Source organism: Plutella xylostella, chromosome 3 (genome assembly GCF_932276165.1).
Source record: "Plutella xylostella chromosome 3, ilPluXylo3.1, whole genome shotgun sequence".
NCBI classification, from domain to species: Eukaryota; Metazoa; Arthropoda; class Insecta; order Lepidoptera; family Plutellidae; genus Plutella; species Plutella xylostella.
The window spans coordinates 1,572,414-1,786,464 of record NC_063983.1 but is presented as its reverse complement, the minus strand read 5'-3'; the positions used below and the strand labels follow the sequence as shown (position 1 = coordinate 1,786,464).

Sequence of the window (214,051 nt, the reverse complement as noted above, 5' to 3'; positions counted from 1 at the left end):
CATTGACATATCTTATATAAGATGAGTTTATTAAAACCGCAAGGGTAAATTACCGTTACGGGAAAACTAAGAGCCAATTTCTCCATTCTCGGTTATAGCATAACCAGGGAGTAGTGCTTAACTTTTGACACATCTGTCAGGAATTTTATATGGAGATGACGTTCAATTTATAAATCAATCCCTGTCGGTTAGATAACCGACAATGGAGAAATTGGCAATTGGAACTGATAAGTTACAATGTGGCTCGTAGTTTGTTCAACTATTTATAATAAAAATGTGCGGGGACATCTTAAATAATGAAGAAATATTAGACATTTACGTGAGCTCTCACCGGAACAGATAAGTTTGTGGCACTGTACGTATGTTAATACACTCACAAGCACTGAAAAAGTTCCAGTGTCATATGGAATGGCAATGGCAGGTGGAACTTTTTTCATTGCTCACACAATTTTATTCTAAGTAACTACATTATGTAATTAAGTATAAGTAATATACAGTTTCAGTACTCGTCAACCCTTTTATAATCGGCCCGTGATCATCCACTGCTATAGATATAAAATAAAATCCGCTTTATACATATTATAAAACAACGACTAAAGACAGGTTATGGGTGAAAAAAGCCGCTAATTGAAAAAAAAACCTATCTCCCTATACCGTTATACAATATACAGAACCATATCCGTTTTTGGCGGAATTTTCAAAAATATTTTCATGATTGCTTAAAAAATTGGTTTTGTTTGAAATAGAATCCGCAGTGTCTTTTTAGGCCATGGTAGAGGGGTTTCAAACCAATCCTCGCTACAGGGTGATCTACATCTTGTCCAATTTGGTATGTACTTCATACATTACAATATCATGGCTTCATTCATACATATTACACATCTTTATTAGAGTGCGCTCAAGCGTATATAGAGATCAGTGAGGTGGCTCTTGTCTAGACATTGCTGGCATTGTTCTATGGAATTATACATGAGTACCTATGTCTATATTCGTATTATTTATTTTCTACAGTGCCGTAGGTCTAAACTCAATTCCCGGCAAAAATGCGATACGATTTATACGATTTACAAGTTCTGCTTACAAAACGTAGACACAAAACGACCCCAATTTTAAAACACTTAATTTGGAATTTCATCAAAATACAAATTGTAAGTTGGTAATATTCTGATGCGCTCTTAAATGTAAGTACTTCAATATTGCAAACATCCGTTTTGTGCCATTGTCACTGGAACTTTTTCATTGCTCGTGATCGTGAGTTTATATAACTATCATCATATCCGTGTGTATTATGAAATTTAAAGATTCTTCGGTAATGCCTGTAGCTGGTAAGTTTATGTTTCTACTTTGGAGCACTCTGTACGTGAGCATCATAATGGTCTTGATTGAAATGACTCTCACTCTTCAATTGAGCGCAATAGTTCAGTCACTCAGTTGTTCGTCGTACCTACCTCATCATAACATCAATTTATAAATAAACTAGTCTTTTATCGCGAGCTTCCCTTCGCTTTTCATGGGAAATCCCGGGTAAGGGCCACTAAGAGCTAGCCAATGAAACCTGATGATTTACACTCGCAATCATAAATTTTAATGATAACCTAACCAACGCTACAAATCATAAATGAAAATTGATGATGATAATTTTTTTTTAACAGTAACAAACAAAAACGTGTCTTTCTCATTTGTCCATTCCATGTGCGTTACTTCTGCGATTTAATAGACCCTATAAAAATAGACCCATTCTCTTACAGTATTACTAATGGTTGAGTAAAACAATTGATTGCGTAAATAACAAAAAACACTTTAAAACAAAGCTAACTTTCTTTGACTGCACAATTTGTGCATAACAATACGAGCCGCACAGATGTGGATCGTAAAATCTGTTTTGGGTCCACCGCCCAACACTACTCTATCGGAGTATTGCCACGCGAACCACTGCTCTATGTCGTTGTGTTAAGAGTAGTGATATACATGGATATCTGGGGTCCTATGAACTACGCGTTGGCCGCTATGTGTGTGTGTGTGTGTGCCCCATTCATTGTTCTATTTTTAACAATGGACCATTTTTAGGAAGTTACTTTTCTATATTACATGAGGATTTGATGTAGAGTAGGGATTTTGGATGGTTGTTACTGTCATGATAGCTCTAAATACTTACTTACTTACATCATTTTTATTTTCCATATATATGGCACTATCATTCTATTATATTATTATTTGCCTTTCAATGAATATTTGTAAGATTCCTTACGAATTAGGTTAAGTAATTATTGCATTGGTATTGGTATAGGTATGACCATTCTCACAAAGTGGGCAAGTGACGAACAGTTTTTTTATTACTACTTACCAACCTCCTTTAAATCTGAGAAAAAAACATAAAAACGCAAACCATAAATGGCAGATATCAGTGTTTCAGAATTTATCATTGTGTTTGTTTTGATTATTGTTATAAAATAAAAATTTCGTTGAAAAAAATCGCTGTGCAGTTAATTTTTGTGAAGTAGAAACGTCTTTTAATATTCTGGATTCTACCATAAATAGGTAAGTAATAACAAACTTATATACCTATAAGTATATTCAAAAACTGATTTATTGAAGAGCAAAAAGTGGTAGTTTCATGTTTCATTGCAGTTTCAGCCCTAATTTAGGTTTAGGTAAATACTTATCAATTAATAGTAGGGCCTTTTATATTTATAATCCTAACTAATATTATAAATGCGAAAGTAACTGCTGTGTCTGTCTGTCTGTCTGTCTGTCTGTTACTCTTTCACGCCAAAACTACTGAACGGACTTGAATGAAATTATAGATATGGTCTAGACCCTGAGAAACTGCTTTTTATCCAGAATTCTTACTTCTAGTTACCTCCATCAACTGAAAAATATATCATGTATTCTATGCCCATCCATGTACAAATTGTTTTTGCAAATATACATATAAAATAAACTATACATGACTTATTTTACTACTCCAAGTGCCAAGTAATATATTCGCCTGTAAGTTTCACACACGGCCTGAAAAACGGATAGTTTACAGCAGTCACCTACTTCATGCACCGTAGAGTAAGAGTAGCGCACCGGAAACGGTCGCCGCTAGACCGGAAGCGGCCGGACATGACCGGAAGTGCGATGGCGGCCGTGTGTCGTCAACATGGCGGAACCAGTACTTCCGCTTCAGGGTCAGTGTGTCGGCTGGTTCAGTGTTGTTTCTTTGTTTTACTTACATAGGGAGAAAATGCATAAGTGTCCTGAAAACCTGACTTACCTGTATAACGGATGCATCACATTCAGTATTCTTTGTATAGAAATTCACACAAGCGCGTCCACATTATCAGCATTGCCGACACCGTTTCTCCATACATTTATGAAAATCTAGTTTATACGATACCTTAAAGGTAATCCAAAGTCCACCTATCAGTTAGTAGTTAGTTTAAATCTCCAAAAGGTAGGCATCAACTATAGGCTAGAATGAGTTTTTTATGACACCAAGTGTACAGTCCAGCCGTAATTTTCAACCTAAATTACGTATTATTTCCTGAAAACTTACTAAGTGAGTCATAAATTGGTGCCAGGAACACAATCTAGATCAAGACTGTAAGTAAGGCATGGGTGTACGCGTACACTCTATGAGAATAATTGGTCGAAATTGCCTTATAATTTACTGGTCTCGGCCCGCTAAAATGCCATACACGATTTATAAAAGTAAAACTAGTATGATTATTAGTTTTTGTATGTAGGTACTTATCTCAGTTTTAAGGAAGTACCTACATTTTTATTAGACATTTCCTATGTTGGCAAATTCCTAAAATTTGTTTTCAATTATCGCATTTTTTATCAAGATTTTCCAAACAATTGGAGCAGAGAAAGCGTAGTTTTATCGGCCTAACCCAAAAAGCGTGAGAACAAAACGTTAGCTACGCCATCCAACTATACATTAATCAGTTACCTTAAATCACACAAGTTTATAGACGGGCTGATATTATCATCATACTTATCATAATTGAAAGACGGGACAGTGCTGTGGTTAGTGACTGCCTGCAGTGCCCGGGATCCCGGGTTCGACCCCCAGCCGGTGCACATAATAGTTTAAAGACGGCTTAGCTATACTTTAATAATAATCCTCCAGGGTGGATTTCAACAAGTCCTAAAAAATCTTCATTTCCGTGGACTTTTTTATCTTAAGGTTTTTTATATTAGAAAAACGCTTTTATTAAAGTTTTTGTTAATGTTAGTGTTCCTACTAAATGGGTAGCAGATAGGTTAAAAACTGAATGAGATACGGATGATTAAAAATTTCGTGCCACGGCGATGAAACATGCGTTCACGGCAATGAAACAAGCGTCCACGGCAATGAAACAAAGGCCCACGGCAATGAAACAAACTTCCACGGCAATGAAAGAACTGTATACAATGGAAATGAAAGAATCAATCCACTGCAATTTTTTAAAAAGACTGTGTGGGAAACGCAAACTTAGACAGGTATGTATGGCAGAAATATTTGGATAGATATTGGAACGAACGAAAGACAGAACGACAGTATGTATAAAAAAATAAGAATATAGTATGGAATTCTCTAAGTAGCATTATGGGGTCCGAATTGCGACGTATAAAACAAAATGTTTCATTTCACACTAATAACACACTCATGTTTCATTTCACTTTTATGTGAACACTAGCTGTTCCCGCGCGCTTCGCTTCGCCTTAAAAAGTTTTCCCGTGGGAATTCCGGGATAAAAAGTAGCCTATGTTCTTTCCCAGGGTCTATACCGTATGTATACCAAATTTCATTCAAATCCGTTCAGTAGTTTTGGCGTGAAAGAGTAACAGACAGACAGACAGACAGACAGACAGACAGACAGACACAGTTACTTTCGCATTTATAATATTAGTAAGGATTCTACATGACTTTTGTCTTGCCAAAGTTCATACGGAGGCCTACACGGTGCAAGCAGCATTAAGGCCACTTAGCATCCAGCTGAGTTTCTGCAGAGATGTTTGTTCTATTATATTCTATTCTAATATCTGTGGGAGGTGTAAGTACCTGCACCTGGCTCTCTCGAATGGGACCTTTGTGCAATGTGCATATCCCCAAGGTCTAAGTTGCCTTTCTAAGCTTGGACTATTTCCCACCACGCTGGTCCACAGCGGGTTGGTGGGTTCACATATTATCTAGATGTGCTAAATCTATAGGTAGATATGCAGGATTCTTCACGATTTTTTCCTTCACCGTAAGAGTGATGGTATACATTGTATTTAAATTCAAAGGAACACATTGGTACATGTCAGTGCCGGAATTCGCACCCGCATCATTGACGTGGGAAGCGGGCGCTTACTCGGCTGAGCTACCACCGATCTTATTTATACATAACGTTCATTATAATCATGTTATATGTTATTATTAATGTAATATTATATATTTCGTTTTTATATATCGCGATACGCACCCGTTTTAACGCACTGCAAAAAGAGGTAATTTTACTAGTCCTGTAGGTAATGTCAGTGATCGGTATTACCTGTATTACAGGTAAAAGATGGTAAAGATATGTTACTTTGCCTAATCATACATACCACGGCGATGAAAACATAAGTCACGGAAATGAATAACCTGGCCACGGAAATGAATAACCTAACCACGGCAATGAATACAAATTATTTAACAAGACATGGCAATGAATTTTTTTTCATTGCCGTGGCTTTTTTTTCATTGCCATAGCAAATATTGGCCACGGAAGCCACGGAAATGAAAGCATGGCGATGAAATCCAAGGCATTAAATATAAATAACTAAAAAAGTATTAACTATTCGAAGAAATAAACACTTTATAAGGTAAATATTTTCAATAAGCTTTCTTTTGAATGCTTATTCTAGAGACAAACTTAATTTTATAGAAGTTATATCTATCCACGGCAATGAAAGAAAAATTGTCCAGTCCCCAAAAAATTTACTGATTTTCACTATTGCGCAAAAACGCGGCCACCAATGAACCTCCTGCCACGTCTAGCAGTTAGGCGACACTTGTAAGAAACTATTAGCGCACTCAGAGGGGCACCCAAGTTCATAGGTAAAACAATATCCTTGATCATGTTTAGGACACGGCGATGAACAGAAGTTCTGGGACACATGAATTTTCACTTACCGTTCGTTATATTCTTTATATATTTCAATAAATGTATTCCTTGATAATACTTTAACTATTAATGTATCAAATGAAACTAAGTTTAAGTATCAATACTCAATATTTTTTCATCAATTAAGAATAATACAAAACGTGGTTACGTGGGGACAGACACGGCAATGAAAGATTTGGAGGTTTAATATTTTATTTAAAAATATCCATTAACCCTATTAATACAATAATTAGTGCTACACATAGATAACTATTTCACTTAACCGGAAAAAAATATTAGAAAATTATAACTTGGTTTTTTACTACCGATTTCATTGATGCCACGCAATTTTTGGCCGCGGGAAATTCACCCTCCAGTATTTTAAGAGGCCAATGTCTTGTAGTGGACTTTTTACGGGCTCTGAGTGTCTTTGTAATACGTAATAGCTATAATACTTACTTACTCATAAAAATAATTAAGTTATTAAGTAGTATTACTTCGAGATGTTATTCTCTACGAATCACGGTGTCAAGTAGCCACTTTATCTCGAGTAAGAATTCAGTGAATGCTGACATCAATGTTTTGGTTTGAGAAACAAAAGTGCTTTGTCCGCGGCTTGCTACTGGGAACTGATAAGTTACAATGTGGCTCGTAGTTTGTTCAACTATTTATAATAAAAATGTGCGGGGACATCTCACACACGGCCATCCGACCCCAAACCAGGCAGAGCCTGTGTTATGGGTACTTATCGGACAGCTGATATATCTACACAAATACATAGATAGATACATATTAAATATAAATATCAATACCCAAGACCCGAGTACAAATTTAATATCTTTAAACAAATATCTGCCCCAGCCGGGAATCGAACCCACTAACCACTACGCCATTCGATCGTCAAATTTATAATTTAATTATTACGGTTAACGTTTTATGATTATGACGAGGAATGCAAAATACTTTTTACTATTCATGATTATCATCACGTCCCCTCTGCTGGCGCATGGATCTCCTTCCAATGTAGGAAGGGGTTTAGGCCTAGTCTACCAGGCTGGCCTTGTGCGGGTTGGTGGACTTTTTACTATTAATATACCTATTTATTGGTCACGAACGCTCGCTTCACCTTTAAATTTTAAATACCATATTTTAATGAAGGGCTTGTATCCCCATCTTCAACATTATTTTCATATTTAGGTACGAGGTAAAAGCTTCCATGGTATTTCATAAAGTATAGTGAAATCGGTCTCTCCCCTCCTCTCCTCCCTACCTATCTCTGTATTTCGATCCCTTGATATGAACCTGAAAGAAACGTAGGTATTTATAATTATCTTTGAATCTACGTTGACTGACTTCCATATTATATACTATGAGAAACGATTGTCAATTCGACAACAATGTTTTTGCACCCTCAAGTCTTCAAAGCTCAAATTTTCCACCACAACCCACAACACTTAAAAGTGATTATGTTTGCCTTAAACTTTTTGCAGTTTAGATTTATAATTTATTAAGGTCGTGACTCCGCGCATGGTCGATGTTATCAGGCACTCCATCACGACTGCAGGTTCAGGGTAATTTCAGGACTTCGCTGAAAAAATAACTTTCAAACTTCCTGTTGGCGTTACGAGCTTCAACTGAAAAATATAGTCCATTTTATAATGAATAATGTGTTTTAGGAGTCCGTTGCCTTGAATGATCTAAGATTTGTTAAACCGTTGAGTTTTGCATTATTTCATGAACTACTTACGTACTTATTCGTATTTCATCATACATTTTAATTACCAATCTAATTATTTATTAAGGAAATTCTTTCCGTATTTTTTACCTTTTTAAAAGACAAAGGCTCTTGTTAAGCGGGGAGTACCTAAGTATAATTAAGTATAATTTGAAGTAAAACTTATCCTTCCAGAAATCATAAAAATATGCTAACTGTAATATGTCTAGACCTGAAATCTTCAGCTCACGTTCTCGTGTAGGCTCCTTCTTGACCGCACGCGAGGGGTCATCGACCTGTCGCACAGGAACCGGAAGTAGAAACCGTATTCTGAACACTCCAACGACCCTAGAAGGGTTCTAATGATTTTCAGTTATTAGATACAATAGCGCTACACCTCTAAGGCTGCCGGTCATACCGACCGGAGCGGCTAGCGGGGCGGTGTGCGAGGTTAAAATTTACCACTGAAATTGCATAAACATTAGGTACCCTCCTTCGGCAGTCGGGTAAAAACTAGACGATGACGAAGATTTTTTGCCTTGCACACAAACCACTCCTCCACTAATCCCGAGTTGCAGAAAGAAACATTAAGCTTATGATCATCATCATCACGACCCATCACGTCCCCACTGCTGGGGCACGCGGCACGGGTCTCCTTCCAATGAAGGAAGGGTTTTAGGCCTAGTCCACCACGCTGGCCTAGTGCGGGTTGGTGGACTAAGCTTATATCGACCTTAAATCTATGTCTAAATTTATATCACTTTCTGTCCGTAAGAATAAACTTCGCGGTCATCACACTTTGTCGTTGATATTGTGGTAAACATCGCGTGTTAGTACAGAATAGGGCTCCCGGTAGAATTATAATAATAATTATTGTATGATCGGATCAGGTTACGACCGCCGTGCCATGTCGCTACGGGATTTTCTGCTCCTTATTTAATTAATTGCTTTGTTGCTTAGGGATTAAACTATTCATCTAATTGTTTACTAAACACATGCTTTTTTTTCGAAATTCACATCGACATTAAATGTTGGAATTCCGGGATAGACTCCCAACAAACATTTTACCCTCAGTTACAGCTATTTTTATAACTTTAACCTATATAACTGTGTTATAATTATCTCAGTTCTAACATAAAGCGATAAAGATGAGTTAACAAATGAAATTAGTGTTAACAGCAGGTTTAAGTGTTAAAATGGTATTAGTCAAAGCAATTATAATTAAGATGTTATAGGTTTAAACTGTTTCTAGAACCTAAAGCTATACAAGAGTGCTCACTCACACCTGGTAACACTTATGGTTGTTAAGTGGTTTCCTTTAATACTCATATAAATCTTTAGGTGTCATATTGAATTTAGGCTGCAGGAATTGGTTATAAAAGAGATTTTGTCAAGAGTGCAGTAAGACAAGATTCATACAGTGTTGGAAAACTCAACAATGCAGTTTTAATCTTTAAGGTTAACTTAACTTACGCTTATTGCGTTAGGCAAGTAGACTGTAAAAGTAACGGTGTTAAGCAAGACTGTGCGGATCGACTAAGACTGCATAATACCCTTGGGTAAGGGTTTTCTATTTCAAAAAGTGTAATACATGACTTAGGTGAGTCTATTTGTCTTAAATGTAAGTTCGCCATTTGCATTGGCGACCTAACCTATAAATTGCTGGGATAAACAATATTTTTCTTTAAAATACTTACTTATTTATGTGAATTTTGTCATTCCAGTCATGCCAATCGATTTATGAAACTAATGAACATACAGCAAGGATAAAAAAAAATACAAAATTGAGTCGTCTATTTTATATTTACTTATGTTTCATTTGAAATCCTTAATAAATTCGGAGCGCATTAAAATTGAGGTGGGAAATATGGTATAGATTACAGTAAAATTACAATGGCATATTATTTTCAATTCACAAAACATGTTAAGTCAAAGTAATATATTATATTTACTGTTATTTTTTAATGATCAATACTGTCACTCTATTACTGTCGCGTATGATTGGTAAAAGTGTATTCGAAAAACGGTAACATACTCACTTAACCCTTTTTTACCAAACAAATAAGAGTCAGGGAGTCAAATAACCATTCTACAACTACAACTATACGGGTAAAAGTTCTAGCTGAGAGTGATTAAACGCTCTTCTATAGTAACTTTAGCACTTCAATGACACCGTACTACAGGCTTTCTATTCGCCGACCAGCAGAAGGTTCTACTGAACAAAGACTTCTGGCCTGCGGGAATCGTTTTCCGTCGCTACAGGGAGGCGAAACAGACTATTAAATCCCCTGTCAATAGTGCTAGAGTTTAAGTTAGTTTATATACTTATACCTATTTGTTATTTATTATTTTTGTATTATTAAAATGTATGTGTTTAGTTTATAATATGGGCCACTGATGCCTGAAATAAAGGTTTATTATTATTATTATAACTTAAACACTTCAATGACACCGTTTTACAGGCTTTCTAAAGCCTTTACTCTCAAAATCGTGGGCCTCTTTCGTGGTTATAAGTGAGTTAGAGCACTCTCCTACACTCTTATACAGCTATGTCTTAACACTTTAATTTTCGAATGGAACCATTATACAAGTTATATGAGAGTTTTTTTAACGCTACGGTGTTAGTTGGGCTATATGTCAGTTCCAATTTTCGCCTAAATTATTTCAGCCGTCTTCCCGTGAAAATTTTGTAAAAATCCATTCCATCTACATACTGTGTGATGTGAGTGATACGTCATAATGTCACTCAGGAAGATTCACCCATAGATATCACTGATAGCGTTATAATACACTCACGGGCAAAGAAAAGGTTCCACTGAGAAATGCATCAAATTACTCCTATCCGGAAAAGGCTAGCTTAATTACGCCTGCAACATTGAAGTACATTGAACAGAGAATTAGGATATTACCAACTAAAACGGTAGTATTTTGTTAAAATTATAAATAAAATGTTTGAAAAAATTGGGGTCGTTTGGTGTCGTTATTTTTTGAGTGGAACTATTTAATTGCCCGTGAGTGTAATATTCAAACACCAGCTAAAAATTATGGCACTAAAGTAATGAATTCTCTTATTCAACTTTATTACGATGAAACTTCTATGGTGTCTCGATGTCGTTCCTGAAAAAAGACTGAAAGTTAAATACGACGTTTGTTAAACGATAAATTATTGTATGACAAGAGTCCCTTAGTTTCCCCTTCCGATTGTCATGTATTTCTATTTATGTATAAGTACCTACTCATTGCGATTTTTCCTTAGGCGTGTAGTCCCACAAAATTACTTACATCTTATTTGGCTGTAAAATCGACCTTAAATACAAGACCCTAGTGTCTATACTCACTGTTCGGTTAACATAGTAGAATTTTGTCACCCCACAAACTAATCCATACAGGTATTTTAAAGGAATTTGAGTTTAATTTGTATGGGCATAGAGGTGAAGGTGTATGATTTGTTAAATTGGCAGGATTCTGATACAGTCGATCATGGGAATACGTGGGTATTTGTTGAATGTTTCATAATTTCGTTGTACTTTTCGTATTATTTCAGTAAGATTCAGGGGTAACAATAATATTTTCCATAATGATTCAATCTATATCTACATAAATAATACAATCTATATAAATAAGTAATATACTACCTGAAACCGAAGTTAAAAACCCCTAAACAAACGTAATTTTTAGAAATAATTTGATCTTTAGTTGCCTGAAAAACGAGAAAAAAAACAAGCGAGCTTTACCGTTTTTGAGGAATATACATAGGAATACATAATAAATACGGACACAAATATTTAACTATCATCTCTGTGGTCAGTGTTAAATGCAATCAGTAAAAAGCTCTGTTAAAAAAACTCAAAATCTAGAATTTTTCATCCTATATTTCCACTTCAGCTTCAGATTATACTTGGTGTATCGTAGCGGACTATACAGGGTGTATTCCTCGTGACGGGTGCAGCTGACTATACAGGGTGGAGGCACCGACTCGTCTCGTGCTCGGGCTGATTTATAACCAGCTGTCGGCGGCTCATGCCGTAACCCTAGCTGTGTGCGTGCGGCTGGCTGGGCCATGAGGCATAACGAAGGCTGTTGAATAATAATAAGATTTTAATAAAGTGGAAACCATATTTGTTTAAAATGACGTATGAATTTATGTGATTGTCTGAGGTAGCATGACTACTAAATGTATTAACCAATTTGATTTTATATTTTTTATCTTAATTATGTTTAAATTAATTAGTATATCTAATGTTATGTTTGGTCAAAATCGTGAAAGAGGTTTAAGAGAGTCCAAAGTAGCATATCTTGTCATTGCTGAGGTTTCGGTGAAGGTAATAATAATGCTTTTTTTTGTTAACCTGAATAACACCGCGCTTTTTCACGATAGCCATTTAGGTCTATCAATAAAACTAGATTATATTTAATGATAACTAAAAACACTAAAGTTAACAAGCCAATTTTGGACAAAAAGATTATACAATAATAACAGTCCCCGCACCTGAGGTGCACACAATTTTCATCGTTCAGGCAGTATCGGTCGTAGCGCGTCGTAGCCGGCCGCGTAGCACGACCTGCTACGAAAATTGCTACGAAATCAACACATTAAAAGTTTCACACCTTTTCTTACACTTGTCTTAAAAGTTCCACCCTACAGTTTCGTTTCTTCATGTGGAGTGTGAGTTTGTGTCGAGGAAAACTTTGTGAAGATTGTAGGGAAATGCGGTGAGTAGCCCTCGTTATGACAGTTTTATTAGTTTGTTTGCCAGCGGTTTTATTGCATGTATTTGTAATTTAATTTCGTGGGTTGCGTTTTGTCTTCGATTCTGTTGATGTTTTGTTCGGATGTTTACTTATGATGAACTTAATTTTAACACAAATTTACTCAGTGTAGCTTTTCTAGTCTTGGAACAAACGGTGAAAGCTTTAAAACTCACTGAACAAATAATGGTAATGCAGTTTTGATGAATGGCAGTGTCGTGACATTTCTAATTCGTTTTTACGAGGTTTTTTTATGTCGTTGTAGTCGATATTGTTGTTTGTTATTTAAAAAATTAGGTTTATTCAAGTTCCACTGTTGTTATTCAGTTATTTATAATTATAGGTACATTTAAAATATCATTTTCACAAACCCCGATGGTAGGTCCTAGATAAAATATTTTATATAGCTGTTCCCGCGCGCTTCGCTTCGCCTTAAAAAGTTTTTCCATGGAAATTCCGGGATCAAAAGTAGCCTATGTTCTTTCCCAGGGTCTAGACAGTGTGTATACCAAATTTCATTCAAATCCATTCAGTAGTTTTGGCGTGAAAGAGTAACAGACAGATAGACAGACAGACAGACAGACATACATACACAGTTACTTTCGCATTTATAATTTTAGTTAGGATTTCGGCCTCTGTAAGTTCAGAGCCGACAATTAGCACCACAAGCGCCTATGTGAAACAATCCTAAGTATTGGAGTTTAGTTAAAGGAAGTATTCCTTTGTTCGTTTTATAATGATTTACCCAAAAAGACCGAAGACACATTTAATCTATGTATTTTATATACTATTTATTGCATACGTTAACCCTTATTATGAACGCCTTAAAGTTTTAAATACAATGCTCCTGTGTGGGAGGTATAATGTCAATCGCCCCATATAATTTTTCTTCAATAATTGACTAAGCGCTGCCACGCACGGCATTTCACTTCTTTATAGGAATTTACTTGCGCATAAATTACTAACAAAAACATTTATAATCTACCTCATAGGATGGAAATGAGATGCTCCTGAAAAAAATAACTAAATAAGTACATAATTTACAGCTACGGTACAGACTTTACATATCACTTTCATAATTATTATTATGACGACCGAATGGCGTAGTGGTTAGTGACCCTGACTACTGAGCCGATGGTCCCGGGTTCGATTCCCGTCTGGGGCAGATATTTATTTAAACACAGATATTTGTTCTCGGGTCTTGGATGTGCCCGTAAAATGGCAATAGGCCTGCCCCCTATTACATTGGGACTAACATAACACTCTGGCGAAAAGTGGGTGCAGCAATGCACCTCTGCCTACCCCGCAAGGGAGTACATTAGTACAAGGCGTGAGTGCGTGTGTGTGTGTGTGTGATAAAGGAGAATGGCAATTTATCTATGCCCCATATGCGCCATGACCCGCCAGAGCAGCCATTGATTTGATAAAACATATACAGCTACAATTCAGTACAGCCAGGATATACTGTAAGTAGGTAGATAACCTATCTATATACTTATTTTTCCCTCAATTAGAACACATTTATCATTGAATAAAAATAGGTTTGGTTAGTGGCTGCAAAGCGGGTCAGATTTGGCCATTATCATTTGATCAAGACCATGATTCTATCAGTTATAACAATTTGTAAAAAAAGTCGATGGACATTTGTGAGTCCCTTTACCTATGTGACATTCAATTAGTAGATATTTGTGTACAGATAGCGCTGACATTGAGCGAGGTCTATTATCAACACGAACGTCTGTGTGTTAGTCTGAGGACTCCAAGGGTGAGAGTTTGCACTGTTTGTGACCACTGTGTTATTATAAAGTCAAGTCGAAACATATAAATGTATTTATTTAAAACGTTTAACATATTTTATATTTTTCTATAGAGTGTCTTTCCTGCATGGCACTCTACAGGATGTATAATTATAACCGTCACTAAGTTATCATCATGTTTGCTTCCCAAACATTCAAATTTGGTTGGAATTAGCAAAGCAAGCAATCAGAGACAGCTGTTCTTGTTTAAAGTATTCATCATTATCATAGCCTGTAGCAGTCCATTACAGGACATAGGCCTCTTCCAAAGCACGCCACTGGATGCGATCTATACTTTAAAGTATTAGCTAGTCTGTACAGTTTACAACTGTTTTTTGTCATACGCTGAAAGCCTGTTTATCCAACGAAATTAAGATAGACAGAATATTCTTTATTTGTACACAAGAATAGATTATACAAAGCTTAAATACAAACACATAGGTACAAAAGGCGGTCTTATCACTAAAAGCGATTTTTCAAGACAACCTTTATGAATTGTTTGTTGTGTGCGAATGCGTGGTGTATTTAAAGCGAAAGTTATATTTAGCCCCACGCGCATCTGACCCCCTGATATTTACATTCCTCGGCCGGTAATTTGTGAAGTTATTTTTAACCTCGCGGCGGCGTCGTTAAACTATTGCGCGGAAACGGAACCTGGTACAGACTGAAGCTTTCATATACTTACTGCTGTACCTATATTTTTGTAAATAAGGAAAAATATGCTGAGTTTTTATCCAGTTCAAAACCGGTTTGAACAAGAGAAAGTGGCAATTGTAATTAAATTGTGAAATTTCTGAAACTATTTCAATACGCATAACTATTAGAAAATACATAAAGAATCTTACTCTTAATTTATAAACTAGGTAAAAGGGTTTATTCATATTCATTATCGTCATTATTGTACAAGTGACATAATCCATAGGTTATTTTGTATAATACCTATGTCGAATACTGAAGACTCTTTACGAACCTGTAATTTCATATTCCCAAAAGCTTTTAGTCCGGAATCGAACCCCATATATCCCTGTCAAACGTACAATTATTGTTATCGACCATATCCGCTCCATTTTCACTGTCGGTAGTGGTGGTGGCTCAAAACATAGGTACCTAGATTAGTCATGTAGTACCTACTTAGTTTTAAGCCGCGTACACACCGGGCCAACGAACGCCCAACGAACGCCAACGGTTATCCCAACGTTGGATATTTATCATACATAATACAGGGCAGATTGCAGCAACGAAGGTCAACGAAAAACGTTCGTTGGCGTTCGTTGGCCCGGTGTGTACGCGGCTTTAGACCAAGATATAATATAAGTTGCAAAAGTGGTATAATAATCTGAAAGGAGGTGATGTCGGGGGTCGTCCTGAATAACTTTTCTTCTACGACAATCATTTTCAAAACTCGTTGAACAAATAGATGTTCAGAACGACCCCCCAAAAATTGCAAAAATTGTATACTAAGCCAAAGGGATGACTAAGGGCCAGGCCACAACACTGCGTTGCGATGTCGCATCGCAGAAATCTGCGACTGTTTTGGAAGTTTTCCCATACTAAATGCTTGATTGTTGTCGCAGATTTTTTCGATGCGACGTCGCAACGCAGTGTTGTGGCCTGGCCCTTAGTCATCCCTTTGGCTTAGTATACAATTTTTGTAACATCCAGTATAAGATGGAATTTTATAAATTAATCGGCCAATGATGATGATTCTGAAGGCAGAAATTCTAATTTTAACGCTGTCAAACTATAAAAATTGCTAGCATAAAATGACATTTACGGAAACAATCATAGAGTCGAATTTTAAACAAAGAAATTAAGGTTTTGACGTCTCTAAATTTAAAATTTCCGCCTTCAGAATCGATATCATTGTCGATAGGTCGATACAACGCAAAGCTCCAAAACAGTACGAGTCTTGATGGTCTTTGGAGATTCCTTGGGGTTCAGGATACATGTTATTATGATGGTTGTTGGGTCAAAAAATATTGCTATTGTATAATAATCATTTAAATCACTTTATTTAATTTATTTAACGTTCCTACTCAACTTTTATAGCATTAAATTGAGGGTGTATGTTTAAACTTATTTACCTAACATTTTTACAGTACTCTATGAGTCACGTAACTACTGTACCTACCTCGTCATGAAAGCCTGAACGTTTTAAGTATTTATTGAATCATTATATTTGACCATGACCATTGCCACAAAGGGGAGGTTATTCGACATTTTGTTTGCATAGTGTTCCAATTGAATAATTGGAGTTTACTCGCAGTGGAATAAAGTATAATTTAATTTAATTTAATTTTAGGATCAAACGAACTTAACTGTAGCTTTATTCGACATGATTTATTAATTTCAGGCACCTACCTAATTTGGTATTATACAATAGTTTTTAACTTAGTATATTTGCTTCAATTACTTCTCAGGTGTCTGAATTCATTATCAACAGGCAAAAAGTCTAGTTCCTGGACGTAAGAGGCCTCCTCCAAAGCTTAATGAACTTGCATCAAAGACTTAGACACGTGTCTAACACAAAACAAATTACGAATTATGACCTCATATGCCGTGATTGCCAAGGACGATCATGCCATTAAATTCGCATTATCCTGAAAATAAATTTCGAATGATTAGTCGCGAACAAAAGGTCAGATGGTCTAGGTTTACCAACATTACTGTCTTTTGCTTGCGTGTATAATTATTAGGTCATATATTACAAATATAGTAGGCTAGATCTTGATTCTAGACCCCATCGGGGATTACAGTCGCGAACAAAGTAACATAATGTGTTTAGGCCATATTTTTACCCAAGAATCCAATAACCACCAGGTTGGAGCCGATGAAACCTAGGGCGTCCCATAACGCTACGCTCCTGTAATATTTTATTAAATAAAATTTTATTCTATTCTATTCTATTACCCAATAAGGACAAAGAGTTACAATAATTTCCGTCAAACATAATCTGGTATGCGGTTGAATTGTGAATGAAAATTACGTAATGGAGTTTTCAAATCAATGCACCACAATCAAATGATTGAATTTTTAACCAGTTTGTCTGTCTTTGTTCCAATTTCAAGAAAGTTTCATATCAACCGATAGTTACCTCGTAATAACGTTGCGTCAGTCATTACATTGCTATTACACGTTATGTTTCCTTTGCATGAGGGAGTTAGGTACTTTTTTATATTTAAATATAGCGTCATGAAGTTATTGCTTCCATTGAATAGAATATACTGTAGAACCTATCGTTGTCTTTTGAAGCTATCTTAGTCCTTAGTCTTAAGTCTAACCTTAGCCTTAACCTGACCCCCCTCTCATAGTATCAATGTTTCTGAGAGGGGTTAGATTTCTCTCCTTAAATACCTCATCTCCGCTGGACATAGGGCTTTTTAAATATGCACAGGGTTTTTTTTCTTTCGTTTTTGGACAGATGAAATGCAAATCTGAACCTGAGCAGCAAGAACCACCAGTAAAATACTTACTAACTAAATGCCAGGCTATGTGAACCGGACATTCTCGATAGCCGGCGTTGTTAACCAACGTACTATTGAGGAAGTAGGTATACATAAAACAGAAAACTTCAAGTGACAGGTACAAAAGTGTAGGTGTAGGTATTTCTGCTCTTGAAGCTGATCGTACTTCGAATAAAGCATCGTATATTATTAAAGTTTTAAAAAAAGTATAAATAGTGACTAAACGGAACATCGTGGGAACGGCAGCATGTTTCTGGCGTGACAATTTAATCAGAAATAGTAGAATCGGATCGATTTTCAACTAGTACCGTTATTATTGTAAACTACCCCCTCATTACTCAGATATGGTATTGCAATGAAAATATTCAGGCTTTGTTCTTTTAATTATACCTACCTGTTTATAAGGAGGCCTTTGCCCAGCAGTGGGACACGACACAGGCTGCATTAAAAAAAAAAAACCTGTTTTCCTATGTTTTAAGGTTTATGGAGCAAATCAATAATTTGTAAATTGACTAATTAACCGTAGCTATATACACACCCGCACTCGTAGGTTTCAGCTTAGTATACCATTTTTGCAATACCCTGTATTTTCTTCGGTTAGGCAGGGTATTATTACAAGAGAATTTAAACCAATCTTTACTGCGCAAAGTTTCCCAAAACAGCGTCCTTGATTCTCCACTTGACACTTTATTCAGATATTTAATGAAAACACAGATAACGTATCTGATTCAAGTGTGTCCGTCCACGCTTTTGACATTATTTAATTATGAAGAGCTTTTTTACGTCTCCCTTGCCTTTGTATCGTAAATTACGATTTGTATTTCGTAGAAAACCATAATAATATAATAATAATAATAATTATAATAATTTATTTATTTCAGATATAACAATCCATATAATGTGTTAGTAACAATGTATCCTTAGTCTATGTTAGTAAATTATATTCATAAACATGCATGATATTATAAAAGATAAATAAATAAATAATTTCAGATGTCAAATAGTTAATATTACAATCATAATCAGCAAGCAATTAGGTGAATTAATAAAAACAATAACAAAAGAATTTTAAATTTAAATGTCAACAAAATTTAAGTGCATACATAATAAAAATAAAAAGGAAATTCAAAATATACAAAAAATCATTTTAGGGTTAATAGGACCGTTGCGATGGCATGGATGGAACGTGCAGACCCGACCAATGTCGCAAAAAGGGACCATCAAACCTATCAGATACAATCTTCAGGAGGCTGTTGCCACCACCGCGAGTCCTGCGCAGTAGTGATGCTGCCCTTTTTCGCATGATCGCCTGGAACCCGTCTGTCCGCGCTTCAGCAAACATCCCAGATGCGCTACAGAATCGCGGTAGCCGCAACAGAATCCTGAAGGCATTGTTATACTGGATGCGCAGGGCATTATAGGATTTCTGTGTGTAGTTAATCCACAGGCTACACGTATACAGCGAGGTACAGTAGGCTTTAAACAAGGTTATTTTAACCTCCTTCGTGCAACGCGAGAACCTGCGGGCCAACATATTGCACCTCACTGACAATGCCCTGCGCTCCCGCTCCATGTCGGTGTCGTCTGTGAGGTCCTCATTTACCCAGTGACCCAGGTACTTAAATTTTTGGACTTGAGCCAGAGGAGATCCATCTAGTGTTAAGGGTCGCGGAATAGTAGAAGTCTTTCTACCCGCCTTAAATATTAGGATCTCACTCTTTTTGCTGTTGTACCTGAGTCCATGGGCAGTGGCGTAGTTTTCACATATACTTAGGAGTATTTCAAGTCCACGGGCTGAAGGCGTCAACAGCACCATATCATCGGCGTAGCTAATATTGTTGATCATCTGACCGTCAATAGAACAGCCGACTGTGGCACTGCTGAGCCTCTCAATCAGTCGGTTCATGTATAGGCTAAAGAGTTTTGGTGAACTCAACCCCCCCTGCCTCACCCCACACTCCAGCCTATACATGTCCGACACAGAACCTGCCCAACGCACACAATTGTTTTGGTTTTGGTACCAAAATCGGAATGTTTCCGTTATCTCTACAGGCAGTACCCGTATTACGAAAAACCGCAGCATATTCTATTCGATAGTCTATTCGAAAGTGCTGTCAACCTGTCAACAACAAAATGGCGGTGTATAGATTTGCGAAAGTTTGACAGCTATCATTCCATAGGTCATTGTCAGAATAATATTATGTACTCTGTGGTCATTCTTTTCGAAACTCATTCGAAAGGTAAAAAGTGTTCGAAAGTGCTGTCAAGTTGACAGTAGTCGCACTCGCATTCGATTCTATTCGTTAGCTCGAATTTTCATGATACGGGTACAGGTCAGTCTCGCTGTAAAGCTTCTCCCACAGTATGTCATAAGACACGAGATCAAATGCCTTCGAAAGGTCCAGAAAGCATGCATATACAGGCGTACTCCTATCAGTGTAGTATCGTACAGTGTGCTTGAGACATAATATGGCTGACTCCGTGGACAATCCAGCACGAAAGCCAAACTGCCCATCATGCAGTTGAACGTGTTTCTCCAGATATGAGTCAAGCACACTGTCTAACACTTTTGCTAATATGGTCGCCAGTGATATTGGTCTGTAATTCGCCTTATCCGAGGCATCCCCAGTTTTGTCCTTAATCACTGGGACCACAACAGTTTTCATAAGCATCTCAGGAAGATACGCATGCCTTATACACAGAGTGTAAAACAGCGCTAATACTCTAGGTAAGTGTACGCCCGCATATTGCAAATGCTCGATACTGAGACCGTCGTGTCCCGGTGATTTGCCCCTGCTCATCTGCTGAATGATTTTAGCGACTTGTTTAGCTTCGACTCGCACAGGCGCGTCCCCGGAACACCGGGCCCCAGGCCCGAGCACCCGCGGCGTCGCCTCTGGACCCAACGGAGACTTCACCTTGAAGTATTCGCGAAACGCATTCGCAATACCCCTCGGCTCGCTTACCCCGTCGACACTCACAGGCAGGCTCGCTCTAGGGTTCAATTTATTTGTCTCCTTCCAGAATTTACCAAAATTTTTAGTTTGATGGTGTTCGGCTATAATATCCATTTTAATTTGGTCCTGATTATTTTGACACCATTTCAGTTTTGCTTTAAAAAAATTCCTGGAAAGAGACATCTCATCGTGTATTCGACCCGTGGTGGGTTTGCCATTCATGGTCCAGATTTTAAAATAGAGTCGGGCCTGACTGTGAGCCTCCCGTACGTGCCTATTCCAACCAACAATTGGACGACCCCTTCGTGTCTCCCTAGCAAGGGAGCTAGTTACAGCAGCATCACTAAGCACCGATACAATACGTGAGTATAGTTTGTCTATAACCCCGTGATGCTCCACATTACAACACATGCAATCGCAACAACCTATCAATTCTAGCGGGATATCTATTTCCCTAAGTTCACAGTGACAGTATTCCGTATATTGGTTAATTTCTGCAATATCTCTTTCACCCCAAACTGCTTTATTGCGAGTCGGTTGCAACACATTTATTTTTGCTTTGATAATTGTAATGTCACACAAAAGTTCCAAGGGAAAATGATCCGACCAAAATACGTCATACTGTACCTTCGCGCTTACTACCGACTGCCACGCCGCCCCGGTTACTACGCAATGGTCAAGCCACCGCATGCAATTGTGAACATCGCTTATGTAGGTATACGTGTCAGGCGGTAGTATCGCCATGTCAGCACATAACCACTTCTGTTCAGAGCAAAAAGCTAACATCTCTTCACAAAATAATTGCCCAGGATGGGAGTTCCAGTCACCCAATATATAAACCGACTCAACACCCTGATTATCGATAATAGCGTTAATTTCACTCAAACATTCGACAAAATCCACTAAATTTTCATTAGAGTCCGTAGGCATGTATACAGAGAAGACCAGTAAAGAGCGCTCACATATATCAATTTTTATAGCCACTAGACGCACACTGTCACACTTAATTACAGACACACACTGAAATATAGTTTTCCGCCACAGTAGCGCCACGCCTCCGTAGGGCCGGCCGCGGAGCACGCCCGCGGCCGGGTCCACGGCGGAGTTGCCGACATAGCCGAAGTCTTCATGCACGGTACCTAACAGCTGTATTTCGTGTGGCAGCAGCCATGTTTCCTGGAGAGCTATTACATCCGCGGTTTTACATAGTTCTCTGATATTTTCCACAGATCTTTTCAGCGATTTACAATTAAATGTAGTGAATTTACATAGGTGACTGACTTTATCCATTACTTAGTTAAGTTCCCATTCTTGTTATCTGAATTATCTGAACTTCTTTGTTTATTTATGTAAACAAACCGCCTAAAGCTGATCCCATCAGGCCACAGTAGGTCGTTATCTACAAATGTTGAGACTTTGTGTTTAGGCACCAAAATCTTATAGGCATTGTAGGCCCTCTCCTTTCTCATATTAATTTTTGTAGGTTTAACAATGAGCTGAGTTTTATTATAGATGTAGTCACTAACATCTTGCGCAGTTGTTTCCTTTGCGACGTTACTTATAAAAAGAGGTATCATCGTGTCAGCAGCTCGGAATTTACTGTTTATGTCAACTTTAGCTTTTCCTATTTTTCCCTCAAAACGATTTTTAGATGACCGCCTCTGCACTACTTGCCATTCTTCTTCCTCTGATCGTTCAGAAGTGATAGATTCCGCTACGGTGTTAGTAATTGCGGCATAGCTACAGGGAGCGGTTACTGCAGGCCTCAGTACCGCATCACTTCTAATTACGCCCGTCGTAACCGCGGTAGTATGAATTGCCTATGGAAGATATGACGGTAACGCGTATTTAACTCAGACTTAATGTATACTACAAACACGAGTTACTAGTAAGCTAGCTTAACACGAAAAGTTAATTAAAAATAATAGTTATATGGACTTCTACCTACTCTCCGTTTTTTGACAAATACAGGGTGTTGTAAAAAGGGTAAACTAAGCCGAAACCTACATGTGCAGCATGTTATGCGTCCGACAGTGAAATCAGAATTTCAAAATTCGCGAACTAGCTGTATAGGTACTTAAGTGGCGTAGTGGTTAGTGACCTGACTACTGAGCCGATGGTCCCGGGTTCGATTCCCGGCTGGGGCAGATATTTGTTTAAACAAATATATTTGTTCTCGGGTCTTGGATGTGCCCGTAAAATGGCAATAGGCCCGCCCCCTATTACATTGGGACAAACATAACACTCTGGCGAAAAGTGGGTGCAGCAATGCACCTCTGCCTACCCCGCAAGGGAGTACATTAGTACAAGGCGTGAGTGCGTGTTTTTTTGTGTTTTTTTTAGGTACTTAAGTCTTTTTGCAACACTCTTTATGGCTAAATTTCGCCACACAACCCCTTCTCAAATCCATATTTAGGTTTCGCAGAGCGGTTCGTTCGACCGATTCCAATTTCCGCTTATTTTTTGCGAGTCTATCAGAAGTTTGGGACTACGCAGTCACGTCATGAGTGTCACGCGAACTAACTTCTCACTCTGCAGACTGCTCACTATAACGTGGCATACTGGGGGGAATAAACCACCCCTGTGGTTGTAAGTACCTGCACCTAGCTCAGTCGAGTGGAACCGTTGTGGTTATCCCCAAGGTCTAATCTGCCTTCCTAAGCTTGGACCATTTCACATATCTAGATGTGCTAAATCTAGTTATGCAGGTTTCCTCACGATGTTGTAGGTACTTCACCGAAAGAGCGATAGTATACATTGGACTTAAATTCAAAGAATTCATTGGTACATGGCAGTGTCGGGATTCGAACCCGCATTTCTGGCTTGAGAATTGGGCGCTTACCCGACTGAGCTACCACTGCTCTTACTCATCTAGTTAAGTCATTGCTTCATTGACATTTTTTTAAGGTGAATAACAGGTCTTATTTTAAGTACGGGGATTTTAGAAGGGGATTGAGTGTGCTGAAAGATTTCACGTATTCAGCGCCCCGTTTGCTTATAAAAATCGCTTTTCTGAATCGGTATTCTCTGACAAGTTCCAGTGAATAGGCTATAATAATGCTTTTCATGACGGTGTACGCAAATGCTTTTTATTTCTTTAGCTAGGTATGGTGCTATGATTTCTAGACTTTAAATATAGTAGACACCTTAGAAACACAGTCATACAAGCCCTATAGGGGTAAAATAAATGGCTCTATTTTAGCTGGATCGGAGATACGAAAAAATCTAAATATTTTTCTGATAAAAATACCAGCATTTTATTGGTGACTTTAAAATCCTGGGAAGTTTATAAATGCCTCACATAAATTTCATTGTTTCTACATCCTCTTGAGAGAAAACTTAATAACGTTGAAACTAATAAGTTCTCTCTAATAAAGTCTGTTTTTAATCTCAGATATTAAATTGATAGATTCTGAACTGTCATAAACAGTCGACCGTCCCGCCAATAGAACGACAATCGACTGTTGATCAACCGTTCAGAATCTGTCAATTTAGTGCCAATTTCACCATAGTGGGTTAGAGCATAACCAGGGATTATTGCTTGACTTTTGACACATCTGTCAAGAATTTAATATGGAGATGGCGTATAATTGATCAACGTTTCCCTCCTTACGATCTAACCGACTATGGAGAAATTGGAGCTTAGTATCTGAGATTAAAAATCTGACTTTAGTAGGTCCCTCACAGGTCCCACATTATTTAACAGCGCCGCATGCTAGGTGTGCTAGTTGATTGGTTGGTTGTCCGCAGGTGCTGTCAGTGAGATGCGCGCGCGCACGTGGCATGGCGCGAGCGCTGTCCCCCTCCACGCCTAGCAGCCGCGCCATGGACAAGTACGAGCAGCTGTCTGTGGTGAGATGAGATGTGCAGATTATTGTTCTGGGGTTCCGTGAATGGGGAGCAGCTTTAGGTTCTTTAATTGAAGGTAGCATGTACAAAGCACATCCTGCGCAAAGAGTGACGTCACGTCCACCCTTAAGTCGAAGAACATTATGCTTCTTCTTCATTTACTGTAATGACCAAATTTAGATTATAGGAGGGGGATAGAACTGGACGTGCGTAACGATAAAGTATGTCCTCAAAACTTTTTCGTCACGTTAGATTTACATCACGAGGCCTAAATCATTACCCATATTTTGTAATACTGCATGTATTTTTCTCAGTTAAAATGACCATGGATGGTCACACTACGACGTAAAACTAAGTTTTGGAGCGCTAGAGCGCAAGTCACGACTCTATAAATCTTGCCCTGTATTAAACGTGCCGTATGCACGACAGCTCCCGTTCTTTCGTTTTTCGTCTGTATACATTAACCCTCCTGTTCTTGTCTGTAGGTGGGCGAGGGCTCGTACGGCGTGGTGCTGAAGTGCCGGCGCCGCGACGACGGACAGCTCGTGGCCATCAAGAAGTTCCTCGAGACGGAAGACGACGCCGGGGTGCGGAAGATGGCGCTCAGGGAGATACGGATGCTTAAGGTTGGTAGGGTGGTTGAAAAAGCTTTGTTTTTATCCTGTGGGCTAGGGCTACCACCACTGATCATTAGCAATTAACAATCCTTAGTTTTATGAATGTGACAGATGTTTGACAGGCGAGTGACGCTGCTTATGGAATGTTAATTGCTAATGTGTCGGTGGTGGTACGGTAGCTGGTATACTAGATGGTTGGATGTTTTGGTATGGTGGTTTTTGGGGTTTGTCCGATGGAAGAAAGACATTCCAGGTCTGATCACTTAAGTGAAGAATGAGTATTCATGACCTTCAACTTGCGCAAGCGGACTACATGCGCTAAATGTGGTAGTAGAATGTATAGTGGGTGGACAAGAAAGGCCCAAGACGGAGTTTTTAGAAAGCCGTCTACGTTCAGCAGTGTACAATGATTCATAATAATCATCATCATCAGCCCGTGTCCACCCACTGTTAGGCGTAAGCCTCCTCCTTTGTGCGCCACCCCACTCTGTCCTCGGCTGATCTCATCCGGGTCTTCATTGATTAGCTGCTGATTACTCCGACTTTTCACACAACCCACTCACTCACCTCTTTACCCGTCCACAGAAGCTCCGCCACGACCACCTGGTGAACATGCTGGAGGTGTTCCGCCGCAAGCGCCGCTTCTACCTGGTGTTCGAGTACCTGGACCACACGCTACTGGACGAGCTGGAGGCCTCGCCCGGGGGGCTGGGCGAGGAGGTGGCTAGGAAGCATCTGTATCAGCTGTTGAAGGGGATTGATTACTGTCATCAGAACTCGGTAGGTTTGGGGATGGATTTGTGTTTGTTAAGGTAGAGGGAGTTTAAAGACCAGATACCATGCCGTTCGATATTAGCAATCTAGAATACAAGCTTCGCTATAATCTTTCATACTTACCTAACTCGTATATGGACCTATTTATTTATTTATTTATTTACAGAAATAGACACACCAACAGCACATTGGATAAAAAGTTGTTCAGACACAGTATATGTTGCTTATCCTATCCATGCACCAATTATAGGTGTGCAACAGCATTCAAAATGTTATCTTATAAAATACATTAGACCTGACAAATGTTGGATAAATTGTCATCAATACTCAAGAGGATTGTTAATTGCTAATGCGCTGATGATGGTTGCTCTACCACCATGAAAAGACCGCTTGCATTATTATGATTTCATTCGGACAAGTCAGTAAATGGTTCAGTATCAGATTTTGGATCAATCAATACCCTTTTACTTAGTTCTGGAATGTGTCACAGCAGGCAAGACCAAACCTTGAAAACTGCCAACATTAAAACTTTTAAAACCAACATCCCCACGGTCAAACCTTTAGTAAAAACCAAACCCTCTTACTCACAAACCCCTCACCCGCAGATCAAGATAATCGACTGACCCAAAAACCCCTAACCCGCAGATAATCCACCGCGACGTGAAGCCCGAGAACGTGCTGGTCTCCGCCAGCGGCATCGTGAAGCTGTGCGACCTGGGGTTCGCGCGAGCACTGGCGGCGCCCGGCGAGCCCTACACGGAGTACGTGGCCACCCGGTGGTACCGCGCACCCGAGCTGCTGGTGGCTGAGCACAGGTGGGGACCGGCTTCTGAGAGGTTGTTTAGGTCAAGTGGGAGTTTTTATACAGGTGGAAACTAAACACCAACTATGTCCATACATAGTTGCTTGGGCTTGGTCTATGTTGTGTATAGAGAGCTACATAAAATCAGTTATCTTCTTTATAGCTGATGAAATGGCGTCAAATAGGCTTTGGTACTGAAGCAGAAAAATAAACGTAAAAGGTGGCCTATACGATGGGTGATAGATAGCTGTTTATGACTGTGATCTCTGTAAGGGTAACTAGAGTCACTGTTGTCACCGTCTTTATGTTTGTTGACATACCTAGGTATATAGCACTTCAAATGTCGGTCATCATTAGAACAACAAATTCTTGGTCCATCCGCAGGTACGGCCCCGAGGTGGACATCTGGGCGCTGGGCTGCCTGTTCTCCGAGATGCTGACCGGGGACCCGCTGTTCCCGGGCGACTCCGACATCGACCAGCTCGCGCTCATCATCAACACTGTCGGTTAGGGGTTTATTCAGTGCTTTGTGATATTTTTGTGGATAAGTACTGGATGGATTTTGTTAGTAGGTCTTTGAAGCGTGTCTATAAAAGATTCCTGTAACAATATGATGATAGCTCTTGCCAATCTTTGTAATGTTTTATGTGAGGACAAACCATTTTCCAGCGCATATATTACTTACCATACCTTCGGATTAATTGCTGATTAAATTTCCTTTCGCAAACCAACCGAAAGAGAAAACTCATACGCTCAAACCTCTTCCTTATTCCAGGCAAGCTAGCCCCGCGTCACCAGCAAGTCGTCTCTCGTCTCTCAGGCGGCGCGGGGGCGGCGTGTGGGGGCCGGGGGGCGAGCGGGGGCCGCGGGGCGCTGCCGGGGGGCGGCCACGGCCGGGACCTGCTGGCGGCTTGTCTGAGGACGGAGCCTCGGGCTAGGCCGCAGGCCTCCGCTTTGTTGAGGCATAAGTGAGTGTTTTTGGTTTCTTGGTAAATTTTTTATAATTATAACTTATGTAACAGACCCCTGGGGTAAACGTTTATGTATAAACGTCCGGCGCACCTTGGGACATGACTGAACTGGATAGTTAAGATGAAGATTAATTTAAACATGAAACCTTGCTTCCGCCCAAAGCGATTCCCTTTGATTTCTTAAATTTTTCAGGGATTACGCAATTATACAAACTTATTCTAAATCAGAACTATGACTTGTGCTTTTACAGATATTTCACGACGGATGGTTGGGCCGACAGCTTCAATGCGGAACTCCGACAAAAGCTTGGAAAGGAAGAGGTAAAGATCTCAGCTCTAAACTATTTTATTATTCTGATATTTGTATCTTTCCTGTCTAATAAGCTATAATTTACGTTTCAGAGCACATCGCCGCAACAGTGCACAGCTCGCTTAGCAAACAAACCGAGACAACAATGGACCCTAAATATAATGACTGTAAGTTCATAACATCATTGCTTGAATGAATTTTCAGGCATCTACCTACATAAGTAATTACATACTACATACGTCGTACACCACACCTAGTGCGTTAAATGTTACTTTAAAAGCTACTTAAATGTATTTTCAGGATCACTCGAGGTCTCGTACCAACAGCACCGCCGATTCGCTGATAGATTACAATTATACACCAGGTGAGTCACACGTACCTACCTATCTAGATCCTCCGCATTTCAGCTCTTAGGGTCCTAATTACTGGCTATAGTATTTAGTTTTTTTTGAAAATAAAAAAAAAAACAACATGACAAAGTGGTGTAATTTTCAGGAACACACGAAGAAATGGAAACAACAACCCAAGCAGAGAAAGCAAAGTCCCATTCGATGACGCCACAAGATTCTGGAGAGGTATCCAACTCATTACATTCTTTCCCGTGAGAGGGCGCTTTCTTGGAACTACATGCAATGTTGCTGTAGAAGAACGTACTTATACTTCAGCACGCCAGTTGTATTTACATGGTTCTATTGTTTGTCGGTTGTCTGTAACTTTGCAATAAAGTATTCTAATACACACACGAGCAATTAAAAAGTTCCAGTGCCAATGGCAGGTGGATATTATTAATTCCACATGAGTGTATAATTTTTGTCTTGCCCATATCCAATATTACCTCAAGCACTTCCGGCTGCACTAAGTATAATGAACGGTTACGTATAATTTCAGGGTGGAAATGGAGTGACTACAGCGACGTTGCCCGCCCCGCGCCCTCTCCCGCCTAAGTCTTTGTCTAAAGCCATCAATGAAACGTTTCAGGTAACACTAGCTTTATTCTTTAATGTCATTAACTTCTAACTCTTCTGGCTTCATGTAAAACAATTAAACAGACAACAAGTCTTTGTACCTATCTAAATATAAATGGCATCTCAATATTGAAATAGAACTTGTGTTGCTTGCAGACCTTTCCGGTACCTGTGACTACTTACCCTCGGACACCGTACATAAAAAAGTAAGTTGATAAATCTAGACCTACCTAGTCCTTTGTCCTTACGACATCCAGTTGGCTACAAGATCTATGGTCAACTATCACTGCTCCTTTCCCTAACTCATAAAAGACTAACCAAATTCCTGACCGATTTACTGGTTTTTGTCCAGAGTAAACAACAAGGTGATGATGGAAGAGGATGTGATTCGAGGGAAGGCGACGAGCAAGAAGCTTGCCAAGAAGACAGCGCCTCAACTTTCACTGCCATACGTCCCAGGAGGTAGGTAACTTTGTATCCTTCAACTTCAACTCTACTTTTAGCTATATAATGCATATTTATGAAGACGGATGTTACAATCAAAGCCTTAAAACTTACATTAGGAATTGTTCACTTCATATTGCTTCACATAAATAAATGTAAGTTAGTAGACATACTATAAAGTCATCCAGATAATAATCGAAAATGATCTAAATTTCTGTGCTCTCCCGTCCAGCCAGCAACAGTCCGATGAAGAAAGCCAAGAAACTGACCCCTCAGCAGCAACAGTACCTCGTCAACAAAGCACACGACAACTGGAACTATGGAGCGGTGAGTTTAAATGTCAATACATACTTGAAAAAACGCTTTCACTGAGTCAAAGGCCAAGAAACAGTTAGAAAATTATTGCCTACAAAAATGCTCATTTGATATGATTTGCTATGCGATTTTAACGGGACAAAATAATCATTATACATTTCTCTCCCAACTCTTTACTCAACTTGCTGACTAGTGACAAATCAGTTTATTTCATCAAACCTTCAAATTATCCTTAATTATAGTATCGTACCGGAGACAGTTCTCGCAGCCCCACCAACCTGCCCTACATGTGACTGCAGGGCCGCGGCTGCCTCAATGTCATCCACCAACAACATGCTTACAACACCGCCGAACGCAGAAAATTTAATTACTTTCATTTTTAAACTTTTAATAATGTAATGGAAAAACTTCATATACTAGTGAATCAAACTCCCTAACTTGGCTTATTGTCCCTTTCAGTATTTGACTGAAGTTTACGTGTCATACTAGCTATGTTACGATTATTATTATTTCTCTTATGGCGTATTTATTTTAAATAAATTGTTAGGTAAGTACCAATCATGTTTGATTTAATTGTTTAATTCGTAATGTCGGTTTTCATGACAAAGCTATCATCATCATCTCATCACACTGCCAAAGTAACTGTTGTTTTGTAAGGTTTGACTTTTGAAATGTTTGGATGAATTTTGTAAAAGGTAGTCTTGGTGAAAACTGCTCTTTGTAAATATGTATAGTGTTAAACTTTATTACTTACAAAATTATTAAAATAAAATAATTGCAAACTCACTTGTATTTTACTTTTATTTCTAACCTTTATAGCCCTTTGTTCCATTAAGGTTCTATCTAACACACTTACTTTTACTTTAAGGTAAAGAACGTTGAGGTTAATGACATAGTAGATAATAAAATAAGGGAAACTATGATTTTACTTAGTTTTATTGCTTAAATAAAATTATAATAATAGGTTGTTCAATATTTTAATGGCATACAAAATGATTTTGCATGAAGCACACATTTTTTGGCTACACCAAATTTAATTATAATTATATCCTTTGCTTTGGTCGGTACATTTGAGAATCTAATGGGTATTTCGCATTTTTAATACTGAAGCAGATTAGAAATATTTTTATAGATAAGTATAATAAATTATAGAATAGTTATCAATTATAGAATTCATGATTAAGAACCAAAATATAAGTATCGACCTAGCAATGTAAGTACAGATATTATATTTCTAGAAAGTTATTAGCACCATGATTTCAGAGTAAATATACTTACAAAATATTTTGAGTAAATATAATTCATTCAAGATACTAGATACTTTATGTAAGACAAAACACATATCACGAATTTTAACCTACTTACTAATAAGATCATAATCGTAACATAGGAATATAACTTAGTGACTACAAGATACATTGACTGACGTGTAAAAGTGGTCCCTATATTAAATCAATAGGTTACTAATGAATAAATCTCATTATTAATTTTCCACTGTTCACTTACTTATACATATTAACTGCGGATGCCATGACACAATCGCCGTCCTTGTCTATCGAATTACTTTGTGTCTACGAAAGAAAAGGACAAGGCATTGTTACGAGGCGCGTGTGAGTAAGTGTCAGATTATTCAAGATGGCGGCGTCAAGATGGCGGGTGTTTGCGCGGGAACGCACGGGGTGATCAGCAGCTCGCCACCGGCCTCCGTGATCGGGACTGTCTTGTGGTATTTGATGAGATCAGCTGAAATGACAAAGCAGAGGCAGGTGAGTCTATTTACTGGTTACAGTAACTACCTACGTTTTTCACTTAAGTAAGTAGGTAGGTACATCAAAAATGTAGTGCATACAAATCTGACTGATTTAGCACGCACTAAGTATCAAATTATTAATTGATTGTTTGCTAACTTAACTTATATTGACGGTGTAATCATCTTATCAATCTCATCATCCAAATTACAAAAAAATGCATATTCTTTACAGAACACACTTTACCTAAACTAGCATGCAGCCGCTGCTGCGCCCCGAGAAGTCTATAGTTGGCCCCGACAGCCTCCACCAGGAAGTGCTTGCAGCGGCCCCCGGCGGCCCCCGCGCCCCCCGCGCCCCCGGCCCCCCGCAGCGACACCGCGTACCCCCACACCCGCTCCGACACTCGCACCAGGAAGCGCCCGGCTGGCTGCGTCGCCAACAACGCTTCCGACTCCGAACGTGTTATTAGACCTGGCGAGGGGATATCATCAAATAGTGAGTAAGGATATTGTATTGAAAAATACAAGTTTAGGTTGCTAGAAGTTTGAGTTTTAATTTTGGTAGACATGAATTATTGGAATGAAGGTGAATGTAAGCTTTAAATAATAGGAAAATATCAAATCACAAGAAAAAAAATCTATGAAGACCGTAGAGCTTCATCATATTATAAAGCTGAAAGTATTTAGATACTGACCATGAAACCAGTTCATTGGTTTTTTATTCTCGTCCAGACCGACGCCGCGTTTTAACTCGTAGTTCCTGAACCACTCTATGACTGCTTCCCTGTTTGGCGGCTTGCCAGCTGCAAACAAAAACATCATCAATAAAAGGGGGTAACATGGCGTGAGGTGCTGAGTGAGGTATGGAAAGGTATTACTTCAAGCACTGACTGGATAAAACTTCATTCTGCATTTCTGCTCTAGTACCACTCAAGCCAGCCAAGGAAGGCAAGCAAGAGGTGGGAGAGATCCTTTTCCTAGTCAGTATTCACTCTGGATAACCAATATAGATAAGCCAGAGATGAGGAACAGGGGATCTCCCTGGTATGGGGTGGGTAGGGTCGCTAATTCCCAATATCTCACCACAAGCTGCCCTGCCCTTCTATTATTATTAAGTATGTTGTTAGTTCATGAAATTATTTATACCTTCTGTGAGGCAAGGATCGACTGGTGGCTCCATGACAGAAGATCTTCTGTGCTCTTCTCTCGCTGCTCGTGCTATCTCCCTCATCGCAGCCTCAGCCTCTTTAGCTTTGCGTTCTGAAAAATGTAAGGATAACAAATAAATTTTCGGATAAATTAATGTTTTGCCCAGATACGAATAGCTCTTTAACATAACGATATTTATCAATTGATAAAGATTTATGCTAAGCAGTTTTTCTATAGCAAACATGGAAATAGTAACAACAAAAACTCTGTATAGTGCCACAAACTTATCTGTTCCGGTGAGAGCGAACTAAATTGGTCCATATAATCTATGTCAATATGAAATTCATTAGTACAGTAAGTAATGAGGTATGGACCAATTTAGTTCGCTCTCACCGGAACAGATAAGTTTGTGGCACTATACAGTGCTCCAAAATTGATAATGCGCATGGAAATCTTTGACAGATCGGTTATTTTTGATTATGTGACACATGGTATTGACTCTTATTTCTTTCGAACAAGGTGCAGGTGTGAAGATCTGCATTGTGCATTATTAATTTTGGACAAGTGTACTTATATCCTTGCCAGATTCTAAATCGAACCACACAGTAAAAAAACGAAAACATAACATCTTCTATAAACTTACAAGCAAAGACTACGAACAGGCAAACGTGACTTTCAACTTGTTGGCCAAGAACAGGGTCCTCTTGCAATTTCAAGACCTATGGCACAGTAGTGACAAATGTCCCAAATGGCTGATAGCCTGATAACGTATCTAAGACCCATCAATCCCTCACCCTGCTCCCTCCAAGCCACATCAGCGTCGTGCTCGTGCAGCTGCGCGTCCCGCAGAGTCCTGGCCCTCCTGGCCCGCAGCCCGCGCAGGATGTCCCCCGCCCGCGCCGCCGCCACGCGCCGCTCCCACGCGGCTACTCGGAGGGAGACCCCGTCGCCGCCTGACGGGATGCCTAGCTCCTGGAATATGGGGTTGAAGGAGGTGTTTTAGGGGTAGGTGTAATAGAATGGTTTGTGTTTTGGGGAGTAAGTAGTTTTGATGTCGACCTTTGTAGAGTCGTAGAGGGAAATATGATACAGCCTAACTAAAACTATTCTTTAATAGGAGACAGTCCTCTCATCACATAATGTAACTGCATTTAAAACACCGATGCTTGGGTACTCTCTATTTTATTTATTTATTTAGGGATACAAATCGGTATATAGTTCATACATTAGTTGTAAACAAAATCATAGAATCTGATCTAACTATGTTTATTTATTTATTTATTTATTTATTTATTTATTTATTTATTTATTTATTTATTTATCTTTATCTTTACATACACCACCATTACAGTTGAGGCACCAATGCGACAGTGTAGTAGCTATTTAAATACAAGTAACAATCCAATATAAAGATACTTACTAAAATTATATCTACAGATACAACTTAAACAACTTATTTACTATTTACAAAGGACTATAACTAATTTGATACAAGGCCACCCTTGAAAATTCATTCAGTGAACATGCGAACACATCAATCGTGTCATTAATTTTGTTTAATGTATATAATGCGCGTGTAATAGGTGAATCCTTTATTAGGTTACTGTTACCGCTTGGAATTGCGAATGTACGGTTGCTGCGACTTCTCAAGTAATTATTGGGAACTCTCAGTCCCACCTGCTCCAATATTACCGGATTCGATTCCTTTCCTCTTAATACCTTAAATAAGTAGCAGACAATGGTGAAATCTCTCCTTACCTCCAATTTATTATAACCTGTCATACCTAGTATGAACAAAGTTGGATATAGGAGAGGATAGCCAGGATAAACCCCGTAAAGTTTCATATAAAGAAATCGAATGAATTTGTTTTGGAGTTTCTCTATCATATCCTTATATTTAGCTTCACTGGGGCTCCATACCACTGCATTAAATTCAAGTTTACTTCGCACGAGTGAGTTGTACAATGTTTTTATCGCAGTGATATTAGTAAATCTCCTCGTTGTTCTCATTATAAAACCCAGAGTTTTAAAGGCCTGTGTGCAAACATCTAATATGTGATCCTTGAAAGTAAGGTCGTCTGACATTTTCACACCTAGATCCCTGATCGATGTCACCCGAGACAGCGGACTACCTCCCAGTGTATACTGGTTTAGAACCATATTTTTACTTCTGGAAAAGGATATTATATTACATTTTTGTACATTAAAAGATAGTTTATTGTCCAGACTCCATTTTTCAACAGCACTGATGTCTTGCTGCAGATGATTACCATCCTGCTCATCCGAGATTGGAGCAAATAATTTTAAATCATCTGCAAAAAGGAGACACTTAGAAAACTTTACCACTTTTGGTAGGTCATTAATCATGATAAGGAAGTGCAATGGTCCTAAATTACTACCCTGACTTACCCCCGAGAGGGTAGAATAAGGGTCAGATACGTAGTTTCCGTACTGGACAAACTGTTTCCTATCCTTCAGATAATCAGCAAAGAAATGCAAAGTCTTTGGAGTACATCCAACTGCCGCTAATTTACTTAGTAGGACATCGTTATCTACAAGATCAAATGCCTTCCGGAAATCAAAATAGGCCGTATCAACTTGTATCCTGTTATCAACGAAAGGTTTAATACCAGATGTAAAGTTTAAGAGGTTGGAAGTGGTGCTACGTCCAGCCCTAAATCCATGCTGTTCGTCACAGAGCTGAGCTTGTGCTTCATTATAAAACTCTTTAAATAGTGCAGACTCAAAGACCTTAGAAAAAGTTGATAGTGTTGCGACCGGCCTAAAATCACTCACGGACTTAGCTCCACTACTTTTCGGTACAGGAGTAACACGCGTAACTTTCCATCTATTGGGAAAAATCGAGTTTTCTAGGCACAAGTTATAGACGTGTAGTAAAGGTCCCTCGAACACTCGGCTACAGTCCTTCAACAGAAAAGGCGGTATTCCATCCGGGCCAACGGAGCGCTTGGGAGGCAGGGCCCGCAGCGCCGCGCGCACTTGCCCCCGCCCGAGCGCCGAGAGGTGTACGCGGGCCGCGCTCTCCGCGCCCCCCGGCTCCGGCGCCAGCCCAGCCATGGCCGCCTGTACGTTAAGGCTACCTACTGTTCCAAATCATGTACACACAGATGCACACTCTCTGAGAAATAAACGTTAAGCGATAAAAATAGCTCAACTGATTTCGAATGAATGAATATAAGACCCTCTTCCAAATTGGTAAGTACCTACATCATTTTCAGAGCTACACTTACGAACCTTGGACAGAATTTTTAGGTCACCAACAAAATCTACAAACCTGATAAGCGTCCCGCTTCCCCTCAATAAAATTAAAGTGGAGCGTGTTTTTATTGACTTCCATCTTCAGATTCTTTTCATTCCGGTATTCGTTCTTGTCATCGAGGCTGTCTGTGTGTAATGTATATAATGCGCGTGTAATAGGTGAATCCTTTATTAGGTTACTGTTACCGCTTGGAATTGCGAATGTACGGTTGCTGCGACTTCTCAAGTAATTATTGGGAACTCTCAGTCCCACCTGCTCCAATATTACCGGATTCGATTCCTTTCCTCTTAATACCTTAAATAAGTAGCAGACAATGGTGAAATCTCTCCTTACCTCCAATTTATTATAACCTGTCATACCTAGTATGAACAAAGTTGGATATAGGAGAGGATAGCCAGGATAAACCCCGTAAAGTTTCATATAAAGAAATCGAATGAATTTGTTTTGGAGTTTCTCTATCATATCCTTATATTTAGCTTCACTGGGGCTCCATACCACTGCATTAAATTCAAGTTTACTTCGCACGAGTGAGTTGTACAATGTTTTTATCGCAGTGATATTAGTAAATCTCCTCGTTGTTCTCATTATAAAACCCAGAGTTTTAAAGGCCTGTGTGCAAACATCTAATATGTGATCCTTGAAAGTAAGGTCGTCTGACATTTTCACACCTAGATCCCTGATCGATGTCACCCGAGACAGCGGACTACCTCCCAGTGTATACTGGTTTAGAACCATATTTTTACTTCTGGAAAAGGATATTATATTACATTTTTGTACATTAAAAGATAGTTTATTGTCCAGACTCCATTTTTCAACAGCACTGATGTCTTGCTGCAGATGATTACCATCCTGCTCATCCGAGATTGGAGCAAATAATTTTAAATCATCTGCAAAAAGGAGACACTTAGAAAACTTTACCACTTTTGGTAGGTCATTAATCATGATAAGGAAGTGCAATGGTCCTAAATTACTACCCTGACTTACCCCCGAGAGGGTAGAATAAGGGTCAGATACGTAGTTTCCGTACTGGACAAACTGTTTCCTATCCTTCAGATAATCAGCAAAGAAATGCAAAGTCTTTGGAGTACATCCAACTGCCGCTAATTTACTTAGTAGGACATCGTTATCTACAAGATCAAATGCCTTCCGGAAATCAAAATAGGCCGTATCAACTTGTATCCTGTTATCAACGAAAGGTTTAATACCAGATGTAAAGTTTAAGAGGTTGGAAGTGGTGCTACGTCCAGCCCTAAATCCATGCTGTTCGTCACAGAGCTGAGCTTGTGCTTCATTATAAAACTCTTTAAATAGTGCAGACTCAAAGACCTTAGAAAAAGTTGATAGTGTTGCGACCGGCCTAAAATCACTCACGGACTTAGCTCCACTACTTTTCGGTACAGGAGTAACACGCGTAACTTTCCATCTATTGGGAAAAATCGAGTTTTCTAGGCACAAGTTATAGACGTGTAGTAAAGGTCCCTCGAACACTCGGCTACAGTCCTTCAACAGAAAAGGCGGTATTCCATCCGGGCCAACGGAGCGCTTGGGAGGCAGGGCCCGCAGCGCCGCGCGCACTTGCCCCCGCCCGAGCGCCGAGAGGTGTACGCGGGCCGCGCTCTCCGCGCCCCCCGGCTCCGGCGCCAGCCCAGCCATGGCCGCCTGTACGTTAAGGCTACCTACTGTTCCAAATCATGTACACACAGATGCACACTCTCTGAGAAATAAACGTTAAGCGATAAAAATAGCTCAACTGATTTCGAATGAATGAATATAAGACCCTCTTCCAAATTGGTAAGTACCTACATCATTTTCAGAGCTACACTTACGAACCTTGGACAGAATTTTTAGGTCACCAACAAAATCTACAAACCTGATAAGCGTCCCGCTTCCCCTCAATAAAATTAAAGTGGAGCGTGTTTTTATTGACTTCCATCTTCAGATTCTTTTCATTCCGGTATTCGTTCTTGTCATCGAGGCTGTCTGTGTGTAATGTATATAATGCGCGTGTAATAGGTGAATCCTTTATTAGGTTACTGTTACCGCTTGGAATTGCGAATGTACGGTTGCTGCGACTTCTCAAGTAATTATTGGGAACTCTCAGTCCCACCTGCTCCAATATTACCGGATTCGATTCCTTTCCTCTTAATACCTTAAATAAGTAGCAGACAATGGTGAAATCTCTCCTTACCTCCAATTTATTATAACCTGTCATACCTAGTATGAACAAAGTTGGATATAGGAGAGGATAGCCAGGATAAACCCCGTAAAGTTTCATATAAAGAAATCGAATGAATTTGTTTTGGAGTTTCTCTATCATATCCTTATATTTAGCTTCACTGGGGCTCCATACCACTGCATTAAATTCAAGTTTACTTCGCACGAGTGAGTTGTACAATGTTTTTATCGCAGTGATATTAGTAAATCTCCTCGTTGTTCTCATTATAAAACCCAGAGTTTTAAAGGCCTGTGTGCAAACATCTAATATGTGATCCTTGAAAGTAAGGTCGTCTGACATTTTCACACCTAGATCCCTGATCGATGTCACCCGAGACAGCGGACTACCTCCCAGTGTATACTGGTTTAGAACCATATTTTTACTTCTGGAAAAGGATATTATATTACATTTTTGTACATTAAAAGATAGTTTATTGTCCAGACTCCATTTTTCAACAGCACTGATGTCTTGCTGCAGATGATTACCATCCTGCTCATCCGAGATTGGAGCAAATAATTTTAAATCATCTGCAAAAAGGAGACACTTAGAAAACTTTACCACTTTTGGTAGGTCATTAATCATGATAAGGAAGTGCAATGGTCCTAAATTACTACCCTGACTTACCCCCGAGAGGGTAGAATAAGGGTCAGATACGTAGTTTCCGTACTGGACAAACTGTTTCCTATCCTTCAGATAATCAGCAAAGAAATGCAAAGTCTTTGGAGTACATCCAACTGCCGCTAATTTACTTAGTAGGACATCGTTATCTACAAGATCAAATGCCTTCCGGAAATCAAAATAGGCCGTATCAACTTGTATCCTGTTATCAACGAAAGGTTTAATACCAGATGTAAAGTTTAAGAGGTTGGAAGTGGTGCTACGTCCAGCCCTAAATCCATGCTGTTCGTCACAGAGCTGAGCTTGTGCTTCATTATAAAACTCTTTAAATAGTGCAGACTCAAAGACCTTAGAAAAAGTTGATAGTGTTGCGACCGGCCTAAAATCACTCACGGACTTAGCTCCACTACTTTTCGGTACAGGAGTAACACGCGTAACTTTCCATCTATTGGGAAAAATCGAGTTTTCTAGGCACAAGTTATAGACGTGTAGTAAAGGTCCCTCGAACACTCGGCTACAGTCCTTCAACAGAAAAGGCGGTATTCCATCCGGGCCAACGGAGCGCTTGGGAGGCAGGGCCCGCAGCGCCGCGCGCACTTGCCCCCGCCCGAGCGCCGAGAGGTGTACGCGGGCCGCGCTCTCCGCGCCCCCCGGCTCCGGCGCCAGCCCAGCCATGGCCGCCTGTACGTTATGGCCAGCTACTGTTCCAAATCATGTACACACAGATGCACACTCTCTGAGAAATAAACGTTAAGCGATAAAAATAGCTCAACTGATTTCGAATGAATGAATATAAGACCCTCTTCCAAATTGGTAAGTACCTACATCATTTTCAGAGCTACACTTACGAACCTTGGACAGAATTTTTAGGTCACCAACAAAATCTACAAACCTGATAAGCGTCCCGCTTCCCCTCAATAAAATTAAAGTGGAGCGTGTTTTTATTGACTTCCATCTTCAGATTCTTTTCATTCCGGTATTCGTTCTTGTCATCGAGGCTGTCGGGACTGCTGTCAGGGAGCTTCACCTCAGGCTCCAGGGCCTGGATCCTCTGCCGGAGCTCGTCCACGGAGCAGTAGATCTCCAGGGTATCTTCTATCGAGTCCACACTCTTCGGGGACAAATCGAACTTCTGAAATGCCAAAATGAAAATATTCATTTGCGTATTGTTATGTTTTGTTGGTGTCAATATTTTTGGGAAACGAGATTTGCATGCGCTATCTTGTGAAGGATTGTCAAGATTAGATAAAGGATTTTTGCAAGATAACGTAAGAGTTTAACCTGAGTACCTAAGTATACGAACAAGTATATGTTGTTGTTGTTGGTTTTAAAGATATATTTTAAAATTTTGGTTTATGGGAAAACCTCAACTTATATTACTTTGTAAAATAAGCTGTGCAGTTTAATTGCTTATGATTCATCGTAACATAACTTGAACAAAATAATTTTACAAGTAGGTCAAGACATGGTAAGTATGGTAACGTCCGCAACAAGGTTCCAGACCCATCTTTTAGACCCACGAAGGCATTACGATCAACATCAAATCCTTCCCCTTCTCACCTGCCCCAAGCTATCCAAGTAATTAGGACTCATGTACCGAAACGGTATTAATTTTACAGTTAACCATCTTAATATCTAATGCACCCTTAACTGACCTGCTCCAAGCTATCCAGCGGCTTATAATCATCTATCAGATGCGTGAGTTCCTTCTCCACAGACTTGCGCAGCTGGTGGGCTTCATGCCTCGCCTGCTCCACGGCCTTCCTCTTCGCCTCCTCGGCCAGCAGCGTCTCGATCGACTTGTCGTCCGGGTGCTCGCCCATCACCCACACCTGGAATGGTGGGGGAAGAGGTTGAGTGTTGGAAGTGGGAAATGAGATTGGTGACTGTGACGGATGATGCGTCGGGAGTGAGATAAGATGCAGCTTTAAAGGTAATGTTTTTCATCGATTTGATACCGTAGTTGATTACGATAGTGGAAATGGTGATCAGTTAAAGGTTATTTTATAAATACATATTGGTTTCATCAGGGATTCGAAGCCACTATCGTACGTAGCGTACTATCAGACGTAGAAAGTAATCTTAAATAAAATTTATGTAATTGGGTAATAAGTAATTTTAAACGATTTTATTACTGTAAACTATTACGTTGCTTAACTATGTGATGCAGGTAAGGTATAAATAGACTACAAAAAACATCAATGCAATATTGTAACCGTCAGTCCATAAACAGTGTTTCTTGTAAACTGTTTACATAAATAAACAAAAGTAATAACTGAAAGCACAATCACACGGTTCTAATATAAAATCAAATAAGGAAACAGGCAATGCTATATTTAGAACTGTTAAACGGTTAACTAAGTACATAATTCAAACGGATACATAGAAAATAAGTAATAATTAATTGAATTAAGTATTTACAGTCACTTCCTTGAAAATGTAGGTAGCGAGTTCAATATTGACTCAGCTATGCTCATCAAGCTACGGATAATTATTTAGAGGCCACATATGAGCAGACCAATTTGATCTTTATGGCACTGACATAGGACACATACTATCAATCTTAACTACTATAGTGTATAAACACTACATAGGTAGGTACATATCTTTATCTACTGAATTTGATCATGACATTCATGACATTGATACAAATGGTAAGTAGGTCGATCTGCGTTTTAGTTTTAATAACAACGTTATATAAAACGTATGCTAAAGCAAGAGTTAACAATGGAAATTCTTTGGAAGTGATAAACTACAAAGAAAGAATGAAAACAACGGACATGTCATAGTTATGACTACAGTTACTGCAGCTGCTTATAAAACTTGGCCATAAATAAGAAATCACAGAAACAAAGCTATGGAAATAGAACTATACCTACGTTCACAGTGTGGATAAAGATAAGTACAAAGAAAAGAAGGATTGAATGGAGTTTGACTATTATACATTTAGGACGGGCAATGAAAAAGTTCCAGCGAGAAAATCACCATGTTATGTAAAAAGGTAGCCTAATGACGCCGTCTGCAATATTTAAGTAGTTACATCTATCAGCGCATCAGAATATTACAAACCAAAAACATAAATATTTTAATAACATTCTAAATTAAATGTTAAAAAAAATTGTCATTTGGTGTTGGTTCCGACATTTTGTAAGTGGATCTGTTACATTACCCGTGAGTGTAGATGTTCAGTTCTTTAAGTTTATCAGCAGTGCTGTGGACTCACCCAGGGTTCCCCGTCCTCTCCCTTCAGGAACTGCACCTGCTTCTTGGAGGTCTTCAGGCGGCGCTGCTCCTCGCCCTGGCTCACCTTCTGGTCCCACTGCTGCCAGCGACGCACCTGGAACCATGACAGCCGTCATTATTGACACATCTTTGGTGGTATCTTAAAGGTCTCTTTTCACCAGAGGTAATACTATTCAGGGGGTCTAGTACAGGTATGATAGTTTGGCGAAAACTATAAAAGTTTACGTTTTCTCGCATACTAAGTGGTGCCTCTACCGGAAACTATAATGAAACTTTTGACAGATAATGTATGCAGATGACAGGAAAAAACGTAAATTTTTCAGTTTTCAAAAATTGCAAATCCCGTACTAGAGGCCCAGCTACATAATTGCTGTGATGATGTGAAGGAAATCCGTTAATGGTGGGTTCAAATGCATCCATATCCATAGCAATTAGCAACGTAGTATGGCTCGTATCTGGTGGAAAAGTGCCATGTGGAAGTAAATATCTTTCTTTCTTTCATATATCACTGTTGGACTAGTGTGAAATGATGAAAGACCGCTCTAATTAGTTAAAGCGTTGGTACCTAAAGATTCCATGTATGATTTTTGTAGGGTATTTTATTGGAAGGTAACTGGAATTGAAATCAGAGAGTAGGTAAATAAAGTATCAAGTAGTCAATTTACTACAATAACAGACCATGGAAGTAGCATACATGATTCATCTCGAAACAATCAGACATGAAGCAGAGGAAATGTGGGACACTAGCTATGCCTATACATTTAATGGAAGTGACTAATATAAAATGAGACATGCGTAATGAGATGTATTGGGTGCGGTAGTCACTAGTCACACACAACACATCACACACATTCAATAGTTTCAATACTTTATCGTTGTTCGTTTACGCTCACGAGCGCGAAGTAAGTATTCAATCGTAATCGAATGCAACCGTACCGTGAAGCGTAAGTTAGTTTACGATCCGCAGGATCTTTCAAACACTTTGGTATTTATTTCCACAAGTACTTAGGTAATTTATTTTTTTTATTTTAAAGGAGGTTAACGCTTGAAAATGTTTATACTTTGCCTATATCAACTTTCCATATAGGTTACAATAATTTAATGTATTGTTCAGAATCGAAATAACTGTTTGGCGATTAGTGAAATTTTAGCAAGACGGTGTACAAACGATTGAGTCGTATGTATTTGGTACCTATATTGTTTTATATCGTTTTACCAAAATTATGATCGGTCATGGTACGTACCGATCACAGGTCACGGTACCTATAGCAATTATAGACATAACACTTTTGTGATTAGAGCTGCCGAAACATACAACCGTCTATGTAGCAATACCGGTGTTGATCTATTTTATAGTAGTTATAACTCAATTAAGGACCACATTATTAATAAATTTGTTAGCTCACTGTGATGCTAATCGTAAATTTTTAGTGAAGTATAAGGTTTCTATATGTGAAAACCTTTAACTGGCATGTTTGTTACTATTAATTTAACTATTCCTAGATCTATAATTCCATGCTGTTGGTTTTCCATGCTTCATTAATAAATAAATAAATAAATAAACAAAAAGTACCTACCTATAAAGGTTAGCGTTTAAACAGGAGGTGGTCAATTTAGGGGCAAACAATAGTAGCACACCAACAATGAAACATTGTGACCTCATTGCAGAACAAAGCACCAATGCCACAAAATTTGCACTCCAAAACAAAAAAAAACTTTGGTCAAGGATGTGGATTATCACCATGACAAATAGCTATTGGTAATTTAGGGAAACATATATTATAAGTACATATTCTGTTAATAATTAAAAGAAGGAGTTAAGACTAGCAATAAAAATACAGAAAGCGTCTCTTGCAGTCAAGATGTGAATAAAAAAATACATGTAATTTTGAAAATTCATTATGAATTTTATTTAATTAATTAAAGAAAAACTATTTTTCTTAAAAACGCTCTGTAGAACTTAGGTCTCATGGTACTAGTATTAGATTCACCTATACCTTGTTCAAGCTAAGATGATCCCTGTGACAGCGTACAATTTTCCGATTTACGCACAAATACTTATGTGAAAACGGGTTGCCCACTTACCCGACAACTCTCTCAGCACAAGCTTGCTTGTGTTGGGGTCCACCAACCCGCACTAGGCCATCGTGGTGGACTAGGCCTAAAACCCTTTCTTCATTGAAAGGGGACCCGTGCCCCATCAGTGGGGACGTAATGGGTCGTGATCTCGTCGTGATGATGTGATGCTATTGCGAAATCAGTGTGGATTAATTACATTTCATTGGATACCACTCATACAATAAGTCTATAGACAAAATGTATAGAATTTCACTATGGGAATTTATCTCCAAAACCGCAAAACCCAAAACGTCTCCAAAACGTCACAGGAATCATTCTAGCTGAAACGAGATATAATGTATGTATTTTGCATTTTTCATTGAAAAAGCTAATGATAATTATGATGTGTAACCTACTCATCAGACCCACTTTGCAACCACTAAATACTTATGGCCAACTTAACAAAAACAAAATGACCTTCCTTTATTGAAAGTTCAATGCATTAGAGAATGGATTTCGTTAGATCAATCGCTTGGTGCGTCTAATTCAATCACGACTTGCGATTAAAATGTCAATACAATGGTATTATTCTAATAATACATTTAAGTTTATAATTATGTATGTATTAAATAAATAATGGTGATGGGTAATTTACCCTAATATAAGAGAGTACTTAACATATTGCAAAATCTTCATCCAATCATGGCTCATTTTATATTATTTGAAGGTCTCGGGTCTTATTAAGTTTGTAAAAAATCAGAAGATATAATTTATTTTATTGATGTATACTATAAATTTTCAACTTGGATATGAATAAAATAACAAAGAACCACAAACAAGGACATTTTATGTGTTTCTACAAGGTTTCCACCGTTTCAATGATGAATTATGCAGATTCCGCCAAATAACGACCACAAAGGACTTCCAAAATACACTCAGAAATAAAAAGAAGGAGGTATTAAAGCATGGTGATACCATTCATTGTAAAACAGCGAATCAAAGTAGGTAAATTGTTCATAAATATATTTAGTAAAATATTGTACTTAGCAAGCATTGAATAAGATAGGTACGTAAACAATGTTATTTGATGCGGAAAAACGACACTGTGGGTGACCGCACGGTTGCGTATAATAAGTACACCTACTAATTACCTACTAAAGTTACCGAATGAAGCTATAGTTACCGAATCTATAATATTGTGCTGCTTGATTAAACTGGAGACAAGCGAAGTTACGTGTAGCTATGTGACTTCTTCTTAGAATTTCAGTAACAATCACGAGATATTTTATTAGAGTTTACTCCGTCCTGAAAGCATTGACCAGTCAGATTAGCGTCAGTTGCTGAGTGCCCAGGGTGCGCCACAAGGGGAGTCACTCGAGAAGACTCCATACATGCATCCTTGGGGCGCGATTCACATCTCAACCGAAATATTTGTAAAGCGATACGAACGAGTTACGAGATGAAATCCGCAATGTTTAAAAACGCGATTCATAGCACACATAGTTTGATCTCGTTTTCATATCGCTAGTTCGTATTTGGATGGCTTGAGTGAAATGAATGAAACTATATTTTTTTTAATTGCCATGCAAAAATTATAAATACTACCACTAATTGTTTTAAATAATTTTGTTCCTACAATATATTTTGTTGGAATTAGTGTCGATAGCAAGTATCAAGAAACAGCTTTTTAATTCAACGTTGAAGAAATTCATAACCTGTGGCACTTTTGACAGCCGCCATGTTTTCTCCATAAAAACATTGATTTTCTTTGCTCATTTTCATGTCAACGTAGTTTTTTTGGAAAATAAGAAGAAAGGAAGTTTAACTTACTTAGAGAAATACGACTGAGACATGTAAGTATCAATGTAATAACCTATTTTTTTAAAAATATAAATGTTACCGGTTGTAGTCAAGAAGGTATTGTAATTTACGATGTATCCAATTTCTGTTTTGAATTGTTTTAGAAACACAAGCAGCAGCCGATGTGCTTGAGTAGCAGAAGGAGCAACTGCGTTGTGAGAGGGCCACGGCTTCAGCCCTCACAATGATAGCTGATTAGCTGAAGTAATGAACAGACAGGCTGCAGTCAATGAGAGGCTTCTTGAGGAGGGGTTCCTCATATGGAAAAGGTAGGTTATTCCTAAATGTTTGGCTAAATAATAGAATAGAATTTAACTTCATTGTTACCCCAATAATGTCTTAGGAAAACTGGTGTTGAATATTTATGTTACAGCGTAGTTTTGTTTAGTATCTGTCTGTAATTTTTTAGAACAATATCATACTGAACTTTTCATTTTGTCTTTTCTAGGCTAATGAAAGGAACAATCAAGACCAAACTTAAAGTAAAATAATACGTATACATAATTTATATCGGAATAAGTACAAAATATTTTTGTAGGTATATGTTTTAACTATAAATTGAAAATCCACAGATTTTAGCGGCGACGCAGTTGCGCGACCAGTGAAGCTCTGGCTCCGCGACCGGCGTGGAGCGCGCGGTCCGCGCGGCGCTGCTGCGGCTGCTGCGCGGGAGGATCCCGTCCCTGCGCATGCGCCTGGCCTTCAATGACCTCACGCCTCTCTTCTTCCTCTTCTTCATGCGTCAATTCAAACAGAGGAGCTGTGATTACTGATTACCTAAGTTCCTATATACAATAATAGTTTAATAATTGTTAACAAAATATTGTATATATAAGTATTAATAATTACTTATACAAAAGGCTAAAAGCATTTTGTACCAGCCAACCTATAGGAGAGAATATGAGAAAAATAATAATTCTTTAATCTTTGATTGCCATTATCTGTAGCTTTATTAAGTGGTAAAGGGACCTAATTACTACCTATATTTTTTTAGTATTTGTGATAATTCATAGAATTTATTAGTTCTATCAATAAATAAAATATACATGCATTACAATGTGTTTAATTCATTAACTTACAATTTGCACACTGAGGGAATGTGTATGCTTTCGGTTAAAATATTCTTCCTCATTCTGCGAGGGCCTCAGGCCAAAACCCACACCAATCAAATAAATATCACTAATACAAGCTTACTATAAAGGAAAATTACGAATTCGGTAAAGATGGAAACGTATCTCGTAGGGACGGCTGTCCGGCTGAAAAATGGCTTGAAGATCTTGGAGAGATGCGTACAAGGTCAATTTCACAGTTTTTTGCAGTATTTTTCTGAAAACGATCTAACAATTTCACCCTTTTCTTCGAAAGTTTAAAATCGCATAAACGTCAAAATATGACGGATAAGCGATATCAAAAAATTCAACAAAAATGACATGAATCGCGTCATTCTCCATTCGTTCATTCATTTTGCGATCTCGAAACGATCTTACTATGTAGCTTGGGTTTTAGTGCCATGTGAATCGCAATTTGACAACTCGTTCGTAAAAATCTGAAAACGAGATGAAAGCGACGGGGTTTTTTGTGACACGAATCACCATCCTGGGGCGCGATTCACATCTCAACCGAAATATTTGTAAAGCGATACGAACGAGTTACGAGATGAAATCCGCAATGTTTAAAAACGCGATTCATAGCACACATACTTTGATCTCGTTTTCATATCGCTAGTTCGTATTTGGATGGCTTGAGTGAAATGAATGAAACTATATTTTTTTTAATTGCCATGCAAAAATTATAAATACTACCACTAATTGTTTTAAATAATTTTGTTCCTACAATATATTTTGTTGGAATTAGTGTCGATAGCAAGTATCAAGAAACGGCTTTTTAATTCAACGTTGAAGAAATTCATAACCTGTGGCACTTTTGACAGCCGCCATGTTTTCTACATAAAAACAAACATAACAAACATTGATTTTCTTTGCTCATTTTCGTGTCAACGTAGTTTTTTGGAAAATAAGAAGAAAGGATGTTTAACTAACTTAGAGAAATACGACTGAGACATGTAAGTATCAATGTATTAACCTATTTTTTTTTAAATATAAATGTTACCGGTTGTAGTTAAGAAGGTATTGTAATTTACGATGTATCCAATTTCTGTTTGAATTGTTTTAGAATCATGAACGAGATGAACACAAGCAGCAGCCGATGTGCTTGAGTTGCAGAAGGAGCAACTGCGTTGTGAGAGGGCCACGGCTTCAGCCCTCACAATGATAGCTGAAGCAATGAACAGACAGGCTGCAGTCAATGAGAGGCTTCTTGAGCAGGGGCTCCTCATATGGAAAAAGGTAGGTTATTCCTAAATGTTTGGCTAAATAATAGAATAGAATTTAACTTCATTGTTGCCCCAATAATGTGTTAGGAAAACTGGTGTTGAATATTTATGTTACAGTGTAGTTTTGTTAGTGTCTGTCTGTAATTTTTTAGAACAATATCATACTGAACTTTTCATTTTGTCTTTTCTAGGCTAATGAAAGGAACAATCAAGACCAGACTTAAAGTAAAGGTAAGGTATAATACATAAACATAATTTATATCGGAATAACAACATATTTTTGTAGGTATTTGTTTTAACTATAAATTGAATATCCACAGATTTTAGCGGCGACGCAGTTGCGCGACCAGTGAAGCTCTGGCTTCGCGACCGGCGTGGAGCGCGCGGTCCGCGCGGCGCTGCTGCGGCTGCTGCGCGGGAGGATCCCGTCCCTGCGCATTCGCCTGGCCTTCAATGGCCTCACGCCTCTCTTCTTCCTCTTCTTCATGCGTCAATTCAAACAGAGGAGCACCTGTGATTACTGATTACCTAAGTTCCTATATACAATAATAGTTTAATAATTGTTAACAAAATATTGTATACATACATAAGTATTAATAATTATACAAAAGGCTAAAAGCATTTTGTACCAGCCAACCTATAGGAGAGAATATGAGAAAAATAATAAGACTTTAATCTTTGATTGCCATTATCTGTAGCTTTATTAAGTGGTAAAGGGACCTAATTACTACCTATATTTTTTAGTATTTGTGATAATTCATAGAATTTATTAGTTCTATCAATAAATAAAATATACATGCATTACAATGTGTTTAATTCATTAACAATTTGCACACTGAGGGAATGTGTATGCTTTCGGTTAAATTATTCTTCCTCATTCTGCGAGGGCCTCAGGCCAAAACCCACACCAATCAAATAAATATCACTAATACAAGCTTACTATAAAGGAAAATTACGAATTTGGTAAAGATGGAAACGTATCTCGTAGGGACGGCTGTCCGGCTGAAAAATGGCTTGAAGATCTTGGAGAGATGCGTACAAGGTCAATTTCACAGTTTTTTGCAGTATTTTTTCTGAAAACGATCTAACAATTTCACCCTTTTCTTCGAAAGTTTAAAATCGCATAAACGTCAAAATATGACAGATAAGCGATATCAAAAAGTTCAACAAAAATGACATGAATCGCGTCATTCTCCATTCCGTTCATTCATTTTGCGAACTCAAAACGATCTTACTATGTAGCTTGGGTTTTAGTGCCATGTGAATCGCAATTTGACACCTCGTTCGTAAAAATCTGAAAACGAGATGAAAGCGACGGGGTTTTTTGTGACACGAATCACCCTCCTGGTATACTGACTTGACTGTCAATTAGGTAATTAAGTAGCTCTTTTATCGAATTTTTTTCGCCTTTTTCTAGTTTAAAAATATAGTAGGCATTCCCATGGACATTCTAAATCCATTCAAGACCTTCAAGGTCAATTCACTTTTCACTTCCGCGCGAGTCATGCCCAGAATAGCCTGCAATTTAAGTCTATTTAAAACCCTTTCAAACTAACTTTAAACTCATGCGGAAAATTGCTAAAATTCCAAATCGTGTCGGCCATTGCTCGCGGCAGGAACAGATTAACATTTGAGATTAGTGCTACTGAATTACTTACCCGACAACTCTCTCAGCATAAGCTTGCTTGTGTTGGGGTCCACCAACCCGCACTTGGCCAGCGTGGTGGACTAGGCCTAAACCCTTCCTTCATTGGAAGGAGACCCGTGCCCCAGCAGTGGGGACGTAATGGGTCGTGATGATGATGATGAGCTACTGAATTTATGTTAACTATGCAACTACCTATTGTTTTGAGTGATACAATTACTTAACTAAAGCGTAATTTAGGTCTGAGCCATAAATACATTGGAGCTATAAATCGGAGCGTGCCCTTAGATCACATTCCGTGTACTGAATAAATTGCAAACTTTTCGTAATCATTAATTGATTTCTAATAAATCCATGAACTACCATCAAGGACACCAGCAGGAGTTATTTGTGTTGAGAAAGAATGGATTTCATGATGTGCTATTAAGCCAACCGTCTACCATGAGATCTAACTTTAATATACTGTATATCCATCCTTTGTTTTAAGAGAGAGTTGCACAAAGGAACTTTAAGCTTATATCGACATAAATTTTATTGCAGTCTTGCTTTGCCAGTATACGGACAGAAAAAGGAAGACATAGATTTAATGCCGCCATTAGCTTAAAATTTCTTGGTACAACTCAGAAAAAGGGAATTTAAGGCGTTGACTTGGATACTAATATCCTTTCACTACAGTGACAAACACTTCTCAAGCTCTTCTGTTAATCCTACTAATTTTATAAATGCGAAAGTTTGTAAATATGTGTGTTTGTTACTTCTTAACGTCAAAACGGCTAAACCGATTTTAACGAAAATTTGGTATGGAGGTAGCTAACACCCTGGATTAACACATAGGCTACTTTTTATCCCAGTATTCCCACGGGAAAACATTTTAAGGCGAAGTGAAGCTCGCGGCACCAGTTAGTCACCAATAAGAAGTAAAACATCATCAACATACCTGCTCCTCCCGCATCTTGCAGAAGAGCGTCTGCTTCTGCGCGTCGTCCAGCTCGGCCAGGATCTCCGGGTCCACCCACAGGTCCCGTAGTATCTGCTGCAGCATGGCGGCTGCAAGGAGAGGTAGCTGGTTAAACAGGGTTTGGTAAGAGTGTGTGTGATGAAAAATTTCAATATTTTTTTTGTTTGTGAATAAATTGATGTTTCCTATGAGAAATCTCAATATTCTGCTCCATACACCTCCTGCAGGTTGTCTGGTAGATAATACTTTTAGGATTGTACATAATTACTTTTTAAGTATAGGGTACTGTGTGGTCTTGGTATCTCTTTAAGAAGTGCCAAAAATGTGGAAATCCGTCTCACCATCGTTAGCACAGCGGAATTTTAAAACCCGGCAACGTTGAAATAACCAACCAGCTAACCGGTTAACTTTGGTGTGTTATTCAAAAACACCAGCCCCATTAGACACAGTAAATTGTACATCGATTAGCGTGTGCCCTCACTAATTCACAATGCGGATTACGGAACTCGCAATGAAATCGTCAACGTGGCTCTTACGGAAGACTTGTTGACATACCGACTCATCATCAGCTCCAATGAACCGAGGGTGAGGGTATTTGCACACGCATCCGGCGGTTTTCAATTGATTTCCTTGTGTGAATTGAGGGTGTTCCTCAAGGAGGTATTTTAGGGGCGTTACTTTTCATATTGATTGTGAAAATTGTTGGGAAAATAAACGAGTTATCAGGATAGTGGTTGATAACAAGAATAGGTATTTATGCGTTGTTGTTGTTGTTGTGGTTGGTACCTAAATAATGTATTTATTTATGCGGTGGCTAGTTACTGGACTAGGTATGTGGTGCAATGTTATCTCGTGGTTACGGTGAAGTATTTGTGACGTTAGCATATAGTAATTCAATTATTTCCAGCAATTTATTTGCTACTGTAATTTCGATGTCAAGAATATAAAGTTTCTTTATTTGATATTTCATTTCCAAAACTTACAAAGTCAATCTTGAACGAATCAATATATATTAAATATATATAATTATAAAAGAACCTTAACGGATACGGACGGTAATGGACGTTATCGGCAAAAAAATTGTAACTATTCAGTGTCGTAGCTTGAAAACAACACACAAAAGCCACGAACAGGAGGCTTCTTTACAACAAAAAAACGAACGAAATATATCATGCAATCGGTACATTTTCTCGCAACGAGATAGATTCTTAGTTATCACAGCAGCGGCAGCGGCAGCGCTCCTTAACTTCCTTTCCTAAGCTAGATTGACCCCTGAGTCGTGAGTCGTGAGGCGACAGGCTTCGGAATGTCAATGCGCCTGCCCCGGTACGTACAACAACACTGGTTGGTAATAACACGCCGTCGCCGTCGGTACGAGTTATAGATGTTAGCGGAAAAGCACATTCCATGTATAAGCATGTATTATCGTCATCACAACCCATCACGTCCCTTTTGGGGCACGCGGGTCTCCTTCCAATGAAGGAAGGGTTATATAGTTCACCATTTTGGCCTAGTGCAGGTTGGAGGAACATACCTTACCTGCATGCGACACCACCATGTAGGATATGATGATACTGAAATACTGAAATACTGAAATACTCATTTATTCATAAATCAATAATTTATAAGTCAAAGGAAAAATATATGGTACTTATATGAGTACGTATTACAAAAGATGTCACAGTAAAAAAAGCATCATTCACATTATATTTCAATGTCAAATTAATAAATTCATACTATCAATGTCAAATAAATTAAATTAATACAGTATTATTGATAGATGTCAAGTTAATTACAATTAATACAATTTATCACCATAATAATAATAAATATAATAAATCAATATAGGTACAATATTTGTACGAAAATATATCCAATCAAGGAATGGCTTTCACAGTCTGAAAGTATTCGTTAGTTGTATAGCATGCCATACCAACCAGTAGCTTTTTTAACTTAGAAATGAATATGGACTCACTAGGCGCACTTTTTATTTCGTCAGGGAGAGAGTTGTACACCTTGGGAACAAGAGTAAGGAGACACTTGTCAGCTTTGGTGAACCTCCTAGCAGGTATACAAAGTTGATCGCGACGCCGGGTGTTAATATTGTGCGTGTCTTTTTTTTTGCTAAATTGTGGCAGATTACGCCACGCGTACTTAGCGATTTCTAATATGTACAGCGAGGGAAGCGTTAAGATGTTGTATTTCTTGAAAAGCTCCTTCGCTGAAAAGTCCCAGGGTACACCGGCAATTATTCTTATGGCACGTTTCTGCATCCTTAGTGCGCTTTCGCAGTCTGCTGCGTCTCCCCACAAGTCTAGTCCGTAAATAAGTATGGAGTGAAAGTAACCGTAGTAGGCTTTTTTTAAATTATCAGTTGTTAGAGATGGGGCCAACCTAGACAGAGCAAAGCACGCAGATGAGAGCCTAGTGCAGGTGATGTCGATGTGCGGCGCCCACGTGAGGCCGGCGTCGATGGTGAAGCCCAGGTAGCGGACCTGGTCCACCTGCGGCACCGCCACCCCGTCACAAACTACGTTCAGCTCGTGTCCCCTAGTTTTTCGTAGTTGGAAGTGCATAACCTTTGTTTTTTCAACATTCAGTAGCATTCCGTTGGCGGAAAACCAATGAGCTAGACAGCCAGTGACACGCCTGAGTTTAGATTTTAGCTGGTCGAAGTCATCGGCAGCTACTATTACACATGTGTCATCTGCGAACAGAACGTATTCAGCTTCATCAGACGCAGTCCTTCCTTTCACGCAATCATCGTTTCGGAATAATATGACAAAAGTTAATATTTTGTTTATGTCGTTTTCGTAGAGCGTGACAAGTGAACTAAAGCTAGTGGGAGTTTTTTTTACTGTTCGAACAGTGAAAAGTTCGCATTCCGCAGGCAGAATCAAAATTTGAGGTCGCGTTCACTCACACGAAAATTTGGCGACAAAAAACTTTTATCTTGTCATATCGTGTGCGTCTTGCAATCCGTGCTACGTGAGCGGTTTGATATTGTGATTAGCTTCCCGCCATTCCTTGCACCTCACCTCCACAGCGCATATTTGTCAAGTCAAACGGCACAACTTGCGTAACATAAATAATTCATAACAACGAGCTTTAACAACACAATTGAATACCCCTTATTCCTATAGCTTTTAAGTCCAAAGTTGAGGAATAGTTAGTAGTCAGATTTAACAAAGGGTGACTATATTAGGACGATGTTTCCTTCTTTTAGGAATAAGTAGTTAGACATAAGTTCCTCATGCTTACTCCTGCTTCTCAGTTGAATGTTAAGTAAAATGATGTGTAGTATGTTTACAACGTAGTATGTGGACGACCGGGAGTTGTGATTAGTGACCAGGACTGCTGTGCCAAAGGTCGGGGGTTAGATCACTCTCCAGTTTCATTTGCATGCTGCTTACTAACTAGATAATTTATAATAGACAAGGTAGGTACATAAATATGTGTTTAAATATATGCAAGGAAAACGAAATGGTTTTGTAAAAATCACAACTATTCTTTTATGAACCAGCTGTATTCATATTGTCTGGTAAGTATGGTAGCTGTTATAGCTATTATACAAACTACGCCCTACTACATAGTAACTGATTGATAATCGTACAGAATATACATAAATAACAATGCTAGCAATAGTGTACACCTCTAATATCGTTCAAGTCCTTGTCTTGTAGTGAACCGTCTAAAGCGAGTCGTGACGAACCCACTGTATTGCACCATCACTCTCGTTGTTGCACAGAGTACGAGCATAATTGCATTACAGAGGGTTTCTTCTCATAGTATGACTTTACTAATGTAAGACTATTTGATATAATATGTAAGTACCTAAATAATTATTTCGTGCACAAATAATATTTTTTCGATTTCGGAGCTACACCTACGGGACAGAAAACAATTTAAAAACAATTTCAAACTTACAAATCGTGATGTTTTTCTCATTGAGTTATTTAAACATGGAATATAGGTAAATCGCAGTACCGGCTTTAGCCAGATATAAGCAGATGCCACTATATTTCTAACTAACTGTATCAGGATTTGCAAAGTGGGTCTCTGTAGTAGTCGTGAACAATATAGGTAACAAGGGAAGTAGGGAGGTATAGTTTAAAAGCGAAGGTAACTATTACAGAACTAAATGTCGAAGTTGTAATGGTACAGTCAGAAAAGAAGTAAGTATAAGTATGATACCTCCCAACACAAACAGTATAATGCTGAAAGCCACAGATGAAAAATGTATGAGTTGAAGAATATACTAGTTTACGTATAATTCATCAATGGAGCGTGTGAATATCGATTAATCCATATTGTTTCTTTTATCAAACTGTCTTGTCTACGCTGGGGGCCTATATACTTATCTCTTTTGTTGACCGTACCTCCAATCCAATACCTGGTACATAAGGAGGTTCTAGGTTACTCAGTGCACGATTGAACAACGAACAATACAAATCAGTAAATTAAATTAAAAGTCAGTTTAGGTCAAGCTAAAGTTACAGTTTTTTCGTATTTATAGCATCTACCTATCTTAACTAAGTAAAACTTACTATAGTGCGGCTTTGTAGTTTAAGAAACAATGTTAATTGAGTATTAAAAAAGCGATTTATGAAACCAATTTCAAATGCCCACTTTTACCATGGTATTCTGAATTTACTGTGTAACGTTACTTTTAGAAAATTTAGGTTAAAGTTTACAGTTTAAACGTAGTTACAGTGGTTATATTGAGTGATCTTCACGGTCTATAACAGTTTTGGAACATATTTATCGCAACATGCAGATTAGCTACTATTCGCACTTAAAATGTGATTAAACTATATTGTATGTATGCCTTGCTTACATGTTGAAACAATATATAAAATGGAATCTTTATGCATATTAAGAAATGTTGATTACTTGTGTATGTACTTATGCACATTACTGTTTCTGTTATAATTATGAGGGTAAGTGGGTACTTAATGCGTTTTCGGAACAGGCACGTTACCCATTCTTATAATGATAGACATAAGTATAAGTAGGTACATAATAATAAATAATAGGCTCAGGTAAATATCACAACTTTGTAGGTAGTCTTGGAAAGTGCCTGCCTACCAACTAATAACTATGATAATTTTCATGGTTGTTCAGGTTATAGTTATAGCCTAGGTATCTCGGTCATATCCGATTTCTAGTAATAACGCATAGCGTAGACCAAGGTAGGTCGGTAGGTGACTGTGCTACCGCGTACCTAGGTACGTAATCTAAAATTCAATATTATGAAGCTTGAGTAAAGATATTTTAGTTGTATGTTTTGTTTACTGTATACTAGCACTCCCTTAATTGTCATGCCTAGGTAAGATCGGAGAAAGGATATAGAGATGATCGAGTTCGAGAGTATAAAAATAAAAACTAAGTAACATATCTTCTTTAAGTCATGTATTGACTAACTTTACGAGTATCCTTGATGATGCCTACACAGGAGAAAGTGTTACAATGGAGGATAATTTTGTCTGGGCTGGTTCTTGATAATACATAAGTAATCTTTATTATGTAGGTGGCTTACAAAAATCTGTGTGATAATGTGATTCTGGTATTTAGGTGATATTCTAAACACTCATAAACAATCTGCCTTAAATCATTTTCAATATCGGTTCGGTCGTTGTCGATTTTACGCACATCATATTAAGGCCCTGTTTCACAATGTCTGGTTAGTGGCTACCTGTAAGATAAAATACATGCTGTCACTCTCTGTTATTATTTTTTTGACAGTGACAGCATATACAGGGTGTTAACTAGAATGCGTTTGAGCGGGAAATGGGGGTTAGTATTAGTCTAACCAAGCACGTTCCTAAGAAAAAAAACATCAGAATCTCGAATATTTATGTTTAAAGTCTAAAGTAAAGTGGAAAGTTTTACCTTAATCAAAAACATGGTCACCCTACACAAACACATAACCAATGAGACATTCGATTGCAAAAGAACACACACTGTAAATTTGTTATCAACTTCACTTTTCATAATTTATTTGATGTAACTATGATTGTAATTAATTACACAGTAGGTAATAACAATTATTAAATAAAATTGAAATTATTCATGGTGATTAATGACATACTAATCAACAATTAAACAGCTGATGTGCATAAAGTTTCATAGATCGTACAGAATATAATTTATGACTTTCTAGGAGCTCAGAACAATAATTAAACCTTTTTACTCAGAATAAGGTAAGCGTTTAGTATTCACCCTTGATACTCACCACGTTTTATTTTTCTTTTATTACTTAAAGATGCGTACAGACCGGCCCAACGAATGCCCACCGATGGACATTTATCATACATAATACAGGGGCAGATTGAGCAACAAAGGTCAACAAAACCCGTTCGTTGGCGTTCGTTTGGCCGGTCTGTACGCAGCTAAAGATAAAAGACCACAATGCATAACAGGATGATAACAGGGTCTACTTCAATGACGAATTGGTTTACTTACACTCGCTCATCTCGATTTGTGTTGTGTACTTGCGATTGAGACGTCTTTGATGACGAATAGTACGGAAATCCTCATAATAAGTATGGCCTCACTTTGAATACCAGTAGAATAATAACAATCTCGCGTATCATAGCCATCGAGTATTTATGATAGTCATTACCTTCTCTGTGGATCTAGTCTGTCCAAGTCTGTCAGTCAGTCATTGTTGTTTACTTGTTTACAATCATTTTTTACAATTATTACCTAAAAGGTACCTACAATTCTATCTTTTGATTACCAAGCCTTGTTCCTCATCTCGTTTTATGTTGTGCTGTGCTGTGAATACGTGTGACCTATGTTATGAAGCATAAAATGAAACTGTTCTGTATTCATAAAAGATAATTATTGTGTATCAATAAAGTGATACTTATGGAGTAAAATGAAATGTCTACAATGGATCGGGTACTTTGAGTACCCAAAATCTCGGTAGGTACCTTGACGATGTGGCTCCAAGTGTGGTGCTGATGCACGCATACTTTTTTATTGACCTTGGCTTTGATTTTTTTGGCCTTGACATTGGCTTTCAAGTTCATGGTCATTCTGTCAAACGTACCTAAACAGGAATAGGGTGACTATGAAATTTTAAAATGAACTAAATAAAAGTGTTTTATGTTGGTCAGCTTGAAGCAAATAAAATACGTTTTTTAATGTCTTATCGTGTTCAGTATCATCAGCTGTATCTACCATTTCCCGCTCCAACGCAATTAAGTTAACACCCTGTATTTCATCTCACACGTAGCCACTAACCAGACATTGTGAAACAGGGACTTAGAGTTTTTTTGTTTACATTGAACGTCAGATCATTCTGTTAAAGTTTTATTTATTAAAACCATAACTAGTCTCTCTTACAGCTAAACAAATACGTTAGTATAGAAATTTGGGTATAAAGATCTTATTATATAGAGTTAGGTTATTCAGTAATTGGCACTTGGAAGGGGCAAACTCTCTGGTCCGGACAGACCGCCGTCGCCGCCACCGCCGCCGCTGCAGCTCAAGGGCAAAGCTCAACTTGTTTTGCTCATTAAGCTCACTTCACCGAGCTTTAGGCTATTCCAGTCTGGTGACTTTCTCTGAACTTGGTTTTACATTATTAAATCACTTAAATGATGACTTATGATGAGTCATATGACTTATGATGGCTTGACGGGCAGGCGTATGTTGCGTATGGATTGAGACATTTTACTATCACATAAATAGACCATACATATATGCAAAGTACAGACGGGGGGTTTTATTGTAAGTACACTAAGTACATAATATATAAAATAACTAAAAAAAAAATGTGACGATTTTAATTCTAAATGTTTTTTTTTGTTAGACTAGGTATACGTGTGTTACTCTATTAAAGGTATTTCTTACAAAACGATAACGACAGAGGCGCGACTCTACAAGAATAGCCCCCACCGTACATTAGCACCGTCAGCGCCACAGAATGCGCAAGCGCCAGTCTCAACACAAAGGACTATAAAATACCTACTACAAGCATCGAAGCTAGGTTATAGTGCTATAAATTTATAATGAGAGTTGTAGGTTCATTGAGGTAGGTACTCTACAGGGTGTTGCAAAAAGGGTAGGTTTCGGCTTTTTGCATCACCTGTATAATCATAATTTAGGTATTGCGACTGCTAATGATCATGTAATGCTCTATTGTTTTTATATTAAGGTCTTATGTTATTAATAAATAGGTAGTCTATAAAGTCCTCATGTGCATCCTTCCCAATCAAAGTCAAAAGAAGAAGTAGGCAGTAATTTAAATTCCTTCGCCAATCAACTTACTTTCCGCGCCACAGACCCAGTTTACGTCAATTTGAGTCAATATCACAGAGTATCTCGTGCCTCCTGCAGTCTCTGATGGGCACCTTACTCCGCACTTGACATTTAAAAAAATAAGTTTACTTTTTTATTTGCGTGCATCTCGACGTGAACATGTTACAAAATGATGCGGCCTGACTTTGACCTCTTTAAATTTGTTTTTTTGTAGTTGGAAAGCGTCACGATGCAAGTAGGTACTTGTAGGTAAGAAGGAGTTTATGGTTATCTACCTAATAGAAAATGCTAAAACGAAAAGTGATAGCCAATACACGCAGCTATTTCTTCACCTTCAGTACAAACAAGAGGACAACAATGGACATTTACATAACAACAAACAAAAGAATACTTAGCCGTAATTTATTCAGCGTGAAAATGTGCTCAATTTCATAATTTCACTGAAAACAGACCTTCAGGTTAAAATATGCATTGCATCTATGGCCTCAATATTTGTAGTGACCTAATCTGTAGGTATACTCGAGATAATTACAGGAAAGCTATGAGACCTATGTAAGTACAACAATAATCTTAGCTTGTTTGTATCTGTATAATGCCAAAAACCAAACAACTAAGTATAAGTTCATTGCAACCATAGAAGTAATAAACTAAGGAACTAAATTGGGTTGTAACTACGGAACCACACAACTTATAGGGAACCATAGAACAAGTATGGTTCCGTAATAGATCAACTTTACAAACAGTGTGGAACATAAAACATAACCATTGCAGCTGTCACATTGATACCTGTCAAACGGCCTCCTTGGAGTGTACGGAGACAAACGAGGTGTCAAGAAAGCAGGTTGCACAAACAAAACAAATTAGAGGTTACACGGCGACCGCCAAGCGAGGTTCGCACAGATTTCTATGTTTTCTCACATTTATTTCACTTTCTCAATAATAAGTTGGGTCGTAGTGCAATCTGATTACCCGCAATCACCATAATTTGCTGAATGCGTATTACAATTTGCAACGTAATTTCGAACACTTTCTGTTTAGAAATACATTTACATACTGCTGAGTGGGTACTTAAATACCTAAGTACAGTGCTCCAAAATTGATAATGCGCATAGAAATCTTTGACAGATTGTTTTCGATTATGTGACACATGATATTGACTCCTATTTCTTTCGAACAAGGTGCAAAATGATAGTGTTTTTTTAAGGCTCTTACGATTTAATGATTCGGGTGCGAAGATCTGCATGTGCATTATTAATTTTGGACAAGTGTACTAGATTTTATCCGCGAGCTTTGGTTCACCTTATAAAAAAACAAGCTCCAATCTCAATTTTGTGATTCTATCACATTTTATATCACTGATATTATTTTTAGAATTGTTACTTAATCGTTACGATGACTGTGAAATTAAGTCGGTCAGTTACTTTACTTTTGTAACTATGAGACTGGTTTGATCTACGGATGAATATCAACAGGTTAAATGAAGTAATGTAATATAGTAAAGTTAAATGCGAATTATAACACAGTTCTTTTTAGAGTAACGGAAAATTTGCGTATTCACGTTAGGTAAGCTCCTAGACTAGACGAGTTCACGACTGGAGACCACGAACAGGCAAACTCAGCGTGGGACGCCCTCCAACAACCTTAGGCGGGTAGCCGGTAGTGGTTGGATGAGGAAGGCCGAGGACCGAGTGTTGTTGCGCTCCTTGGCCTTTGGATAGGCCAAGGAGCGCAGCAGCCAATAATCATCCACAGCTGGATAGCTGTGGATGATTATTGGCTGATGATGAATCTATTATTTAAATGATTTCGTTAAATTTAGGTACTTACACATAAAATTGCGGTATGATAGGGTAGTACAACTTGAACATCATGTTATGGGTAAGTAAGGACTTGTACACAAGATTGCGTTGCGACGTCGCATCGCAAAAATCTGCGACTGTTTTGACAGTTTTTCAGGTCAAATGCTTGATTAGGTACTGGCGCAGGTTTTTGCGATGCGACGTCGCAACGCAGGTTTGTGTACAAGCCCTAAGACCTTTAAAGCCTAGATGATGAAACTCAATCCAAAACGTTTTGGCTAAAAGGTAAACAACTCGGTTATTATTATTTCACCACCGCGAGGGTCCATTGCGAAATTTAATACCGTCATCAGAAGAAGCTTTAAGTACTTACTAAAAGTTTAGTAAAGCTGGTATTGTTTTTTATTAACACACGTGTTCGCACAAAAACTTTGGATGCGTGTGTGTGTGTGTGACTGACATCTTTTTTTGGTTGGCTCAGTCAGTAGTTGGTGAAGCCCAGCGATTTTAGCTTAAGCCAGTGGGCATTGTTTTTTTATTCATAGGCACTAGAGGTGACAGTTTTTTACCTTTTTCGTGATCTCATATAAGTTAGTTACTAAGTATATTTTTTGTAAGTGTATAAGTAATGTTTCGGTGAGAAGTCAATGTATTTTAATCAGCAACACCGGTCGTATTTTTATAACATTATGATGATGTCCACATTCCATACGTCTCAGGAAACTATGATAAATTTCCGACATAAAATATCTCAAAATCAAGCATTAACAATGCATTTAGTCTTGCAACATCAGTCATTTCTGACGCAGACTTATTTTTACACGTTTTTGAGCTCAAACAAACATCCAAGTGGGACATCGCCCGTCGTTCACTGCTCTCTACTCTCGAGGGTTACTCTACACTGACGAAAAAAGAACGAGAGCTTTTCGTGCATCGGCACGTTTAATACAACGAGATAGAGTCGTGGCTCGAGCAGCAGCGCTGCGAAACTAAGTTTTAGTCATATAGAGTGACCCCTCGACTCGACACTAATTTTGTAGTACGTTTTTACTCACACCGGGGGTAGGTCATTGAACCCAGTAGAAGTACCGAGAGTACCAACGTGTTTATCTATATGGGACGTGGTAGAGTTAATAAGCAGATTGTGTACCAAAAATCTCCTTCTATGTAGGTCGGAGTTAGTGTTTGGAAGTGCCACGTTTGCAATCAAGACTCACGTTTATGGCACGAATTGAGTTTTCTTTACTATTAGGTCTGTATGTATGTGACATAGTTTTTGAATATTGGGTTGATCGATACACCTTTAAGGGCCGAAGGGAAAGACACGTACTTAGTAAAGTTACTGGTACCTATATACATTATCATCATCTGAACCTGTCAGGTACCTATCTACTGCTGGGGCACGGGTGTAATTCCAATGAAGGAAGGGAACTAAAGGCTCAGTCCAACACGGGGGCCACTGCTGGTTAGTGGTTTTTTTAATTATTATTTTTAAACTTAAGCAGATATCTGATCCATTCGTCAATACAGTTTATAGATAGGTAACGTAATACCTACTTTTCTAAATAGAAAGTTACATAACGCATCTAGATCATATTATAAATAGATTCAACTGGTTTTGAATAATTTATTCTCTGCAGGAGAGAAGTGAAAATATTATTGAAATATTAGCGCGAGGAGATCCTAACATAATATAAATATGTAAGTGGATTAAACTACGCAAATAAGGTTATGCAACAGATCAGTGATCTAGATAGTAAATTATAATCTAATATCATTATAATTATTAGGTAGTTATAGTACCTATAAGCAATAAGGCCGACTTTTTGTACTGTTTTCATTTTTAAGTTTAATTTTTGTTTTATTTTTTGTTTTGGTGCAAATAAAGAGGATTGTATTGTATTACCTAGTTTTAGCCAGCTCGATATTCCAGTCCAGGGGTATAGACTATAATTATACATAGAGACCCACGGGAAGATTTATATTACTTGAAACATAAGGTTCCATTTACATTTTTTGTGTTAATTTAGTGTTTACAATTTAACTCCAATATTATGATAATATTATGATTAAAGTGACAGTAGCATGAATAAGCGAAGAAATGCGTTCTACACTACTATTTTATGCACTAAATTTCTTACATAATCCAATTAACACCCCGTTATAATTAAAAACCTATTATTATGTTATATGCGAAACCGTTTTAAAATGTATTTTGCTAACGAGCTGAAAACGAAAGTGTTAGGTCATCGTTATAATAATTAATTAATCAACAATTATCTGTATTTCTGTCCGTAGTGCAACCGCATAATAAGACAAACAGCGGAGGGTAATCCGTTTTTTTATATCAAATAAAAGTTATTAACATTTCATAATTACTTATGCATTGTGTTGATCATCAACAGTTAATAACGCACCGAGCAATTAAACAACGTAGGTAACCTGTTATTCAAGACGTTAACATAAAACTTTATTAAGTAAATGTAACAAACGGTAGCTTTCTCCGTAAACGCTCCCCGCAGAGCCGGTTTTAGCAGATAGCTCTCGCGAAATAAATAGGCTATCGGACCGGGGGGGTTATTCTATACTGACGAAAAACGAATGAACGAGAGGTGTCGTGCTACCGGCACGTTTAATAACTGTGAGATAGAGTCGTGGCTCGCGAGCCAGGATCCAGCAACGCTCTGAAACTTAGTTATTCGTTATATAGAGTGACCCCCCTGCGCAGGCGCACTGGTCTAGATATCTACACGTTGCGTAAATCACCGTTTCTCCACGATAATGGTTCGGGCTTGTGTTTCTCTCCTAATGAGGCATTAAAGATCTCCCGCCATGGACGCCATTCTCCATTTTCGTGTTTGACAACTGACGCGCGTTTACAGAGAACGCTACACTTATTTTGAAAGCTGACATTACAAGCTCTATATTGGGTTCCCCTCATCTCGCCTAATCTAAACTAAACTAGTTTCGCATAACTCGTAAGGTCTAAACTTTTTTGGTAGAATCATCACTTCGCCAAGACTTATGTGGCATAAGACTCGTTTCGTCTAAAACTCTTTTGGCACAAACTTGAAACACCTAAGTCTCGTTTGCTCAAATTGTTCGTATTGGTATAATCTTGTTTCTCCTAATATTATCTTAGTAAATACTATATTAAGTATATTGTAAATGCACAAATTGTGGTAAGTATTTTTCTTTTACATCCATTAAAAATCACGATATTGAATGATCAAAATATCGAAAGTGAATGACCATTATGATGATTACAAACGCCATTAAACCCCACGGGATCGAAGCCTAAAGATAGGTGCGACGACGAGTAAAGCGAGGAGGAGCGTGTTAGTTACACATTATCGTCAAAAGCAAAGCGAAGCGTTTCCCACATAGCAGCCACAATACAAGGCACCAGTTTGCGCTATGTAGGGAGACGCTCCATCAAATTTAAATTCGTTAGAATATTATTACTTTGTATAACCTATGCCATAGCATTATTAGGCTATTCAAGATTTGGCCATACCATTATTAGGCTAAACAAGATTATGCGGAATAACTTTTTACTAAAAGAGATTTATGCCATACGATTTTCGGCGAAACGAGACTTTGACAAAACGTTATTATGCAATATGAGATTAGGCAAATAGATCTTAGGCCAAAAAAGGTAGAACCATTTTTATTGCTAGTTGCAACTGGCACGAAAGGAATAATAAAGGTATCAAATAATTAATATTAATTAACTCCTTTTATAGAGTTACAAACGGAAAACTGCAATTCTAATGACCTTACAGGATTACAATTACAACCATTACGCATTATAAACATCATAAAAAAAACAATTTCAATCTTAAAAGGCATTAGCCATACGTTCCGATACAATTAGCTGAATCATACATATCACGTAGGTAAATAGACAACATTATGTACCTAGTGCCATTTACTTCCTTCCGATAGGCCTTGTAGCTTAGATATTGCATTTTCCATATATTAGAGTTCAACGGGGGACCGAACTTATAGAATCAGAAGAGCTAGCACGGGGCGCAATTAATACGTGTCAATTTTTTTACATTACGTTCACTCACATAGCGCAGCCTCAAAAGCGAGCGCGACGGAGAACTTTTGACACATCTTAATTGTTCCCCGTGCTAGGCCTTCTGAAAGTGTCTTATCGATAAATTCTGTAAGCTAACAGTTCATGGTTCAATCGAAAGAACCGTTTCAGACAAAACGATATCTATTATAGTGACATCAAATACACTATGAGATCCTAAAGCCAGTTAAGTGCACTATAACGAGATTAAAAAGCAAGTACTGTAAAAAAAACATTTGTAGAGGCTTAAACTAAACCTTAAAAGTGAACGTAAGGGTCGTAATCCTTATCAACTGCACGTTTTATAGGCTTTATAGTAGTTTAATTCGGTATCGTTCAGCTCTGTTACTTGTTTTATGATTACGAGATTATGCTAGTAGTTAAACCCAGTTGCTATGTGAATTTGACTTTCCTAGATGTGTAACTCTATACTTACGAGTATATTGCCTGCTTTGAAACTACTGGACTAATTTTAATAATTATTTCACCATTATTAAGTAAGTACATTATTATATCTACTGAAGTCGTGACCAATACAGTCGCAGATCCAAAGTTGTTCAGAAGTCATAAAATTTTGGTCCAAAAAAGTCAAACGTATAAGCTAATAATATTAGTCTCTCTACCGAAATCTAGGGGAGCTAGATTCGTATGAGTAGGTATGTTGATGAAAGCTATCAAATCCAATCTCCAACAAGTTAAACTGTTCAATGGTACCGATTCTGAAGGGCGCACTTCCTAATTTTAAAATGAGCTAAAATCTCTAAATTTAACTGACAGCGCTAATTTTTGCTATTCTGAAGGCAACGATTTTAACGGCCAACTAAATTTAGAAGGCTCATTTGACGTCTTTAAAATGAGTGTGGCCATATACTTAAGGATATTACAATCGAAAATATCGATTAACTTTTTTAACCTTAAAGTACTCCAAATAAATTTAATTATCCTAAATAGTAGTTGAAAATAATTAAAAGCATTAAATAAACTGCATTTATATTGGTTTTCGTGATAATTTCAAATATTTATGTAACATACTCATAATTCATTATTGCAACTGGTAACTCTGGCTATAAAATGCTTCTATGGTGCTCTATGGACATTTCCGAGTGATTTAAAAAAATATAAAATAGTAGAGATGGGGTAAGTTGATAAAATTTTGAGAATAATCGAATATAATCGATTATTGCACTACAATATTTTAAACAATAGTTTTCCAATAAAGTTTGTAGGTACTAAGTTCTACATCTATCCACGATATTAAATGTAAGTACTTACTTACTTCAATGTTTAATAGTTGATGATGATGTTACGTTAATACTTAAGTAGGTGACTGTGTAAGGGATGATATTCATATAAGAATATGAAAAGTATCGAATACTTACAAAAGCACAAATACCTTATCAGTACTTACTTATTTCCGATGAGTACGTATTTATATTTACCAAAAACGCATATGATTATAATAAAAGTACCTACCCAGGAATCGATCCAGCATCGATTATTTTTTCATTCAAGCATAGTTCGGAAGCAAGTAACATTGCACTAGGTACATCTCTATGGCGCATGCGCGCTGGGCTGCAAGAGAGGCGCGCCGCCGCCGGCGCGGCTCGTCGCCACCACCGCCATATTGAATTTACCGCCGAAACGTTTGCCGCTATTTTTTTAAAGATAAGATAAGATAAGATAAGATAAGATAAGATAAGATAAGATAAGATAAGATAAGATAAGATAAGATAAGATAAGATAAGATAAGATAAGATAAGATAAGATAAGATAAGATAAGATAAGATAAGATAAGATAAGATAAGATAAGATATTCTTTATTTGCACACAAAAATATGGACAACAATACAAAACTTAATCTAACACATATGTACAAATGGCGGTCTTATCGCTTAAAGCGATTTCTTCCAGACAACCTTTGGGTGGAAGGATATTTAGATGTAAAGAAGGGTAAAGTGTACTAGGAATAAAGAATATACCATAAATATTTAATATACCAATACATACTACCTACAATATATTTACATATATAATTTATATACCTAGCATCATAATATATAATATATTAATATATAATAAAATACATACCACGTTACTTATATATAATAATAAGCATATTAAAGAGGATATAGTGATCTTCATTCAAGAACCGAGGAAATGGTCTTTTAACATCCTTTTGAATGAGGCCAATGACGGTGCTTTCCGTATACTAAGTGGGAGATCGTTCCATAAAGTGATTGCTTGTATGGTGAAGGAGTCACTGAAGAATTTTGTAGTATGGGGTGGAATATTCAGCCGTAGGTTTTGTGAGGAACGCAAACCCCGGCTGTGGGATTCATGTCGAAAGTGAAATCGCTCTTTGAGATAGTCGGGGTACGCTGGGTTAAACAGTATTGAGTAAAGAAGTGAAAGAATGTGAGTATTCCGGCGAAGGCGAATGGGGAGCCACTTGAGCTTAGCGCGATACTCTGAAACATGGTCATACTTGCGTAAACCAAATATAAACCGTATACAGACATTCTGGAGGCGCTCAAGTTTGTTAAGTTGCTCTTCGGTAAGATCGGGATAACATGAGTCGGCATAATCTAGAATAGGAAGAAGTAGGGATTGAGAAAGCACAATTTTGGTGGCTGTGGGCAAGAAATTTCGCAGTCTGCATACATAATTGCTGTAAGTATATATATTCAACTTAGACTTTTATCTCGTCGCATTAAACGTACCGATTGCATGCCAGCTCGCGTTCGTCCATTTTTGTGAAGCTAGCGTGACCCCTCATTGTCGATGTAAATGGTATGTAGAGCGTATCATGTCAGCGCATTGCACTTGATTCGACATTAACTGTGCTACTACAAAAAACTTTAAACATTGATGTCGATTCTGAAGGCAGAAATTCTAATATTAACGCTGTCAAACAAAAAAATTTGCTAGCATAAAATGACATTTACGGAAACAATCATAGAGTCGAATTTTAAACAAAGAAATTAAGGTTATGACAGCTCTAAATTTAGATTTTCTGCCTTCAGAATCGACATCATTGTTTAACAAATTTAGTTTGACAGATTTGGTAGGCGTTTGACAGCGCTAAACAACTGTTAATTTTTTGTGGTAAGGCCCTTACATTCTATGGCCAAAAGCCCCCACTGAGACAAAAGTATATGTAGGTAGCATCAGCGAATCCATGCGGTCCGGATTATAAAACAACATAAGGTGGGCCATCGGACGATTTCGAGAAAGTATCTAAAAAAACATATAAATACCCACTAAGTAGTCTATCTGTAACTTTTATAATAGAAAAATGCGAAAATGAGTTACTTATTGGTAATTTTTAGTAATTGCTTCTTTTTCAAACAAGAGCAATTTATAAATTCCATGATGAATATGCTTTTTAGGTTATAAAATAACATACCTTCTGATCGACACTCGGCTAAAGAAAAATGCTGCTGTCTTCAGTCATGAACACCTGAAAGAAGAAAAAAAAAACATTTTAGTTATTTAAAGAAGGATTTTAAGAATTTCCGAATTTAACAGATTTTTCCCTTAATGATGTGTATGTGTCTACGTGTCTACTCTACCTCCCTATCGCAAACTTGTTTTGACAACGATTTTTGGATTTAAATTGTATTGAATTTCTCACTAGTTATTCCGTTCTGACTTCGCCATAAAGCCCCTGCGACGAGCTTATTAATAGGTACATCGTAAGATGTAGGCAAACACACGGGTAGCCGGCAGTGGTTGGATGAGGAAGGCCGAGGACCGAGTGTTGTGGTGCTCCTTGGGAGAGGCCTATGTCCAGCAGTGGATGATTATTGGCTGATGATGATGATGATGATGAAGATGTAGGTTGATTGATTGATCTATATCCTAAAGGTTACCATAAGTACCAATGAAGAAATTTTATAAAGGCACAATAAAATCATTATTTCGTTTGTTTAATTCCGAATACTTAAACTGTGTAAGTATAATGCGGCGACAATACACCGAAACCATGTCACAGAATAAATAAAACATGTACGTACACAGATAACAGAGTATTAATATTCTGTGTGGTCGCTTCCTGCGTGAGTCGTTGTTATTTAACTAACGTAAGTACGAGCATTTTTTCTGGGAACTTAATGCAATAAGCACCACAACTGCTGAAGTACCGTCCACACGAAAAAAAGAGTACCTAAGTAGGTAGGGAATATATAGGGAATGCTACTGCAATATTAGTGTACTTATGAGGCGATCTTGAAAAGAACATAAAATATTAATAGTAGAGAAAAAAAACATTTTTCATTAAATCATATGTATGTATGTAGACTGTTATCTATAGCTAACACATCTAGTAACAGCTAACAGATCTAGCACATCTAGATATGTGAACCCACCAACCCGCAGTGGACCAGCGTGGAGGGAAATGGTCCAAGCTTAGGAAGGCAGTTTAGACCTTGGGAATATGCACAAAGGTTCCACTCGAGAGAGCCACGTGCAGGGTACTTACACCCCCACAGAGAATAGAATAGAATAGAATAGAATACAATAGAATACCTGCTCCCACTACCGCTCTATCACTACTCCTACTACCTTTGCACGTCGACAAACCCCATCCGTAAATTGTGTATTCAGCATTCCAAGAATAAATCAGGGGGTCAGGTCAGATCTGAATGGCAATCTAAATATAGGAAAGGTCAAGTGACCCGGACCCACAATAGACTGTAAGTACACATAACTGTGAGAGGTGCCGCTTTCTAACAGGGCAATAGGTGAATAATACCGCCAGAGGCCCTAAGCTCAGCCACCTATCCGATCGTACATACTACGGACCAAATGTTCATATCGAAATTTTAGGAAAACGGCTTCGGCTATGCTGTTGAAGTGTACGCACTTGTGTGAATTTTTATACAAAGAATTCTGAATGCGATGCGTCTGTTACGTTGCATCTGAGTAATAATGCTATCTTGGAGGGGTCAGATTTCTACGCCTCTCCGTACACGAAGGCCCGGGTCTCCTATTTACTCCGTAGGTCGCGTCAAGTGTCGCCGCCGTAGGCCGCGTCACGATACTCACTACGTCTACGCGCCAACGTTGGCGTGTGAGGGAGACCGCATCAGTATACATTTCTATAGTGAGCATCGTGACGCGGCCTACGGAGCGACGCCGGACGCGACCCACGGCGCAAATAGGAGACCCGGGCCGAAGTGAAATATTAGAGAGACCCGTGAAACACATAGTCGTAAAGTGCTTAAAACTTTCTGCTTGCATAAGTCTGTCACGATTAGTTGCATTTCTGCGGACAACGAGACGAGAGCCAGTGTGTCTAGAATAATGTTAGCATAACTCAATCATTACCTGTAAGTACAGTCGGGCGCGCGGACATCTGACCCCTAATGATTTGAATTTCTTCTACCGAATTTACGGCTGTTAGCATCATGGTTATACAACGATATTTTGATTCGAACTAGATGGAGTGTCGGTGCAAAAGAAACGTCTTGACAAATAACACCCCACTTCTACCACTGAACTCTTATTTTGAACTAGCTGTTCCCGCGAGCTTCGCTTCGCCTTAAGAAGGTTTTTCCCGTGGGAATTCCGGGATAAAAAGTAGCCTATGTTCTTTCCCAGGGACTAGTCCGCATGTATACCAAATTTCATTCAAATCCGTTCGGTAGTTTTGGCGTGAAAGAGTAACAGACAGACAGACAGACAGACACAGTTACTTTCGCATTTATAATATTAGTTAGGATTAGTTTCATTGGACTTAAAACGGTTTGACAGTAAACAAAATGCGGCCAGATTTTTACTTAGTTTTTGTAGGTGACACACCATCTTGATGGTAAGTACATTGTTAAGTGTTTATACCAGCATCTGCTTGCCAAAAATAGGTAGTTAGATAAAGATATACTTAGTGGTAAGTGTCCCTTCTAAATTAAATTACGAGTGGGGTCAGATATCGACATGGCCTCCTGTATCCATGTAGTTATGACATTTATGATGAGTCAAGCCAATCGACAATGACAGTGATTTGTAACGTGTTTACACAAAGGAAATGATTAGAAAAGAACAAGAAAATGTTCAAAAAAATATATAATTATAAACAAACAAAAAACCCGACTGCACGCTAAAAATATGAAAACAAGCCCCAATGTTAATGGAAAGTATCGCAGGCGGGGACCAGCAAAGGGTTCATCATTTAGCTGAATGTTACTTAGATAGGGACATACATTGTGTGGCACATACACAAGTTGGTCCCCGCCTGCGATACTTTCCATTAATACATACATACAAACATACAATCGAAAAACATTACCCTCCTCCTTCGGCAGTCGGGTAAAAATAGTGGACAAGGTTAACTATAAAAACAACCGCTAAGATACACAATTACACAGATAAGTTCTATTGAAAATTAAGCAAGTGACTTTAATTTCGGTAATAATAGTCGATATTTTTAGTCAAAAATTAAACGATTTTTACGCTAAAACTATTGCTAAGTTTTTTTAATAAAATTTTAAATACATTTTGTACTAACTGTAACGTAATGTCAATTCCTTCTTTATGGTAGTGTTGAAAAGGATCAAGATGAAACAGTGTAATACGTCTACATAAAACAACTCACGATTTTATAAGTAAATTTCAAATAGACGTTAAATTACAGATATCAATCTTTTCTACGATAAGCGGAGTGATTTCATTGCAATGGTCGGTTTACTCCATCTAACTACATTAAACGTCATTCATTATTTGCGAGTGAAATAATATTATACGTATGACTTTCACTCCATAACGGAATATTGTAGTAACAAACTAAACATTAGTATTTTAACAAAAAAACTGTATTTGTCCGCGACAAAAAATCATAAAACCAATTCAAATTCCAGAGAAAACTATTTACACTTACGAACTGTTTTTAATTTCGTAATGGCTTTTGTTATGATTGTACCTAAGTAAAATTATTGTAAACAAAACACACACTGGCAGGCAATGAAATAGTTCCACTTGCAAAATTCCGACACTAAAAGAGGCCTACATTTTGTTTATGCATGTCATTGAACATTTTAACACAATATTAATAATTATGTTATTGCTTTTTGTAACTTATACCAAATAATATTTCTTATCGTTTAAATTATACATAACTAGGTACAGACCTAACATTGCTTATCAAACTGCAAACATAAGTAAAACGCCATTAACTCCAAAAAATTCATACAATGTTTACCAAGATTGGTCTTAACTGTTTGAGATGCAAATAAACTTAAGGCAGTTGTTTCATAAACATTAAGATAGGTAGATAGCTAAACGATAAATTCCAGAAAAGTGATAACGTCACTCAAATGTGTATCCGTCCATGATATTAACTGTACAGCTGTATTGATAAAAACGAGAAAATACCGAGTCATTAATCTTGAATAATACTGTGTAGGTATCTTAATGCAGAGATTCAATTGGGGCATTGCGTAGGTACCTACCTACTTTTGCAACTAAACAGAATGCGTAAAAAATAAATAAGTTAAACCTTACTAAGCTATGGCTGAGAGTATGTGACAATACACTTATTACTCTTCAAGAGTATTCTATGCCTACCTCGAGTATCCGGCAAAATCCTTCATCTGAGTATGAGTAAACAACAGCGGTCCCAATTAAGGCCCCTGAGGCACTCCCGATGTAATGAATGAATCACGCCACTGGCATTTATAAACTACAGTACACATAGCACACGGGGTAAAATACAACATCGAACAAAGCATGTTCGGTGTTGATACAAAATGTTAAAAGCAAACAAAAGATGGGAATTTTTAAACATTACACTATCGAATGCGTGTGGTCAACTATGCCTCAGAATGCGTAAAACTTTGCGAAACATGTTTCGGAAAATGCACAAAATGTGCAATATTAATAAACGCATCAGATAAAACTTAACCAACAACATCATAAACGACTTATTAACTGCAATTGCTCGTTTAAAAAAACACTTAAAGAAATATAAAGTCACGTCAGTTTCGTAAAAAAACTTTTACGGTTGCGTTAATTAGTTTTGCATTTCCAAACTGATGTCGGTACGTACCGGGTGGTGCAGTCACTTCCCTTGGCACGTAATCACAGAACAAGAGGGCACATCACTATCATAGAGCACAGTTTTGAAATTTGTTTTTATTTCGCGGCAAGTTTTCAAACTTGGAACAGAGCGTTGCGCGCGCAGCGTGCGTGCCCGCGTCTGCGCTCTCCAACGAACTGAATAAGTTACTCTGTGGAACCGCCGCCGCCGCCGCCGCGCTTTCGACGCATCGCGCCCGTGCGATACCGTCCAACTATGTCCAACATTCGACAAATTCTGCACAGATCGCTCTACATCCTGGAAATCGTCGGAATATTTCGATACGCGAGATGAAAACAACGCGCCAACTTTCTTAATTCTACATGTCTTTGAGCACTAATCGGATACCCATTTGCGCTTTTAAAATTCCATCACCATCCGAGAATTTTGTAACTATCTAGGTAAGTAGGTAGGTGTACACAGCGTATTACGGATAAGTACATACCCACATTGAATTAGAAAACTTACCTACTTTTGGGCAAGAGCAAATTAGATTAGATTGACCAATGAAACAAGGGTTAGTGCTAAAATTAGAGATTGTGTTTAATCGAGGGTCCACGATTCCATCTACCGCACACAATTTCCAAGTGTTCGCCCGCATTGCTGCTGCTTATCACAACATGGAGCATGTAACGTTAGTTCCACTAATTAAGTTGTGTGTTGCGTAAACAGAAAACGAAACGCACACTCAACGGAACTGTGGAAACATACGGGCTGATAATGAGTGACGCCGTTCAATATTGACAGCAGCAGGAACAGATATTATAACCACAAAGATACACTCCCGAGAAATGAAAAAGGTGGAACTTTTGACCTATTCCAAAATGTTGGTTGGGTTGGGTGGACGTAAAATTTAAAGAAAAAATAGATAGATAGAAATTACTGAAGTAAGTAATGCAGAAATATGCGTATATATTAGGGCATGCAATACCGGAACTATTTTCAATACCGGTATTGAGTTCCGGTATTGCAACTCAATACCGGGATCCCGGTATTAATACCGGTATTAGATTTCCTTGTAATAAATGGCATATATTGTGATTAAAGGTCGTATAGGTCAAAATAAAACGAGAAAAAGCAATGAAATTCAGTTTTTTGTAATAGATTTTTACGAGAATTGAGTATTAGTTTAAATTCCGGTATTAACTTTACCGGTATTAACTTTCAATACCGGTATTGAAAAAAGCGTGAATTTTGTCCCTGATACCGGTATTACGAATACCGGTATTGCGGTATTGCATGCCCTAGTATATATGCGTTGGCGTACCCACATAATTTTTAAAAGACAGACTTTTTCTCATACTCTTGTTGATAAAGAAAATACTTACTCGAAAGGGTCACACTCACATACTTACTAAGTTTTAAGTACTTACTTACTTACTAAATGAGAAAAGATAATGGCAAAGACAGCTTACTCGAAACACAACGTAATATAAATCACATCTATAGCGTATTCTCTGTAACTGTAACATTCAGACGTAAACTGTAAAAGAGAGTACGGTTACAATACATAAATAAAACATTCTTCACTCTCGTTTTCAGTGTCCCAAACTACGTAAGTCTTGAAATGAAAATGAAAACATCATGAAAAGAAAGCTGAAAGAGTGTATTTAATTATTTTTGCAAGATTTATGAGAAAGTACCCAAAAAGAAAGATATTAAAAATGACAGGTGCATAATTGATTTAATTAACATCGTGTTTTTTTTTATATTAATGAACAATTACGTATACTTGCTGGAATTTTGTAATAATCCTGGATGAAGTTTATAAATTAACTTAAAAATGTGTTTGCCCTAAATTTGCATTGCAATATCCAGTCTAGTTCTCACTAATTCGCAGCCACAAAAACTGAAAGGTAATTAACTAATTATAATGATGAAGATGACTCATAATTCCGAGGTCAATGCACGTTTTTACTACCAACTTTCTGTAATAATTCGTCTTTGGGGTTCCGTTCCTTTAAATAAATGTGCTTAGAAACAAGATAGTTAATTGAGTGCTATTAAATTCTGTAGACCATTGTTTTTGTGATTAGGTCGAAAATAGTCGAAATATTTTTTAGCTATTTTCATCGATGCCTTTACCGATACACTTTGTTACTAACGTTACTTCAAGTTTAATTAACGACTACGTTTTAGACGAAGTGGTTAGTTCTAACATGTTAACATAGATTTATACTTATCTAGAACGACGGAGCATCAACGCACAGTCGACGCAGCGCTAACGCAACCCCGTGTGCCTCTAAATCGATTGATTTGATCAAACTGATTTAGTGCCAATTTCTCCATAGTGGGTTAGAGCATAACCAGGTAGTGGTTGACTTTTGAACATCTGTCAAGAGTTTTATACGGAGATGACGTATAATTGATGAACCAATCCTTGGTCGGTTAGATAACCGACTATGGAGAAATTGGGGCTTAATTTGAAAGAGCAAAGAACGTCTCGTATTCGCGCTTAACCGTTCTTTTTTCAAAAAGAACAGCCGTTACTGGCAGTTACGAAACCATAGACAACGCGTTATGGAGCCGTATTAGAATTGCAACGTTGGTGATTTATCATTACCTACTGCTTTGCAATTCTGATGATGTTTCGCTACAGATTTTATTATAACATACCTTTTAGTAATTTGTGCCTCGTAGCGTCTCGGTTTCATTGAGGTTTTCTCGAAAATACTATTTATTTGATTGCGAACTCGTTTATCCAAAAAGCAGAAATGATAACTTCTAAGTATTTCTAGACTGAGAGGGTAACACAGGAGAAGCATAATAGGAATATAATATTTACTTGAGCTTGATAGCTTCCCTGAAGAGTAAAATCATTAATTCATTCTGCCTGTTCAGACATACCTACGCTGTTTTTTTGTACCTGTTGTCTTACTAATATTTCATCACATCACGACCCATCACGTCCCCACTGCTGGGGCACGGGTCTCCTTCCAATGAAGGAAGGGTTTTAGGCCTAGTCCACCACGCTGGCCTAGTGCGGGTTGGTGGACCCCAACACAAGCAAGCTTGTGCTGAGAGAGTTGTCGGATAAGTGGGCAACCCGACTGTCAGATGTTTTCAAGCTGCCCGAAGGCCTCTGACTAGGCTTAACGACTAATATTTACATTTCAATAAATTCATGCCACTAACTTTTTATGGACTCACAGTGTGCAATAAATGATTATTATTAGTATAAGACAATGTAAATCGGGCTTAATACGATTAATAATCTGTTTCTCTGTGTGTGTACTTATAGGTAGGTTATTAGTACTTACATTACAATGCAGGTTCCGTCTTCCGATGCAGTTTTTGTGACCTTAGTGTGAGATTAATTGCGCAGTGACATAATGTTATTGTGTGACTGATCTAGCTACTTATGCTGAGGTAGGTACTTCGATTAATATGATTGAAGAGGTTTGATAGTTTCATTATGGTGTTTTTTCGACATGGATTGCTTCATCAGTCTATAGCAGTCCACTGCTGGACGTAGGCCGTTCCCAAAGAACGCTACTGGATGCGATCTTTAGCTTTCCGCATCCAATCATAACCTTTTGCCACCTTTTGCAAGTCGTCACCCCATGGATTGCTTAATGATACCTATTTCAAATAATGTGGTCAAACTTTCTCCAACCATGATCCAGAGCATCAAATTAAGATAAAAACCGACAACAATTAATTGACAGACACTTATAATTAGGCAATTTATAAACTGTTTAAAGCGCTCACTTCCACTGCATTGTATGCAAAATAATCTACATCTCATAATATTGAAGGAACTTTATGTGTATGTGCATAAAGGTTACAACACTTCAGACATTAATTAAGTATTCTAGGGAGATAAGTAAGAGTGATGTTCGAAGTGTCAACGACTTGTATGTAGGTGGAGTAAAGTCGGGCCAAATGTTGTATGTAGTTAATCTTAATTTACCTATGTTTGTACCTTAGGTAATTTTTGTGTGGTGCAACTGGACGCCTACTCTTTCATACCTATTTAATTATTTATTTATAAGTACTTTTATTGCTCAATTTACAAAAGTATATGTACAATCGGGTTCCGCTCATCTCGCATAATCTTTATTGACCAAAACTCATTTCGCATAACTCGTATGGTCTAAACTTTTTTGGCCGAACCATCACTTTGCCAAGACTTATGTGGCATAAGGCTCGTTTCGTCTAAAACTCTTTAGGCACAATCTTTAAACACCTAAGTTTCGTTTGCTCAAATTTATGTTCGTCTATACTCTATACCTATGTATAATCTTGTTTCTCCTAATGTTATCTTAATAAATAATATATTAAGTATGTAGTAAATGTACAAATTGTGGTATTTTTCTCCTACATCCCGAAAATCACGATATTGTATGATCAAAAAATCGAAAGTTAACGACCAATATAATTATTACAAACCCCATGAGATCGAAGCCTAAAAATAGGTGCGACGACGAGCAAAGCGAGGAGGAGCGTGTTAGGTGCACATGTTCATCAAAACCAAAGCGGAGCGCAGCGAAGCGGAGCGGAGCGTTTTCCAAACAGCAGAAACAATACAAGGCATCAGTTGCGCTATGTAGGGAGACGCTCCGTCAAAGTTAAAGCCAAACGAATATTATTACTTTGTATAAACCTAATAAACCTATGCCATAGCATTATTAGGCTATTCAAGATTTGGCCATACCATTATTAGGCTAAACAATGTTATGCGAAATAACTTTTTACTAAACGAGATTTATGCCATACGATTTTCGGCGTAACGAGACTTTGACCAAACATTACTATGCCATACGAGATTAGGCAAATAAATCTTATGCCAAAAAAGGTAGAACTTGTACAATCAGGTGTACTTAATGCTAAGAGCATTCCTACCTATCTTAGTTTCGATTTCGTCAACATAGCAACAAGGAATACCTAGCCGAGGCCTGGAGGGTTACTCTATACTAGTCTATACTGACCCCTTAGCATGAATTTTCATCGTGAACGTGAAGTAGAGTTCATCGAGTAATTTTGTATGAAAATATGAACAGCGCCCCTGGTGGTCAGTAGAAGAACTAAAATTTCCCTACAAAATTCATCGAGTAATTTCACGTCACGTTCACGATGAAAATGGACAACATTTCAAAAAACTAAAGCTGCTATAAATTGAAAACCATTTCGAGATATAGCTCTAAAGACCACAAAAAAATGATTTTGTATTTTTCGGATGTATCATTTTCGAGAAAATCATAAAATAGTAAAAAAGTGCTGATGACGTCATGCATCAGGTGCGATGCATTTTGATGATCAAAGCCTATAGATTTAAAAACAAAGTAACTGTCACTTTCATTTTTGATTGACGTTGACGTTTTATCGTGACGTTGTTGTTTATTTGGGTCATTTTCATAAATTCTGTTCTGACACTTTCTGACTATTTTTTTAATTTATTATAAGAGATGACCTCTATATAATATGTCCCAGAGCATGCCACCGCCTACACAGCTGAAAAAATGCTTCTGAAAAATGCTTCTGCTATTTTTATAAAACATGATAAGTACTTCGTATCATCAGAAATATCAATGTCATTTGAAAATGACCCATTTGTTGGTTGGCATGCAAACAAAGTTTAAATTATGTCATTTGTCAGTGTCATTTATGGTTTTTTTCGAGACTAAGGCAATAGACAAAAATAAAAATTGGGTCTAATATGTGACTTCACTTCCGGTTTTAAAATAATTAACTTTAAAGTTAAAAATAACATGCAAAAATTAATGTATTTACAAAATAAAAAAATATGGGTCCTCTAATTTTTTATAAACTTTCCGAATAGCTAATAAAGATATAGGGTAAAAAAAATGAAATGTTGTCCATTCATGCTAAGGGGTCTGACGAATTACAAACGAACGAGAACTGTCGTGCAATAGGCACATTTAGTACAAGGAGATAGAGTCTAAATAGATAGAGATACTTAATTTTTCAGGATATACGTAGGCTGTTTGTCAGCGTGCGGATTTCATCACGCACGCGGGATTACACGCCATTTTCCCAAATGTCGCATGCATAGGTATTATTCCACGCGCATCAATGAATTCTTGTATGAAATCCCGCGTGCGTGATCCAATTCGCATGCTGTTAAAAACAGCCATAGAGTGACCCCCTAGAGTGACGTGGACAGTTACAGTGGGACTGGTTCACAAACTGAAGGTCACTCAGCGAGCTATGGAAAGAGCTATGCTTGGAGTCTCTCTGAAAGATCGCATCGGGAACGAAGTAATCCGACAGAGAACTAAAGTCACAGACATAGCTCACCGAGTTAGTAAGCTAAGTGGCAGTGGGCTGGTCACATCTGTCGAAGAACCGATGACCGATGGGGTAAACGTGTTCTGGAGTGAAGGCCGCGACTAGGCAAACGAAGTGTGACGGGGCTAGATGGGGTGACGACTTGCGAAAGGTGGCTGGATATGATTGGATGCGGAAAGCTAAAGATCGTATCCAGTGGCGTGCTTTGGGAGAGACTACGTCCTGCAGTGGACTGCTATGGGCTGATAATGATGATAGAGTGACCCCCTGCAGCTCGCAGCCGACTAAGCACATCTCACGCGACGGATGTCAGCCGCCAAAAATTATTGCCTACCCACGAATTTCATTCCCAAGTTATGATCATGATGAGCAATTTCTAAGAGAAATCACACATTTCGATAAATTCACTTTAATTGAAGTTATGTGAAGATTTATTGTTACAGTAACATTAATCGCGATTAAATGTTTAATCTAGTTACCTATCTAGCTATCAACAAGTTGGTAAGTATAACTTAAGAGCTTCTTTTTAGGAATAGACAATAACATAATCAAACTTTAGTTATAAGTAAGTATTATCTTTTTTTTAGTACGTGAATTTATTAATATGGGATCTTCTAGGGGTTACACCTGTCTGCAGGCATTCACCATGCAAACATTATATATAAGATGTAATGGACATAGAATTCAGTCCAAAAATTTATACTATACCTACGTACCTACCTGTACATTATAAAAAAAAACGGAAATAAGCTTTCTATTATGATTTTATGATCAATGGAAGTTTTAAAATACGTAACGTGTTTTGTGCTGTCACATTTGGTTTTGATTGGTTCACAATGGAATTGGGTGAAAGTAGATACTTACTTATGTTATGTACTACCGAACCACACAATTTTATTAGGGCCTATTTCACAATGTCTGGACAATGGCTAATAGAGTTTGACAATAAAAATACATAAAAGTAGCGTAAAACATATTTTTTTTATGATTGACTATACCTAACGCCTTCTGTCAGAAGCAGAAGTTAATCAGAATCAGAAGTTAATCAGAATCATAATATCATCTTCCTCGGATCGTAGAACTAGGTAGTTTCAAATTTTCAAAAGTTGTAGAGAATGTAGAGTTGTGTTAAGGTGTGTATAGACTACAACATTTACTTTTAACAGATCAACGCCGCTCGCTGATATGTTCTCTAGTGTATGATCCTTTTACGAACTAAACATCGAGCACGGTCGCCTCTTTGATACAGCCTATTGTAAAAGCCCACGAGCATATTTCTGTAACATTCCGCAGCACATCATCATCATCATCATCATCAGCCTATAGCAGTCCACTGATGGACGTAGGCCTCTCCCAAAGCACGCCACTGGATGCGATCTTTAGCATTCCGCATCCAATTATAACCAGCCACCTTTCGCAAGTCGTCACCCCATCTAGCCGGAAGGCGTCCCACACTACGTTGTACGCACACCCGCAGCAGCTCCGACATTTGAAAGAAGAATGAAAGCAAGGTGCAATGCGTATACTCGGCATTATGTTACGGGTAAAAGCTCATAGTGAGTGTACATTTACCCGTAACATACCTATCGCCGAGCATTCGGACGAACGTTACATTACACGGAAATGGTTTGGAAACTGAGCTTTTCCCTGTATTGCACCATTTTTAATTACACAGAAATGCTCGCCAAAATGTTGTTATCTATACTATTTCTACTTCCATGACTCATCTTTACACTTTTTTACAGCAACACACTCATTCTTCTGGTTTCTGTAATGTTATTCGCGATGCGATGAGATGCGATGGTCGCGTGTTACCCAGGCCTTGGTCAAGACCTTACACATAGAGTAGCCAGCAATACAGTAACTTTTGCAAGTTTTTAATAATTTATATATGAAGAATAACTAATAAAATTACTACTTACTGCTGCATTTTAAATTAACTGTTCGGATATATTCTGTGATTTTTAAATACACACATACATTATTTGAACTCACTGCGCTAAAGTTTAGTCTATGCCATAGACTCTATGTGATCGAGGCTACAGGAAATACGCACGACTGCCCTACAGAACGCCACATATAGTTAAAAACAATATGTAATTGCTAATTTGGTACATAAAAAACTGGCGAATCACGAATTATCATGGTAGGTACAAGGTACAAGTAACTTTACCTGAATAGAACTATGGGACTAAGGGACTATCTAGTAGTTACGTATACCTACATATTGGAATTATTAGATAGTCCCTAAGTTACTTTATCAGGTGAAGTTAGTAATGTATACGTCGTGAACTTTGTTAGGTATCGGTTCAATTTTACCTTCTTCATCATCATCAACCAACAATAAATTGACTAAGTACACCACTTATTAAATTTATAAATCTCAATCCATTGGGATTCAGCATCCACTAGGATATCCCCCATCTGGAGCGTTCTTCAGTGCCGGCTTACTACTCTAAACCAGCACTTACTACTCTAAACAACGCTGAACTAACACTTTATAGTAGGTACCTATATCTCGAGAGACCACATGCACAGCGCAATAGACTCATCACATCATAAACCTTATTACAGAGTCGCGTGCCACCCATGGCAACAACAACAACAGTTTACAGCCAGCGACCGTTCCATGGCACCGTTAGAGCAACGTTGGAAAATGGAGCGAGGAATATGTGCCGTGGGAACCAGCGGAGCGGCCAGCTGACTTCCGACTCATTGTCTCGGGTTCAGCAATTCGGCACTGACTGTGACTTCGTGTGAAAATTTCAATGTTATGGTCTGAGATTTAAATGAATCTTTGTCGGCAATTTTTACAGCATGTCTTATCGGGTATAGTTAATAAGAGATAGATTTACGACGACCGATTGGTGTAATGGTGAGTAACTGCTATGCCGAAGGTCCCGGGTTTGATTCCCGGCTGCGCAGATATTTGTGATATCTTAGCGAGAGAAAATGTTAATACCTACTCTCTAGCTATCCTCTAGCTAGCTAAGGTACCGTTTTTCGGGAAAAAATAAAGGAATATAAAAACAAGAAACACTCATGTCGAGTCGCAGACGTCACGATTATCATCTTTGAAAAAGAGAGAAACGGGGCTTATGCAATCTTTTTCAGCACGTACAGCATCGGAATTGTTAAGTGAAAACCGTCAAAACTAAATTATGTAACGACCACCGGAATATATTCAACTGGTTACTAGACATTATTATTGAATAACCGGTTTTAAACATTCCATAAGCATACGCGGGCATCCACTTACAAGCTGTGATGCAATAACTTTCATTGCTAATCTTACACCGTGACACCAAAACAGGTGTAGTTGGTCTCTATTTGCGAATTTTAAATGATCGCAATGTTCTACATACCCCGTTTAGATTAGTAAAAAAAAACTATATATTCGAAATACCTACCACTAACTCCCACCGTCGACCACTCCCACGTTATATGAACATAGTACTCTGAGTTTTCTTTATCCCAGAAACGAAGCCCTTGACGTTATAGAGCAATAAGAATAACAGAGGGCCAAATAGCGAACCCTGGAGGTATTCTACGCAGTTCCCTATCTAAAAGGATCATGCCAATGCTAAGGCCTTTTGATCAACAAAGCAGTTGGTTATAGGTACTTGTAAATCTAAACCTGTTTACTAAGGTTAGCGAGATCACGAAACTATACGCCTATCATAGTAAACGTTACGGGTTACCTTGTCGAATGCCTGTAGCTGGCACACCCACATTCTTTATGAGGCAGACAATAAAATCACTATTGGATTCGTTCTGAATTCCTGTTGAATTGAATATGCCTAGTTGACTGACCGTGCATTTCAGATTCAGAGTAGTTCGGCTGTCCCATTTCAAAACACAGTAACCGCCAACTTTAAAAAAAAACGGGTCTTTGATTTATACATTATTTTAGGCGATTCCGCACAAAACTGCATTGTCAGAATATCAAAAAACCGCTTAGAAACGAAAATAAAATTTCTAAAAACCTAGTAACTCCACCCTGCGAAATCAAAAATGCCACGAAAACCATTTCAAAACATAGTAAGAGCCACCAACCATTTTAAAACACAGTAAGTGAAAATGACTTACTAGGTTTTAAAATGGTCAATGGCGCTTACTAGGTTTTGAAATGGTCAGCAAAGGACAATTTTCGTCCGTTAATTTTAGTAAGTCACAAATGGCATACATTATTACTAACACTTTTTTCGAACAAAATATCAGACATTTCAGAACCTGTATCTTTGCACCAATGAAACCTAGAGAGTTGAATTAAAAGTAGAACATAAGTAAATTTTGTCTTCTTTATAAAAGCTATAGAGACCTTTCTCGTTAGAACCTTTCTACTAGCCCTATTTTGCATAAACAAAAAAAAACAAGTTATAAAACTGATTTTTAGATAGAAATTTAGGAAATATTGTCTAATTGAAGGCAGCCATAAATAATTTTCATGTTAGAGCCTTCTGAATATGGCTATTTAATTCATTTACATAAAACAAAAAAAAACAAACATAAAAATATGCCCGTATTTCAGCTATTACTTATAGTGCCGTCGTGTAAAAGTGCTGCAAAATTGGATTTATAATATGTGAAGGATCCCAAACATATAAAAAATGAAATTATTACGCAATTATTGCAATTTCAATATACTTAACTTGTCTTAAATGACACAATAATGGCCCTAGGTTATGAAATGGTCAGTGAGGGCGGTTTTAGGGTGAGAAAACCATATAAAACCTAGTAAGTGTTTTCTTTTGTGCATTACAGCAACAATTTTAGTCATATTTAAATGAAATAGTATTGTATATAAAGCCTAGGTTCTGCCGCTTCTTTTAAGCTTACATTTGTTCAGATATCTATCATAGTTTTACCAGGGCATTGAAATGAAGGTACAAAAACGTTTTTTGGCTCTCCTGAACATTTTGTCTCATGGCTGTTACTGTGTTTTAAAATGGGACAGCCGAGTTACCTACAAGTACTTACGTGATATGGTGGATAATTAGCTTTTGGCCGCGAGCTTTGCTTCATCTTAAAAAGGTTTTTCCAGGCTCCGCATGCATTCTATAACTGTAACAAAAAGAACACAAATATTAAAAATATAAACAGTTTAGTCGTGCATGAAGTATTGATAATAAATTAATGTAGTAAAGTATATACCTAATTAATGAGATAATGAGCGTCTCGTTTTAGCAGTCGATAGGTTGATAGAACGAGCAAATGTGTGGTACGTAAGAATATTTGGTATGTAGGAATAGGAACACATAGACAGACAACAGTGTGAATGCAACGCTAGCTGTTCAAACGAGACAATTTACAATATGTAAGTATACTTGTAGAGGTATGTGTACCTACATCGATACCAAATGGACAGATATCTCCGAAAAAACTTAGAAACGGACATAAATCTCCGTGTCCATTTCCCCGCGCTACAGCGGCGGCGCGGCGGCGGCGGCGACGGGTGCAACTGCAATACACTTTCGTGTGTGAATCTTCTAATTGCTCAGTAGAAAGTCGTGGACGCTGCGTTTTTTATCAAACGGCTTCCGAGCGCCCGCCGGCTGATTTTTGTGCATAATTATTTGAGTTCGTTACGTTCAAATACTCCGCTAACAAGATGAAAGTCCGATCACACTTTTAACGTTCCGTTAACATTCCTACTGGACGGCGTTCAGAAAGTTAATACTTTATTTGGTTTCCAGAATGAAAGTTTCTAGTCTACCTGAGTGATTTTGTTAATTAATCGTTCATTAACACTTTTATAGGCCTGGAGTTAAATTAATTAACTGAATTACAGCTAGCAATTAATATGTTAATCTGTGCACGTAACGTCTTTACGTTATTCAGCTGATGCACACTGCATATGCATAGGTCAGTTCACGAGACTTTCTTTACTGTCACTTTTGTCTAGGTGCCTAGCTAATAAGTAATACCCAGAAATCTTAGCATGGGGTGCAAGACGCGCATATCAAGACGTGACAAAAGTTATCCCTCGCACTCGCTCTTGAAGCCGAGCGATGTGAGTGAGGACGACGCAAAACTTTTGTCACGTCTTGGCGTGCATCTCTTGCGCCCCGTGCTAGGCCTTCAGGTAAGGGTGATTTTCCATTTCCACAAACTATGTGATATGCAGCTATGTTAAGCGAGTAAATCCATTCCGAACCAGAGCTATGCTATGTGGACTATTGTGGACCAATTAGTTAATATGATAAGTAGATATCAAATGCATCTATAGCAACATAGCAGCATAACACATTTCTGGTGGAAAATCACCCTTATCAAATTGAGTCCTTTGGTATACTTAGAAAACAGTAAGTCTAGGTTTAAATTGACTAGACGAGATGTCTCATCATCAGTGGCCGAGAAACTCAAGATGCACTTTACCTAATGAATGGGGTATTAATGGCAACCACGCAACATTTATCCACATATACCCTCATGCTAGAAAAGGTCCAAAAAGCATTCCTTCGCTTTCTATATAAGAAAAAATATGGATACTATCCTTACCTCTATCCAACTAGCTTCTTGCTGGGAATGCTGGGGTTCAACTCGTTGGAAGTTCGACGGGATCTAAACCTAGCGATAATGGCATGTAGGACCCTGCGAGGAGAGACGGAATGTCCTCATATGGTTGGTGAGGTTTGCTGCCTGTTTGCCCCTAACAAGTATCTGCGAGCCAGATCTCACAGACTGCTGGCGGTACGTGCCTCCAGCTATAATCCTCCAAAATTTAAAGTCAATAGAAACTATTTCTGATGATGCCAAAAAATAGTCGTGAAATAGTCATAAATAGTCGTGTTTTCCAAAAAAATAGTCGTATCATACTTTCGGAGTTAGAGCTATACTTTATGGAGGATTATAGCTGGAGGTCTCCAGCTATAATCCTCCAGCCTCTGCAGAACAAACGGTAAGGCCTATCGACTTGGTTAAGGTCTCAAAAAATAGTCGTGAAATAGTCGTAATGACATGCCAAATTTCAGAAATAGTCGTCCAAAGATAGCAGAGATATAAAGGTACTTTGCTGCAGCCCTGGTGGAGGATTGTAGCTGGAGGTTTTGAAAATATCGAATATCTTTGGAACTACTAAGACCATCGGTTTGAATTATGTCTCAAAAAATAGTCGTGAAATAGTCGCTTCTATTTATTATAATTTTAAGCTTGATACAAGCTGTTAAATAATGATATCAAATTCTTCATACAAATCAAAGTGGACGAGAATGCCAAAGCGAGCCAGTACACAAAAATAATAGCACTGAATACAAAAATAAAAGCAATAGCATTGAATTACTCATGTCGAATTTATCTATAAATCATTTATTTCGTCATACTTTGCATCAATAGTATCTAAACGAATCTTTGGTATGACATTTTATTGCTTTTTCTCTTAGCATTTACCTTACTGTGTACAGAGAAAACGTATGCCAATACACGCACACATTTATCTCTGTTATCTTGACAAACGATAGCGACGATGACGACTACGGCGATGTAGTACCTAGGTCAGTTATTGTCATCCCTTACTATCCCGTGATCAGACAAATATTGCTATCCTTGTCTCCTTTCTAACCGGCATGCATCGCACGCATAGAACGCGTGAGCGACTGCGTCACCGGCAACATCTTGACAAGCTATAGCAAACCGGTATTTATTACGTCCCTTATGTGACCGCCGCCGCACGCCGCCACCAGTAAAGTTGGGGTTAGTATTTTGCATGTTTTGTTTGATAATTTGTTTACAGTTTAGTGCAAACTATGGTCACGATCTGTGTTATTGTTGGTTGTTAAAATATTGTGAGTGCTCCATATGCAAATGAATATTCAAGATGTTATATTCTAAAAGATATTAGTGGATGCAGATAAGAGTGTTTAGTGAGTGCTATGTTTGAATATTTGCAAGTAAGTATCCTTTTTAATACCTACTCAATATCAAAGCAAGCCATGCCATTTTGTTATGCTCAGCTTATTTATTAACATGATTTTTTATTGAAGTATCGTAGCCAAATTATTTTTTAATATCTATGCTTAATATGTATGGGGATTATTATTCAATTAGCAATTTTACACTATGAGCTAGTAAAATGTGCATACATGCAATCAAGGCTGTATGTAAGTACATTATCTTAGTAGATACGAAAATATGTGGGTATCATCGATTACCTACATATGGTAGTCCTGGTTAAATGTGGATATTTACCCCTCAATAGCAAAAAAGGCGTTATTGTTTGTATTTCTGAATGAAACTAGGCAAAAAAATATATGTATAAAAATAAATTATGTGTAACCTACCTATAAGCCTATTCATTATTATTTCAGGTGAAAACACAGCCTATCGATGTAATGCGCCGATAAACTATCATGACTGCATTGATGTAATGCGCTAAAAAACTGGCTCCGAATACATGATTACCAGATAACAAATCCTAGGTAAGAATTTATCACTATTTTCATATGGTATTGTGCTTATGCTAGGATACAGTGTTGTGGTGCTGAAGTTGATAAAGTTATAACAGCCAATTTACTTGTCAAAACTCATTTGTACCTATCAGTTACAAGCGACAAAAACGTGTTTCTGAACTAAATACCTATGTAAGTAATTCACACCCTGTGAAATTTCATACAAGTTTCAAACGCACCGTCCGACCAAACCGGTTTTGGACAAAAGCCAAATTGTTTACTCAGCTATCTCTTTCGCTCAAAAACAATAGAGGTCGGTTATGGGACATATATATTGAAAAAAGCGAATACACTAATGAACAGTATTTCTACTCTACCCTTTTCGCACAAAAGTTCGCAGTTTCAAGTTATTGTTGCAATAAGTTACTGATAAGAAATTTTACTCCACTGTTTGCTGTGGTCTCCAAATGACAATAAATTACCAAACAAATAGTCTAGGTGAAATAACGTTATTACTACTCGTATCTACCTACTCGTATATCATATATATATGTATATAATATTAAAAAAAAAACAAATATTTTTATTAATAAGACGTTAATTTGCCTTATTTTTTTTTCAGCTCAGCTTACATGTGTTCTTCAATAACGTCGCAAGCTACAGTGGCTGTTCATAATTTTTGCAAGTTCTACACCTACAGGATTCAGTTATCTGGGCATTATAGATACCCTATTATCACCTACGAAGTTATTTAGGTATATTTATTAAAACCATTATACAAGGTGTTGCAAAAAGGGTATACTAAGCCGAATGCTACATGTGCAGCATGGTATATCTAAGCCTGAAACTGAAATGAGAATTTAAATATTCGCGAAAAAAATATATAATTTTTCATAGAAACTAAGTTGGTCACGTGACTTTTTACTATGGAGAATAAAAATAATTAAATCCTTATCTACCTAAAAATGAATGAAGGAATGAATAACTTAAGTATAAATAAAAGTACTTTCGGCCTGTGATTGTAATTAAATGAGTTATATTTCAAACACCGTATTTTATTCTTATCTTTATTATTATGACAATAACCGTGATTATACTTACCTAAACCTAATAATGAACAATCTGTGATAACTTTAACTTAAGCTTATTATCATATAGGGCTAGAAAATAATTATTTTTAAATAGTGAAATAACTACATATTTAAGTTCATACCATGTTTTTTTTATTCAACTACGTCAATATGATATTATTACTTAGCAATAAACCAACTGTGATTATTTTAAATTAAACTAAATATGTTTTTAGGTAATAGTCAAATAATACTGAGATAATTGTATGAAACCTAATCTACCTAAAGATTGTTTAATGAATAACTTAAGTATAAATAAAAGTACTTTAGGCCTGTGATTGTAATTAAATGAGTTATATTTCAAACACCGTATTTTATTCTTATCGCTAGAGTGCTACCCTGTACTGCGTCTTCAATAAAACTAATCCCAATTTCACCGGCGGAGGTGGCGGCCACATCAACGCTAATAAAAAAACAAGAACAGCACTATTTGTGTGATCCCGGGATAGTAAGGGACGTAATAAATACCGCTTTGCTATTGCTTGTCAAGATGCAACCGGTGACACGTTCGATCACGCGTTCTATGCGTGCGATGCATGCCGGTTAGAAAGGAGACAAGGATAGCAATATTTGTCTGATTACGGGATAGTAAGGGATGACAATAACTGACCTAGGTACTACATCGCCGTAGTCGTCATCGCTATTGTTTGTCAAGATAACAGAGATAAATGTGTGCGTGTATAGGCATACGTTTTCTCTGTACACAGTAAGGTAGAAGGCAAAAGCAATAAAATGTCATACCAAAGATTAGTTTAGATACTATTGATGCAAAGTATGACGAAATAAATGATTTATAGATAAATTCGACATGAGTACTTCAATGCTACGGTGCTATTATTTTTGTGTACTGGCTCGCTTTGGCATTCTCGTCCACTTTGATTTGTATGAAGAATTTGATATCATTATTTAACAGCTTTTATCAAGCTTAAAATTATAATAAATAGAAGCGACTATTTCACGACTATTTTTTGAGACATAATTCAAACCGATAGTCATAGTAGTTCCAAAGATATTCGATATTTTCAAAACCTCCAGCTATAATCCTCCACCAGGGCTGCAGCAAAGTACCTTTATATCTCTGCTATCTTTGGACGACTATTTCTGAAATTTGGCATGTCATTACGACTATTTCACGACTATTTTTTGAGACCTTAACCAAGTCGATAGGCCTTACCGTTTGTTCTGCAGAGGCTGGAGGATTATAGCTGGAGACCTCCAGCTATAATCCTCCATAAAGTATAGCTCTAACTCCGAAAGTATGATACGACTATTTTTTTGGAAAACACGACTATTTATGACTATTTCACGACTATTTTTTGGCATCATCAGAAATAGTTTCTATTGACTTTAAATTTTGGAGGATTATAGCTCGAGGGACGTCTGGCGGTGGGTGCAGCGCGCTCGGTGGCGCGGCAACAATCGCCTCTAATTCGGGCCACTACGATGGTGAATGCCATAATAGATTCGGCACCACAAGTTGATGTGTTTGCGGATGGTTGGCCAAAGTTAAAAAAGGCATGTCTGAAATTTTGTGAGTCTGAATAGTCTGATGGATAAATTATTATTATATGTATAACTAAATAAGTATTATTATTATTGTGCCTCTATGTAGTGCTAAGGTTTTTCTTTATAACTGTAATGCTATGTAGTGTGATGATGAATAAATAAATAAATAAATAAATAAATAAATAAAATAAATAAATCGGTTAGATTCGACTGCCTATATGTAACCAAAACCATGGTAAACTTGAATCATTGTCATGATTGCTGGTGAGAGAGTGGCGTGCCACCAAAACTCTTTCAGGCATTTCTTACCTTCTTTCAGGGAGTGAAGGATTAAAAGATAAGTAATATAAGTAATCTTGAAAAAATGGTATGAAGCAGCGGTGGCTCAGGCGGGTAAGCGCCCGCTTCAGACGCCACAGATTCGGGTACGAATCCCGCTGATGACATGTACCTACCAATGAATTCTTTGGAAATTAAGTACAGACCTACAATGTATACCGTGTATACCTAGGAACCGTCGCTTTTACGGTGAAGGAAAACATCGTGAGGAAACCTGCACACCTAGATCCTAGGTCACCTAGATTCTATGTAGATGTGTACTGCATTGTACTCATTCAAAAACGGCGATACGGCTCGCGAATTTCACGTAATATAAGTACAAATAAATATACGAAAAGAAAAGCGGCTACCCCTTTGGAGATTACAGTTGTGCGATCATATTAATATGTATGTAGGAACTATGGGATGTAGGCCTCTCCAAGGATTACCAGCACCAAAAGAAGACGACTGTATCTTTAGCCTTCCTCGTCCAAACACTAACCTGTTTGATCAGGCTGAAGGATGTCCCACGCTAGTATTGCATGTTCTGCATGGACCGCATGGACCATATGCATTGACATATATATTACTAGCGTAAGGACAGGGCCTCCCACTAAAAAAAATGGCACCCGCGAGTTGGCCCTAAAATCGTAATTTTAGGGCCAACGCTCCTCAGTCGACAGTTGTCTGTGGCCGAGAGATGGTCTTGTGAATCTTGTGATAAATATGTAGTTGTGTTGTAAAAGGCTGCAAAAACCATTATACTAAGGTCAAAGAGAAACATCGAATATCGTATCATCGGTAATTACCATTAAATTAAGTAATAAACACATTATAAAGTGATAATTATTTTACTACCAAAGTCTACAATGGCCGCGCGCTGTAACCTTGTGCGGACGTCATTTTTTGATGACTATCCTCCGAGAACATTTTCTTGTTGCACACACTTACGTTTTGGAGCTTGATTTTTAGTCCATTTGTCCGGGACGCTCTACAGGTCTACAGCCCAAAACAGTTTTAATTTTAGTAGTTGGATTTGTCTTAAATTATTGATATGGCGCCTGCAAATAATAAAACAATGTCCGGGATGGTAAATTATTAACGCACGTACAAGGTTACGTCGTCAAGATAGTTGCTAGGCACTGACATAGTTCAAACAAATTATGACAGATAACAGTTATTTTGCTTGTATGAAGAAGGTTTGAGTAAAATGTTCTGAAGGGCCTATCCTTCCTTTTGAAATCATTGACCATATGATTCATTTTTCTTTATGACTACCACTTCATGATCTGTTCCTTTTGAATGCTTATGGATAACATAAAGGCAAACATTTAACACAGAGGCATTTAAATGGACTTAGTTAATTCCTGCTTTGTGAAGTTGAATTGGACAACATCCATAAATAAGTGCAAGGTGTAAGAATAAGTCAGTCTCTTTATAGAAAGCGCCATTTCCAAAACAATACTATATCTACCGTATTCTGAGGACAGACTGTCACTGACAGATACAAGGTGTATCTGTGGCTCTTGTCTATTCTGTCAAAATTACCAGCTGTTTCTGCTGTATTTATTCAGTTTGTTTCATTTCTTTGTAAATAAATGTTATTTTAATAATATTATCTCCTGCTGGCCTCTCAACCTTATACCTACTGATAATGAGTGCATTATCATTCATCAAATCGACTAAAGGAAAAGTAATTTTGGGTACCGTTTTCGCTCTACACTGTGTTGTTTACGTGGCGAAACCATCGTTCTTCAAAGGAGATAACCAAAATAAAGTTATCGGCGTACCGCCTAAATATCTTCCAGAGAAATAAACAATAAACTGTGACATAACTTTTAATATTAAGCAACGAATAACTAGTTTACGAAACATAACCTAAAAATTCATGATCTTCACAAGGTTAACATCTGCAAGTAGAAACTTAGTAAACTTAAGTGTTAGAAACATGAGTTCCGGCAAGTCTAAAGTGTTTGTTACCCGCAATGATATGCCGAAATGCGGCTTGGATTTACTTAATAAAGAGTAAGTTTAATTTAATTAACCTCTTTGAAAGCTTATTCCATACGTTACAAACATGCTGAAATAGTTTAAACAAATATATAGCAACCTAAAGGTTATGAATTATGAGAAACTCTATTTTCGTTCATCTTTTAATATACATAGAATTGTACAATAGTTCAACCGAATAACTTTATTTTCTCTTAAATTTCAGATGTGACGTTTCCTACTGGGACAAGCCATCCCCGGCCCCTCGTCAGGAGCTGCTGAAGCGAGTCGCCGGCACCAACGCCATCTACTGCGCACTGTCAGACAAGATAGACCGAGAGTTGCTGGATGCCGCTGGCCCTCAGCTGAAGGTTGTGTCTACTATATCTGTTGGCTACGACCATGTCGATGTGGTGGAGTGCAGGAAGCGTGGCATCAGGATTGGATATACTCCTGATGTGCTGACGGATGCTACTGCTGAGCTTACTGTGAGTATATAAATTTTTGTATGAGAAATAAAGAACTTTTTCTGTCTTTTTCTATCCCTATCCCTTCTCAGATGACTGTATGATACTGGATAAGATTGAGAATGTACTCATCCTGTAATCTTTGTCATGTAAAAAATAAATTAAGAAGTTAACAAGCACAGTAATCTCATTTCACCAATAAACTTTTTCTTTCATTACAGTTGGCTCTACTGCTGTGCACATCACGTCGCCTGACAGAAGCCATTCACGAAGCCAAGACTGGAGGCTGGGTCTCTTGGGCGCCAACATGGATGACAGGGCCCGGCCTGGCTGGAGCCACTGTTGGGATTGTTGGCTTCGGTAGAATCGGACAGGCTGTAGGCAGGAGAGTCAAGGCATTCAACACTGCCAAGATCTTATACTTCAACAGAAGCGAAAAAGCAGAGGCAAAAGAAATTGGAGCTGAAAAAGTCAGTTTTGATGAGCTACTAGAAAAGAGTGACTTTGTTATTTGTACAGCAGCTTTAGTACCTGAGACTAAGGAGATGTTCAACAAGGCAGCATTTGCCAAGATGAAGAATACAGCTGTGTTTGTGAATACGAGTCGCGGTGGAACCGTGGATCAGGATGCTTTGATTGAGGCTCTGCAGAACAATGTGATATGGGGGGCGGGGCTGGACGTGACCACGCCAGAGCCACTGCCGCTGGACAGTCCCCTGTTTAAGATGAAGAACTGTGTGGTGCTGCCACATATAGGCAGTGCTGCCATTGAAGCCAGGGATACCATGAGCACACTCACTGCACAGAATATTCTGGCTGCATTGAATGGCAAGGATATGCCTGCTGAGCTCAAGTGACTACATTTATAGTTAGCAGTTAGTGTATAAATAAGAAACAAGCTTTGAGCTTGAGTAATGTATGTAATACATTTATGGAGAATATTATGATACTATGTAGTAATAATAATAAATAGTATGTTAACAATGTATTTGGATGCATTCATTTAAAACCCTATGCAAGTGAAGCAAAAGATCAGATTGATTTGTTATAAATTTATTATTTTCACCTATAATTAAATACTTAAATAATTACAATTTTATTCATTATGCTCATGTTGTGCCTCAGACTCTCTCCAGTTGTTTTGGATCATTTCCACTATCATCTTCCACCACTTGGACTCCATGAAGTAGTAAACAGCACACACAATGATAAACAACCATGACAACACAAGGAAGTAGTCTGTTTCCTTCTCTACAACACTTGACACTGGTCCCTGGAAGTCCTTGGACGTGACCACAAGGCTCTGCGGGTAGAGCCCAGTGATGGTGTGCATGAACTTACTAAAAGAATTAATGTTGTACTCAGTTCCATTGAATTTCCCCACCGGCCGTCCATTGTGGAACATTTTCAGTGTTGGCACACCAACTATTCCATACTGTGCATTGATTCCATGGTATTTCAATGCATCTAATGCCACCATTTTCACAACAGGGTATGCTCGAGCCAGGGCATTGAAGTGTGGGGCTGCGTGGGCACTGAACGGACAAGCCCTGGTGTAGAACATGACTAGGATGCAATCTGCTTCTTTGTCTCTGCTGGTGATATCAGGTTTGACCTGTAAAAGCTTAGCTAATTGAGTTCCATTGATGATTTCCACTGTTGGTTCAAATTCAGTAGTCCTTAGTTCATCATAGTAGTCTCTACATTTCACAAGTTTCCTAGTCTCATTGGCCGATATTGTCGTGTTGTCGATGGTCACATTTGCCGATGTGACGTGGTTGTACAGGTTGGTCAAGGTTTTGTTCACATCAGACACGACGTTGGAAAGGAGGGATTCAGATTCGTCCACATTTGGTACATCGTTATGGTCGGTATCTTGAACTTCTTGACCGTTGGGGACGTTGGTCTCTACTTCTAATTCTGCCAGACCTGTAATAAATAATAATAATAATTAATTTGGATAAGTTTCCATCTCCGTAGCTTGTAGTTGTCGGCCTCAAGAAATGCTGTTTTAGAATAATTTTATAAGGAAATTAGTATAAAAATACAAACCTTTAGCGACAAACAAAACAAGCAGTGCTATTGAAGTCTTAGAACATGATATTTCCTTCATATTTGGCTTTTATTAAACTACAGTTTCATTCATGAGAAAATAAACAAAACATGACTGATGCCTGATGATATTAACGTGACAGTGACAAATGTCAGATCCTGTCAAATCCTTCTGTCAATGTAAAAAATGAACTGTTGTTGCAACGGTTCATACAGTTTATTTGTAATCCTGACTTTTATTTACACCGGTGAGACGCTGCAATGTAAAAAGTGAACCTGTGCAAAGCGTTTAGTTTATACAATGATCCGTACCAAAATTCTCATGTTTTTAATTTGTATACCTAAATATAAATATGGAACAAAACGCATGCACCATGTTTCAAACCTAAGTGCCTCAAGCCAAGAGTGCAACCGCAGCACGCCTAAACTACCATTGCAATGAATCACAATCTTAGATGGAGAATATTATATTTAAAGCACATCAGTACTAAGACTTTATAAACTATGTGTAGGTCTACCTACAGCTCTACATTAGCCTAGCCTAACCATTTAGTACCTAAACTACCTAACTATATAACTACAAGCTATACTTGCCTACGATAATGTTAGTAGGTAGGTATACTGTGTGTTATTTTTAGTCAATAAAGTAGTATTCTATTCTATTCTATTATATTCTATTCTATACTTAAACTAATTTGCACACCGTCCTTAAATTGAATCAGCATCAGCCTGCCTATCACCAACCGCAGCATTGTCGAGTCGGTATCTCATCTCGCTATCTCCTATAAGTACCAATATAGTTAGGTATTATGTACATAGGAATAAGGTACTAACAACATAAAATGAGGATGTTATCTCTGGCAGGTGATTTTAGGCAATCGATAAATTGGTATGTGCGTAGTTTCCTTAGTTAGGGTTGTTTCAGTAAGTATATACCTATATTTTATGCCTCTAACTTTGGACCTCTTGAATAGGCTCGAAGTACCTAACTCAGCGAGCTATGGAAAGGGCTATGCTCGGCGTGTCTCTACGTGATCGAATCAGAAAAATGAAGAGATCCGTAGACGAACCGTAAGTAACCGACGTCAGGAAGCTGAAGTGGCAGTGGGCCAGACACATTACTGCTCGAAGGACTGATGGGTCTGATGGAGCAGAAGAGTTTTGAGTAGAGACCACGTGCCGACAAGCGGACGGACGAACTAGTTAGTCAAGTCTGCGGGGAAGCGCTGGATGCGGGCCACCTCCGATTGGACAAGGTGCAAATAAGGGGGTGACCAGAACGGTGGTAGCTCAGTCGGTTAAGCGCCCGCTTCTCACGCCAGATATGCGGGTTCGAATCCCGGCGCTGACATGTTCCAATGAATAAACATATTAAACATTAAACAATGAGTTCTTTGAATTTAAGTACAATGTATACCATCGCTCTTACGGTGAAGGAAAACATCGTAAGGAAACCTGCATGATTTAGCGCATCTAGATATGTGAACCCACCAACCCGCAGTGCACCAGCGTGGTGGGAAATGGTCCAAGCTTAGAAAGGCAGTTTAGACCTTGGGGGTGTGCACAAAGGTTCCACTCGAGAGAGCCAGGTGCAGGTACTTACCACCCTCTTAGAGAATAGAATAGAATACTTTTATAGAATAGGGGGTGACCTGTGTTCAGCAGTGGACGTCCTATGTCTGAGATGATTAATGATCTTAAGTAGCATGGTGGTGGTGGCACAGTCCGCTAATATGGACAGACCACAGAAGGCATGCATGAAGAGCATGCCATTGCCTGTAGGATATGAGGACTTAAATCACTGTCGTAGTTACCCACTTCTTCGTCTTCATCAATTCACTACAACGTTTTAATGAATATCAAAACATTTGGTGAAAGCCATAAATCTATCTCCGTATAATAAATGCCAAACAGTCGCTGACGGAAGCTGGGGTCCGCACATTAAAAATATACCGACCCGCCCCGGCTAGTAATACAATAAGCCATTAGGAGAGCGGCGATCATTTTAGATTGCATCGCAATTAATCAAAGGACCTTGCGCGCAGACGACTGCAATAACAGGTCAAGTTTGAGCGGTGTGCCAACGGTCGGAAAGCAGTTAAATCGACAGATGTGGCGTGCGGCGTTGCGGTGGTATTTTCGAGCTGCAGCGTGGCGTGACGTCACGGGTTGAGGCGAGTTGAGTCGTGGTTATTCGTGGCGAGAGGGCGCGGGCGGTGGCCCAGTCGTCCCGCGACTGCCGCCGCCGCTGAGCCCCTGCCCCGAAGCACCCGCACTCTCCGCCATGGCCTACACTTGGGACAACAGGGTGGCGTTCGTTGTCAGATATCTCTACGGTGAGTTAGTGTTTTGCCGCCACATTGCGGTTTCCTGTGCTGTTTTTGTCAGTTTACATAAAATGTGAGTTGTTTTATTTCGTGTTAACTGTAACCAAACAATACATAGAGTTTCCATGGGAGAAGCGTTCCTTCCTACTCATCTTGTGGTTGTTCGACGACGCCTAACAAAATCGGCACTGCTAGATACACCCAGTAGCAGCATCGACATCAACTGCTTAACACATAACAAAGTTTAGCCGGTGTTTACATCAGACTCCAGTAACGTAGGTATTGTATGGTATCGAATAGCTGATCACCCCGGGTTCTTCAGCCTGGCAGCGGCTTCCGATTGTGTCCTTGTTTCATTATCGTCACTTTTGTAATAAATCTTTCCGGTCTATTTTAGACTGCGCAAGAGCTCGATTGTAGTCTACAAATTTCTCATCGAACCGAATTATATCGATAGGTTTATTTACTAGTTACTTAGGTTTATTTAGTACCTACCTATATGTATGCTGTGGGTCTTACATGTCCGTTTATTCATTTGCCTGTCGGGTCTTCTCTTATAATCGCCTAAAATTCTACCGATAACCAAGTTGCATCCTATTAACTGAATCTGCGAAAGAATCAGACGCAAAAACTACGATAAATTATAATGTCCAATAGAACATCATCACGCCAGTACTAAAGGTAGGGCTTGTTTTACGCAAATAAAGTATTCTATTCTATTCTATTCTATAAAGTTAGGTTCTCACTCCGAACCTAACATTACAGAATCTCAGAATTTCTGAGGGTTTCCCCTGATAGGTGAACTGTTGTAAAGAACCATACAATACATAGATAGATTATGACGGATAGCTATCACAGGAATCTATTCTTATCATTGTTTCATCTACTCGATTCTGAATTGGCAATCCGCATACCTTCCGCATCATTTATTAATATTAAAATTACAAATAAGAGAGCCAACTAGATTAAAAAGCGGGACATGCCTGGACAATTTTGCACATGCAAAATCCCGCAGTTGTAGTGCTACAGTACTACATAGATTACGGTCTCTCAGACCACACAGCACAACTTCTAAGATATCCAGTTCAGAAATCATGTAAGTTTAACCACTGGTTTGTAAGAAAACGGGACATGTGTAAAGAAAATATTGTTAAATTCAAAGATAGCATAGCGAATTTGAACTTCTCAGATATTTATAACACCCATGACCCAAACAAGGCATATGATAGCTTCTTGAACATCTTTATGTTGCTATACAGGGTGTTAACTAGAATGCGTTTGAGCGGGAAATGGGGGTTAGTATTAGTCTAACCAAGCACGTTTCTAAGAAAAAAAACATCAGAATCTCGAATATTTATGTTTAAAGTCTAAAGTAAAGTGGAAAGTTTTACCTTAATCAAAAACATGGTCACCCTACACAAACACATAACCAATGAGACATTCGATTGCAAAAGAACACACACTGTAAATTTGTTATCAACTTCACTTTTCATAATTTATTTGATGTAACTATGATTGTAATTAATTACACAGTAGGTAATAACAATTATTAAATAAAATTGAAATTATTTATTTATTTATTTATTTATTTAATTCTTTATTGCACAAATATAAAATAAATGTACAAAAGGTGGGCTTAATGCTAAGAGCATTTTCTACCAGCCAACCTACAGGAGGTACAGGAAAACTGGTACAAAGATGTGCAAAAAAATAAATAAACATGGTGATTAATGACATACTAATCAACAATTAAACAGCTGATGTGCATAAAGTTTCATAGATCGTACAGAATATAATTTATGACTTTCTAGGAGCTCAGAACAATAATTAAACCTTTTTACTCAGAATAAGGTATGCGTTTAGTATTCACCCTTGATACTCACCACGTTTTATTTTTCTTTTATTACCTAAAGATGCGTACAGACCGGCCCAACGAACGCCCACCGATGGACATTTATCATACATAATACAGGGGCAGATTGAGCAACGAAGGTCAACAAAACCCGTTCGTTGGCGTTCGTTTGGCCGGTCTGTACGCAGCTAAAGATAAAAGACCACAATGCATAACAGGGTGATAACAGGGTCTACTTGGACGACGAATTGGTTTACTTACTCCCGCTCATCTCGATTTGTGTTGTGTACTTGCGATTGAGACGTCTTTGATGACGAATAGTACGGAAATCCTCATAATAAGTATGGCCTCACTTTGAATACCAGTAGAATAATAACAATCTCGCGTATCATAACCATCGAGTATTTATGATAGTCATTACCTTCTCTGTGGATCTAGTCTGTCAGTCAGTCATTGTTGTTTACTTGTTTACAATATTTTTTTACAATTATTACCTAAAAGGGAAAAGGTACCTACAATTCTATCTTTTGATTACCAAGCCTTGTTCCTCATCTCGTTTTATGTTGTGCTGTGCTGTGAATACGTGTGTCCTATGTTATGAAGCATAAAATGAAACTATTCTGTATTCATAAAAGATAATTATTGTGTATCAATAAAGCGATACTTATGGAGTAAAATGAAATGTCTACAATGGATTGGGTACTTTGAGTACCCAAAATCTCGGTAGGTACCTTGACGATGTGGCTCCAAGTGTGGTGCTGATGCACGCATACTTTTTTATTGACCTTGGCTTTGATTTTTTTGGCCTTGACCTTGGCTTTCAAGTTCATGGTCATTCTGTCAAACGTACCTAAACATGAATAGGGTGACTATGAAATTTTAAAATGAACTAAATAAAACTGTTTTATGTTGGTCAGCTTAAAGCAAATAAAATACGTTTTTTAATGTGTTATCGTGTTCAGTATCATCAGCTGTATCTACCATTTCCCGCTCCAACGCAATCAAGTTAACACCCTGTATAACTTGTGCTTTCCTAAATTATTGATTAAAATTAATACTAAGAGAAAACAGAAATGGATCTCCAGAGGCATAAAAGTGTGCAGTATTAAACAAAGAAAACTACTTTGGCAATGTCGCTTAAATCCAAACCATATTAATAAAATAACCTTAAAATCCTATTCATATCGACTTAAAAAAATTATAAAACTTACTAAAAAAGCCCAAAACTGTCACACTATTAAGACATCAGAAAATAAATGTAGAGCAACATGGCAAATTATAAATGATAGCAAAAATAACTTTCCTAAAGAACCGATTCATAGTATTCTGAATAATGACAAACTGATTACGGATCCACAGGAGATAGCAGACGCATTTAATGACTTCTTTATTGACCAAACCTCAATTGATAGTAATATAAAAAATGACCCTGGACCAGGACTTATTAATATTGAATCATCAATTAATTCTATGTTTATGACACCAGCGCAGGCTATTGACATCTTAAAAATTATAAAAAATATGAAAAACACAAATAGTGTCGGTTATGACGACATAAGTACAAAAGTCCTCAAATCTGTCGCTGAAATAATTGCTCCTGTCTTAGCTTATATAGTGAACTTATGCATTGATAGTGGTATATTCCCTACAAAGTTGAAGCCGACTGTTGTAAAACCGCTCTTTAAGAAAGAAGATAGACAACAACTGAAATATTATAGACCCATAGCATTAATCTCAGTTATATCGAAGATTTTTGAAAAATATTTCTACAATATTATTTACAGATTCCATTTTGACGCTACACTCAATTTTACTGGAAATTCCACATCTCGAAAGCACCTTCCTATACCTACAACTTAATATAAACATAAGCCATTGTGTTAGTTAGTAAACAAGTGCGACTTAATCAATCAGAAGGTAATTAAGAACAATGTAGTGCAGTGAATGTGGCATCGAGCTAATGGTTGCGCAGGCGTCGCATCGCAGGCATGCCTGGCGCTCCGGTACTGACAACTTTGTACCGGAGTCACGCCAATAATGCCTGATGCCGCAGCATGTCACTACAATATCCATCTACAGCCAAAACGTGTGAAACAATCGTATCTTTGTAGTAGATCGCTACGCAATAAGTAGGTTTCATACATTGATGCCTGCATGATACATAAATATGGTAGATAACTATTATTGGACTTTGACTTTTCACTGTGTATGCCATGAAAGTCATGAAACCTGCATGAATCATGACTTATCTCGTGAGACCTACAAAGCAATAGTTCTTGTTCTTACTTATTTCTTTTGTTTTAATCGAAGCTTGCAACAATAGATAATTCGGACCTTATGAAAATACACAATTTAGTAGTAATAACTCCCAAAAATACGGAAACGATATCCTATATAGACGGCCGACTGGTGTAGTGGTTAGTGACCCTGACTGCTAAGCCGAAGGTTTGATGCCCGACTGGGGCAGATATTTGTTTAATGACAGATATTTGTACTCGGGTCTAGTCTTGGGTGTTGATATTTATATTTAATATGTATCTATCTATGTATTTGTGTAGATATATCAGCTGTCCGATACCCATAACACAGGCTCTGCCTAGCTTGGGGTCGGATGGCCGTGTGTGAGATGTCCCCACATATTTATTTATTTATTTATATAAATACAATGAAACAGTGACTAGTAAGTAGTTAGGCTAATCTAAAATTAAAAGTTAACTAAGTGAAAACATTTACATCTGCCATACGGTAAATTTAAAAATCTAAAAATCCCCGAATCTTACTAATTACCTGGCCCATTATTCCTGTTTAGCGCTGCATGGCTAGGGACTTCCTAAAACAATGCTACTTACTTCTTTCAGAAGCTTTAGCAGAAAAGATCTTCCAGGCTCCAACGTATGGAATAAGCGCCGCTCGGTTGTCTAGCGCTTGATAATATTCTTGCCTCTGAACTCTGATAAATATACACACTAATTAACATCTTCCTCTACTGCTCATAATTCCCTCAGTATTTGTAAACAGACAATAGAAAACCTATATTTCCTGAAAATACTGACATATACTTAGGGCTGATTTTTCAATGGTCAGATAAGTGTTATCTGAAGAATAAATTTGTTGCTGTCATTCTCTAATACAAACATTCAGATGTGACAGCAACAATTTTATTCCTCAGATAACACTTATCTGACTATTGAAAAATCAGCCCTTAGTTATATGTTTCCGTCCAAGATACTGAATAGGGTGTTTCCTGTATCATTCTTCGACACCTTTACATATCTATCCCATAACCTCCTCCTAGGATACCTAGATATACCTACAGGTATCTCTAAACCGCCCTAAGTACAAAAACAATCCTTTATACCAAACGGTGACAAAACACGTGTATCATATGAGTGATGTTGAAGCTAACAAAATGTATCATAAACTTTTGATGGACGGCGCCCATTACCCACTCGCCGACAGCTCTTCAATCTTTGGTGTCAATTATCGTAATTTTGCGCGGCAAACCCCGTCGGATGCAGTGGCGCGATCAATTTGATTGGCATTCCTCATTGCGCAGCCAACATTCTAACATATTGCTGCCTGGTGCCTTCTGTGGATAGGATATTGAGGACAATTTGATAAATTTTCGATTATTTGGGAGTCACATTCAAAAATAATAGTCTATTTTAAAACTAGCGACAATAAGAAACAACTCTAAAACAAAACAAAAGACTCTCGAGTTAATTCTACCAATACGACTGTGGTGTGAAAACAAATCCATTTTGCGGCATTGACAATTTTTAAGCATGAAATATGCAACTATTTATCTAGTCTGAAACTTTCATTAACCTTATTTACTATGCACGCTCCTTGCGCAAGTTATACTTATCAAAGCACGTATTTGACTCTGAAGCTGCAGAATCAACCCACAACAGCGGTAAAATTTCCACGGCTCGGAAAATGGCCGCGGAACATTCCAGTATTTTCTTTCGCTCTCTCCAAGTGTTGTTATGCAGTTGTCGATGTGTCTGTCCGTCGATCGGCGGTCGGAAGGCCGAGTTGCAACAGCCAGGCTCCACTTGGCATGTCTCTTGCTATTAATTAATACACTATTGTTTACTAGCCCAAGCCAATTGGGCAAGCGATACCAATTTACATACTACGTTGCGAAATGTCTACTCTTGCTCACCGGCGTATGATGAGTTAACTATTTTCGTTACTCTCTCTGACCAATGGCTGTGTGGGTTGCCGTGTTTACGTGTCAGAATACATTTTTGTGTAGGAAAAATAGTTATGGGTTATGGAAAATGTTTACTAAGTAAATAAATCCACTTTCAGGTTCACAAATACGATAAGTAAATCATAAAATATTAACTAGGCACTTACCTTATCCTTTAATAAACGTAACACATACCTACCTATTAATGAGCGATAAAAAACATCAAGATTATAATGCTGATGATGACAAATTTTGCCTTAAAGCTGAAATTGCTAAAATATCATACACACATGATAATATATTCTACATCCTCGTCTGTGTATAGTTAGAGACTACCATCATTCATCAGCTAGCCTATTAGATGAGGAAGGCGGAAGACAGGGTATGGTGGCGCTTTTTGAGCCTCTATTCAAAAGTGAACAGTCATTATCTGACCAACCACTTGCAATACTCACACCCACCTCTCCCGGTTCCAGATATCGACAACAACGGCTACTTGGACGCCCATGACTTCCAGTGTCTGGCCCTCCGCGCATGCGTACTGGAGGGCAAGGGCGACTGCAGCGCCGCGCGCCTGCAGAAGTCCCAACACATCATGATGAGCCTCTGGGAGGAAATAGCCCAGCTCGCTGACTTCGACAAGGTTCCAGACTATGTCGGTTACCCCCTCCCTTACAACACTGTCACTACGGCTTGCAGACAACGCTACTCGCCTCCTTAGTTTTAGTTGTTGACGGGTGGTATGGCACACGGTGGGAGATGTAAGAAGAAATGTGTTTCTATGTTTGATTTGAATGTAAAAACTTTATACCTAATTTTGTCGGCTATGGTCCTAGGTCTCTCGATCCAGTCGTAGGCAGAAATTACAATGAGATAAATAAGATTAGCCAACGTAGTCGAAACCGATCTGGGACACATTAATATTGGAACAAGAATGTTTGTTCCAAATCTGTTATTAAATTAGGAATTAGACGGAAATTACTAAGATTATAAACGTTCATATGCATGGATGTATGTGACACAAAGCTCTTTTATAAAGCGATAACTCATGCCAAATCACCCATAACTACTCTAGATTACTGAGAACACAGACGTATGAGTAATTGATCGCATCAGGGGAGCTGGCATTAGACTAACTCTTTGATAATCATACCGTCACGGAGTGTCTGCCCGCTGACATAAATGTGTCTAGTTCAGAGAAAACTATCAGATTACTCGTTATGTTCGCTATCAAGATTAATTATTGTGTCGCGACGCGGAGATATCAACAGTCGTTACTCATTTCTGTAAAATAACAAGCGCTTTGAGCTTTCAGTTCCTATTATAAATTCTGAAATTCCGGACGTTACGTCTAGGAACTATTTTCGCCTACCACCGTGTGCCATCGAGCTCATATTTCTAAACGATGTGATTATTTTTCAATAGAAACAAATATACAATTACAGACAGCACGAGAACTTCGTACAAAGTTCATAAACAACTGAACAACGACTGTAAACTTCACAAACACACAAGTAAGTCGCAGGAAATAATCGCATCTCGCAAAATGTCGTATCCTTTAGATGCAGGCTTTTATCTATGTTGTGAAAGGCTGTAATTAGTTATCTTTAAAATAAGCTTTAAATGTTATTGATAGTTATTAGTCGTAATTTATTTAGTAAACGCAGTCATTACGTAGCTTATAATAATAACACCTTCTACCAAATCTAGAGCATAAACCGCGCACGCTTCAAAAGCAGGATACGACATTTCCGCATCGCACGCCACAGCTAAACTATTTTAGCTGCCGTCTCATTCCTGCACCCCCCTCACAATCTCCTGTTTGCAGGATGGCATGATCTCCGTGGATGAGTTCAAGCAAGCGGTCAAAAACAGCTGTGTGGGCAAGAAGTACGAAGACTTCCCTCAAGCCATGCGCGCGTTCATTGAGGCCAACTTCCGGATGATCGATATCAACTCAGATGGAGTGATGGGAGTCGAGGAGTACCGGTACGACTGCGTGCAGAGGATGGTTGTGGAAGAGATCAAGGTCATCGATGACGCCTTCAATTCCTTGTTGAACGTGAGTGTTGTTTTCTAAAGTTTGTTGTTGTAGACACGCTCCCTCCGCGCTACAAATTTGTAGGCGCCCTAAATCTCTAGTTGTGTGTCAGAGTTATTAGCTAATTCGTCAGTCAGTTCTGTTATGCACTCATTAGCCAGTCGTTATTGTCGATGGTTTATAGTTTCGTTTATTGCTGTGTATGAGTTATTAGTTCTTGCATACAGTCTTAAAATGTTCCGCAAGACACACTCCACACCTTCGTATATCTGATGACGTTAAGGTGTAAGTTTCCCCAGTTTAGAGCAATAATATTATGCACTTAAATATCTTACCGCTATTAGACTAGGCAAATTTATAACCGGTCAATACTCTGTAAAGTTTTCATCAAATTTCGAGGCCAAATATAAATGAAGGTGCCAGATTTCCCCGGCACGCCGGTCGGAACGCATTTTGAGTGTTTTGGCAAATTTGCGGAAGCCTAAAGTGCAGAATTTATCGTAAGCTATAAAATGTCTGTCAATTAACATACATTTTTAGATAAAACATAGTTTACATGCTACACGAATACCTACTTTCTTTTGTCAAATAGTACGTGTAGAGTGCGACAATATTAGTGTAATAAAATTAATAAAACATTAACAAGATCCGTCATTGGCCCAGTGCCAAAAACCTCGACTACGAACAACATTGTTCTTTCATATTCATCTTGATTATCTTTCTTTGTAATTGAAGCTATAAGCATGCGTGACACTTTGATTCTAATCTAAGCCACTCACTAATAATAATTAATTTATAACGCGAGGGGCTAAACAAAAGCTTTCATAATCTATTTCAGTTAGGGGTTATTCCTCCAAAGATAGTTTTGCATTTCACCTAACGAACACTCAGTAGGACACCGTATATAAATAATCCTTTAGAAGAATGTGGAGGAGGGTCATATTCTATGTATTATGCACTGCTCCTGACTGTAGATGATCGCCATGAGAAAAATTACAATCTTTATAGATACTTATTGTTTTTTGAGACCGTTTTTTACGTTTAATCATGTGGAGAGATTAAAAATGAGTTTATATTTTTGGCCTCTATGCTGCTGCACCTACGCAGTTTCGTGTAAAAATGAAAAATCTTATTTTTAGATATGATTGCAAGTGTATTTACGAGCATTTCCAACCGCAATGATCATCATCATCATCATCCCGGAATTGTCCACTGCTGGACATAGGCCTCTCCCAATGAGTGCCGCAACGCAACACTCTGCTGACCTCGGCCTTCCTCATCTGGTCACTAAGGTCTACCTGAATAATGATAACAAAACCGTAATCCTCATTTACTCACTAACAGCTACCGTACCACCACCGACACAGAAGCGCGTAGCTCGCGTAGAGCGAACAGCGTTGAAGCCTCGTTGAAGCCAATGATCGGTGGTGGCATGGTGGTAACCCCACGTAGTAGACCTTAAATTACCAAGAAATCCCACTTATGCATAGTTATATGCCAATATGCACGTTGCAAAATAGTCTTACCTACCCATTTTTTCTCTTCATTCCCAGGATGACGACAGGAAGTTGGGAGGTCTGACGCTGTCCAGGTACCAGGAGCTGTTCGCGCTCTTCCTCGGAGACACCAGCGAAGACTGTCCCGCCAAACACCTCTTCGGGCCCTTAGAACTTTAACTACCATCCCAGTTCTAACTATTAAATAAATATAAACACGTGACCTGACACACCTATTCTAAAAGCTGTAGAAGAGACCGTGCATGAAACAAATGAAGATTAAGAGTCAGCTGGAAAAGACAAAACTTATAAATTAACAAAGGAATCTTTTATTTTCCGTGCTTTTATCAAGACGAGGCTGAAACGTCACACGACATGTTTGAATGTTTATTTAAATAAACGCGACTCGCGCCAATAATAAGCAAGATGTCGCCAAAAATATACCATCCGCCTCGATACAGTTCGGGAGTAGAAGATGTAACATTGTGTACCTCGGAATATTAAATTTATTTAATGATTTAAGTATTTATTGTATGTATTTATTATGTATTTTTATGAATATATTTATAGATTTAATAAAAAATATATGTATTTACTACAAAATATATGTTTTACCTATATAGATTTCTTACGCTAGTGAATATAACTTGTGTGTAAATTATCTTACTTATTATTATGTTATTACTTTTTCTTGTATTTAAATATAAGTTTATTATAATCATGTTCTTTAAATTAAGTTTTTCAACAAACTTGTTGAAGGTTTTGTGAGTTTTTCAGGAATGTTGAAACCCCTTATCGTGTTTACTATTTTAATGCTCTTTGATGTGGTATCATTATAATTATTGTAACAAGCAAACGACCGAAAACAATCAGGGTTTTCAACGATATTACGACAATATAGGGGAATGTATGAAGATTGTTGATGTGTGCACTATACAAAATGAATCTAGTCACCGCGACCAAATGTTATCTATTATTATTAATTAACTTGTAACTTGTAAATAATTGTTGTTCTGTTTAAAATTTATTTTAATAAAAAAATTGGAAAATCACTTTTTTGTTTAGTTGGGTTGGAACTATGCTATGCTTTGGAGTCTATTCTCGCCCTTTCTCATTCAGCCTACGGGGGGAGACGTGGACACTGACGCATGACGGTAGGACTGGTCCACCGATTTAAAGTCGCTCAGCGTGCTATGGAGAGAGCTATGCTTGGGGTTTCTCTGATGGATCGTATCAGAAATGATGTTATCCGTCAGAGGACTAAAGTTGCCGACATAGCTGTCAAAATATGCAAGCTGAAGTGGCAGTGGTCTGGTCATATCTGCCGAAGAACCGACAACCGTTGGGGTAGACGAGTTCTCGAGTGGAGACCACGAACAGGCAAACATAGCGTGGGACTCCCTCCTGCCCGCTGGACTGACGACCTTAGGCAGGTGGCCGGTAGTGGTTGGATGAGGAAGGCCGAGGGCCGAGTGTTGTGGCGCTCCTTGGGAGAGGTCTATGTCCAGCAGTGAATGATTATTGGCTGAAGATGATGATGATGATGAACGTGAAAATTAAACATGGTTCTATGCTTTCACTTTTTATTACAAAAGCTATAATACACCATTATTATAGTTTGATAATGAGTATCTTAAATATTTGCGTTCTATACAATGTTTTTATACAAGATTAACGTTTATATTTGTAAAGTACCCAGATCGTTTACATAATAATAATTATTATACACATAATACATATATACATATGTTGGTAAAATAGATAAATAACATAGGCGGTACGACGTACGATGAACCTGGTACATATTTTAAACATTGAAATCCATTCGGCTTAAGACATAAAATAATATTTTATATAATACCTAGGTGTTGCATTTTCTATAGAGTTTTCTGAGTTTGGAAGTAAATTTCTATCAAATAACCCAAATGACTTATGTTTTATAGCATGGTATGTATATACATTGAAATATATTTACATAATATGTCTATAAAAATATTTGGGTACCCATTTTAATGGTAGGTAGACAAATGTGTTTTATTTAAATAATAATTTGGTATTTACCATGACTTTCAATTCAATGGAATAATTATAAAAATCATTCTACTGATATAGGAGGTAGATGTATCTGAGTGATTTAATATAGAATCGGCCTTCGTATAATTTAATTTCATTATCACTTGCAGAATTTTAAAATTATGTATATTGGACTAAATCCTGAAATATTTTATTAACTCTGATGGGAGTTACTTGAAAAAAAGTCATAAAAGTTTGCATAAATCATCGACTTCGCAGCATGATAGAACGGTTGGTATTTAAGTTATTTCAATTAAAACGTATTTTTTTGTAATTTAAGGCACGTGTAAAAGCTATATAAAAAAAAACTATAATATCATAATCGAGCCCCAAAAAATATCTGCTAGCGTATCAAATAGCTAAATTTTCTAAATCTATTTTCTTTGTTATACAAAGAGATATGCTACATACGAGACCTCAATCAGTCGATTATGTATTGGTAATATTTTACTCAAGTACTTTAACTAGGTAGTAGTTTATTTAAGAGATAGTAATTTCATTCGATTACGGCTATCTGAGAGCGCACATATGCACTTAACAATCATCAAACCATTGACACTACTTTAATACATAGGTACATAATTATTCATATTTAATAATTTTATTGTATGTCAATTGGGTAAGAATTTATAATTTTTTAATAAGTATTTACATCAAATAATATTTACAAATATAAGGCCTTAAATTATAAACTGCTTCTATAAAATACATTGATTATAGTTAAAGAAAGGTATTTTTTATGTTTAAGACAGCGAACCTTGGTTCGTAATAACATTACTTATATGTATCATCGGTTCAAAACCATCAACATTTGTTAATTATGATTTGGAGCCATTCTCTAACTATTTTTATTATACACAATTTTGCTTAAAATTAAGCTTTAAAATTCTTACAAACCTTGAAAAATTATGTGAGGTTATATACCTATTGTGTAGAGGTACAGTGAGATAAACCAGCCTCTACAAAATACAGATCAAGTCCATACCCTTCGCTATTCCCCAAGATAATCGTAGATCCATCGATATATCCTGTGATGTACTTAAGTTTAACATAGATATTTACAGAATCCACTATACCACTAACACTCAGCTGCATCATTAACTTAAAAAAAGTAACTAAACACATCTCCAACCACGCACACTCTTGAAAATAGAATCGTCAAAATATTCACTTCACAGTGTCTTCTTCATTCAGGCGCTAGTCACTAACCGTCTCTGCCGGCACTATCCGCCATCATTGATGGTTCCACTGGTGGTGGCGAGGGGCTCGGTCGCGTCTAGACTGCCGTAGGCAGGGCCTCGGAAGTCCAGTCGCCGTCGCCGCCCTCCTCTTGTTATGCCTGGTGGAAGTACAATCACTTCATAGTACATTTTAGTACGTGTGTGCCTAACTCATTATGATAACGATGGTAATGGTAACCCTATTTTTTCTAGATATACCATCAATGATATATGAATTATTAATTGAATATACCGTGTATTTATTAGTAAGGGTTATTTTAAACCTTAAGTTGCTAGATCATTTGAGTACACTAGACTTAGCTAGTGTTTTTTGTCACGTCCAAGTGGCGGTTAAGTCATGCTGATATTTAAATTCAGAGGGTTTTCAGTATGTGTTATTCATTTAATGCGTGTCACTAGGGTTAACAAAAACTATACACCAAGTACCAACATACCAATATTAAAGGTAAACTATTTTGTTCAGTCAAAAATAGTATGTATTGTACCTCGACGATATGATCATAATTGCATATTACATAGAAGTTACCTTCATTTTATAATTTGTATGTGCAAATATATGAGTATAAAAGCCGAATTACGTCAAATATCTTACAACGATTCTATGTTGTGCTGGACTACAGATAAAAGCATAGGCACATACCTACTTAAATACCATGCACTACTTACATCGATTTAAAACATGTAGGTATTTCTGGAAAATCTATAAGTACATACTACGTACTTTGCGAGCTTTGCAACTTTTTTTATTACGTGTGAATAAACTTAAAACTATTCAACTGTATAAAAAAAAGTATTTTTATTGCCTTATTTTATTTGACTTTATAACTGATACCATTCTTTTTTTATATAATAAATTAGTGACAGGCACGTATACCTACTTACATACGTACGTCAAAATCATAATCTGTGCCTTGATTGAACAGTACATCACTTTATCTAAACTTGTGCTGTTTCAGTGCACTTACTTACACTGTTATAGCTGAGTAGTTCCTTTGTCAGCAATAAATATAATGTCATTAATTCGTCAACTAGGTAATAAGTAAATAGATATTGAAATTAACTTGATACGATTCTCAACACGAGGAATACCATTTGCCTCCGCGATAGGACAGTTTTATACTAATGATCGTTATAACTACTCCATGCATTCAAATGATAACATTTGTGCACGCATACATGCAAAGGTGCGTTAAAATTAAAAATGAAACAAAAATAAGTTACTAAAAAAACATAATTTATTGCTATCACAATATTTATGTATAAACTGTCTGTAGGTATATACAACATTAACCTTTGGACAAAGAGCTATAATCTCTATATTAAGTACTAACTTTAAGTAGGAGATTCCAATGTGTTCGTGAATTGATTAAAATACCGATTAATATTTGGAATTGTAGCAGATTACATTTTTTTTTCTAATATATTTAAAAGTATGTTGTTTACAACACATTTCACTATACATTTACTTTTAAATAGGAACATTTAGGGGGACCTACTAAAGTTAATCAATTCGAATAATAATCACAAAACTTAATACAAAACACAATGTTCAAACTAATAAATTAAGATAGGTATAATAATTTGTTCTTTAATTTTCTTGGTGTTTTTTATAGGTGGACCTGGAAAAGATACAGAGCTCCATATACAAATGTGTCGAGAGACTAGGCTGTTTAAAAACCAATTAAATTATTTACCATCACCAATTTGTTGAAAAATTAGTATTGTTTTGGTTATAAAGCTTTGTACCCATTTGTTAGTCACCATTGTTGCAAAATGAATTTGATACAACACCATTGTGTGTTTATAAAATCTCGTTGCAGAAAATAACTTGTTCACTAAACATGGAACAATTATTATAAGAATAAACGTAGATTATTTAAATACGTTTTGGAAAAATAATAACTGTTAAAGGTAATCTCAGCAATTATCTAAACAAATCCACAATAGGAAGTTTATTTCTTTTAAAATACTTAAGCCTACATTTATCTAGACAGTTTTTCGGTTAAATACTCTGGATAAAATATAATAATAAACTATGACATTATACTAGAGTTCCACTTAAAGCAAAACAAAACAATAATGCCTATTAAACGAACGTATAAATAATTCCTAAAATTTTAATGTCACTGTACCTATAAAATTAAATTAAAATGATACGTGCATAAGGTAACGCTAAAATGGTGCTAATCAAAATTACATGAAAATTTTCTTTTAAATTATAGAAATCCAAATAATAAATAGGCAGTGATGCTAAGCGAAACATGAATAAATTAAATAATTTAATTATTAAATTAAATTCGACATTAATAGGAATGACAATTAATTTGGTAGGTTTTCTACACAAATCTATCTTAACATGCGAAGGGCTATTAAAACATAATAATGATTATAAAATTATGTATATCTAAAGGAAGGGCGTCCCAAAACCGAATAATTTATTCATAATGGTTAGAAACCAGTCCCTCGTAAGATATCGAAATGTATAATTTTATATACAGTCATGCTTTTCATTAAAAAATACATTTCGTAATCACTACAGTAAATGCTATTTATCCATTCAATATTGAGGCGAAGCACACTTTTTTACACAAAATCTATTGATGGCTACTACAAATAAAAATATACTTTTTACTTAAAAGTTTTAAGGATCGTAGTAGCTTCGCCTTAAATAGTACAACCATTCCTCCCGAATATAAACTATGCCTCTCGGAGTAGACAAACATTCGAAAGGCATAACTTAATATTCAGCATTCAAAACAAATAAATTGAAAAAAAAAAAACACTTTGCTTATAAACATAATACATTCCAGTATACGCCAAAATATAATAGCGTGTAAAATTTCAATAACGAATACCCGTTCAGTATATATTACTACGTGTCTAATGCAGCTTGGTGAAGAAGCTATCGAAGCGTCAAAATATCGCAAATATATACAGGGTGTTGCAAAAAGTATATAATAAGCCGAAAGGACTCACGTTGCATATTACATTTTAGGATACCAATTTTGCAACACCTTGTAAGTAGATTATGATTATGAATGTGGTGTAATGTTTATAAGCAAGGTGATTTGTATGATACATCTAAGGCCACCACAACTATACACCTGCGTTAGTAAAGCGTCGGCAACGAGAAAGGATGTGAATCAATATGTATATTGTTTATATCAATTTAACTTAAATGAAGCTGTAATATAATTTTCACAGTAACCTTGCATAGGAACCTTAAATAATATAAATATGGATAATTAAGTATAGGTTCCAAATGTCTGCCATGCTCATGACATTATTTATCAAAAAACTTGTCTCTTCCAAAAAAAAGTTCAAATACCCAAGAAAATTTCCAAACACGGCTCTCAACGCGACCCTCATGAAATAATACAGCACGGCAATAACTTAATTCACTTCAACATGATCCATTCTCGTCCGACGTCTCAACCTAGCAATGTGTCAAAGTTATACTGCCTGTAGGGCCTGGATTCGCGGCCGTCGCTTACTCGAGTCAAGGACGTTTCTGCCACACCCATCTCCTTCCCCCGCAGCATCTGGTTGTGCAGCTTCTGTTTGTTCATCGGCGAGCCTGAAAACGTACGGATTGAATCACCTGCCTGACTGGTAGTAAAGCTAAAATATTACATTGGTTTTAGACGTTATGTCAATAGAATATACCTACATAGTTAAAATATGGTATGGTGGCCATATTTCGACCACTACTGGTAAAATGGGTTAAGTATCCCTCATACTTGGGGTGGTTTAAATTCTTAATCAAAATTTCTGTAGCACCTTGATAAATATTTCAGTAATTCTATCGTTTTGTTTTTGTTTGTTTGCAGGAATTGGCTAAATTAAATGATGATTTAACAACAATCTAAATTACAATCCTGCTATTTTCCAAAGATTACCAGGTAATACGTAAGTACATAAAATGATCCTCTAATATAAATTCAAAGAATAATCCAATTTTATAAAGCAAAATTATATGAAGTTTATAAAGCCATTATAGTAGTTAAAAGGTAAATGAAATAAAAGTGATAAAATATTTACACTAGGTAGCATAACAAAATAATGATATTTCTATTTTAAAAAACACGACTTCTTTATTTATAACAAAGTTTAAACGAAATTCAAATCTAACTTTTTCTGTACATTTCGTTTTAGAAAGATGCACGAACACTCCATAATTTATGTGGTAAGATAACACATCATCACTAGTAAAATAGGTCAAAAAGGTCTTCAAATATGATAATTAAAAGAATTAATAATTTATTATTAAATCAATTCCACATATTTTTAAACATTTAAAGGTTGTCTGGCACAGATCGCTTTCGATAAGACCGCCTTTTGTACCCTAATTACGTTACAACTTGTTAACTTCGATATTGTTTTTTGTGTACAAATAATTTTATTTCATTAATAAGTGCGTAAGCGAAAAAAAAACAGTGAGAGTGATCAAAAGCAAATGTGTTCTCAAGCGTAATTAGGTAATCTGTTTCTTACCTCGCTCGCTGTGTTAGTAAGCACTTGATTCAATCAAAAAGTTAAGAAGCTAGAAATGGTTTAGGAAATTAAAGTTTTTCTTCGGTAACTGAAGGGTAAAACAAAAATTGTGAATCGCAAACTAAAGTTTAGTGCAAATCGAACGAAAACGTAGGTATAGACTATAAGCATGCATATTATAAGTAATAATTTATGTATGTACCTATGCTTTATACCACGATCCTAAATTAAATAGTAACTTAAACATATAATAATATTATAATTATAATTAGCTATCCTCTTTTTATTTTTGTTTACTTTGGAATGACGATCCTAGCTGGCAAAGCCAGACTTGTAAGATTTTATCAATATTTATATTCATCAAGACTTTATACGAAACAGAAGATAAATAAAACCCATCACACAATTCACACTTTTTAAACATCAAATCTCACATGTTCAAATATATGTCTATTTTTTTATCAGATAAGTACTAAATTGACAGATTCGGAAACGGGTCATCAACAGTCGATCGATTGTACATCGAATAGTCCGCCAATAGATCGATTCATGGGACAATCGACTGTTGATGAACCGTCTGTCAATTTAGCATCTGAGATAAAAAAAAGACTTTAACTGAATCAAATTGCATCAACTATTCAACATTTTACAAACAAACATACTTTAAACTTAGATGGATCAAACCATAAATACTCACTGATGTGGATTCTGAAGGCAGAAAATCTAATTTTAGAGTTACTACTCCTAATAGAAAAAACTAATATCTTTAATTAAAATTCGACTCTATGGATGTTTCCGTAAATGTAATTTGCTAGCAAAATTTATAGTTTGATTGTGTTAAAATAAAAAGTTCTGCCTTCTGAATAGCTACCTCTGTCGATGCAATTTGACCATAGACGTCTATTATACTAGATTCCCCAAGTGTATAGTGCCACAATCTTATCTGTTCCGGTAGCGACGTCGCTGTCATTGAATCCAGTGATGCCATCGATTAAATTTTGCCTATTTCTGGTTTAAACGACAACTCATTTCTGCTATTACCTATTTTTATAATAAGGTACATTCATAAGTATAGATAAATCAAAATATAGGGTCGATAGTAAATGAAAGAGGATATAATATATCAAACGACATTTGTTGTATAAAAAAATTGTCCACGGCGAACAGAAACAAAATTAGTTCTGATTATGTTCTGATATAAGACATTAAATCTAGATTTTACAATGATATAGGTAATATCCGTGGGTCGTGGGAATAACGAGATAGAAAACTATTGTACTTAATTATTATTTATTTATTTATGAACACTTTATTTTTTCATTTTCTTAAGTAACAAGAAACAAGAGCATAAAATTGAAAGAAATTCAGACAATGCACAAAGACTAATTGCCAAAAATCCATTTCTTCCAGCCAACCCTTGATACTCGTAGTGGAAGAAGAAGATGTCATTAATCATCATTATTTCGTCTAAAATCGCTGCAGGTGCGAGAAATTCTTCTGGGTATAGGTACGCAGCTTCACTCACACCTGTAATCAAAGAAAAATAAAGATTATATACTTTCATCACGACCCATCCCGTCCCCACTGCTGGGGTACGGGTCTCTCGGGAAAATATTAATAAAATTACATGTGAGTATATGGGTAAAATTATTCGTCATATTTGGCAACACTAACCTGTAGACGCTGCAACTCGTTCTTCCAATTTTTCTAACGGAATTAAAGGCGCATGAATAAGTTATTCTTCCTGCATAAAAGCCAATATATCTAGTATTACTTTTCTTGCATCACTTTTCAGCGCTTTTGGCATTTTTACACCCAGAAAATCACAAAACAAATTAAATAACGTAGCGTCAGCCTCTTCGCAGAAATTGACAACTCAAATAACGCACAGAGTATGAAATGACGTTTGACAATGACGTCTCGTTAGTACACATTTTGACCACCGGAACAGATAAGATTGTGGCACTATATGTAGTACGTACTGCTATACTCGTGTCAAAACTAGTCAAAAGTTTGATCATTTCTCAACTTTTGGTTCAATACATGTAGTTCCGTCCTCCTGTCAATATCAGTGTCAATTTCTACACAAATTTCGGCACGCGTGGTTTTCATAGATATGGGTGCATTTGTGGTATCTAGTATAATAGACGTCTGTTAATTTGAACCACACTCCCCTGTCTATACATCACACTATTGTCTTGACTCACCGATATAGCTGAGCATGACGGGCAGGAACACGAGCCCGTGCGCCGCGCCGAACAACACGATCCCGAGGTACATGCGGAAGTAGAACACCTGCCGGGATAAAGATTGTGTTGGTAAAGAGATAAGGTGAATGGAAACTTTGTTGGTAAGGAGGTAAGGTCCGTAATTGAATGGCGGTGATATTCAAAATTAACTGGCGAAATAAGGTTACATCCTTGTGTAGTATTGAAATTGGAAATTAACTGGATCAAAGAACCAAAGTTTTTAAACTAAAATTTTATAATTTCATCTCAAACCGGCAACTTAAAAACTAATATGGCGTTAATATAGGTCTACTAATGTAGAAATACCTTTAACGGCAAAAGTTTTATGCTAAATTCCGAAAGAGGCGCCACTTTATATGCTAGAAAGTAGTCTTAAAGGTAGCCTAGCGTTGAATGAGTGTCTAAAATACTTTAATTTACAGTTTTAATTACCATCTTACATACATAAATTAACACATTAAAAATACATATTTTATTTCATTAATTTAAAATTACAATACTAATACAATACTTATTCTAAACTTAAGAATAACCTAAAACTATAGGTACTTAAATATAAGAACAAAAACTAAGTGTCCTCGCTCCGGAACGCCTCCGACGCAAAGGTCCCCAAGGCGCTGGCAGCGTTGCCTCGCTGTACAGCCAGAGAGATCCTCTGCATCAGAAACGCTCCAGAGCGGATGTCCAGCCCGCAATCCCTCATGCGACGGCCTAGGCTTTTGATAAATATCATGCCGTCATGACCCCAGACAACCGTGGTCTCTAGAGCCAGGGGCACAAAGATGTAAAATTGTATTTCGTCGTTGCAAAGATAGAAACTCTCGTGTATATTTTTTGAGTTTCCGGGAAAATCACTAAAATGGTCTATTTGAGTAAAAATGTCTACATTTCTCTCAGCATCTATGAAATTTGGTTTTTGGTTTATAATAATTTTCCGCACTAGGCTTAAAACCATTCATTGGAAGGAGACCAGTGCCCCAGCAGTGGGGACGTGATATATGATGTGAATAATTTTCCCGCTAACACAGCCATGATTCTACTAGCCAATCACCTGGAAGATCTGGCTCTTGGCGAAGCCCAGCACGATGATGCCGCCGAACTTGGTGAGCGTGATGCCGGACAGCACGGCGCTGCCCGTGCGCGTCAGGGCGGTGCGAGTGCGAGCCTCGCGGCCGGACCCGGGGGCCACGCTGAAGCTGTGGACGAGGTGGGAGCAGAATTCCACGGCTATGCCAACTGCCATTACCTGCGGAAGAAGGGTAGCTTTGAGAAACTTGATATATAAAAAAGAGTATAATTGAAGATAAGCTGGCTGAGCTGAAAATAAGGGGATCAGAATAAAAGGAATCAGAGAGAACCACGTATAGAAACTTTGCCCCCTCTCATAATAAAATAGTATATAAACATGTATTGTTACTTGTATGTGTACCTGAATTTCTACCACATACCAATCTCGGTTGATTCGGTAGCCGATTGGCTACGTAAGGCTGTGTTGAAACCAAACTGACTGTAAGACTATATTGATAATATTTTCCTCAGAAATAAAAGTTTTACTAGCTGACCATGATAATACAGGTACTTACGAGGTTAACCAGCGACACTGCGTTGAGGCTGATGCCCCACCAGTACATGAGGCCGCCGATGTTCACCACGATCATCGTGATCGTGATCACCACCACCTGAGAATAAAACACGATTAAGAATTAGACGCATACCACACTAACTGCACGTTAAACTTATATGAAAGACAATGTCTGAAGGCATTCATTTATTTAGCACTTTCTACGCTGTAATTTAGACACGACTGGACCGTGAAAGATAATTAACTTTCAGAAAACTTCATGTTTCATGACATTTAGATCGAAGACAGACCTTTAGTACACAGGTCATTTCATAAATGATTCACTATCCTTCGATCAGGGGTCACAAAATACTACTACTTAATTTTAAAATGAACCGTATTCTTATTAACTACTAATAAATAACATAACCACAACTCACCAAAGCCGAGAACAGATCGAAGCCCATCAGTATAAACGTGACAATGAAGATCGACAGCACCGATATCCCCATAGACTTAAGCGTATCGGGCCACATCGTCAGATACTGCTCGTAAAACACGTAGAACACCGAATACGGGAACACATTCACTGTCACATTCTTGCCTTCTTCCTTCAAACTTCTGTTTATCGTTTCAGTCAAGTTTGCGGCTACAGACCTAGCAGATCTCAAAGCTGTGTAATAATCTGCACTAGTCTTTAACACAGTGTGGTATCCTTGATAATAAGTGGCTCCAAATTTGGCGGATTTGTTGAACATCTGGTAGTTGACGGCTTGGCTGTAAGCCGCGTGGCCTGCTTTGGGACAGGAGGCTCCAGGGTTGTCTTGTAGGAAGAAGGGCACGTAGTGGTTGAAGTCTGCTGAGCTGGGACGGTTTTCTGGTTCCAGGAGCTTGATGTCGCAAGGTTGGCAGGTGCCCGCTGGAAGGGTAATAAATTTGTTAGTAAGGTAAATAAGTCTGCTTTCTTGGGTACATTATATTTTCCATAGATAGAGAATACACATTCATATTAGAATTCTGGAAACCCAGTCATCAGTAAAAAGTACCTACAATACATGGGAGTTTTCAGCTTATAGAATCTTAAGTTTTTTTGATAATTGGCCGTTAAATCATAGTCATCCTGACCTGTCCACCCATAAATAAAGTCATACGGAGTAAGAACAAATAGCTTTGTTCTCAAAACCTCCAATACAGTCTTAACCATTTCATCAATATTAACCATTTAATCACACATCACATCCACAAAGGGTAGCAGCCGTCTAGATTCTCCCTTATCATTATTATTATTACAAATAGCAAAACCTTCCACTCACAAGGGTCATCATTAGGACAGAAGCTGCCATTGTTCGGGTACACCTTGCAGCAAGCGCTATTATCCGACCAATCGAAGAAGTCATCCAACCACGAGTTAGGCGGCTGCGCGATGTAGGTCTCGTTCGACAGTTGGGTTGCTGAAAGAGATAGTAAAGTTATCGGTTAGTGTGGGCTGTGGAAAGAGATAGCGATCGTTTGACGGTTGGGTCGCTGAAAGAGATAGGGTTATGGGTATATGTTAGCGGTGGAAAGAGAAGGAGGATTGTTTGATAGAAACATCTTGTATGAGGAGAGTGTAAGTATTAGTTTATAAGTTTTGGCAGGTGGTCTCAGTGAAATGAAATATTTATCGGAATGGAAACACAATATTATCACGGAAAACTAGGGGTAAGTATTTAGGTCTTACATTTCCAGGATGGGACATTGCAATACATTGTATAAATGTTTTGTCAGTCAGTGTGAAGGATACGAAATAGTTCTAAAGTAAAACTACATACATAACGGCATGTATTAAATATAACGACACTGATTTACTAGTAAAATAAAGTAATACAGATGTATAATAATCATTTATTCCGGTATTCGGATGGAAACAAAATAATAAAACGTCCAAAATGAGAAACATAAGACACAGAAAATGTATCTAAAGTCTTTTGCTTACCTTTTTAAACATGCCAATTATCTTACCTTAAATAATCCAATAATATTTGGGAAACTTGTAAGAGTCAAGTCTTAGATAAGTCAAGATAATATATTTAATATAGGTATAATTAATTCCTTGATCAAAAGACTACATCACATTACCTAACAACAGTTATTCTTAACAGACCAAAATCTGGGAAATTGATAGTAAAAATGTTAAAGCGAATCATTTACAAAACACACACCACTCGCCACAAACGTAAAAGCCTACTTTATACCCTATGATTAAGGTTTTTATTGCCACCAGCCCGCTTCACTTGTCTGTTATCGACGTCGATAAACGAATCGCAATTTAGTGAGGTTTATCTACGTCGATAACGAACCAGTGTAGCGGCAGCAGGAAGCCTACAAGCATTAGAAAACCCTTCTTATAATATCTAAAATTACCTGCATAAAGCTGCATAGCCACGCTGTCGGGGCTACAAAACCGGGTCCCACATATCATGTTCTGTGTTCCCTTGTCCGAATAGTCTAATCCCTCCGTCACCACGAAGTAGACTGGGGGGCCAATGTTGAGGTATTGGTTCAAATGTTGGAAGTACTTGAGCTGGAAGCTGTCGTGGGGCATGGATAGTTCTTGGTCTAGGCCGATGTCGATGTGTGGCGCCACCTGGTGGGAGAAAAAAAGGATTATTAAAATGAAAAACTTTGGTCATTTGGATCAGTTTATCAAGACTAGAAATAGCCATATTTTTTGGTGTTCGATTTTACAGCTAAGGGTGAGGTCTCATAAGTGCGTTACGCTGCATTGCGTTGCGTCGTCGCAAGGTAATATTTTTTTTAAATATGGAAAACTTCGCAGCGACGACGTAACGCACTAATGGGGCGCCGCCCTTAGCCTTACAGCTTGTATAACGCCCACTCCGACTGCTTCGTATAGGTAACTAAGTACACAAATATATCTATAACTTAGTATACTCCACTTACGGCAACACAAGAGCAGAGCCAGGCGAAGAAGATGAGCATGATACTGGCATCAGGAAGATTACGCGACGCCATCTTTTTCTGTCTCCTATTTTTGCGTCTAGGTCGAAATTTATATTGAATCCTACAGGTTTTAAAGCGCTGTTAAGGTAAGCTATAACTTAGTATAAATAATTAATTTAGTATATTCAACTCACAGCGACACTAGAGCAGAGCCAGGCGAAGAAGAGGACCATGACGCTGGCGCGCACCTCGCGCCGCATCAGGAACGGCACGTACACGTACTTGAACAGGTTATAGAGAGCGCCTTCTGACTGTTCCGCGTTGTCGGTCTTTTGGCCGCGCATGCAGCAGAATATGTCGAATCTGTGGGATTAGGGGAGGGTTAGTTGGTTAAAGTTGTCGGAATTTAGGGCGTAGCTAAATTGAGGAAAGGGCGTAGGTTTGATTGCCAACCTGATTGACCAACTGCCAGAATATAATTATGTATTCAGTTGAATGATTTAGTTTTCCTAGTTATCCCGAGACAGATTCGTGATTTTTACTCGTTTAATTAAATGACAAACACAAAAGATATATGTATACATGTACAATACACAACATAGTATTAAATTTGAATAACACGAAAGCAATCGATCAACCAGAACAAACTTTTTAGTGACAGTTTTTACCGATCTTTTCCGCATCAAATATAGTCATTTTACCGCATCATAACATAGAGACATTACTCGGTAACTCTTGCATTGATTGGCTATCCACCACACTCACCTATTATCATTCTGCCGGTGCGTGTCGATAGCCAATAGCGCGATAAAGCACGTTACTTGCAGGATGAAGTCCACCAATAGCGTGGCACTTGCATACATCGCGAACGAACTCACTACATCATAACAATCGCTCATTGGCTATTCCACACTCAATCCCATTTTACCGCATCATCACACACACATAGAGAGATAACTTGGTAACTCACGTATTGATATTGATTGGCTATTTCCAAACCTCCTATCCTAAACCACTAGAAGAATATCAAACAAACTCACCTATTATCATTCTGCCTATGCGTGTCGATAGCCAATAGTGCAACAAAGCACGTGACTTGCAGAATGAAGTCCACCAATAGCGCGGCCCCGGCGTATAGAGCGAATGCCCTTACTGCCGGCATGTCGCTCAGGGCTCCGAGGAAGAAACACACGGATTCGGAGATGGATGTCACGAACATTGACGGGCCGACTGTGCCGAGACTGTGGGGGGAAAGAGAGATAAGTTAAAGAAATTGGAAACGAATAAAGACTATAAAGTACGTATATTGATGAAGGGGAGTAAAACTTACACACCAATATTCGCACGCAGTAAAAAGTATTTTAAAAAATATTAGGACCCGTGCCATTCAAACGCACGCATTTTGAAGCGTTCTGTTCTAAGTTCATAGCAAAACACACTGATACTTGTTTATTATTGCATTATAACGTTCTACCGACATGCGAATTTAAATGCTTTCAGAGCCCCTAAACATGATATGATATACGATAAGATGTAAGGTGCTATTAGATATAAACATGATGTACGAATATTTAATGTTACAAAAGTGGTATAGAATCCGAAAGGGGTGACTCAGGAGGTCATCCTAAACAACTTTTGTTCTACGACTCTTTAAAATTCGCCAATAAAAAACTCTTTTCGTCTTACTAAACCCTTTTTGCAACAGCCCGTATATAATAATATACTAACGTCCTCCCAATGTGCTCAGCCACGGTCTCCGTAGGTCGTCTCGCCTCGCGCTGGCTCGTCTGCACCAAGATGAAGATGTTGTCCACGCCTACAGCTAACACCAGGAATGGGATCACCTGTAATGGGATTTAGAGGTTTAGAATACAGTATATAACGCTCCTAAATTTCCGTGTTTTTTTAAAACTTGGATATGTGAAATAGGCAGAAAGCCTACCCTAGTTTTCCAAAGTGGTGACCCTGACGTGATGTAAAAACATTAAATTCTGATTTATTTTCGAAAAAAATATAAACAGACAGACAGTTATTAGTACTTTGATTTCTGTTGTGGTCTCAATCAAGGACCATAATTCTTTGCTCTCGGTTAAATGTCCATGTGATGTTATGTTGAATAGTAGTTAAAATAGTAATGTTTACCTCAACAATAATCAGGGTAGCCGGTACTCCCACAAATCCGAACAAACCGATAGAGCACACCACTGAAGCGAGCACTATCATCACACCTGTAAAAGAAATATAAAATTATGAATACTGTGTTGTCACATAATTTATGTTACATTACTTAATAGTATTGCCACGCTTCGTTTGATTCTTTAGTAACGTAGTTGTTCATTGTAAAATTTATTTACTTATATATTTTTTTATTAATTTAATTATAATTATTACACCAGGTAGAACAGTTTCTATTGATTATTTGATGTTGCCACGATATTGTAAGTAATAACTTATATTTGGGCTACTAAGGGCTCCCCTCCGCTTCATACACACACAAAACACACAAGCATTTAAACATGTAACAACAATCACTAACCTCCAAGCCCCAGCGTGACTTTGCTATCAACCAGCAGCCTCGAAAACGTCGTGAACCGTCCGAGCGAGATAGCAATATACGCGAACATGATGAAGTAAGAGACGAGTATAGTGGACACGTCGGATTGGCTCTCTCTGTCTAATTCATCCTCTATGGACCGTTCGGAGGTGTAGGCGATGTCCATGTATGAAGGCATCTCGTTTTCAGTGTAGTTCTTCATGAACTCTATGAAGGTCTTCTCCCATTCTAGGGCTGGTTTTAGCTGAAAAGAAAAAGAAATGGTTATAGCTGATTGTAGGCAACAACGCATTATTGTTGGTTATAATCACTTAATTAAATTTAAAATGGCAGTTTCTGTTAATGTTGGAAGTTTGGACCTACAGAACATGTGACACGGATGTTTGTGACTGCCTTGCCGCAACGCAGTTATTTTAACACAGTGAATGCCATACGAGCGTTGCGTTATATAGTTAGTAATAATACCTGGCGTTCCGCCGTTTCAACTCATTTATACATAGATCGATGGAGTTTCACAGCTACACACACACAACGCCCCTGTGGCATCGCTCTTGCCTTTTACCATGTCGTATAATAACATACCTCACTAAAGTATCAACAACTCACCTGCTCCTTATCATGTTTGTTGTTGACCAGCAGGGTGATGATGACGGCGGTGGCCTCGTGGAACCGCGAGTCCTTGCCCAGCGGCTCCGCGGCGCGCAGGAACCCGCCCAGGGCTATGGCGGGGAGGACTGGGCCGCCGTAGACTGAGAGGCAGCTCGGGTTGAAGGGGTTGCTGTGGAGAGAGAAGGGGAGGGTTAGTTACAGTAAGGTTTGTTCAACATTCATGGTCGATACTGAGAGGGGAGTTGGGACTGGATGTGACTTTTTTCATTGAGCAGTAGAAATTAAATGCAAATTTCATGCAAGAGTCGCCTAGCGAGCGGTTCACGGTTTTTTTTGGGACCGCAGCACTACCTGAGCATACCTAACCTACTTTGTGTTTACTTTTCTTTGTTTTTTACAGGGTGTTGCAAAAAGGGTATACTAAGCCGAAACCTACATGTGCAGCATGGTATTAGATATACCATGCTGCACATGTAGGTTTCGGCTTAGTATACCAATTTTGCAACACCCTGTACGTTTCCCACAGTTACTCAGCATTTAAGGTTCAACCACAGCAACTAGCGCCGCCAATTGAAAAAAACTGAAGTTTTGGAAAAAACGCTTTTGAATAGAAGTTATAGTGCTGCTATGGAACCTTAAGCCTATCATAATTTCCAGAAACCCTAAAAAAACTCACTTGGTACAATCAATAATCTTGTTCAAATAGTTGATCTCATTTCCCTGATCGTCCACATCGGTCTCGTTGAATATCTCCACATCGTTCTGGAACCAGCCCCAGATGGACTGTATGGCACAGTTATCCCACATTTAGACCTAAATACTATAACTACCACAAACCTTACCTTCCTTAGAGACTAGATGCGGAAAATCAGCTCGCCGCAATAGATAGATAGATACCTAAACACCTTTTAACCCACTCACTTGGTACAATCGATAATCTTGTTCAAATAGTTGATCTCGTTTCCTTGATCATCGACATCAGTTTCATTGAAGATCTCCACGTCGTTCTGGAACCAGCCCCAGATGGACTGTATGGCGCAGTTGTCGGGGGTGACTGGGCCAGTGAAGGGAGAGGAGAGGGGCGCGAAGCAGATGTCTTGGATGCCCGTTGTGTTGCCTAGAGCTGGAAATTAAAGGTGATGAGTTTGTTGCTTAGTGGTATTTTTGATAAGTTTGAATTTTGGCACTACAACTTTATGAGAAGCTTTCGTTTTTAAATTAAAGCCTTTGAGCTCACTATACATACTTAAATCTTATAATGTCACTTTCAAATTGTGTTATACTGTGCCATTTCAAGAAAAAACAGCGTATGTTTAATGGCCTCTGAAAGGAGAAAAAAACGCTAACTTTATGAGTTTAGCTATTCCTGTCAATGGGCGACCTAAACCAATCATTAACTATCCAAATACCAAACCATATTTACATAAAAAATCTAACCAACTAACCTTTAATCCTCTCCTGCAGCGCCCGCACTTCAAGCAGGAAGCTCGCGTTGAACACCGGTCCAAAGTTAACAACGCCATCTAGCGTCTTATGCTCAATATTCGGCAGCCCCTTAGAGCTAATTATGAGCATCTCAGTCCGGTAGAACGGCTCGAAGTGAGAGTCAAAGTATTCTCGCTCCACTCTGGATCGAGATGTGGGTGAGGCCCACAGTTCCACTGGGTTTGTTGTTATCTCCATGTATTTGATTCCGTGGCCTAGACCGACGATTAGGCAGAGACCTGTGGAAGGGATTTTGTGTTAGGTTAGGTTGGACTGTGATGCTGTAGGGATGATTTATTATAGGGTGGAATTTAGGCAAGGGATAGATAGTTTTGTAGCCTCCGTTATTTGTAGACTATAAGAGCCTTTTATTGAAAGGAGGGTAGACATTTAACATTCATTATGAATTTTGCCATTTTACAACGAATAACAAAAACTTCCCATCGTTCAAATGTACTATTGCAGTAGATTTATGGTGCAAAACCAAAAATTATATTTTCGTATTATGGTTTTCTGTGACAACCTCAAAAGTGGGCATAAGAATAAAGGCTATATCAACGTCAACTTGTTTTTCACAAAGCTTAGCTTTTCATAATTACAGGAGAGTCGATTTTAGAGACCATTTTCTAGTGCTCTAATAATCTCAACTAAACCAAACAACTCACCCAAAAACAGCACAATCCACGGCCTCGACGCCATCGTAACACCCAGCCACTGGAAGAAGTCTTCCATCTTGGTCTCCGTGTCGGCCCCGAGCCTCTCGAAGAACGTGGCGGGCGCGTCGGTGGCGTCGGCGCCCGTGGGGGGGGACGCCATCTCCTGGTCGTTGTCTGACACTACACCTGATCGTGTTAATGTGGTTGACGTGAAAGAGAGGTGGTGGTTGGGGAGGCTAATGAAACGCTAAGGAAACTGAAGTGAAACGATATTGTTTCATAGGCGTATGCTATTGGCCTGTGTATGACTGGGGTTTAGGGTCCTATCTTATGTTTTGTTTAAGTATATACAACATTATAACGGATAGTAAATAGAACTCACAGGTTGCGGTGTTATACCTATATATTAACGTGTTATAGATCAAATGTAATAGAGGGACCAATAGACATTTTATTAAGATGTTAAGTATCGGAGAAATCCTGAACACGAGAAAAAGTTACTATATCGGCAGGATATCGAACCCGGGATAAAACATTCAGTATTGTTAACCTTATCGCCATTCAATCGTCTGCTTTATAATATAGAGTAAATTATTTATAGCATACATTTTATAAATATGATATTGATTAACAAGTGCGTTCAAAGCAAGCAGTGGTAGTTACATAGGCACAGGATTCGAACCTTGGTCATCACACAATTTGAGTTCATTCAAACCATCACCATTAGAGATATTCATGCTGTTAGTCACCATATTTAACCTTAAATATTTTACTTATAAAGGGGTACAAGTAACATAATTATTTTGTATATACGAATTAGGGCGGATTCGACCAACGTCGAGTAACTTTTTACTCACGAGTAAAGTACCAGTTACTCGCGAGTAAGCAGATTTTGCATTCTACCAAACCTGAAACCAAGATAACTAGCTTGTCCCAAGAATAAAATGTTATACCGCCAAAATTGACCGTGTAACGAGCTTATCCGAGAGTAATTTTGTAATGGTGGCAGCACATCAGCTGATTAGAAAACCGTCATAATGACATATAAACACATCTGTCAAAACATAAACAAAAGTACGTTAAAAGGCAAAGTCTCAGAATAACAACAGCGAATAAATTATTAAAACATAAACAATTTCATACTTTTATAATCCATTCAAACTAAGTTGGCATGTCATTTCTATTGCATGCTTTGAAACGCAGCTATTTTTATTTTAGTTGCATTACAGTTTCGTTCCTCGTTCATTCAATTTAATCATGGTATAACTTGGTAGAATGCAAATGTACTTATCCTAGATATTTACTCGCGTATAATTTTAATTCCGGTATAGTGATTCTCGTGTAACGTGATGTTTGGACGAATTCACCCTTAATGTTTTAGATAATCAAACTCTTGAATCTCTGTCAATGTAACTTGCACCCTAAGAGCCATATTTCAATGAGACACAGGAGTAAACAGAACACACAAAAAGGGTGGCCCCAAACTAGGAATTCGCCCGTAAATTAAAAAAATTCCCCACGCCCAATGCGCTTTTTGATGCATCCCTCAACTTCCCATGGAATTATGTCCCTAATACTACCCATTATAGTATAGCATCATCACGACCCTTCACGTCCCCATTGCTGGGGCACGGGTCGCCTTCCAATGAAGGAAGGGTTTTAGGCCTAGTCCACCACGCTGGCTTAGTGCGGGTTGGCGGACCCCAATACAAGCAAGCTTGTGCTGAGAGAGTTGCCGGGTAAGAGGGCAACCCGACTGTCAGATATTTTCAAGCTGCCCCCAACGCCTCTGACTAGGCTTAACGACCCACGGCTTAACGTGCCGTCCGAAGCATACGAAAGTATAACATAATATCGTCGCATCCCTTAACTTCCCACTGAATTATGGCCCTCACCCTTACCTCACCACAATATAAAACACAATAAATACGTACTGGAGCGATGGCTGTGCAGCGGGCTGGTCTCGGCGCCGTCGCCCCTCAGCGCGCGCGCCTCGCCCCATCCGTCTACACATGCACCGGGACCGTAAGCCATATGCACCACGACCGTATAGCCTTTAAGCCGTGTCCCCACTAGGCAAACTGTTAGCGACGAGATACTGAGATAGTCAGTAGATAGTACTGAACTAGCAGACTGTGGACACTCCATTTCAAATATATGGAAGAGCGTACTAAATCGATACGCCGCAAACTCAGTCGGTCGCTAACAGTCTACCTACTGGGGACACGGCCTTATAGACGCATCAGTGACTTGTGGTGATACTTTGAGTCGGATATTTTGTATGTAGGTATATTTATTATACTTTATTTCCAAAAATTATAACATTACTGTATAGTTATCGAATAGGAAAGCACTGCCTAAGATCTTATTGGAAAGGCAAAGCTTTTTATGCCAGAGAGTATATCACCAGCAAATATCCGGGAATGAAATTTGCTTCTGTCTTGAAGTTAGAATATGTGACGAAGTTTCCAAAATGCTGTTGAGATGACTACGGGAGGAATTTTAACAGTTCAACTTTTACGTTAAGTATAGAAATTGTGATGAGGCGTCTATAAGGCTATGCGGTCGTTGGTATTATTACACCCTTTATATAATATAGGAATAACGGCAGAACACTTAGCATATCGGTGTTGGACACGTTCAAAATATTTTATTGGACCAAAATAATTGAACAAAAAATCTGGGTTTAATTTCCAAAAATGGGCAACCCGCTTAGCTAAGAGTAGTGCCGTTTAAAAGTGCATAGATGGGAATTTATGGTCAGTGTGTAATGTATAAAGTAAAACTAATAAATTACTTATACAAAATAATATTACGATGTACATATAATGAAAATCCGTAATTATTAGTTAAGTTATCGACATATTTTTAATGTTTTTTCATGTAAATACATATTCACATTTAAAAATTGTCATACTTGTAACAAAGATTGGTGTACTTATTAAACCTCATTTATTAGTAAGTAGTAAACATTCACAAGACACAAATTCCCATAGATGCAACATAAATATAGGTAAATAAAATAAATCATAAGATATTTCCATACTAAAATGGGGAACAATAAATTATTTTACACTTGTTTATGACCATGCCACAAAAGTTTTATGATTTAGCATGGAAAATCTTCTTCTTGATTTGATATTGCAAAAGGCTTTTTATATGAATTCCACCATCTTGATTTTAAAATGTTTATAGCTTTGAGCTTGCCATTATGATTTCATACACCGAAACGCGAAAGCTTCTCATGGGAAAGCCACACATGTGAAAACAGCCTCTTTCAAAGCCTTGTGCAAATCAAAACAAGTGCCGACACAGAAAAAAAGTATTAGTATGCCTCTATGGTTCTACCATTCAACAGAAGTAGACCACCACCAGAGTTTCAAGGCACTAAATGTCTCTACAAGTTTATGATAGTTCAGTGTTGATGATATATAAATGTGTTTGTGAAGTAATGTAGTATGTATGTGCAGTATTTTATGAATATTTTGAATACTATACAGGGATTTCATTATCAAGAAAATTACTAGCGCCATCTATAATTTAGATTGTCAGAAAACTCCGAACTCAATCTATTTGTTTTTAGATTAAATTTAGTTATTAGAAATCTCATTCAAAATCTGTCATTGACTACGACCAAAAGAGGCCAATCGATTAAACATTCCTTATCATAAAACACATAAAAATAAAATTTTTAGAAATCTCATTGAAAATCTCTCAGGCCAATATTGACCATGACCAAAAGAGCCCAATCTTTTAAACATCCCGTATTATAAACACAATAACGTTCTCATACCTAAAAAAACAAAAGACACCCAACTCACCAACAACATTCGGCTCCTGATTACAGCAATAAACCCCTCCCAGGAACAGCGTGGTGAATATCACGAACACTATCGCCATGATGACGGCGTATCCGTCAGCTCCGGCGATGGAGAAGGGGCGGGGGGGCGCGGGGCGCGGCGGGGGGGGCGGGGCACGAGGCGGAGCAGTCGAGGCAGGAGCAGCCGGGGGAACCCTGGAAGGGAAGAGGGAGGGTAAATTGCTTTGTATTGTGGAGTCTATGGAAATATGCCTCTTAGATGGATGCTTATAAAATGGCAGAGAACCAACGCCGACATTTTGATACACCACGACTGTAGCTCCATCTAGCGGAGCCACAACGGAACTTACCGGACTGCTTTCAGAGAATTTTCTAGTTGCCGCATTATATGGCTTAAACCCATCTTTAGCCTCTAGTATGGTGGCGACTCCCATCACAGAAAACTATCGATGACCTAAACACAGCAGGACCATAATCTCCATACAAACTAATGGCAACTTACGGGACTGCCTTCAGACTTCAGAGCACTTCTTCGTAACCGCACTATACGGCTTGAACCTTACTTTAGACTCATCCCCAGGTATGTAGTTGATCTGGAAGGGCACATAGGGGATGGTGGCGTCTCCCATGGCACTGAACCATCCACCACCCGGCACGACAGTAGCTCCACCTATAGTAAACACAAAACAACGCCATCTAGCGCCAACTTACCGGACTGCCTTCAGAGCACTTCTTCGTAACCGCACTATACGGCTTGAACCCATCTTTAGACTCATCCCCAGGTATGTAGTTGATCTGGAAGGGCACGTATGGGATGGTGGCGTCTCCCATGGCACTGAACCAGCGGTGGGCTGTGCAGTAGGTGGCTCCGTAGCTGCCACACATGACGCTGATGGCGAGCTGACTCATGGAGGGGACTTGTACCTGGGGGGGGAAGAGAGGGGAGATTAGGGGGTTTCAAAAGTAAGTGTGTTGCTTGCGAGCTTCACTGCAGCTTAAAATATTTTACTATGGGGATTCTGGGGTAAAAGTAGCACGGGATGTCGAAGCTACGTGTGTGGGATACCCTCCGATCCGATGGTCCAACGTTTTAGAGACGTGGCTAGCCGTAAGGTAGGCCGAAGACAGTGTTTGTAACGCTCATAAAAGTTACTTTTGAAAACTGTTTAGTTAATACTCAGATTATTTCAGTGTAGGAGCACCTACAATGTTGTGTTACATCTCTGTATTTCTAGTAATTTCTGAAATTCACATGAAAAGCTTACCTCTTTACACGAGTTGAACGTGGCTTGCATGTACGTGTCCGAGAGATGGTAGTCGATCTCTTCGATGTATGCGATTCCTGAAATGACAAAAAAAGATTTTTGATAATCGGTAACAATAAATACATCTTTCACGTGTCTTTTATAAATATGGGACTTTAGCATGTACCTAACTAATAAATTTTACATAATGATTTTCCTTGTATACTATACCTAACTTATTCTTTTGCAAAAACAATCATAAAATAAAATTATTGAATAAACAAAAATAGATTAATTGGGCTCTGCTAGGTTCAGTGGTTGTTTTAGTTAAAATAAAATAAATTGGGTACCTACGACATAATGTTTAAATAAATTCCTTTTGTTATACATTGGCTTCAATCTATTGCTGCTCTATTTCAACATTTCATCTTGTATAATCAAGCCAGTGGAATCAATACTCAAGTTATGCTCGAAGGGTTTCCTTTCGTGTCATTAAAACACGCTTGTGACACAAAAACATTATGTAATACATAATTACTTTATAATACAGAAACCACAGGTTGTGAGTCAAAATGAATCATCAAATTGTGTTTAACATACATGATGTTGTAATGGGAGATCATGCTAAATAATCTAAATCTTTTCTTAGTAGTCATAGAAAAATACATTATTATTAATAACCTACCTCTTATAGCAAAGCTATAGGAGCAATTTAGCATGCCGAATATCTTGCTATGGTTCTCATATAAACCCATTCGACACCCTTCAAATCGAATCATTCGGCACGCAGTTGCAATCATTTAATAAATATGCCGTAGGGATACGTTTATGATAGCTTCGACCTCCGGACAGACGGCGAAGACTGCGGAAGCAGATGGGTGACAAGGAAAAACTGATCTAGCCTGCGGTTACAAGAGCACAATGATTTCCCTAAGAGGATGTGGAATAACTTATTTCTCAAGTAACTAAAACAAAAAGCATGGAAAATTTATCAACGAAACCGTCTTGATCCTACGCAGCTCCCCAATATAAGACGTTTTGGACCCACAGCAATGTTGAGACTTATTCTGTCGTGCAGGTCGACAGGAGCCTGTTCAAAGTGTTCAAGTGTTCCTTAAATAAATACGTCCAGCGCACCCTGATCAGTCAGTGACAGGCGCTAATCTGACTGGCAAACCCTAATCTACCTCTCGTCACTAACAAGACTTAAAGCCGGGTGAGAATTTCCCCGACATACCTAATCTAAGACAGATTAGCTTTTGCAAATCCTTTAAATATAACTCTAAACCCTAGTCAAGTTCAAGTATAAGAACACTAAACTGTAGAAGAGCACTAACCCGTAGCAGAATCATTGACGACCTTCGCCGGATGAATATAATCCGCCTGGTTGTTCCCGCAGGTCATGGCACAGATCTGCTTGAGGAAGTTCTGGTAGCAGTTGGGGCATCGGCCGAGCAGGGTGGCGGCCGTGCCGATCTTCTCGTCGAGGTTCTTGAGCTGGTCCGTGCCGCAACACGACGTGCCTGTGGCTGCGATGTCGGGGCAGTACTTCTCGATGAGCATCTGGGGATAGAGATGGAGGAGTTTTGATTAATGCTAAATAAATTTAATATGATAGACCTTAGGAGTTATTATTGTTATTAATGAGACAGCTATCTGGGTTCTACCACTTGGGTAACATGTAGTGTATTTTGTCTAATGTTGCAGTCGAGAAGAAGTCTGAAGGGTTATGATTACCGTTATGGCGTCTCTAATAGGGTGGAGATTAGCCTGGATTATTATTGTGTATCCGACTGATAAACACATATTTTTGAATTGAAAACTGACTCTTGTAAAGATTATAATCGACGACAAAAATACATTTGTTTAAAAAGGTTTTTGGGCTCATGTCTTGGATTGGATGTTTGCATATTGTAATATCTCGTACAAGGATAATTAAATATAGACAAAAAGCCTGGTAATGGTGATGTTTGAAGTGGTCTTAAGAATTATTCAGTTGAGTATTGTTCAAGACTACTTATCGATTAAGTACTTCGGCAGTGCTTGGATAGTAATGATAATTATGCTTTATATTATTGCCACAGGCAGCTACAGGGGCTTTATCCCTGTAATTATGACAAGATCCTATATGAACCGCATATAAGCCAGACTATATTTTATAATATGGATCGTTCAAACTGTTTTGAAACGTATAGCAATACTCCAGCTAGCAAGCCACGCGTGTTGCAACTCCGAAGGTGAAAGATATTCGGTTGTGTAGTTGACTTATGCAATTTCTCGGGTGTGCACTACGTATTATGCATGTTTGATGTTTGTTTACTTGGAATAGACGTATTCCAATCCAAAACAACTGGTACTATTCCAGGACCGCGACGCTAATAGCAAACCATGAAAATTATACCATACAATACTAGAGAATTTTGCATATCATAGATATGACCTGAATAGAATTATCAGATATGTAATCATGAAGATTCTCCTTTACTACACACTTTAATCCAATTCACTTCAAACATCAGCCTTTATTTCTAGCGATTTCTATTGGCCAAGCCAAAGCTCCTTTCAATTCAAAGTCCATAGCGATAGCTTTCCGGATAGCAACCAACATGTACAACTCTTTGTTTATCCAGACTCAGACAAAGCAACATCTGACTGCTGCCGTGGCGCCCGCCGCCGGCAAATCAAATGTGTATCAGATACGAGGGGTTATCACCACTACCCTTCATGACTTCACGTCATCCTGACCTGGTGGTGTAGGGTCACGTTGTATTGACTAGGCACAGGCGGGCATTGTTGCATTAGTGATAAGATACCGGGATTATCTGGACTGTGAGCACGAGATTTGGTCGGTGGTGTCATCGTATCGCGGACATAATCTCTTGTCGAGGGCGACTGGATGACGCTACAGAATATCTCGTGCTAAGTTTACTGTAATATGTGCTTATAGATTGTAAACTTAGTGTAAACGATGATTTACGCAAACGGAGGTGTTTGCGTTTTCATCTGGCATCTGCATACGTCTTCTGTCATTTCGATTATCAAATTGATCTCTCTTTTTTTTGCATTGACTACCGAGCGATAAATGCATAAAAATCATAATACCTATTAGTATTGCCATACATAACTATTATATTGCCAATGACATACACTTTCGAGAAAAATTAAACTATGCTATAACTATCGATAAAAGAAATGCATAGATTGGCATTCATTGTTGACGGTACCACCTATACTTAATACATAAATATTATAGTAGAGCAGAAAACATTGGCAAATGCCCAAAATATAAATAAAATTAATATTTAATGTGGTGTTTCTAGTTGCTAATAAATTGTATTTTGTACCGCATTATTTAAAGTTAGTCCACAAAAGGATATTATTTCTTTGTCAGAATAAACAAGGATACGGTGAATGGCCTGAATGATAAATGTGGATTTAATGTGTGACGAGCTGATGATAAACAACACAATGACTTTGTTTTATCACATTTTGGAGATCATATCCAAAAAATACTTTGTACCTAATCCTGTTCATAGGCTGTTCCAAAAGCTGTGTTTGTTACGTGCTGGGATTTAAGGGGGTAACGGTTTTTTAGAAAATGACTTTTTTTTAAATACGGGTTATTCGCCTCGCGATTCCCACGAATGTGTAAATGCAGAATTAGGAAAATTGCGAATTGTGCAAACTACGGTTCTCTAATAATTACTTATAAAAAGCTGATAGTCAATCCCCACACTAGTAATGTTAATGAAATTGATTTTTCCCCAGTCTATTTACCTAGACCTGACCCGATTGTTTCAAGTTGTATTTTTATTTTATTTTCGTGTGACCCAAATAAAAAAAGTGTGGGCGAGAACAACAAGCTTTTACATATTTCTAGACATTACTCATTTACACTAGTACGAGTATTTTAGTACGGCATTTCTCTTGCATAATCAATAACATATGAACTGCATAATCACTAACTATAACTAAACTATTTTTTTCAATCTTTCACACACGCACTCACGCCTTGTACTAATGTACTCCCTTGCGGGGTAGGCAGAGGTGCATTGCTGCACCCACTTTTCGCCAGAGTGTTATGTTAGTCCCAATGTAATAGGGGGCGAGCCTATTGCCATTTTACGGGCACATCCAAGACCCGAGAACAAATACCAGTATTCAATCTTTCATTTAAAGTTTAATACTTTTTTTTTATGAACGTTGTTCAGTTTAATTAGCTGCCGTACTACCACCGACATAAAGCAGCGTCGCTCGTCTGTGTCTGTGACACATCTGTCAGATTCATACAAGTTGCGTCTGATTTGATAAGCGAGCGACGCTGCTTGTTATAATTAAACGCTAATGTTCGGTGGTGGTAACCCCACAGGTCTGGTAGGACTTGTTGACGACTTGTCGGGAGCATCACTTTCACACTCTGTACTATTTGAATATACTTGGAGCACACCAGACACATAAATCCGGCACTTACTCTAACCAAATCAATACAATCAAATTGCAAGTCCATTTATCGGTTTTATTACCGACCTAGATTATAAAAAGCTATCTGAAATATCACGAGTCCACAGTAGACCATTGACATGACGGCCTGAATACATGCCATGACCCGGCATGATGAATACTTCAAATACATGACCGAAGACCGTTTCAGGTGTTGGCAGGCTGAATATTTCATGCGTGTGTTCGTAAGCTCGTTAAAGGTCAAAGGTCAAAAGGGTGAAATGTTTATAACGAATGTTCATACGGAGAAAATGTTCTGAGGTACCCAACAGATCATTAAGTATCAGCTGATACGGTCCTTGTAGTTGTCGTGAATCAATCACAGTCCACTATTGGTCATGTTAGTAAATAGTAAAATTTGCATAAATATGATACCTGTACATTTTTCAACAGGAATTCACAGGCAACAACCTAAAAGAGGGTTGGTTTTGTATTTGCAAGCCGACTTTTTGCATTAAGATCAATTCAGTAGCCATTATCATCACTTCATTAGCCAAGCACCATCACCTGTCCTAAGCCCTCCTTGCCACATATTATTGTCTTTGCCACCCTCACCCAAACAATCATCAACTATCTATGTTCATTACACGCTACGTTTGCCTATTCGTGCACTTCAAATGAAAAGTCATTCACACTATTCAGCTTTCCCAATTTGTGTTATTAATATTTTATATCTTGCAGGTTTCAATACTTTCAAAAGACATACTATAGGTAAGAACGAAACAACAAGAACAGTCGAAGAAAAGCCATCTAAAAGCTATTAACCGGCGGTGGTCGGCAAAATTCACGAAGTCCCGTTTATGCTTGAAAGAGTTCCTTCGTTTAGAGTCCATTGACCGGAGCCTGATCGATTTTTATCAAGAATTCATGTATTTTTTTTATGTAAAACGTGTTACAAACATACATAATATGTACTAGAAAAGAAGATAGTGTAACAAGTTGCAGGCAAACTAGAAATACTGCTTTTAGCACTAATTCCGTTGTGTTAATATTCAACACCGCATTCACTATAAGTGCAATCTGTTCAAAGTAAGGAATAAAAAGTAATGGTGTAAACGCTTTTACAGATCTTATCATTTACCATTGAAGTCCCTTGCATCGTTAAAATAGTCCAACAAATGCAAAAAAATGCTTAAAATATGGATAGGTTGTTTAAAAACCCCTTAGTCAGTCCAAGAGTTTCATAGAGAAAACTCTCTTGAAATCCGACGCAACAGCAGAAATATTCTCATGAAAATGCTCGAACTGTATATTTTGATCTGTTTAGGTGTATCGAGCGGCCGAATGGTAGACTTAACGTGCTCAAATATTCGGATACAAATCTTCTAACACAGATATGATAAGACATCCCTATAGTTTTAAATATCACACTACAGACACAGAAACTTCTAGAGTCGTTAAAAATAATGACGTGCAACCGGATACAAAGCCGATCGGATTATCCGGTTATGTCGAGACGGATAACGACGTCGGATGACGTTGTTGCGTCAGACTTCAGGAGAGTTCTCTCTATAACTCTTGAGCTGACTAAGTGGTTTAAACAGCCTATCCATAGTTTAAATATATATTTTGTTGTTGTTTACACAGCAGCATGTCGATGGTTTAAATTTAATTTGTGACCGATAGATGTGAAATGAAAGCCATTCCTCATACCATGACTATCAAGTCGGTAACCAATGCTTATGAACAAACACAATCGAATAATCAAAGTTATGCCATGAAGCAGAACAAACTAAAACATTACAGGAAAAATAATAAACTGTTTTTATGAAGCTTCTACGTAAGAAAGATGAGTAAGTATTTGCTAAAGTTTTAGAATCAGTTTTTTGTAGGAATCGTAGTGTGGAAGATTTAAATTTTGATGAAAAACTCTGTTCCCTGAAAATTCCAAACAAGCATATACATACAAGTGATTTCAACCAGCCAACGTCCGATATTTATAATATAATAGACCAAAAGATAAGGTTGTCTGTAGGTCAAGCGGTCCGCGACACAATATTACCTGGCAGATTGTATTGTTTTGCACTAGTGTAGTGTCAGGTTTAGACAGTGAAGTCCCTTTGTTAGGTCTGGCCTTTTAGTCAGAAAGGCATCAGCTGCCAGCGTATTTAAATGCGATTTTATTTCTGAATTTATTATATCGAATAGGTATAATATTTTGAAACAACATTTTTAATTTAACATCACGCTTCAAGTCACACGTGTATAATTTCATTAGGTGCGACCCGAAATAACTTTATAACAGGTTAGGATGCCATTCGTATACTTATTAACTTTGCATGTAGCTTGTGTATTTTTTGCTTATAGCGGATACAAATATTTCATTCTTTACTTGAACAAATAAACTTCACAAGATATTCTTATAAGTAAATAACACAGGAGATCGGTATTGTGTTAATATTTACATAATTTGAATCCGGAAGAAGATAGTTACATAAAATAAGGTAAATTAAAAACCTCAAGACCTCTAACCCACAGTTGATTGACGACCATCAAGCCATGCTCTACCCATTCAAATAACTCAAAATTATGTTAATATTATCTCTTCCATCCAATGTTGTCTGTTAGAGATGGCTTTAAGGAATACGGCCTCCTTTTTCTACTGTATTTTTTTACGTGTATAAGATGTTTTCTTTAGCTGCAAATAAAGTGTATTGTATTGTATAACATGAGAAGGGAACATCGCCCAACAACATTACACTAGGTCCACTCGGTTAATAATTGCTCGCAAGACGATTGAAGATGGAAACAAATTGGAAACAATTGATGAAATGTTACCAGGAGCGCTGAATATCAACGAATCGTCTGGAAACATGGCTGATTGCTGCAAAGTAGTATCAATAAAAGATGCTAAATAATTGGCGATCAATTCGTACGCAGATAAGATGTTTGTTGTTTGTTAATTTGTTAAATCCACGCGATGATATCACGGATAGCAATCATAAACAAACAATATATTTAAAGCTATATAAAATATTTTTTTTATATTTATGCTCAAGATTATACGTAGTAGGTACGTCTACCATACACTGTAAAAATAATTTGTTTATAAAAAGGTACAATGATCTTTCATTGTAAATCATAAGTACACGATATATTTAATACACAGCACAGGTAATATTCCCTTGTAAATCCATCAATACTACGTATGGAACATGTGATATAACTCTAAAAAAAAGAATACCGTACCTACTTAATAGTTTACCTCAGGATATACGACAGGAGCCTATGTTATCTAAATTTAAAACTAAATTAAAAAAATATTTTTTGCTTAACTTACCTTGATACAAGTTCACCTCAGATTATAATTTTATTATTTGTTGTGATATTACCAATTATGTATAACAATACCTAAAACATAAAAAAGTATTTTGTTTAGTATAAGAGACTCCGATCCCACAGCCAAATTGTATACAAACAGTTTTGTGGGACTCATTGTAAAACTACAACTAATATGTAAGCTTAATAAATAAATAAATAAATGTATTTATTTACAACAAAGTTTTAAGGATTAGTAAGTTAAGCATATGAACTAGACCTTGGCATACAATCTTATGTAAAACAAGCAAAAGTAGAGCGACGACTTACAAAGGAATACAAGAGTGCTATTTACCGTCACACATTTCTTACATTTCGGGAGGGAATTCAGCAAAGCAGCACGGCCAAGGTACTCGACCTTGTAAGAAATAGCTCTGCGCAGTCTGAAGGGCATGCTTAATGCAGTCTTTACGGGTTTCCAGCTTTTGCAAATAAACCTCACTGGAGTCTGACATCAGCAGGCGATAAACAAACGTGAATACACCAACCAGCGTATCGACTTTGAACTCTCGGCTGAGGAGAAATATGTATCGAAATGCCGAGGCAAGTTTAACGAAAGCAAGATTGTTTGTGGCAGCTATTGGCGGTTCGCCAAAGCTTCCGATGAAAGAAACTCGAATATCTATTATAAGTATGTTATGATATTCCTGGGTGCAGTAAGCATTAAAGATGTCGCTGTCGTATATTATTAAGTAAAAAGACTCTTTCATTCATAAGTTCGCGAAAACATGAAACAGATGTATTCGTTCTTTTGACACGTTTATTTTTTCCTGCCACGCCTCCACAATCCGGGAGATAAACAGGATATTAAACATCTATTCCTGTACATCAATAAATAAACACATCAAATGTATTAGATTTGCAGTGTTACAAAAGGATTGACTAGGTGTGGGAAAGCCCACGTGGTATTGAGCAAACCGCATGTAAGAACAAATTCTGTCCTTTCGAAAGATTTCGAAGAATTGAATCCTATTTAGTAATAAAGTAAAATAAAAAAAAAAATTACTGTGTATTAAAGTAACATAATACACAGTAAATTATGTAATCCATCGATGTCATACTGCTCCACAACCATCTGATAAAAAAATACGAAATAGACTGTGGTTTAATTTTAGAGTAAATTATACTACACAACTTAAAATCTCAACGTTAATTCTTCAAACACTACATGACTACAACCATTAAACATAGAATTCATAACGCATAAAGGCAATGTCTCATTTTCAACATTGCGTTCAAAACAAAATTGTGCAAATCGTAACGAAACTCACAAAAACTAGTTTTATGATTACCCACTTACGTCATTATACGAGAAGTGCCTACAGATCGACCACTGGTTATACTCAAAACACTAATGAGGTAAACGGATGAAACACTATTAATGCAAGCGTAGTATTTAAAGGACAACTGGGGTTGATGCACTCATTAAATAAAAGTGAAAATTTCTAGCAAGGTGAAACTGAATTGATGTGATAAAAATATCAGATTTGATTGTTTATCTAGCTCTCAATTTGGCGTGTTTTCTTTTACAGGCTTTCTACGCAAGATAGAAAATAAAAGCACACGATTTCATGTAATGAAGTTTTAAATTATTTGTTTATTTAGCAGAGCAACTAGCGCCATAAAATGTTTGTTTTGTCCGCTGTACCTCTTACGTAAAACCGGATAACCTTGCAATGCTTTTCCTCCAAAATCCTTTATATTCAAATTTACATACACATGTCTGTGCACAAACTCATATCGAAGTGATTCTGGCTCAGTTTCGAATCGAAGTGTTTCTGGATTACGCGGCCATTTTACAGACAAATGCTACAATAAACTAATGTTGCATTTGCTACCGTAAACAGCTATGTAATATACATATGAATTCATTTACACTCACGAGCAATGAAAATGTTCCACCTGCCGTTGCCGTTTCTGTATATATTTTTGGGATAACGACATATGCAATGCAACCCACAAATTGTAATTGTAGTGTACTACAAATTGGTAATTATTGAAATTTATAAAACGACTGTTTTTATTGATAAACCAATTTGAAGATGTAAAATGTTCGCAGCGTGTAGGTTTTTCTTTTTCAATTCATATTTTCTTATTATTTACATAATCGTATCAATAGACGATCCTATCAGTCGTTCATACTATATTCACAAATCATAAACAAATCGCGGAAATATATCTCAGTGGTGATAAAATGCATTGTTCATCTTCCACATCACGTGTGAAACCTCGTGAATGATTTGCACTAAACTTGACCAACTAATACTAAAACGAGAAAGCTTATTTTTCAGAGTTTTAATTATAATTTACATAAGTACGTAAAAAATACCTACAAAATAATGGCCTAATAAAACAATGTTAACAAAGAGCCAGAAACATATGAATTTATTAAAGAATTTGAAATTGTATAAAGAATGGGCTATAAACTATCATCGATACTAAATTTACGCTAGATTTGTGTTGTTACAGCAATAATGACACTATTGCAAACTATTTCAGTTATTCAAAGAATGCATACAACATTGACCACGTGCACAAATCTCCATTCCTAGCTATACTATCCATCAATGCATCATTAATTATACATACTATAGGCATATAAAGTAAATAACTACACTAACATACAATAACTTTTGACGACCGAATGGCGTAGTGGTTAGTGACCTGACTACTGAGCCGATGGTCCCGGGTTCGATTCCCGGCTGGGGCAGATATTTGTTTAAAGACAGATATTTGTACTCGGGTCTTGGGTGTTGATATTTATATTTAGTATCTATCTATCTATGTATTTGTGTAGATATATCAGCTGTCCGACACCCATAACACAGGTTCTGCCTAGCTTGGGGTCGGATGGCCGTGTGTGAGATGTCCCCACATATTTATATTTATATTATATTTAACTATGAAGTAGATAACATGTAAATAAGTAATCATTATAAGAATAATATCCGGATGCATCAAACTTTACAGCTGGTGTAAATATTTGAATTTCATTATCTATTCACGTTTTATGTTATCTTTCAGTATCACTAAAACATAAGATAGATATATTATACTTATTACGGCGCAGTAAATTATTATTATAAAACTTATAATGTGTATAGACTATAACTTCTATAGTTTTCATTGCATCTAAATAAATGGCTCAATCTTCATCAGTTGTGTACATACATTAATGGATTAGTTCAAAGCCCCACACAGTATTTGATTGTGTACAATATCAAACGCATTTAGCTCAAAATAATTCTTCATCACTACGGAAAATAGCTCTCGTACCAAGAACCTATATCCATCGGTATTTCCAGTTCACGGATTGGCTTGTACGACTTTATTACTGATGCACACAGTACGAGAATGTTGCAAAATCGATCGCTCTTGAGCAGCTCGGATGCACAACATCATAATTATTATGCACATGATGTGCTGAGTGTATCACGCACAATGCTATCAACAGCACAGATGATTAATTCATGCCTTCCTCTTCAAATGTATGCAATAAGAGCGAGACAACGGTACGACGAAGCTTCTAAGAAATTCTATGGCGTTGGCTGCACATGGGGATGACAAATTAGACATTGAAACACATAATTAATACCATTCGCACATGCAATAGCTAACCTTATGATAATAAGAATAAGGTTGTCGAAGGAGTTGATTAGTTGGTAAGATTGCCTGGAGATTGGCTGGGATTGCAGAGGCACAACCGTACATCAAAACAATGGCGTCATGTTGATTTTGGCAGGCGGAACGAACAGATGATTCTACGAAGTTGATATTTTAACTTTATTCGAATCGCCAGTATAATAATTTTTTAGTTTCTTATCTTCCATGAAATAACTTTTTTTGTTATTTGTGATTTATTTGCTATTGTAAGAATAGCCAGTAATCACCGACGCCTTTGGTATATTCGAAAGTAGTTTCCTACGGACATTGAAAATGTAGTTAGACAGGAAAATGTGATCTAAAATAGCTAACCATACAATAATGAAAACATTTGAATTCAACATGGCAGCCAATAGCCATAAAAAGTTCCGAACTTGACATTGAAAAGAGGCGAAAGAAATGAGAACGAGGCTATTAGCAAATTAGCAACTGAAAACATATCTGAAAATACAGCAGACTACATAATTGCTATGGTTTTAAACTTTGCGTGTGGCTGTAAAACGTTTCGCCCAGCTGTAACTGTGGTACCGATTCGTGATCTTAAACTCAAAGCAATAGAATACATTTTTACAGCGAAAACTGTTGGTGTTCAGGGGTGGGTTGGACATGGAATTCAAAATGGCGGTTTCTGCTCGTGGGGATGTCAAGGCTAGACGTAATTACGTGGAATGACTCTTGCATAGATAACTATCAGGGAAAACATAGCCTAATCACTGGCTGGACCGTGTAAAAAAATGTAAACGTGTATAGCCCCATTAAAACTTAATATAGGAAGTAGATACGCAAAAATACCTCTGATTTAGTTTAGATAGGCCATTTGTTCATAAAATACCAAAATAATGATAGCATAATTAGCTGTTATTTACATTTTTAAGCTACGCAGTATTCTAACGCCTACCTTGCTTTACATTTTTATGTAATATGCTTAAATGGTATGATGTATTATCATTGACTTCAACGACAAATCTTCCGCATCATCATTCAATCCCGTAATGTCCAAACCACCCACACGCATCAGTTAATCCTCATTAGCCCAAATATCTTCAACCTCGTCACCGCAACATTATCAAGCCATGGAGGGTTACTCTATACCTACTGATCAAAAACTAACGAACGAGGCCTATCATCCACTCATAGAGTCGTGGCTCGCGCAGCAGTGCTCCTAAACTTCGTTTTTTGTCATATAGAGTGGACCCCCTGTACCAGAGCCATGCATATTCATAACGTGTCGAAGAGTTGGTGCGCCATCAGACCCGTCGCCCTTACCACGTCGCGACATTGACCGACTTGTCCACTTCCGATCACACCTTATTGCACTATGACATGAGGAAAACTCGGCCCTTCCAAACCGATTTGGTTGTGCCCGGTACAAACTACTTTTTGTACACATTCCACGGCTTTGGATGAGGACGGAAATTCATGCAGGCTGTCAGACCGAACGCAGACTGATGCAGACAGGATCAATTCATGAATTTGAAGCTGCCAGGCACACAATTTTACAAAAGCTGGTAAAAATTATACCAAACTGGTATATATTTTCTTTAAAAGTTGTTTAAATACCGTAAGAGTTATGGAAAATATGCTCTATATTGAGATACTGATTACTGATATGTGTCTGTTATTGATCCTAACTAGTGTTGCCACGAATAGTGAATTGGCCGAATACCGAATACCGAATATTCGGCGACGCTGCCGGCCGAAGCGCCGAATATTCGGCCGCCGAATATTCGGCGCTACAACCTGTTTTTTTGTTCCTGGAACTGCTTTGAAGAAGTCGCTACAGATTATATGAGAAATGCTAATTATTAGGAGGCAGAATGCTGTGGAAAACGAGTTGAATTTTTATTTGATAATAGTTCGCCTAGATCGGATGGCCGATGGATGGTGGTCAGCAAACAAAAAACAATACCCGAACCTTTTGAAATTTGCAAAAACTTATCTTTCTTCACCTGGAAGTAGCGTTTATAGTGAGAGGTTATTTTCTGAGGATGGTTACAATGAAAAGCGCAATCGTGGGCTACCAAAAAATGCTGAAATGCTCGTTTTTATCCAGCACAACTTACTACTGATTAATTTTAAGTACTAAAATGTTGTGATTTGGAAATAAATACACAATTTTGATTAAAATAACAAGTCATTTTTTACATGATTTACTATTCGGTATTCGGCCCGAATAGTACGCACTATTCGGCCGAATACCGAATACTGAAAAAACTGGCCGAATAGGCCGAATACCGAATAGTTGCCGAATATTCGTGGCATCTCTAATCCTAACCGTGCAAAAGAAGTAGTAATTAAATAACAACACAATTATGCTGCTTACTCGTGGTTAATGAATTAAAATGTATGAAATAATGCAATTTATAATTTCTTGCGAAAATTAAACTTGCGAACGATAAAATAAAAGAGATTTACTTGTTAATGGTGCGAGACGAATAGTCGGTATCAAGAAATACACAAAGAAAGATGAAAACAAAAACCATCAACATTTATACCATACAAAACAAACGCTTTTGCTGTTGCAACAAAAATTATAGAGATTATAATTTAAGTAAACTTAGAAAAGCTGTCACACGCTCCAAATGGTAATAAGAAAGTAAACGCATGGAATACGATTAGGGTGACACATTTACCAAAACACGTGTTGGTGTCAGGGCCAACACCTGATATCCACCGCAGAATCTTCTACAGGATCCACGTGACAACCTTATTTAAAACCACTGTAATTAAATAAAAAAAACTACCAGTCTAACTGAACCATTTCATAAATGCGTATCACTTCGAAATCTGTGTAGATGTAGGCAATGAAATCAAGGCAGTCCAGGGATAATTATTAACTGTTTTAGTTAAAGTGAGGCCCAAGGCACTATATAATTACTTCTAAGGTTATATTAGCACTTGTAACTGTATCATCGTAAGCCATCATAATTACATAACTAGTAGACTTGTCCATGACAATGACTTTAATATTCAATAAATTGGGTTTAAACAGTAGCTTTATGAATATTAAAATTGGATAAAGAGTTTGTTGTATAATAACCAACAAAATATATCATAATAACTCATGGTGTATTCTATGGTTCTACAACATTGAACGAAAGCTTCACCAAGCGTCATAAAACAAAGATCATGATTGATATTCAAGCAAAAAATCAGCACCCTTTTCGTTGAAAAACTGTTGATCGATTCTGATTGGCTGGCGGAGTCACGCGATGGTCAAACCCGTCCGCGGCTCCCCGAACAAAGGCAACAAGACTACAACAATGTCTAGACAATATGTTTGCGGTATTTGAAACATTTGTAAGGCTTGACTCCCGTTGGCGTTGTGGCATCGCATTTTGGAATATAAAATACACACAAGGTAAGGATGGAGACAAAGTCATGTAGTTATAAGACTTTTAGACTAAAGAGATAGAGTTGTGGACTCCATAAAAGAGGCCGACGTCCAAGGCTATTCTTAAAAACTTGGACATCGACAACAAATTGCTAATCAGCCAGGAGGGACGAACTTTTAGTCATAAAAGTCAAGCTCCTAACGGTAGCTGTATCGGATGTTTATAAAGGTATTTGTATATTAATAGACTGGAATTTCATATAAGAAAAAACGCTTTCTTAGATGTAAACTTTTGGAGGTTCAAGGTGAAATGTTGTAAACACGTGCCTACGCAAAACGTTAATAAGTTCTAGCTTTATGCAATATTTTACGGTTCATATTTTCTTTATGTCAAATGTTTGCGTACAGACTATACGATAGATAGGCTCTATATGAACAAATCAAAAATAATGAATGCCTTTCAAAAAGTTTACATTATAGTGTATGATTTTGAATAATTGGCTTCCGGTCAAAAATGTTCTGCAAATCACTTTTGATTTCTGCATGCTACACCGGAAATTATGAGAAGATATGACGCAAATGCCATAAAAAGACAAAGACGCATTAACATTTTTGGATAATTCTGGTTTTAGTGTTACTGGTCTGCGGAAAGATGGAAATATCAGCTTCTTGATTTATACCACAGTGGTTATATCTTGTTCCGGATTGATGGTATGAGACACACGGCTTCACTGACTTCTGTGATTCAGTGCGGAAGTCTGGTTCACCATGTGGGTCGCAGACCTCGGAACGTGACGCAGAAATACCATTTTGACTTTTATTTTTATCTTCTTTGTACATGCAGAGCAGACTTTCAGGAAATACGTGCTACTGCACTTTTAATTCGACTAAAATCCATTAGAGATATGTGTGATGATATGATACGCATAATTTATTGCTGTCTACAATTATTCAGATGCTTTTTTGAAAGACTTTTGATTTTTTTTGCCTGGCTGGTAAAATTAAAGCAATTACGGCCTTTCCCGAAGGACTCATTGATGAACCATTTCGGATGCCACGGCCATTGATGAAAGTAGGTCTGCGTGACGTCACGGCGCCGGTTCGCGTAGTACTAAAAATAGCACTTGCGAGCACTAAGTAACCCAGTGACCTAGATGCAGACTTGCAGCGCGGCCTGCAGACAGGTACTGGTGGGAGCCTTCGAGTTCACGCTGTGACGTCAGCATCCATGGTAAACATTCCAGACCAATGGTGGAAACTAAGTTAACGTAAATTACTAGTAAATGTAAGGAGAGTATTTTGCAATAGTGTTTTAGATACCCTATTGCAAATAAGTCTAATAGTAAAATAAGAAAGATCTTATGATATTGTAGCAAAAATGACATAATCATAACGTAAGGCGTCGCTTCTCAGGGGTTTTCTCATTGCATTCCAGTCCAGATCTAACAGTGTAGGTTTAGAGGAACGGAAGTGTTTACGTTTAAAATTCATCTTATTTATTCGGAAAGTTACCGCTTCTACTTCTTAGAAACTCAAATTCATAGTTGGTTGTATTTTTGGTTTCCAGATTAAGCGTTATCATCTATTGCATATTTTATCATTGTGATGACTTACCTTGGCATCATCTTCAATGGGTTTCGGTGGTCCATCATAGGGGCAATTGTATCTGTTGTCTTTGCACACTCCGTACCACACACACTGGTCTTTGGCCGAAGCTGTCGGTATCTGTAACAATAATAGTTTTTAATGTTTGATGTGTATTGATGTGTATTGACTGTTGCTTTTGGAGAATTATTGAAGAGTGAGACAGGAGTGAATGCTGAAAATTTTGATATATAATTTCAAACGAAACAAAATCCGCATTTGATTGGTCCATCCACGGTCCATCAGTCACGCTTATAACACCCCTATTTTACGGTCGTATGTTCAATATATTATATCATGAACATAACAAATAGCCTCGTTCAGTAACGTACTTTCCAGTCAAGGACTTTAGAAACAGTCGTAGGTTGCCAGCTATGCCAAAACTAAAGTGCCGTGATAGCCTTCTGGCTAAGCAAAAGTCATAACGCGTGTTAAAGCTTACTGCATTTTCGGGAGATTAATTCACACTATCTATACCAAATTAAACAGAAGAACCCGGTGTGTGTTGTACAAATAATAATGTGACTTAAAAATAAATGGTCAGGGCGATAAAAGAAGACCGGGCGAAAACTCGTTTTGTCTGTAGTCGTGGACATTTCTAACATTCTACGGGAAAACCTTTATGACTAAGCGAAGCTCGAGGGCAACCGAAACTAGAAATATAAATACGAAACCTCTCTGGAATCAGAAACACAGACATCTCAAGGAATACATTTTGACTACTACTAGGTACAATAATAACACGAAAAATCTCAGCAGATTCATTACTTTTAAAACTACCTATTAATTACAACATCGTATGGACAAAACACAATTCAATAATTCAGTCTAGGCCTAGAAAACTAATCATCCGTATATAGCTAAATAAAATATGTACCAATAAACACAAATATACATAATTCGATGGAGGCAATACATCAACAAACGGCCAATCAGGTAAGTTTACAAGTCACGCCACCGCCATCGATTCGTCAGAGGTCTCTGGAAACTGCCCTCCGCTGGAAAATCGATAAAACCCAACTTACTTGGCGTGATTGTACTGCTTATGTACGGCTTTTAGTAAAGAACCCACCTACCCCTGGCTCCAAAGAGTTATACAGGATGTGAATAAACCGAAAGGGAGTCATTGTAAACAAATTTTGAACATTTTATTACTTACGCATTTGTATTTCATCGCTATTGTTACTTGGATTTTTATAGAAATTCTTTTGAATTTGTTTGTTTCTTCTTCCGGGAATCTGGTCGTCATTAATGAATACATAGAAACTTATCATCGGAAATTTGGAATATGCGATGACTAAACATTTTATCATTTTGCGTAATTCTTTATCTTCAAGATAAAAACGCAGGTGTGCCATTTGTGCGTTGTGATTGCCTCAGGAATTACCTGATTATTCTATAGATTATCCACTGACCATTGTGGATATAATCTGAATGATGATAAACCAGCTGTTGTTCAGCTTATGTTATTTATATTAATTCTAAATAACCGATTTGATTGTGGTGACTGTTCTATGACTACCGCTAATTTATGTTATTTGCACCGCCAGAATTTAGACGATTTGATTTTACATAACATGGGAATACTAGGATAAGTAGAGTATACAAAAGAAGCCCATATATGTAGCTTCGAAAAAATATTGAAATCGGTTCAGTAGTCTTTCAGTCTATACGTTGCAATTTGTTACAAACATATACATTAATGACATCGTTATGATTCCCTGTCTTGTAAGTCGGATTGCCTATAGTATAGTTTTCTTAATGAGAGTATATCTACCTTTTATCACGTCTGGAGTTATCGACATGAGTGAGTGTATCGCACCGCCATGCGTCATTAAACAATTAATCGAAAATAAAACAATTTCACTACTATGTATGTCCTATCTGCCGCAATCCCGACCAACCTTCGCGGTCGACACGCGAGTGTAGCGTGGGACCCCCTCCTGTTAGGGGCTGAAGGAATAAGGGCGGGACAGACTGTTGTTTAAGAGAGGCTTATGTCACACGGTAGATTTTGTAAGTATCTGTTTGAGGCTTAATAGTAGCCCAAATTAAAATTATAGTACTTCTTGTTAGCGTGTCTGTTACAAAAACTACATTATAGAGCTGGATTAGGGTTTGCTTCCGAAAGGAAGTCGATTAAGTTAGCTGTCTGTGCGTATCATGTACTATGGGTATAAACAGAACATATGGGGTAAAATTTCCATTCTTTAGCTTAGCTGAAAATAGATTATTGATAAATATTATAATCTGTCCATAGTTTATAAACTGGAACGGATGTGCTTGCATAAATAAATAATATTTGGGAGAAATAAATCTCCATCGCACGTCACACCTAAAATAATGATAACACTACTAAGTTGCAGCAATTATGTTGATTACAAGTTGCAATTAATTACCCAAAAGTCGAGGGGTCAGTATTATTTACGATAGTGATTTATCATTTCGGTATTAATCGTGCATAAAGTGTTACAGGTGCACAACTGTATTAATCACAGATAACAGAGCTTTACTTATGGGGATTTCAACATGCCGTATTAACTAGCCTTGCCTTGCTGATCGTGAAATTCTGAAATTTAGATCTGTAGGTATATAACTAATTGTATATGCCGAATGAACCTCTCCAATACATGTGCCTAAAGATTATAAACATTATACTGTCAGTGGCAAGAACTTTATCTATTTAAATCTTATAAAAACTCAAAGCAACCAGCACCTGAATTTCAAAAACCCTCCCATCATATAAGGGTGTTTGCAGACTAATCTCCATTATATGGATTTCCATACGGGGTAAATCATTGACGTCATTTCAAAGTGAAACGCCTTTAAATAATTCAATGTATTTTGATCCAAATAGGTCACTGTATAACTACGTGTAGAGAACCGTTAGTATATTTTCGTCAAAATTGTACGTTATAAATGATTCAGTGGATTTTCAATTATGAATTGATGATAGATAAGGTCAAATTCATAAAATATTGTTTAGCAGCCATTGGAGACGTATCCGTCTTCATATACTTCCTATATATCTTTCTAGGCTACTTTCCTTAATCATCACATCACTATCATAAATCAGTCAACTCTCTCACGACAAGCGTGCTTGTGTCGGGGTCCACCAACCCGCACTAGACCAGCGTGGTGACTAGGCATAAAACCCTTCTTTCATTAGAAGGAGACCCGTGCCCCAGACGGGACGTGATGGGTTGTGATGATGATGATCGTAAATCCTATTCCTAACAACACATTATCTTGCCCAGTCATGTCTTAGTGATGTCTTACCAAGTGACCACTATCACTGATTTGGTTAGCGTAGCATCGTCCGAGTGTGTGGACTCGTGACATTGGCGGAATCCTTACAACAGAATTACGTGTAACTCTTATAACAAGGTAAAATACACAACCAAGACATCACTGAGTAAGAAGCTTTATTACTGATTTATTTTATTTATTTATTTATTTATTTATTCTTCATTGCACAATATACAAAAGTAATTATGTACAATTAGGTGGACTTAATGCTAAAAGCATTTTCTACCAGTCAACCTACAGGAGGTACAGGGAGTAAATTGTATGGGAGTGCAAAAAAAAGAACTTATTTAAGACAATTTCAGCGAAGAAAACTAAATATGTACTACTTAAATATAATATCCTACAACAATTTATACTTATACAATATACTAATAGATAATATATAAACCTATACCTATAAAATATATACAATACATAAATACCTAATATAAATATATATACTATAATATTATTATTATATAAACACACAACAACTGAGGTGCATGAAAAAATGAACTGTCTTCTATCCTATCCTGCTGAGATAATGAGCCCGAACCAGTGATTTAAATACTGCTCGACTGGGAGCCTTCCTGATAGACTCGGGGAGATCATTCCACAGTCGGACAGCTGTAACAGAGAAGGAATTAAGCATAAAACCTGAATGATGTAGTGGTAAGGACAACAAAAGATTATGGGAGGAGCGGAGGTGTCTGCTATGAGTATCTGATAGGAAGTTGAACATGGATTTAAGGTAAGAAGGGGAATTAGGTTCAAAGAGGACCGAAAAAAGAAGGCAGAGAATGCGTACATTCCTCCTATCTCGAATAGGAAGCCACTTTAACTTGGCACGATAACTGGACACGTGATCATATTTTCGGAGACCGAAAATGAATCGTATACAGGTATTCTGCAAGCGTTCCAGTTTGTTAAGCAAAGCCTCAGTCACATCCAAATAGCACACATCAGCATAGTCAAGAATGGGCAAAAGAAGAGAGGTTGCCAGAGAAAGTTTTGTCTTGAAAGGCAGAAAGTTTTTGAGGCGTATAAGGGAATGCATAGAGGCATAGATCCGACGCGACACATTGTCAATCTGTGGCACCCAACTCAGATGATCGTCGATGATCAATCCAAGATCTTTGACCGTGGATGAAAATGGAATACTGCATCCGTCGAACACCAATGGCACCGAAGTAAGATCATGGTTAGACATTAATTGAGAGCTGCCGACGATGATTGCTTGACATTTCGTAGGGTTTACCAAAATACCAAAGCTTTTTGACCACTCAAGAATACGTGTTAGGTCTTCATTAAGTTGGTTGATGATCAAATCCAAGTCATCAGGATGGCCCTGACTGTAAAGCTGCAGATCATCAGCGTACAGATGGTAGGAACAGAGAAGATTAGAGGAGACTAAATGAATAAACATAGAGAAAAGTAAAGGAGACAGGATACCGCCCTGAGGAACGCCAGCAGACAAATCGGACCAGTCAGATAATACCGAGCAGCTTCGGATCGCCTGCTGACGACCCCGAAGATAGGAAGAAAACCAGCTGACAGCAGGGAGGGAGATCTTGGATTTTTCCAAAACGGCTAATAGTAGGTCATGGTCCACAGCGTTGAACGCATTGCTAAAATCAATGAGGACAAGCACGGTAATCATTTTGTTCTCCATACCACACCTTATGTCCTCAGTGACTTTCAGCAAGGCAGTCGTAGTGCTGTGCCCAGCCCGAAAACCAGACTGGTATGGATTTAGAAGACCACCATTTGACAGAAACGCGGTAAGCTGGCGGTGAACAATCGACTCGAGGACCTTGGACAGGAAGGGTAATATTGAGATGGGGCGGTAATGGTTGAGAGATGAGGGATTTGATATTTTAGGAAGAGGAATAACATAGGCCTTACGCCAGAGATCAGGGAAATGTCCAGAGGTAAGGGAATGGTTGATGATATGGGTGATGGCAGGGAGAAGGATGTCGAGAAGATTGATCACCATAATGCGTCCTATATTATCATGGCCTACCGCCTTCGATTTGAGGGACAGAATAATTTTCCTAATCTCCTCCGCTGATGCTGGTGCGAAATTAAAGGAGTCTATATCTGGCGTGGGTATATTATCAATTTGATTTAGAGTGATTTGTTTTGTGAAAGAGTCAAGAGTAGAGGAGGATGTGAAGTGTTTGTTGAGAGAGTTAAGATCAAAAGGAATTTTATCATCTTGTTTAGGTGGTTTACCCACGCCAAGAGACCTTAGGAATTTCCAAATGCCTGCAGGAGAAGATAGTTCAAGTTGCTCTGTGATATATTGGCGTTTGGCGTTCCTACACATCTGATTACACCGATTTCTGGCTGCCTTACAGGCAGACCAGTTTTCCTCAGTACGTGATTTTTTGTACCCACGAAATGCCCTGTCCCTCCTAACCATGAACTTCCGGATAGTGTCAGTAATCCAAGGCGTTGGTCGATGCTTCAGTTTCACAGGACGTACAGGAGCATGAGTATCAAATAGCTTTATGACATTGCTGCATAGAAATGCAACTTTGTCATCGACATCTGGCAAGTCCTGCATGTCACTCCACTGTATTTTTGTGGCATCGGATCTAAGCCTCTCAGCATCTAGCTTAGAAAAGTTACGTTGAAGGAGTACCACTGGCTTTGGTTTTGGAATGCGTAATCGATAAGAGCAGAAAATGAGGTCATGATTAGAGAAACCAGGAGCGAGGTGTTGTCCGTGGCGAGCTACGAGAGAATCATCAGAAGTAACAATGAGGTCGATTAAGGTGTCAGTCGTAGAAGAGTGATGAGTGGCGGAAAGTGGTAAAATTTTAAGATTGACTGAATCGACGATGGATTGCAATTTTCGGGAGCGAGAGTTAGGGACAAGCAAGTCGGTATTAAAATCACCCATGACTATGTGATGTGTGTAGTTGGAGGTTATATTTTCAAGGACGGACTCTATAGACGGGAAATAGTTATTACTTGGAGCACAATAGGACACCCCAAGTAAAACCTTGACCCCCAGATTCAGTTCAAGAAATAAATATTCGGCGGGAGCATTACTGGACGAGGGAGACTGGGCTACAATTGAGAATGGAATATTGCTTTTTAAGTAAATGGCTACTCCTCCACCCGATCTACCCACGCGATCATTGCGGACTAGGACATATCCAGGGAGACAGTACGCATGTGAAGAAAGAGTGGGTTGTAGCCAACTTTCAGAAACCAAAACAGCATGGGCTATGCCCGATGAGAAAGTGTTAAGCAGTTCGTTATAATGTTTTGGAATGCTTTGAGCATTAATATGGCAAACGTTAAAATTTTTAGAAAGAGATGAGAACTCGTTAATTAAAGTGTCACTTAGGCACAGGCCATCATCATCAGCGCTTAGATAAGAAGAAGAATCAGCCGAAGCAAATGAGTCATCGTCAGATCCAACAGACATAAAAGTTTGTGTGTGTAATATGTACCTACAATTATAAATACTATATACTTAAATAAATAATATAATCTAATAGATAAAGCTAATAAAATATGTACTAAACAAATTATTGACTTGCGCGAGTAGAAAAAACTACCTGCACCGTCCTGCTGGCCAAAAAGTAAAAAAAAAAACGTTTAAAAAAAATTAATAATAGTTGACGCTCAGAATATTAACATAACATTTGAATAAATGGACTATTTAATTTAGAGCGTGAATTTCTGAACGCAACCCAATACTTAACACTGACAGAAAACTAAAAACACAGATAAATAATTGGCAGAATATGTTGAAGTTGTCAACCTCTTGACAACTAAATCTACAAAAAAAAAACTGAAACTTTGGTTGACAATGACAAGCAAAGACAAAATAAAGAACACATTGCTGTGTGGAAAAATAAATTAACCTACCTTCTACCTTACGTTACGAGCAATTACTAAAGAATGCAATGCGTTAACCGTGAAAATATGTACCAGAAAAGAGTAATTGAAATTGAAGCTCAATGAGAATCAACGCTTATGAACACCGGCTTTACTTCTGGTTACTGGAGCAGGTTGCGCGACTGGGGGCTGAGACGCCGTGGTTGGAGTCACAACTCTGCTGGGACCAGGCTTCGAGGCGGGCTTGGTGCCGGGCGTCTTGCGAGCAGCGGGGGCCGCTGCCACCGCCGGGTGCTTGCTGCACAGCTCGTCCAACTCCAGCTCGGACACTACCTTCACCCTGGTGTCTGCGAGCTGAATGAAGATGGCACCATTTCTCGTCCAGCAGGCCCTGACGCCGAAGTGCTTGCGGGCCCGCATGAAGATGCGTTGCCGTGTCCTGGTCAGGAATTCTCGGATGATAATGGGACTAGATTTGAGTTCCCTCTTGTTATCCCATATTAGTGACCTGACAGATGGAGTTGAGAACCTCACCAGAATAGGCCTGGGCTTCTCAGGGTCCTGTATGCCTCCAATCCGAACACACTGGATAATGCTGGAGCGATCAAAATGTGACTGACCCAGCTTGGTGACAACAGTGTGTGTGATCAGCGCCGTGGGGTCCTCCTCCTTCTCCTCCGCAATGCCAGTGAACAGAAGGGCATTATGACGGCTCTGGGTGTCTATTTCATCCACCTGCCTAACCAGGCCAGCAATCTGCTCGTGCATCAGACGTAGGATGGGCATGACTGAGTCCTTGAATAAGCTGAAATCCCTGGAGAGATCATCAAGCTCTGGCTTCCTGCTTGAGTTGGAGGACTTCAGCTTTCTCTCAAAATCATCCATGCGATCCGCAATCATCTTCTCCATATTCTTCTGTTGCTCCAATAGCTCTTGTGTAGAGACCATAGTGCAGTTATCAGTGTCAATAGTGTAGATGATAGGTATTGACCAGCAGGTAGGTGCAGTTGCAAGAGTTACTGCATATAATTGCTAGATAACAATTATCCACCGAATTTATGTATATAAATATCTGAATTTTATTAGAAAATACTTTTATTATTGTAAATAACTATTTAAATTTATTAAAATCTCTACAGTACAATGTTGTTTATTTATTTGCAACTACCCGAAAAAGTTTTACTAATTAATAGGTGTGCTTAATGATCCCATAACTGATAAGTCTCATACATAATATAACATAGCAATCTATACGGCCATTTTACAATTGACGTCACAATACAAGCTACGGTTAAATGTTAATAATTTAATAAGTTGTATGTCAAGCAGAGCAACAATGGGAGGTAATGAGTGGTAATTATAGAACAACGCTTTATGTAGCAAAACTAGTAAGAATATTCTAGAGAAATGGTACTCAGTGCGCGTGTGGGAGATATATTTAAATACTAGCTGTTCCCGCGCGCTTCGCTTCGCCTTAAATTTTTTTCCCGTGGGAATTCCGGGATAAAAAGTAGCCTATGTTCTTTCCCAGGGTCTAGATCGTATGTATACCAAATTTCATTCAAATCCGTTCAGTAGTTTTGGCGTGAAAGAGTAACAGACAGACAGACAGACAGACACAGTTACTTTCGCATTTATGATATTAGTTAGGATAAAAAAGCACTGTTACTCCTAACAGTAGGTAATGTACCAAAAGTTGGAAACCCCCGACATTTTACACGAAAAGTCGCATAACTTTTGAACGGCTAAGCTGATTTTGATAAAATATGGCTAAGAATACTCGGGGTAGAATTACCTCCAACCCTCAGAAAACAAAACGAAAATCGGTTTAGCCGTTTTGGAGCTACGTTACCGAGGGGTCTTGTGTCTGATACACAGACACGTTAAACTTATAACACCCCTCTTTTCCGTCGGGGGTTACAAATGGCGCCATGAGTACTTTAATAGTCCCATAGAACAGATAGTTTCTTTCAACTTTTACCCCTCAGAGTCCCAACTACCCACAATACAATAGCTACAATAAGCAGGTCCATAAACTTCATAAACTTAATTAGAAGCCTCCAGACATCGAGGCCGTGGAGGCAATAGAAACAATTGTAAAGGAAAATTTACTCGGAAATTGGCTTTGGCATTGATTTTGGACGTCGACCTCCCGTAAAACTCTGTTAGCGTATTTAGACTGTTTAAAAACAACGTTTTTCATTTTACAACAACTGGGAACAAACGTTAACTTTTGCTATTATCAAGACATTGATTTGTTATCATAGAGGGATCCATGGCATGGGCTAGATCTATAAGACAGAAAGCTCCACATAACTATTCCATCCATAAGTATGCTTTGGGATTATTCTACGTCCACTAGGTGACTGTAACATGCTGCATATTTGCCGTAAACATTGGCCAAATACGCTACAAAACATAACGACAAAGAACAATAACTTATGACTGTCAATGATTATGTTCTCTTCAACTCGAAGGCTGAGTCACCGACCTGGTGGCCTCAAAGTTCCATCTCAATCCTCATGATAAGGCTCAAAGCCATTAAGCATGAATACAGGCGTCAGCTGTGACGCGGAAGCGTTCATTCCGGAGTTAATCTGTGAATCAGTTTAATGTACTCTGTGTTTTATTGCACTGATGAACTGATGGGACATGATGGGAGGGTGAGGTTTAGGAATAGAAACTGTAAAGCGTAAACAATCCACTGTAGTAGATGGGCCTCCTCCAAGAGTAAAGGGTTATTGCCATAATCACTACGCTTGGTAGGTGGGTCGGAGATATCACACAACACTAACAGTTAACATCCAAGACAGCAGAGCGAATATCTGCTCCAGAAATATCTCCTCAGAGTTAAACCAACTCAACCTTCGGAAGTCGAAGGCACTCGTAGGCATAGTGTCTCGGTTTAATATTCTGACGGGTCGTGAACTTTTAGACTAACTTTTATGTAATCTGTGCCACAACTCACAACTTAGTTTTTATCAATGTGCCAAACATCTGCCTAAAGCTATAACAAAGTCTGTACCTCCTATATTGTGCTGCCAATCGATCGTCAGAGCTTGTATCCAACCAATAACCAATTCAATCAAGTAACAAGGCACTTCGATACTAGTCTCAGTCTCATTTTGTATCCATTAGCCTCAAACATAGTTGATTAGCCTGCATGTTAGAGCGGGAAGGAAAGAGTTCGTTTAATTTGTTTTATGACCCCAATTTCACTATCAATCGAGTCATACAGAAAATATCGAAGTGGCCTCTAGACTTGGTCATTACGGTACGTACCTCCAGGAGGGGAAAAGTATTATTCAGATTTGTATTTTCTCTTAATACTTACAGATATTAATACTTACAAAGCAATTTCCCCCTGAACTAAAAAGAGTTGGGGTTGAAAAGTTTGATGAGTGATGAATGTGATGATACATAACGTACTTTGTAAGTAGTACTGCAGTCGTACTATTTAATGATTCAAACATTTCATTCATCACTCATCAAACTTTACAACATTTCGTAAATCTCCTTTTTCCATATTCTAAATTCAAATTTTGACAGTACGAGAATTAAAATTTCGTGCCTTCTGAATCGCTAACAATACCTATAACATGTACATTGTAAATACATAGCTACTATATACAGTATGTCGCACGTCTGCCGACGGGAGCTGGTTATCGACCGGCGGCCAGACGGCTCGCAAACTCAGCCATTACCCACTTTTAATAACACCATTTAGGTGACAAGAAAACTTTGCGAAAACATTCTGCATTATTATTGGCAACTTTGTAGACATTTATTGTATTAAGACGCTTTTGGTAAGTGGCAAGGATAAAACGTAATTTCCGAGCTTTAAAAACATGTACATATATGTAAACTGGTTACGTAATAATTATGGCAAAGATTTACGTCAATCATTATAAAAATAATACAAAAACAACATTAAAATAATAAAAAAATTGTCAACACCATATGAAATCTATATATAAATTATAACTTGTGAGATGACTACAAAACTAATGGAACATTCTATGAACTCAATGAATGAATCCGGATTCGTTATCTAGTCTCAAAGTTCAATAACAAAATCTACTACGAAAATTTGTAAATAAACAAATTAACGTTTGTAAAGTATTGGGTAAAAAGTAGCAATGAACGGTAAACTTGCAATACCTAGGTATATTTAAAAAAAAAACCTTTTGCGTTCACCTAGTATTAGGTGTCTATTGCTAAAGATTTTAAAATCTTTGATAAGATATATTCATGAACGGGTGTTAATGACGTAAGAACCGATTACCCAGAACTTTCTGACTAATAAAAATGCATTAAAAAACACAAACTTATCAACTTTTAAAAAAAAACTGTTTTCTAGATAAATAGATATCAGCAAATGATGCATTTGATTTCTGAGGTGCATAAGTTAACCATGCATTTACTGAAGTCAACTTTTAGAGGAAATATAAATTAATCAAGAATAAGATTATGGTTTCATACTTTTTCATATTACCTTACTAACACTGAGTTGCAGAAAGGGTCTTTAAGTTAATGTCGGCATTAAATGTATTGTTGCCTTGCTTTGACAGTATACGGACAGAAAGAGACAGACATAGATTTAATGTCGACATTAGCTTAAAGTCCCTTTCTGCAACTCGGCATTAATTTACCACTTGTATGTAGTTATTATTACCTACTTTAACACGAACTTTGCTGATTATCTTTATTATTCCTTACATTATTATAAATAAGAGATGACGCATCATACAATCACACCACCATTCAAGAGATAACATTATTAGATCCGACTAGTTCATTATATATTTAACTAATTATCGTAAATTTATTATAAACGTAGCCAGTAGTAGACAGGGGCGTATTTACCCTAGGGCTAAAAGGGCTACAGCCCGGGGCGGCAGGCGGCGAAGGGCGGCCCAGGGCGGCCGGCAGGCCGCCCTTGGACTTTAGGTTGAAGGATTAAAAAAGTACAGAGCAATATTTTAGGAACGTAAGCCTAGAACGGCCCTGAGCCATCTTTCCTAATGTTGATTTCATGTCTTAAGAAATATGATTTAAAGTATGAAAGCCGCCTTCGTTCTTTTCTGAACCGGTGGAATAGTCTAATTTTTGCCGCCTTGGTAGGTATTTTCTTGAAGGAAATCTAAAGTTTTTTTTTTGCCTAACTCAGTCGCCCGCCCTGCACAAAGTTTATTTCTAAACGTTGTAAAATGTACTTGTCTATCCAGAAAAATCTTTTATTTTCTTCGGAAGATATCATTATGTATGCAAATCTATCACCACAATGTTCCTATACATATGTAGGTCGGTAGGTACTCTATACTTCTTCTTCTTTCGTGTCAGTGAACATGCGAATTTTTTATTTGTCCAGACCAAAACAAAGCAACTTTGATAGCATTCTGGTTGGCCTGGAGTAAGTCTTCCCGAGTGCAGGTGGAAGGGCACAGGGGGCAGGAGAGTATACATGCTCCATAGTCAGGGGGCGGTACCACAGTCGCATAGGTAGGTTGGTACCAACGGTATAGCCCCACTTGCAAAGATTGTCCTTGCAGCAGCCTACCTCTGCTCGCAACCGATTTAGAGTCTTCCAAATGCGCCAGGGGAGACTGATACCGGGAGCAAGTTTTTCCTCAAGAGTTAGGAAAGGATCCTGGAGCTCCTTTTCCCACCAAAGCCTTACCCTTGCGTTTTGTGGGTTTTCATCCGTCATTCCGACACCTCACTATTTAGAAACGCTTTGCGGCTCTTAAGGCGGGAAGGTGCAGCAGTATGTGAGTAAAGTGTATGTCTGGAGTCGCATTCTTGTTTGCCTTTCTCAACAGAACATGCCACTTTTCGCCGTATGCTAGGGGGTGCTATCCCAGCCAGAGAGTAGACCTTGTAGAGCGGTGTCGGTTTGAGGCATCCCGTTACTATACGAACTGTGTCGTTAAGAGCAAAATCTACTTCTCTAGCATGCTCGGACCTTGCCCATATCGTCATCAGCCAATAATCATCCACTGCTGAACATAGGCCTCTCCCACGGAGCGCCACAACACTCGATCCTCGGCCTTCCTCATCCAACCACTACCGGCTCTACCCGCCTAAGGTCGTCAATCCAGCGGGCAGGAGGGCGTCCCACGCTGCGTTTGCCTGTTCGTGGTCTCCACTCGAGAACTCGTCTACCCCAACGGTTATCGGTTCTTCGGCAGATATGACCAGCCCACTGCCACTTCAGCTTGCATATTTTGACAGCTATGTCGGTAACCTTAGTCCTCTGACGGATAACCTCATTTCTGATACGATCCATCAGAGAAACCCAAAGCTCTCTCCATAGCACGCTGAGCTACTTTAAATCGGTGGACCAGTCCTACCGTCAGTGTCCACGTCTGTCCATTGGCAGGACGCACTGGTTGAAGACTTTTTTGTCTTCTGGGTCTGAGGAATGGGAATCTTGCCCATATGGGTCAGGCAAATTCGGCTGAGAAGCAGAGTGCTACTTGTTCGTAGAACTTGCGGAGAAGCGCCCCAGCTGGTAGAAGAAAGCCGTCGCAGAAGTTTGTTTCGGGAGCTGACTTCTTGGTGTTTTGGCAGTGGGTTTTGTACGTGAGGGATCTATCCAGGGTCCGGTCTCGGAGTGCCGAGGTATTTTGGTGACAAGCAGTGCTGGATTTTTTAAGTATGAAAGCCGGCCTTTGCTCTTTTTTAAACCGCTGGAATAGTCATTTTTTTTCCGCCTCCGTATTTTTTAAAGAAATCTAAAGAGAAAAAAATTGCTTCACTCAGTCGCCAAAGTTTATTTCTAAACGTTTAAAATGTACTCAGACGAGTACATTTTAAACGTTTCATTATCTGGATGGACATCCAGAAAAATCTTTTTTTTTTGTTCGAAAGATATCATTATCTATGCAAATCTATCACCACAATGTTCTTATACGTCTGTAGGTCGATAGGTACTATACACTGACTGTTTTCTTTCATTCCTTGGTGGGGCGGAAAACTACAGAAGCCCAGGGCGCGCAATCTTTAAATACGCCCCTGGTAGTAGACAAAGTCTCCCCATCTTCAGAACCTATTCAAGGGTTCGAATCCCATCAGAAAAAAAATATTATATGTGTTTACATGAGTCGGCAATTTTAAACAGCAATGCGACACAACAGCCCCATACCTAGGTACGTTACTTTACTAGCAAGACGAAAGGTCATGACCTTGCCAATGCGATTATTAAATCCTTCAGTTATACATTGAAGCGTTGCCTTCAGGTGTCCGTGAGTCACGGCACAGAATGCTGGCAATGTAAATCAAACGTGCGTATCATAAATTGTGACAACGTGAAACAGGCTTTAAATCGCTTCTAGTAGGTTATAGACATAAGTATATAATGAATCCAAATTTAACGACATTTAATATAACGGGTTCTATCGGAGTTTATTACCAAGACCACAGAAACAACAGAAGTTAACTTCCTTCTTCCGAGTGTGTTGACTAATGCTAATGAGTAAATGACCAACGTATACATCACACATAGGCATACATATATATCACACAACAACAGAACTATCACCTGGGCACCAGGAGACCTTGGCTGGTGCCCCAAGTGCAGTGATTGTGGACACGAGACTCCGTGCGGGAGCAACACGTGAACAACAGGAAGGCACCGGGACCCGGGACTCTGACCGTATCGTCATAATAAACAAGCATTATCCAATCTAGCTAACTCAATAACAGTACTTTTCCTACACCCCGGTGATCGTAACTTATCTGCAGGATGATAGGTGTAGCCACCGTCCACCGAATTGATACAATTGCGATTTATGATACACTTTTCTGTGATTACCCTGTGTTCCAAGGGGGCAAGTTACGAGCACCTAATCACCTAATAACTAGAGAGCAGTTTGTCTACTGGACATGTAGCGTGTAAAAAGTGCGCAATTTGCCTATTTGGAGTTGAACATACATAATATTACATAATATAATCTTTACATGCTAAGTTTTGAAAAGACAAACCATGGGCCTAACTCTTGTTAGGAGTAAATGAAATGCTTAGAATTTTTTGTATTAGTGGGTTTTCTGTTTTAGATTGAGTATGAAAGTTGTACTTCGAGAAACAAATAGCAATAACAAAAATGTAGACAGTTTGATAACATTATCTGAATTCATACCAATTCTATCTGACTGATAAAGTGATAACAACACAATGCTAATAGGCACAAAGGCAATGTTTTAACTATTTCTTTGTTTTTTTTAGAATAAAACTGCAACTTGTACATGAAATATTAGACATTCCTTTATATTCCATACTTCCTTTGTTAAAACCATAATATACCAAAGTGTTGCCACGAATAGTGATTTGGCCGAATACCGAATACCGAATATTCGGCCGGCGCTCTCAGCCGAATACCGAATATTCGGCCACCGAATATTCGGCAGGTGATCCAGTATAATTCAATAAGTTGAAGTTTTATTTAAAGGGTGATCTTCTTAATCTTACGGCAGATCCGTACAACTGGTGGTCAACCAACTCGAATCAGGAGCCAAACCTTATATATTTTGTTAAAAAAATACCTGTGTCTCATTAGTAGGTATTGCATATTTTATGAAAAAAAGCGCAATTGTCTCTAATGAACAAATGCCGCAAAACTTGTCTATATTCATCACAATTTGCGTTTAATTAATTTTAAATATTAAAAATACTGATGTTGTATTCAGGTTTTCGCAATTAATGATTGTTTCATAGTTAAATGTTTCGATTAAATAGTTTTTTAATTCCCTTTTGTAAGATATTTGCAACTTTTTTAAGTATTCGGTATTCGGCCGAATACTACTTACTATTCGGCCGAATACCGAATACTGAAAAAACTGGCCGAATAGGCCGAATACCGAATAGTTGCCGAATATTCGTGGCATCTCTATACCAAATACATGGTATTCTTATTCATAGCTATATTAAGTTGGCTGCTGATGAAACCTACTTAATATAATGTAGATTTTATACTCTGGAATCCTAAAATGACGTCCATTTGACTTGTTTATGGGACACTCTAGTTAAGAGCCACTTGATTGAACTAACAAATGTAATCAAATGCGGAAATGATAGCTATTCAAAGTGATTGGTAACATATTCATTAGAACATCAAAGATACCTTGTCAAAACATACTGGTGGTAGGAGTAAGAGGAGAGGAGGGTCAGGTTTCTCTACAACAAACTTAAAATGAGCATGTGAAATGGAATTGCCCTATGCCAAAACACTTCAACATCAGAATATGTTACATAAATAGCAAAAGTCACACAGTAAGGAGTAAATTTCAATGGAATCACAACAATAAACCCGCAGATATTTAAAGTGGATGGACAAGCTGGCGCCTTAATGAAAATAAACTGCCTACAATTACATAAAGGGAATAGAATGAGCGGCAATTAACAGATGTCCAAGTCAAATACATCATAATAACTTTCAATTGATGATAAAGAGGGTCAGTATTTTTTTATTGGCTCAACAAAGAATTCTGTAAATGTTGGGGTTACTTTGAATTGAATATTGGGTGGATTTATTAAAGATATATTCTATTCTATTCTATATTTACATTCTCAGTTTTCCAATTACAGCATAAAATCATGCTATGCCTAGTGGAAATTATGATTTAGACAGTGACAATATGAATCACGCCAGCATTGATTTCTTCGGTGGCACATTAAACAATTAAATGGAATAACTACTAAATGTAGGTCTCATATTTTAAAAATTTTTATTATGTTAAAAATCAGGTTTCTGTAATGTTTTCATGCATACCAATATTGTTCTATAATCTATAAGGAAGGCACAATATACAGGCCAGTGGCAATAACATTGAGTTCAAGTAAAATCACACCCAACAAGGATGACTTAATAGCTATGATTCATCATCTACAAATTAGTGATACACAACAAACAATAATTAGTAACCCCAATATTGTTTTACAATCTCTGTTATAATGATCACAATAGTTAAATGTTTTCAAAAGATAGGTAGTTAATCCAGTAAAACGTAAGGTAGGTAGGTAAATAATAGATCTTCGCACAAAGCATATATCTACCTAGCCTGTCTGCCTATATCTGTATCTACCCGCAATCAATCAGAAATTGTACCTATTTGTGCCAAAGGTAAAAAACCACTAATGCGTATGTTTATATTCATTCCAACAACCAAACAATTATCGCTGAACAATAGAATGCAATAGAATCTTGGCACTTACGTGTTCAGCTAAGTGTATCAGCAGCAAACATCCTATGAGGGCTGGTAGAAAGCGAACAAAACTAGTAAACCACGAATTCTTCATGGTCTCCCGGGAATTTGCACCTAATTTGTTCATTACACTCTTTTTATCATAACTGTACACACATCACCAAATTCTTTACAATGGATAGGGAAACGCAAATAATAATTAGAGTTTTATTCACAACGCAGTTTCCCCGTCGCAATAAACTCCGCGAATGATTGAAATGAAATTTGAAATGAATGAATGATTTGTCAAATGACGTGAGTAAATAAAATGGCCGGTTTTTAATGTTGCTAGTAAACTAAAGGAAAATACTACCAATATTTTGATAATAAAACAGAACGGACCCTACATATATAGAGGTTATTATTCTGAGCATCAGCCACAACACCGCAATCTGGCAAACACCACAGATTAATCGAAATCAAAATTTGAAAACTCCGAAAACTTCTACATCCTACACCTAACTTCACTTTTATTATTGTTATTAATTAATTATATTATTGAAGTAAATAAATAGCTCATCTGCTTTCCAGTTCCACTACCTAACAGTAATGGCCAAATTGTAAACGATGAAAAGTCCAAAACGAACATACCCTACGCAAAGTCAGATAGCAAAACTCATAAGACTTATTGCAGAGAACCCCCAATTGGTGAGCTATAAGGCTTCTCAGGATTTTAACTACCAGGACTCACAACGTCTGTGGCAATTCATCACCAACCAATGCAACGCACTGCCTGGCGCCAGGAAAACATGGAAACAGTGGCGAAGAGTAAGCACACTCATATTTTATTATACTTAAAATTATAAGACTGCTCATTAAAAAAAATTGATTAATTAAAACAATTCAATTTGATTAATTCTATCCTTTATTTTAGACATTCCATGACATAAGAACTAAATCAAAACGAAGACAAAAAGAAATGAATGGTGAAATACCATATTCAGCTCGGAAATTCAGTCCATTGGAACAGGAGCTGCTGGGCTACAATCTGGAGTTCAGCACCCAGGCCGCCATGAGACCACGAGACCATGAACAAGATACGCTAGAAACTAATTACACTGAAGACTCAAACTCAGATGAAACACAATCACCTCCTGAAACAAAAACCTTCCAAAAGCACAGAACAGTACGGAAAATAATTAATAAGCGGAGAACATACTCTACAAATCAACTCAATAGTTGTCTTTCAAGCTGTGATTTCCTTGCAACACAGGAGCAGGAGAAAATTAGAATAAAAGAGGATTATTTAAACTTCAAAAAGGATTATTTTAGAGAAAAATTGAAGGTTTTGAAAGAGCAAACTGAAGCACTGAAAAGTATTGCTAGGAATCTTGCTAAGTAATTAGAATTTTTTATGGCTTTTAAGTGAATAGAATAGGTATATTTTTATATTTTATTTGGAATATTTCAAAATATTCATTAAGTATAATTAGTTAATACAGCAAACGATACAGTTTTTGTATTCTAAGTTCTAGTTCTAACACGGGCAAAGTTCAGGTGGAATTCGTGCTAGAAGTGTGTTTAATAATGAAGTTAATGAATGAATATTGCAAAATGCAAGTCGACTGCTGCTATTTTTATTGCCAGTTATTTAAAAATGAGTAAGGTCATTCTTCTGAAGATAAATTTGTTTCACAGACTATAAATTAGGTGTCAGTGTCGTGTCAGCAGACTAATATTTTACAACTCAAGGAGTGAGCGATGAGTGACAGTGCTAAACAAAACACCAAAGTAAATAAAATAAAACATGTTTTATTTTTATCAATTTCCATAGGTGTTTATGTAGTTATTTTAACTTCAGAGTGCTCGAGTGATAAAATACAATTTCTTCTCAATTATTTAAAATATATAAAAGGAATAGACAGCTGAATTAGTTTTTTATTTGTTACTTCTTTATCTACTTCATTTGCGAAAATAATGAATACTTAAAGGTAATTGTAAATGATGGATACAAACAAAACGGTTTACACCACGCAAATTCAGAAAAGGAAACTTATTAGACTTATCACGCAGAACCCCCAGTTGGTGCACTTTAAGGCATCCCAGGATTTTAACTTTAAGGACTCACAACGATTGTGGAAATCCATTACTAACCAATGTAATGCACTCCCCGGGGCTAGGAAGACTTGGAAACAGTGGCGGAAAGTAAGTGCCTATAATTTATTTTTATTTTATTTATTAAAAAATAATAATAAAGTACCTACCTAAGTAGTTACTTAAGTATATAAAAAAATAATAACTTTTGGGTCCCGAAATCGTAATATCGCGCATTAAGACAATAGACTTCTATTCTGTCTGGTTTCAAGTGGTTAAATGTAGGTTTATAGATAGGTATTTGAGAGAAGTACACTCCATATGGCTGTAACTCAATATTTCATATGAATTTATTTATTTTAAGAATTTAAATAAACCCTAGCTTATTAACCCATTACAGACATTTCAGGATATTAGAGCTAAAGCGAAAATACGGCAAAAAGAAATGAACGGGGAAATACCGGCATCAGCCAGATTCTTCACTCCGTTGGAGCAAGAGGTTATGGGGTACACATTGGGAAAAGGCAGCCAGGATTTGTCTGAATCTCAAGAACATGACCTCTACACTTCAAAACAAGAACAAATGATGCTAGAGACTAATCACATAGAAGAAATAAACTTAGTTGAACTGCAAACCGATGAAACAAAGTCACCATCAAAAGTAACCCCAAAGCAAAGAATCATTCAAAAAATGTCAAATGCATCAAGGTCTCGTAACAAGAATAATTCCAATAGTTACAATGATCCAAGCTATGATTTACTCGCTACTCTAGAACAGGAGAAAATAAAGATAAAAGCAGATTATTTAAGTTTTAAAAAGGATTATTTGAGTGAAAAGCTGAAGCTTATGAAAGAACAAACTGAGGCATTGCAAAGTATTGCTAGAGAACTTGCAAAATAAAGTAAAGATTTACTCGAACTTTCTTTTATTTATAAACATGAAATTATCCGATTTGGTTAAAATATTACTTATCTACATAAAATACCATAAGTAGAATGTGCCTGTGTCTATCACGCAAACCAGGTAAAATAGGATTTTCAGTAGGTCTAGTTATAATTTCTGTGATGTTTAGACATGAATAACTCAATAACATTGATAATACAGGTAATGAACTAATGATTTACCTACCAGTCTGAGAATCTACTTATCTATAATATCTATAGGCTTAATTGCCAAGGACTTTGTGTAAATAACTTGCTAAAACCATAGAATAACAAGTAGTAGTACTAGTACTCGTTATTCTATGCAACGTCTTACTTTGTGGTTAAAACGTGTAGCGACATCTACTGGCCACTATGTGCACATATGAGTTCCGCTACTCTCCGCTAGGTGGCGCTTATTGTAAAAATATATACGCTTTATAATAATAAAATGACACTTTGGTGGTTTGACGATTCGCAAAATGCGCTGTGTTCTTACAATCGACTTGTTAATGGCTATAAATTGGAAACCATTTTGATCAACGGGAGAATCCTTTGAAGAAGTTGTTATTCTTAGGATATTTTAAGTGTCAAAATATGCTTACATTCACAGACCACCGAAGTATAAGAATTTATGACATTTTGAATTTGCTAAAAAATCCAATCCCATTTCGTATTTTCTATTATTAAGTATTTGTGATTTTAAGTAGGTTAATGTTTTTTGCACATAACTTAGAAATGGTCTAAGGACATGGTTAAGTGAAATGTTGTAATTGTCTGATATCTGGAGTAATTTATGTATAAAAATGTTACCAAATAAATACTGCAACTTTGTCCAAGCATCCACTTCCAACACGTCAGAGGCTGGATCTCATAAAGAAACTCCATCAATAATAAACTCAATAAGTGGCGAAGAAGCAAAACGGCTGTACATTGAAGAGGTCAAAGATCTGAAACATCCATATGTTAGTGGTGTTGTTGATGAAGAGTTTACACAGGACTTAAATGTAAATAAACATAGCACCAAAAGAAGAAAAACTGAAACTCCTGTCAGCGACAAAGAACTGTTTCTTGCTACACAAAATGATGATGTTGATACAGTCAAGAATGTTTTAGACAGTAACCCAGAAAAGCTTCACATACTGGATGAGTTTGGTTGGAGTTTGCTGATGATGGCCTGCCAAGGTAACTCTGTAAATACGGTCAAGTTACTACTAACACTTGGAGCAGATACTTCAATTAGAGACAAGGCTGGCAACTCAGCACAAAACTTAGTCATCAAGAACAAAAACCTTCAAATAGCTGAATTACTATTGAGTGGTGTAACTAATAGAAATACAAAGCAAAAAGCAAAACATAAAAGACCTGAGCAAAAATTAGAATATGTTTGTGAAATCTGTAACAAGGTTTATGCTGATAAGGACCTCCATTTATCTTCAACTATACATAACTTGAATGCCAGTAAAAATAAAAAGATACCAACAGTCTACAAAATACCAGAGACAAATAAAGGCTTCCAGATAATGTTGAAAACTGGATGGGACAAAGATTCAGGACTTGGGTATGATGGATCTGGCATCAAGTACCCAATCAAACCAGTGCCTAAGAAGGACAGAAAAGGTCTGGGACATGACAAGACTAAGGATAAAAATGCAAAGGTTGAGGACAAGTCTGTATGTATAAAACCAAGAAGCTTATATGACTCGCAGAAGAAAAGTAGAGATTTAGAAATAAGGTTCAGGAGAGAATTTTATTGAATGTGGTGCTGTGTGATATGATATTTAATTCATTTGTAAGTTTATAAGCAACTATTCCTTATTTTGTGAATTGAATATTATAAAACAAAATGTGGTAAAATATTCTTTTAATAAAATAAACATTTACAAACTGTGCTATAACTTTGACTTATACCTAAAATAATAAACCAAAATTCTCTGTATACAAGGCTAGACTTACATAGTTCTGTTATTGAAATCAACATAATTTCATCATCTGATTTCGGATCACTCTTCGTTCGGCTTTATAATACTTTATGCGATTGATAAAATACTTAAAACTAAATACATTTTCAAGAACATTTCACATTATTTTTATCTACACTGTTTAGTGACTACTATCAAACATTAGGTGCAACCCAGTTCAGAAATTTAATGGCCATTTCAAAACCAAGGAAGCAGGCAGCATTTGCTGGGAAAGCCCTGAGCATCACTGGGGTCACACCTTTGTAGAGAGCCAGTGGACCTTCCTTCTCCATCAGCTGTTTGAAAACATCTCTGATTCCATTAGGATACGTCCCTTCTGGGGCGGTCTGAAGACGGCTCTTTAGAACATCAGCAGGCATTGCAACAATCCAGTTACCAATACCAGCACACCCGCCTGCGGTAATGGCTGCCAACATCTTCACCTGGGCACTGGCATCTTCTGGGATTAGCTTCTCTTTCACTAACTCATAAGTCATGAAGTAGACACCGCTGGCAGGCACATCTCTCAATATAGTTGCAACACTGCCCTTGTATATGCTTCTGATGCCTCCTTCAGCGTAAAGCTGCTTGGCGCAGTCGGCCATGCCGCTGTACTTCTTGGGTGCATTGCCTCCTTGCTGAATTTGAAGCAGACACTTGATTCGTTCTCCAGGGGCCATGATTGATGTTGTGAAGATCCCAGAGAATGCACCGGCAGCAAACAGTTCCATTTTCGAAAGAGGTTCTGTGCTTTCGCCTTTAATAAGTTTCTTACCAAGTCCAAAGCCAAAGAAACTGATGGCGAAAATTGGCGCTACTCCAGTTAAAGGTGCTGACATACCTTTGTAGAGGCCACGGAACCCTTCCTGCTTCACTGTCTTAGAGAAGCAGTCCCAGGTGCCCCCATACAATGGTTTTTCGCCAGGTTTGGGCAAAGGCATCGTTTGTAGACGTACTTTGACGGTGTCCATCGGATGTCCAGCTAACACCGTGCAGACACCTCCGAAACCGCCACTCAAGAAGTATTTAAAAGGGCTACTTTGTTCAGACATTTTCGCGTTTATTTTATAACTTTCACACCACTAAAATTGAATTTCTACAACTTAAAAATACAACAGCTGATAAATAGTCAGCTGTCATTAACTCGGAAGACAAAGTCCATTTTCCACAAGTTCCGCAACGGATTTTTGTAGATTGTAACCTTGTGCCTTTATTGTAATAAATATTATGCCCGTTCTCGTCCTCCAGCCAGTCTTTAGTTCAAGAACATAAGTAATGAAACGTTCAAGAGAAAGTTGACTTGAAATTCATGTTTTCACGTTACATTGAAAGCAAAATATTTATTTCATTTTGAAAAGAAAAAAAATATTTCTACCTTTAAAAAACTACTAATTCGTATTTTTTTTATACTGGCAATATCGATACAAAAAAAACGGTCAAGCGCAAATCGAATTTCATCCATGCTGTGTTCCGTAGTGTTTTGTAAAATACAGTATGTTATGTGTTGTTGTGACTGTATTAAGCCCAATGACAACTGTCCATAAAATTCCATAATAAATTTTATGTCATTTGTTGGTTTTAGGGGTGTGCCCGTAAAATGGCAATAGGCCCGCCCCCTATTACATTGGGACTAACATAACACTCTGGCGAAAAGTGGGTGCAGCAATGCACCTCTGCCTACCCCGCAAGGGAGTACATTAGTACAAGGCGTGAGTGCGTGTGTGTGTGGTTTTAGGGAAAAACTAACTTTATCCACTTTACCGTAAAGACAGCTAAAAACATTGTGTTTATCTCAACACTATCGTAATTGGCCGGATTTGTTGTGTTAGTCACACACGACATATAGCCACAAACAAAGATTGAATTGAACTTTATCCACCCGACAATAGTTTCAAAGTAATTTATGTTATGATCTTATGATAATATGATAATACAGTGCCACAAACTTATCTGTTCCGGTGACAGCTCACATAAATGACTAATATTTCTTAATTCTATAAGATTTTAAGTTTGCTTGTATTGTTAATTCGCTCTTGCGGTGTTAATAAACCCATATAATCTTTTACAATATACAATTCATTAGTAAGTAATGAGATATGGATCAATTTAGTTCGCTCTCACTGGAACACTTTACTTACTGTACTTTACTGTACCTATCTTAAAAATACCATTTTATTTAAATAAAATATGTTTTTTTTTTTTTTTTTTTTTAAGATTTTATTATCACTCCACAGACTTTATGTCCGTGCCTTTTTGAGAGATCAATATATTGTGAGAGTTTGGTTGTTTTTTATCTTCATCTTTTAACTACTCACTACTCAATGTGGAAGCTTATAATATATATATTTTATCTTTTATATATATATATACCTATATATTATTAATATTTTTTTTTTTTTGCACTCCTGGAGGAAAATCTACACAGACACCTGGGAAGGGGACCCAGGTAGTGTCGGCCTTTAACCGACTAAAAACCCCCAGTTGTGCATTTCTTGTTTTTTTTTTTCTTTTTTTCTTCTTTGTTTCACACAGTCACACTTACAATTATTATGGCAACAAACATTTGAAGGGTAGGGCCAGTGTCAGCTGTCTTCAGAGAACTTAACAGACGCCTGTCAGTGGCCACACACTCCTTTTGTCATCGCTGTTGTTTTGCCTGGTGTTAATGTGTGACAGTGTTCTTAAAACTATCTTAATTTTATTGGTTAGTTCTTATACAGATAATATTAATTCATGATATACTATACAATACCTACATATCAAAACTATACAATACATGCTATATACTATACATAACAAAACTATAAAAAACATGCAATACTGTTTGGCCGTCAATATAAAATTAAAATCAAAATTCTCCTATTCCGCTCCATTTTGCGTTGCCAAAAGCCTTGATTGCTGGGCAACGACCTCTTTGTCCCGATTTTTTATTGCCATCTTTAGGTTGTACTCGAGGATCCGTTTCTTCGGTGCTGTTATTGCCGTTTTAGCGAGGTTGCCGATAGCGTCCTCGGTGTCATCCGCATAGTAGGTGCAGGCGGAGGTGTGCCTCGACAGCGCCACTACTGCGTGAGGTATGCTATCGTGCAACTTTATTTTGTCTTTTGTTTTTATGATAATGACGGATTCGTACGTCAATCCATGTGCTTCGTGTATGGTTAAGACGCGTGATCCCGTTCCTTCTCCAAACCCTTGGCTGGTCAGGGTCTCTTTTTCTTCCTGTGTATGCGTCAGGAATAGAGTGTTGGTTTGGGATTTTGGAATTGCTGCGTCTGTAAACCTTTTCAGCTGCAGGGATTGGATACGCGCTGTGGCTGCGTATATGCCTGAGTATACTTCTCTTAGGGCGTATGCAACATCCATGGGGTTTCTGTATGAGCACAACAGCTCCTGGGTGATGTTTGCTACCAGTGTTGGGCGACTGTACCTTAGTTCGAATAGGTTCTCTCTGTCTATGTACGGTAGCTGGTTGATGTCTCCGATTAGAGCAATATCACTGGCACGGGACAGGCGGGCGGCAATTACGATTGCCCCGAAATGGTTCATCAGGGCCTCGTCAATTATCAGGCGTTGGCATCCGACATGTTCTCTAAAGCCGTTTACTAGGACTGATGCCATCGTACGTACCCTAGTTCTAACCATGTCCCCGATCCTATGCGCTAGCCTGTTTCGTATATCGACGGCCGCCTCAGTTGTCGTGGTGATAATGGTGTCTTTGCTCACATCGAAGTTATTTACCACCCAGGTTATCTTCCCACATCCAGGTACCCCGTTCACCCAAGCGATGGTGGGCATCGTCCAGCTATTCCAGGTAGCGTTAATGGTTTCCGCTTTTGCTAGGATTTTGTCCTCTAGCATAATCCTGGTACACTGAGCTACGACCACCATTTGGTTGTTGTGTGGGAGAGTGAGTTTCGGGATGTTGCGTTCCCAGGGCACGAATCCGCATTCCTCGCTATAAGCCGCCATATACGCTCCAGTCATTTTGCCTCTGAGGACTTGGCAACTACTGTTATCGTATATGCAGGCTTCGGCCTCCTCGAGTAAAACTTTTAGCCGGCTTTCGTTCTCTTGCCTGTAGGTCTGCATGATCGTTTTGCAGGACAACAGATTTACCTGCTTTGTGGCGGTTGTAATTGCCATAAATTCGATGGCGGCATTCTCTAGATGGTCGTTTGAGGTGGTAGCTGTTTTCAGCTTCGGTGGGACCACCTGGCCCATATCCGCTCGAGTAATTTTCCTCTGGGCAAGCCTTTTTCCAGTTTTAGGTTCTCTGGAGATTTGGCGCCTCTCGGGTGTCCTCTGTGGTTTTCCTATAAGGCTTGAGGCAGCTGCTTTAAAAGCCTGGAGGAACCCTTGGACACGCCCTTGCGATGTTAAATTGTGCATCCTCTTTTCCATGTTCTGTTGTTCAGAATAAAATATGTTTATCTATCCACATTTCATATTTTTTTCGAGTCTTTTAAATCTGACATGATAAAACTATAGCTAAGAAAATATTTTAAATGGAAGAAAGAATGCCCATGTAAGAGAAAGGGTTTTTTTTGTGATCGGATACGAGACCCTATAAAGCGATTTAGGAACGGGTCTCAGAATATTCACTTGAATGTCAAAGATTGCGATACAAAAGTCAAGCAAAAGACAGACAATGTCATTGTCATCCATCCGGGAAACTGACACTTCATTGATTGAAGAACGAAAACGAACTTTGTTTTTTGAAGGTTGTATTTGTATTGCTATGGTATTGCGGGTATTGCTTGACTTGAGTTGAGGCTGAGGCTGAAGAAATAAATTTTGATTGTAAACAAACCATAACCGTGTAAAACTAAAATACTGCCGTAAAGCATTAACTTACAAACGAAGTGAAAACTTAAAAATGAGCTGTACTAAAGAGGAAATTGAAAGAAAACGTTTAGCAGCTTTACAAAGGCGGCAAAACAACAATAAAAACTCTCCTTTGAAACCAGCACCTTTGCAATCTACTTTTTCTCCATCGCATTCCACAAAGACTTCATCAAACAGAAGCTATCACCCATATGCTAAACCTGCTGCAACTCTTATAGAAAGTTCTGTACCACCCGGCAAGGTTGTAAGTGGTACTATTTACTTGATTTCTGAAGACCGATTTGAAGTCAATCCTTCAGAGTTCTGTGCTCCATTGATTAATGTATTCAAATCTTTACCCTCTAAAAATTATGGTGAGTACATAACATAATAACAATACTTTTAGTAAGCCTTAATTTTATAATGTGATGTAATTTTCTTATTAAATAAAATTTTATGTACTTATAACTTAAATTTGTCTTGGTGAAACACTTTATTTGACTCATTCCCTTTGGGATCAGCCATACAGAAAGTTGAAAGGCTGGAAGTTATTCAGAAGTTGTTCAATGTTAGAATTTAAAAGTAAAACTCAGTGGTTAACCTGGGAAATGAAGACAGCAAATAGTCAAGTCTGGTGTGTACTAAAAAGTTGGTGTACACAGAAAAAGACTATTGTTAGCAATATAGGGCTAATGTACTAATGTTAATGAATATCTGCTATTTCAGATCCAGCATCAAAATTGTGGAATTTCTCAATGGATGACTATGAATCATTGATCTCTAAAGTATCCCATTTGGCCCCACACATTGTGTTAGGGCCATTGCCAAGTTTCGTGCTCAAGGTAATAACATGGACTTAATTTAGAATAGAATAGAATATGGCTTTATTGAACACTACATAAATCAGACATACAAAAAAAACATACTTATAGACTAGAACTAATGTACAATACAATTGTTGCCTGGAAGAAATCGCTTTAAGCGATAAGGCCGCCATTTGTACATATGTGTTAGATTAAGTTCTTTTTTTTGTAATTTTTGTCCTTGTTTTTGTGTACAAATAAAGAATATCTATCTTTCTATCTAATAGGCGGCCTTATTGCTGAGAGGGGTTTCTTACAGGCAACCTTATATATTGCGGAAACAAACAGTTGGACAGTTAGCAACTGATTCTGATTCCTAGACAAGCTCTAGTGTTTGTCACCATCTCACTAAAGGCTCGGTTTCTGACTTGAGTAAGTCTTCCTAAGCATCAAGATGACAATTCAGCCAGTAACACTCCTCACATGTGAATTCTCACAATCTTGGATGTGAAACTGACAATGAAGAAGATTTAAACCATGGTTGTTGATGGGATATTATTAATGATATATGTATTTTATTTGCAGGTGTTGAGGGAGCCGACCGTGGACCCCAACTCTGTAGACCTGGCTCCAGTAGAGGCCACTTTGAGGAATAAACTCATGCCTTTTCAAGAGGAGGGTGTCAGGTTATGTTGATTTTATTGATACTATTGTTTAGCAATTAGCAATCAGTTATCAATGCAAGTTATAAACATTATTTTTAAATTTATTTACCTAATTAATGCTTTTATTGCACAATTTACATAAATAATAACAAAGATAAAGATAAAAGATATAAATTATTTGATGCTAAAAGCATTTGTATGTATTATGTTGTGTAAATAACTGTAAAGTACCTAGGTACCTAATGCTATTTATGTAATGAGTAATACACTAATGATTGAAATCAATATAAATAAACAAGCAATTGAGCCTTATCTCTAAGAGGATCCTTCAAGAATGACTTCAATGCTAAATGATTAATATACAGGATGCTAAAAAGGCTATAGTAAAATAAGTTGTAAAATTGATTGACTGTGGCAGTCATTCTGTTCAACTTTTGTTTTGCAACACTCTGTATAAATTCCCTAATTCATAGCAAAATTAATATACACTTTGATAGCAATAAAACATTTAATTTGTTAAATTTATTCTAATCTCATTTTACAACCTTCCAGGTTCTGCATAGCGAAGCGCGGGTGCTGCATGTTAGCGGACGACATGGGGCTCGGCAAGACGTTCCAGGCGCTCGCCGTGGCCAGCTACTACCGGCAGAACTGGCCGCTGCTCATCGTCACCACATCCTCTATGAGGTATGGAGTTTAGCGTGGGACGCCCTTCGAGCCCCTGGCCTGAGGGCCTGTAACTTAGCATTCCACTACGATTTTACCTTTCGTAACAAGATTTTAAAATGTCTGCATTCTTCACCTAATTACACATTATATTTCTGCCACAAAAATATCGTGCTGTATAAATATTAGATTGCACTTCATCCTTAGAAGCCTTAGACAGAGCCCTTAGCATAAATTTTCTTGGTGAACGTGAAGTAAAATTCATTGAGTAATTTTGTATGAAAATCTGAACAGCGCCCCTGCGGTTGGTAGCAGAACTAAAATTTTCCTACAAAATTCATCAAGTAATTTTACTTCACGTTCACGATGAAAATTTATGCTACGGGCTCAGATTGCAGGTAGTGACTGGGAGAGTTTTTTAAACCCTCTAGTTTAGTCCCTACTAACAAGAAATTAAAATCGTTCACAGAGAAACATGGCAGACCAAGATCCACGAGCTCCTCCCCTCCGTGCCCATGATGAGCATCGTGTGTCTGTCCAGCCACCGAGACACGCAGGTACGCATCGTCATCATCATCATCATCATCAGCCATTAATAACATAAACCATCACACCAGCTGCATATTCAAGTAATTGCATTTTTTGTGACTAAACTGTATTAACATAAATTTTATGTGTTGCCAATGAATAAGGCCTTACGATAAATAAATTATTCACTGCTGGATATGCCCTAGGAGCGCCAGAACACTGTGTCCTCGGCATTCCTTATCCAGCCACTACTGGACTTCAAAATGACTGATCCTTTAACCATGGTGACAAAAGTTAGTCCAGTAAATTCCGCGCTAGACAGACGATGGAGCTACTCACTGACTACCAATAACTTTCATCTTTAGACCTCATCCCAGCTTTAGTCTTCATCGCGATATGTTAGGAAGAAGCCTTGTAAACCTCTCGCAAAACGTCTGTGCGGCTACATGCAAATTTAATTTCCAGGCCGTAGCGGACAAACTGACAGATGTAGTGATCTGTAGCTACAAGCTCGCCACCACCCACCACCAGCTGCTGAAGGATAAAAAGTTTGGGGTCGTTATTATTGTGAGTTTGTTTAGTTTTCATTATGATTAATTATTTAAAAAAAACATAAAGCTTCTGCAAGTTCACATTATTATGAAAACCTAACCTACTTTTATTGCCAGCTTTTCATAATTATAAAGCCGAACATCGACTGCCGATGCCGTCTAAACTAAGTTAGTTCGCATAGTTGATCCAGCTTTTCATACATGTGCGTCCACCGCAAACTATGCACTATGTATGAAAAATTGGCACAACTATGGAAACTAACTTAGTTTAGACGGCAGTGGACGTTCGGCTTAATGTTAACTTGCAGAAGTTGAAATAAAGATAAAAAACCATGATTTGATTGTAATTTTTCACTAACAATCTTTTGGTGGAAAGCCTTGCTTACTTTTCTATAAGCTAGAATAATTAGGCATTTGATAGGCAGTTTAGACCATGGATATGCACAACACAAAGGTTCCATTCGATTGCAGATACTTACACCGCCACAGAGAAAATAATAGAATAATTAATTTTCCTTATTTTCTCTCCTTCCAAACCCAAAATAGAATAGAATAATAATTTTCCTTATTTTCTCTCCTCCCATACCCCAGGACGAATCCCACCAGCTCAAGTGCCGTCAAGCGGCGTGCACGCGCTCCCTCTCAGCGCTGTGCCGGGGCGCCCCACGCCGGCTGCTGCTCAGTGGGACGCCCGCGCTGAGCAGACCGAGCGAGCTGTACTCACAGCTCAGTGTCATACAGCCGGGCCTGTTTAGCAACTATGTGGAGTATGGTGAGTGGTGATATAGTCACATACACAGGGTGTTAATTTTATACTTATTCTTTTAAAGGATAAGTATATGTAATTAGTCGAAGTAGGGCAAAGTACTTATCAGTTTTTCTTAAATTAGTTTTGTCGCGACACTAAAGCCATCTAAAATACCTCTTCTTATTATTAACTATGGTTTACTCCATCGACCCAAAGTTTCCCTGGAAGAGATTTCAAGGTTCTGATTAACTTCATATTTGTAATTGGTAAAATCCGCAGTAATCGTCTAGTAAAATATTTCTGTTTCTGCAATCTGCACTAATTCATAATTTAATTATCTTCATTGTTTCCGCTAGAGGCGCCACAATGTTTTCGAGAAAATTTACACTTTTATTGTGTTTGCCAACTATAAATCCTGTTCGTCCGACCGTCTGGTGTTTGTCACCTACCCACTGGGTACCAAACATCTAATCAAATTATTAACACCCAGTAAACATTTATAACACTTCTTCCCTCATCAATCCGCAGGTAAGCGCTACTGCGCGGGAAAACTCAACAACTTCGGCTGGGACATGTCCGGCTGCTCCAACCTCACTGAGCTGAAGATACTGTTGTCCCGGCGCTTCCTCATACGACGGACTAAGAGCCAGGCCGCGCCCGCGCTCACACCCACGCACAGGTCAGTGAATCATCATCATCATCATCATTATCATTGTCATCATCATCAACCTGACAATTCAATAATCATCAGCAAAAACAGCCCGTAGAGCGGTGGTAGCTCAGTCGGGTAAGCGCCCGCTTCTCACGCCAGAGATGCGGGTTCGAATCGACATGTACCAATGAGTTCTTTTCTGAATTTAAGTACATTGTATACCATCGCTCTTACGGTGAAGGAAAACATCGTGAGGAAACCTGCATATCTAGATTTAGCACATCTAGATATGTGAACCCATCAACCCGCAGTAGACCAGCGTGGTGGGTAATGGTCCAAGCTTAGGAAGGCAGTTTAGACCTTGGGGATATGCACAAAGGTTCCATTCGAGAGAGCCAGGTGCAGGTACCTACACCCCCACAGAGAATAGAATAGAATAGAAACAGCCCGTAATCATCCACTGCTGGACATAGGCCTCTCCCAAGCAGCGCCACAACACTCTGTCCTCGGCCTTCCTCATCCAGCCACCGGCGCCTACCAGTCATCGGTCCAGCGGGAATGAAGGCGTCTCACGCTATGCTTATCCCACCGGTCATATATTCATCAGTTTGCAGATTTCGGAAGCTAGGTCGTGTCGGTCTTACGACTTTCTGATGTGATTCTCAGAGAAACCCCGACCATAGGTCTTTCCATTGTCCACTGAGGGACTTTAAATCAGTGGAACAGTCCAACCGTCATTGTTTACGTTTTTGAATCACACGACATCCTTCATCAAAAGACTTTGAGGCTTTTTGAACATTTGTACCAAAGTTACTTATATCCTGTCTCCCCTGGCGCTTTATAAACATTTGTACCACAGTAACTTATAACCTCTTTCCCTCCCCAGAGAAGCGGTATACCTCGACCAGACCCTACTCCAATTCTCCACACAACAGAGACAGGAGCTCTCCTCCCTGGCGCAGACATACACACAGACGTCGACGGACAAACACGCCGCGTTGTTGAGCTTCTTTAGTGAGTCTGCGAGGGTCAAGATGCCGGCTGTGTGGTGAGTTACTGCTAGTTTCGATAGATAGAGTATTGTAACTGGCAGTTAGACATATTTATACGCGCGTCTTATACGTAGATTAAGCGTGTATATGCGTCTTTTGGTACACGCTCAAATTGTACAAGCCTTGATGCGCTTTTAATTTCGTATTCGCGTTTTGATGTCACCACCGGTAAAAGCGAACACTTTACTGTAATGTTGTAAGTATGAGATGACAAGATGCATGGGCGATGGCGCAGACTTACACACACATCGCGATGCGGACAAACACGCGGCGTTGTTGAGCTTCTTTAGTGAATCTGCGAGGGTCAAGATGCCGGCTGTATGGTGAGTTAGAGATATTTTAGACAAGCGCACTTATACGCGCATACGCATATACAAGCTCGTCGGTATTAATCTTGTATATGCTGTTTATACAGCAAAGCTTACACTAAAGGGTTTGTCACCATGGTGAAAGGAGGCAGTTTCCGTCTGCCCACTGTGCGCCAGACGCATAAGACCAAATTGATACGATACTCGAGGTGGCTCCTCTTGTGCTAGCTTGTTATGGAAGGGCCCATTAAGTAAATTATGTAACTGAGTAACCGGGAATTTGTTAGACACATAATTATTATGCATAATTGAGTTATTTTAGTATTCTTGTACGAAAAATCATTGTAAAATGAGCGATTCTCTGTTTAATATACATTTTATACCCTTTCCATAATGGCTTTACGGGTTCTACCTTTTTTGGCATAAGATTTATTTGCCTAAACTCGTATTGCATAGTAACGTTTGGTCAAAGTCTCGTTACGCCGAAAATCGTATGGCATAAATCTCGTTTAGTAAAAAGTTATTTCGCATAACATTGTTTAGCCTAATAATGGTATGGCCAAATCTTGAATAGCCTAATAATGCTATGGCATAGGTTTATGAGGTTTATACAAAGTAATAATATTCGTTTGGCTTTAACTTTGACGGAGCGTCTCCCTACATAGCGCAAACTGGTGCCTTGTATTGTTTCCGCTGTTTGGAAAACGCTCCGCTCCGCTTCGCTGCGCTCCGCTTTGGTTTTGATGAACATGTGCACCTAACACGCTCCTCCTCGCTTTGCTAGTCGTCGCACCTATTTTTAGGTTTCGATCTCATGGGGTTTGTAATAATTATATTGGTCGTTAACTTTCGATTTTTTGATCATACAATACCTATCGTGATTTTCGGGATGTAGGAGAAAAATACCACAATTTGTACATTTACTACATACTTAATATATTATTTATTAAGATAACATTACGAGAAACAAGATTATACATAGGTATAGACGAACATAAATTTGAGCAAACGAAACTTAGGTGTTTAAAGATTGTGCCTAAAGAGTTTTAGACGAAACGAGCCTTATGCCACATAAGTCTTGGCAAAGTGATGGTTCGGCCAAAAAAGTTTTGACCATACGAGTTATGCGAAATGAGTTTTGGTCAATAAAGATTATGCGAGATGAGCGGAACCCGGCTTTACGATTATACGATTACGGTCCGCTTATGGGGGTAACTCACTGGTCACATCTAAGTCGCTTGAGCTAGAAAGCTCGGGGATTGCCAGTCTTGTGAGACCATAATTGTACACATTTGCTAAGAGTTTCTGAAAGTCATGTAAAATACTTCGTTTTCTTTCATCCACAGCAAATACATCCGCCAAGTCCTCGCAGACGAGTCAACAGCCAAGTTCCTGATATTCGCGCACCACAAGACCATGATCGACGCGCTCTGTGAGACTCTAGATGAAGTGGGCACCCACTACATCTGCATTGTGGGCAGTACGCCCACCAATAGCCGCGCTGTGAGTATAGAAATAATAATAATGGTTTATTTCGGGTGTATAAAGCCCATTATAAACATTACATAGATATAGAAAGTAAATACAACTTATTTAGTTCGATACAGAGGTTTTAAACGTAACAAGCGCATATATTTTACAACAAATACATATGTAGACACCCGGTTTTGGTGGCATCAGACCTAAAAGGTCCCAAGATCAGCAAATGAGGTGGTATACATAGGTAGACCATGATCGACGCGCTCTGTGAGACTCTGGACGAGGTGGGGACCCACTACATCTATACAGGGTGTTAACTTAATTGCGTTGGAGCGGGAAATGGTAGATACAGCTGATGATACTGAACACGATAAGACATTAAAAAACGTATTTTATTTGCTTTAAGCTGACCAACATAAAACAGTTTTATTTAGTACATTTTAAAATTTCATAGTCACCCTATTCAGGTTTAGGTACGTTTGACAGAATGACCATGAACTTGAAAGCCAAGATCAAGGCCAAACAATTCAAAGCCAAGGTCAATAAAAAAGTATGCGTGCATCTGCACCACACTCGTGGAGCCACATCGTCAAGGTACCTACCGAGATTTTGGGTACTCAAAGTACCCAATCCATTGTAGACATTTCATTTTACTCCATAAGTATCACTTTATTGATACACAATTGGCCATGCTAACTTTCTGAACAAGAATGAAATGCTTAAAACCGTTTCGAGGAATATGCTTCCAGTACAATTTCTGGTCATCAGATTTTAAATTAAGTCTCTATTTTTTTAATTATTCAATAAAAACTAATAACCTTCATTTGTCCTTTCTATGACGACGATTAGGATCATAGAGTATAATAACATTTGCCTACAAAACAAAAGTAAACGTCAAACGTCAATAAACGCAAACCTCATGTACTCTGTGAACCTCACAGCCCGTGTCACCCGTGTGCACAGAGTAGGTGCCCGTGTGTTTATTTCTCTTTATTGATTTTATTTATTTATTTTCTACCTTGTTTTGAATCTCTAATACGAATAAATAATAAACCAGTGGATACTACGATGACAACAAGAACAGAGATAGTATTTCTTCAGTGAGTATTATTGCTTCACAGAGTATTATTTGTAGGTTAAGAGTTAGATGACAGATGACAATGACATTCTACCTCACTGACGTTAAGTGACACTTGCTTTTTTTATGGCGCAGGCAAAGATATTTATTTTAGTATTGATTCTCTGACGTCATACATCCATTCAGCCGGCCAAATTTTAAAATTATATTAAAAATAGTTGTAATTAATAAAAATCAAAAATAACGAAATTAGTTTCTTAAAATGGTCTATATTTTCGAAATAAATGATAAAAAATACATATCATAAATTGGTAGCATGGCCAATTATCTTTTATGAATACAGAACATTTTCATTTTATGCTTCATAACATAGGTCACACGTATTCACAGCACAGCACAACATAAAACGAAATGAGGAACAAGGCTTGGTAATCAAAAGATAGAATTGTAGGTACCTTTTCCCTTTTAGGTAATAATTGTAAAAAATGATTGTAAACAAGTAAACAACAATGACTGACTGACAGACTAGATCCACAGAGAAGGTAATGACTATCATAAATACTCGATGGTTATGATACGCAAGATTGTTATTATTCTACTGGTATTTAAAGTGAGGCCATACTTATTATGAGGATTTCCGTACTATTCGTCATCAAAGACGTCTCAATCGCAAGTACACAACACCAATCGAGATGAGCGAGTGTAAGTAAACCAATTCTTCATTGAAGTAGACCCTGTTATCATCCTGTTATGCATTGTGGTCTTTTATCTTTAGCTGCATACAGACCGGCCAAACGAACGCCAACGAACGGATTTTGTTGACCTTCGTTGCTCAATCTGCCCCTGTATTATGTATGATAAATGTCCATCGGTGGGCGTTCGTTGGGCCGGTCTGTACGCATCTTTAGGTAATAAAAGAAAAATAAAATGTGGTGAGTATCAAGGGTGAATACTAAACGCTTACCTTATTCTGAGTAAAAAGGTTTAATTATTGTTCTGAGCTCCTAGAAAGTCATAAATTATATTCTGTACGATCTATCAAACTTTAAGACAATCAGCTGTTTAATTGTTGATTAGTATGTCATTAATCACCATGAATAATTTCAATTTTATTTAATAATTGTTATTACCTACTGTGTAATTAATTACAATCATAGTTACATCAAATAAATTATGAAAAGTGAAGTTGATAACAAATTTACAGTGTGTGTTCCTTTGCAATCGAATGTCTCATTGGTTATGTGTTTGTGTAGGGTGACCATGTTTTTGATTAAGGTAAAACTTTCCACTTTACTTTAGACTTTAAACATAAATATTCGAGTTTCTGATGTTTTTTTTCTTAGAAACGTGCTTGGTTAGACTAATACTAACCCCCATTTCCCGCTCAAACGCATTCTAGTTAACACCCTGTATAGTGGGCAGTACGCCGACCAATAGAGGTGTGTGAAGTTAGCAGCCTAAAGTTAGCAGCCTTTGAATACCCGACCAAATTAAGATGGTCACTTCAGTCATTGCATACATTATCAATTAAAACACGTAAAAAGCCCCAAAAACATTGGAATAATAATGCTAGGTATTTATATAAACACTAAAATATGTTCTAAAATAAATAAATTCTTAAAAATACGACGTTTACTTACTGAAGCTCTTGTTGGTTAATGGATATTTTGTATGGGGGCGCCAAGATGCTATAGACCTGCCCGCATCTCACCTGGTTTATTATGTGTGTTGTGTCATTAGAAAACACTGACAGAAGTTTCATCAACATTGAAACGGTATAGCAGGTGTCCAGGAGCCACTTTCTGATGGATTTTGGGTGAAAAATTTACAATATTTAACGAATATTCAAGTTTGCAGGTGGAACCTGAAGAGATTCAGCTGCAAATGATAGTTCATATGAAAGGTATTATTAATACCTAGAAATAGTTTTCAGCAATTTCAGATTAAATGACTTTTGGTGAATATTCAAGGTGAAAACCAAAAAATAAAACTTAGCAGCCCAAGATTAACATTTTGTATGGGGGCACCAAGATGCTATAGACCTGCCCGCATCTCACCTGGTTTATTATGTGTGTTGTGTTATTAGAAAACACTGACAGAAGTTTCATCAACATTGAAACGGGATAGCAGGTGTCCAGGAGCCACTTTCTGACGGATTTTGGGTGAAAAATTTACAATATTTCACGAATATTCAAGTTTGCAGGTGGAACCTGAAGAGATTCAGCTGCAAATGATAGTTCATATGAAAGGTATTATTAATACCTAGAAACGGTTTTCAGCAATTTCAGATTAAATGACTTTTGGTGAATATTCAAGGTGAAAACCAAAAAATAAAACTTAGCAGCCCAAGATTAACATTTTGTATGGCGGCACCAAGATGCTATAGACCTGCCCGCATCTCACCTGGTTTATTATATGTGTTGTGTCATTAGAAAACACTGACAGAAGTTTCATCAACATTGAAACGGTATAGCAGGTGTCCAGGAGCCACTTTCTGACAGATTTTGGGTGAAAAATTGACAATATTTCACGAATATTCAAGTTTGCAGGTGGAACCTGAAGAGATTCAGCTGGAAATGATAGTTCACATGAAAGGTATTATTAATACCTAGAAATCGTTTTCAGCAATTTCAGATTAAATGACTTTTGGTGAATATTCAAGGTGAAAACCAAACAATAAAACTTTTCCACCTGCAAACTTGAATATTCGTGAAATATTGTCAATTTTTCACCCAAAATCTGTCAGAAAGTGGCTCCTGGACACCTGCTATACCGTTTCAATGTTGATGAAACTTCTGTCAGTGTTTTCTAATGATACAACACACATAATAAACCAGGTCAGATGCGGGCAGGTCCATAGCATCTTGGTGCCCCCATACAAAATGTTAATCTTGGGCTGCTAAGTTTTATTTTTTGGTTTTCACCTTGAATATTCACCAAAAGTCATTTAATCTGAAATTGCTGAAAACTATTTCTATGTATTAATAATACCTTTCATATGAACTATAATTTGCAGCTGAATCTCTTCAGGTTCCACCTGCAAACTTGAGTATTCGTGAAATATTGTCAATTTTTCACCCAAAATCTGTCAGAAAGTGGCTCCTGGACACCTGCTATACCGTTTCAATGTTGATGAAACTTCTGTCAGTGTTTTCTAATGACACAACACATATAATAAACCAGGTGAGATGCGGGCAGGTCTATAGCGTCTTGGTGCCGCCATACAAAATGTTAATCTTGGGCTGCTAAGTTTTATTTTTTGATTTTCACCTTGAAGAGTCACCAAAAGTCATTTAATCTGAAATTGCTGAAAACCGTTTCTAGGTATTAATAATACCTTTCATGTGAACTATCATTTCCAGCTGAATCTCTTCAGGTTCCACCTGCAAACTTGAATATTCGTGAAATATTGTAAATTTTTCACCCAAAATCCGTCAGAAAGTGGCTCCTGGACACCTGCTATCCCGTTTCAATGTTGATGAAACTTCTGTCAGTGTTTTCTAATGACACAACACACATAATAAACCAGGTGAGATGCGGGCAGGTCTATAGCATCTTGGTGCCCCCATACAAAATTTTAATCTTGGGCTGCTAAGTTTTATTTTTTGGTTTTCACCTTGAATATTCACCAAAAGTCATTTAATCTGAAATTGCTGAAAACCGTTTCTAGGTATTAATAATACCTTTTATATGAACTATCATTTCCAGCTGAATCTCTTCAGGTTTCACCTGCAAACTTGAATATTCGTGAAATATTGTCAATTTTTCACCCAAAATCTGTCAGAAAGTGGCTCCTGGACACCTGCTATACCGTTTCAATGTTGATGAAACTTCTGTCAGTGTTTTCCAATGACACAAAACACATAATAAACCAGGTGAGATGCGGGCAGGTCTATAGCATCTTGGTGCCGCCATACAAAATGTTAATCTTGGGCTGCTAAGTTTTATTTTTTGGTTTTCACCTTGAATATTCACCAAAAGTCATTTAATCTGAAATTGCTGAAAACCGTTTCTAGGTATTAATAATACCTTTCATATGAACTATCATTTGCAGCTGTACCTGTTTAGGCTCCACCTGCAAACTTGAATATTCGTGAAATATTGTAAATTTTTCACCCAAAATCCGACAGAAAGTGGCTCCTGGACACCTGCTATCCCGTTTCAATGTTGATGAAACTTCTGTCAGTGTTTTCTAATGACACAACACACATAATAAACCAGGTGAGATGCGGGCAGGTCTATAGCATCTTGGTGCCCCCATACAAAATATCCAGTAACCAACAAGAGCGTCATTAAGTAAACGTCGTATTTTTTTGAATTTATTTATTTTAGAACATATTTTAGTGTTTATATGAATACCTATGAATGAAACTTCTGTCAGTGTTTTCTAATGACACAACACACATAATAAACCAGGTGAGATGCGGGCAGGTCTATAGCATCTTGGTGCCCCCATACAAAATGTTAATCTTGGGCTGCTAAGTTTTATTTTTTGGTTTTCACCTTGAATATTCACCAAAAGTCATTTAATCTGAAATTGCTGAAAACCGTTTCTAGGTATTAATAATACCTTTCATATGAACTATCATTTGCAGCTGAATCTCTTCAGGTTCCACCTGCAAACTTGAATATTCGTGAAATATTGTAAATTTTTCACCCAAAATCCGTCAGAAAGTGGCTCCTGGACACCTGCTATCCCGTTTCAGTGTTGATGAAACTTCTGTCAGTGTTTTCTAATGACACAACACATATAATAAACCAGGTGAGATGCGGGCAGGTCTATAGCATCTTGGTGCCGCCATACAAAATGTTAATCTTGGGCTGCTAAGTTTTATTTTTTGATTTTCACCTTGAAGAGTCACCAAAAGTCATTTAATCTGAAATTGCTGAAAACCTTTCCTAGGTATTAATAATACCTTTCATATGAACTATCATTTGCACCTGTACCTGTTTAGGCTCCACCTGCAAACTTGAATATTCGTGAAATATTGTAAATTTTTCACCCAAAATCCGACAGAAAGTGGCTCCTGGACACCTGCTATCCCGTTTCAATGTTGATGAAACTTCTGTCAGTGTTTTCTAATGACACAACACACATAATAAACCAGGTGAGATGCGGGCAGGTCTATAGCATCTTGGTGCCGCCATACAAAATGTTAATCTTGGGCTGCTAAGTTTTATTTTTTGATTTTCACCTTGAAGAGTCACCAAAAGTCATTTAATCTGAAATTGCTGAAAACCTTTCCTAGGTATTAATAATACCTTTCATATGAACTATCATTTGCACCTGTACCTGTTTAGGCTCCACCTGCAAACTTGAATATTCGTGAAATATTGTAAATTTTTCACCCAAAATCCGACAGAAAGTGGCTCCTGGACACCTGCTATCCCGTTTCAATGTTGATGAAACTTCTGTCAGTGTTTTCTAATGACACAACACACATAATAAACCAGGTGAGATGCGGGCAGGTCTATAGCATCTTGGTGCCCCCATACAAAATATCCAGTAACCAACAAGAGCGTCAGTAAGTAAACGTCGTATTTTTTTGAATTTATTTATTTTAGAACATATTTTAGTGTTTATATGAATACCTATGAATGAAACTTCTGTCAGTGTTTTCTAATGACACAACACACATAATAAACCAGGTGAGATGCGGGCAGGTCTATAGCATCTTGGTGCCCCCATACAAAATGTTAATCTTGGGCTGCTAAGTTTTATTTTTTGGTTTTCACCTTGAATATTCACCAAAAGTCATTTAATCTGAAATTGCTGAAAACCATTTCTAGGTATTAATAATACCTTTCATATGAACTATCATTTGCAGCTGAATCTCTTCAGGTTCCACCTGCAAACTTGAATATTCGTTAAATATTGTAAATTTTTCACCCAAAATCCATCAGAAAGTGGCTCCTGGACACCTGCTATACCGTTTCAATGTTGATGAAACTTCTGTCAGTGTTTTCTAATGACACAACACACATAATAAACCAGGTGAGATGCGGGCAGGTCTATAGCATCTTGGTGCCCCCATACAAAATATCCAGTAACCAACAAGAGCGTCATTAAGTAAACGTCGTATTTTTTTGAATTTATTTATTTTAGAACATATTTTAGTGTTTATATAAATACCTAGCATTATTATTCCAATGTTTTTGGGGCTTTTTTACGTGTTTTAATTGATAAAGTATGCAATGACTGAAGTGACCATCTTAATTTGGTCGGGTATTCAAAGGCTGCTAACTTTAGGCTGCTAACTTCACGCAGGTGACCAATAGCCGTGCTGTGAGTATAGAAATAATAATAATGGTTTGTTTCGGGTATATAAAGCCCATTATAAAACATTACATAGATATAGGAAGTAAATACAACTTATTCAGTTCGATACAGAGGGTTTAAACCGTGTAAAAACTCCTACTAAGCACTCAAATGCACATTCAATAAAGGGAGCACGTAACAAAGAAACGTACCACATTAAATATAAGTACTATATAAAAGGCCCCAAGCTCAGCAAATGCTGCAGTATACATAGAAAGACCATGATCGACGCGCTCTGTGAGACTTTAGATGAAGTGGGGACGCACTACATCTGTATTGTGGGGAGTACGCCATCTAATAGCCGTGCTGTGAGTATAGAAATAATAATAATGGTTTGTTTCGGGTGTATAAAGTATTACATAGAGGTATAAAGTAAACACAACTTATTTAGTTCGGTACAGAGGTCTTAAACCGTGTTAAAACTCAAATGCACATTGAACAGAGGGAGCACGTAACAAAGACATATACCATATTAAATGTACAATATGTATAATAGGTTCCAAGATCAGCAAATACTGTGGTATACATAGATAAACCATGATCGACGCGCTCTGTGAGACTCTAGACGAGGTGGGGACCCACTACATCTGCATTGTGGGCAGTACGCCGACCAATAGCCGTGCTGTGAGTATAGAAATAAAGGAAATACATGCTATTAAGGTTCTAAAAGTTTATTATAGTAATTTTGTACAATAAATGTGTCAAAAACGTCCGAAGTTCAGCAAATGTTGCAGTGGAAATGGATATACCTTGATCGATAACAGCGCCCGTGGATATAAAATAGCGTCATCTCCACCTAAAAATGCGCACTTACCGAAAATTTCTGTACCTAGTTATATCTTTCTTTGCACTTTGGTACGTCCCGTCAGCGTCGCGCGCTACTCTGCGTTACGTCTCATTATGGATTTTTAAATGTCATGTTTTCAAACTCAGTTTACAGCTATTCCGAAGAATATAAGAGCCCTTTTTCCTAATTGGGCGTATTTGTTTTGACTTTCGTAAAAAAGCATGTCATTTCACAACGAACAATAACCACATTTCATTTCCCACCCACAGGAGCTAGTAGACAAGTTCCAAACCTCCGTCACCTGCCGGGCCGCGGTCCTGTCAGTGACCGCCGCCAACGCGGGCCTCACGCTCACAGCCGCCAGACTGGTGCTGTTCGCAGAACTACACTGGAACCCCGCCGTGAGTACCGCGGACATAGCCCGTGGCCTAGCCCCGTGGACATAGCCCTTCGGTGGCCCCACGCTGACCGCTAGGATAAGCTCTGCCTTTTACATGATTGAGCTTTAGTACTTATCAACGACCAGTCAAGGGCAAAAACAGCCCTCCATGCTTCTATGTTACATACTTAATATATGGGGTATAAACGAATGGTTTTGATACTATTACCTAAGCTATAATCTGTTTGTTTCTTACACCAAACTGCAGATAATGGAATAAAGTCACGTTTTGGGTACTTGGGTAGACATATTTTTTTCATTCTACGAGCGATTCACTACAAAATTGCGCCGCTATTTTTGTTAAAGTAACATGAATCACAATTATACCTTCGTACATTATAATTTATACACAATATAACACCTATATTTCCCCACAGATCCTTACTCAAGCGGAGTCCCGCGCTCACCGCATCGGTCAAGAGGGCGCCGTCTGTTCCCGATATCTGCTAGCTCCGGGGACGGTCGACGACTTCATATGGCCGCTGCTGCAGGGGAAACTCAATGTAAGATGGCTATTTTACTCTATAGCTACTAGAGATGTTACGAATATTCGGCAACTATTCGGTATTCGGCCTATTCGGCCAGTTTTTTCAGTATTCGATATTCGGCCAAATAGTAAGTAGTATTCGGCCGAATACCGAATACTTTAAAATGTAGCAAATATCTTATAAAAGGAATAAAAAGCAATTTAATTATGAACACCAACCACCACCGACACCTTAGTAATTAACATTTCCTAATCAACGTCGCTCGCCTTTGTTAGATACATACGAGTAACATCAGATTTGGTAAGCGAGTGAGGACGGCAACGCTGCTTAAGTTAATGTTCGGTGGTGGTAACACCACAGGTCTTTAACAGTATTTTTCTTGACCAATGCTTATATCTCCGATCTCCACCCTGCTAATGAGAAACAAGGACATAATTTAGTGGAGAGGCCCTTGTCCTGTGGTTGCTGATGATGATAAGAAGCGAAGTTGAGTTCACAGTCTAATCTCAACATGAATTAATCATTCGTAGACATAATTGTGTAGGAAGATATACCTACAGGCGCTGCGCATAGGTAATTATTAGTAATTGAGGTTATTACTAGTTCGTTATTGGCTGGAAATAATACACATCAGGACTCTGCGTATACATAGTAACAGCTGGTAATACGCCTGTCTCGTCCTAGGCTTTTCTCATCCAGTCACTACAAGCTATTTGACAGTATACGAACAGAAAGACATCAGAACCATGCCAGACATTTAAGCTCTTACACTGCGAATAATTTTCATCTAACCAAAGAAAACGGGTGTCATTTAAACGATCGCCAATTAAATCCGTTTTGAATTTGCTAAATAATAGGTTTGAAGGCAAAATAGTAGATTTGCCAGCAAATTTTTGCCCCCAAACAATTTTAAATCAATTCAACAATTAATCACTTAAAATTGCCGGGATTTATGATCAAGTGGCAAGTTAACATTTATGTATATATTTTAATAGGTATGTCCACATAACTCGATGTTATGTTTAATATTTAAATGAAACAAAAAATTAAGTTTAAATCATCAATATTCTTAATTAAAAACAACATAAACAACCTTCTTCTAATTATAACTTAAACCTTAATCTTCTTCTAATCAAAAGCAATCTTATTGTAATTAAAACTTAAACTTCCTCTTTTCATCATCATCATCATCAGCCAATAATAATCCACTGGTGGAGATAGATCCGCTCCCAAGGAGTGCCACAACATTCGGTCCTCTGCCTTCCTCATCCAACCACTACCGGCTATCCGCCTAAGATCGTCAGTCCAGCGGGCAGGAGGGCGTCCCACGCTCCGTTTGCCTGTTCGTGGTCTCGACTCGAGAACTCGTCTACCCCAACGGTTATCGGTTCTTCGGCAGATATGACCAGCCCACTGCCTCTTCAGCTTGCATATTTTGACAGCTAAGTATGTCGGTAACCTTGGTCCTCTGACGGATAATCTCATTTCTGATACGATCCATCAGAGAAACTCCAAGCATAGCTCTCTCCATAGCACCGTCTCCGCTAATTTGTAAACTCATGTATTAAATTGCTAACGAATTATAATGTTTTAATAACTGGACCAATCATAATGTAACTACTGCAATGCTGATAAAATATGAATTAAAAAGAAATCGCAACATGCGACCTAGAGTCAATATATTTGCTGGCAAATCTACTATTCTGCGGGCGCAGTTATTATTTGAGGAGCAAAAATAATATTCTGCATACAAAGTTTTTATTTATGTAATGAACTCAAATTTTTTGGCAATCCATCTATTATTTTAGATTTTTGTATTGATATTATTTGCTGATTCATACCCGAGGACACTTTTTATTTATTTGAGGACAAAAATATATTGTTGCGGTTGATCTATTAATTTGCTGATACAAGTTGATGACAAAAATAAACTTTGCTGGCAAGAAATATAGTTCCCAAAGAAAACATTTACATTTTCTATTAGTCATTATAAATCTTTCGGTTTTGTTTTTTCTCAGGTGTTAAACGAAGTTGGACTCTGTGGGGAAACATTTGAGAATGCCACGACCAGTTTACAGGTGACTATCATTAACATGATAATTGCTATGTTTGGCAAAACAACTAAAAAAATAATGTATACTTAAACTTCAAATTTAAGTACTAATCTATCCATAATTATAGTAATTTTCATGGCAAACAAAACTTTTAAACGCTTTATTCAAACAAAATTCAACTTTAAGTTAACAGACACTATATTTATTTCAGGAAAGCAGAAACAACATCACACAATACCTAAGTCCGTCAAGTTCGAAAAACGTAAACGACTACATACCAGGAACTAATATTAGGAAAAACTCAATAAACTGTGATAGAAGCAAAATAAATTATAGTAAAGCTAAGGAAAATAGTTCTAGTATTAATAATAATGATAGCTTTAAAGAGGAAGACATAGACAAGTCGTTCTTCGAAGACATGGAAGGAGATGAACTGCTGGCCGGTTTGGACTTATGATGTTAAAGAAAAATATTTATTTTCCATTTTTAAACTATTGAAGGTTAGTGTTGTACCTTGAATGTGATTTATGGATCTCCACTCTTATAATATACGAGCCATATTGGCAAGAAGCATAATACCTATATTATGAGTTTGAGGAAGACTAATCCATATTTAAATTGCCATAGATAGATGTATGTATCTGTAGTTAAGCTGTCACTACACACAACTAATGGTTATTGATTGTTAAAACTCTAGTGGTTTCCACAATACAGTCATGAAACAAGTAATTATGCAACCCATTATTATAATTATACCCAAGTGAGTCATGTGTATATTTGCTGGTCAGACTATACCAATGGCTTTTTAACATTTATCAAAAAATTGAAGGATCAAAATCCCATGCTTGACAGTTATGTTGTTTTTGTAAAAATCCCTTTAATTGTTAGCGATAGAGGTCGAGTAGAGGTCTGAAGGCAGAAATTCAAATTTTAACGCTGTCAAACTGTATTTTTTCTTAGCAAAACGGGTTTATTTATTTTATCTTCTTATGGGATTAATCTATAGAAATAAATCACTAATCACCAGAAAATGCTTCCATACTTTTAAATTTCTCACCCATGATGGATTCTATCCCTGATTTTCGTGTGTACTCCGATCCTGCCCCTGCTGTTAGTGAAACCTACCTGCCTACTAACACACATCACACTCCTACTGAGTTCTACTTGGACACAAAGCGCTTCCCGATTTACCCCTCTGCCACCAACGCTGCCATTTAACCACCGTTTTCACTTCCACTATGTCAGTGTCAATTCACTGCCCAAATATCTCTATAATAGGTCCTACTACTTCAGAATCGACATAATTTTACTGTCGACACCTAGCTATCAAGGAGACCCATCGTTTGGTGCATCCCCTAAAATGGGAGGTTGCAAATTACTTCACTTCTTATTTATTGTTATTCGTCCTTAGCATTACTGCGGTATAATACTTACGCTGTATTTAAAGTACGAATGTAAATATAAAGAATATAGTACTCTCAAATATTTATTATTGGTTAACTCTGAGACGTTAGTAAACAGAGTGTTTGACCAACATTTATGTTTTAAGTCTTTTCAATAGTTATGTATTTATTTATTTCTTTTTTACACGTTTTGCTGAATGCGTATAGAGGAAGTTTTGTTTCTACGTATTTTTTACATACTTACCTAAATATTGTTTCTGCGAGTGCTTTTTAAGAGTTTTCTACACTTGACGAAAAAAAAATAGTGTTGTTTAATCTGGTTCATCACATTTTATCTAACTTTTATTTACGACCTAAACTACTTACCTAAAAGTGCCTTATAGCCTATGTATAAATAGCTTAAGAGAGTAGGTAAGGTATACATATACTTTGTAAACAAACACTTGAAGCAAATATGGGCACTCATGTGATATTGTCGGACCTATGTGCTAATAATTCTGTTTACTTACCTAGTAAATGTGATAAGTTATTCGAAGTGTTGGCTAAAATAAATATACATAATTATATTGTTTGATTTGAATAGTAAATGTTTTTTATTCAACGTTTCCTTATCAGGCTATCGGGTATGGTTTGGTAGAAATTGTTAGCTAATGATTCTAAAGGTAATTGATTTTTTGGCACTGTAGAAATGCGAATCTTGTTTGGTTGATATTAGATTTTATACCTAAAGTATAAGGGTTCTATTATTTGCATTGTAGGTGCGAAACCCAAAAAAGAAATCAGGTTGTTAAAACTTATAATTTTTATTCGTGAAAAACATTTCAATTTTTATACTTTAAAATACTTAGGTAAGTACCTACTTACTATATCTTGACAGTCATTAACAGATAAAGTACCTATTTATGTTTTAATTTAATTTCATTACGGTTATGTCGTCACTATTTTAAGCTCATGAGAAAAATAAGTTATTAAGTTCATTGCCACAAAATAGGAAAAATAAACATAATTATTGGTAAATTCCTGAATACAACAAACTTAAGGCTTTTTGCAACAGGGGGGAGGGGGGCCACAACGCGAGGGGTGAACCACTGTCATGCCGGTGTTCCAAGTTAAAGCGCAATCAAACAGACATTTGTTATTGTACATCACCCCATTACTACCACACACCGGCTCCAAGTCCCTTCCACAATCACACTTATTGCTGGGAGCCACATGGTCTGAGCCACAAGCCCCCACATGCTTCAATGCAACGCCAGAAGAAGTCGAAGCTGCACAGTTTAGTAGACATTCGTTGTTGTAAGTCTCCCCGTTGGTCCCACAGACGGGCTTGTAAGCCCTAGTGCAGGTGCAAGGGTCAGCCGAATTTTCGGCCACTTGAACCCCATTCGCGCCGGCCACTATCACTTGCGAGCCGGCTGGGAGACAGGGGCCGTCGTGGATTTTAGCCACAGGCGATCTCGCCATCGCGTCTGTAGCGGCGACACAGTTCAACAAACATTCATTGTTATAAGTTTCGCCATTGGATCCGCAAACTGGTTTGTAGCTTCTAGTACAAGTGCAAGGGTCGGAGTTTTCGGCCACTTGAACCCCATTCGAGTTAGCCACTTGTACTTGTGAGCTTGGGCTGCCGCAGGGGCCGTCGTGGATTTTAGCCGCACGGGCATAAGTGAGGCAGGTGAGGAAGCATCCGTTGTGATATGTCTTCTGGTCGGAGCCACACACCGGGGCGTGGTCGGCGGGGCAGTGGTCACAGACGGTGGGCGCGGACTGCGCGGCGGCCGCCAGGAGGACGGTCAACGCTGAGGGTGAATTTTTGGATTAGCGATTTGATATAAATTACGAGGGTTGGTCTGTTAGTGTTAAATTAACTACGCATGTCCAAGTTACTGCTTCTGCTTACTCGTCTTTTTATATAATATAATATGTTACTTCATCCTTAACCGTCTAGTAGGTATTTAATCCAAAAGTATTGTTTATGTTCAAGGTAAAATAGGTATTGATACTAAGGTAGGTTCAAACTAAACAAGCTTACTTACTTACCTAATTGACGAATCATTTCCGCTGTGTAAATTTCTCAAGTAAGTTAAACTGACGCCTTTTTACAAGTAACACTACCGACTGTTGCGATTTTTTTAACTTGAGTGATGACTAAGCCAACTTATTAACACTTTTATACAAGACGGTGATCTGTGTTTGTTAACTGGTTGGTTACAGTGTAGTGGTGCGCTGACATCGGCCGAAGTAATATTCACATTATATCAATCAATCAATCATCATCATAAATGCTGGCCGCTGGCAATTGATGGTGATACATATTGTAGAAATTTGGTTTGTTATGTGTAATACGACTGAAAAGACATCTTCGGCATGCATATATTTTATTGTAAAATATAAAACATTTTAAAAGTAGTTACGTTAGTACCTATTATTGCTTAGGTAATAGTCAATTCAATACAGGATAACTACTAGTAGATTATACACCTAACTACATAGGTATTTATGTTTTAATTTACATGTCGTCACTATTTTGATCTCATGAGAAAAGTGCTTACTGCCACAAAATTGAATAAAATAGAATTAAGTACGTAATTAAATTATTATTCCTCAAATACCTACAATCTTACGGTTTGCAACATGGCGGAGGGGGGCCGCAACGTGAGGGGTGAACTATCGTCATGCCGGTGTTCCAAGTTAAAGCGCAATCAAACAGACATTTGTTATTGTACAACACTCCATTACTACCACACACCGGCTCCAAATCCCTTCCACAGTCACACTTATTGCTGGGAGCCACATGATCTGAACCACAAGCCCCCACATGCTTCAACGCAACGCCTGAAGAAGTCGAAGCTACACAGTTTAGTAGACATTCGTTGTTGTAAGTCTCCCCGTTGGTCCCACAGACGGGCTTGTAAGCCCTAGTGCAGGTGCAAGGGTCAGCCGAATTTTCGGCCACTTGGACCCCATTCGCGTCGGCCACTATCACATGCGAGCCGGCTGGGGGACAAGGGCCGTCGTGGATTTTAGCCACAGGTGAACTAGCCGTCATGTCTGTAGCGGCGACACAGTTCAACAAACATTCATTGTTATAAGTTTCGCCATTGGATCCGCAAACTGGTTTGTAGCTTCTAGTGCACGTGCAAGGGTCGGAGTTTTCGGCCACTTGGACCCCATTCGCGTCGGCCACTATTACTTGCTCTCCGGCTGGGAGGCAGGGGCCATCGTGGACTTTAGCCACAGGCGATCTCGCCATAGCTTCTGTAGCGGCGACACAGTTCAACAAACATTCATTGTTATAAGTCTCGCCATTGGATCCGCAAACTGGTTTGAAGTTTCTAGTGCACGTGCATGGGTCGGAGTTTTCGGCTACTTGAACGCCATTCGCGTCGACCACTTGGACCCCATTCGAGTTAGCCACTTGTACTTGTGAGCTTGGGCTGCCGCAGGGACCGTCGTAGATTTTAGCCACAGGTGAACTCGTTTGGGCGTCTGTAGCGGCGACACAGTTCAACAAACATTCATTGTTATAAGTCTCTCCATTGGACCCGCAAACTGGTTTGTAGCTTCTAGTGCACGTGCAAGGGTCGGAGTTTTCGGCTACTTGAACCCCATTCGCGTCGGCTACTTGGACCCCATTCGCGTCGGCCACTTGGACCCCATTTGCGTCGGCCACTTGAACTCCATTTGGTTCGGCCACTTGCACTTGCGGGTGTTGGCTGCCGCACCATCCGTCGTAAGCCTTCTCCACGCGCACTCTGCTTTTTTGGCATCTCAGCTTGCACTCATTGCCATAAGTATTTCCATCTGTGCCGCAAATTGGTTGGTATTTTTCTGGGCATAAACATGGATCCGGGTTTGTTGATCCTGCGCAGTAACCTTGATGTAGGACGACGACGCTTGGATTATTTTGGCAGTATTTGAGGACGCATCCGTTGTAGTATGTGACCTGGTCGGAGCCACAGACCGGGGCCTTCTCGGCGGGACAGATCTCGCAGAGGGTGGGCGCGGACCTCGCGGCGGCCGCCAGCAGGGCGGTCAACGCTGCGGGTGAACGGATGTATTAGCAATTATGAAAGATGTGTCCAATAAGCTACGGATGTCCAAATTACTGTTTGAGCACTAGGTATCTGTCACTTTCATAGGTAATTACCTGCTTAACATGATAATAAGTAACCTCATTTTTAACCTTACTCAAGAAGGTAGGCAGTTAAGTATTAAAAAAATCTATTGTTTATGTTCATATCAAGGTAAACAAAAAATAGTTAGGTACTTAGGTAGGTAAAATAAAACAAACTTACCTAATTGGCGAATCATATCCGCCGTGTAATCTTCTCAAGAACGTAGATACCTAAGTTAAACCGACGTCTTTTTGCAAGTAACACTACCGACTGTGTGACTGTCTTAAGTTTAGTGATGACTAAGACAACTTATTAACACTTTTATACAAGACGGTGTTCTGTGTTTGTTATCTGTGTTAGGTCAACAGGTTAGTTATAGTGATGCGCTGACATCGGCCTAAGTAATATTGTTTCCACATTACATTAGATACCTGGGTCATCATCATCGTTCAATCATTATCATAGGTATAATGATAAGTGACACATACTGTATAAAATTGGTTTATTACAGAGATCGGGGCGGAAACAAATTGGTAATAGAATACTTAGCTGTTAAAAACTAATGTTATCGGTTCGATATTTTAGAAGTCATAGAATTAAACAAAAACTTCAAACTGATTCATTGTGCATTGCTCAGAGAAAAATTGAAAGACTAACTAAAAGTTACCAAGTCTCATATTTTTTTAGAAAATTCTACGTACGTGTAGGCGTGTAGGTCAATATGTAATAATTATACAGGTACAAATTAATAATTAATATATATTTAATAGATCGGTATTTACTTAAATAGAGAGCATAAATAAATTTAACACTGGTTAAAATAATTATTGTGTTTCTTTTACGGTTTTCTATAAGTATACTTACCTACTTATTTGCCAGACCACAACCAAACTACATTACATTAGTAAGAATTCGTGGTAAATAGTATTTGCAATGATGTAGTTTTCTTCGTTTCGTTTCGGCTTTTGACCGGTTAAAACTTTGACAGCCGAAATCATCTTCGGCCTTTTCCACATCACTAGGAGTAAATCAACGCGGGTTTCCCGCGCTTTGCATTGGAGGAAAACGAGTTTTGCGTCGCGTCTCTTATTTATCTGTTTCATGTTTTGTTTATCCCCCAAACCCAGGTATGGTTCCGAGAAATAATTCGCAATAAACTTTACTATCGTTTTTATTGTTCACATTGACAACAGTGACCGTTAAACGCGATTTCGCGGAATTTTTAATGTGGATAATGTAGTTAAAAATAAATTACAAATAGGTAGGTATAGTTACTTATAACTATTAATTTATTTAGTAAATAAAAGCAATAACAACCTCACGGTAGGCCCGTGGCCTGTACCTACACTGTACTTAACTATAATTAAATCTGTACTTACCGTTAGTATCACTAATATTAGGTCCTTAGGTCCTTACATATAAAATTGGCGTTTTCTATAGGAGGAACATAAAGTCGTTTTTTTTTAAATGAAATATATTAAATTAATCAAAGTATGTACCATTGCTATGTATGCACTTTTGCCATCTCATAGGTAGTTCATTGATCCCCTTACAAAAAAAAACCATTCGGGCGGGAATCAATAAAATCTTTGTAGGCGGTTTGGACTGCCCCATCGGAGTTGAATTTTTTTCCTTGCAAGTAGTTATCCAAATTGCGAAAAAAATGGTAATCTGTTGGAGCAAGGTCCGGAGAGTACGGTGGATGTCTAAGACATTCTAATTGAAGCTCCTCTAATTTGGTAGCCGTCTGTTGTGCAGTGTGTGGTCTAGCGTTGTCCTGAAGCAGCAGTGGCCTAGAGCGATTGACCAGCCTCGGTTGTTTAGCAGCTAGCTTTTCCATCATGGTTTGCAGTTGCTGACAATAGATATCTGCCGTAATCGTCTGGCCAGATTTAAGAAAGCTGTAGTGAACGACACCGGCACTAGTCCACCAAACACTTACAAGCAACTTTTTTTTAGTCAATTTTCGCTTAGGGCAGGATTTGGCTGGTTCGCCAGGGTTCAGCCATTGCGATGAGCGCTTCCGATTATCGTAGAGGATCCACTTTTCATCGCAGCTAATGATTCGATTTAAAATTCCTTCATTATTGTGCCGGTTGAGTAACGTAACGCAGCAGTCGACGCGCGTTTGTCGGTTTGCTTCACTCAATTCATGAGGTACCCACCTTTCAAGCTTTTTCACCTTCCCAATTTGCTTCAAGTGGATTAGAATAGTTTTATCACTAACACCGGAGCCTGCAGCTAACTCGGACGTGGTTTGCGATGGATCCGCTTCCACAATAGCCTTCAATTCTTCATTATCAACTTTGGTCTCCGGCCGTCCACGAGGCTTGTTCTGCAGGTCGAAATTTCCAGAACGAAAACGTTGGAACCAAAAACGCACTGTGTTTTCTTTTGCGACACCGTCACCATACACATCATTAATCCTTTGAGCCGTTTCTGCAGCACTGGTGCCACGGTGGAACTCATACTCGTAAATAACGCGATATTTCAAGTTTTCCATTTTGTAAACAGAGTGACACAAAGAAAAAAACAAAAGAAGAAAAAACAAATGAATTAGGGGGTTTGAAACACAAATGCAGACACACTTTGACAAGTAAAAAAAAATTATGACTACCCACATTATTTTTTTATTTTTTAGATTACTTGATATCTCAAGCACAAGTGCCTATATTATTGCTTTTAGCAATTTCATAAAACTTTACGTTTTGCGGGAAAATTGTTTTTAGGTGAATGATTTGGTACAAGTTCTGTCTGTCTACAAATGCTTCTTAGATGAAAGTTTATGTCGTGGAAATATCCAGAAAGGAATCGTTCTGTCGACGATTCATTCTTCGGTGAAATGTTCTTTTCGTCCAATCATCCAGAAGCGAATAGTTCTGTCGGTGAATCGTTCTTTGATGAAAGATTCCGAGGTCCAATTATTCGGAGGCGTATAGTTCTGTCGGTGAATCGTTCTTTGATGAAAGATTCCGTCGTCCAAAAATTCGGAGGCGAATAATTCAGTCGGTGTATCGTTCTTTGGTGAAAAATTCTGTCGAAGAAAAGTCATGCGGAGAAATGACCGTCGGAAATACGTTTCAGATTCGTTTAAACCTAGTTACGTAGTTGCGCTTTTCCTGCAATCATGAAAGCACTCATGCTTTATTCTAGAACTTCTAGATAATGCACTGCCTTACGGTACTGAAGACCGAATGGTGTATCGGTTAACCCTGACTGTTATGCTGAAGGTCCCTGGTTCGATTACCGGACGTTGCAGATATTTATTTATAGACAAATTGTTATTAATAGTATAGTGCTTGGGTCTTAGGTACTATTATGTAAGTATCTATCTATCCGTGTATGATTCAGGATTCATGACTATCTATTTTACAAACCATGGAAAAAATGGCAAGTACGTACTTAAAACTTCACTGTACTGTCTAGTTATGGTTTTACATTCGTAGATCCATAGTCAGACGGAATTTTGAAACCGGAAGGAGTCTTTGTAGTTGTAAAGTGAACATTTGCTTACAAAAGCAACTATTTCTTTACAATTGGCGTGTTACATTCAAAGCTGCAAGTTCAAAGGTATTCTTAAAATAACCTTTAACGTGCTCGTTCAATTGGCATTCTGGCGAAGCTAGTTCTGGAACCCAGGGACGGATTAAGGAAACTTTATAATATTATGTACTAAATGTTAACGCGAGCTTCGCTTCGCCTTAAAAAGTTTTATTTATATTTATTTATTGGTTTATTCAGGTAATCAACAGCATATTACAGTAAATTAAAGCCTAATACATGTTTTAAATTGTATAGCCAATAATAGATTACCCCATTTATACAAACAAAAGATAAGTACTGGTTATCTTTTGTTTGTATAAATGGTAATAAGTTTCCCGTGGGAATACCGCGATAAAAAGTAGCCTATGTTCTTTCTCAGGGTCTAGGCTATCTGTATACCATACTATTTTATTCAAATCCGTTCAGTAGTTTTGGGGTGAAAGAGTTACAGACATACAGACAGACAGATACAGTTACTTTCGCATTTATAATATTAGTTAGGATTAGGATTATGTATTGTTATTAAGAGCTTAAATACCTCTAATACCTAGATTCAACTTTGTCTCCTCGTTACTTCACTCCCAATTTTTTTTTTTATTATACCTAAGTGACAAATCACAATGATAAATTAATTTAAATTATTGTGTGACGTCATTGCATTGAACTGAATCCCCCACCACAAAAAAATGCGCTTTATCGAAGTGTAAAGTATGTAGTTTCATTGAAAAAGGTAAAAATATGTATTGTGTTTGCTATTTTAATATTATCTAAAATACTTACTATTTTTCATGTCATGGAAACTATTGCATGCGTTTTTATATACATAACATACACCCAGCAACACCTTACTCGCCATGGGGGGGCTCTACAGCTGTTGAAAAGGGACTCCTTCCACCCTGAGTTCGTCCCTGACCGTTGCATGTCCAAGCTACTAAAATATTCAGATCAGGATGTGCAACTATTCTATTTGAATCCTCCAACGGTTAGCTGGAAGACGTGGATAGGTGAAGATGTAAAGGGGCCGCCACAAAAGCTGTAAATATACTTACTTTAAATTCGCAAAATATAGGTGTAATAGAAAAGGAATACAGGCACTTTCACACCTCAGTTTTTGAAGTTGCCTTATTCTTATTTTTTTTTAAGTAAAATCATAAAACTTACCTTTTTGGTTTCTTAGTTGAGAGATTTGCTTGCAATGGATTTGAGTATAAAGTTTACACAGTACAAGTTTAAACCATGATAGCTATGATTATGGAATTGATAAACTAACCCGTAAAACTGGATTCTTTCCACGAAGGTCTCTTAAACTTTTATAACATACATTTTTTAAACGGAAGATGACAATTTGCAATTTATTTACTGCCTTTTAAGGGGGAGAATCTCTCTCTCTCTAGTGTTAATAAATAGATCCTTGAGACCTACTTTATCAAGCAGAGCCCAGTTTTGTTCAAAACTGCCGGCCGCAGGCGCCGACACGACAGAGGCGTGACTCCAAAATGATTAATTGTTTCTGATCAAAATAAATTTCAATTTATTCCAGTATTTTTGACACCTCAGTCAATTAAGTACTTGGGTAGGTAGTTGAGAAGTTAAAAACTTTAATTACGATACAGAAACTTGAGATCTCGGGCAATGATGTTGATGACAAACGAGCGCATAATTTTAAAGGCTGAACACATTTTGACGGAGGCAAATAGAATTTTAACTGTGAAATAAAATAAAACACATAATAACGACCACGGACATTTACTTACAAGGTGTTGCAAAAGTGGTATAGTAACCAAAAAAAGGGTAAAAACATCTTTTCATTCTGGGGAACTACCTATCACGCAAAGAAAATTGCATTCTGAATAGTTTTTTTTTAAATTATTTTACGAAATTCCAGTACCTAAGCAGGTTGTTCAGAATTAAGAAATGTATGTAAGTTGTTCAGAAAGACTGAACACCTTTCGGCTTACATAATATACTAAACACCTGTAGACAACTACGAAAAACTTAGGAACCCATGTTCATGAGGACAGAAATTATACAATTAGGCTGTAGGGTTATTCCGAACCCGAGTCACGTTCGCTTTACCTCGTTGGAGGATCAGGCAGTAACGAGGCTATTGATACAGAAACCTCTGAACCCCGGGTGTGACGTCACATCTAAAGGCTGTCTATTCTCCTCTTTAAAATACAGGGTGTTGCAAAAAGGGTATACTAAGCCGAAACCTACATGTGCAGCATGGTAGGTATATCTAAGCCCGAAACTGAAATCAGAATTTCAAAATTCGCGAAAAAACAAAAACATTTTCTATAGGAACTTTGTTGGTCACGTGACTATTTACTATAGAGAAGGTTTTTTTTACGGTTGCGTAATGGTTGCACAACTGTTTTTGTGATATGTGAATCTAAGTTCTGGTGAATGAGTAAGCCTCCTAAGGGTGTGTATTTTTAACACCAACAACATGTAACACAAGTAGCATGGCGCGCTTTACTTATCATATATGTGTACATAATGTATGTAATGATAAGATAAATAGTTATAAATTATTCCTGAATACTTTACAGTTTTCTCTTCAAATTGTTTCCACCGCTTCTCCCAACCGTAATCAATTACAGAAGCCGAAAAACTATCATTAACATAAACATCTCCGCTGAAATAAATGACATCTACCACCCAAACCCAATAGTAAACCTTACGACTCGCAAAACAGAATACATTTTACAGCGAACAGTTTCAGCAAGTGTTTTGGTTGGGAAATTTTCATTTATCAATTAAAACAAAGACAATCAGAAAACAAGTTGAATTTGTTGAAATTAAAACGAGGACATTATGGATTTTCGTGTTTGCTCAGTAAATTCCCAAATAAGACACGTATAGTTATTATATTAATTAATCTGGATAGGCTAGGAGACCTATATTTAGACTTACAAACGTTAATTATAACCTTATTAAACCGAATGGTATGGATGGTACATTATAATGATCTGTAATCAACCCTGACTCCCAGACATGATAATTATGATAACATTGATAACATAAATAAGTAGATACATAAATGTTACTAAAATTTAATCTATAATCTAAAAACCAAAATAACCGCGAACTAAATCGTCCTCAAAATATAATTACGTAGTTCACATAATAATATTATTATAGACATAATTATACATACAGGTGTTGCGAAATTGGTTCAGTAAGCCAAAACGGGGTAGTTCTGATGGTCAAAAGTTGTGCAGATTGATCCTTTGAGTATCCTGCTTTGAGCTTACTATAATTCATTTAAACATCCTGTATCGTGACACCGTGTAGATGGAGTGTCATTGCAAAAGAAAAGTCTCGACAAATAGTGATAGTACCCCACTACCACTTAGGTTATTTTGAACTAGTTCGGTTAGAAGATTTGTGGCCTTACTTACAAGTGAGCACCCACTTTTCGCAGCACATTTGTACTCACGTGATAGGTTGCGAACCATATCGCCGTTTTGGAATAAGTACAATGCAATTAGGATACACATCTAGAATCTAAATGTGCAGGTTTCCTCACGATGTTTTCCATCACCGTAAGAGCACGTGCTATTATTGTACTTAAACTCCTTAATTGAAACACAATTGAAAGAATTCATCGGTACAGGCCAGGATTTGAACCCACAGCCTTCGGATTGATAGGACGAGGCCTTATCCATTACGCCACCACCGCTCCTTGTCATTAGGTTGAACTTAAAGCACTTTGACATCTTGTTCGTATATTTTTAATCTAAGTATGCTATGTTTCCTTGAATAGGTGTGAGTAGAGATAAGCCATCGATAGAATATCCTGATAGGCTGAATGACATATATTATGAATGAAAACTTTCTACAACTCCCAACCCAGAAATAAAACTATCGACTTCTCTGCAACACTATTTTGTGAACGTTAACTTAATCCCCTCAAGATCGAGAAGAAGTACTAGGGGCAATCAGTCAATAGTTTTTACTCATCAGGTTTCACGCTTCAATGCAAGGATGCAAGTTTTTGTGCAGCCAACTCAGCTGAACCATGAATCAAGATGGAAGGTCGAATCCAAAACGAAGAAATCCGAGACAAACCCACCGCAGATACCGTAAGCCCTTTGCTTGAGCTGCATTAGAATATAGTGAAGTTTATTTAATTAATATAAAACAAATATTAAATCAAACAGTTTGTTGCAAGATTAGCAGTGTAATTTAAGTCAATTTTTAAAATGTTAAAACGTGTTGATATACTGTTTATAGTTTTGTTCGGAGCATTTGCCAGCGTTGGTAGTCTCTATACTGTTCAAGGTAAGTTTGAATAAAGGGGCTAGTTGGCAGGAAACGACTTGAGGTTGCAGCGACATGTCGCAACGTCACTATTATGTCTATGAAATGGGGAGAAAAAGTACCTAAAAGCTGATTACGGATCTTGCCTTAGCCGACTGTACCCGATTTCCCAATTCTAATTTGTTGGCTCAGTCACATTTTTATCCCCCCAATGAGATTGGTCAGCTGACGTCAGGACTCAGGTACATTCGATTATGCTGCCAAAGTTTCAATTGGTTTGTTTCCCCATTTTGGCAGCTACTGACGACACTCTTCTGGTGCAATATCATGCCGTCTGCCGCCAATGCTTAATTCTTACTTAAGTTACGCTTAACTTGACGGTTTATATCACTTTAGTTTTCATAGACCAAAAAAACAAATGCACTCCTTTGACTTCACAAGCCAATCGGGGCCGGGGTACGCTACTCTTGCAAGTCCGCAGGAGAGAAAATAATTGTACCTATTCATAAAATTATATTATAGCCCTAGCAAAATAACCATAAATTAAACGAGGGAGGAGCACAGACACAAATAGAGGTAAAAATTAAAATAATTATTTCAAATGTACGCTTTTCAGTAGAAAGATAAAGCTTTACGGACATCCTGGAAGCATACATTAATTTGGAGCTTTTTGCTTCGCCTACCCAAACTTGTTTGTTTTAATTAAACGTTACATAGGTACGTGAAACTTCTGCTAGAAACGATGCAAAAATAACGTTATGTACATGAAACAGTTTTGTGAAATTGAAAAATCTTATACGGTTGTACTGTTAGATATAAAAATACACTGACGGGCATAGAAACAGTTCCACATGAAAAATTCCGACACTAAATGACCTCAATTTTTTTAAACATTTAATAGGAAATTTGAACAAAATGTTTACGTTTTTAGTTGGTAGGTAATATTCTGGTGAGATTTAAAATTCACTTAAATATTTCAGACGTCGTCATTAAGCTAGCATTTTCCGGAAACTCGGTGATTTTCTCACTGGAACTTTTTCATTGCCGTGAGTGTATACTTAGTAAGAAAAGATGAATGTGATAGGTAGTGCTCACGTAGGCAAAGCCCAGCACTCGGCGTGGGGGCCCCTCGAAGATGAAATCCGAAGCGATCTTGATGTTCACTCACAAAATACACTTTGTCTGTTTTTACAATAATAGTAAACAAACATAATGCCTAATGGTAGCTGGTAATTTTATCCGATATTTCACAAGTTCACTAGTAGTGCCAATTTTTCCATTGTCGGTTATCGAACCGACAGGGATTGATTTATACATTAAACGTCATCTCCATATAAAGTTCATGACAGATGTGTCAAAAGTTAACCACTACTCCCTGGTTATGCTCTAACCAAGAATGGAGGTATCGGCACTTAATCCAATAATTACGAGTACAACCGCTCCGAATCACAATGGCAGAACAACACGACGAAGACTGACGACTGCTGACATCTTGTCAAAGTAAAATTAACCTACCGTGCAATATGGAGTGAGTAAATTGATTTCAATCTACCCACGTAAAAATACAGGGTGAGTCTTTCATAGGTGGAGTATCCAAAGGTATTTTGTTATGATAAAAGCTGTTCAGAATGAAAAGCTCTGTGACATATTTCCGGATATGCACCTATGAAAGACTCACCCTGTATTAAGTGTGTTCGATCGGTATCGAGCAACTACTTATATTCAGTTTAATATAGTTATATTATAAACATATTGTGCTGAAACCAAGATTTTTCATCATGATCATGAGGGAATGAAAGGGTGATGGAGAATGATAGTTGTTAATAATAAAGATTCGTAGATTTAGTTACAGTATCATTTCATAATGAAGGCTTGTGCTTCCACTCGACAGGTAAGCTTCCGATTTTGTCCGCCAGGGCGCGTCCCTTGCACGACGCGGCCGGTATGCACGGGCCTTCGGGGTACGCGCGTACTGTCGCACTCCTGAAACATTACAAAATGCTATGATAAGAGCACCATCTGCTACTTAATCTGTAATTTATGTATTGCGATTGGATATTGCAAAACACAACCCATCGCGTCCTCACGGCTGAGGCACAGGTTTCGTTCCATTTTTTCAAGGGTTTTAAGCCTTGGACCACCACGCTGGCCTTGTTTGGGTTGGTGGACCATGACAAAAGCAAGATTGTACTGTGAGAGTTGGCGGGTCAACCCGATTTTCATGTTTTCAAGCTGTCCATAGACTTTTGACTAGGATTTACGATTGATGCCGAAACATCAATCGGGACCCACCATTCACTAAGTCTTACCTACAAACACAAGCGCTGACGCAGTGGTCGAGTTTTCTGAGCCTCTCCAGGTTCCTCGTCAGCATCTCTGATGATGTCCAGCACTCGCTCTCCGGGTAGTAGAAGCAGGACCTGTGGGCCTCACCCCTGGGGCAGCGGGTTTCTGAGGAAATGAAGATTTAGGAGGTACAAGTTTTATTTAGGTACTAAAGAATGGGTAAATAAATATTTTTTGCTTACAAGCGCCTGACTGATAGACGAAGGTTGTTTTAGATATGAGGTAGAAAACTAGTTTGTCAACTGGTCCATACAAAAAAAATCTATGTAAGACGACATTAAGTGCCAATTTATCCATAGTCGGTTAGAGCATCACCAGGTATTAGTGGTTGACTTTTGACACATCTGTCAAGAATTTTATATGGAGATGACGTAAGTATAACTGATTAACCAATCCCTGGTCGGTTAGATAACCGACTATGGAGAAATTGGCACTAAACAGATGATACCCTTTGGAAGGTAGGTTTGTCTGTAGTGCTGAGAATACATAAATGCACATAGGTAGGTACCTATCTTTGGTGATTCCTATAATTTTTTCGTTTCTTTAAAATAGGAGTAAAATTTGCGGTCTGCAGGTACCTACTTACTGATAATAACAGCAACAGTCTCACATAGAATTGCAAAACTCGTCAAAATTGTCCAAATCATTCTTCTAAACATGTAGGTATTTCGATGGACGGTAACAGTTCGATAAAACATAAATTTATTGAAAAAATAACACGGCATTGAAATTAATTGCCTTTACGCATGGCATGGCAGTCCTAGCGAGTGAAGTTGCATGACTGAACAATATAAATTTGATACTTGTATGGATTGTTTTCATTCAGGCACGTCGTAGTTTTGTTATCATAAAGGTAAGCTTCCACCTATCGGTATCGTACGTATCACACCGGATGTCATAAATGTATGGAGAAACGGCGTCTTCAATGCCGATGAAGTTGACACACTTGTCTGAATTTCTATACAAATGCGATGCAAACAGTGTCCGGTGGACGCTTACCTTAGGCCCGGGTCTCCTATTTACGCCGTAGGTCGCATCCAGCGTCACGCCGTAGGCCGCGTCACGATGCTCACTACATCTACGCGCCAACGTCGGCGTGTGAGGGAGACCGCATCAGTACATTTCTATAGTGCGGTCTCCCTCACACGCCGACGTTTGGCGCGTAGATGTATGAGCATCGTGACGCGGCCCACGGGGCGCGACGCTGGACGCGACCCGCGGCGTAAATAGGAGACCCAGGCCTTACCCATACAATAGTAGCTCCGGTTGCGCCGGTAGACGAACTCGTGTAAACATTTTACATTTCACAAACATAGCCAGCTCTAGGTTTCTTGAGATGGCACACAGTCAGTAGTAGCATTTTTATTTAGATCCTAACGTGATATACACCTTTCCCCCTGCAGCTACAGCCGCCTCAGAGGATATAATATAAAATACCTAGTATGATAATAAATAGATAAATAGCAGCAGCTGAACATCGCCCTCCTACTCCACAGAAGAATGCGCTGCCAACGAGGAGTATCTCATCTGTGGGTCAGCGTGTCCCTTCAACTGCACAGACCCTGAGGGTCCCGTGGTCTGCGAGGAAGACTGCGTGGAGGGGTGCTTCTGCAAGAATGGGTACTTGAGGGACGTGAATGGAAGTTGCGTGCCGGCTGATCAGTGTGTTGGAGGTTTGTACAGAGATAAATAATATAATATGACTTTATTGGAAAATAGCACCAAAAATTACAAAACATACTTAAATCAACTGCAACAATGAACAATAGGCGACCTTTTCGCTAAGAAGAAGCGGCAAATGTTTAATGTCGGCACTTAATATTATTGTTTGCTCTTATTTATACATGGCGCGAATTATTTGAGTTCATAGTATCAACAGGCTATAGTTTATTCGACCAAGTGGTATAAAATAGTACCTATACATCAAAACGACACGTATTTTATCATGTGCCTACTTAGATTTTGTTTAGCAAAAACACTGATTAAGCGATGGCCAGTTCGTCATGCACCAATTTTCATTTCAAGGGCGTATTGTGGTTATATGCAGAGCAAATCACACTGGAGCAACTCAACCAAGCTAGAACACTAACAAGAAACTATAACTAATTCTGTTCTTGTGGGTTACATATACATACATATTTAGGTAGGTACACATAAAGAATATTCTATCTATCTATCTATAACTACAGGTAGAAGTGAATCTACCGCACTCTCAACCCTCAATAGGACTACGAATCTCTCATCCATATAAACTTTAACCCAAGAATTTAAATGCGAAATTTCCCCCCTCCCCACAGGTACCCCCTCAATCTGCTCTCCCAACGAGGAGTTCCTGTCCTGTGGCTCCTTTTAAACGTTAAACATTGGATTCATGGCAGAATTTCTTCCTTCCCATCAAATACCATCTATTTAATCTTATATTATTTCACCGTAAACCCATTAAGCCAAAAATTTCCACTATCACCACCAGAACCCTCAATCTGCTCTCCCAACGAGGAGTTCCTGTCCTGCGGCTCCGCCTGTCCCCTAACCTGCGCTCAGCCGGAGCGCGCGCCCTGCGGCCTGGCCTGCAGCATGGGCTGCTTCTGCAAGGCTGGCTACGTCAGGGATGAGAAGAGCAACAAGTGCGTCACGCTGGATCAGTGCCCTGTTGGTAAGTGAGGATGGTTTTGCATGGAGATTTGACGGTGGATTGGGGTCTGTTCTGGATAAGTGCCCGGCCTAAGGGTTTGATTGGCTAGCATTGTGTCTGCTGGATGTAGGTCTCTTGCAAGCAGCAACAGTACGTCACGCAGCATGGGCTGCTTCTGCAAGGCTGGCTTCGTCAGGGATGAGAAGAGCAACAAGTGCGTCACGCTGGATCAGTGCCCTGTTGGTGAGTGAGGAAAGCGGTTTTGCATGGGCTGATGTCCGGTAAATTGTATCTGCTCTGGATAAGTGCCCTGCCTAAGGGTTATTGGCTAGCATTGTGTCTGCTGGACGAAGGTCTCTTGCAAGGAGCAAAACTCTGCAGCGTGGGCTGCTTCTGCGAGGCTTGCCCTGTCGGTAAGTGAGGAAAAAGGTGGACATCAGACAGTAAATTGTGTCTGCCTTGGATAAGTGCTCTATTGGTATGCAAGGCTGGCTACGTCAGGGATAAGAAGAGCAATGCGTGCGTCACACTGGATCAGTGCCCTGTTGGTAAGGATGGTTTGATTGGCTAGCATTAGTTGGTAAATAGTGTCTGCTGGATGAAGGCTGGCTAAGTCAGGGATGAGAAGAGCAATACGTGCGCAGAGAAACAAATAGCAATTTTAAAGACATTCCTTGTATATCAAAAGTCACAAGTGATTCCCAACCTACACCCTTCTTCAATCTCTCCTCTAACCTTCTCTATCTTTCCAGAACAATGCCTCAACTCCAACGAGACCTACGCCATCTGCACGGCCTCTTGCCAGCCAACCTGTAGCGACCCTGAGCCGCTCTGCCTCCAGGTCTGCAGCTCCGGCTGCGTCTGCAACGAGGGTCTATTGAGGGATGATAGTGGAGTCTGTGTGAGGGCAGAGCAGTGCCCCCCGAGCAACAGCACCGACGCCGGGCTGGTCGGGAAGTACTATGATGTCATTAATAAGATTTTGCATTTGTCTACGGCTTGAAGAATGGGAATTTTGAAAATAAATACTAACCGCCTTTTGTACCCTAATTTAGTTCCAATCTGTTAATTTTATTATTCTTTTTTGGTGTACAAATAAAGTGTATTCTATCTATCTTTTTATCTATTCTACCAGGGCTAGTAGCACGGGGCGCATTTAAGACGTGACATAAGTTTTGCATCGCGCTCACTCACATCGCGCAGCCTCAAGAGCGAGCGCGACGGAGAACTTTTGTCACGTCTTAATAGCGCCCCGTACTTCAGGGCCAGTTGCGACCTCTTATCTAAGTAATTTAGTAGTTATACCATAGATAATATAGATGTATTGGTGTATAATATACAAAATCCACCCCTAGGTATGTACTGCCTCCTGTCTGTAATGTCTGCAGCTCCGGTGCAAGCCAAGTTAGACACCAAAATAACAAACAGATTTTG

General features: G+C 38.1%; 14 protein-coding genes and 2 long non-coding RNA genes across 23 annotated transcripts; 9 read left to right on the top strand and 7 right to left on the bottom strand.

The window, feature by feature from the left end:
- The first annotated feature begins 2,392 nt into the window (after nt 1-2,392).
- Nucleotides 2,393-30,614, top strand: LOC105391649 (cyclin-dependent kinase-like 1). Of its 2 annotated transcripts, none has more exons than XM_048626122.1 (16): nt 2,393-2,538; nt 24,532-24,633; nt 25,116-25,256; nt 25,833-26,027; nt 26,667-26,836; nt 27,208-27,329; nt 27,599-27,791; nt 28,046-28,115; nt 28,197-28,271; nt 28,405-28,468; nt 28,600-28,679; nt 28,993-29,082; nt 29,226-29,275; nt 29,422-29,531; nt 29,746-29,840; nt 30,071-30,614. In XM_048626122.1, the coding sequence occupies exons 2-16, from the start codon at nt 24,565-24,567 to the stop codon at nt 30,119-30,121; spliced, it is 1,575 nt and encodes a 524-aa protein (XP_048482079.1). In that variant the 5' UTR covers nt 2,393-2,538; nt 24,532-24,564; the 3' UTR covers nt 30,122-30,614. The 2 variants fall into 2 exon arrangements, with proteins under 2 accessions (XP_048482079.1, XP_048482086.1); XM_048626129.1 differs by lacking the exon at nt 2,393-2,538 and adding an exon at nt 12,336-12,528.
- A 132-nt stretch (nt 30,615-30,746) lies between these two features.
- LOC105386180 (SH2 domain-containing protein 4B) lies at nt 30,747-73,375 on the bottom strand. Of its 3 annotated transcripts, none has more exons than XM_048626136.1 (11): nt 73,132-73,374; nt 68,497-68,550; nt 50,916-51,025; nt 42,064-42,177; nt 40,496-40,672; nt 39,733-39,972; nt 33,522-33,699; nt 32,725-32,838; nt 32,274-32,381; nt 31,823-32,050; nt 30,747-31,571 (listed from the first exon to the last, which is right to left on the bottom strand). In XM_048626136.1, exons 3-11 carry the CDS (start codon nt 51,018-51,020, stop codon nt 31,459-31,461), a joined length of 1,377 nt encoding a protein of 458 aa, XP_048482093.1. In that variant the 5' UTR covers nt 51,021-51,025; nt 68,497-68,550; nt 73,132-73,374; the 3' UTR covers nt 30,747-31,458. The 3 variants fall into 3 exon arrangements, with proteins under 3 accessions (XP_048482093.1, XP_048482096.1, XP_048482098.1); XM_048626139.1 differs by lacking the exon at nt 73,132-73,374 and adding an exon at nt 72,651-73,059; XM_048626141.1 differs by lacking the exon at nt 68,497-68,550 and having other exon boundaries at nt 73,132-73,375.
- On the top strand, nt 45,632-49,134 carry LOC125489671. The gene is made up of 6 exons (XR_007267155.1): nt 45,632-45,994; nt 46,106-46,270; nt 46,574-48,063; nt 48,174-48,346; nt 48,525-48,564; nt 48,654-49,134. It is a non-coding gene; the product is annotated as an uncharacterized LOC125489671 (long non-coding RNA).
- Nucleotides 73,376-86,559: 13,184 nt separating the features above from the next.
- On the top strand, nt 86,560-88,684 carry LOC125489672. 2 transcript variants are annotated; one of them, XR_007267157.1, is made up of 3 exons: nt 87,090-87,302; nt 87,720-87,830; nt 88,423-88,684. It is a non-coding gene; the product is annotated as an uncharacterized LOC125489672 (long non-coding RNA). The 2 variants fall into 2 exon arrangements; XR_007267156.1 differs by lacking the exon at nt 88,423-88,684 and having other exon boundaries at nt 86,560-87,302; nt 87,720-88,346.
- A 3,606-nt stretch (nt 88,685-92,290) lies between these two features.
- Nucleotides 92,291-94,198, top strand: LOC105385743 (glyoxylate reductase/hydroxypyruvate reductase). The gene is made up of 3 exons (XM_011556170.3): nt 92,291-92,779; nt 92,970-93,231; nt 93,432-94,198. The coding sequence occupies exons 1-3, from the start codon at nt 92,643-92,645 to the stop codon at nt 94,065-94,067; spliced, it is 1,035 nt and encodes a 344-aa protein (XP_011554472.3). The 5' UTR covers nt 92,291-92,642; the 3' UTR covers nt 94,068-94,198.
- A 49-nt stretch (nt 94,199-94,247) lies between these two features.
- On the bottom strand, nt 94,248-95,391 carry LOC105385745 (thioredoxin domain-containing protein 15). Its single transcript, XM_011556171.3, has 2 exons — nt 95,263-95,391; nt 94,248-95,139 (listed from the first exon to the last, which is right to left on the bottom strand). The coding sequence occupies exons 1-2, from the start codon at nt 95,321-95,323 to the stop codon at nt 94,307-94,309; spliced, it is 894 nt and encodes a 297-aa protein (XP_011554473.3). The 5' UTR covers nt 95,324-95,391; the 3' UTR covers nt 94,248-94,306.
- Nucleotides 95,392-97,405: 2,014 nt separating this feature from the next.
- LOC105386162 (sarcoplasmic calcium-binding protein, alpha-B and -A chains) lies at nt 97,406-108,228 on the top strand. 2 transcript variants are annotated; one of them, XM_011556667.3, is made up of 4 exons: nt 97,406-97,598; nt 104,116-104,294; nt 105,468-105,701; nt 107,234-108,228. In XM_011556667.3, exons 1-4 carry the CDS (start codon nt 97,547-97,549, stop codon nt 107,354-107,356), a joined length of 588 nt encoding a protein of 195 aa, XP_011554969.1. In that variant the 5' UTR covers nt 97,406-97,546; the 3' UTR covers nt 107,357-108,228. The 2 variants fall into 2 exon arrangements, with proteins under 2 accessions (XP_011554969.1, XP_011554970.1); XM_011556668.3 differs by having other exon boundaries at nt 97,414-97,598; nt 104,116-104,282.
- Nucleotides 108,229-111,707: 3,479 nt separating this feature from the next.
- LOC105385759 (NPC intracellular cholesterol transporter 1) lies at nt 111,708-166,183 on the bottom strand. The gene is given in 24 exon segments (XM_048626102.1): nt 111,708-114,067; nt 117,192-117,279; nt 118,285-118,479; nt 118,817-118,912; nt 119,235-119,713; nt 120,108-120,245; nt 121,198-121,420; nt 121,932-122,100; nt 122,778-122,978; nt 123,466-123,581; nt 123,880-123,965; nt 124,274-124,535; nt 124,898-125,069; nt 125,822-126,023; nt 126,346-126,624; nt 127,051-127,227; nt 128,976-129,047; nt 130,863-131,007; nt 131,009-131,056; nt 131,573-131,785; nt 132,127-132,203; nt 133,443-133,668; nt 148,535-148,645; nt 165,924-166,183. Coding segments are annotated over 24 exon segments (4,038 nt in total). The 5' UTR covers nt 166,041-166,183; the 3' UTR covers nt 111,708-113,921.
- A 199-nt stretch (nt 166,184-166,382) lies between these two features.
- On the top strand, nt 166,383-168,901 carry LOC105385747. 3 transcript variants are annotated; one of them, XM_038117055.2, is made up of 3 exons: nt 166,383-166,720; nt 166,827-168,097; nt 168,387-168,901. In XM_038117055.2, the coding sequence occupies exons 1-2, from the start codon at nt 166,520-166,522 to the stop codon at nt 167,292-167,294; spliced, it is 669 nt and encodes a 222-aa protein (XP_037972983.2). In that variant the 5' UTR covers nt 166,383-166,519; the 3' UTR covers nt 167,295-168,097; nt 168,387-168,901. The 3 variants fall into 3 exon arrangements, with proteins under 3 accessions (XP_037972983.2, XP_011554478.3, XP_011554477.3); XM_011556176.3 differs by lacking the exon at nt 166,383-166,720 and having other exon boundaries at nt 167,797-168,097; nt 168,396-168,901; XM_011556175.3 differs by lacking the exon at nt 166,383-166,720 and having other exon boundaries at nt 167,799-168,097.
- Nucleotides 168,902-169,547: 646 nt separating this feature from the next.
- LOC105385749 (G patch domain and ankyrin repeat-containing protein 1 homolog) lies at nt 169,548-170,798 on the top strand. The gene has a single exon (XM_011556178.3). The coding sequence runs from the start codon at nt 169,714-169,716 to the stop codon at nt 170,662-170,664; it is 951 nt and encodes a 316-aa protein (XP_011554480.3). The 5' UTR covers nt 169,548-169,713; the 3' UTR covers nt 170,665-170,798.
- Nucleotides 170,755-172,183, bottom strand: LOC105385748 (congested-like trachea protein). The gene has a single exon (XM_011556177.3). The coding sequence runs from the start codon at nt 171,918-171,920 to the stop codon at nt 171,024-171,026; it is 897 nt and encodes a 298-aa protein (XP_011554479.3). The 5' UTR covers nt 171,921-172,183; the 3' UTR covers nt 170,755-171,023.
- A 3,419-nt stretch (nt 172,184-175,602) lies between these two features.
- Nucleotides 175,603-195,028, top strand: LOC105385760 (SWI/SNF-related matrix-associated actin-dependent regulator of chromatin subfamily A-like protein 1). The gene is made up of 14 exons (XM_048626222.1): nt 175,603-176,066; nt 176,419-176,534; nt 177,081-177,181; nt 177,713-177,847; nt 178,296-178,383; nt 178,820-178,921; nt 179,497-179,677; nt 180,182-180,332; nt 181,192-181,353; nt 183,012-183,168; nt 191,598-191,729; nt 192,145-192,270; nt 194,274-194,333; nt 194,521-195,028. Exons 1-14 carry the CDS (start codon nt 175,745-175,747, stop codon nt 194,764-194,766), a joined length of 2,079 nt encoding a protein of 692 aa, XP_048482179.1. The 5' UTR covers nt 175,603-175,744; the 3' UTR covers nt 194,767-195,028.
- A 1,468-nt stretch (nt 195,029-196,496) lies between these two features.
- Nucleotides 196,497-197,912, bottom strand: LOC125489221 (serine protease inhibitor dipetalogastin-like). The gene is made up of 2 exons (XM_048624369.1): nt 197,753-197,912; nt 196,497-197,511 (listed from the first exon to the last, which is right to left on the bottom strand). Exons 1-2 carry the CDS (start codon nt 197,766-197,768, stop codon nt 196,748-196,750), a joined length of 780 nt encoding a protein of 259 aa, XP_048480326.1. The 5' UTR covers nt 197,769-197,912; the 3' UTR covers nt 196,497-196,747.
- Nucleotides 197,913-198,073: 161 nt separating this feature from the next.
- On the bottom strand, nt 198,074-200,141 carry LOC125489220 (serine protease inhibitor dipetalogastin-like). Its single transcript, XM_048624362.1, has 2 exons — nt 200,011-200,141; nt 198,074-199,753 (listed from the first exon to the last, which is right to left on the bottom strand). Exons 1-2 carry the CDS (start codon nt 200,024-200,026, stop codon nt 198,333-198,335), a joined length of 1,437 nt encoding a protein of 478 aa, XP_048480319.1. The 5' UTR covers nt 200,027-200,141; the 3' UTR covers nt 198,074-198,332.
- A 7,359-nt stretch (nt 200,142-207,500) lies between these two features.
- Nucleotides 207,501-213,697, top strand: LOC105393789 (serine protease inhibitor swm-1). Its single transcript, XM_048624838.1, has 4 exons — nt 207,501-207,660; nt 211,482-211,658; nt 212,456-212,638; nt 213,370-213,697. Exons 1-4 carry the CDS (start codon nt 207,582-207,584, stop codon nt 213,618-213,620), a joined length of 690 nt encoding a protein of 229 aa, XP_048480795.1. The 5' UTR covers nt 207,501-207,581; the 3' UTR covers nt 213,621-213,697.
- On the bottom strand, nt 209,486-210,927 carry LOC119693529. The gene is made up of 3 exons (XM_048624840.1): nt 210,572-210,927; nt 209,949-210,090; nt 209,486-209,622 (listed from the first exon to the last, which is right to left on the bottom strand). The coding sequence occupies exons 1-3, from the start codon at nt 210,708-210,710 to the stop codon at nt 209,499-209,501; spliced, it is 405 nt and encodes a 134-aa protein (XP_048480797.1). The 5' UTR covers nt 210,711-210,927; the 3' UTR covers nt 209,486-209,498.
- Nucleotides 213,698-214,051: the final 354 nt, after the last annotated feature.

Coding starts and splice junctions, on each gene's coding strand:
- LOC105391649 (XM_048626122.1), top strand. CDS start 24,565: ATGGCGCGAGCGCTGTCCCCCTCCACGCCTAGCAGCCGCGCCATGGAC. Junction 24,634..25,115: donor AGTACGAGCAGCTGTCTGTG/GTGAGATGAGAT, acceptor TCTTGTCTGTAG/GTGGGCGAGGGCTCGTACGG. Junction 29,532..29,745: donor ACTGCCATACGTCCCAGGAG/GTAGGTAACTTT, acceptor TCTCCCGTCCAG/CCAGCAACAGTCCGATGAAG.
- LOC105386180 (XM_048626141.1), bottom strand. CDS start 51,020: ATGCTGCAGCAGATACTACGGGACCTGTGGGTGGACCCGGAGATCCTG. Junction 39,973..40,495: donor CGCTGGATAGCTTGGAGCAG/GTCAGTTAAGGG, acceptor TTGGCATTTCAG/AAGTTCGATTTGTCCCCGAA. Junction 32,051..32,273: donor ACCAATGAACTGGTTTCATG/GTCAGTATCTAA, acceptor TCCCCTCGCCAG/GTCTAATAACACGTTCGGAG.
- LOC105385743 (XM_011556170.3), top strand. CDS start 92,643: ATGATCTTCACAAGGTTAACATCTGCAAGTAGAAACTTAGTAAACTTA. Junction 92,780..92,969: donor TTGGATTTACTTAATAAAGA/GTAAGTTTAATT, acceptor CTTAAATTTCAG/ATGTGACGTTTCCTACTGGG. Junction 93,232..93,431: donor ATGCTACTGCTGAGCTTACT/GTGAGTATATAA, acceptor CTTTCATTACAG/TTGGCTCTACTGCTGTGCAC.
- LOC105385745 (XM_011556171.3), bottom strand. CDS start 95,323: ATGAAGGAAATATCATGTTCTAAGACTTCAATAGCACTGCTTGTTTTG. Junction 95,140..95,262: donor TGTTTTGTTTGTCGCTAAAG/GTTTGTATTTTT, acceptor TATTTATTACAG/GTCTGGCAGAATTAGAAGTA.
- LOC105386162 (XM_011556667.3), top strand. CDS start 97,547: ATGGCCTACACTTGGGACAACAGGGTGGCGTTCGTTGTCAGATATCTC. Junction 97,599..104,115: donor CGTTGTCAGATATCTCTACG/GTGAGTTAGTGT, acceptor TCCCGGTTCCAG/ATATCGACAACAACGGCTAC. Junction 104,295..105,467: donor TCGACAAGGTTCCAGACTAT/GTCGGTTACCCC, acceptor TCCTGTTTGCAG/GATGGCATGATCTCCGTGGA.
- LOC105385747 (XM_011556175.3), top strand. CDS start 167,894: ATGATGGATACAAACAAAACGGTTTACACCACGCAAATTCAGAAAAGG. Junction 168,098..168,386: donor CTTGGAAACAGTGGCGGAAA/GTAAGTGCCTAT, acceptor AACCCATTACAG/ACATTTCAGGATATTAGAGC.
- LOC105385749 (XM_011556178.3), top strand. CDS start 169,714: ATGTTACCAAATAAATACTGCAACTTTGTCCAAGCATCCACTTCCAAC.
- LOC105385748 (XM_011556177.3), bottom strand. CDS start 171,920: ATGTCTGAACAAAGTAGCCCTTTTAAATACTTCTTGAGTGGCGGTTTC.
- LOC105385760 (XM_048626222.1), top strand. CDS start 175,745: ATGAGCTGTACTAAAGAGGAAATTGAAAGAAAACGTTTAGCAGCTTTA. Junction 177,848..178,295: donor GTCACCACATCCTCTATGAG/GTATGGAGTTTA, acceptor AATCGTTCACAG/AGAAACATGGCAGACCAAGA. Junction 178,384..178,819: donor CCAGCCACCGAGACACGCAG/GTACGCATCGTC, acceptor TTTAATTTCCAG/GCCGTAGCGGACAAACTGAC.
- LOC105393789 (XM_048624838.1), top strand. CDS start 207,582: ATGTTAAAACGTGTTGATATACTGTTTATAGTTTTGTTCGGAGCATTT. Junction 207,661..211,481: donor TAGTCTCTATACTGTTCAAG/GTAAGTTTGAAT, acceptor CCTACTCCACAG/AAGAATGCGCTGCCAACGAG. Junction 211,659..212,455: donor GGCTGATCAGTGTGTTGGAG/GTTTGTACAGAG, acceptor TATCACCACCAG/AACCCTCAATCTGCTCTCCC.
- LOC119693529 (XM_048624840.1), bottom strand. CDS start 210,710: ATGCCGTGTTATTTTTTCAATAAATTTATGTTTTATCGAACTGTTACC. Junction 210,091..210,571: donor GACTGTTGCTGTTATTATCA/GTAAGTAGGTAC, acceptor TCATTTCCTCAG/AAACCCGCTGCCCCAGGGGT. Junction 209,623..209,948: donor GTCAGCGCTTGTGTTTGTAG/GTAAGACTTAGT, acceptor GTAATGTTTCAG/GAGTGCGACAGTACGCGCGT.